This window comes from Neolamprologus brichardi, chromosome 23 (assembly GCF_056152115.1).
Source record: "Neolamprologus brichardi isolate AB-2024 chromosome 23, ASM5615211v1, whole genome shotgun sequence".
Taxonomy (NCBI): Eukaryota; Metazoa; Chordata; class Actinopteri; order Cichliformes; family Cichlidae; genus Neolamprologus; species Neolamprologus brichardi.
In genome coordinates, this window is record NC_142125.1 from 7,501 (window position 1) to 277,500 (window position 270,000).

At 43.3% G+C, this 270,000-nt stretch overlaps 11 protein-coding genes and 1 long non-coding RNA gene across 18 annotated transcripts; 4 read left to right on the forward strand and 8 right to left on the reverse strand.

The window, feature by feature from the left end:
- Positions 1 to 3,877: 3,877 nt before the first annotated feature.
- LOC102788374 (chloride channel CLIC-like protein 1) lies at positions 3,878 to 10,343 on the reverse strand. 4 transcript variants are annotated; one of them, XM_087835776.1, is made up of 11 exons: positions 9,890 to 10,342; positions 9,674 to 9,781; positions 8,724 to 8,834; positions 8,359 to 8,580; positions 8,094 to 8,234; positions 7,899 to 7,998; positions 7,502 to 7,599; positions 6,817 to 6,963; positions 6,119 to 6,679; positions 4,959 to 4,985; positions 3,878 to 4,399 (listed from the first exon to the last, which is right to left on the reverse strand). In XM_087835776.1, exons 1-11 carry the CDS (start codon positions 10,019 to 10,021, stop codon positions 4,304 to 4,306), a joined length of 1,743 nt encoding a protein of 580 aa, XP_087691902.1. In that variant the 5' UTR covers positions 10,022 to 10,342; the 3' UTR covers positions 3,878 to 4,303. The 4 variants fall into 4 exon arrangements, 3 of the variants coding, with proteins under 3 accessions (XP_087691902.1, XP_006803386.1, XP_035769060.1); XR_015717171.1 differs by having other exon boundaries at positions 4,378 to 4,399; positions 4,743 to 4,985; positions 9,890 to 10,343; XM_035913167.2 differs by lacking the exon at positions 3,878 to 4,399 and adding an exon at positions 4,743 to 4,799.
- A 2,287-nt stretch (positions 10,344 to 12,630) lies between these two features.
- ftsj3 (FtsJ RNA 2'-O-methyltransferase 3) lies at positions 12,631 to 22,041 on the reverse strand. Of its 2 annotated transcripts, XM_006803321.3 has the most exons (21): positions 21,852 to 22,041; positions 21,610 to 21,715; positions 21,059 to 21,105; positions 20,877 to 20,956; positions 20,638 to 20,737; positions 20,224 to 20,418; positions 19,986 to 20,101; positions 19,693 to 19,797; positions 19,461 to 19,561; positions 19,220 to 19,306; positions 18,985 to 19,131; positions 18,662 to 18,797; positions 18,339 to 18,532; positions 16,723 to 16,840; positions 16,494 to 16,575; positions 16,214 to 16,361; positions 15,940 to 16,037; positions 15,256 to 15,358; positions 14,058 to 14,241; positions 13,882 to 13,976; positions 12,631 to 13,790 (listed from the first exon to the last, which is right to left on the reverse strand). In XM_006803321.3, the coding sequence occupies exons 1-21, from the start codon at positions 21,916 to 21,918 to the stop codon at positions 13,532 to 13,534; spliced, it is 2,568 nt and encodes an 855-aa protein (XP_006803384.2). In that variant the 5' UTR covers positions 21,919 to 22,041; the 3' UTR covers positions 12,631 to 13,531. The 2 variants fall into 2 exon arrangements, with proteins under 2 accessions (XP_006803384.2, XP_087691901.1); XM_087835775.1 differs by lacking the exons at positions 12,631 to 13,790; positions 13,882 to 13,976; positions 14,058 to 14,241 and adding an exon at positions 14,808 to 15,156.
- A 1,118-nt stretch (positions 22,042 to 23,159) lies between these two features.
- plaat1 (phospholipase A and acyltransferase 1) lies at positions 23,160 to 28,287 on the reverse strand. Its single transcript, XM_006803320.3, has 5 exons — positions 28,093 to 28,287; positions 27,318 to 27,367; positions 26,867 to 27,005; positions 23,919 to 24,187; positions 23,160 to 23,324 (listed from the first exon to the last, which is right to left on the reverse strand). Exons 2-5 carry the CDS (start codon positions 27,342 to 27,344, stop codon positions 23,223 to 23,225), a joined length of 537 nt encoding a protein of 178 aa, XP_006803383.1. The 5' UTR covers positions 27,345 to 27,367; positions 28,093 to 28,287; the 3' UTR covers positions 23,160 to 23,222.
- A 3,937-nt stretch (positions 28,288 to 32,224) lies between these two features.
- Positions 32,225 to 46,908, forward strand: mfn1b (mitofusin 1b). The gene is made up of 18 exons (XM_006803319.3): positions 32,225 to 32,378; positions 32,749 to 32,906; positions 33,020 to 33,155; positions 33,887 to 34,049; positions 35,046 to 35,170; positions 35,252 to 35,360; positions 37,418 to 37,525; positions 37,622 to 37,775; positions 38,011 to 38,078; positions 41,085 to 41,206; positions 41,435 to 41,561; positions 42,898 to 43,002; positions 43,381 to 43,483; positions 44,046 to 44,272; positions 44,353 to 44,523; positions 45,228 to 45,424; positions 45,666 to 45,800; positions 46,025 to 46,908. The coding sequence occupies exons 2-18, from the start codon at positions 32,759 to 32,761 to the stop codon at positions 46,092 to 46,094; spliced, it is 2,268 nt and encodes a 755-aa protein (XP_006803382.1). The 5' UTR covers positions 32,225 to 32,378; positions 32,749 to 32,758; the 3' UTR covers positions 46,095 to 46,908.
- A 949-nt stretch (positions 46,909 to 47,857) lies between these two features.
- LOC102787011 (guanine nucleotide-binding protein subunit beta-4) lies at positions 47,858 to 62,195 on the reverse strand. Its single transcript, XM_006803318.3, has 10 exons — positions 61,959 to 62,195; positions 57,637 to 57,828; positions 57,337 to 57,375; positions 56,925 to 57,031; positions 55,207 to 55,270; positions 54,706 to 54,868; positions 53,893 to 53,959; positions 53,452 to 53,653; positions 52,637 to 52,853; positions 47,858 to 52,153 (listed from the first exon to the last, which is right to left on the reverse strand). The coding sequence occupies exons 2-10, from the start codon at positions 57,691 to 57,693 to the stop codon at positions 52,047 to 52,049; spliced, it is 1,023 nt and encodes a 340-aa protein (XP_006803381.1). The 5' UTR covers positions 57,694 to 57,828; positions 61,959 to 62,195; the 3' UTR covers positions 47,858 to 52,046.
- A 7,386-nt stretch (positions 62,196 to 69,581) lies between these two features.
- Positions 69,582 to 73,298, reverse strand: aldh7a1 (aldehyde dehydrogenase 7 family, member A1). The gene is made up of 2 exons (XM_006803317.3): positions 73,228 to 73,298; positions 69,582 to 71,683 (listed from the first exon to the last, which is right to left on the reverse strand). The coding sequence occupies exon 2, from the start codon at positions 71,676 to 71,678 to the stop codon at positions 70,050 to 70,052; it is 1,629 nt and encodes a 542-aa protein (XP_006803380.1). The 5' UTR covers positions 71,679 to 71,683; positions 73,228 to 73,298; the 3' UTR covers positions 69,582 to 70,049.
- Positions 73,299 to 73,315: 17 nt separating this feature from the next.
- actl6a (actin like 6A) lies at positions 73,316 to 83,646 on the forward strand. Of its 2 annotated transcripts, XM_087836707.1 has the most exons (14): positions 73,316 to 73,510; positions 77,444 to 77,520; positions 78,175 to 78,349; positions 80,228 to 80,328; positions 80,536 to 80,633; positions 80,763 to 80,857; positions 81,559 to 81,665; positions 81,822 to 81,911; positions 81,982 to 82,043; positions 82,178 to 82,292; positions 82,430 to 82,510; positions 82,634 to 82,729; positions 82,871 to 82,957; positions 83,037 to 83,646. In XM_087836707.1, the coding sequence occupies exons 1-14, from the start codon at positions 73,486 to 73,488 to the stop codon at positions 83,115 to 83,117; spliced, it is 1,290 nt and encodes a 429-aa protein (XP_087692833.1). In that variant the 5' UTR covers positions 73,316 to 73,485; the 3' UTR covers positions 83,118 to 83,646. The 2 variants fall into 2 exon arrangements, with proteins under 2 accessions (XP_087692833.1, XP_006810270.1); XM_006810207.3 differs by lacking the exon at positions 73,316 to 73,510 and having other exon boundaries at positions 73,531 to 77,520.
- A 108-nt stretch (positions 83,647 to 83,754) lies between these two features.
- mrpl47 (mitochondrial ribosomal protein L47) lies at positions 83,755 to 86,648 on the reverse strand. The gene is made up of 7 exons (XM_006803315.3): positions 86,469 to 86,648; positions 85,770 to 85,918; positions 85,477 to 85,537; positions 85,300 to 85,396; positions 85,095 to 85,225; positions 84,087 to 84,182; positions 83,755 to 84,003 (listed from the first exon to the last, which is right to left on the reverse strand). The coding sequence occupies exons 1-7, from the start codon at positions 86,633 to 86,635 to the stop codon at positions 83,892 to 83,894; spliced, it is 813 nt and encodes a 270-aa protein (XP_006803378.3). The 5' UTR covers positions 86,636 to 86,648; the 3' UTR covers positions 83,755 to 83,891.
- A 182-nt stretch (positions 86,649 to 86,830) lies between these two features.
- On the forward strand, positions 86,831 to 92,001 carry ndufb5 (NADH:ubiquinone oxidoreductase subunit B5). Its single transcript, XM_006803314.2, has 6 exons — positions 86,831 to 86,985; positions 88,466 to 88,548; positions 89,045 to 89,111; positions 89,229 to 89,290; positions 90,996 to 91,102; positions 91,793 to 92,001. The coding sequence occupies exons 1-6, from the start codon at positions 86,868 to 86,870 to the stop codon at positions 91,911 to 91,913; spliced, it is 558 nt and encodes a 185-aa protein (XP_006803377.1). The 5' UTR covers positions 86,831 to 86,867; the 3' UTR covers positions 91,914 to 92,001.
- LOC118453431 (uncharacterized) lies at positions 89,719 to 92,556 on the reverse strand. Its single transcript, XR_004843317.2, has 3 exons — positions 92,415 to 92,556; positions 92,047 to 92,143; positions 89,719 to 90,238 (listed from the first exon to the last, which is right to left on the reverse strand). It is a non-coding gene; the product is annotated as an uncharacterized LOC118453431 (long non-coding RNA).
- A 481-nt stretch (positions 92,557 to 93,037) lies between these two features.
- Positions 93,038 to 126,088, forward strand: usp13 (ubiquitin specific peptidase 13). The gene is made up of 21 exons (XM_087836256.1): positions 93,038 to 93,283; positions 94,876 to 95,001; positions 97,799 to 97,862; positions 98,945 to 99,066; positions 99,640 to 99,782; positions 100,648 to 100,832; positions 101,201 to 101,298; positions 102,090 to 102,280; positions 102,622 to 102,693; positions 104,051 to 104,156; positions 105,589 to 105,714; positions 110,347 to 110,500; positions 110,815 to 110,989; positions 111,106 to 111,194; positions 111,586 to 111,708; positions 114,155 to 114,178; positions 114,571 to 114,714; positions 120,099 to 120,268; positions 123,115 to 123,301; positions 123,610 to 123,694; positions 123,925 to 126,088. Exons 1-21 carry the CDS (start codon positions 93,173 to 93,175, stop codon positions 124,019 to 124,021), a joined length of 2,592 nt encoding a protein of 863 aa, XP_087692382.1. The 5' UTR covers positions 93,038 to 93,172; the 3' UTR covers positions 124,022 to 126,088.
- A 50-nt stretch (positions 126,089 to 126,138) lies between these two features.
- pex5la (peroxisomal biogenesis factor 5-like a) lies at positions 126,139 to 234,602 on the reverse strand. Of its 2 annotated transcripts, XM_006803311.2 has the most exons (15): positions 234,181 to 234,602; positions 186,352 to 186,456; positions 175,536 to 175,647; positions 168,380 to 168,589; positions 167,568 to 167,688; positions 165,601 to 165,694; positions 164,564 to 164,593; positions 161,338 to 161,433; positions 147,101 to 147,217; positions 144,985 to 145,128; positions 142,576 to 142,646; positions 139,924 to 140,142; positions 137,076 to 137,241; positions 133,227 to 133,384; positions 126,139 to 131,387 (listed from the first exon to the last, which is right to left on the reverse strand). In XM_006803311.2, the coding sequence occupies exons 1-15, from the start codon at positions 234,199 to 234,201 to the stop codon at positions 131,186 to 131,188; spliced, it is 1,866 nt and encodes a 621-aa protein (XP_006803374.1). In that variant the 5' UTR covers positions 234,202 to 234,602; the 3' UTR covers positions 126,139 to 131,185. The 2 variants fall into 2 exon arrangements, with proteins under 2 accessions (XP_006803374.1, XP_006803375.1); XM_006803312.2 differs by lacking the exon at positions 186,352 to 186,456.
- Between the last annotated feature and the right edge of the window lie 35,398 nt (positions 234,603 to 270,000).

A 270,000-nucleotide genomic window follows, 5' to 3' on the forward strand; every position in this document is an offset into this window, starting at 1 on the left:
TAATCTTAAAAGTAGAGATAGTGTCTGTCTCCCGAATCCAAACTGGAAGCTGGTTCCACAGAAGAGGGGCCTGAAAACTGAAGGCTCTCCCTCCCATTCTACTTTTAAATACTCTAGGAACAACAAGTAGGCCTGCAGAGTGGGAGCGAAGTGCTCTAATAGGGTAATATGGTACTACAAGGTCATTAAGATAAGATGGGGCCTGATTATTTAAGACCTTGTATGTGAGGAGCAGGAACAACCCCAAGACCTTACAACTAACATTAAAGCCAACTTCATGCCATCAGTAAAAGAACTCTTTATTGACTTTAAGAAGAGGTAGAAGTGATAGGAGGTGTCTTGACCCATCCAGTGCAGAAGGATGGCTTCAGCTGTGGAGTATTAGTGGTGATGGTAAGTGATGATAATATACATTTGTATATAATTTCTTACTTGTTTGCCATGCCATCATGCCATGATGAGAAGAATATCCACATCCATAACAGTAGCTGTAATAGATATGAATACATCTAATTCTAAATTTCACAGTATACTGCACAAATTAAGTATATGGTTAATACTTTGGTGCCCTAAGTCATGCAGATTTTGTGACATACTCTTTTTAGGATGTGCAAATATTAACACTGCACAGCAATTGCAGATAGTACTTATACTTATACTTTAAAGAGAGCAAGTCACAGTCGGGAATTATTTCCTGTGTCATAATGGTGCATTATCAGTAATCTCATTCTCTCACTGAGCACGCTCTGGTGAATGGCTAGCACATCATGATGCAGGTGGTATGTATTGTCCAGCATTGTGGTTAACTTGGAAAACATCCACATCTCTGACAGCACCTTACGAGACTGTAGGGCCACCCTGTGGACTCACTTTATTGAGTCTCTGTGGCACTAGCATAACACAGGTTGGGACTCTCCACAACATTTTTATAGAATATACTGAGTATTGCCCAACAGATGTTAAAAGAAGTCAGCTGCCCACACATTGGAAGCAGACTATAACTAATAACTAGTAACTAGAGATGTTCCCTATTTCAGTTATTCATCAGCTTAAAAGAATATACATGGCTCTGGCCCTTACTGTAGAGTGGAGTGTTGTTTTTAACCCTGTCCATTTTGTTCTCTATGTTTACAAGGTATATCACATATTTATTCATCCACGATGTCCATTTCAACAACCCTGTACTGAGGGTTAGAAGTTACCTGGTGTTCATAAAGACTTAAATCTATTTATTGCTCTTTGTTTTTTATACTGTTTATACAAGATTATAAACATCAGCAATTTTATATTGAGTACAATTGTGTGTTTTTTTTTCACAATTAAAATTTTGAGTATTTCTCTGTAGATGGCACGGGCAGTGATGAAAGTATTTCCAGATTTTCCCGTCATGAAATTTAAAACCTCAAAAGAGAAAATGGCAGAGGAAAGAAAATTGATGGCTGTGGAGATACTACAAGCATCAGGTTGGTTTGGGGGTGAATAAGAGAGAAAATGTGTGTGTGTGTGTGTATATATATGTATTTGAATGTATATGTGTGCGTGTGTGTAGATTGAAATGTATTATTCTGTTAGTAGTATTATTATAGTGCACAATAGCACTTTATGCTGTGGTCTAATCGATAGAAATTTGTAAGTACACAATTTAACATATGCATGAATTGGCCTTCAAACGAATGTCTATCTAATGTGTTTTGATCCTGTATTTTAGTTTTTGACACTAACAGCAACTGTGCCATGTGTTCGCTGACCAAGCCACCTGGATCAGGACCTTCAATGATGAACTGGGTGAGTTGGAGGGTATTTGAATTTCTCAAAAATGTGTAAGTCTTTGAGTATAAATGTTTTTGGGTTTTTTTTGCTTTGTCTGTTTGATTTTAAATAGATACAATGTGACACCTGTCAAAGATGGTACCATGAACAGTGCCTTGACATGACCAAGCGTGGAATTCTCTCCTGTGCTGTTAAATCACAGACTCATTGGATGCTTGTGTCAAAATATTTGAAGACGTACTCTGTTGTCTCCACCAAAGTGATAATTTGAGCAACATAATACGGTGAAACGTTTTCATACATATTTCATGCACATTTCAGTGATGTTGTCATTTACCTTTAAAGCACCTTTAATGTTATCATGACTGCACCTTTTGGACTTTACAATTTACTGTCTTTGTATTGAGCTGTTCCCTTTTTCTGGGTTTTGTTTTCCAAGATAAACAGATTTACCTATGTTACTTTTATGAAAATGGTTCTATTTCATAACATTACAAATACAAAGAAAAGATTGTGTCATTAATATGTAAAGACAAGAAATCCACTTCAGTAAATTTTAATAAATAAAATCAGACTGACTTGATATTGATATGGAATCACTGTGGGGTTGGATCCTGTTGATCTAACATGGATTCATCCTGTGGAAACAGCAAAATTCTATTTAAGAGCATTTTGAAATCGTTAAAAAAAAGTAGGTCGTATATGCTCAATTTGAAAAGGCTTTTATTTTTGGAAGGCAAAATTAGAATGACTTGATATTGGTATGGTATCACTGTGGGGCTGTATACTGTTGATCTAAAGTGGAATTACCCTGGGGAAACAAGAATTTTCCATTTTAGAGCATTTTGAAATCACTGAAAGGTAGGTGAAATATGGACAATTTGAAAAGGCTTTTATTTTTGAAAGGCAAAATCAGACTGACTTGATATTGATATGGTATTACTGTGAAAAAGACTGTGGTTGGAAAGTGTTGATATAAAGTTCAAATAGTCTTTGGAAATACGACTTTTGCTTTTAAGAGCATTATGAAGTCATTGAAAGAGTAGTTCAAAAATGAAGATTCACAGGGCCTTTACTTTGAAATCCAAAATAAGATGGCCTTGATAGTGACAGGGCACAATTAGGGTACAAGGCTGTGTCATATAGATCTAACATTACAGTTTGTAAAAAAAAAACAAAAAAAAAAAACAGCCTAAATTATATGTTATTATGTTCTTAACATATCTGTTAATTCACTCGAAGTTGACTTTTATTTTGAAATCCGGTTTCCACATCCCTTCCCGTAATACTTTGAATACACAGGGAACAGAAAATAAACTGGAGGCTGGCTTGACTGCAAGTCTCGAATTGGAGGCTGGCTTGACACAAGTAAAAAACAGATACTTTTTAAATTCTATATATAACCCCTTTGTAAACGCTGTTCACCTGAGTCTATTTACCAACATATGTAAAGATATTAGACATAAAAAAAAATACAGGGAAACATTGGAAATCAGTTTTTGGCAGGCAATCACTTTTTGGCACAACACCTGCTTAATTACGATGCAGGCGTATTTTTTCTGCAACTCCCTGCAAGCCCTCTTCCTCCACCAGCCGGAAAGAGTGGAAGAGTGAACACTTTGGAAAGGTTAAAGATGTTGGAGTGAGGATGACCAGCTCAAATCTGGCTGAGGTGTGGAGCTCTTTTCCAAATGCGCCCCCTCTCCGCTCGACATGCACCACTCCGTCCGCGGTCATGTGAAAGTGATGCTGAGGAATGAGTGTTAAACAATTAAAATGACTAGCTATAAAACTGTTGATCGTTGTGAGGTTGGGGTCTCTGTATTTTGCTGAAGGAATTTGAAAAAATACATTTGCGCTACAAAAATATCCGTTCGGAAAGGCGGAGCACGCACGACCATACCCGGCTGATGGCACTCCCGCCCTGCCGCATCCTCGGGTTAAACCAGCACCGCCGACAGAACGAGTGAGAGCGCAGCTGGCACAAAACACGGATCGCTGGATGGCCAGTTATTCATCAGTGATATGTAGCAAAACCAAAATGTGTGGTAGCATTTCTTCAAAAGAATAAACATAAAAATATCGTACAGCCCAGTGACAAACAACATTAGTAATAGTGCATTTATTTCCACATATTCAGAACTTTTTATTCCTTAAAAGTCCCCAGTTCCAAAAATGTGTCCTCAGTCAGGCTCTAGTTAAAAATTCAAAACATCTTTTTTAATTTGCAGCACTGACTTATTATACAGCTCGTCAAATATAGTTCCAATTTTAACAACGATTCCAAAGACACCAAAAAGCACACAGGAACACCAAACTGAGTAAACAACACTGTTCCAGCCTGGTGCTGCATGATTTCCCAAACGTTTTGCCAGTGGGAAATCAGAATTCACCAGCAAAACAATTATCCCGAGCAGTTGTCCCTCATGGATAGCCACATACAGGTGACCGCACAGCAGCAAACAACCACACTGCGTGGTGGTAATCCCGTCATCCTGTTAATTCATTTTAACACCATCTGTACATCTGTCAGTCAGATGTATTCATTATTTCCACCAGTTTCCTGGACGGGAGCTTTAAAATTTGCAGAGCGTTGCAGTGAGGAGTCTTCATGTGAGGGTTCTGGGTGCTGCAGAGAAACAGAACAGAAATGCATTACAAATTAATTACATATTAAAAAGTACCTTTTAGCAGCAAATAATACACTCATAAACTAAAGTTATCATTTTAGTTACCACAGCGGGTAGCTCCATGCTTAATTTGATACAGCTGTTTACCCATCAGCATCAAATGTGTCTCCTCCTGGGATCAAACCAGGGAACTTGCAAATGTGTAAATTATACAACTATGAAGCCACTAATTATTTGCTGCAAAACGTCCTCAAATGACAAAAACAAAACGATGTAATGAAGATACAGTCGCTGACATGCACTTTATTGCTGCGTATACTAAGAGAGCTCCATCAAGCTCACCAGGATTGAAATCCACTATTGTTGAACAAACGTCAGTGGTGTGGTAGCAACAGAAATCTAACATATACAAAGCAGAAAAAAAGCAGTAATGATAACGCATTACTGGCTCTACATTAACAAAACTAAGACAAACTCAGCAGGTATAAATACATAAAAAAGAACAAAGGCAAAAATGCAGGAAAAATGAAATGTTAATGTCATTAAATACTTTGTTACCAATTTATGTTGCATGTGAATATTCACCTTCCCGTCCATGAGTGCATTAAAAAAATAAGAACAACATTAGTCTCCGTTAAAAACCACTGCTGTGTGTCTAATTTGGTTGGATGAATATTAGGGCTGCCACGATTAGTCGACTAGTCACGATTACGTCGACTATCAAAATCGTTGACAACTAATTTAATAGTCGACGCGTCGTTTGAAGCTTTGTAAGATCCCAAAAGACGCAGGAATAAGTAGTAGGATTTAAGAGTGTAATAACGGACTGAAACAGAAGATGGCAGCACTGCATGTACAAGGATGCCAGCTGCCGTTAAACCCCGAAGAAGAAGAAGCTGCGTCCCAGAATTCATAGCACGGCCCATCGCGGCCCAGCTCAGTTTCCAACAATGGCGGCAGCTAGTTAGTTTTAATACTACTCTTATTATTCTTTCTGGGTCACAAAATAAACGTTTAACATATTTTCAGGCGAGAATGTAGCTGTGTAAACCTCAAATATCTGCACAGTTTATCAAGACACCACATATTTTCAAAAGCGCTCCGACGTTTTCGGAGACGTCTGTTAGCCACTAGCTCGATAGTTAGCCGGGGACGAGGCTCACTAGAGCCGTGAGAACACCGGACTCTCGGCAAATCATTTTCAAACCCACCGCCGTCTTTCGCTACTCAGGTTAAACATGATATATAAGTCACTTATATAACTTCAAAATGTTATTGTTTGGCTTTTTTTTAGTATTTTATTTGTTACTGAGGAGATTAAAATTATAGTTTTTACACAGCTGAATAAACGTCAAGCAGACTACTGATCATCAGAAGTGTGAGATGCTCGAGAACATACTCCGGTGAGTTTATTAAACTCCACCGAAACAATCTACAAATTTCATTAAAATTTAATAAACTATCATCTTGTCTTTATTTTTAGTTAGCACATACCTTAAACACTTAAAGCTGTAAGCTAATGATAGTTATATAAGAGCAGATGCTGCTGGTGCAATAAGCTGTACGTTTTACGTTCAATGGATGATGATCTGATTAGTCGACTAATCGCAAAAATAATCGGTGACTAGTCGACTATCAAAATAATCGTTTGTGGCAGCCCTAATGAATATAAACAAAAATCTATTAAAAAAAAAGGGGGGGGGGGGGGGGGGCCTCACCTCATCGACAGGCTGTACGTCTGGGAGCTCAGGTCTGAGCAGTGCAACATCTCTGTCTGGTTGATCTTGAGAAAGGTTCTCATTCCCTTTTGAAGTTTTATTCTTCGACTCAGACGAATCTGACCGAGCAGCTTTTGGCTCCGATTTGGCTTTGTTTTCACCAACGCTGTTATCCTTTGCTGCTGGTGGCCGTTCTTCTGCTCCCCGCTGGTTTTCTGAATCTGGCTCAACAGACGGATTCTGGTCTGCCTCAGGAACTTCCTTGGCCCGCTCAGCGTCCGGCTCATCCTCAGCAGTTCCTAGAGTCTCAACCCACTGCCTGTTGGGTCTCCTCTGATGCAAGTCATTCCTGTTTAATCTGGCTTCATCAGCTCTGTACCTTAGGGCATGTTGCTGTTGAGGTGCATCCCCTCCTGCAAAATGATCGCAGTCCTCAATCCTGAGGCGAGGTTGCGCTTGCGGTTGTTCCAGCTCTGGTGGTGGTGGATCCCTTCGAGGGCGGCGTAGAGGTGCCATGATGCCATGCTGGAAGGCTGCTTGCACACTTCCATACATGAACACCTGTAGAAGAGTCAAACATATATTTATATATACAAAGCAAAGACATACAATGTATTGCTTTATTAATGCGAATAATGCTGTGTATACAAAGCAAGCTCCATAATGTGAATTAATGTGAAAAAGGGGACAATTTGTACCACAACGGCGATCACGATAGTGAGCAGGACTGGGATCTGCAGGGTAACTGGTAGATCTTTAAGGAGCGCTCGAAGAAATTCACTGATTCCCTGTCCGAAGTGCTTCAGTGGCTCTGTGATGAAGGTCGTAATGGTAACGGAGATTGCCTAAAAAGGGAAGGATGTCTAGGTCATAACAAAGTCCAAGTGCATACCAAGGAACACAGTTTGGCATGGTAAAAATATATAGCAGTTAGAACAAGGTAGACTGGTTGCTGGGTAAAATCGGTGTAAAGAAGGTGCTGTACCAAAATCCTCCTGGTGACAACTTTGGTTTTTGCCACAGTGGCTGTAATTTTTCACGTTTGTCTGCAACAACTTGCCAACTAATAGCCGAGCAGTTGCACAACTTGAAAAAGTGTGACACAAACTGGACATGGAAAAAAAGTTGGCAAAAGTTGTGCTTCAGTGCTGCAGCCAAGATGTTTCAAAATGCAATTTCAAAATTTGTACTTTTTACTTCACAACTGGAGGTTGTCGTATGGTCGTGGGCAGTGTGTGACTGGCAACTTACTCGCTCACTTCTACGCTGTCAACATATTTGTCACATGTCCAAAATGGCAGCCAAATTAAAACCACGTGTTTAGTGGTGATGTGTCCACAAAACCTCAATAACCCTTAATAGACATTCCAAAGAGTGGCCTACCTTGGTTGGAGGTACCAACAGGATGGGATTAACCATAAGAACTTCATAGTATCTCTTACAGGGGTCATCTTGAAGAGTCCAGGTGCTTCTAAACCACTCTGCAGGATACCAAATACAGGTCCAAGCTTAGGCAGACGTTATGAGCCAAATACGCTTAATATATGGAAAAGAGCAATGCTGGAGTCTAAAACTGTTAAAGCAGCTGAGACTTCAGAGTTTGCACAATGACTCCACAGGGACTTAAATTCCTCTCCATCTTATGGCTGTGCAGTGAAACGTATTTCAAAATGATATTTAATACGCTCTAAAAAGGAATGTTTTTCTCAGCCAGTTAATATTTTAGATGCAAGAGGTTTTCACAGAATGCCGTGACTGTTCATGCTTGGTGATTGCATACCTTTCAAACTGTCACTCCAGTCAATTTTCTTAACCCCAGTGCATTTTGCATTAAAGCCCTCCATCTTCACTATATTATTTTGATGCTCAGCAAAGGCAATCTGAACAAAATATAAATATTTATTAAAAACATTGTATTTTACAATCAAAGCACTGAAATACAGCTAAACTGAAACCACTGAAAGCTCCTATTTACCTTGTACAGGTAGAACCAGTTCCAGATAATACTAACGAAGAAGCAGACGGCAAACAGTCGTCGGAACTGCACAAACCAGGAGATCGTTGTCCACAGTTCGGTGCTGATAATGACTACTATAATCAGGATAAATGACCCGATCTGGAGGAGAGAGTAGAGTACAGTTTGAGTGGTTACAGAAAATAGAAACCATTAAAGCACAGCAGAAGCATTAAGAAGAGTCAGAATAGAAGGAAGCCAGAAGTAAAAGCTACTAAAAACTTACTTTTAATACTGTGTCCAGCTCCACCCCAAAGGTGTCTTCAAATCGCCACTTCCAGGCCTCATAATCATGCGGTTTAAGGTCCACGAGTATCTGACTGATGGCGTTGTCCAGAGCGCCTGTTCTCCATCTGTCTTCACCCTCCAGAAGTGTCTGGATCTCTGTCATGGCTTGTTTGGACAGTTTGACTTTGGCATCAAAAAAGACATCTGTGGAGTCACTGGGCTGGGGAGAAATTAGAGCAAGTGTCTTAAAATTGCAATATTTATGACACTTGGCCAATTACTGAAACAGAGAATAAAAATTATGGCACAATATGTTCAACTAAAATCTCATAATTCACCATAAAACATGAGATGACCACCTACCACACCCACTCTTTGTATTTCCTTCAACAGTCTGCTCAGAAATCGCTTGAACACTGGACTGCATGTTGGCTGTTGTGAGATGAGCTTGATCGTCTTCTTTTGATCTTCATTCTGAAGGAAGGAAGGTGGTGTAACGATATGAAGGATATCTTCTTGGCACACTTCGCCATAATTTAAACATCTCAGCCTACCCGAGTCTTGTTGCTGACCCACTGATGGCTGTTCTAGAAGTAGTAACAAAACTCAAATCATGTATAATCGGTTTCTTGTACATTCAGTGATGATCTCGAGCCAATAGAGCACCTTTGGGATGTGGTGGAACTGAAATGTTTCCAGAACCTTGTTGAACATAAGACAGCTCTGAATGCAAAAGAGGCTCCAACACAGGACTAACACGGTGTACCTAATAAAACATGCACAGCGAGTGCACATGTATACATAAAATGTGATTGAATGTGATAGGCAAACTATGTGATGACACCATAGTAACAGCCTGACTTTTACTATGGTAATGTCCTGATACTCTTGATGGTCCAGTATCTGTAAGTCTGACTCTAGTTAATAGAAAGTGAGAGGCTTAGAGTGCAGCTAGTCCTATCCCTGATCCTCAGATCATACTTTAGTTTCTTTTTAGAGGCTACGTTTCAAAAGTCCCTCAGAAAAAAAACTTTCCAGACTCCTTAAACCTCCCACACAATTCTGTTTAAAAGGGTACATGAAATTGTTTTCTAAGCTTGAACGCAGAGCTTGACTCAGGAGTGTAAAATGTGTCAACAATTGTGCTAACAATGACAAGAAAGTAATAAGCCTGGAGCCATACTGTTAGACAAATTGGAAATTGTTTTTCAGTTCTACACCTTCAATTAACTCATTCAATTTGAATGGGGGAAAACTTACATTTTGAAAATATGAATATGCATTGTGCCTGATTTCTTATTCAAAACACCAACCTGTTTCTGTAAGTCCTCCACTTGCACTTTGCAGGACGTCAGCTCGGTCGGGCTAGAGTCCTGATTGTACTCTCTTCTTTTAGTGCCCACGTTGTCATAGCTTGCTGGCTGCGATGCAAATACACACTCTTAATATCAGAGCTGGACAACACAACGTCTTCACAGTGATCAGAACCGTGTCAAAAGCAGCTGGGTCAGAGTAAACAATCTCCCAACCTCAGTAGGCTTCCTCATCGTTTTGGTGCTAGCATCGTAGTTGAGCATATCGTAAGGGTCGAGCCACTCGTTGTCCTCCTGCTGGCCCACGGCAGTGAGCGACAGGCTCCACAACAAAGCAATAAATAACATCCTGGCCGGGAGAAGACAGGCTCCTAACCAGAGTTAAATCCTTGACAGTGAAAGCAAGCACAGGTGTGCACAACTTTAGCTAGCAACGTTAGCTAAGTTTAAAGCTAATTTTTAAAGCAACTTTAGACTCACTGAATAAAACGTGACTTTTAAGGTAATATGACAGGTTGAGGCGTGGGTCACATATTAACACTAAACCGTCTATACTGAACAAAACAACATAACAGACCTTTCCACAAAAAGAACAGCTTTACTGTACAGGGCTTTGGAGTTGACGTCACGCCGCAATGCTTTGTGGGAGCGCGGCACCATTTTCGGGGTCTACGAATCAAAACAAACACACTGTGTTGGAACGACGATTACAAGATGCTTAAAAGCAGCTCAAAAGAGAATGGACTGTATAGAGACCGATTTCGTTCAGAGGCGAAGCGGCGGTACTTGCAGAAAATAGCGTGCATTGGAAATGTGGACCCGTATGAAATACGGCCGTGGAGTAGAAACCCTGAAGACCAACCGCTATTGACGTAGCCTGACTTATTCTCGTACCTTGTCTGTGGAGTCAGCGCGTCATTCAAACAAAGGTAAGTCAGCTCGAGTACTGCGTGTGAAATGCGTTTGATTTCCCTGCAAACATTCACATTAGTGCAGCATAAATTCATTCATGAGGGGAAACTACAGTGAGAACATGTGGAGGCTGTTAGAGGGATAATATAGTGAGTTCAGTGCATTGATGTGACATTGTCCTGAATGATTTAGTTATTCTCTATGGTTAAAGAAATTGCAATGATTTATTCATATTTATTATAAATAATCCTAATTATACATCTTGCTTCCATATTTGTATCTTGTGTCACTAAAAATACATTTTATTTTTATACATTGATTAATGACCTGCAGAATCTCCTTATCATATTAAGTGACTCATAATTGTCACTTTATGCTTTCTCCATCTCTAAAGTGATGACATCCTTGCATTACATACTTTAGGTTCATTTTCTGCAGGCAGGTTTCTGACAGAGAACAGGCAGATTTACACTATAACATGCAGCCTTCTATAGATGGACACATAAAGAAATGAAAAATTACATGTATGTGCTAACTTTCTAAACACTTTGTTACATTACACATTAAACACATTTATGTCGGCCTTGGCTCATAGTTCTTGTCTTTAAATTAACTTTGTGTGTTTCAGGTCCTGCACTCTCAAAGACTGAATGAACAGCATTGCAGCCATGGGTCACTGTGAGCATCACAGGGAAGGTTGAAGCCGCCCACTGCACCTGTAAGGCCGGAGTCGCGGAGACCTGCACCCACGTCACTGCTCTTCTGTTTAATGTAGAAGCAAGAGTGTTGATCTGTGGCACAAGGACTGTTACAGATGAACCTGCATGCTGGGTTTTGCTGGGTAATGTGACCAAGATACAGTCAGTGTATCTTGGTCACACTGGCCAGTGGTTGGCCATAAGATAGACTTCTCCTCTTCAGCTGCCCAAAAAAGGCTCTTGATCAAAACATAAACAGACCATCTGTATTGAAAGGCAAAAGGAGCCGTCCTCTAAAAAGAAAAATTCCACCTGCTACTGTGGAGGAGTTGTCACTGCTATAATGCCATAATGTTTTATCTAGGGGTCTAGATTTGTGCCTGTAGTGCACTGCCGTGTAAATAATTTGCATTTACTGAATATGTACTGACTGAGTCCCACTGTTCAAAAGTTGAATAAAGAAACAAACTAATGTTTGCCTTTTTTTTTATTATTAAAACCACTTTATAGAACATCACATCCACATCATCCATGTCATTTATAGTTTACAAATGACAAAATGTTTACATAAAATCATGACAGTGTTTACATGGTATCACCCACTACTAACATTACTTTATTTACTGTATCTTTTGAAAAAAATACCGCTATTTATACAGCAAAAGACTTAAGAATGTTTAACAGGTGCAAGTTTCCCGTGGTTTTACTATCACACTGTTCACCAAACCTTCACCATCTTATCCAGAAGGGTCACCTCTTCACCCTCACATGGAGGAAGTAATCTGATTGGCATGGTGGTTTGTTTGAAGCAGGTTCCTTGTGTAGCGCTGGAACCCAGTCACGATGTTTCATCCATTTCATTGGCTGGTTTGCTGCAATAATGCCAAATAATTAGCAACTCTATAAATAGAAGGTAGTTCTGTTTGTTCTAATTTGCTATGAGCTCAGAGCACATCGTAAATAAAACTAATAGGCTATAAAGAGTGATATGAACATATTTAGAACTTGCCGGAATGAAAATGTCTGGAGCACCAACAGATATTTGGAGATGGAAGAGAACTGGAGCTCGTCTCACAGCTGCTATCCAGGCTACACGCCTTCGTTTGCTAACATCGATACACGAGCTGCCTCATGTTGCTTCCAGGTTGGGAAAGAATGAAAAGAAAAACCCTTTTCAAGCTTATTCTCTTGCCGGTCGTGCGATCGAACATTGCAGCCAACCACACAGCAAGAACGAACCATGGCTGTTGTGTGTGCCTTAGACCCCCAAAATAGCAGATTGGGCCAAAATCCTTTCCACGCCCACCCCCGTGACATCACGCTCCAAAACCCTTACGCGTGACACAATTTAAGTTTGAAGGCTCATGGGTAATTTAATTTTGGGGGAAAAAACAGTCCATTTTGGTAAAGCCGTAGTATTGATATTAAAAATCAGCTCAACCACACATGCAACTTCACAAGTAAACATACAGGAGCATTTTTTACAATTACACAAACTGAAATACAGATAAAGGATCAGGTACTAGAAATCCTAATAAGTGCTTGAGCAGATTTGCTTTCTTACACTTGCATTGATGCACACAATTTGGTAATAGAAATGTTAAAAATGTAGTTTATTTATTTAGGTCACAGCAGCGTTAGTGTTTCTCCAGCATCCAGCATGACCGAGGACACTGAGCAGATGTTTCTGTGCAGGTCAGACTTCAGGAAGTACTCGCGCCTTTTTGAAATAGAAAAGAGGTCATTCATCAGGTTGAGTTCGCTTCCTGCTTGGCCTGTGCAGTCTAAGACAGATGTTTTTGCACTTTTATAGCTGTGGCTGCATTAGACAAAGGATGAAATGGGTTTTTTTTTTTAAATGCTTGAACAACCAATCTGAACAAAAACTTTATTGCAAAGATTGGTATTTACACGAGACAAACATTTATCAATAAACTTTTACTGCATTTTACAGTTAAGCTGTTCAGTGAATCCTCTTCCTTCCAGGAGGTTTAAGGCAAATCAGCTACATCTTCACAAAGACGTATACATAAAACCTGGATGTCATATCTCCCAGACATGTCTGAGGTCTCCAGGGCTTTAAGAAATCCAGCAAAGGTTCCAAAACAGAGACTCATGTTTATTTTGTCTGTGATACAGGAGCCAAAACTGAACCATCTTAGTTCACCAAGCTCCACAAATGCTCAGTTATAACACGAGTCCAGGGAGTTGAATAATAATAACAAAAAGCAGAAACTCAAATGCATTTTCATTTTCGCCCTTTACCACTCTTCACCCCTCCTTTGCCACCCTTAGCCTGTCGTCCCTTTCCGTGCTTTCCTTTGCCTCCTTTAGCGCGTTGTTCTTTTCTCTGCATTCCCCGCAAATCTTTCTTCATGCGCCCGTCCACCACCTTGAAGACTCCTTTGACACCAGGAGGCCGTCTCACCTTCTTCCCAGCGCCCTTTTTGCTCACAACGTATGTTACTTCTCTCTTTTCTTTTCCCAAGCCGGCTTTCTTGTATATACTGAAAGAAACACAAACAGTATTGAAAGTTTCTCCTGGGTAAAACACCCAGTTAGTTTTGTCTTCGCAGCCCCACAGATGTGACAACATACCTCTTCAGCTGAGCCATCTTCTCCCTCTCAGAGATGTCCACTGTGTTGACAACCGCTTCTGCTTTCTTCTTGGCCTGCTCCATTTTTTTCAACGTCTTGAAAAGAAACGGCGGAATTAATACATTCAGAAATACACCGATTACTTCGAAAAGCTCCTCGGGCTACAAGTGTTTTACCCTTCTCTTCTTCCTGGCCTTGGCCTCAGCAACTCGTTTGATTGGCCGAGCATTGATCTCCTTCCATTTTTCTTTGTATTCCTCCACCATCTCCTTGGTGACCGGCACCGGCCTCTTCCGGTGTTTCCGTTCATCATCGAGGAACCACTCCGGTACTTCCCACGGCTCGTCAGAGGTGGCGAACCTGAAACGGCATACACAAGGTGTTATTCGTGATCTTCACTCATTCCAGCAGGTTTAAGCCTTATTTGTCAAAAACAAATGTTAACCCAAGTATACGCATCGTTAGATGCAATCAGCAATCTGAAAGGCGGATTCTTTTCCATTAGTACCTATTGGGATTGACTCAGCAAAGTTTTAGGTCATAGTACCTGGTACCACTGCTCGACTGGGGTTCCAAGCAATCCGAGCAGGTACTAAAATGTGACGCCGTCAGACTGCGTGCCACCGATTAGCTGGTCAGTGGCGTCACTCGATGAGTCGCGAGAGCGTCTCCTTCCAAAAAATCAAACCTGCCCTTTGTTATAGCGTTCGTGTTGTATACTAATAAGGTCACAGAACGCTCAGCAGCATTAATAATAATAATAATAATAATAATAATAATAATAATAATAAATTTTATTTGAAAGCGCCTTTCAAAACACTCAAGATCGCTGTACACAGCAGAATAAAAGCAACATAAAAGCAAGCAGTTTACAGAATCATAAAAGCATAAGACATAAACAAATAAAATAGGAGAGTGGAGAGGTTATGTGGGATAAGCTATTTTGTACAAGTGGGTTTTGAGTTTGGACTTAAAGAGTGAGAAGGAAGAGATGTTTCTTAAATCAGGAGGTCGGGAAGTCCAGAGTCGTGGAGCAGAGCAGCTGAAAGCCCGGCTCCCCATCGACGGGGGGAAGGGATGGAGAGTGAAAGGGAAGAAGAAGATCTGAGAAAACGAGATGAAGCGGTGATCTTAACCAGGTCAGAGAGATATGGAGGAGAGAGATGATGAATAGCCTTAAATGTGTACAAGAGTATTTTGAAATTGATGCGATATTTGACCGGGAGCCAATGAAGCTGCTGCAGGACAGGAGTGATGTGGTGGGCAGAAGGGGTCCTGGTGATGATACGGGCAGCAGAGTTCATCGCTATGATGACAACCACGGACATTTGCTAGTTCTGAATTGTAATGGAAAAAGATCCAAAGCACACACACCTGTGGAAGGAGCTGTCCACCAGGTCCCTTGCCCTCTTCTTAGATGTAGCGATCTGAGTGCCGAGTGCCAGGCCTTCTGGACTCAGGATTCTAGCTTTCTTACCTAAAGAAACAGTCATCCAGAGTTACACACACACAGGCTAAAAACAGAATATAAGCTCTAAAGCACGAGATAGGACATATAGACATATCAAATATTGCTGAGATGCAATGGTGCATGTTATTTAACTTAAGAGCACTTTCATTGGAAACCATGCGGGTTATTCAAATGAGTTTTCAACCCAGCTGTGGCAGCAGCAGTGCAATACTTCAGGTTACAAAAGAGTTGAGAGGTGCAACACCAAAATGGATGGGTGCCAGCACGCAGCACCGTGCAACAGGGGGCGCTCACCAAGCATGAAAACTGACTGGCAGACTAAAGGTTCACCACTGAGTGCAAAGATGCACTGAGGAAGAGTTTCAGCACTCGAAAACTGACAAGCAAACAATTCAGAAGATTGGAGAATTATGTGCTGCCTGGCAAAAGCATAGTTTCTTTGTAGGGCTTCAAACGTAGGGCATAAGATGAGCTCTGTCAATTGTTCTGGAGCCCAAATGTGCATAAATAAAGAAATGTTTATATGCGACATTTAGATGATGACGAGAAGTGTTTGGGGATGCTGACGACCTCACTGTCATACTCACTGGTACTTTCGACAGGAACAACCTGGAAGTCGCCGTCATCGTCGACCTCTCCTGATACTCCACCAGCCCCCCGGGCCTGCTTCATTCTGGTAATCTCCCTAAAAGGAAACCGATGAACATGTTACCTGTATATTAGCATTAGTTCATCTGCTGTTAAGAACAGTTTTGAGAAATTGGAAATATTGCAGATTTCTTTTCAGTTACGCAATCAAACTAAGCTTATTAATTATGTAACACGCTGGACTAAAGAGAGCCACACTTAATGTGCTTTTACGTTTCATCATCGCTGCTGTCATCCGAGTCACTGTCACTCTCCTCTGCAGCTTCCAGTGATGGTCCTGCCTTTTCCTCCTCTGGCAGAGCAGCTTCTTGCTGCTCCTCCTCCTTTATGTCTTCCTCAGCTTTCCTCTTTTTGCCTTTTCCTAGAAGTAAGAATACATACAAGGATGGCTACTAGCCCCTCACAAACACAATTTCATTTAAAGCTGTGAAAGATAACATGTATGTGAACGTGTGAGTGTGAAGACATGAACACGAGGAGAAACACTTCACACCTGACTGTTTAGTCCGGAGCCACTCGGTCTGTTTCAGCTCGCTCTCTGCGTCTCCTTCGAGGCCGATCTCAGAGAAGATGCCCTACGGGTACAACATCAGCACATTTACACACAAAGCACGGTGAAAGATCAGAAATCAAGTAGGAAGCAGGTGCCACATCACACAGTGAACAGGTGCAGCAGAAGAATACCTGAGCTTTAGATGTTGCATTACGAGTCAAACACATACCTTGCTGAACCACAGGTCGGCCTGTCGCTCCATCTTCTCATCTTTTCCCTCTAGCTCCACCACCAAGCCACCATCCTGCTCTTCATCCTCCTCCTCCTCTTGGTTGGTAAACTTTACTCTGAAAACCACAGAAATAAATCGTGAACTTGAAGCTCTTCTAGAAAGGTTGGGCATTCTTTCTGGTAAAAAAAATAAATAAACAGACTTAAGCTTCCAGGGAAAAACAGTAAGCATCAAATTTGTGGAATGACAATAACAATTCTAGTAAATCAGTCTAGTTTGAGACCAACTCTGCTAAAAAAAATAATAATAATTTGTACTCACTGAACATGTATACTAGGGGTGGGTTTTAATAATCGATTCATCGATTAAAATCGATTCTGGCTTGGATAACGTGATATCGATTCATTAAAATCCTTTTTTATATAAATGTATTTTGTCCAAAATTCCAGAATCTCAGGTGAAACGTCACAAATTTTCGACAACCACCAAACATTTAAAACAGTAAATGAGAGCAGGAACACGGCTTCTGCACAAATGCGTAGACACAAAGCGCGGACCCGCCAAAACATCAGAATCAGTGAGATGTCGCCTTTCTCACCCGACGGCACGGACACAGTCGGGGCTGAAAGCCGTCAAATCGCTGATTCTGATGTTTCGGCGGGTCCGCGCTTTGTGTTCACGCCCTTTTTGCTCTGATTCTAAAGCTGTTAGTTTGATCTCTCTCCAAACAATATCGACCAAACCAGCAGCAAAAGAAGATCCAAACTACGCTTCACATAAACATCGTCATGAATTCACTCTGACTTTTGCTGTTTTGCTTCCACCACGATAAAAATCACACTTCATGCACAGGTCTCTCTCTCTCTGTATTTCAAGAACAGTTTCCCGTCTATCCCCGAAATCAGTTTTCTGCATTATTCGCTTGCTTGTTACGCACAAGTCTACCTTGTTTACAGGCTGTCGGCCGCTGTTTTTTTTTCCTTTTAGTTACTTCCAAAAAGAAAACCTAATTTCTGCCGTTCAACAGGCTTCTGAACAAATTTAAACTTTTTAAAATTATACAAAATGCAAAACGCTCAGCTGTGTCTGTAATAAAACCGCTGTAACTTCAGAGGTAATGTTCATGTGTTGATTAATGGTTTTCTTTCGTTTTTGATGTACTGCAGAATATTTTTATAAAATCCCAGGCCAGGAAAATCACCTTCATGTGTTTCTGTGTTTTATCTTTAGCTGCTTTGACACAAAGGCCTCTGCTATGATGCTCACACCTTTGATAAAGTCTGGAAAGTGTCAGCTTCCTTTTTATAGATAAAAAAATATGTAAATGTACTGATCTGAATTATAATATTTCTGACTGTCTGAGGCAACATTTCCCAGATTAAAATCGAATTGAATCGAATCAAATCGAATCGAAACAAATCGAATTGAATCGTGGATCAAATCGATTCAGGACCTTGTGAATCGGAATAGAATCGATTCTAGAAATCAGTGATACCCAGCCCTAATGTATACATGCTATTCAGTGCTTAACACCTTTCTAAAGAGAACTCATACAGAGCCAGGCACCACATCACCAGTACCTCAGAGTGCTTTTGCTCTGAATGGCCTCTTACTTCTTTTTTGGTGCTTTCTTTTCCAGCTCCTTTTGTCGCCGTTCCACCTCTTCCAGATCCTCGTCATCCAAATCAGATGCCAGTGACATTTTATCTGCATCATCGCCATCTTCATCGGAGAGGTGAAAATCATCGTCTTCATCTACCAGAGTGTCCGCTGCCTTCATGTCCCCCTTTGATATGTCAACAAGCACCTGAGGGACCGAGAAATTAACATGAAGCCGCTTCTCAGTGATAAAGCTCGTGGTACTTGAACTCTGTGGGAATCAGCGGTATTCTGATCTTGAGTTTGGTGCTTTTGGGAAGCAGCGTGTGACGTTTACCTTTTTCTTCTTGATGGAGACGAGAGAGAACAAGGACGAGTCCTCAGTGGAGGCGATGGACACACCCGGTAGATCCATCTTCAGCTCCACTCTCTCTCTCTGCTTCCGCTGCTCCTTCAGCAGTTTCCTCTTCTTCCTGCCAAATCAGCAAGAGACAGTTTCTTGGTTTGCCCCTACAACTGCATCAGTGGCAAAAGCTAAGAGAGGTGAAACTAAAAGTAAAGTGTTGCTTCTCTTTAAGGCAAGATGCACCTATCAAGACAAAGTAGGAAAGATGAGGAATTAATGTCACCGAAAACACAAAAAACTAAAGCGGTTCATACCGTTTGAGCTCAGCCACCTCCTCAGCTTTCAGCTCTGCCAGCTTTTTCACCATTTCTTCCTCCTCGTTGTCCTCACCCTCCTCCTCTTCATCCTCCTTCTTTCCTGCTTCTTCCTCTGAATTGCTCCCTTCTTCATCCGAGCTTAAGCTAAAAACAATGTAGAGATGATTTATGTGTGACACACTTTAACAAAGATTTAATATTTAAACTGCTTTTTCTTTTCTTTTTTTTAAACCTGATCTCCTGGTCGAGCTGCTTAGCCTCGTCTTTCAGTTTCTTAGCTAGGTATCTCCTCAGCTTGGACCTCCAGTTCAGCAGCAGGCTGCAAACGTGAGAAAAGACATGCAAACACGGCCCGTGTTAACAACACTTCATGCTACACGTTCTCACACCATCTGATGTATGTGATGTGCAAGCACAGTAAAGTAGCAGCAGCTTACTAAAGCACAAACGTGGCGAGAGATGGAAAAGCTCACCGGAGTTCTTTGCGGCCCAGGACTTTGATGTCACGACAACACTCCTTTATTTCATTGCTGGTTGCTGAGTGAAACTCCAGATCAGGATTGTTGAAGGTGATCTGAATGAGACAGAGCAAGAAAAGCACGTTTTCTTCTTAGTTCTTATTCTTAACAGGACTGTCTCAAAGCCCCCCCCCCCCCCCCCCCACACACACACACACAAACAAACAAACAAACAAAAAAAGCTCACCTCACTGGCTTTTCCCAGAAAGTCGACCGGGTTCTCGGCTTTCAGAAAATCGGTCACCGTGAAACTGTGGTAGAGCGTCAGATCTCCATCTGTATATCCCTCCGCCTGCAACAGAAGAAGAGCTGCTTCATCACTGATGGTTCATTTCTGGGCTCAAATGTGCCTTAAAGTAAGTCTTAAACCTTGTGACTGATAAATAAAACAAAGTGTTTAAAAGCTAAAAATTTCATAACAGGCAATCACAGCCAGATCTGACATGCTTATCATGACCAAACACTTGTCAGGATACATGCCTTTGGCTTCTTTACAGGGATCAGCTCCTTCACAGTTTTGGCCTGCACCTCCACCTCTTTGAATGCATACTTGGGGTCAAAGAACTTGCTGTCGATTTTGTCCGGGGCAACAAAACCTGATGATGACAATGGGGGAGGTTTAGGTGAGGCTACTCAAGAACAAGGTCAAAATGAAGGTCATTATTTATTGTCTTCAAAAAGCGAGTGAAATAATAAAGGTTGTGCTAATGACACCGACCCTGACAGATGACAAAGATCTCAGCAGACTCATTCCTGGATGCCTGTGGCTTGGTGGCCTGCACCTTCTTGAAGAACTGCTGGAAGATCCAGAGCAGAGGCTGGTAGTCTTTGGAGCGAAACACCTTGGTGACAAAGGTGCCTCCTTTGGTAAGAAACTCACAGGCCAACTTCAGAGCCATGAGAGTCAAGTGAGCTGTGGGTGAAAAAGGGAGGATTTCAAAATTAGATTTAAATACCAAATACTGTGGAAAATGGACATGAACTAGTTTAGGCATACAAGACACAAAATCAAAGAGTGGTAAGGATGTATCAAAGAAGAACCCCTTACAATCCAACCAAATGAAATCATTTTTGGACAGTGCGAATGCTGTTTTACTGCAGTCTGATCTCTAGACGTTTTGTCTCGACTCACCTTGGGAAAAGGCATCGTGCTGCCAGTTAGCTCCCACATTTGGGGCTCCATCGTTTAACACAACATCCACTTTCCAAGTCTGAAGCTCCTTTCTGAGAGACTGTACAACGGAAAGAGTGTCTCATCAGTTAAAACCATGTCACAAACACAGCGTTGGCTGTCCACATCTCTACTGTTGAAATATCATCTCTGATTTTATGTTTTTTCAGTGATGCTGTGAACAGCAGCAGCTTTCTCACCTGTCTGCATTTCTCAGTGGTGATGTCTTCTTGAAGTGTCACCACGTTGGGGATGGGTTTAATGGGGACCAAGTCAACACCTGAGAAGAAGAAACCACTCTTATGGGGAAGTATTGTCACACGCATTACAGCTGCTTTAGAAGCATAACAGAAACAGAGTCATTGGAGAAATTTGCACTCACCGATAATCAGACTTGAAACAGGCATAAACTTAGACGCTACCTGCAACCTGGAAAAGGAGATTTTGAATTCAACTTTGATTATTTTGCATAGTACAAATCACTCATTTATCCGTTTTCGCTTCCGTCATGACGTATTGTACCGTATTGTCATTTCTGTAAGGCTCGTGCATTTTATCTTGTAATCACAGCAAAAGAAAGTCTGTGATTATAGTGAACCAGAGTCGTGCTCACCAGAGAGGAGGTCGAGGTTGGTCACACACGGTCCTAAGTTAATGCAACTTTATACAAACTGCAACTGTACAATCACCAGTCAGCTCCTCTTCCCTGACTTTCTCCCCCTAACACTTCTGTCAACGTGGTCGCTCTTTTCTCTCTGTCCCTGACTCAACTGCCACTTGTTATAACAAAGACCTTTGGTGATCGTTCACATGTGACAGAAGCGAATGACCAAAGACTGCAAAGTGGTCAACTGGCCAGCTTCCCCCCAGAGGGGTTACTTCTTTTCCTTTTGTTACCACACACGACGGCATGTCTGGTGACGGGATGCTTACCACCCTCCAGGTGCAGCGCACAGATCCACCAGAGCTCGGGCTTTCTGCAGAAACTGGAACTTACGGTTAAGCTGGATCAGTTTGAAGGAGGAACGAGAGCGATAACCTAAAAATAATACAAAAAAGGAGATTTAAAAGATTGCCAGCTGTCTGCAACCCGCACTTTATATCGATCGGAGCTTTAGCCTGCTAATGCTAATATCGCGACAGTCTCGAGCTCGTGTTGTTTTCCGGTACTCTACCTGTTTCTTTGGCCAGGTGGTAGAATTTATCTTTCCGGGTCTTTCCGACCTTAAGTTTCTTCCCCATATTTGCTGCTTTACTTTTACGCCGGACCTTAACACACAGATATGTCACACACTCAAAACACCCCTCTGCCTATGAAAACAGCACGTGTACACGTGCCGGCGCAGGACTACGACGTCACACTTCTTCTTCCTCTTCGGGTTTGTTTGTTAGTTTCGCGCATGTTCCGCCACCTGCTGTTAACAACACATTACTACGATATCTTAAATAAAATGCATTATTATTATTATTATTATTATTATTATTATTATTATTATTATTATTATTATTATTATTAATGCCGTTGCTGCTATAAATATATCCAGTTATATGGACAAGATTAGTACTAGACACACAAAAATAGCCCATGTTTATGAATTGCTATTGAGGGAGAAGGACTGTTTTTGTCATGCATACAGGGCGATCGTGGCTCAAGAGTTGGCAGTTCGTCTTGCAATCAGAAGGTTGCCGGTTTGAGCCCCGACTCTGACAGTCTCGGTCGTTGTGTCCTTGGGCAAGACACTTCATCCGTTGCCCACTGGTGGTGGTCAGAGGGCGCCAGTGTCCGGCAGCCTCACCTCTGTCAGTGCGCCCCAGGGCAGCTGTGGCTACAATGTAGCTGCCATCACCAGTGGGTGGATGACTGGCGCTTTGGGGTCCTTAGGGACTAAGTAAAGTGCTATACAAATACAGGCCATTTACCATGGCAGTCTGAGCAACGTAAAATAAGACTGTAATTAATTCATTCAACAACTCTCCATTACCCATTATTTGCTTTCATCTAATGGCATCACTCTTTACAGATCAAAAATTAATTAAGTGAAAATAACACACCATGCTTGGTTTGCTGAAATTACAGAAAACAGGGATCTACAGTATTTACTCTGGCCTATACTGGTGTCCGGCGTGCTTATAGTTTTTCAGTTACAAAGGTGATGATACATTTTTGTCCATCCATCTCTTTAGGAGCTAATCCCAGCTGCTATAGGGCAAGGAGCGGGGAACACCCTGGACAGGTCACCCATCTGTCGCAAAGAGACAGACAACTATTCACACCTACAGGCAATTTAGATTCACCAATTAACCTAACCCCATCAAACTATGATTAATGCTCCATGGGTTGAAAAAAATAATTTGGTCAAATAATTCATAACTCCCGCCTACAACAAAGACTGGATCAACAAACAACTGTGGCCATATTGTAATAGTATATGGGGTTTGTTAATAAACATAACATCATTTTTTAAATCTTTATCAATGTTTATTATGTTATTTTTTATCACAGCCAAATGAATTTAGGGAAAACACTTGAGTGAAGACTACAGCTGTCAGAAAGGCCTGTTTCTGGACCGTGTGTTGATCAGTCCCAGGACAGAGAAGGCACTGGCTGCTGCCGTCACCAAACTGATGGCCCCAATGGCTCGTGAAGCCTGTGGAGACAAGAAGGAGGGGCAGGGCGTGGACTGCGGGTTAGAATAGGAGCAGCAGAGGCTGATTGATTTTATTGCATATTCACAATACAGCATGATTCCAAACTTAACAAGACTAACTCATTAGTCTGTAACTTATAAGAGGAAGCAGGCAACAACACATTTATTTACAGTAAACCTTTTTTTACCGTAAACTGTTTTGAGCTGATTATTTAATTCAAAGCTGATTTGTTGTGTAAAGATTAGGGCTTTGGCAGGATGAATTTGGCTCTTAAACATAGCTTTAAAGTAGATTTGGATGTCGTTGTTTTCAATACAGAACATGGTCATAATTAAAGCAATTATAAGATTATATGTGGGTGAAAAATAGAATTATGAATTATATTTTGGGACAAAGTATCATGTTTTCATTTTAGTGGTATAGTAGAGCCCTGGGATGGATAAATCCCTGATGTTAAGGTTCACTCTGATTTGCCACTTTGGTCAATGTTTTTAAATGTCTGACAATGTGAGACTATGACAGGGCCAATGTTTTGTATTTATTAGTCGCTTTTAGTGACACACCAGACAGAAGCAGAACAAACAGTGAGAGACCTGCTCAGACACCCCCTCCCCGTAACGAAGAAGGGTAACGAAGTGCTCGCAGTTGCTCCCCAGCAAGTCATAAGAGACCTCCTGGCCAATGAGGACTTGTGCCCGCTGGATGATTTCACAGACAGGGAGGGGTGTGTGGTTGTGGTCATACTTGTTGTTGACACGGTAGGAATCACTTCCCACTACCTCCTTCAGTAGCTGCATGCGTACCACTGCCTTCCTGCTGAAGACAGACTTCACACTGGACATGGCGGCTGCCTGGCTCTCATCTGTGGGAAAGGAGGAGATGATTTTAATTTAAATTGTCAAAGGGAAGAGAAGAAAGACTCTTCTGTAGGCTAAAGCTAATGATGCCAGACTTAAAGACCAGATATAAACACATTAGCACAGTGAAGCTGGAGGATGAACGCTAACCTTTTTTCCACTCGATAAAAGTTAACGTGAGGGTTCCCAATGTTTAGAGACAAATGCAATCACAGGATGCTGTAAACGGACCAAACTTCAGTCAAGAGAACAACTGAGCTGTACGTTTTCATTTTTTTTTTAAATCTCTCAGTCAGAACATGCTCTATCATGTTCAGGTGGAAACTAGCGAGCTAACCTCCTGCTAACTTCAAACTCAGTTAAATTTCATAACTTCTGTTTTCATGGATGCCTGGATGTTAAACTGAATTGTTACACCCGGTAAAGCAGCAACGCTGATCATTTTATTAAGATGAAAGAATTTCGACAGTTTGTAACGCTCAGTTATACCGCAGTGTTCATTTGACTTTGGGACCTGACGCGGAGTTTGGACCCAGAAACAGCTAATGACATCAGACTAAAAGACCGGATAGAAATGGGGATGTTTTCAAGTATGAAACAGGGGGAGGGGATGCCAACATCTGCAGATAACAGGGGCCACACGCTTGTCAAAAAAGGGTAAAAACAAGTTTTGGTTAAAAGGGGGTGAAAATTGTGATATGTTATCCCAGCCCGTTTCACAGTGAATGCAGTTCACTATGAAAAAGGACATTTTTACAGGACTCTGGGTGTATTTGTGAAAAACTAAGAACATCCTCTCTCTTTCCCTGGAAAATGCACATAATCATCAAAAAGTGTGAGCACCTCTATAAAGTTTCTGCAGTTTGCTGGCCTGGAGCATTCAGATGTGTGTAAACACGATCCTACAACATTCCCAGGAGTGGACATCATAGCCCCACGATGACCCAAGAGCTACATCTCAGACTAAAGGCTTCAGTTGGCATGTTGAATGTTAAAATTCATGACAGCTAGAAAAATACTGAACCAGTATGAATAGTTTGCCAAGATAAAGCCTCTTTTCTCTAAAAATGAGCACGACAGGAGAGTTTATGTTTGGAAAGCTGCATCTGGAACAATGGCCCTCACTTACTAACAGTGCATACACAAAAATGTGTGCATGATTTATGGATACAAACATTTCATGCACAAATCAGTGATTTATCAGTATTTTCATACCTGAATTTGTTTACATGTTACTGTACATGTTCCATGTTACTAGTCACTGCACAGTGGTGTCAGAGTGGGTATTTCAGTTTAACAGGTCAACGAAGTTGTATTGTATTAATTTTTAACCTCCTTTCACTCTTCCTTCAATTATTTGATAAACGACATCTCAGGAGTTATGAAGTGCCCAGACCTTAGTGAAATAAACAAAGCTAAAATTAATTTGAATTCAATTCAATTCAATAAAACTTTATTGATCCTGAAGGTTGACCCCGAAGGAAATTGGGTTAAGGCTGCCGACCTTTGCCAGCGCCATCTTACCCTTCCGAACATACATACATGAGACAAACATCACATGGGGAAGACAGGTCAGAGAGGTATAACAATGGAAAATGCACAACATGAGGAAAGACGAGGAGAAAAATAACTCCTCCCAGACTGAGCTCCAACAGGGAGATCAGTTTGACAACAGAAAAAAACACCTCAGCACATAAATCAATACATCTCACAACATAAAGACATGAGCTTCGAAGGCGTTTGGAGGGGGGGGGGTGAGTGTAGGTCTGTGTCAGTGTACATGCGTGTGTGTGTGTGCGTGTTCCATGTTCAACCGAGAGAAAGTGTCCTTTCACCCGGTTATGCAAAAGTCAACAATCGATCAGCGCGGATGGCCTTGAAGGAAGGTTGTTGTTCCAGTGAGCTTCAACCTTGGCAGGCCTTCAGCTGGTGCCAGTGGGATGGCCGTATGAGTGAAGATGGTGAATGTTTAGGTTTAGTGCAAACAACTGCATCCAATTTTACAATTGGTCTAATGTCCGTCACTGGTCACCAATTCTCTCAATTCCTGTTGTTCTTCTCCAAGATCGTATCCATATTGAGTTCAAAACACAGTCTGAGTACTCAGAGCCCTGCCCATCGTCTATGATGTCGGCCAGCCTTGTGGGGTTTTGAACAGCTGTAGCCGCTTCTTGTACTTCGATAAGCCAGGTCTGAGCCAGCTCCAATCAGCCAGAACTCTGTTATCGTGGTTCCGAATTGGTAGATGTCGTTCATTGTCCTCCATCGAGAGTGTCGCCAGACACACGATGCAACCGACCATCGAGTATCCGGCAGCAAATGTCTCCGCAGGACAATCGGGCTCTCCCAAGCCCAGGAAGGTGTCAATCCCGTTACGGGACCAGTTGATCAAATCCATAATTCTTTCGGTTTTAGAGAACAAGACTGAGAAACTCTTTGAGGGTTAGAAAGCGAGACTATACAAAAGACATGAGAAGCCAAGCAGGAAAGAGAAGGGAGAGGGAGAAGAATGCAACCGCCTCCGTCAAGAGCCAAGAGAGAACTATTCTCTAATTTAATTAAGCATCAGGATGTAGTTTGTAATGTGAGCCTTTTAACCTCAGTCTAAAACATAATATAAAGCGGGTTTATGTCAGATTTGTGAGGATAGCTGCAAGTTTTACGTTAGAAACTCTTTTACTGACCAACAGGAGTTAAGTTGATGATATAACCATCTCCCAGGTAGAGAGCCCAATGCTGATAGGCTGGTCTGAAAATCTCAATGAGGTCACCAGGCTGGGGGTCACCGGAGAGGGCAGGAAGGTCCAGTTCATTAGAGGCCATCTACACAGAGAGCCACAGAGAGACATACATGCTTAAAAGGACATTTAAATAACAAAAATAACAGAAATATTTAGTTGATAGAATATTTGTCATTTTAGAAAATGTAAAATCTGTAACACACTTGCAAAATGTGAAGCATTTCTCACTAGATTTGAGAAATCTTATCGTTGCTACATGATTACAGATTATATAATTATTACTGATAAGGAAAACTGCTGCTAGAGTGACCGCTCACTCATATGTGTATCCCTCTCTGCTGTCATTCAATCCCCAAAACACACATGGCTAACGCACATTATCCAGCAAACTTACATTAGAGTTTTGTAGTTGTTTATCCATCCCACATCATGCTTCCACAAATTCTAAGAAGAGAGGAAGAACAGAGAGAAAAATTCAGCTGATAAATACAAACTGCTTTTACACCAAGAGATGGAGAAATTCCACTTTCCTTTCCTAGTCTGATAAGATTCAAAAGGGAAAATAACAAAATTCCCAGAGCAAGAAAATGCTAGATAAAACACAATGTAAAGGTCACCCATACATACACGCACGTACAATACACACCAGCTCGCACAGACAATACGCACATGAGCTCTTGTTTCACCTGTGCTGCCACAATAGCAGCAGCACAAAAGGGAAGCTGACAGAAAATAGTTTGAGCTCAGGTTATTTCACACAGGAAAAAAATATTTCACCTGTCATTTCATGTCTTTAATTCCCTCTCTCTCTTATTTTTCTTTCCTGGACGATAATGATTACAGTGTGAATATTTCCCAAGGTCAGAGTTTAATGTTGATTAAAATTTCACTTGGATGGCATGAAATCAATATCTGCCTGGGAGAGCAGCTGCTATATCCATCTCATTATTAATGTATGGTGCCCAAGACACATTGAAAATAAGTGTCCATACATTATTCACCAAATCAAAACCGCATCAGCATCTGAGAGCTGCCACAAATACAGAAACATACATGTATAAAGTCATGTGACAGAAGTATATTGTAATAGCTAACTGGAGGTTACAGACCAAATAGGCAACACTGAGCAAACATTTTAAAGAGAAAAGGCGTCCAAAAGTAGTACTTACTCAAACACCAGCAGCTTTTTCTTCCTCACCATTTTAATTCCCCATCATAAATTCACACAAAACCATAAAGAAATTCAAGAGAAGAGAAAAAAAGAGGTTCGAACACGAGTTCCTGAGAGGATGAGCAGATTTTGAATATCTCAAAGCAAAACGAGAGGCTGGAGGTCCTGGTGGAGGTATTTCACTGTCCGCTGTGCTGACTGATAGCAGTTTGTCCTAGCTGTCAAAGTGACACACACATATAAACACGCACACACAGGCATTTCCTGCCTGCTTTTGTCCAATTCAGAAGGAGCTGTTTGCACATATATAGCTGGTTTCAGATTAACTCTGATCACTGTTCCTGGAAACTGACAGATGCACAAAATATCGTGTAGTTTAGGTACAACACCTGGTGGACTGGTGTCAGAATAACAACCTGTCTCTAAATGTTCAGAAGACTAAAGAGATGGTTGTTAACTTCAGGAGGAGCTCAATGGCCCACACCCCACTGCACATCAACGGATCTGCTGTTGAGATGGTCATCAGTGTGAAGTTCCTGGGTGTGCACATATCAGCTGACCTCTCCTGGAACCTGAACACCACCATCATGAGGAAAGCCCAACAACGTCTTCACTTTCTTAGGAAACTGAAGAAGGCCAGTCTCCCTCCTCCTATCCTCACACCATTTTACCAGGGAACCATTGAGAGCATCCTCTGCTGCTACATCATTATCTGGTACGGGAACTGCACCCTCGCTGAAAAGAAGTCTCTGCAGCCGATCGTGAGGACAGCAGAGAGGATCATTGGAGGCCCTCTCACATCCATCTCCCAACTCTCTGACAGACACATCATTCGACGTGCGAACAGCATAGTGAAGGCCACTTTCCACCCCTCACATGCACTGTTCTCCCTCCTTCCATCTGGCAGACGGTTTCACAGCATTAAAACTGTAACGACCAGACACTGCAAGAGCTTCTTCCCCCAAGCAGGCAGGGTCCTCAACTCACTACCACAAAAGGACTGATATAAACATACACCTCGACAAACACCATGCAATAATCATCAAAAGACTCAAAAACAACAAAAACTACCACAAATCCACTACAACTGGTCCTGGGAACAGTATGCTTTGCACACTCAGTCACAGAGTTCTGAACACACACCGAAATTATATTATATTTGCACATTTTGCACATGTCTTTGTCTTGTCTCGTCAATAATATCCTGACAATAACTTGAAACTGGTATTCAATACCTACTGCACATTCCACTTTGTATTGTCTCTGTCCTGTCTTTGTTTATCTTTGTTTATCGTACAGTTAATATTGTATAGTTACCATTATAGTATTGTATAGAATTATATAGTTAGTAATTAGTACCTTTTTATCCCTTAATTTTATTATTTATTTGTAGTTCCTAGTTTTATATCTAGGAATTACAAATAAATAATCAACCTAGCTTGTGGGGATAGGTTAATTGGATAATCCAAATTGCCACTAGGTGTGAATGTGCGAGTGAATGTGAGTGCGAATGGTTGTCTGTCCCTGTGTGTTGGCCCTGCGACAGACTGGCGACCTGTTCAGGGTGTACCCCGCCTCTCACCCTATGACAGCTGGGATAGGCTCCAGCGCCCCCTGCGACCCTGTGTATACTGTGTATACTACTGTATTGACAATAAAGCTCGTGAATCTTTACGTTAGTAACCAAACTGCTGCTGAGATGACCAGTTTGGCTGTATACAGTGCTGTAAAAAAGACGTTAACTCTTACTTTTGTAAATCGTAAATTAACTGTGATTAACCACTTTTTTGTGTGTTTCTTTGGAAAGCTGAATTTAATGTCATTATTCACACTCAGGCCTGATTACTGCCAGATATAATGAATCAAAAAATCAATAAAACAGAACCTGTCTGACAAAGTGAAGCTGGCAAGAAGACCTCAAAAATCAGCACATCATGCCACGGTCTAAAGAAACTCAACAGATGAAAAACAAAGTCATTGACATCTATCAGTCTGGAAGGGTTAGGGTCATTTCTAAAGCTTTTCTAAAGACTCCAGTGAACAACAGTGAGAAAACCTGGGATAGTGACGAACCTTCCCGACCAAAATTGCAAGAGGACAGTAACAACTTATTCAAAAGGTCACAAAAGAACCCAGAACATCTAAAGACCTGCAGGCCTCACTTGCCCTAGTTAAGGTCAGATTTCATGATTCAACAATAAGAAAGAGACTGGGAAAATGGCATCCATGAGAGAGCTCTAAAGAGGAAACCACTGCTGACCAAAAGGAACATAAAGGCTTGACTGCCAAAATTAGCCAAAAAATATCTTGACAATCCTCAAGAGTTTTAGGAAACTATTCTGTGGACTGATGAGACAAAAGCTGAAGCTTTACCATAAAGGAACATCATACTAACAATCAAACATGGTGGTGGTAGTGTGATGGTCTGGGGGGGTTTTGCTGCTTCAGGACTTGGACAACTTCCAGTAAGTGATGAAACCATAAATTCTGCTTTCTACCAGAAAATCCAGACAAAGTATGTCCGCCCCGTTCGTTCCCTGAATTTGGCTGATTTAAAAATGTTCTGCAAAGAAGGTAGGCGAAAATTTCTCCACACTGATGTGAAAGACTCATTGCCAATTACCAAAATGATTGCTTGATTATAGGTCTTGCTGCCAAGACTGGCACAACCAGTTATTAGGTTTCAAATGACCTTTTTCACATAAAGCCAAGTGTGGATAGCTTTTTTTCCCCACTCTTGATGATGATCTAAAAAGTGCATTTTGTATTTACTCTGGTTATCTTTGTCTAATGCTAAAATTTGTTTGATGATCTGAAAAAGATCTGAAAGTGGGACAAATAAACACACACAGAAGAAAAAGAAATCAGAAAGAGGGCAAATACTTGTTCACAGCACTGTATGTATTCTAAAAATGGTGTGTGACCTCTATCAAACTGAGATAGGGCACAAACATCAACCTGGGTTGAGTTGCTGTCTTATTTACATTTTTCAAAGGTTTTTACCTTTGGTTTCGTTTTAAATTAGATTTTAGTTTAATTTGGTTTTAATAACAGGTTTACCGGGTTTGGTGCTTATTGTTTTCAGTTTCACTGTTTTTTTGTTTTACTTTCACTTCACTTTCACTAAACATTAGACGTTTTTTGCAGAAACATGTGCAGAGAGTCTGTTTTTTTTAAATCGTATATAGATGTCCTGGACAGTCGTTTACAGTAAAGGAGAGCTCCGGGTCGGACACATTCTTTGCTCATTGATTGGCTGTTTCCGGACAACCGTTTCGTCACTTATCTCCGCCCCCTGTCCTGAGACTGGAGCTGACGCTGGCAGGGGCTGCGTCAAGTGGAAGAACAGGAAGTCTAGACACTTAAAGTTTGAAAATAAAAGAACGATCAGGACAAATGGCCGCTAAAGCGGTTTCAAAGAGAAAAAATATATCGAGTCGATATTGTTTCTCAAGGGTGACACGTTTAAGTTCTAAAAACAATGGCACGTAGTTCAACAGCAATTAAACTAAAGCGACATCAGTTAGCAGCGGTCACATTTACAGTACAGTACAAGACTTAAAAACAGTTTTTACCACCAAGCCATACGACACCTCAACCACAACACTTAAACACACACAACACACTCAGAAGCTACCCTGCAGCTTCACAAGTACTCTGTTTATTCTGCACTGGTCACTTCACTTTATTGTTATTGATATTTATATTTAAAAGTGCAATACTGTAATTTTCTGCTGCTCATTCCTGTGCAATATCCCATCTGCCCTCCCGTCATATTTCTTTTCAAGTTTTTCTTATTTAATCACTATAGTGTACATATATTTATATTTATAGATACATGTATATTTAGTCATCTTTTCTCTTTTACCACGTCTCTCTAATATTTTGCTCCTTACTATTTTTCTATTTTTATTTTTATTTTATTTTATTATATTTTATTATATTTTCTCCTACTGTATCATGCTGCTGAGTGACTGCTGCTCGTCAAACACATTTCATTGCAATGTTGACCCTGTGCTAACTTGCATATGACAAATAAAACTGAAAACTGAGTACTGTACTTTCTAGTGTTTCTGTCAAATGGGCATTTTATTTGGAAAATTTGTTTCGGAAGCATACTTCTTCCTCTAACTAACTTGGCGCTGTGACATTACAGTGAACACACGGGCTAACCAGTCTGACAGCAATCAGTCTTCCAGTAAGCAAAGGAAATCTCTGCATTGTCCACCCGGATCTATATTACTTGTGTTATGAGAAGAGGACGCGGGCTCTCTTTGGACAGCGGTGAGGAAAAAAGTAGCGCCGGGGCTAATGCTAGCTTACGGCTGCCTGTAACATGACCTAGCTTAATTTGTTAGCCTCCAGGACAGCACTCACCATATGTGTGTACAGCTACCTATCTGAACACCGTGTGTAGAAATGTGTAGGAAGATGCACGGCGTCACTGCTAACTCTTGTTCGATAACTTTGCTAAAACACTTTTAATAAACAATCCATCTTCCATCACTGCAGTTTGATACTTTGATACTTAAGTTATGTAACTGTAATATTAAGATCAACAGAAGTGTTTCGGCTCGATCCAAACTGTGTTTGCGGTGTTGTTCGTGCCCGCTGATACGAGTGTGTTTGTCCTTGCTGACGCCTCCGGTTTCAGATTGACCAGCATGGCTGCGGCGCCTCCATTCAGACGGACAGACTCGGCCCAGGGCGAGTTTTCCCCTCTCAAGCACTTTGTTGTGGCCAAGAAGACGATCAGCGATGTGTTCGAGCAGCTACTCCACTACGTGAAGGAGACTTCAGAGTTTGTGGAAGGTGAGAGAAGTTTGCCTGGGAGCTTCTAACACCGACTTCTTGTCAATCAGGAGTGTTGGTGCAGGAGGCGCACAGCACTTGCTTTTCTTCATGCTGTGTTTTTGTGCTGACAGACATCAGCGGGAATAAAGCTTTGGAGAACATCGCAACTCAGGATCAGAAGGAGCAGATTAAGGCATATAGAGACAAACTGGCTGTCATCAAGGAGGTGCTGGCACGCAGGCACATGAAAGTGGCCTTTTTTGGCAGGTTAGTCTACCTGTTGACCAGATTTATTTTTTATTTAATGACATTTTATTAATAAAAAGTTTTTGTTATCAGTTTACTTCAGTGATGTGTTTGTGAGATTTAAGAAGATCAGAACAGCTATTACAATATAAACGGTGCATTTGTGAAGAAAGTGGACTCACACTCATCTTAAGTCTTGCTAAAGAAGTCTTTTTATTTTTATTTCAGTGTAATCAGGTGTTTTCACATCTAGTTTTACTTTTTATGTTTACTTTCGTTGAACTATAATAACCATGCTTTACACATGCTCTACCAAAAGCGGTGCTATTCTTAAATGGTATTTTCCAGAGTGTTTTTTTTTTTGTTGTGACGCTCTCAGTCGTGGGAATGTAAAGCGCTCTTTTCCCTGTTGTGTGGATAGGCGTGTCTTTACTTTCATTTTCTTTAGCTATGAGTCACGTGCCTCGAGTAGTTACCTGACCGTGAAACTAATGTGTTACAGCAAAACAAGCATGTCCTATATTCAAGTAATTCAGTCAGATAGCAATAAATTGCACCATACAGCAGCTGGACTAGCTGAAAATAACAGGAACTTTGTACGTAACACTTTCATTTCTTTATGAGTTTTTAAAATTATGAGCACACTGAGCAACAACAGGTCTCACTTGCAAATGAGACCTCGAGTATCAGTGGGACCGCCTGTGTGAATAAAGGTTAAATAAGTAAGTAAAGAATCTGTTTGTTGATCTCAGGACCAGTAATGGTAAAAGCACAGTGGTTAATGCCATGCTGAGGGATCGAGTGCTGCCAAGTGGTATTGGCCACACCACCAACTGCTTCTTGAGTGTGGAGGGCACCGATGATGATAAGGCCTACCTCAAGACAGACGGCTCAGATGAAAAGAAGAGTGTCAAGGTAAGTTTAATTCAGAGGCAGCAGAATGTTTTTGGAAGTTTGCGAGCTCTGTCTAGTAATTATGTGCAGCTGATCCCCTCCAGAGAAACTGAGGACAAAGTTTACGTGAACACACGCACCAGAATGCCACCGTGGTCGTTAATCAGAGCATCTGTTCACACTGCTTGCCGCTCTTTCTATCATACTATACGTCCTTATTCTTGTTGTTTGTGGTTTGCTATTAAAACACTAGTAATAATGGGACTGAAGTTTTTCACAGTTGCAGATAAATGTAGCACTTGAGTAGCTAAATGGACTGGTTCTTATATGGCGCTTTCACACCAGCACTTATTTCTGTGTAAGTGCTTTCTGTCTAACTTCACACACATTCATACTGTGTGTGCGAGCATGCAGAGTGGAGCAGCCAGGGATTGAACCACAAACCTTTCAGGTAGTCGATGGCTTGCTCCACCTCCTGAGCTACAGCCACGTAAATAGTCAGTTGAATGCAAACTGAACTGGGCAAAGGCTGAACTTGTAGACACGTAAGAACATGTGACATGAAGGCAGGATGTTTACTGCAGTGTCAGGTGTCTGAAATTTAAAGGAGACCCTACAGTCTTGTTTACTGTGTGGAGCTGAGCGGCTTCGTCTCACCTTCCTAATAATCAGTCTGCTGTTTTTACGTGTTAATAACTCAAGTGACTAAAGCTAGGTGGGTTTCCAAGTGGTAAATTTACTCATATTTATAAATATGCTTCTACTCGAATCAAGCACTCGAAGCACTTTTCACTACAAGCCACTTTTCTTCCAGTCATACAGACCTAAGGTGCTTTGTTAACACACTCTCTCACACTCTGATGGATTCTTGGGACAATTCAGGGTCCAAACCAGCACCCTTCGGTGGTTTTTAACACATTTTGGTGGCTGCAAAATGTGCTAAAATTTTCATTTGCATTACTATAAACTTTTTGTGTAAATATTCCTAACATCAGTGGATTTCCTCCCTGTCTGCAGACCGTGAACCAGCTGGCTCACGCGCTTCTCATGGATGAAAGCCTGGATGCAGGCTGCCTGGTACGTGTCTTCTGGCCAAAGACCAAATGTGCTCTGCTGCGAGACGACCTGGTGCTTGTAGACAGGTAACAGGATCAGATCTTCGCATCTGAAAAGTCCACCTATCTCGTACATTTGGTGTATTTGACCTCCCTTCTGACTTCCAGCCCCGGAACAGACGTCACGTTAGAGCTGGACAGCTGGATAGACAAGTTTTGCCTGGATGCTGATGTTTTTGTGCTGGTGGCAAACTCGGAGTCTACACTCATGAACACGGTAAAGTGTCTCACACACATCAAACTCATGTTTGGCTGCTGTCCTGATGTCATTCTGTTTCAATAATTAGTTGCAGCAGCACTTTCATGCGTAGATAGGGAATAACCTGAGCTGGGGAAAAGGCCGGATAACGTTTTAAATCATCGAAACAGCTCCATGGGTGAGCGCCACTCTCTTAAGGATTGATCAAAGAAATTCCCTCATTGTTCCCGCTTGTAATTCAGCTCTGAATTTTGTCATCGTATTGCCAGCACCTGTCATCTTATCTGATCTGTCTAGTCAGCTTTTTTCAGATTGCCTCTATGCTTGTGTCAGTCATCAAAACCATTATTAAAACCATTATTAGGCTTGTTAGTTACTGATATTTTATCTGCTCTTTCTTTGTCAGTTACTTGTTTAAATGCATATTAATGCATATATTGATAGCTATTAGATGATAGGGTTGCTGTGTCCGTCGGCCCGTTGTCACCCGTCGTTGCTCTATAAGCCTCTAAGTTTTCATTTAAGTGGATGTGCCCTCCAAAAGCCTATCTCCCCTCACCACACTCCCTGCCGGTGACTGATGCCCTCAGGGGTCGGTACGTTGGTGGTTCTTGGTGTCCGGGGCTGGGCGCTCAGGTATGTACCAGCTCACTCCCGGCGACTACTTGGCGGGGCCTGGTGCCTGTTGGTCGGTCAGGTCTCTTCCGGGGCAAAGGGGGCCCTCGGGCCTCCGGTCTCTGGGCCTGCGGCTCAGTTCACTCTGGCACAGCTGGCTGCCGGCAGAGCCGACGGGCACGCCGGTGCAGCCCCCTCTGGCTTCTGCTCCGTGGCTACTGGGTGACCCCTCATCTGGGGATCCTCAGCCCTTCCCAGGAGGGTGGCACGGATGCCCCTCCGGTGGTCCTCCTTGGACTCTTGCACTCTGGGGCCTCTGGATGTCTGGGGCCTGGATCTCCTCCATGCCTGCTTCATGCCCTGGGGGCGGGGCTATGGCTCTCTACACCCTCTAGCAGACCATTACATGGGGAAACCTTTTGAATACAAGCGCGCTGATCCACACAGGTGTACACACAGGTGTTCACTGTTCGTAGACTTAAGTCACACCTCTATTGGCTGCTATTCCCAAGCACATTGTGCGCTGTCTGTCCTGCGTGCTGCACAACAACATTCAATATTTAGTATTTACTGCTGTTTACACTTAGCTAGATTAATGCGATGGTGTTGTGTTTAGTATGTTGCTCTGTTTTTGTTTTTTTTTTGCTTGTTTTCTCTTCTTTTTCTCTCAACAGGTGATCCAGGAGATTTTTTTTCTTCTTTCTCTTTTTAAGTTTCCTTTCTCACTGTCCCTCTCTCCTTCTGTTTTTCTTTTCCTTCCTCTTTCTTTCTCCCTTTCCTATCCCTCAGTCATGTCTGTCCCGTCTGTAACAACTGAAAATAAAATAAAATAAAAAATAAAAACAAAGGTCGATCAAATGGACCAATACGGCAAGGCCGTGATGATCCATTTGGAAGTAAATCCATTGGGTCTCCTTGTTGGTCTTCAGACAACAATTCTGACGGCTAAAGAACCAAATGGGACAGGCAAAAAAATAAAAAAATAAGTGGATGGTGGCACAGCAGTTTGACTCCAAGTTTCCAGTTCTGTGAGTGCCAGAGGGGCCGTGTGGATGTTCTCTATGCTGAGCTGATAAGAGTGCAACCAGCCAGTGTTTATGTCCGACCACAAACAGGCCTCTTCTTTCTGTCTGCACATTCATGCAGCGTGAAGCTAAACACAGCCAGTCACAGAGATCTTTAGCGCAGCTGCAGTTCTTAAAGGCAAAGCAGACTTTCCACTCTGGGCTTTTCTGTAGATATAAATCGAGGATTTATGTAAATAACTTTGATGGCTGAGTAGCAAACATAAAGCTACCATTTCTGCATAAGTGTGCAAACCGTGAGGATTTTACCCCTGCAGTCTGCACCCTGTCAAATCAAGCAGGAGCTTTGTTTTGGAAAGAAAGAAGTGACTTCCTGTATTTACTGTTCTGCACTACTCAGACTGTCCTTTAACACCCCCACTTCTTTGCTTCTAGGAAAAGCACTTTTTCCACAAAGTGAATGAGCGTCTTTCAAAGCCGAACATCTTCATCCTCAACAATCGCTGGGACGCCTCAGCAAATGAACCAGAGTACATGGAGGACGTGAGTATGGGATTGCTGTGTCATCAGCCTCCAATGGAAGAGTTACATAATGTAAAAAACCTCTCATACGTGAAGGTGGCGTGTCTTCTTTCTCAGGTGAGGAAGCAGCACACAGACCGTTGTGTGAACTTCTTGGTGGACGAGCTCAAAGTTTTGGACCGTGATAAGGCACCCAACCACATTTTCTTTGTCTCTGCAAAGGAGGTGCTCAATTCCCGTATGCAGCGTGCACAAGGCATGCCTGAAACAGGTGAGGATACAGGGAAGGTCGGACTAACAAAGTGTACCACCCAGATTTCATACACGTGCGTTCACCAGTGTTACGCAGAAGCCTTGATATCAATATAAAGCAGAACTATGAACGAACATTAAATTAGAGGTTTAGATGTTTACATCCGACGTGAGTCAAAGTATTGTACGCGTGTATTTTTGCAGTCATGTTCAGAACTTTATGATCTTTCTAAAGTGATTAAATTGTCCAACAGGTGGCGCTCTTGCTGAGGGCTTCCAGGAGAGACTGAAGGAGTTTCAGTGCTTTGAAAGGAGGTTTGAGGTGTGTTTGTGTGCGTTTAGGAAAACAAATACATTGAAGCGTATATTCCAATGTTTACTAACAAACTGAGTGTTGGATTGATGTTTCAGTCGTTACAAATATAGGATTCAAAGAAACGTTAGGTTGCATGGATGCCTGCTGAGAGCTGCAGTTAGCGCATTGTCAGAAATTACAGCTGAAGAAAGAAGGGAACTCACCGCTAAGCTAACTGAGATCCTCATTCATTGTGAGCAGGAGAAGAAAAGAGTGGCTGCTCTACAAGAAGCAGAACTTAGCTTGTTGCATAAGTCTGCTAACATTTGTGGAATAAATTAGAAATCTTCAGATGTTCCTTTGCCAGCTCAAAGTAGTAGTAGTCTGTGTGTGTTTCGATGTTTTTAAAAAAACAAGAGTCGGCGTGAGTCTTTCCTCGAGCAGTAACAGCTGACAGAAGCAGCCAGCTGCTCAGACTTTGACTCGCCGTCCACTCGCTGCGCCTTTTTTACATCAACCTGCGTCTTCATTGCTGAAATCTAGATTCACTTAGGTGAGGGCAGCCGTTCGTTTTGTTCCACATTTTTTCATTGAGTTTTCTGTTTGTTTGTTTTTTTGTTTTTTTTAAATTTTGCATCTTATTTTGGTATTTTGGTTTTTGTTGTATTTCACTCTATAGATCCTGGGAATAAAAGCACATAGAATAAGAGACATTTGGCTTCACTGGCAGCTTGGTCTGGCTGTTGGGGTTGTCAGTGATGGATGCTGGAACATCAGATTAGATCCAACATAGGAAAATGTTAAAGTAGGCAGTTAGCAAGTTAGCATACACTTCTCCTCCTTTACACCTGAAATAGCCCAATAAAGGAGGAATTGTTTGGAAGAGAGCATATCAGAGAAATCATCATACAGCTGGAAAAAGGGGAAACAAAAAGTGCTCTGAGAGAAAAACAAAGAAAGCACAGTTCTGATGAAGTAGATTTACTATATCGTTAGAGAGCTGCTTCTGTCAGGAATCTGTTCCCAGTAAGTCATCGCGATACTCTTTACTTAACTTAAAATGAAGAACAGCTACTTTAAATCCCAACATGACATAAAATTCCTACTTATCTACAGTGGGGCAAAAAAGTATTTAGTCAGCCACCGATTGTCCAAGTTCCCCCACTTAAAATGATGACAGAGGTCAGTAATTTGCACCAGAGGTACACTTCAACTGTGAGAGACAGAATGTGAAAAAAAAATCCATGAATTCACATGGTAGGATTTGTAAAGAATTTATTGGTAAATCAGGGTGGAAAATAAGTATTTGGTCACCTCAAACAAGGAAAATCCCTGGCTCTCACAGACCTGTAACGTCTTCTGTAAGAAGCTTTTCTGTCCCCCACTCGTTACCTGTATGAATGGCACCTGTTTGACCTCATCATCTGTATAAAAGACACCTGTCCACAGCCTCAACCAGTCAGACTCCAAACTCCGCCATGGCCAAGACCAAAGAGCTTTCGAAGGACACCAGGAAAAGAATTGTAGACCTGCACCAGACTGGGAAGAGTGAATCTACAATAGGCAAGCAGCTTGGTGTGAAAAAATCAACTGTGGGAGCAATCATCAGAAAATGGAAGACATACAAGACCACTGATAATCTCCCTCGATCTGGGGCTCCACGCAAGATCTCATCCCGTGGGGTCAAAATGATCATGAGAACGGTGAGCAAAGATCCCAGAACCACACGGGGGGACCTGGTGAATGACCTGCAGAGAGCTGGGACCAAAGTAACAAAGGTCACCATCAGTAACACACTACAACGGCAGGGAATCAAATCCCGCAGTGCCAGACGTGTTCCGCTGCTGAAGCCAGTGCATGTCCAGGCCCGTCTGAAGTTTGCCAGAGAGCACATGGATGATACAGCAGAGGATTGGGAGAATGTCATGTGGTCAGATGAAACCAAAGTAGAACATTTTGGTATAAACTCAACTCGTCGTGTTTGGAGGAAGAAGAATACTGAGTTGCATCCCAAGAACACCATACCTACTGTGAAGCATGGGGGTGGAAACATCATGCTATGGGGCTGTTTTTCTGCCAAGGGGACAGGACGACTGATCCGTGTTAAGGACAGAATGAATGGGGCCAAGTATCGTGAGATTTTGAGCCAAAACCTCCTTCCATCAGTGAGAACTTTGAAGATGAAACGAGGCTGGGTCTTCCAACATGACAATGATCCAAAACACACCGCCCGGGCAACAAAGGAGTGGCTCCGTAAGAAGCATTTGAAAGTCCTGGAGTGGCCTAGCCAGTCTCCAGACCTCAACCCCATAGAAAATCTGTGGCGGGAGTTGAAAGTCTGTGTTGCTCGGCGACAGCCCCAAAACATCACTGCTCTTGAGAAGATCTGCATGGAGGAATGGGCCAAAATACCAGCTACTGTGTGTGCAAACCTGGTAAAGACCTATAGTAAACGTTTGACCTCTGTTATTGCCAACAAAGGCTATGTTACAAAGTATTGAGTTGTATTTTTGTTATTGACGAAATACTTATTTTCCACCCTGATTTACGAATAAATTCTTTACAAATCCTACCATGTGAATTCATGGATTTTTTTTTCACATTCTGTCTCTCACAGTTGAAGTGTACCTCTGGTGCAAATTACTGACCTCTGTCATCATTTTAAGTGGGGGAACTTGCACAATCGGTGGCTGACTAAATACTTTTTTGCCCCACTGTATGTTGCACTTCCTCCTTCATTCTGTTGCGTTTGTGTTTAAATTCACTTAATATGTTGATTTTTATTTCTTAATTTTGTTGTGAGATCACCAACACACTACTGTGACCAAATGTGGGCTGCGTGACACAAGATACGCACTCTGCTGCTGTCGTTTCCACACCTGTGTTTCCATTTCTTTTCTTCTTCTTTTAAGTCAAACGTAGCAGGTGTTTATCTTGTCCTACATTCGTCCCTGGTGGCGTGCAAGTTCCCGCACGGCGTCCAGCAGCAGCCACAGTAAATGTCACAGTAACTTGTGTGTTATGGCCTCGCAGGAGTGTATCTCGCAGTCAGCAGTGAAAACAAAGTTTGAGCAGCACACTATCAGGGCCAAGCAGATCACAGAACAAGTCAAGAGCATAATGGATGCCATCCACATCGAGGCCGCGGAGAAGAGGTGAGCGCCCGCTACGTTTTCTTTACTTATGTCTGATCTTCCTCCAGCTGAAGGGTTTCTAGAGATAAAACATCAGCATGCTGAAAAATTATGTGATCATTTGAGTTGTCAACACGTTTTTTTGCTTCTTCCTGCTGTGCAGGTCTAATCAACGTTTTACTGTCAAGTTATTTACCTGCTAGTTTGCATGTGTGACAGCATTTCCTGTTTGGGGGGGTGGGTCTTCAGAGTGGCGGCACTGGAGGACAGAGAGTATCAGATGGATCGGCTGGAGTTTGTCAAGAATCAACTCAACCTGCTAATCGATGAAATTAAAAAGAAGATCAAGGCGATCAGTGAGGACGTGGAGTCCAAGGTAACAAAAGGAGAAATGGATGTTTTTCTGCCCTGAAGGATCTCCAACCTCAGATATTTACTGTGTGATTACACCAACACATGCAGTGCTAATTATCTGCTGATCACTTTCATCTGATCATAGTTTTTAAGGAGCCAGATATTACTATATATCAGCTAAGAGGTTTTTTTCTGCTTATAAAACAGATTTCTCGTTTATTTATTAACTTGGTCACGCTGTCTGCTTTTATTAGCAAACACGTTGCCAACAGCAGGTGCAGGGTGCCCTCTGGTGGCCAAATTATGCATAATCAACACCTGATTGAAGGGTGTTTCACCTGTCTCTTCTTTAGATCAGCTGATAGATTTATCAGATGTTATAAATGCCAGTAGGTCAGCAAATAGCAAATATTATATAAATCAATCAATTTATTTGTAAGCAACATTTAAAAACCACACAGGTTGACCAAAGTGCTGTACATAGTAACAAAAGTAACAAGTAGAACAAACACGCACAGAGAATAAAACACAAACTCAGTCATGATTAAAAGCTAGAGAGTAAAAATGTGTTTTGAGACAGGCTTTAAAAATGTCGAGTGTTGGAGAGATCCTAATCTGAAGAGGCGGACTGATCCGAAGTTTGGGCGCAGCAGTCACAAAGGCCCGGTCTGCTCTGTGTAGCCTGCTGCCAGGGACAATCAGAAGCAACTTATCAGCTGACTGTTCTGCATCTGTTTGCAGTATTTTTAGTTAAAAGGTCAGAGAGGTATGACAGAGCTAATCCATTTAGAGACTTAAAAATAAGCAATAACATCTTAAAATCAATTCTACAATGCACTGGAAGCCAGTGTAAACGAGCCTGGAGAGATGTGGTCATGTTTACGAGCGCCTGTCAGGAGTCGGACTGCAGCATCCTGAACTAGCTGAAGAGCAGAGCCTGGCTGGTACCGAAATAAAGACGATTACAGTCGTCAAGCCTGGATGAAATAAACGCATGGATCACTTTCTCAGAGTCAGCAGGTGACAAGATATTCTTAGTTTTTGCAATTATATCAATATCAGCTCAGCGATGACTTGATCGGGCTTCAAAGACAAATAAGATCGGAGAAGATGGAACGAGCCATTTTTAACATTTTATTTGAACCAGCCGATTAACAGAGCTTTTGTCTGTTTCCTTTCTCCTTTAAATGAAAGTAACTTAATTACCTCTATGTGCAAAAATAAAACTGTAATTGTTTTTTCTTCTTTATTTCGCTGATATTGGAAAAACTTCTCGATGCCTGGACAGAAACCAGAGGAAGCTCCGTTGTGTGTCATTGACTAGATCAACTTGAGCTCCCATGTTGCATTTTATCCAGGTTTCCACCGCCATGGGGGAGGAGATCTGTCGCCTTCATTTAATTGTTGATGAGTTCCACTGTGACTTCCACCCCTCACCTCAGGTCCTCAAAATGTACAAGTCTGTAAGTAAAGGCAGCATAAAAACACCTCAGAAATAAAAGCCAATAAAATGATGTTCTGCTTAGCCGGCTGAAGGGTCAACAGTCGATGCTCATTAAAGTTGTCTGCTACACATTCAGTCACCAAGCAGATAAACTGCCTGTACATACTACTTGATGAAGTTTCTCTCTGCTACACTGTGTACTACACACATTTAGTCTTTATCTGACAGGCTTCTATTTCCTTCCTCTGAAAGCAGTTAGCATCTGCTAGCTTTAGCACTACAGTGTTCCAATTTCAGTGCAATAACAGATGCCAAGTCTGCATAAACACTGTGACAGTGCCATGCGTGCAAAGATCCTTTTTTCCATCTGACCTCTGACCCCTGTTGCTGTTGGCAGGAGCTGCTGGCTCACGTGGAGGAGGGGATGGGCAAGAATTTGGCTTTCCGCTGCTCCAATGCTGTCAACGCCTCTGTTCAGTCCACCCAGGAATACATGATAGGTAATTCACGTAACACGGATGTTAATAAGAGCTCCTTTGCAATATAAAAGCTGAAGTCGTTAACACAATTTCTGAAAATGGTTTCATCTCTTAAGAAATGGATATTTTTTATTAGAAAATGGCTTCAGGGCAGCATTTTTTCGCTCCATCACTCATTTGCAGCATTGCTAAACTTGGTCAGAATCTTTTTGCCTTCAGGCTGATGTCTGCTACACCCTGATCACTGCTATATTTACCCTCCTCGCTGAATGCCGTCATTCCATGCCCCATTATGCGACAAATGCGTCACGCATGCAAGCTGTGCTCGGTGACAGTGATGTTGTAAAGGTGTTGATGTGCCCTCTGATGAAAAGACTTCCGGAGCTGTTCTATAAATCGGTTTCTCTTTTTCCTTGTAAGGAAAAGTGCAACACAAACGTGTCATATTTGGTTCTTAACCTTGAGCCCAGCAGGTCCCTAAAGTTATACCAGCTAAATGTGAATGTCCTCATTTTGAAGGGCTGCCCACCTCGTGTCCAAATATGCCTTCTCTTCATTTTATGCTGGGATTCTCCCTTTCCAGAGAGCATGCTCCCTCTGCTTCCCTCTTCAACCCAGAGCCAGGTGTCCATGCTGATGAACAGCAGGAAGTTTGACATGAGTTACGACCTAAACTGCGCCACACTTTGCAGCGACTTCCAGGAAGACGTTGAGTTTAAGTTTTCGCTGGGCTGGAAAGCGTTAGTCCACCGCTTTCTGGGATCTGCCAATGCAGAGAGAGCTCTTAGACTGGTGGACCAGAACTTTCAGGTGCGCACCAATCAAGAATTATTATTGTAATGAGACTTTTTCACACCCTATTCTGAAAAACTCTGCTTGTCTTTCCTTAGACACCTCGCCCAGCACTGCCTCAGGCCCAAACACCCTCCTCCTCAGCGCCCCCCACGACCGTGGCAGTGCCCAACCAGCAGACAGCCCTCGTGACCCAGGAGGACCTGATGGTAGCCATCGCTTCCCTCAATTCCCGCACTTCAATGGGCGTACTGGTTGTTGGAGGAGTGGTATGTTGTGTCTGAGGTCGTTTTTAATTCCAACATATGAAATATGGTGTGTGAGTAAAGAGTAAGGAAGACAGTAAGTGCATTTTTTTATCTAGCACATTTCAAACAGAAGTGATTTACAATAAAAAGAAAAAGAAGAAGCTGCTCTTAACCACAGCACTGGTTTCACTGTCAAAGATGTTTGAACCTGTTTTAATAAAAGAAGCCCGAGAACCCGGGTCTCATTTTAACCTCTCAGTTAATAGTGGACAGTCAAACAATATGAACTCTGATTGGACATATTTAACTGTAAGAAACTGTTTTGACATTTTTATTTGATGCTTTGTTATGGACCAGCGCGTTCCAGTATTCAGAAATCAAAAGTCATGTAAAGTTCAGCTAAATGTCCAAAACCGTGTCCAACGAAATTCAGGCCTTATGTTTGCCACCACTGAACTAACATGTAACCCGCCCCCCCCCCCGTGTGAATCAGCAGGAAGTAGACTATCTTTGTGATGTGCATTTTAGCCTTTTTAACATTTTCCTGTTAAAATGGTTGATATTTGTTCCATTGTAGCTCAAAAGGATTGTTTAGATGACCGTCTTTGTAAACCTATAGAGAGTAGTATTTGCAAATACACGGTGCTGAACTCGACATGTTTAATCTAAGCTTCCACCACCTAAACAGCAAAAGAAGCATGCTTCACCTGCCTACTCTCTCTCAGGTGTGGAGAACCGTTGGCTGGAGGCTGATCGCCCTGTCAGCCTCTCTCTATGGCCTGCTGTACGTATACGAGAGACTCACTTGGACCACGAAGGCAAAGGAGCGTGCTCTGAAGCGGCAGTTTGTGGACTACGCATCCGATAAAATGCAGCTCATGGTCAGCCTTACGAGTGCAAACTGTAGCAAACAAGTCCAACAGTAAGTGTGCTGCCTTTCATATTATCTGTCCATCGAGTGAGCTGACGGTGTGCACTGTGAACCATCTAAAAATCATTTCTGCCACTTGCTCTTCTGTGTGCATGAACAGGTTATAGCCTCATGGTTTTTGCTTCCCTCCTCCTGCCTCCTTTCCTAATTTAAACCTACACAGCTCAGCCCCGCCCTCTGTAACAGAGCTAAATAAATAAGCAGTGCCACACTGTGCCCTCTGTGTTACCAGGGAGATGGCAACCACCTTTGCTAGGCTCTGTCAGCAGGTGGACCAGACGCAGAAAGAGCTGGAGGCAGAAATCCGTCAACTGACAGCGAAGATCGATCAGCTGGAGAGCATCCAGAGCCGCTCCAAGAGCCTGCGGTCAGTCCAGCTCCCTCTCTTATCAGGAATAACGGGAAAAGTAGAGTGTCTGTCTGGGAATTTATCAGGAACCAGTGTGGGGAACGTTAACATCTCAGATCAAATGAATGATAACAGTAATTGGAAACGTATAGTTGAGTTCTACATGACAGATATCACAAAATGTTATCTCAACCCAAGAAGGTAATAAGTCAAGTATTTCTTTTTGTACACGATGTGTGCAGACATAAAGCCACTGACCTGGAGAAGCAGCTGGAGGAGTTCACCAAGCAGTATTTGCAGCCTGAGCAGTGAAGTTCCTGTTCTTCATCGCTCCACAGTTCAGTCTCACGGAGCCAGTCATTCCTCAGTTCGGTGCCACGTCACTGCAAGATCGCGCAAACTACAGCCGAGGTTTATGCGCCGATGTTTTGATAATCAGCTTCTCAATTATTCATTTATAATTTTGTTGGTACCCCGGGAACAGTTTGCAATCTGAATAGCCACTTGTAATTTTTTCCTTCTTTTTGTCATTTTGTAGATTTGACTGTTAATCTAAAAAAAAAAAAGAAAGACGATTCTTCATGATTAGCAGAGAGACGGGCAAAGGCCCAAACAGGTGTGCTGTATGTCAGGCTCTTCTAAAAGCAGTGAACACACCTGAATCCTGTGGTGCAGATATGCTCCACGGGTCACTGTTATCCTGGTCGGCGTGCACACCACCGGTCGGGTGCTGTATTTGGACACTAACGTGCTTCTGACTGTGAATATTTCAGTAACCTCTACGACTGTACATGCATCTGTTTGGTCACATCTGCATTGTGTGAAAAACAAATTAATTTAATAATGAAAGAAAACATTTTCACAGGAAGCTCAGTAAATTCACTCAATCGTTTGAGTACGAATGAAAAGCTGAAGCCTTGTCTGCTATTTTCTAATACTCCAAACTGTATAGAAAAGCTTTCAAAATATTCATATATATATATTTTATAATACCCTATTTTATTTATACCCATTAACTGATGATGACTACACCAGTGTGCACTTTGTAAACTTTTTTTCCTCAAATGTGTCCTGAAGTATGTGCAGATTTTCCAAATTGCATTAAAACTGCAACGATCTAAAACAAGATTTTGTGTGTTTCTTTTTGGACACTTACAGAAAAAAGGTCAAAGGTGTTCAATATTGCAATAAATTAGAGTCACTCTGCTGCTAGTTTACGATTGAATGGCGTGAAGTCGACAATAACATGCCGTCTGCTGCTGATAATGACTACTGACTGTAAAATGAACAGCAAAAATCAAGAGCGCAAATCTGTGGCTGTCTACATGCACAGAAATCTCCGGCCAGACCTACATCAATTTGAAAGAGGAATTCCTCCACTGATAGTGATGTAGTTGCTGCACCCGAGGTTCTATGTAGGAGCATAACCAGAAAACAGCCAGTTTAGTGGAGCCCCCTGTTGTACAGAGACACTGCAGACATGTTGCACGGACTCGGATATGCTTTGGCAATCGGCCGCATTTGGGAATTAGCAAATATTTGCAAGCCTTAGCAAATCTGAGAGTGAATGCAGTGCTGTTATTAGCATACACATTGCTTCCAACCAGCAGTTTGGTTACCACAACTACTTGTAATCTGTCACTGAATTAGGAGGCTGGTTTGGTGTGACTAGAGCCGTAAAAGCAACACAAAAAAACAGCTTGGCATATGAACTGTGCAGGATTTCTTTTTTTCTTTTAAGGACGGAGGTTCTCCGAGTATGTTTGCAGTTCCCTAAGAATACAGACTCATTTTATATTAATGGTTTATAGCTTGATTCACTTGTTAGCAAGACATTTGCTACGAGTCTCCCCAGCAGCTCCCGACAAAGGCACCTGCGCGTTGTTTTAACTTCTAAGTAAATAATGAACAAATGACTCGTATGTGCTTTACATAATAGTTAAGAGCATTTTGAGCTCAACAAACTACCTCACTGACTGACTTCTGTGTGTAGATGTGTTTCACAGTTATATGGGCGGGAAAGTTTGCGTGCCTGTGAGAGTGCGCTGTGTGTTTGTTTGCAAAGACCATCCATGTTTTCTTGGTTAAAAGCTTTTTATTGGTTACAATAATTCATGGCAACGTATCAGTATCACCACGCCACTGTACAAGTACAAAAAAAAAGGTCTGGTGTGAAAAAAAGACTATAAAAATTATTCCATAACAAGTGATTATAATTTCACACAATAGCACTGTAAGAGAATTATCATGGCACCAAGTCCCTGGTCTTTACTGGCTTAAAACATAATAAATAAAAATCAAACGAAGGAAGTTTCAGAACAGTAAGTCAAAGTAGATTTGAAGGGCAGTGCATTTTCTTGTGACCATGCGGTGGCGGTCCTGTAATGCTAATGGGGAATACTTTTTTCCTCTGATGAGCGACTTTCAGAAACAACTTTTTCATTTTCTAATGAACTTGCACGGCCTTTGCCAAAAATACTGCGAATGCGTGCAGCAATGACGTTTGCAAGCCTGCTCTGAGGTTCAACATCTGCACTGCATGCGCCAAAGCTGCTGAAAAACAACAGCGTGCAGTCAAGTCTACTTCAATAATGAACACACTGGGGTTTTTGGTACTTTTGGACTCTAAAAGTATCAAATAAGGACATCACGTAGGGCTGCGGGGATGAACTGGAAAAGACTTCAGGTAAATACAACAGTTAGATGAAGTCAAGCACCTGTATTTGTTTTGTTTTTGACTGAAGAGTTTCCTGCTCTACTTGCATGAGCGAACGGCACAGGCACATAAAAGGATTACTGTTCCCGGGTTCCAGCTGCTAATAGTGCTGAATTACAGAGCGACACGATGGTTGTCTGCTAAAAGTCACTGTCAGTAATGCAGACAACACCCCCACACACACAGACACACACTTCCTTTTAAGCTGTTAAGGGCTAAGGTGTTTTTTTTTCCACAGCTAATGTTGGCAAATGAAAGTGAAAAAACTAAAGGAACAGTTCAACATTGTGGGAAAGGTGTTTACTCACTTCCTGGCACGGGGACTCGCACGCTTAGATGACCGAGATGGATCCTATTTATTCTTTAAAAGCGCTGAAAGGCAAAATCTCACAACAATATTTAGAGGCTTCATATTTCTGTTCAGTCATCGTTTGCCTCTCTGGGAAACCCTGCCTTTCATTCTTATTCTTCATGGTGTGGATCTCAGAATAAAGCGCTATGGCTGAATGCAGCTCAGGTAGTATGAATACGAGTCCATTTAATCTTGAAGTTGTTTCTGTTTTTACAGGAAAAATGTTGAGAAAAGTGTTTTTCCTCATTAAGAGAAGCACTTTAATTGAGACAAAGGCCGTTATGAACGCAGCATCTCGTTACTGTCAGGCATCACAGACAGCGCCTACAGAGGTGGACCTCTACCAGTTACAGACTCAGCTGCTCAGTTAGAGTCACACTAGATTAATAAAGTCTAATTTGTACATTTTGGTCACGTTATGCTAATGACACACGAGTGTCAAGTAATTAACCCACGATCGTGTGGTTTGAAGGTCACTCTATCACAAACACCAGGATGGAGACTTTGGATGTTCCTGGCTGTTTAACCCTGATGTATCACGTCTGATATGTGTGGTTTTGTGAGTTTGAGACTTCCACATCGTTACTGTGAATTTTTCCCAGTGAAAGAAATGTCTCAATACATTTTAAAGCAATAAATTGGAAAAACAAACCCATTCACGTATTATGTTGTCTGGTTTCTGTGACGGTCTGAATATTACAGTTTGTATTTACCGTGCCCCCATCCAGTGACATTTTAATGAAATTTAATATTCTGATACGACTGCAAGAAAGCACATTTCCCAAAAGTTCATACTGCTTCTTTAAATTCAAGCTGAGGACCCATGAACACCTTATGTCCACCGAGCTGAATAGAAAAATGAGCTCTGTCAGCACTCTGGGAAAACTCATCGTCCTCTCCTCATCATCACCGTCACATGTAAGCAGCCGCCCTGTTTGATCATCAAACACCAGACTGGATTGAAAATCAGACGCTGAGGTGACTTTTGATTTGATGGAGGAAGAGGAGGAGGAGGAGGAGGCTGCCACTGGAGTACAGTGAGCTAACGTGTAGTTTTCAGTTCACAGCTCAAGGTCTGTGGGTAACTTTGGCACCAGTCTAACACTTGGATCTATACGTTATCCACAAACGTCATCAGATTACACCCCACACACACCTCACACAGATATTCTCAGGTTCAAATAACTGCTTTTTAACATTTGCTGAAAAAGGACTTTCATGATGCAAAGCTGTGACGAAGCAGCAGACGGGTCAGTAGACACGGGGGCAAACAGGCATCTCACACATACTACAAACGGATCTGCAGTAATATTAGAAAGCAGAGTTGTATAAAAGGTGCTGCCGAGCACTCTAAGCCGTCTGTGGTGTTGCGGTGGGTTTTCTGCAGGCATGCCTTCTTTTTGTAGTGTTCTACGGGAAAACGTTCTTATTGATCAGCGGCTAAACAGGAAGCGTGAGAGAAAAACATTACGGTAGCTGAAGCTCGTTTAACCTCCGATTATGAATGATATCGTAAGGCAGAATGGAGACACGATAGTTCCACATCCACAGGTGCACCAACCCTCGTTATCCCGCCCGTGTGGCTCAATGTTTACATCTATAAATAGGCACCTGAGACAGCTGATGGATAGGTCCAACTCACACACGTCACATGTGTGAGTGTTTAAAGCCTTTTAAGGAGCTGAGAATAATGGAAGATGCACGATAAGAAAATACTTAAATCAGAATTACCACGTCTATGTGTAAATAAGTCACGTGTGCTCGACGGTTTAACATTTGTACTACAGTTCATGAGTGCTGTTCTAGCTCTCTACTAAGTGTACATTTCACCCCATATTTAACAGTTCATAATGTTTCTGTTGAAAACAGTGAAAGTGTTAAACCCTTAAAAATGTGTAGTTTCTTCTTCTTTTACAGGCCTGTGGTGGCACTGCTGTGACTTTGGCTGTCATGGTCACACACCTTGTTAATGACACAAACAACCCATCCTTCATTGAAAAAAAACCGTCACGGTGAGCTGTGGCCGTCGTCCCTCCTTCTGACGGAGTCACTAATGTCCTTGGCGGTCCTGACATGAAGCTCCTCCTTTAAAGGGCCGCTCGGGGATAAGGTGTCCACTTGCAGCGCCGTTTTCTACACCAGCGTCATTCGAAGGGCGGCGCGTGATCTCAGATTGTGCAGGCCGTACGAAACAGGGATGCAACGACCTCCTTCAATCCTATCATTGCGACCGAAGCGGCCCCCTGAGCATCCACAGTCCACTCAAGCAGGGCCTCGGATAAAATAAAGTTTCTATCTGAGTCTACAATTCACCAGTTTCTACTTTGGGGCTGGATCCAGACTTAAATCACAACCACAGCACTCCAATCATTTCCTTCCAAAATAAAAGACTGGTGGGAACGCTGGGATTCAGGCTTTTTCTGTTGGTTTTTGTTCTTTTTTAAAAAGAGAGCGATCACAGCCATCATTGACATGAATGCAACATTTACAGGTACAGGGTGCATGAATGATGTCACCACCTGTAACCATAACACAGAGATACAGGTGAATAAGGTGAGTTTTTGGTTTAGGTGTCAGATCCTGTGCACGATGAATCGGCGTCGCTAAATCAACGGGAAAATTTGGAAACGTTACGCTGCTTTGTATCCGTTTAAACTCCCACACGATTTGGCATCTTGTTGCATTACATGAGTATGTCCATTCAAAATAAAATACCATATCAAAAATGATATTTATAAAAAAAACTAAACTCAAGGGCTGGAAATAATCTACAAAAATATATACATACACATTATATATGCATATATGATGCATATATACACACACAATGCTATACATATATATGTATATACTGTCTTTATATATAAATGTACATGTTAGACACCGATGCTAATCTTGTTGTTAGTCATGGTAACACATACCTTTGGAAAATTATTCGTGTGAGGACCAAATCTTCTTTTCTTAACATTTTTACTGGACACTCTGATTTCTGCTGCTGAGCAACGGCTCGCTGAACAAAACTAAACATCTGGTAGGAAGCAGCTGGTGCTTTCTCACAGGTCACCAGCAGAGATGATAACTGGGGTTAAGGAGAGTCAGCTAACACAGTGTGTGCACCCGCCCAGTGATGAGTTGGGATATGCCGGGTGGGGTTGTGGAGGGAGGAGGGGGTAGTTTTTGAGTATGACAGGCTCGTTTAATTCCAGATCCGGAGGAAACTGTCCCAGGAGCCGGTGGCCACAGCCATGCCGTCGCCCGTCACTCCTAAGCAGCTCACTCTGTTGTCGTGGCCCGCTAACACACCTGGAGGGTGAAAAACAAACCAGTCACAGGTCAAAACAAACCTCCATCCCACTGAGACTCTGCAGGTCAGTAATGACTTTAAAACATCAGCTGCATAAGTGATGCAGGCCTTCATGATGTCTGTAATTATCAGCTCGTGTTTTACATCCGTTATCTCGTCCACTGGTTTCACTGGTTTCACTGGTTTGAATTCAACTCACTTCAGAAGAGTTGGATTCAGTTTGCGTGCATGTCCCTCACTTCATCCGAGTCCTTCAACTCTGAATAATACCACAACTTTAATGGGACCAGTCGGCTGTTGAACAATAAGAAGTGCTGCATGTGCACAAGCAGCAACGCTCACTGACGTGCACGTCGTCAGCTGACAGACGCCACCGATCGTTAAAAAGCAACATGGGCGTCTTCATGAACACAAACTGTTTACAGGAGCTGAATAAGTTCTTGTCAGTAGTAGAGAACCCACAGAGTTCAGGTGTGACTCACCTGCACGCTCGCCCTTCAGCGTGTCCCAGACGTTGCAGTTGAAGTCATCATAGCCGGCCAGGAGCAGGCGGCCGCTCTTGGAGAACGCCACGGAGGTGATGCCGCAGATAATGTTGTCGTGGCTGTACGTCATCAGCTCCTGGTCTGCACGCAGATCAAACAGCCTGCAGGTGGCGTCGTCAGAGCCCGTCCCAAAGGCATTCCCATTGGGGAAAAACTGTCGGGGGGGGGACATGGATCGCGCAGATAAGTGATGAATTGTTTTCAGGGTTTTGTCTCTAAGGAAGTCGTTTCTATGACGATGCCTGTTTTACACTGCCAGGAAAAGATTATAATACAGGAAGCATGACAACAACACACTGATAGATGATGATTGTTGTCAAACAGTGACGTCAGCCGGTTCCTCCGCAGGAAGGTGCTCAGCTTCAGTCGCTCTGCTTTCATCACACTGACGTAAAGGCCGTGAACTTTAACCTTCACGTCTTCAGGTTTTTAAAATGAGCCTTTTTCATTTGACTAAATGATAACTTTATCAATACATTTCAGTCAGACTCCACCCTCTTTGGCTGGGTGCTCTCCTGCTCAACATTTGCTCCAGTATTATCCCGGTTCTCTGTCAGGCTACGGTGACAGCCGTTTGTTTGGAATAAACAGGATCAGCCCACAATTTTCCCAGAAGTCTGCTACGCGGAAGCGCTCATAACAAAGATCAACACCAGGCCACATTTACTTCTAAAATGCTGAGACATAATCGATCTGTCTTTGTGATCGTCGACGCTCCCACGTCTCCTTGTGATTAAATCTCGGGTACTCACGGTGACGGCGTTGATGTCAGACACGTGGCCGGTGAACGACTGCCTGCACATGCCGTCGCGGATGTCCCACAGCTTGGAAGTGGCGTCACAGGCTCCCGACACAAAGGTCTTGTAGTCCGGGCTCAAAGACAAGCTCATCACATCGCCTGTGTGGCCAGAGAAGCTTGTAGTTTGCTGGCCTGTCTCTATGTCCCACAATGCACTGCAACGAGGAAGCAGGACAGACATATGAACTCTTCATGAAAAATATGCTTTATTAGACTTTCTTATTCATGCGTCGTATTGCAAGATCATCGCAGTGATCAAAGGCTCTGCACGCAGCTTCACAAACCTTCTGCGATGACAACAACACGTTACACAGCTCGTAAGAGCGTCCGCAGTCTACTGCAAACATCACTGGAATATTTCCATCATGAAGAGAACTGAACGGTTTAAACTCACCAGGTGGTGTCTCCAGAGCTGGTGAGTATCTGGTTATCATCCAAGAAACGGCAGCAGGACAAATAACCTGGAGGCAAACAGAAGGTTCCAGATGAGACTCCTGTGTGCGCCCCACTCACACTGTGTGTTTCCTCTACCTACTGTCAGCTCTTCCACATGTTTCACACTGGCTGTGCTTCCTAATGCAAAGGGATTAATGTCTCCTCCTGAAATCAAACTGGGATGTTGTGTGTGAGCCACTATGCTGTAGCCCTTATGGCCCCCGTCAGCCACGCAGGATCTACATCTACAGTACGAAGTCAGATTCAAATGTTTAATATGAAAACAGAATAAATAAATATAAGGGTCGCTGGTCTCTGCCTCCCCCAGACTCACCTGTCTGATCTTCACTTTCCAATAAAAGCAACAAATAATCAATAAAAAAAGAAAGAAACATGAAAGATCTTATTGAGGGTCTGTGAATTATGACAGAGTGTCAGGGCCACATTAAGAGAAATATTATTCATTCTGAGAATAAAGTTGAAATGTGAAGATTGATGAATCAAACGCCTCCACGCCAGCCTCTAAACCGGCTCATGTAGGTGAGTTAGTGAAACGACCCAATGATCATGCTAGTTCTGGTTTTCCTTCTGATCGGCTGCAGCTTTCTGCAGAGCTCATCCTTAACTTACCCCCACCCTGTGTTTACGAGCTAAAACACAAACGATGACTTTCTGAGACTCTGACGTACAGTTTCACTAACTTTTCCCCTTCTTGTGGCTCTAGTGCTCGTTTGTAATTAACCATTCGTTTCTTGGCTGGGCGTGTGCTTACCTGTGTGTCCAGGTAGCTCTCTGGTGACGCGCACGTTGCCTTCGCGGGTCTTCAGGCTGTATATGGAGCAGATGTTGTCCAAACCTCCGCAGGCCACGTAGTTTCCAGAAGGGGCGTAGGCGCACGTCATCACCCATGAAGAGCGCAGAGGGATGGCGTGCATCTGATTAAAGGGAAAGTGATTTCTTTATTAAATACAGTGAAAGCGCTTCATGTGGCGCCTTAGTTTGACTAAAAGCTTCAAGAGTTCAACGGATGAAAATTACATCAAAACATTATTTTCACTTATAGGAACTTAAGTAAAAAGGAAATGAAAGGATGGATTCTTCTATTCCTTCATCTGGTGCTGCTGCAAACAAAACAAAATAAAGAAAGTAGAAGCCATAATTAACTGATGCATACGTGAGAGATGAGGGTCTGAAATCACTATTTTACTTTGCACGGGGTTGGATCTTAATGCAGTTGTAGATGTTACAAAAATCACAACAAAAACAATCAAACCTTGTTTGTTGTGTAGCTGTCCCAGATGATTAGCTTCCCATCTTGTGATGCACTGACAAGTAACCTAAAAACGAGAAGAGCAGCGTGACTCTGAGCTCGTGGTGAAAAGCCTACACGAGCTAAGCTGCATGCACCCGGTTTCATTAAAAGCAAGCCAGCCTTGCAAGTTACTGTGCTGCACTGTCAGCCTGGTTACAACGCTCTCACTTCTCCCGCTGGAAGCCTCTTCGTCCCGGGTAATGTCCCACTCTATGGAATATTTATTACCCCAGCTACATGAAAGTCTACTGTCGGGTGGGAAAGCGCTAGAAAGAAGCAGAGGTGGGGCGGCTAAATGTATCGGCAGCAAAAATAGCCCCGAGAAAAGGTGGAGCCAGAGATGGGTACGATAGGACGAGAGCTACAGATGGTGCAGATGCACAAACAGCTGGAACCCCTCCCTCCTATCCTGACTGGGTGTTTCCATCTCTCCGGGGACAGGAAGTAGCTTGTTGGTGCTGCGGTACAAATCAAGAGGAGAGCTATCATGCTCAAATGTCAGTAGCTGTATACAAATCAAACAGTGGCCACCTGCAGGGTCACCGGGAGGGTGCGAGGCACACCCAGGCACACCGACACACCAACGAGGACAGACAGCCCTGCATCTGATCACAACCTGCTAATAAAACTGCATCTTATGTTAAGAAAAAATACAAAAACAGAGACACTTATTAATCTGTATCTACGTATTGCCTAAGGATTAGTGATGCATGCACACTGATGGTGACATTAACTGCTCCGTCTCAGTGTCATAACTGCAGCAAACCGTTAAAAAGGCAGTTTGTAAGCTTGAATTCATCGAGCACTCAGTGCATGTAGCGACAGCTGAAGATTTCCTCTCTGGGAAAATTTGAAATATAAATATATTAATTATTTTAAAAAATGTTCTGATTTTAGGAACTTACAAACTGCATCCTTAAGAAGATTATTAAATAAGCTGTGGAGCTGCGATTACTATTGTGCTCACAGTAAAACGGTGCTCGTCCCATTTATGGTGGTATTAGTCATATTAATAGACAGGTAGCAGTAAAAACATGAACAGCAGTAGTGGTAGTAGTTTAGCCCCACACCTGGGACTGTCGTCACTGCACCAGTGCATCGCATTGGAAGACAGACACAAAGAAAGAGAGTGACACACACAAAGATACAGTTTTTAACAGCAATAAATACGAGATGTTGTGAACCTCACGACTGTCATTTTTGTTGTGCAGCACACTTTCACCTGGAGCTTGTTGGTCTACAAACTGTTAATAAATGAAGCATCAACAGAGATTAATCAGGATGTGACTGAGGATTTATGGTTACGACTGCTTTCTAAAGGTGTGTTCATATTTGCAGACCATCAGCCCCACAGGCAGACTCCATGCAGTCTGACCACTGTCATTCTGTTACTGACCAACCAGGACTCAAATTCAGTGCCAGCACACAGCCAGCTAAAGACAAAGCAGATCAACTACTGCCAATTCAGAACAGATGCTATCAGGCGAAGCAGCATCTCAGTGAAGTCCAAACTCACTGCTCTGGACTCCTCCAGCAGAAAACAGCTGAGTGATTAATGTACGAATACAACAAAAAGCCGTAGTAAGCAAACGCTCAATGAGAGAGCAGAAGATAAACAGCTCGAGTGAATTTCACATCCTGGCTGCAGTTAATAATTCTGTTAATAACCAGCACACTACCTGGAGTCACTCCCCCAGTGCATTGCATAGATCTTGGCCAGGTGGCCCCTGAGAGTGCGTCGCGTCCGCATCTGTATCCGGCCCACCGAGTCCAGACCAGCTGTGATCTGCCAAAACACAGGAAGACGTGTCAGCGGTTACACTAGAAGGCTCACTCATCAGTGGACACCAGCGGCGGCTGCAAAAACAGGCCATTATCTGTCGACGAGGCAGCGGGGCGAACGTTAGACGAGCTCGCTGCACGTCTGTGGGATATTTATATGGATCCATTGACAGCATGTGTGAATACTGAGATCCCCTGTTCTTATTCTGATTTACATGAGATATAATTGATCAAAGTAACACGTGTGGATCTACCAATGAACCGAATGGTAAATGCATTTATAGATATATAGTAACCTTAAACTCGTACCTGTGACAGCGTGGAGTCGCTGCAGGCTTTTCTGGCATCCTGCAACATAACAAAACGGGAAACTTTAGCGTGTTCGACCACCACGTAGCAAACGGCTTATCAATGTGTTTAAACCTGATTCACTGCCAGTCGCAGAGATGATCCAACAGCAATCACACAGACCGACTGATGTTTATTCAAGTGACTGACAGAAGTTACACACGTCACAGTGTCGCTGCATGCAGTGAACACACACGTGTGATGTACGCACACACGCAACAACAATATAAACAAAAAAGCACAAACAGCATGTCGTCGTACCCGAATCTGATTGCGTAGTTGCTCAGCTTCCTGTCGCAATTGTTCCAGCTCGCTCATTGTTTCGCTGATGGGCCGCGCTCTGCACACCGACTACGCTGGGAAAACACACGTGCCTGCTCACACACGCATGCAAACTCACACGCACGCACACACACACACACACACACTCACGCACACTTTACCAGCTGACGCCTGCAAGAAAGACAGACAGAAACACTTTAGGTTGAAGGATGAGAAACAAACACAAGTATCCTGTTTGGGTTCACACCAAAGAAGAAGGTGCTGCAGAGGGTGGGGCGGCGGCAGCTCCACGGGTGGTCTGGCTCTTCAAACACCCTCAGTCTGGTTCAAAAGGCCATCTGAGCCCAGCTCTGACCTTTACTGGCTCAATCAGCCTTTTGTGTTGCTGCATTGCACTGGCTGCTCCGCCCGCCGTCTGTGTTTTTGTGTTGAATGTGCTCTGTTGTGTACTGTGGGCAGATCTGGATTGTCTATTTGATAACATGTCCAAGTGGAAAAAGCATATATTTTTCAGTTTGTGTGTGATTGTCTAAATGTGTGTGTCAGGGTTAAGTGCGTCATCCCTTTGCAGATGCATGCGCACAAACATGCGCGCGCACATGCCGGTTGCCACTTCCTTTACCTTGGGGAGTCTGAATGTGGGTCACAGAGCACTTACACACTCCTTGGAAATGTTTGGACAGCAACCCCCCTCCACACGCCTCCAACATGCCCCGCCCCCTGACGTTCCACTGTTTCACAGTCCAGAAGACAAACTCAGTGAGATTACATTTTTAGTCCCGTTTTCTAAAATTCAACAATTAAAGTTCAGTCTTTCCTCTTCACAGGACACAGTGCAGATGTAACGAGGAGGATGTTTGTGTTTCAGCTTCAGTTTTGCAGATGCTTTAAAACCGTGGTACACGAGGTGGAAAAAAGGCAGGTAAACAACTTAAGATAATGATAAGATGTTTATACAGTTCAGATGACTTTTATCTCGACATCACTTGAGCTGCTTTTGGCTGTTTTTCCACTGCACTGACACAACAGAGACCTCGACTGCTCGTCGTGGCCTCGGCTCAGCCAACGGGGCCTTTGACAGGCACTGCAACGCTCTCAGCTGTCTAGGAGTGACGTCACTGTCGCTGACGCAACCCCCACTAAGAAGGGTCTGGGCGTCAGCTCTCCGGTGATGTGCCCCCACGCTATCACTGCTATGGATCCACTAGCCTGTACCTCTCTGCCACGTCACCATGTGCCTCTCGTGGATGACCATAACACCCAGTTTGACCTTCTCCACCTTCTGGTTATGGTGGGAGATGACGTGAGAAATGATTCAGCTTCATAGGCTGACAGACAGAAGGATATCCAACCAGACACTGCAAGCACTGATTTATGGGAGATGTTCCAGTAGTGATTATTATTCATTCAGCAGCTAAAACAGAACACATGAAAGTGCTGTCGTAAGCACAAACACACGCTCATACAACATTTACGTGTAGTGACTTACAGTTGTGAAACTCGGGTCGTTTGTGTATTTTTTCCCTCCACTTGTGTGATTTGAGTCATGCGTGCAGCCAGTGAGCTGGCCTACAAAGACCTAGATCATGGCGCAGGATCAAGCGCAACAAAAGCGGAGCTGTGTGTTGCAGCTGCCCATTGTTTAGTATGTGGTGCCAGTATAGCAGATAGGTCTGCTTGGCACCGCCGCCACATTTGGGGCCTCTGCGATAGGCCACGGGAGGCCACAATTGCTACTTCTCTGCACAGCATCCAAGCACACAGCCCTCCGTGCATTCATTCATCTTGTTCAGCCTGGTGCTCGCAGTGGCCGACAGGACACCGCGGTGCCTAAACTGGGATAAAACATCTGCTGCCTGCTTCAAACTGTGGACATGTAAGACAGAAAGGCACTGGTGGAAATAATCACAAACGCTGCATTTTATTTTGAAAACTGACCACGGGTATTTTCGGCTGCTCCCTTATTTCCCAAGGGATCGGGACAGCGGACAGATGTGCATCTTTGATTGTGCAAAGACGCCAGGCCTGGGCCCAGCACTAGCTGCTGATGCCCCGAGCCCGGGTGTGTCTCCTCCTGGTCTCATACCGCAGAGCTTTCCCATTACAGGTGAATGTGTCAGCTGCTAAATCACTGAGAATAATCTCAACAAACAGCTTGAACATCACTCAGTGTGCACAAAATGTTTAGCTATAAAGCCAAAGTGACCTTTATTTAATGACTTCTCATTAACAGCAGCAATCAAATGTAATGAGTAATGACTTAAGTACTGATCAATATAATTCACAAAGTGTTTCACAAAGCATCAAATCATCAGGACAAAGAACATTTTAATTAAGACACGAGAAATCTATAAAATAAGTAAAAACTACGATATATTAAAATGACATTTAGATTTGTTACAGTAACAGAAAAAAAACACATGGCCTCAAAGCCTGCAGTATAATAATCTTTTTTTTAAACTCACCGTTTTTAGTTTCTTTGAATGTTAATTAATAGTTTAATAGTTTGACTATGATACTGGCTGCTGTTGCTGCTTTTATGACTTAATCACTACTGCGAACCTGTCTGTGTTTATCATGTGTGAGGAATACACACGTTATCTGAACTGCATCCAACTCCAAGACACTCTACACACCTCTACATCCGTGTCAGACTGTTCAGTGTCTGCTCCTGCAGACGCACAGACACAGTGTTTCATGTTAAGGCAGAACTACACCTAAGGACACCATGGGAACTCCAAAGGCAAGTCCTATGAGATCTAAATCAGAAAAATCCAACTGTGAGAACACACAGCGGTCTAGTTTGGTTAACAGAGCAGCAGCTTTAGGGGCACGGCAAAATGAAATGAGCAGGAAGTTTACCAACATGCAGGTGTGGACACACTTGGGCTGCGAGCACCTCGTACCAGTGCTTACAGTAAGTTGTTCATATTATGACTTCTGAAATCATATCTTATACCTGTATACAGCACAAATCCTCTTATTATTAAAAAGAATGACTTACACTTTCACATAGTTTGCTTGTGATAAAATTTTAATTACTTGGAATCAATCAGTGCTCTAAACCAACGTTTTTCAGGCTCTTGTCTAGCGAGCACTCAAAGCACTTTATACAATTGTTCACACAAGCTCTTTTTGCTTTGTCTAAGTGCTCTATCACCCTCAGATGAAGGCATCAATATCTGGGATCGAACCACCGAGCTTCCGATTACTAGATAAGATTGACTAGTATTAGATTTGTTTGTTTGTCTTCAGCTGATGTGCTGAGTTATTTGTTAGAAAACACACCAAAAAGACAAAACGTGATTTGTAGTGAATGTGCACCTACTGAAATGGGTAGCAGGCTATGGTTCAGCGTGTGAAACTGCAAATGCAGCAGGGCGACTCCACAGGTGTGAACTTGTTCAGGTGACCTACAGACTATTCCAGACATCTGGAGAATGAAGCAAATATCTGAAAAATGTGCCGTATGGTGATAGGCTTCCTGCAATAACTAGAGCACATATGAAACTGCACAGGAAATATGCACCATGATTATGATTTCATTGCTTCCACACTTGTTCTGAAGTAGTTAATGCTTAAATAAAATCCCCCCAAAGCGTCACGCTGCTCTCTGGGTCAAAGCAGAGGCCCAAACCCGAGCATATCAGTTTATAGTAGGACATAAACCTCTGCGAAACACCGAGCTGCGGACGTTTGTCACTTTAGAAGTCATCCTTTCGACCAATCAGCTAGCCGGTCATGCTTTCCCCACATTTAAAAGCTTTTTTTAAACAGTGAAACGCTTTACTATGCAAAGACCAAAATCAAAATGTATTCCATGTTTACAAACGTGTAAAGACTGAATACATCCGTGACACACGGACCAAAGAGCAAACGGCACCAGTTGATGCTCAGGGGAAGGCTGTCGTGTATATTTAGGAGAAAAGGAAAAGAAAATCTACGCAACCACATATGAGAGAACCAGATGTATGAAATGGAAATATCTGAACTGCTGTCTGCCCAGTGAAGGGTTTTGCCCCTACAGTTCCGCCTGACAGTGTGTAAAAGGCCGCGTTTGGTGAGCAGAGACGTTTCAGCAACGTAAAGCTTTTAGCTTAGAGAAAGAAAACAGCGCAGCCCGGGAACAGTTATTTCAACACCGCTGCCTGGAGTGAACCAGCTAACGGCGGTTTTTGCATATCAGCCGAGCTCAATGTAAAACAAACAAAAACAGCCGCGACCAGAGTAGGAAATAGCGTTTGTAAAAGAAAAATAAAAAAACGCCACCAAAATATCAAGACTTGAGTGCACGTCCTCACCTGAAAACAGGCGGTTTGGGGCTCCGTCCGTCCTTCAGTCCGAGTCACACCGATCCGTTTTCACACGACAACCATGGCCGCAGCTGTGAGGGAATCGCAAAGGGAGCTAATTTTAAGCCCGTTTTAATCGGTTTAAATGGTCAGAAGCGAGCGCGACTCGTGTCGGATTTGACTAAAATTTTCACCAAGCAGACTAATCACCACACCCATGAAAGTGGGAACATAGCAACAGCCTACGCTGAGGGGTGCCCGCTACATGACACATTCATATTCATGTTTCCTTGTTAATACAACAACTTATAGTGTAACCATGTCGTACTAAATTAGTTATAATTACGTCAATAATCTCGAGGAATCATTAAAAACACTTTAACTAGCTCTAGAAACATCTTTAATGACACGTACACCCTACGGGTGAAATGGTACCGTCTGGCAGCTCCCTCTACAAAAAGGAACCGAATGGGATACAGGAAACAAATATTAGACCTAAAAAGCCAGTCATTGTAGTGGTTCAAACGACACATCTAAGGTTTGCAAACTCCACCTTTGCCCTCTCATTCAAATACAAACTGAGTTAATAACGCAGACACTGCAGTAGAAGTGAAAGTGAGGAGACTGCAGTGTTTTAACAACTTCACGAATGTAGTCTGTCAACAGCAACAGTTGTGACCACAGACTAGTGATGGCTGAGACGTGAAGGTACCTGCAGGTAGAGCTCCGCACCGTGAAAGGCCAGACAAGAAATGATTAATCAAAATCAAAAATGAGTGGTAAGTGCAGCTCTAATGACAAACATAGCTTGCTCTTCATCATCAAAGTAGCAGAAATATTTGTCTACTTTCTCTAGTCATCCTTTGGTTTCTTGACAGTTTAATGGATTTCGTTGCTTTACTATTCAGACAAATCTAATGAGTGAGTTAGAATTATAAATCTGTCTAAAACAAACTGAAATCCCTCAGGAGACAGCTGTGCCAAGTCTCACCCTGGCACACAGCAGTTGGCCTGCAGTGGGTTCATTGAAAACAATCTCTCTCCATTAGGACAGGATGAATATTTAATGGGGCCAATGAAAGGGAGCAGTGGGATAGGCTTTTCCATATCTCTGCACGAGCCATAATCAATGGAAGGGAGATGAAAGTTTTCCAGCGCCTGGTTTCCTTTCGGAGTTGCATGGGGGCAGATTAAGTCTAATTTAATTCATACACACAGCAGTAGTATGAGGATTAGGATTACCATGATAGCAGAGACATATGCCTTGGATGGTTTGCCATTAGTGCCAATGGGATTACATTTTCTTTATTTTACAGTGTTAATTTGCACAGCCTCGGAACAGGATATTATTCACAGTATGTTTTATTCATTAGCCTGTATGCATACATTAAAACCACACATTCTACAGCATTTAGCAAAATAGATCCGTAGGATGACACCTGCCAAAACCACAATCAATAATTTGCCCATGTGTTATAGAAAATACATCTTATCAGTCATAATGAAGATAAGCAGAACATTTAAGTGGTTTTAGTATTACTGTTTCATTTATAGCGTGCATGTAAAGTTGTACTAACAAGTTTAAGCCAGCCGGTTTCACAGATGACATAATACTGGGTCACCCTTTAGCGTTTTGTCAGATCATGTCTGAAGTTTGAATAGACTCCTAATTGCACAAGGTAGAGCTAAATCACGCAGCCTGAACACCGCTACAGCTCAGCTCTAGTCATGCGCTACATTAGTCAACACTGAGTGCTGTAGTTTTTTGGGTTTTTTTGTAGTGTTTTGGATCAGAGATTGGTTTTAAATGGAAGATAACTGCCTAAGAAGAAGTCAGCTTGTGTTCTCTCAGTAAAAAAGACTGAATTCATTAACCAGCTGAGAATCGCAGTCAGTGTGTCCAAAAGCACATCCTAGGCCAATCAGGTCCCTTGGTCCATTGCTTAGCAACCAGAAAGGAAGAAGCAGGGTTGGGGGAGCAAATTGACACTGTAAAAATAGAACATCAATAGCCTGGTGTGTGAAAAAAAGGAAGACACACATGTTGCCGAGGCTATAAATAGTGTTCTGGAGCCTGGAACAGGTATTGTGTACAGTAGCTTTGTCGTGTTGTACATTTTTGCATTTATTCGAATTTAGCAACACAGCTCAATGCATAGCAGTCATGCAAGTGAATAACATCATTTGAATTTTACGACGGTTTTATGGTGTAGGAGAAACAGCAAGAACTGACGTACCTGTATACTGCTGACTACAAGTCATCCCAAAACCATCAACAGGTCGGCACAATTTGGATTTTTCTGTTTGTCAGCGTGGATACAAAATTCTCAGCATGCTGTAATAATACATTTCAGCGTGTTATCACTGATGTTTATGGAAATCCATAAGGGGAGGGGGGTTAGGGTTTGTTTGTTTTTCGTTTTAGTTAATAAATAATAAATAATAATAATATAAAATCACCAGGATAATATCTGATCTTTCTGCCTCATATCATAAATCTGTGTGCATATTGTTCAGGGGAATTCCAGTGATCTTTTCTCATATTACACCACCTTCATATATGACATTTTTAAACTGGGTAATGCATGTGTCTCGTGTAGAACAGTGTGCTCAAAAATAGATCTATCATATCCAATTCAGTTTCACAGGACTGCTCAATAATGACCCCAAAACGTGGGGGATCCGATCGAGTGGAGACAATGGGACGTCCTAAATGTTGGGGTTTTTTGAATCCCGATGTTTCGATTTTAGGCCACATGCCGTCACACCCCCATGTAATACTTTCACTGTATCAGAGGCAATTAAAATGTGTAGCAACAGTAAAAGGCTTTATCGGGGCCGTCTTATCCACCAGACATCTCCCGGGGAGGCAGGCCGTTGTCAGGGTAACCCTCACAAATGGCAACTGACGTCAAAAAGGTAGGAGAAATACCAGGGAGAGCCAGAGCTGCTATGCATAATGGATTATTGGAAAAAAAGGCCCTCTTGAAGAGTGCAAAGTGACTTAAAATATGCGTGCCTTGCTGAGCTCACAGTCCTGTCTCACTCTGTGTGATGAGGAAAATAGATGTTGGCAAATTCTGGGTTTTACTTGCAGACTGCCACAGCTTAGCCTTGATTGGCCCTTGTCAAATTATGTATTTTGAGTAAAAGCTTGATGGAGAACAATCTCTGAATTTGGACACATAATGGTCTATGTCCTGTGACCTCTGTGTCATTTCTCAAAGTGCTGTGCTCCTCATTACGTTATATTCTGCTTCCAAAGAGCCAGCCTGCTTTCTGGAGCAGTGGGTCCCGGCTTCCTGAAGGTCTTTCAAACTTTTTCTTTGGACATTGTCTGCTTTTGGTGCACAACGTGGTGCAAAAACATGGCATATCTCAGCATAGTGTGCAGCGCATTATTAAAAAAATGTAGGAGACTGGCCTACAAAAACTATCTACAGCAGAGGATCAGTATGCGAATCAAATCTAGTAAAGACCTGACACATGATGCATTTGAGAGATGCATCTGACCCTTTATTTGACCCATCTATGTTCAAGTCTCACAAATGGTCTCAGAGGAAAGGTGTCTGTCAAGAGCCATTCTTAAGGAAGGGAAACAGAGAGAGGTGAAGGCTGAGGTTTGCCAAATTACACAAGAGCTGGACAGAAAATCAGTAACAACAGGCGTCTGGAGTGATGAATCCTAATTTGAAATTTTATGTTCAAATTGTCAATATTTACAGAAGAGGTGAGGAGACACTGTGTCTTCAGCTCTGCCATGGTTTTGATGCTACATTCAGTGCGGGTCTTGGCAATTGATGTCATTATGAACTCGTAAAAATAACACGAAGGGTTTAGGTTCTTGTCTAATGTCAGTGCTATTCCTGGGCCATGAGAGTGTCATGCAGCAGCAGCTTGGCGAAGAACCCGTCTGTGATCATGCCTCGCGTGTTGTGCTGGGAATCACACTCCTCGATCAACGACTGTGAAGTCATGTACTGCTGCTATCACATTGGTAGAGCAAAACAGAAGTATGGACGTGTAATACAGAAGTGACACTGTGTCCATTTAGGAGAAGATAATACATCTATATGTATGGATCTGTGCGATGCCATTATTATGACGTCATTAACTTTTTCACATAGAATAAAATCAGGTTTAACCCTGGAGAACCCATGGGGTCAGAGCCGACCCCATTGGTTTTCTAGGGAAACCATGGGGTCAATTTTGACCAATGGGGTCACCCCATTGGTCAAAATTGACCCCATGGGTTCTCCAGGGTTAATTTTTTTTTTGCCCACGAAGCTTTATGTCTCCAGCACACAACATTAAATTACAAGAAGAAAAATTTAGAGCACGAGTGTTTTTCTATAATGTTAATATCCAGGTTAAAATCAAATAAATGTACTAGTGTCCAAAGATTTATCTATTTGTTGAAAAGCTGCATATTTTTTGATGCTATATTTTCACTGTGGGTTTCAAAAATACACAATTTCCACATTTATTAATCAAACGACGCCCTCAATTACATTAAGGAAGAGCAACCCTTAATCTTTTGATTTAGGGAGAAGCTGCGGAGGAAATGTGCAAACAGAAGAAGTGAGAGTGTTTCAGTCCAGGGGAATCCCAGACACTTCTGTAAACCAGGGGTGCAACAAGCAGCACAAAGCATGAACCAACATGCTCTGAGTTTCCAAAGAAGTCGATCACACATCAGTATTGGGGGAGTGAGGAATAACCTTGGTGTGCTAATACCACCGTTTGCAGAGGCTGCCAAACTTCAACCCTCCGACGCCACGTGATCATTAATTTATTACCACGAGCACACTATTTCTTTCCCCTTTTTTTGACTTGACTTTTTGGTGCACCACAGATTTTTAACATGAGATAAGACCCACAGTTCACCTCTGCAATGCCTCAAAACCAACTTTATACCAGGTACAAAGTCTGAGTTCACAACCTCACTAAACACCACAGTCACCAGCGTTTCCTCTATTACACTGCAAACACCAAAAGGTGAGTTAAGTGCCTGAAAAATATCCGAGTTTTAGTAAGGTTTATACTGCAGACTTTAGCCTCGGAAACATAATTTTTCTATCAAAAAAAATATTTAAATACTATATTAAAACAGTAGGAATATTCTCATTTGTACTTGAATGTATACAGTATTCAGTATTCCTGAGTAAGTACATTTTCCCTGGTAAATATAGAGGTTACTGCGCCAACACATCATTGCTGTGAATCAAAAAGCTTGACATTAAAAAAAAGAATGAAAGCTTTTCTACCTTTTCCAGTGCAGATGAGGAGGGGAAGTGGCTGTTTCTGCATACGTCCTAAATGGCATGGATTATGAGTCGCACAGAGCGCTGTGGTTTCAGTTCTTCCTTTCAGCCGTGAGTGTAGATGCTGCTAGGAGGAGCAGCAAATGGAGAGCTAGAGGATGGAGAGCTACTGAGTGGGAGGGTGATGATATATGGGGGGGAGACAAAGGATAGCCGATGGAGTAGTTTTTCTATTAAAGGGACAGAGTTGATTTCTTCAGTACTAGTTGAAGAAGGTAAATAAATAGAAATGAAAGAATAACTTTTTTTTACTTTCCCACCAAAAAACTTGTTGCAGGTCCCTTGGCAGGTGGCCACACGTGTGTGTTCATACAGGGCTTCCTAGAAGAACAGCATAAACAAAATTGGCTCCAAAATACTCGTCAACCTTTGACATGAATCTGACGCGCATCTTAAAACATGAGCATTTATAGTTTGAGACATCTGTGTGACTTCTGATTTTACCATTCCTGTATATGAAAACTTGTTTTTTTCCATTTGTGAGTCAAAATTTTGAGTTAATTTCTTAGAATTTCAATTTAAAAATATCCAAGACAATAACTCAAAACTGAGAAAATTACTTGAAGTTTTGAAGAATTAAGCAAAACTTCTGAGGCAACAACAAATAATAAATTTCCACTTTGCTTTACCTGGTAAATTTTTTAAGATTTATTTTTAATGGCAGAAACGCGCTTCTATTCATACACAGCCTGTATATACTTGTTTAGACACTGCCTCATGTCTAAATGTAAATGATCCACTCCCACAGTAACACTTTTGTCCTGTATGTGCTTCCTTTCTGTAACGGTTTAGAATATTCTAAGACAAAAATGTTGATTCAACAGCATCCTTCTGAGATTGTGGTCCATTTTTACATAACAGCAGCAACTGCGTGACGTCTGTTCCACTAAATCTCACAGGTGCTCTAATGGATTGAGATCTGGTGACTTGAGGTCATTTGAGTACAGTGAACTCATTGTCATGTTCAAAAACCCAGTTTGAGATTACCCGAGCTTTGTGACACAGCTCACTCTCCTGCTGGAAGCAGAAGACGGCTACACTGTGCTAATACAGCCGAGCTATTTCCTTTAGCAACTGCTGAGTGTTGTTGCTGATGGACACGGTCAGCAACAACACTCAGGTAGGGTGTGGTTAAATGATGATCAGTTGGTACTGAGGGGTCCAAAGTGTGCCATAAAAACATCCCTCACACTATTAGAGTACCAGCAGACTGAAGCATTAACAGAAAGCACAGTGGATCCATGCTTTCATGTCATTCACCCAAAATCCGACCCCACCATCTGGATGTCACTCAGAAATCAAGACTCATCGGACCAGCTAGCATCTTTCCAATATTCTGTTGCCAGTTATGGTGAGGCTGAGTTGTTACCTGTTCTTGCCGAGAGTAGCATCTGGTGTAGCATCAGGGGTGCTGGTTGTTCAGAGGTGCTCTTCTGCCTACCTTAGTGATATTTGAGTTGCTTCTTATTAGATTAAAACAGTCTGGCTCAGTCGCTCAAAATTACCTTTCTTCCCCATTCTGATGCTTGGATGTGTCTACATGCCTAAATAGAGCTGCTGCCATGTGACTGTCTGATATTTGCATTAACGAGCAGTTCAACAGATGTCCCTTTGTTGTACCTAACAACGTGACAGTAAACAGTGCTCAGAGCATATCACACCATGACTGAATCATCGCAGTAATCAGCAGCTGCAAAGATCCATAAAATTAAACCATGTCAAATATAATAAACGTGTACGCTGCTTTTATGATTTTTATCTTCTCGTCCCTCTGTGTACATCATAACTAAAATCCAGGATTGTAATTCTAAAAAAAATAAAATGGAGCAGAGCTAAACTAAAAGCTTTCATTTTCAAAGTCAGTCACATTAAAATGCAACAGGCTAATAACTTTGATCATCTCTTCCCAACTTTTTCACAAAACCTGGCCTTTATTGGACATTACATGATGTGTACCTGCAGAGAGATTTTCCCAGTCACCCTTTCACCCAGTGTGGGAAAAATGCACCGACCACACTTTTTCACTGAAGAAGAATTTCATGGTTGTTTATTATAAACCAGAGCCAAAAAGGCACTGACCTGGCCTCTCCCCCCCATCCAAATCTAACTGAGCGTCTGTGTTCCAGGACAGGCCCAAGTCACGGGAGTAACTTCCTTGTCAGTGCATGTCGAACATGGAAATGAATACCGCACACATTTGTTTAAAGAAGAAGATATTGTACCAATGTTCATGATCCAAATTTTACTGGGTAGTGCACTTGGGTTCTCTCAGTGAAAGCATTAAAATACGAAATATCCACAGACAGTACACATGTCAACCCATTGCCTTTTATTGTCGTTTGGTTGCCTGGAAAGTAGTGTGTATTATAGAAATGACAGTACATTCATGTGTTAACTGGGTGCAAAACAGCCAGTGTTGAGTACGCAACATTTCTGTTAATGGTGAACTGCAACGATCGACACATTTACAACTTTGTCTAGTTTTTCTTCCAAAATGTAATGATTGTAATCAATCAGCCAAACTTCATTAAGTGCTTGTAGAAAAGTGCACACATTTGGGGGAAAATTTAACCTTTAACAAAAACTCCTGAAACTGTTTTAAATCCAGAATATTTTTAAACTACATTCATACAGATACAGTTTTTCTATGTGACTGAGACAGATCGAAGCACAAGCTGACCTTTCTGAATGCAAATGCATTACCGTGCATTTCAGTTGGCCATTCAAACTATTTAGTGTTGTCTTCCGGGCTCATCGACGCTTAAAGCCGGCTGGCTCACTCAAACTTGATTCCCTGGGCCAGAGGAAGATCCTTGCTGTAATTGATTGTGCATGTCGAGCGCCTCATGTACTGCTTCCATGAATCACTGCCTGACTCTCTTCCACCGCCTGTATGTTTCTCCCCACCAAAAGCTCCTCCGATCTCTGCTCCGCTCGTGGGAATGTTGACATTTACGATGCCACAATCTGACCCTTTGGGGCCAAGCCAACGGAAAACCCGGCCGAGATCTTTGGTAAAGATGCTGCTGGACAGACCCTGCTGGACCTCATTGTTCCAGGCAAACGCCTCCTCCTCTGTCTTGAACTTGAGGACATACAGGATGGGGACAAAGGTTTCGGTGTGGACAATAGAGGCATCATGAGCCAGTCCTGTAATGATGGTGGGCTCCACATAATTTCCAGGACGGTCCATCACCTTTCCTCCACAGACCACAGTGCCGCCCTGCTGCTTTGCCTGCTCGATGGCAGCCAGGTACTGCTCGACAGCTTGCTTGGTGTGCAGAGGACCATAGAGGGTGCTGGGGTCCCAGGGGTCTCCGATGCGGACTTGTTTATAGGCCTTGGCGAGCCTTTCAACCACCGTGTCATGAACGCTCTCGTGCAGCATCAACCTCCTGGTTGTGGTGCAGCGCTGGCCAGCGGTTCCGACGGAAGCGAAGACGGCAGAGGGCACCACGAGATTCAGGTCAGCATCTTCAAACACGATAATGGCGTTGTTGCCACCGAGCTCCAGCAGCTTGCGCCCAAACCTTTCTTGCACCATCATGGCCACCATCTTGCCAACATAAGTGCTGCCAGTAAAGGACAACAGATCCACACGCTCATCCTTTGCCATGGCCGTGCCGATATCTGCTCCGCCACAGGTCATGGAGCAGATGGCGCCGGGGAGATTGTTCTGCTCCAGCACCTCAGCCACGATCTTGGTAACTGCAACACTTGTGAGAGGAGTGGTCGGAGCTCCTTTCCAGAGGCAGACGTTGCCGCAGGTCAGAGCGATGGCGTTGTTCCAGCCGTAGACAGCTACGGGGAAGTTGAAGGCGGTGATAATGCCGACCAGGCCGACTGGGTTCCACTGTTCGATGAGGGCGTGACCCGGTCTCTCTGAAGGCAGGATGGGCCCGCCGATCATTCTAGACAGACCAACTGCATAATCACAGACGTCAACGTACTCCTGAACTTCACCAACTCCCTCAACATAGATTTTGCCCATTTCCAGTGACACCAGACTTCCAAGTACTTTGATCTTTTTTCTCAATGCATCCCCAATCTGTCTCACAATCTCCCCTCTTTTAGGAGCAGGAATGTCTGCCCACAACTTCCAAGCCTCCTTCGTCTTCTGAACAGTCGCTTCATACTCCGCCAAAGTAGCCTGGGTAACTCTGGCAATCGGCTCATTGTTGGCAGGGCAGTATGACGTGATAACCTCCCCACTACCTCCCCAGCTACCGTTGTAAACACCTGGGTTGTCCTCAGACAAACCCAGCTCTTTGAGCCACGCGTATTTGGGCTGGTTGATCAGGAGACTTGACATAGCTGCCGACTGCTGGCACCGGACAAGTGCAAATTTACTTCTTAAGAGGAGCCTGCTGTGCCGTGCAAGGGTCAGTGTGGTGCAGCGCTGCATGAGTGCTGGAAGGAAGCAAAGTTAAAAATTAATTTTGCACTAAAGAGAATTCATAAATAATTATTGACATTTCAGCTTTAAAGTGGAATGAAAACTACATTACAGACCTAAAAGAGATGTCTTAAATGCTCCATACAACGATGGAGCTTAAAGTTATATAAAGGCAGCAAAAAACCTAAACTAAATTTGAAAGGCTGAAAAGACCCAAAAAGGTTTGATACTTTTCCCCTACAGGGTGAAGAGCCACCAGCTTCACTGCAACATTTAAAATTTGGCTTTAAATATTTAGATCTAATAAAATGAGCTATTTCTCATAACTTTCCACAAAAATAAAAATGTGCACATAATGTAGGTCTGCAAGATGTTATTATTAACGAAGCGACCTTCAGCTGCTCCCTGCATTCACAAAGGGTCACCACAGCAGGCAGCGCTGGCTGTCGGATTTTTGTAAAGAGTGGCCTTTGTGACAAAGTCTCAGAGACTCTGTTAGGTGAATGTGTAACCCACCAGACTGTGTTGACTTTGTTACTACAACTAATTCAATTCATTAATTAATCTATAAATCAACCACTTAACCTATAGCTAACATTAAGGCAAAAAAAATTAACAAGTGCTAAGTTTCATACTCTTTAAAAAGTAAACAATCTTGTTGATGTGTCATTATTAGCCAAAGGAACATTTTGATGATACCACCTTGAAACAACAAAGCTATCTCCAATTTTCTGATGTTTTATGGATGAAAAAAAAATGCAAATTGATTTAAATTAATCAATAACAAAAATACATGCTTGTTATCGCACAACCAGTGTTACTGTCTTGGTCTAATATTGCAGGTTGTTAACAAACAACAGCCAACTGGGCCTCATAAGTAACCCATAAAAGGATAAAACTTTCAAAGATATATTCATTAACTTTGAATTCATAACATGGTAAACCTCACTATTGCGACATGTATGAACCTACATATTACATAAAAAGTGTATTTTAGTAATTAGAAATTGAGAAGAGGCACAGTTATATAAACACCTTTCCTGAGGCTACTCTGCTACTGTCCAGCAAGTTCCTTAACAATTTCCACCGCGCGGTCTATTATTAAAGTTGTTCAAGTGTTGCTGGAGTTCCTGCTTTGTGAATTCTTTTATCCTCTCCATGCACCTTGGAAGCAGGTGAAGTTGTGCCAGAAATTTTTTTTTGCTGCGCTTGCGCAATTAAACCAACACCGGACAACCACGAGGCTGGAAAACTTGGATTGAGTTGCAGAAGCTGGACAATGATGACGCATAACGTGTAATCTAAGGATTGCATTTCCGATATTCTAATATAAGCGTGTCCGTACAACAGCGCTGCTGCTTTTTCAGCGTGGACATGCTCGCTTAGAACAGAGTCAATGTTTTGAGTCTAACCGTGACCGTGACCGTGACTCAAGGTCCTCCACTTTTCATTCACCAACACCAGCGTGTACTCATCAAGGCTGCACGTGCACGATCCGTGCATCGGTTTTTAATCTTTAAAGTTACATTTGAGACACTTATGACGAGTTTTAACTCACGTCGATATGAAATCCTCAGGGCCACGTCCGCTCCAAAGCATGGAAGTACTCGCAGTCACTTCCGACTATCACCGTGGAAACGGAAGTGCTGAGAATTGCTGCTCACTGATTGGACAGCTGTCTCGAAGCACTGTGGAGCCCGCTTTGTTGGACTGATGCATGCTAGCAGATTTCCTTTGTTGTGATTAATCGCTTTGTGGTTCTGTTTCTCCTGTAATAACATATATTGTTAAAGTTACTGTCGTTATAACTTAGAGGATGAGTGGCGGAGTGTACGGAGGTGGTGAGTATGATAATACGCTGATTTTATACACAACTGTCGTCCACGTTGTCCCTGGTTGGAGCTAGCCAGCTTTGTAGCTAGTTAGCTCGTTATGCTAGCTATGCTAAAGTTCTGCTCCGTAGTTGGTCAGCGATATAGTCTTGTGTCCATTTTAATTGTCATACGTTTAGGGCTGTTCAAATATGTAGACATCACAGATGCTTAGTCGTGCAGACTTGAAGTGTTATACAAGTCACTCAGCCGGTGTCGTCTAGCTAGCAAGGAAATGAATGAAAATGGGCTTGCCGAGCTCACGAACAAATACCGTTTATGTTATGTAACGGTAAAAATAACGGTAGTTATGACGATACCGAGGCTCTCATCGCGATAAACCCAATACAAAGACCCTGCAAAGACATACTGATGACCCATCCTGTCGTTCCTGTGTTTTACAGAGAATAACTTCACAGTTCCTCCGGGTAGCTGGTGTCAGTTGTTATAAACGTGTAGGTACCAAATAGACCTTTTCATTAGTATCAGTGACGCATGCGGCTTATAGTAAGATGCTTAGAAAGGATTCAAGGAGCTAATCAGACAATACAATAAATAATATTATAAGTAGGGTGCAACAAGCTGAGTACCAGCATAGAGTGTGGGTATAAATATAGGTGTAAATAAATACTTTAGCAGCAAAGGGCATCCAGCATTGATAAAGTGACAGTGTCAATAAGTGTCAGTAGTGGTTAAGGTGCTACAATAACAGTTCTTGTCCATTATGCATGGAGAAGTCTCACAGCTTCTGGAATGAAGCTGTTTCTCAGTCTGCTGGTTTTGCATTTAATGCTCCTCAGCCTCCTGCCTGAGGGGACAAAGAGTGTGTGTGCTGGGTGAGTGGGGTCCTTCATGAGGTGGCCCTCTTCCTGCATCTGGAGGTGTATATGTCTGTGACGGTTGGGAGGCTGCCTCCGACAACTCTCTGTGCAGCCTTCACCACCCTCTGTAGAGCTTTCCTCTCTGCCACAGTGCAGTTTCTGTGCCACACGTTGATGCCAGAGCACAGAACACTTTCCACCGCACATCTGTAGAAGGAGATGAGGACTGAGCTCTCCATTCTCGCTCGCTTCAACCTCCTCAGGAAGTAGAGGCTCTGGTGAGCCTTCCTGATCAGGCTGGAAGTGTTTTTTTCCCAGGTGAGGTTGCTATCCAGGTACGTACCCAGGTACTTGTAGCTGGGTACTACTTCGACTGCAGATCCTCCAATGTGCAGGGGTGTGTGTCTTCCCCTCCTGAAATCCACAATCATCTCCTTCGTCTTCTCATTTAAGCAGACATTGTTTTTACTGCAAAAGTCCTCCAAGTGTTCCACCTCCTTCCTGTAGCTGGTCTCATCATTGTTTGTGATGCAACCAACCACAGCTGTGTCGTCCGCAAACTTTATAATATCACAGCCTGGATGGATGCAGGTCATATGTAAGCAGCGTGAACAGGAGGGGACTTAGCACACAGCCCTGAGGCGAGACAGTGCTGAGGACTCTGGAAGATGAGGAGACGTTGTGGATCCTCACAGACTGCGGTCTGTTGGTCAGGAAGTCCAAGACCCAGTTACAAAGAGAGGAGCTCAGTCCCAGGGTCAGTAATTTGTCAACAAGTGTCTGCGGGATAATTGTATTGAAAGCGGAGAAGAAGTCCACGAAGAGCAAACAGACGTAGGAATTCTTCTGCTCCAGGTGGGTGAGGGTGGTGTGAACCACAGAAGAGATGGCATCTTCTGTGGATCGATTCTTCCGGTAGGCGTACTGGTGTGGGTCTGAAGTGACTCTGATGGTGGCTTTGATGTTGCCATAATCAGCCTCTCAAAGCATTTCGTGACGATCGGCGTGACGGCTACTGGCTGTCACAGCAGAGCTCTTGGGGACTGGGATGATGGTGGCAGTCTTCATACAGGTGGGGACAGCTGCCTGGGTGAGGGAGGAGAAAAGAACAGAAGCAACAACAAACAACCCACATGCACGCATATACACATATAAGTAATATAATTTGTATTTGATACCTCACTTTATAGATAGCTTCAATTTATTTAACCTCTTAGGACCTGCGTCCACATATGAAGACATCACATTTTGGGTTATTTAGACCAAAATACTCAATTTTGCTCTACAAGGGCCTGAAATCCACTTATGAGGACATTATGCTGCTACTGTTCTGTCGAAATTTTAAACGAATATCCTCATATGTGGCTCTCATTTTTCTTAGAAACAAAAAAATCAGGTAAAAAAAATTTCTGGTAATTCTTTGTTTTTACATTCGTTGGATCCCAATCAGCCCAAATATCAAAGAGAAATCAAAAATGCATGCCGTGGAAGAGTTCGGGTCTTAGGAGGTTAATGATTATTTAAGATTGATACAGCATAGTATTGCGATGTTTTGTGTGGGGATATTGTATCGATCCAGTGACACTAAATATAAATATTTTATTAAATAAATTAAAATATTCTGGGAATACTATCAATAAGGAGGCACATCTCACCTTGTTGGTGGCAACCTTTCTGCAAACAGTTGCAGTCTGATGTGCATTGACTGCAATCACTCTGGGAGAGATTGTTGAACGTCTCAAATAATTTGCTGTCTAATTTATAAATGCAGAATAAGTCCTACCATGTTTCCATCAGTGGAAACGGGGCTTTATCAGTGAACACAGCTCAAAGGGACTCGACTCAACCGGCTGCCAGTTGTATTGTTATAATTGCTGTGGAACAGGAAGGTTACTGCGTGCAAGTGTAATAGTTACATATAAAGTTCTGTTGGTACCTGTGTTCTCAGCAGAATATGGTATGTAAACAGCATGACCCCATTCAGTCACAGACTGATAGCGGCATCTTACAAACTGTTAAAAATCACAATAATATCATATCGTGAGTGAAATATTGTGAAAATATTGTATCGTGGGTTTGTCAGGTGATTCCTACCTCTAATAAAAAGCAGCAGTTGAAACATGTATGTAGCCAGTTTAGTTCTTTCTGACAAATCTTTAATGTGTCGTTTTTCAGTTTAAGTAGCACATATACCCGTTTAAATCTCTGTGTGATGGTGAGGACTGGGAATGCTTATTTTCTACTCTATAATAATAGAAAATAAACATTTCCAGTCCAAAGAATATGGTTTTTCATTGTAGTGCCCAAACTGAAACTGCAGAACTTTATTGAATCTTATAAGGTGTAAGATGTGTTACACACACACACACACACACATTACGCCAATGCCATGAAGCACAGTGTTTGTGCTGATGTTAATCTAAGACAGTGGTTCTTAACCTTGTTGGAGGTACTGAACCCCACCAGTTTCATATGCGCATTCACTGAACCCCTCTTTAGTGAAAAATAAAATGTGATTTTTTTTCAAATTCAAGACATAGATATGTTTTTTATTGGTGCACAAAATGAGCCGTGCATGTCACGGTGGAGGCTCTGCCAAACCTCTGAGACCGACTCACCGAACCCCTAGGGTTCGATCGAACCCAGGTTAAGAACCACTGATCTAAGAGGAGGTTTGGAGCTCTTCAGTTGTTGGGTCAGTAAAGCTTTGGTGACTTATGCAGTGTGCACCTCGGCACTCACCAACCCTGCTCTGCTAGTTTGCAGTAAAACCACTTGCAGTTGACTTATTGAATATGTACGAGGGAAGAAATTTCATGAACTGTTGTTGAATCGCCACATTTGAATTCAATAAGTTCTTCACAAAGACCCATGTTTCTTTTACAGATTTTGTGAAGGCTGCATGGCTGGGTGCTTGATGTTATAAACCTGTGGAAAATGCATGAACTCAAAGATTAAGATGTGTAGCCCAATACTTTTGCCCGCATCGTGTACAAATTACAGGAATAAAATGTTCCCCCATATTTTGTGCATAACTTCATGCGAAAAATGTTCAATCACAGCCCTTCCCTTATTTCTGCAGATGAGGTGGGAGCATTGGTGTTCGACATCGGCTCTTATTCTGTAAGAGCTGGCTACGCAGGAGAAGACTGTCCCAAGGTAAGTGGATCACTCGAATGACCTTATTAACAACGTGTCTTTTCTTCCTCTGTGCATCTTCAACATCCCTCTGGGGGAACGGCAATGATGAGAAATCAGGGTTGGAGTCACCTTGGAGGCAGGAGGCATAAATTGAGTTCAGATTATTCCAGAATACTTCCTTTTTCTGTTTCCTCTGGTTTACGTGCACGTCCTGAGGGATAAAATGAATCTTGTGTGAATAAATGTAAGACATTACAGATGGACACTAATCGACTATCAGCAGATTATATGCAAGCACAAATTTTACCTTTTAAAAGATGTTTTTTCTTTCTGCTTTTGACACAACCGTCTTCTCCTGAAAATCCTCTCAGCGTTTAGCTCGACACTGTAAATACAGTTTTTGCATAATAAACTGGTCAAAAACGGCCAGATTCAAATCAGGTACTTTTGAAAATTTCCCAACTGTTTGTCTTCATCATTCAGGAGGGATTGCATCACATTATGGCACTTCAGTGTTTCACAAAAATTCATTCACTCACTGCAAAGGAGGATGACGAACTCTGTGAAAGGAGTTTTTGTGAACTTCTGTTGTTATGCTGGTCTGAAATCAGGCTCTTCCAAACAGCTTTAACCTGTAATTTGGTGTGTTTTGTTGTTTTTGTCCCACCTCAGGCGGACTTTCCCACAGTAATAGGTGTGACTCTTGACCGAGAGGATGGCAGCACACCCATGGAGACTGATGGTGACAAGGGCAAGCAGAGCGGCACCACCTACTATATTGATACCAATCAGCTGAGGGTACCCAGAGAGAACATGGAGGTCATGTCTCCGCTCAAGAATGGCATGAGTAAGCGTTTAGTCCAAGTGATTGGAGCATATGACTTTTTTCACCCGTACATAAAAGACTGGCCTCGATCTTTTCATATGTATGTTGTAAAAAAGGATTTAAATAAATGGGAAGAAGAGCTGTTGGAAAACATGGAGCAGGTTTTCATCTCTGATGCAAATGTGAATAATCTGGCCTGCTTGATCCAAATCCATAATTAGTCTGTTTTGGTCTGACAACGACTTCATTGGCGAGCTCGTCAAACCCTGGCTGACGTGTATATATATGACTGGAGCGCATCATGAATATTAATGAGATTATTTGAAGCTCGAGGCAGCTCGTCAGCTGTGGTGTGCAGTGTTCTCCTGATGGGAGCCCTCTGCATCTGTGGTTTACTGCAGTGTCATAACGGGGCATATGCTGAATAACACAAACTGTGTTTGGGCTTATTTTGAAAAACGTTTCAGTTTAACGGTCACCAACCAGGGCTGTTCCTGCTGCTGCTGGTCTGGTTCCCCAGTGAGCAGCAGGGCCATAAATGAACTGAACTGGTTTAAAAAAGACTAAATTGGTGATTTGGCTCTTCTGCGATGGTGTTTGTATGCTGGAGTGGACTAAGCTTTAGAGGTTTGTTTTTATGTTCTGGTCAACAGTTTTCTTTCCTTTTTTAGAAATTTCAGATATTTGCAGTTTATGGTTCACGTCATCGACTGATCTTTTGATTGTTCTTTGGGTGAAACAATTATTCATTTGCCCTAAATGCCCTTTACTTAGTTTTCAGATTTACTTACTTGAACATTTATTAGTATCAGAAGTGACATAAAGTTACTGTTTTTTTCATATTATTCATTTAACGAAGCCATTTCAGGCTCTAACGTCGCAGCAGTTTGCTTCTGTATTTGGGTTTTGGACTGTTGGCCATTACAATTTTTAGTTATCCATGTTTGTTTGTAGTGGCTTGATTCACAGACAATAAATGGCTTTTGCCAGTTAAAGTATTAAGTGATTGCAGTCCACTGATGGTGTCGACACTTTTTAAAGCATTTACCCAAAGTATTAGCGATGGCAAGTGCCCCGGTGCACTGACCTAGCCGCTGATGCTCATCAGAATCTGGTCCACTGGAGTTTCTCAGGCTATTTAGAGATGAGTGTGACACAAATCTTAATTGCAGCAGAAGAGCACAGTGGGACCAGCGTCTCCCTTAGAGGGCTAACCTGGAAAAATGGTGCCTGGTGCTCAAATTATTATCTAAAAAAAATTATAATTGCTCCAATTTCTCCACCATCTGACCCAACACACATGATAGTGTTGATGAAGGGGCTTTTTGAGGTCTGTATCCACAGAGACTGCAAAGCCTTACCATGACAACGTTGCTGTTATTTACTTATGGTAGATGGTAAATGGCCTGTATTTGTATAGCGCTTTACTCAGTCCCTAAGGACCCCAAAGCGCTTCACACTACATCCAGTCATCCACACATTCACACACTGGTGATGAAGCTACGTTGTAGCCACAGCCACCCTGGGGCGCACTGACAGAGGCGAGGCTGCCAGACACTGTTGCCACCGGGCCCTCTGACCATCATCAGTAGGCGGTAGGTGAAGTGTCTTGCTGCCCAAGGACACAACGACTGGCACTGTCCAAGCCGGGGCTCAAACCGGCAACCTTCCGATTACAAGGCGAACTCCCAACTCTTGAGCCACGATTGATATTCACGTCTTTTAATTTAAACTAGTAAATGTTAACAAGAAGCTGCAGCTCTTCATATGAAACGTAAATGGTTTTGTCTACCTTATTCTAGGCACAAGTGATTGCGTTGTCATATGTTTAATGTAGGTACGGTGACATAAAAAAAGTTACCAGGCCCTTCATGTGTTTTCTCTTAACTCTGCCTCCAGTTGAGGACTGGGACAGTTTCCAGGCGATTCTGGATCACACGTACAAGATGCACTTCAAGTCTGAACCCAGCCTGCACCCCGTGCTCATGTCAGAGGCGTCGGTGAGTTAACTTTTTGAGTCTCAAAAAATTAAGTGGTTTGATTTGCTGCTCTGTTTAAAAATAAATACGTGACACATTGATGGTAACATCTGAGCTATTTGAGCTCAGCGCCAGGTGAAGTGTTTCCTGTCCTCGCCCTCATCACCATCTGCAGGTATCTGACAGTGATTTGTTGTAAGTGGGCTAACCTCTGTTTTGTGTTTGCAGTGGAACACACGAGCAAAGAGAGAGAAACTGACAGAGCTGATGTTTGAGCATTACAACATTCCTGCCTTCTTCCTTTGCAAGTCAGCCGTGCTCTCTGCGTATCCTTCACTGTTTCATCCAGGACGCACACTAAAGCAGCGCGTTAATCATCACAGACCGCTCTGATGAAATTTCATGCCATCTGGTGGACTTTAAACCGCATATTTCTTTAACTTTAAACATACAAGCTTTGCCAATGGGCGGTCTACAGGCCTGGTTCTGGACAGTGGTGCAACACACACCACTGCAATTCCAGTGCACGATGGCTATGTTCTGCAGCAAGGTGAGAAGCTGTTGTAACATCCACTAAAATTAAAGTGTGCAGCTCACTGCAGTTTGACCAGAAGAGCTCCGCTTACTGTGATGAGCCAATCCCAGCTGCCGTAGCGCAGGAGGCGGGTACACCTTGGACAAGTTACCAGCCTGTCGCAGGGCTGATGGACCGTTAACATAACATGCATGTTTTTGAACTGTGGGAGATTATTTTGCAAAGGTATCGTGAGACTGGGCGCAGGATTTACTGTGAACGTTTCTGATTGGTCAAGTACTTGCCCCCCTCCTGCTTTGGGCTCCTTCCTTTAGGGATTGCTGCAGCGGATCGTGTGTCCATCGAACGTTTTCTTAAGCAGCATTGTTTTCTGTCACAGCAGCACTCTGCATGTCCTCTTTCACTACTTCCACAAAAACTTTCTGTGGCCTTTTTTGTTTACTGTCTTTCTAAACATAACTGAAGAACAGGATATCTGACAGATAGAAAAGCAAAGTCAGGTTTTATTCATTAGTTAATAAGACCAGATTCATTAATTATGCTGAGGACGAAATCCAGCAGGAAGGGGAGTGATCCAGTCAGGGTCACTGTTACTGTGCAGAACATGATCAATGGGGTGTTACTGAAGTCACATTAGTCTTTGAGTGCTTTTAAATGATGTGTTATGTTTTGTTATGTGTGCCTACAAAGCTGCGTGTTATTCTTTCTCTCAACAGGCATCGTCAAGTCGCCCCTGGCTGGAGACTTCATGAGCATGCAGTGCAGGGAGCTGTTTCAGGAGCTAAACGTGGAGATCATCCCTCCCTACATGATCGCATCGAAGGTACTGTGGAAATGATTGTTTCATTTGATGAATGTTAAATGATTAACTTTGCTCAACATTTACCATGCTTGGCTTTTCTACACATCATTGCCACATTACTGGGTTCAAGCCCTTATTGCGATGAGTCTAACCAGTGGGGGGGGTTTGTCCATACAGGATCCAGTGCGGGAGGGAGCCCAAGCCAGTTGGAAGAAAAAGGAGAAACTACCTCACGTCACCCGCTCTTGGCACAACTACATGTGTAATGTAAGCAGCAAACTCAGCAGCACAGTGACAATAATTACATGTTTGTAATGAAAGTGTCTTTTTCTTCCAGTGTGTAATCCAGGACTTCCAGGCGTCAGTGCTGCAGGTGTCAGACTCTCCATACGATGAACAGTGAGACTGATCCTAAACTTCAGTTTAACAGATTCACGCTGCACTAGAGTCATATTAGAAGCAGAGATGTTTACGCACACATAGATCAATATGATACCTTTCAGTACTTCCCCCCTTTTTCTTTTGTTCATCAGGGTTGCTGCCCAGATGCCCACAGTGCACTACGAGCTGCCCAATGGCTACAACTGTGACTTTGGAGCAGAGAGGCTGAAGATCCCAGAAGGGCTGTTTGACCCCTCTAATGCTAAGGTGAGTTTGACTCAGCAGGTCCCGGATGAACGGCGCTGGCGACTAAATGTATATTGTTCTGAACGTGAAGCAGTTTTTTGTTTATAGAGGTGGTCAAATGTTTTTATTTCTGAACATTTTTGTTTGATCACTTTTAGGGACTGTCTGGGAACACCATGCTAGGAGTTGGCCACGTCGTGACAACAAGCGTGGGAATGTGCGACATTGACATCCGGCCTGTAAGCACCTCGTTAAACTGGATTTTCAGAAACACCGTTTTATGTAATCTGAGTAGTTTTTGTGCTCCATATCTGTGCCTAAACCCTACAACCCCATTTACTGACCTGTGACTGTTATCCAAGGGTCTGTATGGCAGTGTGGTGGTGACGGGAGGAAACACGCTCATTCAGGGCTTCACCGACCGACTGAACAGAGAACTCTCCCAGAAAACCCCTCCGGTGAGGATCAGCCAGCATGTCACTAAGATTTTATCAGTACTAACCTTAGCTTTAGTCAGTGATGTACTGCAATGTTTGTCTCTTCATTTTAAATTTGCTACATTTTGTTCATCATTTTTCTTTAATCGCGTGCTTTTGCAGAGTATGAGGTTGAAGCTGATAGCAAACAGCACTACAGTGGAGCGCCGGTTCAGCGCCTGGATAGGAGGCTCCATCCTGGCATCTCTGGTAAGGACACACAAAGTGCTTCATGTCTGTCACATTCACGGCACTAAAGTGTTTTAAACATTTTTCTTGCATCCTCCAGGGAACCTTCCAGCAGATGTGGATCTCCAAACAGGAGTATGAGGAGGGAGGAAAGCAGTGCGTGGACAGGAAGTGCCCTTGATTTGACCCCCGATCCTCATCGTCTTTCTCACTGCAAACTCAACTTCGTGAATGGTTCCCCCTCTGACCCAGACTCAGGAACACCTCGCTGTTTTATTTTTGTACGACTTGTTTTTAAAACCGAGCTTGTCCATACACCTGTCTGGGATTTGCTGTAGAAAACAAACATCTGCAATTTCAGCTCCTCGAGCTCCCTGAAAGTCGGCCGGCTGCCTTATCTGTAAGTTGTTGGTGGGAACCTTGAATCAAAACACGTTTCTGATCAAAACGACAGAAGCCAGAATGATTTGTGCAGATCTGGTAAACTTGGGATGATTAGGATGCATTTGGAAAAATAACCTGTTAGTTTGACGTGAATATCGTCTCGAACCTTTTTTTTCTTCCTATGTAGCAGGTCAAGTCCTCACAGGTAAAGGCCAGTGCGTTCCTACCTGTGCTTACTGGTATTAACTCAGATCTGTATTTAATTTTCAGTCTTGCTTGTCATTGGCTTCATGTGGTCTTTTACAAATAAAGTTTTTTTTAATGATTACCTGAGTGCTGTAGTCTCAACAGCCCGCTGGTTACTTCAGTTCTGAGGGTTTTCATACAGGAGCGTAAAGAAAACTGAAGTCGGTCAAACAGAGCGAGCGGCACACTTTAGAGCGATCTTACATCATTTATCTTTGAGATCACATGAAAGGTCATACAACAGGTTCAGTCCATCCATGGCTATTTGATGAGCTGAGTCACACTAGCCAGATCCTGGAAAGACCAAAATTAGGAGCTACACATTTCAGGATGCAGGAGCTTGAATCTGGGGGAACCTCTCCTGTAACTTGGCGAGACGTCTCTTCTCTAAGTTTTCATTCCTCGCCCTTTCCCGAAGGTAATTCTCAATACGCAGCCTGAAGGAGAAAGGAAATAAAACCCTTTGAAAGAAAAGTATCACGTACTTAAATGTACATGATATTGCACACACTGGTCTTACCTTATGTGTGGTTCAACAAACTTGGGTGTGTAGAACCTCTTGCGCTTGTATCTTCGGTTCATGTACCAGGGAATAGCGTACTCTTTGAATCGATACCTGTGGAGGAAATAAATCAATGAGATTACCAATAAAAGTCAAATTAGCTTTGCCAAGGAGGAGTCGGTTCAGCTGCTCATTACCACAACTATGGACGGGTGCTTACGTGCTGCTTTTCTACTCTGAGCGCTCGAAGCGCTTTAAGCCAATCGCATTGCGGCAAGGTTAAGATGAACGTGACACGGTTGTTAGTGCCAGATTGGCTGCTGTAAGTAGTTCAAAACTGCTGAAAATCTGTTCAATGAGTGGCAGCTCTGTCCAAACAATAGCCTGGTGGTGTCAGAGGAGAAGTGAGAGGCTGTTTCAAGCCAATAGGAAGGAAACAGTAACCCAAATCACCACATGTTAGAACCAGGGCATACAGAAGAGCATCTCTGAACACGCTGTCGAACCTAGCATCAGCTGGGCCACAGCAGCACGCCGCATGGATCGCCGCTCCTGTCAGACAGGAAACTGAGGCTACAATTCACAAGGGCTCACCAGCACCGGGCACCAGACGATTGGAGAAAGATTGTTTGGTCTGATGAGATTTCTGCTACAACATTCAGACAGTAGAGTATAAACAACATGAAATCATGGATCCATCCTGCCTCGGATCAACAGCTGGTGGCGGTATAATGTGTGGGGGCCATTTAAATGCCACAGCCTAGCTGAGTATAGTTGATCATTTCATCCCTTTATAACAACAATATGCTGATCTTCTGATGACTGCTTCCAGCAGGATCAAGCAGCATAAGCTGAAAGCAGCTTAAACTGGTTTCTTGGTAAATACTCTTTTTTTCAATCCAAGAAAACACTGAGAATGAAACATGTAACAAAGCTTGGACCACATGTGTATATATGGACCTACTATGTCCTGCAAACACCAGATGATAAAGGTATGACATTTCTTTTTCCCATCATTGCCCTCACCAGTACACATATCCAAATATGTTCCTCCTCCAGGCTCCTGGTCGGCCTTTCTCTTGTCCTGTTTGCAGCAGACGCAGTGCGCTCTCTCTCTCCTTCGCCACCGTCTCTAGCCTGATCATGGACCGCTCAACCTGGGAGGGGAGAAAGCCTCACGTAACCATTGGCACCCACATCATGTCAGCTATCAGCTCAGCATGAGACGAACCTTTCTTATTCTTTCTGGACTCGGCATCTGGACCCGCTGCCTTTTTGCTTCCTGTTCAAGTGTGAGCAGCATGTTCTTTTCTTTCAGCAGGACGTACCTGAGACACAATCAGAGGGTTACACGCCGCTAAATGTTTTAAATGTTTCCACGGAGACGCTTCATTTCCACACAGCTCACCAGAGTTTGTGCAAGTCCTCGTTGCTCTTTGTTCTCAGTTGTTTGGCGGTCCACGGTGCGCCTAATAGTGCAAAGTTATAACAACCTCGTTAGTGCAATAGTAAAACGATCATGTCACTCTAAACTCACATCTGACCACAAACAATTTGTTAAAAGTATTTACTATACTTTTAACAAATCGTGCTGGTAAATAGTGTTTAGCAGATTGTGTTTACACTGATCTACATTCAGGTTGATTCAAACTACAATCAAACCTGCAGACAATGTTCTCTTTGCGTGCTGTAATATTTTACCTGACTTCACGTTGGCCTCTCCCCAGTTCTCAGGTGAATCAAAGAACTCCTCTAGTCCTCTCCTGCTGATGGTTGTGTGCAGAGCTCGATGCTGACCTGGAGAGCTGATGGGATTGCTCCAGGATGGGGGGACGATGGGAGACTTCTCCCTGTTGCACATGAAGAAAGTGCACACAGTAAGCCTGATAACAAATGCTGAACCCCAAACAACAAAAACTGAATTCAGGGAATTCCAGCTTGAAATTTAAGTGTTACATGTCAGCACTTTCTGGTTTAATCCCAGGGCAGATGTTTTTGATGTTAAGCTCTTTAACGTCAAATAAGAATTCGGATCATTTGAAGTTCTTTGGAGCCTCTTCTGTCCAAACATCACTGACCTGTCAGTTAGTCTTCAGGCTGTGACTTACTTTTCACATGTGTAGTTAAAAGCTGTGTATTGATGGGACATAATGGAGACCCCACGATCACAGCAGTCAAAATCTCACTTCAGTCTTAAATCAGCCATAAAACCATAAATGTCCACTGAGTACATCAACACATGAACCCTCAGCGTGATAAAGGAAACCTGTCTCTCTGACGTAAACAATCACTGGCATCTTTGCACGGTGACTGCTGAGCTGTTGACCGACAGTTTGAATGTGTCGTAGTTAACCCACATTATTGTTCCGTTTCGGGGAAAGCGTTAAACGGATCTCTTACCTGAGAAGAGGAGTCTGGCATTTGGGCGAACTAACAGCGGCCTGTCGCGCGTTTGTCGCTGCTGATATCCTAAAGACATTTTGAAACTGCTTGCAAAGAGTCAAAACGCGTCCTGTGGATGAGGACGCCGCCATTTTTGATGTAGCGCTTCCCATATTACCCAGCATGCATTTTGTCTCTTTTTCTTAAAAAAAGAAAGAAAGAAAAAAGAAGAAAGATATATTTTTAAATAATTTTATGGTGCTAAATACATTATTATGATATTAATTTAATAATAAAACCCCGTATAACATTTCAGTTGAAAAGAAACTACACCTGTGCTCTTATCAAATATGATTCGCTTATTCGCTGAACGGCCAATCACAGTTCGTGTTGCTGGGCCGTCCTCCCACAGTAACGATGGTGGGCATGAGCGCTCTCAGGTCTGTTGCTGCTTTCGCAGCCAGACTGAGTCCTCTGAAATCTGGAAATACTGCGGCTAATTTACTCACTCGAGCAATCCCCCGCACAGATAAAGGTAAGACACCCCGGTTGTTTAAAGAATGAGACGACGGACCGGAAGGCTGCTTGTCTTTTCTCATGACCTTGTTAGCTTGCTAACATGAGCTAGCTGTTAACGTCTGTCCCGGTGTCAATAAAGGAAGACATAGTGACTTTATTATAGCTCCGTATACACATGTACTGTTATATACGCCACTGTTTATCCTCCAGTTTCAACCTCTGCCTTTTCATTGCAGTAAGTGGTGCGTATTTAGTAAAACATTAGTCGGGTTACAGGGTTTGAATGAAAGTTTGTCATCTGTGTCAACGCTTAACATAAATCTGCTTGTTGCATGCAGTGCTGTGGTCTGCAGTTTTATCTAAACGCGTTTCACCATGTTTTTAATAGCGACATGTTCTTTAATATCCTTAAATTATAAGGTTTCAGTAAAGCCACCTGACTCAGTGGGACACCCTTTAAACCAGGGGCAGGGACCGTCAGTCCTCGAGAGCCGGTGTCCTGCAGGTTTTAGAGCTTACCCTGGGTCACCACACTTGAATCAAATGATTAGTTCATTACCAGGCCTCTGGAGGTCATTTAGCCCTTTAAATCAGCTTTGTTGGCTCAAGGACACATCTAAAACCTGCCGGACACCGTCTCGAGGCCTGGAGTTCCCTACCCCTGTTTTAAACAGTTCATGCAATACTTTGCAAGAGCGAATAGAAATGTTTACAAGGCTGTAGTGAGGTCTGCTATTATGGATGGACAAAAAGACAGGAGACAGATTTGCAGGTGGCACAGTTAAAGATGCTCAGACTTTCATTGGGAGTGACCGTGATGGACGAGGTTAGAAATGAGCACATGAGCTCAGGCTGAGCGCTTTGGAGACAAAGTTAGAGAAGCAAGGCTGAGATGGTTTGGACAATTACAGAGGAGAGGTAGTGGATTTGTTTTGCAAAGGCAGATAAAAGGGAAGGCCACTGAAAAGATTCGTGGATGTAGTGAAGGAGGGAGACGATCTGCTTGGCAACCTCTAAAGGGAACAACCACACGAATACACATTTGAAGAGCTGCAGTGATGGTCATTCTTGATTTTTGCCCATATGGTCAAAACAAAGATTATTACTAAGAAGATGACCGCAGTAATGGATGACTGCCATTATTGCAAAAATAATCTGGGATTATTTATTGTTGAAGTGAAACGTAATCATAATCTGAGTTTTTGTAGTTTAATTATATGAATATGTAATTATAGCACTAAACTCAATCGGGCAAGGGAGATGGGGCAAACGTGTCAACCATGTAAAACATCTCAGCCTGCTAGAAAAACAACACAAAATACAAGCTCCACCCACCTAATCATGATGTAGTGGTGGGTCATAGACTTTGCATTTGTAATACATCACAGAGATACTTGGTACACTGGACAGAGCCTCCATGTAACTGAAGAGGCAGCGTGCGTACTCACTACAACCAATCACAGGCATCATGATAGTAACTGTGCCCTGCTTTGCAGTTGCGGTCCGTTGGGGTCATGGAAAGAGACTGTTTGTCATCAAACCCTCTGACTACTATGACAGGAGATTTCTGCGCCTGTTGGTAAGTGCAGAGCACCATCACCTCTACCAAGCTCACGTACATACACAGCAGTTGTTAACTTTTCTGTATCGTGTTAATCGTAATGTTTGTGTTCACCCAGAACAAAACTAAATCTTGTTATTGAAATGTAACCAAGGAAGTTTAGTCCTCAACATATTTTCCTCGACTGCTCAGACGTACTGTTGGAAGTTTATTATTCTCCCACAGTGCAGGTTTCTAAATAGTAACCATGTTTGTGTTCATGTTCTTACACTCAGCCAAAAAACCAGCTCACACATTTGTGCTACTCACCTTGCTCAAAGGCACCAGCAGCAGAGAGCCGTGCATACATCAGAACTAAACTGGCCTAAAATGTTTAAGCTGGTTTAAAAATAAAAAGTCAGTTCATTGAGTTAAAAAGTCAGAGATATTTCTTGGTTAATTTTGGATGGTGACTTGCACGCATCAACAACTGAATTTGCCATATATTTGATTTTCTTCTCATTTTTTCCCTCAGCAATTTTACATCTTGCTGACTGGTGTTCCAGTGGCTATCGTCGTCACGGGGGTGAATATCTTCATCGGTGAGTAAGCATAAGTGTTTATTGTGTGTTCTAGTCGGCTTCTAATATTTTCCAGGATTCACTCAAATACGTATGGAATGAATTTCTCTGTTGCTCGATTAAATGTCCGTCGTGCAGGTGAGGCAGAGCTGGCTGAAGTTCCTGAAGGCTACGAGCCCGAGCACTGGGAGTACTACAAGGTGCGTCCCTTTGTCTCTTTGGTTGTTTGTGGTTCTTTCTGTCGTTGCTTCAAACTCGTATTAACGGATTTTATTTTGAAGTGTAATCATAATATGTGCATATTCGTTATTATACCCCCAGTGCATTGTTAACCCCCCAAACATCATGTTTTCCTCCTGTGAGTGTTTTATGGGACTGTTGTGTTACATTTTCAAACCCAGGTGCTGCGACGGGCCCCTCAGGTAAAAGTCTCTCCGAGGGCCCCGTTCAGTGTAGCGTTAAAAGAAGCCTCGACTGAAATAGCATGCACTGCACGTCGTTATGTTGCTCGATTAAATGTCTGTTATGTCGGTGAGGCAGAGCTGGCTCATCATTATGTGCAATGCAGCATCTTTATTTTTTGACAGGTATCCTGTAACAGGCCAAAATTATTTCAAAACATTATTTGAAAACATTTGATCATTTTGAATTTGATTAGAGCAACGTGGTTTAACAAAAAACTGATGGGATGGAGGCCAAAAAAAAAGCTTGAAAAGTAAGCAGTACTAAAAAGAAATAACTGGGGAAATTCACATCTAATGAAGTTAACTGATAATAGGTCAGTAACATGATTGTGCATAAGAAGATAATGTTAGAGAGGCAGCGTTTCGATGAGCAGAGGCTCACTAATCTGATCAGAACTGAATGTTTCTCACCACAAAGAAGACTGAACATCACTCACAGTAAATAATATCAGCAAATCTGGAGATTCTGGAGAAACCTCCTTTTGGGGCAAAGGGACAAGGAGAAAATCAATATTGGCTGCCCTTCAGTTGCAGGCCCTCAGGCTGCTCTGCATCCAAACCAGGCATGCAGCCCTGCATAGCTGACCTGGTTGTGCAAACGACCTGTATGCCAAAGGGCTGCAGTAGCCTGGGTGTGCGTCTGCCCTGGGCTGTTTCCTTACTTTGTGTCCCTCCTGTTTGCTCCTGTCAGAGATAAACCGACATAATTCTGTCACCGTGTCATCAACAAATGCATGTCAAAGCATCATAATGTAAAGACGAGGCGTATGTGAACATGATCCAGGACAAAGCTCATTTAAAATGGACTGGAGCCAAGTGGGAAACAGTCCTGTGGTCAGACAAATCAAAGAGTAATCTTCTTTTTGGAAAACATGAACACAACATCCTTCAGACTGAAGAGGAGAGGGACCGTCCGGCTTGTTATCAGTGCTCAGTTCATCTCCCTGAGGGTGTGGGGGTGCGGTAGTGCAGCCTGCACAGTTCCACAGACACATAGGTGTACACAGTGGCAACACGGCCCCGTGTCCCATCACTGCGACTCAAGCAGGCCACAGCGGACTTGTAGATGGTGAGAGTATAATCTCTGGACTTGGAGCAAGCAGTCTGTACGTAGCACGTACCAGTCTGTCCACACACCGACGACTGCACTTTCCAGATTCTGGCTCTTTGTCCTTTTCCCCAAAATGAAGTTAGAGTTGAAGTATTATTGCAGTGACACACTGGAGATCCATCATGTGCTGCAGATGCACAAGTGCAATGGAACAGACCGGGACTTCAGGAAAGGAGCTAAAAATAGCAGCCATGCTAGTCTCCTGTCTGAGGAGGCTTGTGATAAAGTTGAATTCTATTCTAATAACACTGAACTGCTACAAATGTATGTCACATGCACTAAAGGGACAGCCCTATGTTTGCACCAAGTCCTTGTGCTCTGTTGTTTCAGCACCCCATCACCAGGTGGATCACCAGGAACATCTACGACTCCCCAGTGAAGGACTACGAAAAGATGATGGCTGCAGTCCAGATTGAAAAGGAAAAAGCAGACATGAGGTGGGTGTTACTGCCAGTGTGCTTCATGCTCCACCATCAACACAAACACATGCTTTTAAATGCTTTTAAGACGTCTCTGCTTGGCTCATATACACGATACACTGATGTGCCACAGCTGGTGTTTAGCTGTGTATGTAGTGTGACCAACAGAGTCTTGATACTGAGTTTTACAGAGGGAAGCATCCAAGAGATGGGATTGTTTTAACTGGCAGAGAGGTTTACAAATGTGCTTTACAGCACAAATAGGAAACAGCAGTTTGCTGTCATGGAAAAATCACTGCAAACGCTAAAGCGCAGCCGTTCTTAAGTGTGTCCGGTCATGGAAAGCACCAGAACATGATGCAGTGGGAGGGAGGGGTCCTGAGAGGGCGTGCAGAGCAGCTGCATTCCTTGATAATAGCGTTCTTCCACTGATGTGGAAAACCTCAGTTTTTTGTTTCTCTCCCCAAAAGAAAACAGGTGCAGGCGAGCCTATGAACCGTCTTTTTGCTCTCTGACAAATATGCAGATGGTTATTGAAATTGCAGAGATTGGTAAATCTTGAGGAATCAGTTTAAGTGTGTGTGCTGCAGCTGTGACAAATGTAATTCTTTATTTCACGAGCGTCGTACATTATTAGTCTTCCATACTTAACCGGTTGCTCATTTCTAAAGCATGGTGTTAATTCTCCGCCTGACTTTGTTGTCACAGACTGACGCAGCTGGAGGTGCGTCGCCATATGAGGCAGCAAGGAGACGGCCCCTGGTTTCAAGTGCCGACCCTTAACAAGGAGCTCGTTGACAACAGCCCCAAGTCATCGCCTGACCATTAATCCAGATGTTTCTGTCATCTGTACATCAATCTCACTGTTTGTACATTTCTTCCCTCATTGCGTGAATAAAGTATCTATCGAACTCTGACATTCATGTTTTAGCGTCTTAATTCAGTTCATGCAGCACCTTTACCGTGATGATGTTCCAGATGATCGGGGACTGGCAGCTTGTGTCAGAGCAGGAAACCCACGGAGACCACCCGTCTTCAGTTTGTGTGAATCCTTCTGAGCTGAAATCATCCAATAAAGTTCAAGTTGAAGAGTAAATCAAATGTGCAAAATATCTGTAATTACATTTCATGAAGGAGTCAGAATTTTGCAGTTAGTGGGGTTAATTAGTGACTCTGAAAGCCTCCTATGGTTGTCCGTCTCTGTATCAGCCCGACATCGACAGCCTGTCCAGGATATACTGGCCTTTGACAAAGATCAAGAAAAATCCAAATGCTTGGCCAGGGCTGCGAAATCTTCAGCCAAGTGCAATTAAAACAAACTGCACCTTACATTTATTTGTACTGTGAATTCTTCCAGGTCTCTGAGGAAGGTTGGATTCCTGTTGGTTTAGTTTATATTTTCTTGCGATGAACACGAGCGTCCACCGGGTGGCAGAGCTCTGCAGACGAGCCTGGTCATGCGGACAAAGGGCTTCTTTAGACACACGCAGCATAAGTGGACTTAAAATCACATATTAAAAATAAAAACATCTGCAGTATATTTTTTGTTTATTTACTTATTATGTTCGCAAAACCCTGCAGAGCAATGACATTTACTGCTCTCTCTCTTTTAAACAAACCGACTGCAGATAAAGGATCATCAGCAGCTACTAAAAATCAAAGTGTGCTCCATAATCACGCACTTCCTGAATCCTGGAAACATGCTGTAGTAAATGTGGGAGGCTTTATGAATCATCCTCAGAGGTGGGAGGGGCCCTTCTCGTAAAACATCCCCGTGAGCAGCACAGCGGCGTCACCGCAGCCAACAGCAGCAATGTCTGCGCAGGTCCAAGATCTGTGTGTGTGATGGGAGGCAGGAAAAAGAATAGAAACACAAAAGAACAACATTAGCTTTCAGCTCTGCGCCGCACCGCGCAGCAGCCTGCCTGCCTCCACCCCTCTGTCATTTTATTTTTATGTTTTTCAGCGTCACATCCCCCTGGTCGGAGGAATGTAGAGACGGAGTGCTTTAAAAATAGCATCCTCTCCTGTGACAGGCGCTGCCCGGAGGCTCCGCAGCACTGTGGTGCGAGAAGCAGGAATGCGAAGATGGCTGCAGACCTCGGAGAGCTGCTGGTCCCGTACATGCCCACCATCAGGGTCCCCAGAACAGGAGACCGGGTGTTCAAGAGCGAGTGCGCCTTTTCTTTCGACTCTCCCGTAAGTGTCGCCCCTCCTCACACACACTCAGTGCGACACGAGCGGCTTGTTTGGGGAGAGAAAGCGCGTCGCAGGCGAGCTGACTGCTTGTTTTGCGCGAGCTCAGCGGCGCACGTGAATCAGCTGTAAGTGAGCGTGTCTCCATGGTCACCGTCCCCGCGAGCTCGAGAGGGGAAAGACAATTAAAGGGTGTTTACGTCTCAGGCGAAAGAGATGAAAGGGGTTTCCTTTGTGTCCACACCACCCCACTACTACTGGAGGTCCACACGCAGGCAGAGCCACACACCTACACCTGCCTGAAGCTGGGCTCCTCCAGCAGCCGTGCTCACGACTCACTGCTCCACTCTTCGCTTTTATCGTCTATAATCTGTCTGAAAATGGCCCAAAGTGCGTCAGTGCTGGAGCTGTGTCCACGGTGATGTTTCTCAAACAGGATTTGTTCATGTTTAAAGACCTTAATGTTTTGGTTTTTAGTAGCTTTTATGTGGTCACGTGGTGTCTCTGCAACACTGTGACTGTAATGAGTCAAAAAGTGAAAGATTTAATGCTTCTGCTATATGTATGAAAATGCTTATTCTGCTTTATTTTTGTCGTTTTTCTTCTGTGAACAGGACAGCAGCGACATCATGAACACAGCTGCTGCTTTATTTGAAGCTTTAAGGGGTTTGATGCGCTGATGATTCAGTCCTTCCTGTACGTGAACTGAGCCCTGCATATCTGTCACAGGTACCCTTCCTACCTGTGACAGATATTAATAACATTTCTTTGCCCCAATGAAATCTCGCTTTCTGGACTGAACCCGTTTTTAAAGGTGACTCAGCTGTCTGGAGTTCGTCATGTTGGCCTGAGGACTGGGTTATTTTTACCCTGCACTGTTGAGGCTCATATGTCACTCTGGGCCACTTAAAGGTTTATCAGGGGAGGTTCATAAGGCCTGGTCGCAGATTTAGGTTAACTTTGAAGGTGTGTTTTCCAAGTGTTTAGTTTCCCCGTGTGAGGTGAACTGTCAAGGAAAGGAAACGGTTGATTATTGTAGATTTGAAAGTTTAGGTGTCTGTCACTGTTCACGTGGACATTTTTTGATAATAACAAGACGACCACAGAATCTGTTCTTCTCTCAAAGACATGACACAAGTCAGTCTCAGCTTATGGGCTGTTACTAAAGGTAAAAATCATTCTCCCAAGACCTCAGACATGTTGTTAATGAAATAGTCTGCCTGTAATGGGAGGCTTTTCAGTTTCAGAAACAACAGCATAAAACTGTTGTATCATGTTGCTCGTATGAAGCCTAATATGAGACAATAATCAATTACTTTCCTTGGCTTAAATGACCTGTCAGAGGAGGCGTTTGCATTAAAACTAAAGCTTGTCAGCAGCACAAACGCTGAAAGGTGGAAAGTTTTTGGTGCAAATAATAATTCTTTGAGCGAGAAAGACTGTGGAAAGTGTCAGAATCACATCTCTGTGTTTGATGTTACTGTGATGAGTTTGGCAAAATAGAAGATCCTGAAATTGTTCCCAGAAATATTTCAGATGTGCTCATAGTGTGCCAGTCGTGCTTTCTCATTGTTATTGTTTGTTTTGCTCCGCAGGAGTCTGAGGGAGGCCTGTATGTGTGCATGAACACATTCCTGGGCTTTGGTCGAGAACATGTGGAACGACATTATCGCAAAACAGGACAGAGCGTTTACATGCACCTCAAACGGCACGTCAAAGAGGTGCGTCTTCCTGCTCCATGTGCTTGATCGGCGTTGATTGTAAATACAGACTAAAGTAGAATTCAGAGCATCGAAATCCTCTTTGTTTCTATCGTTCAAACCCTGTTTACAGAGCACGTTTGAATCCGTAGCACATAAAGGTAATTCATTTAATAGAATTTGAACAGAGTTGAACAGAAAAGCTAAAGAACAACTCCTGAGTAAAACCAGTAATGTGTGGAATATTGATTCTTATATTTAAATGATGATTGTTAACACATAAGACCAAATTAAATCCAGATTTCTTACTCACAAAAATAATCACAATCAAGTTGTAAAAGCGTTTTATCGCAGATGTTTAAACTGAGAGAAATGTTTATGAACAAAGTGTCTGGAGAGCGAGGAGGCCAGGGGCTTGAGTTTTGGGAGAGGAGTCATCCCGGCCCAGTCTGAGGCAGCATCCCAGTTGCTCCACGGTCATATTGTTCATTTCAATAAGTGTTTTCAGTTGGTGAAGCTGGACTGCAGGCAGGTAGGCCAGTTCAGGACACAGACTCTGCTCCCACAGAGGCATGCTGATGCAGGATAATAGATGCAAGTTAGCATCGTCTTGGTAAATGTATCTGTAAAGCTTTTCTAGTCCCTACAGACCCCAAAGCTCCTCACACTACATCCAGTCATCCACACACCCATTCACACACTAGTGATGGCAGCTACATTGTAGCCACAGCCACCCTGGGGCGCACTGACAGAGGCGAGGCTGCCGGACACTGGCGCCACCGGGCCCTCTGACCACCACCAGTAGGCGGTAGGTGAAGTGTCTTGCTCAAGGACACAACGACCGAGACTGTCCAAGCCGGGGCTCGAACCGGCAACCTTCCAATTACAAGGCAAACTCCCAACTCTTGAGCCGCGATCGCCCGCTGGGCCCCTATAGGTTCATTTGCAAATCATTACACACACACCCCCCACCCCCCCTGTTTGTGTGTAACACTTGATGTTTTCAGGCCTGTTTCTCACCTCTAACTTTCCTCACTGAACGTTTTTCTAGTTTTTGTGTGTTTGGAAAATTCCAAGAGTTAGGGGTTACGGTTAGGGTTAGGGATAGGGTAATTTGTAGAGGTGGGAATCGCCATACATCCCACGATACGATATTATTGCGATTTTTAAAAATATTTTGCGATATTCAGATTCTGTACATAAAGGTAAACTTTATCAATATTCATTTTCTCTAATATCAAAGTCTCACACTCAGTCTTTCTCTCATTTCAGTTTGATTGTTGACAAACTGAACGGTTTGTATTACAGTCTAGTCCAACTTAACTGAATCAACCATCTGGTACAATTATAGCTATTCTGAACTATGCAGTTTATGAAAACTATGCAGCCCCTTCAGCAACTGAAGAATTTGAAAGTAAATGAAAACAAAATATAATTTTACATTAAATAAAAACGTTTTAAACTTAATTAAAATAAAACATGTCTTAAATTAAAATAAGTAAACTGTCATGTTTATTGCTGCCAAAAACAAGTGAAACACATTTGGACAGTGAAGGAATGTCAGGATTCTTGCTCAGAAAAAGGATCAACATGCTCTGAAGTCAGAGCACAAAAACCTTTTTGTAACAAAATATCGATTTCTGCTGTCCCTGTATCCATACATTATTAGAAACAAAATATCACCATGCTACACAGTATCCATTTTTCCCCACCCCTAGTAATTTGCTACTGATTATGTGGAAAGTTGAGGATTTCTTTAATGGACCACTTGTAATAAAGAGATTAAAATGTATTTTTCTTAGTTTGCTGAACACGCTGTTAAAACCCACAGTTCATCAAGCTGTGATGTTTTTAAGGTTGGACCAGTGAGATGTGCTTCAGTAAAACACGAGTAAAAACAATTTTCCAATTGGAGAGCAACAATAAGATGAGCATGACGAGCATTACAAAAACGACTGAACCCATTTATATCACAACAGAATTTATTATTACAATTAATGATATTTATAAAGACGGTAACGTTACGCTTTTGTTGAGCCTGAGCCAGAGAGCTGCTGAGTAATTTAAGAGAACCGTCTTTGTATCACATCTGAACCAAAACTTCACTTTCGTCTTTCTTTGAAAACTGGATGGTGACCAACAAAGATCAGAGCTGCTGCCTCTAACTGGCTTCTGCTCTGCTTTGTAGAGAACTGCTATTTCAATGCCTGGATGTGTCCACAACCAGCTGCTCACATTCTGCAGGCTCCTGTGTCTGCTGGGCTTTTTCCCATGGGCCCACTCGGTCTCAAGTGTGTCAGCATTCTCCGTCTTTCTGCCCCGTTCAGACTCGTTCAGGCCAACCTGATCAAACTGAAAGGAAACCAGTTGGTGGCGCTGTGGAGTTGTGCTGCCAACTGATGATTCTGCAGATTCACGGTTCAGCCGTTCAATGACTGTGTGTCAAAGCTAAAACATGTTAATGTTGCTATTGTTTTTGTGTTCATGCTGCCTTTTTGATCGCACTTGACATTCAATGAAGAGACGAGAGAATTGCAGCAGAGGCAGAAAAAGACCATGACACACACAGCACAGGCAAAGACATGATGTTACACCGACTGTAAACAGTATCTGAGCACTGAAGCATTAATCATCCTGTATGTTGACCCTGCCATGGTCGGGGTTTTCCGCTGGCCTTGTAAACTGACCCGGCACCTGGAACGCCCAGCATCTGTTCCCAACAAAATGACAACTATCTGGATGGGCTTTAAAAATGTGTTTTTTAGTAATTCTGGATGTCGGTGCAGGGTGCTGTGTTTAAATGTGATGTTTCCTACAGAAAGCCACAGGAGCTGCTGGAGGCGGCGCCATCCCCAGAAGAAGAAATGGAAAAGTGTTTCTAGGTAAGACCGAGGCAGTGGTGCAAGTTCACAGCCTTATGGATATAAGTAACAGCATTCAGGTTTTTACTTCACTGCTACAAGAAACTCACTAAAGGCTCCTCAGCACGAGACCTGTCGTCAGAACTTAAATGAACCAGAGTAACGACGTTTACGGATTTTGTAGCATGAGAACAGGAAAATGAGCACTGAGCTGTTTATCCTCCAGCAGAGGGTTAAAGCACTAAATCATACCTGAACAGTGAATCTCGTTGATTGGTGTTTGCAACAGTGCAGCTCCAGAAGTAATTCACTGTTTTAGTGGTTTAATGTTAATGTGGTCACGCATCTCTTTCTGCAAAGAGGCTCCTCCTCTGTCGCGACCCTCCTTTACCCAAAGCGTCAGATATTCCTCATGATGTGTCCCCTCCTCTTCTTCCTCTGCTTCATCTTGTTCTCTAAATATAGCTCATTTATTTGTAAATGTGGTTGGTAACTGTTCTAAATCAAATCCTGGCCCGCTCCCCTTCACCTCCGCCTCTTTGGGGGTGCAGAGAGTCGCCGGCCTCTCAGCTGCCACCACCTGTCAGCCTCCCGTCTGGCTGCTGACACGCTTCTACTGCAGCTATGACGCTGCGCCCAGAGGACCAGGTGCCTCCTGACGGAGGAATTCCTTCCACTCCATGAAGGGCAGATTCGATCAGCCGTTACCTGCCTCTTCCTGAGGACTCCTTCTTTGGAGCAGTTCTTCCTGTTATCCTTTTAAGATCTTGATGTGACAGCGGTTATGTACGTATCCGCCATAATCCCACGTTGGTCCAGTGATCTAATTAAGGCGCTGACGTCGCATGCATTCAGTAGGCATAACAGCATTGTCAGGGTTAACCTATGATCCTGTTTCCCACTGAGTCATTCTGCACGTTTAGGCTGCGGTGGAAAACAAATGCTGTGTATGGAGGGTGATCACAGCCCTCTCCTTAGACATCTGCTACTGACTAAAGGAACAAATCATCATCTCAAATTCAAGCAGAACATCAAGTAAAGATATTTCAGAACAAACTCAGCGGTGTCTTTAGTCAGCTGACTGTTTGCTTCCTCCCTGAAAGATTTAGAGCTGAACCGTGATTTTAACGGGGAGGACTATGAATACGAGGATGAGGCCAAGCTCGTCATTTTTCCAGACCACTTCGAGATCCCCTTACCAAATATTGAGGAGTTGCCCGCTCTGGTCAGTGAGTCGGTGTTACCGTTGCAGTGCACGCTGATGGTTCCCTGAGTGGCCGTTTGGTCTCAATCCATATATTTTACATTCAAGCTTCAAAAACATCTGAAAATTCAAAAACGAACTTCATGATAGAGGATTGGTGGGTGACCTGTGAGATGCACCTTTGTTTTTTGCACCTTTGCAGACATTTCGGGGAACCATGCGGTGCAGCTGTATGTGTTGTTTTCTGTGTTTATTGCTTGCATGGAGCACAGAAGAGACTTTCCACACATTTATTCATTAGTTTGACTTTTAGAGCTTGGCTTTGGCACGACCTCGACGTCTGTTATTTAATGCATGTGCGATTGCCGCGGTGGAAAATATTTGATTGTACAGTGTAATAAAAGAGCAGGTGTGTTTTGCTGCTGGATTTGTCTTAATTCTTTCGGTGTTGACTCAGTCATGTGACGTGGCACACTTTCTTTTTAAGCACAAATCTTGCATGACCTCTTTCCTGTGGTTCTGAGCTTTTCTGTTCAGTTGTAAGAAAATAATTGCTGAAATAAAATACTGACCGCTGACTCTGGTGACGTCCAGGTGACCATCGCCTGTGATGCAGTACTCAATGCACCATCAGCTTACAAGAAGCAGGAGCCTGAGTCCTGGGAGGAGGAGATCCAGGTGTCGCGGCATGCCAGAAGCCTCAGACAGCTGGATAACGGGGTCAGGATCCCACCCAGGTCGGAGTGACGTCTGTGTTATTCCCTGTGTGCTGTCAGTACAAATAACAACAACAACAGCTCTACGTAGCACCATTATCACTGACTTTGAAGAGGTCAGAGGTCAAATTGGACGTGTACTTTCTGTATGTCAACAATAATCACGACACCACAGAATTCTGGTTTCAAAGTTATGAGACGGGTTTTTGTCCGTTTTTGACCACGAAGCCGTTACGTTGAGTTTGAAGACGTCTGAAGTTTGTTCAGGTTATTGTGTTTGCAAACAGACTGATGGCACACACAAACACAACCTCGTTAGTGAAGCCAAAACAAAATGTGAACCATATTTCACGTTTGGCAGACACTTCATGGATCAGAGTAATCTTTGGTTTGCACCTATTAAAGGCTTTGCTGCGTACTTTATCATACGTGTCTGAATAAGCATGGATGTAAACGTCTGTTTTTAATGACTCTATATGAGGAAAGTTGTATTTGTAGTCTTTGTTTCTGCTGCTTTGATAACGAACAGGAGAGAACCTGTAAATCCGACAACTTTCACCCCTGTTGTTGAGGAAAATGCAACGTTGCAGTAAAAGGGGCTCGGATGGAAAAGCTGCTTGAAGATGTTTCACCTTCATCCGAGAAGCTTCTTCATTCTGGGGTCAAATGGTGGAGAGTCCCAGATTGACTGATTTGACCTTAGGACTCAGGTGAGAGGTGAAACGTCTTGAAGCAGCGTAAAGAAGTCCAGACGCTTCTCCATCCGAGCTCCTGCCGTGACCTGGATGAAGCTTCAGACATTTTGCAGTCAAAAGTGAGGCTCGGCACGACCGAGTGATTAAAAACGGCACATCAACAACACGAGTCTGTGTTTTGTTGTCTGCAGTGGCTGGAAGTGTCAGAAGTGTGAGATGAGAGAGAACCTGTGGCTGAACCTGACAGACGGAGCAGTGCTCTGTGGGAAGTGGTTCTTTGATGGCAGCGGTGGTAACGGCCATGCGCTGGAGCACTACAGAGAGACCAACTACCCTCTAGCTGTCAAGCTGGACACCATCACCCCCGATGGAGCAGGTCTGGGACTCTTCATCACGAGAGCTGTTCCACGAATCCAGAATTTCATTTATTTCATGTTGTCAGTGATCCTTCCTCTAAGTTTGTTTTGATCTTTAATGCAAAGAAAACTACAGAAAACTTGTAGTTTAGATCAAATTTATGGTAGTGTTTAAAACACAATATGTAGTTAAACTCGCTTTGTTTTTAAAAGTTTGACATAATGTGTAGCATCGTGTAGCTATAATAATAATTTCACCGACCGACTGTCCAAAGTTTTGTTCCTGAAGCTCACACAGTGACTCTTATATAAAGCAGGATCTCATCCATCTGTAGTTCATTTCTAAAGCGAGTAAGTTACCAGTGATTAACTGCTCTTTAACTTTCAGACATCTATTCGTTTGAGGAAGAAGAAGCTGTGTTGGACCCGCACGTATCGGAGCACCTGTCACATTTTGGAATAGACATGCTACAGATGCAGAAACGAGTAAGTTAGCTGCTTTGAGCCTAAAACATCTGAAACACATCAAAGAAATCAGTAATAATCAGTCAATTATCAAATCAATAACCAATGCACAGCACGCTTCACTGCTGCAGCTACACACTGAACATTTTCACTGGAGCTTTACAAACATTTGTTACATTTTTTTTACGTGAAATAAAGAAAACTGAAGAGATGTAGCGCTGTTAGATTCACTGAGAGGTTTATGACACAACTGCCCTAAATCACTGCTATTCAAACATGTTAATTGGTGTTTCTGTGATGGTTAATACTGTGGAAGAGGTCTGCAGTGGCCCTAATCCCAGATTAATCTGTATGAGTGAAGCACACTATTATTTTTGATTAAAGTGCCAAATTACACATTGACTTGCATTCCTGCAGTGGTTGAATATTATAATATTATGCTTGATTGATTTGAAGTGTTTGAAAGAGCTGCAAATATTTATGTTTCCTTGTTTGTTTGTCAGGTGCTCCAATAAACATGATGAACACTGAATTTAAATCGTGCCAACAGTCCCAAAAACATCAGTCTGGGGTTTTTGGGGATATTTCAATCAAAACAATCCACAATTAAAATAAGTTTATCTTTAGTTTAGTACGTGAATAAAAAGAGTAGGACTGATTGGGATTGACCTGCCAACGCTGTTTTTGGTCTAACCAGGAGTTTTTCCTGTGGGGTGGAATTTAAAAACCATAATAGACTTTCCAGTCAAATCCAGCTTTGAGAACCAGATGAAGACTCTGTTTTTAATACAGCTCCCCTTTCCCCCCTTCAGACAGAAAACGGGCAGCACACAGACAACAAACCCCGGCCGCGGGTCAGCGAGTGGGAGGTGATCCAAGAGTCGGGCATGAAGCTGAAGGAGGTGTACGGCTCTGGTTATACAGGCGTCAAAAATCTGGGAAGCAGCTGCTACCTTAGTACGGTCATGCAGGTCCTCTTCAGCATCCCAGACTTCCAAAGGATGTGAGTAATATCCCGTCTGTCAGATGTTATTGAGTCTGTACTGGTTTCCTTTAGAGCCAGTTTAAAAATGAGGTCTTGTTACCACAGAAGACTCTGAAATACTTTTTCAGTTTTTATCAACAATCAAATCTGTTTTTTATCATGTCCAAGTGTTTAAAGTGTAAATTTGTTGCTCAAAATAATTTACCAATATTTATTCATGTCAGTCGACATAAAAATAATCTTAGTACAATATTTAGATCAATAGTTAAAACGGTTACTTTCCAGTTGATTTTCCTGAGGGTCCATCGTCCCGTGTGCTCCTCTGTAGGTCAGAGTGTGACTCGTGTTTTGCTCTCCAGGTATGTGGGTAATCTTCAGAGGATATTTGACTACTCACCGCTCGACCCCACCCAGGACTTTGCGACTCAAATGTAAGTGACTGCAGGTTATGTAGTGAGGAGCTGCACAAACAGGTGATTTTCTAGCTGCTCAGGACTGGAATATTCTGTTAATTATAACATAATTAACATGATGTGTCGTTTTCTAATGAATTTTGATGCTAGTTATAAAATGTGTTTGACTTGTATGTTGCAAGAGGCCAGTCAGGTGCTGTGGGTGTGATGGATGGGAAGTCTTAGCCAGGCAGGCGATCGATATCAGCGGTGTATTTCATGCTGTGAGGCACGCAGCCAGATAAAAACACGTTTATATCTGTCACTGTTAGAGCTGGTCAGGGAGAAATGGGTCATAGGAAAGTAAACCTGTTTATTTGTATCATGGCGCTCTCTTAAAGGTGTTTAAGGATAAGTGTGGATGAAATTTCCTGCTGTTGGATTATTCTGAGGACAATTTTGTTGTAAACGGGTACTTACTAACGCTATGTGTGAATAAAGGTCAAGGTGCTGAAGGACAAACAGGAAAGTCTTTCATGATACACATGAAGCATTCGGGGGCGGGGACTGGAGCTGAGGTTCTGCCACCAAATATTTAATTAAATTAGCATGTTGCTAAAGGTCGTGTAATCATTTGAAGAGGCTCTCCTCCAGATCTTTGCAGTAGTTGTGGTGCTGCGTGCCTCACTAAGGTGACCTGTAAGCTGTAAGGCTAACACAGGGCCGGGCTTACGCCGATTATCGCACATTTATGGACTCATGCGCTGTCTGACACAAACTGTTTTAGCTCCTCTTGAAGCAAACGTCCGTCTGATTGGCTGCTCTGCATAAACACAAGGTTTGAACAGCAGGTGGGTGGAGCTACTGTCCTTGCAGCTATAGCTGTGTGCCTGTTATTACTGAATATCGGACGTCTGCTTTTGATCCAAGAGTGGAAAAATGAAAACACGCCTGGATCTGGAAAACTGACCTCCCTGCTTAATAAGAACATCAGTGTAATAGTGTATATATGACAGGGAAACATGAAGCAGACGAGGTCCCTTCCTTGCTCCTTTTCACTTTTAATAAATATGAAGTAGTATACAGTCTAAATGAATCTGACTGTGTTTCTCCTAATTGTCTCTCTGGAGTACCGCTGCACAGACGTATTTAAAGACAAGAAACAATCACAAAGAGCTGCAAAGAGGCGCCACAGCCAGTCCAATAACAAAACACTACAGCCTGCTTTAGTTTAAACTCAGCATTATCACGAGCTGGCCCTGTGCCCTGTCTGAAGGTTTTGTAGTGTCTTTTTCCTTGTGCCCACTTCCTTCAGGGTGTGCCATCTAAAAAATAACCCCAGCAAGACTAAAATAAGACTCTACTTTATGCTTATGTGTGTGTTTTTGTGTGGCAGGGCTAAACTGGGACATGGACTGCTTTCAGGCCAGTACTCCAAACCGCCCATGAAATCTGAGCTCATTGAACAGGTGATGAAAGAAGAATACAAGGTGTTAAACTGGGTATGTCCAGCTTCCAAACTGGGTCCATAAGCAACGAAGCACGCTGATAATGCTAACATTTAGATTTAGCCGCTCGATTTAACATTTGGTTTTTCATAGTAACGTAACAGAGTTTGTTTTTAAAGGAGTGTAGTTGAGTTTATATATGTTTAAAGCTTCTCTTCTCCTGCTGCTGTTTTCATTTTGTCTACAAACTGTTGGCAGCAGCTTGAGCTGCTTGACTTCAACCGTTAACATTTTGTGTTTTGCCTTTTAGTTCCTCACATCACAGCTTCATGCTGCTACATGTGTGCTGCTGTTTAATTTATATGAATATTTACGTGTTTGTTTGTCAAACTGTTGCCTTTCGGAGTCGTAGTACACATCTGCCACAAAATTACAGCCATAAAGGGTTATTTCTGTGAGCCCTGGGCTTCTTCCATAAGCTTCACCAGCCACCAGGCCGAGCTGTGAGCTGCACCTGTGATGGGAAGTCGTGGTTGGACATATATTGACAGCTGGGGAGATGTGGGGGGAGAGCTTGTGTTGGCTGTGTTCAGCTTGTATTATGTCAGTGTGACCCAGCACAATCACAGTCTCATCAAATGGTTTTCTTAATGCTGGTACACGTTCTCCTGATGGAGGTTGGTGGTTTTACGTGTTAAAGACTTTTGTTTGATTGCAGGGAAAAAATATAGACTGGATGGCAGCAACATATTTAAACATCTGCTTATCTTATAGTAACTGCTGGTTTATGCTTTTTCGCACTTAAAGTAAATGTAGATATGTGTGAAGGAGCCGCGTTAAATGTTTTTGCTGCATCTTTGTGGAAGCACATTTTTACATGTATGGCAGCAACAAAGTTTTAGTCCCAGGCTGCAAGTATCAACAGTGATGGCGAGCATTGGAAAAGATGCTTTTTGCCTGAGCTTTGTGATGCAGACGTCTGCATTTCTTGTTGTGACAGCTAGCTTAAAGTTCGAGTTTTTTAACAAAGAAGGTGGCGATGCCAGTGCAACCCACCGCAGACCCGATGGCGTTGTCATTAACATGCTTTTCAGCATACTTGGTTGCTGTTCACACACTCAGTCAGCTGCAGCTCATAGCCCAACTCACATCGACAACCCAGGACCCAGTCAGATTTTTAAGCCGGCGAGGCGTGATTGCAGATGGCGTGCAGGTGTGTCCATCACCCCTGCAGCAGCACCGCAGGCCGCGCCCCCACAGCAGCGAGATTTTCGAAGTATCTGTGTGACTTTGTAGCATCATATTTTTCCACATATATTATTGTCACGTTAGACAAACATGTTGATTAGCCTGACATCACACATTCCTTCCAAAATCCATAATTCCCACTCTCGGTCAGCTGTTGTGTTATATGGTCCTCTGAAAAGGCCGAGTATTTACGACTATGTGAGACATCTTTTTATATGTATATATATTTTAATTGCAGCACCAGCAGAAGGGCATCTCTGCTCGAATGTTGAAGGCTCTGGTCAGCAGGGGACACCCAGAGTTTTCCTCCAACAGACAACAAGATGCTCATGAATTCCTCCTGCACATGATCAACCTGGTGGAGGTGAGTGAAGCCAGTGGATGGGTGGAAACATGTCTTCACATCCACATGTACACTAATTACACACTGTCTTATAATGCAAGTACTGTATTCAAGTTCAAACTGGGCACCAGAATGGGAAAGAGGTGATTCCAGTGAAAGTGACAGGCTGTGACTGCAGAGTTTGCAGAACTGCTGGGATTTCCCAACACGACCTTCTCTATGTTTGAAAAAGAGAAAATATCAGTGAGCGCGAGTACGAGACGTCAGAGAATGACTGAGGCTGGCAGCAATAACTCAAATAAACAGTTGTTGGAATCAATGTATGCAAATGAGCACAAAGTTAATCTTAAACTGCTTTCAGTGGCAATGCACTGCACTTTGAAAGGTTTCCACAGTCATTTCAAACTACTAGAGCAAGTTTGGGTTGTGGTGGAAACGGGAGATTCGCATCATGGACGTGGAGTTGAATAAATCTGCAGCAACGTCGAACCAAAATCTCTGATCTTTGTTTCCAGCACTCTGTTGGCACAAAGAATTAGAGAAGTTAAGAAAGCAAAGGGGGTCCAAATGGTATTAGCAAGGTATCTAATAAAGTGGCTGATGAATGTATAAATCTGGCAAACGACTTTTAGAAATGTGAATAAATCTAAATTCATCTTTAAATTCTATATTTGATGTGTTACAATGTTGCTCTGTAAAATTAAGAAAACCCTGATGTGTGTCAGCGTGCCTCGCTGGTCAAATCTTTAAAATGACGTAAAACATCCCACGTGACCGATGTGCTGTAAACAGTGTTGGGGAGTAACGGAACACATGTACCGCCGTTACGTATTTAAAATACAAAATATGAGTAACTGTATTCCGTTACAGTTACCGTTTAAAAAGGTGGTATTTAGAATACAGTTACTTTGTTGAAATAAATGGATTACACGGCGGTACTTCCCTGTTTCATATTGTGGCGGGTCAGGACTGTTTGGGTTTTGTTTGACAGCTACGTTCTGTTGTTCCAGGCAGCGTTACGGTTGCCATGGTTACAGGGTGACGTTCTCTCTCTGCGTGTTTCCTGGGTGAGAGAGCGCCTGTTGTTGTTGTGCTAAGCTAACAGGCAGAATGCTACAGGTATAGCTCTAAAGAATGTAGCATCATGGGCAGTGTAGTCCGTGCTGCAGGGAGAATGGACTGCCATACCCGTTATGTGTCTGTGAGCGAGGGAGGGAGAAAAAGGAAAAGTAGGAGCTGTCATCGAGCAGAAACGGGAGCTGGAAGCATGTAAATATAATAATAACCACTGCAGCCAAGAAGAGAGCCTGACGAGCCCAGCTGTAAGTAAGCTATTAAGACTCGACTGTACACCGTGTTCGTGTTTTCCTCTGAAACAATAAGTTCCGTTGGAGCAGCCTTTCAACGCCTCTCTCTGGTCGTGTCCAAATTCATGGGCTGCATCCTCCTGAGGCCGCATTTGTAGACCGATTACGTCACAGCGACGCGCCGAAGGCTGTCCAAATTCGTAGACTCCTCCGAATGCAGCCGACAAATGCGTCCTCCTTTTCCCCGAATTTGAAGGATGGGTCGGGTGTGTCCTTCTTGGCCCACCATATCCCAGAATTCATAGCGCGGCCCAGCCAAACTCCAGTTTCCGGCAATGGCTGCCGCTACTAAGTTTTAAAATTACTCTTATTAATCTTTCTGGGCCACAAAATAAACTTTAAACATATTTTCAGGCGAGAATGTGGGTGTGTAAACATCAAATATCTGCTCGGTTTGTCAAGATATGACATATTTGCAAAAGTGCTTCGACGTTTTCGGTGACGTCTGTCACCCCACCAGCTGAACACAAAAAACGGAGAAAGATTTCGGGGTCCATTTTCGATTTTCGTGCCGTGGCGCTGACAACCGGAAATACTCTGAATTAAGGGCGGGAGTAGATCGAGAAGGCTAGACCGTCCAATTCCATAGCCGTTTACTTCCGGCCTACCCGACCTCCTGAGGACCCGGCCCACGTAGACCGCGAAGGCCCCAGACAACAAAGTAAAGCTAGTTTTCAGCTACGAGCCCGACACAGAACCCACCGTATTAGCCAGAGGTCCCTTTACTACGGTTCGGAGCCGCGGACCTTCAGTAACAGTAATAAATCACAGCAATAGTACATTCATGTAGTTGTAAACAGCATGATAATATATTAAGTAATCCAAAGTATTCAGAATACGTTACTCTCATTGAGTAACGTAACGGAATACGTTACAGAATACATTTTGGGGCATGTAATCTGTAATCTGTAATGGAATACATTTTAAAAGTAACCTTCCCAACACTGGCTGTAAACTGCAGCCAGTGTTGCAGCCAGTGTTGTCCCACTCTGTGACAATGTCACAGAGTGGGAGCTGTTGTGGGATATGGTGAGTGTGACACACGGGGACAGTTTATTGGAGGAGGGGCCGTTTGTTTTCGACTGAACACAGCATGCCGTCTCCCTGGTTGGTACGTAAACATGGGGTGTGTTGAAATGTCTGTCTCAAGCAGGATATATATAGACCTCTGCTATCACTTACACAGTGTGGCCAGATAATGCCTCCTATTCTGCCTCACCCAGGACGCCCTGAGATAGTCTGGACATAAACAAAACATACCAACCATCTCTCCTAACCTCTGTGGCTGTTATTAAAAAAATCATCTGTAGATATATTTCACACTTTAAATGTGATTAACATTTTTGTTTCCACACCTCCTTTGACCTACTAGCCAGTGTTTACATGCCAGTTTAGTTACCCATACATGGATAACCTGAATAACATCACCATCAGCAGCCTGCCCAGCCTGTGTCATCCTACAAATATGGCTGAAGTGAAATTATAACTTGTGTATTGCTGTAGCATCTTAGAATAGAAGGGCTGGGCTTGGCCATGCAAACTTTAATCACAGTGCCATCCTTCACCACAGTCTTCAAATAAACACTGCTTCAATCAGCCCTGCTGCTCATAGACGATATGGAGCCTGTCAGTGATAATGATTCTTCCTCGTTTTCTAAAACAGATGCAGCTCTCTCCATTGAGGCATTTGGTAAATTAAAGAGTCACATCAGTGTTTTGAATGGCTGTATTAAGAAATGTGGGTCAAACTGCAGTCACGCTTAAGTCTTGCCAAGAGAGTCTAATAGACCACAGCAAAGACAGTCATTTCTGTGATTTATATATCCAGTCTCTATCCTCCTCTTCCCCAGTTTATGTCATTGTTAAATAGAGCCGTTACATTTAACCGTATTTAATGTGCCAGCGCTCCCACCTCCAGCAGAGCTCGACAGCAATCCGAGGGAGACTCGGGACATCTGAATGGACCATGTGCAGCACCTCCGTTGCTGAAGCCGTTGCACTGAGCTGCGGCTGCAAGGTGGTTGGTGCCCGTCGTGGTGGTGTCCCCCGAACCAGACGTGAAGGGAACCATCAGACTGACGAAGTCCTGTCAGGTTTGGTTAGCCTGTAGGACTTCGATGGCAGCTGATAGGTACCGATGGGCCAAGCAGAACACGGTTTGGGCAGTGAAGCAAAAACTCGAGTGTGGGAGGAGTTCAGGGAGGAAAAAGACTTTCGGACTGCCTTGAAGAAACATGGAAAACCGTCAGGCAACTCGTGAGGGTAAAGCAGTGCTCTACCTGCACTGTGTATAGTGGAGCGCTGCTGACGTCGACCGAGGACATTGTTGCACAGTGGATGAAACTCAGAGGACCTCCTTAGTCTTCCGCAGAGAAAGCAGAGTCTGGAGATGACGGGGACAACTCGTCTTTTCCGGGGGGAGGTCACTGAAGCAGCTCCTTGGTGCCAGAGCCCCTGGTGTGGACGAGGTTCGCCCTGAGTTCCTGAAGGCTCTGGATGTTGTAGGGCGGGCTTGGTTGAAATGCCTCTGCAGTGCTGCGTGGAGGTCAGGTAGCTCTGGATTGATAGACCAGAGTCGTGGTTCCCATCTTCAAGAAAGGGTGTGCTCCAACTGTAGGGGATCACAGTCCTCAGCCTCCCTGGGAAAGTCTATGCCAGGGTGCTGGAAAGGAAAATGCATCCGTTAGTCGAACCTCGGATAAAGGAAGAACAATGCGGTTTTTGTCCTGGTCGTGGAACCCTGGACTGGCTCGAGGTGGCATAGGAGTTTACTCAAACAGTCCAAATGTGTTTGGACTTGGATAAGGCATTCACATGCTGGAGGAGGTGGCCGGAGAGAGGCAGGTCGGGGCTTCTCTGCTTAGGCTGCTGCCCCTGCGACCCGGCCTCGGATAACCGAAACAAAATTACTGATGGATGGATGGCATTTGGGACTAATACTTTATGACAGGGGTGTCCAACTCCAGGCCTCGAGGGCCGGTGTCCTGCAGGTTTTAGATGCGTCCTTGATCCAACACAGCTGATTTAAACGGCTAAATGACCTCCTCAACATGTCCTGAAGTTCTCCAGATGCCTGGTAATGAACTAATCACTTGATTCAGGTGTGTTGACCCAGGGTGAGATCTAAAACCTGCAGGACACCGGCCCTCGAGGCCTGGACTCGGCCAAGCCTGCTTTGGGGATAATAAACTAAAGTCAGCCTGACACATAATCAAAATGTGGTCCGATTCTGTTATCGATGCTCATATTCAGCTTCTCTGAATCCTGAATCTTGGTGTTTCTGCAGAGGAACAACGCAGGCTCAGAGAATCCAAGTGATGTGTTTCGCTTCCTGGTGGAGGAGCGAGTTCAGTGCTGCCAGACTCGTCGTGTCCGTTACACTCAGCGGGTAGACTACTGCATCCAGCTGCCCGCTCCATTTGAGGCCGCCAGCAATCGAGGTAACGGAGCCCCCACACGCTTACAATGGAGGCCACGATGGCCTCTGGTCACTGCAGCAAGTGGGAGAATGAACAGGACCTGCTCTGGGAATAATGTTACACCTTCACAGCTTGATATAAAGTATTATGTGACAAATTGTATGTACTATTTAAATGTTGCCAAGATGAGAGTGAAACAGTGGCGTTTTAGTTAAAGCGCTGCACTGATCTGAAATGCTACACTTACAACAAATACATCGGCTCTTGCAGCACCTTCAGTTCTGCGAATGCTGCAAATGAAAGTGACACATTTTTGTTGTTTTTTTCATTACCAGAGGAGCTACTTGCATATGAGGTCAAGCGTAAGGAAGCAGAAGAGAACATGCGTCCCCCTCCTGAGCCAGTGAGGGCGCGGATCCCTTTCACTGCTTGTCTGCAGGCCTTCACAGAGCCGGAAAATGTTCCTGATTTCTGGAGCTCGGCACTGCAGGCCAAGTCAGCTGGAGTCAAGTAAGCAACGTCCACTTGTTCTCGGAAATGACCAATGTACACCCCTTTTTAACCAGTATATTTAAACGAAAACCAGCTGGATTCATAAACTGAATTTTCAACACATTCCTTTACAGAACTTCCCGATTTTCCTCGTTCCCAGAGTATCTGGTGGTGCAGATTAAGAAATTCACATTTGGAGTTGATTGGGTGCCGAAAAAACTAGGTAACTAGTATCTCACACTTTAGTGACTGATCAGATTTATTGACCTTATATTTCCCTCCACCAGCATGTGGAGTGCAATGCCATAAACACCCAGCAGAGGGCACCATTAAACTGCACAGCAGTGAATCTGTTGCCAGGTGGAGAAAACGTTTCGCCTGCACTTTGAACACATGGTTATAAGCGTTTATCTGTCATCCTGTCGGTGTTAAGTTGAAAATCAATCGTGTATTTTAGCACCTTAAAATGTTCATAAAGTGTTCAGTTCATAAACGGGGAAAAAGGTCACGCCTCACATATAGATCGTAATATTTAGGCGTTGATCTGGGAGCTCACTGTTCTTACTGCTGGATTCTTCAGTTTTATACTTTTATATCTCGCTGTCGCTCTGCAGATGTGGCCATTGACGTTCCCGACTTCCTGGATCTGAACCGGCTCCGAGCCACGGGGCTGCAGGCGGGAGAAGAAGAGCTGCCGGACCTCATGCCTCCCATTGTTTTACCCGAAGACACCAGAGGTATGAAATAAAAATGGAGGAGGGAGTTTCTAAGCCTATTTGAGTTTAACAATTTGCTCTTTTCTGTATTATTTTCTGTTTGATGTTGACAAATAAACATCCATATATTATAATATATGGCATCTATTAGATGCTGCTCCATTTTTCTCACCCAGAAGGTTACAGGCTCATAAATGGCCTGCATTGGCCTACAGGGGTGTTAGCAGTCATGCATGAATAAAAAGTGTACCAGCACCCTTAATTACTCCGGGCATTTTTGGCCTTCATCTTTGATTTCACCGTCCCTTATTAATTTTAAAGGGCAGTGTTTTCCCAGAGCGTGAAGCCTTTTGTTGTACTGTTTAACCAAAGAAGCCAAGAATATTTCTTCACTCCATTTATGTGCTAGAAACACCTCCGTGTATGAAACTTTGTTTACCCTATAATCTAACACGTTGCTGCTTGAACCAGCTGCAGTGCCCCACATCCTTTCTGGCAGTCTCGGGTATTTTTGTGAATTAAATGGTCTGTGAAATTGTCTGTAATATAATATTCTGCTGAAAGCCGCCCATCTTCCCTCCTAAGGACACAGTAAATGGAATCCACAGGAAAGGCATGCTCAATCAATTACTGAAGAGTGTTTGTGTTCGCACTGTGGCTAAGCCTAATAGCTTCTAATGATTTCACGAGATCTCCTTGTAACGCACTTCCCTCAGCTCTGGGATTAAAGTACTGGAAGCTAGCGAGTTATAGCACAAATATTCTCACTTTTCAAGAAACTTTTTTGCAGGCTTGGTAATATTTCAGCCGTTAAATCCAGGCCACGTTAGCCCTTAGTGAAAATAAAAAATCAGCCCCACAAAGGCAGTGCCCTCCTTTTTGTTTGCCTTTTGTCTCTCTCTGCTCTGTGATCGCAGCTTCCTCCTCCTGTTGTTCAGCTACATCAAGTTATCGCTGTCTCTGTTAATATTTCAGCAGATGTGAAGTACAGAGAGTCCTATAAAGTTTCAGGCTGTGAGCACATTACAGGGTGGGCTCGGTAACATCTGAGAGCAGCCTGTGCTGTGCTTCACACGTCCATAACTTGGATCTTTCTTTGGTTTCGTCTGCTGCAGCACATGAATACACAATATAAAAACTTTGCACTCGCTTGTCTTAGTGTGCCTAAATATTTTAGGACTGAACGTGGTGTGCTGTACCGTCGGTGTCAAACAACCTGAGTGGAGTTTCTGCACATCAGAGCATCATTGTTGTGGTTTGCTTAGACGCTGTTACGGCTCGGCGTCCTGTACAGATGTCTTTGACAGACACATGCATGTTTTTATTTGCAGCAAACCTGCACGTCGCTCTGAGCTTCTATGTCAGGAGGTTAAAAACAGCGTTGCCTCTGCAAATCGTGCAGCTAAAGCTGTGACATGAGGTCAGAGGAGACAACACGCTGCATTCAATGCTTTCAGATTTGTTTATTTCACATTCTTATGATGAGTTTTTTGGTTGTAAATTAACCGCTGGCTCGTTCCTCCCCTGCTGAAATTCGCAGTGATTCATTGTTGGTCGCACTTCTATCTCCAAAAGGCTTCAGTGATTCTTATTGATTTCATAGCAGCACACAAATGTGTTTCCCTGTGCGCTGCTTGAAGCACATTATTTCTCATTGGTCTGTTTCTACTCAATTATTCCAGGCCATTTAGAAAATGGAAAGTGAATTTCTTTTGCTTCCACTTTTCTTTTGGTTAAAAAATTAACAATTACAAACTGCACACGATGTATTGAAACTGGCTCTGGTTCAGCTTTTTTCCTTCCCTGTTTTTGTTACTCACATGATCCATTTAAACCTATTAAAGCAAACCAAGGAAGATGTCTACTCCAGCTGAATCCACTGGGTCAGTATTTCCTTTCAGTTAATATAAACTGGGTAAAACCCAGCAGCAGTCCGAGTAACTGAGGCTATGAGGGGAAACAAAGGAAAATGAACAAAACCCTGCGCTGCTCTCAGGCCGATGTTTTCATATCTGTGTGAAATAAAACGTGTTTGTAGGACACTGACAACATTTCATGTCCAAAATAACACAGGGCAGTGTTTCTGTGATTCATGAGGGGTGGGGGGGGGGGGACATTTGCTTCTCCCCTTGATGTTCTGCAACTAAATGATCCTTTTATGAGAAAGGTAAAAAGAAAATAGACAGAATTCCCAACTGTGCCCAGGGCCCGCCACGGGTACTCGAAAACATCTGGATTCCCTGTGTTACAGTGGATTTGTGTGATGAACTGTACCTTTGTTTGTGAACGTTAATAACGTGCCGGCAGCTCAGATTTTCCAGGATATAGTCTTGGCCGATTATAGATGCTATCTGTACAAATGTCTGCAAATCTTTTATTATTCTCAAAGAGTGAAATGACTCCAAAACAGAATCAACAGTAAATAACCAGCGATGGTGATGCTTGACTGTGTCTCCTCCTCTTTCAGATAACTCCATGAGCTCCTTGGACTGTAAGTATTGAATTTCTCTGCACAGCTGTGCCACATTGAACATGCAACATTTCTATAAGTTATAACCTTAGAAAATGTATTTTGAGCTCGAGGCAGTGGTGATGAATGCTAGCGAGCTAAACCTCTGACCTACCTGAGCAGGTGCTGCTCTCGACTTTGTGACAAACTCGGCTGTGCTGTGCAGCTTTGCTTGCTGTAGCCAGACTCATTTCTCTCCTTGATAAATCATCCCTCAACAAAGATACCTCTGCAGGCCCGATGCTCCTCTGCTCTCTTTGTTTAATGAGTCCCACAGAGGGAGTCTCCACAAATCTGTTTGTTTCAAGCCGCTGCTACTGTTGAATCAGCAACTGCATGTTTTAGTTATTGATGCTGGTTTGTTGTGTCCTCAGCTCCAGAAATAGACGAGGCTGCAGTAATGCAGCTGGCGGAGATGGGCTTTCCGCTGGAGGCCTGCAGGAAGGCGGTGTACTACACGGGGAACATGGGCCCTGAGATGGCCTTCAACTGGATCATAGCCCATATGGAAGAGCCAGGTGAGCCAGCAGCACGGCACGATGCACCGAGGATGATGATGTGGTGGAGTGTGAAACATGTCACACGACCTCTACAGTCAGTCAGCTCAGGGTTATAAACATGTCAGTGCTGGCATCAAATTACATGTTGGGACTTTTTTTCACACATAAAATACTAAATAAAAACAATACAAATGCAGTTTTTCCATGATGTACACGTTATATCATCAGAAGCACCCACCCACCCAAATCATTCAGCTCAGGTGTTTCAGTCACTGCTGTGGCTGCAGGTGTGTAACATCAGGCACCTGCTGCAGACAACTGTGCACGAACAGCTCGCCTGCAGGAGCTCGGTGAATTTCAGCGCGGCGCTGTGATAGGACACCACCTGTGCAGTGCACCACCTGTGCAGTGCACTCGTTAAATTTCCTTGTTGCTAAATATTCCACAGTCAACTGTTATAACAAAGTGGTGGCAATTGGGAACAACAGTAACTGAAGTGGAAGAACTCCTCTGTGCCGAGTGTGAAGTTTGGTGGAGGAGGAAATTCTTAATGCTTCGACATCCCAAGATGTTTTAGACAACTTCATGCTCCCGAATTTGTGGGAACCGTTTGGGAACTTCCTGTTCCAACATGACTGCACACCAGTGCACAAAGAAAGGTCCATAAAGACGAGGATGAACATGTTAGGTTGAGGAACATGACTGGCCTGTTGAGTCCTGGCTTCAACCTGACAGAACAGCTCTGGGATGAATTAAACAGCGACTGTGGGCCTTCTCGTTACAGTGTGTCAAAGTGTAACTAGTGTTTAAACCTGCAAACATTCACAGCGAGGCTCCACGACAGCATGGTGGCGATACGAAATGAGAGTGCTGAGGATTCAAGGAGTAACTGTAATCCAGACAAAGGTAGAAATACTAGAGACAAATAATAGAAGAGCTGCAGTGAAAACACAGTTTAGATGTTGGTCAGATTACATAAGACGTCTGTGTTGCATGTTTTTATCCACATATCAGCCAAAGGCATTTTCCCCACTGTGGTGCTGACAGGATGCACAGACAGGTACGTTTATTTGTTGGGCACCTTTTTAAACACAGAGGTAAGTGAGAGACGCATCACATCTCATGTGCACTTCTTCTGTGTGCTGCAGGTATCTGTGCTCACCTGCGTGCACGGTCGTCTCCAGAAACTTTGTCTGGACTGACTTTGTGTCTTTGTGCTGAAATGTTCCCCTGAGGTGCAGACTCACGTTTTTATTTCCCTGGGTGGCTGTAAGGGGCCTCTCCAGAGGAGGGAAATTAGAGCAGACCCCCGCCTCTTAGTTTTTAAATGGGCTGCGTTCAGGCTCAGTGACACCAGCTAAAGGTCCGATCCTGCAGGTTCTTTCAGCTTATTTTGGTTTGACAACTAAACCGCTGTTCACTTAATCACTGCAGACGCCGCGGTGAATATAAACAGCAAGAGGGCTTTAAAGACAATGTGACACGGCCTTAGTTTAAGACTTAACATGCAAACGTCTTCTATTCTGCAGCCTGACAGAGCGGCATCTTTCTGTGGTAGAAACACATAAACACATCTGTATAAGAGGCGAGCAGAAGGACGCAAAACAAGGAGGACGAGATAGAGATGATAGGGGGAGATAAGTGGTGCACAATTTAATTTATGGCGAGCAGAGTAATGAAGGCTGTGTTTACGGCCAACAGTAAGTCATTGGGAGTGTCCTTGTTCCTCAGTGGTCATGGTGCACCTTCAGTAAGAGAAGTGTTTTACTTAAAAATTAGTATTTCATGCTCAGTTTCACTGTATATGTGAAACGTTCACCTGATATAAAAGTAATATTCCTTTGATTTCTCTTTTAAAGAATCTGATTGGCACGCAGTTCATTTTAATGCGTTTAAAGTAGCTACAAGTTGAAATGGTGGTTAGCGCTGTATCACAGACAGAAGCTCAAATGTTTGGGTTGCGTTTGATGACGGTGCTGGGAGGAATAAAACCTCTGGCAGGGCTCAGGGAGAGGCAGCCATCTGCTGCAATCAGCTGAGGCACCGAGGGGAAAAAGGGAAATGATGAGCGTGGAGAGACAACAGACAATAATAGTATGACAGTAAACACTGGGCTGGCTGGTGGAGCCAGTGAAAGCAGATGGTAAACAAGCAGCTCTGAAGCCAGAGATACCTGCAGGAAGGGCCGGCGAGGACAGCGAGGGACAGACGCTAACTGAGACAAAGCGTTAATGATATGCAACAGTGGCATATAAGCTCGTGGAGGTTTTCAGGGACCCAGACAGCATGAATAAGGGATGATTCAGGCTTAAAGAGTTTCTAATCCTCATCGTAAGGCAGAGAGGGGAGTCTGTTTCCCACATCCAAACTGGGAGCTGACTGGGAACAGGCCAGAAATCTCTGCATACCATTCAATTCTATTTTATTTATACAGCGCCAGATCACAACAACAGTCGCCTCAAGGAGCTTTATATTGTACAGTAGGTCGTACAATAATGGATTCAGAGAAAACCCAACAATCATATGACCCCCTATGAGCAGCACTTTGGTGACAGTGGGAAGGAAAAACTCCCTTTTAACAGGAAGAAACCTCCAGCAGAACCAGGCTCAGGGAGGGGCGGGGCCATCTGCTGTGATTGGTTGGGGTGAGAGAAGGAAGACAGGATAAAGACATGCTGTGGAAGAGAGACAGAGGTTAATAACAGATATGATTCAATGCAGAGAGGTCTGTTAACACATAGTGAGTGAGAAAGGTGACTGGAAAGGAAAAACTCAATGCATCATGGGAATCCCCCGGCAGCCTACATCTATTGCAGCATAACTAAGGGAGGATTCAGGGTCACCTGGTCCAGCCCTAACTATATGCTTTAGCAAAAAGGAAAGTTTGAAGCCTAATCTTGAAAGTAGAGATAGTGTCTGTCTCCCGAATCCAAACTGGAAGCTGGTTCCACAGAAGAGGGGCCTGAAAACTGAAGGCTCTGCCTCCCATTCTACTTTTAAATACTCTAGGAACAACAAGTAGGCCTGCAGAGCGAGAGCGAAGTGCTCTAATAGGGTAATATGGTACTACAAGGTCATTAAGATAAGATGGGGCCTGATTATTTAAGACCTTGTATGTGAGGAGCAGGATTTTGAATTCTGGATTTAACAGGAAGCCAAAACAGGAGAAATCTGCTCTCTCTTTCTAGTCCCTGTCAGTACTCTTGCTGCAGCATTTTGGATTAACTGAAGGCTTTTCAGGGAGTTTTTAGGACGTCCTGATAATAATGAATTACAGTCGTCCAGCCTGGAAGTAATAAATGCATGAACTAGTTTTTCAGTGTTTTTCAGGGCCGAGTACAATGACCTCAGTTTTATCTGAATTAAGAAGCAGAAAGTTAGTGGCCATCCAGGTCTTTATGTCTTTAAGACATTCCTGCAGTTTAACTCATTGGTGTGTGTTATCTGGCTTCATGGACAGATAGAGCTGGGTGTCATCTGCATAGCAGTGAAAATGTATGCTATGTCTTCTAATGATGCTGCCTAGGGGAAGCATGTATAATGTAAACAGAATTGGTCCTAGCACTGAACCCTGTGGAACTCCATAATTAACCTCAGTGTGTGAAGAGGACTCTCCATTTACATGCACAAACTGGAGTCTATTAGATAGATATGATACAAACCACTGCAGCACAGTACCTGTAATACCTACAGCATGTTCTACCTTTGATTACTTTACAAAACAACAAGCATATTTGCACTGAGGGAGGGATGTGCCAATAGCAAACATAAGACCTTTTCAGATATTATTGAGCTTTTTTCTGTTTAAAAAATATTCAGTTCTGCATTTTACAAAGAGAAGCTGGTACTGGAGAAATATGATCAGCCTAGTTCCTGCTAGTACTCGTGCTGCAGCATTTCTTTCACATTTACATCCTGATAATAAGGACAGAAATCCAGTTCAGAAGTAACAAATACACTAAATGAACAGAAATACTGGACAAGCCACACGTTACACTTACAGGAGCTTTGAAGCTCGCAGCATTGGTGGCTTTTACACTCTGCACCTCAGCACTCAGTGACTCTGTAACTTTACATGGTCACCCACTTCCTGGCTGAGTGGTTCTTCAGTGCTTCCACTTTGCAGTGATACCACTTACAAGGTTATCGTGGATTATCCAGTAGGTGACTCGTCGAGTCGTTCTGTTACAGCACCACGCTCAGTGAGATCTTCTCTTTAGAGTCCATTCTTTCACAAAGGTTTGCATGGCCAGGTGAGTTCATACACCTGTGGAACTGAAAACACTCGATTCAAAGATTACAAGGTGTGGCCTAATATTTCTGTGAGCCTGCCTTGGAAATACACCAGCCTGATTGGAGTACAGATGGTTGGCTTGATGGACGACCATCTTTTGTCCCTATCGTGCAGATAAACTTTCAACATGACTGTAAGTCAAGAGGTGCCTCGTTTTCTCAGTACGTCAGCTAAAGGAAAGTAGTGACAGACCTGGTTCAAAGTCAAAGAAGACCTCTCTCTCAGGCCTGAGATTTCTAGCAATGGTATTGGAGGTTAGGTATCTGCTGTCCAGATAGCGGATAGATGGTGTTTCTGAGGCTTTTTGTGCCAACTATAATAAGTTCAGTCTGAATTCAGAAAGAGGAACATTACAGGTCTACAGTCAGAGGGATGAATGTACCTTATTTGAAACCCGAGACAAAGAAAAGTGAAGGGGAAATGTGAGGTGAGCGGCCACACCAGAACGGCTCAAATGACTCTAAAAGTCTCTGAACGGGAGTCGGACGCTTTCTTTCCCCTCATTCTGTGTTTGATGGTGGCGTGCACTGCAGTCTGGTTATCTCCCATTGGTCCTCCCTTCAGTTTAGATTTGGTGAATCTGAAGGTTGTAGCATGTGATTCACATCATTTTCATACTCACTGAATTACATGGAGACTCGTCACGAGTGTGTTTGGACCATCCCCGCCCACAGAGCTGTCCCTCAGTGTAGGCTCCAGCTGTTTCCAGCTGTTTCCAGGTGTTCGTTGCCAGCCTGTATATCTGTTTGCAGCGGCGTAAGCACCTTAACAGATCAGCACTCGTGGTGTGCAGACCCCCCCGAGCAAACCTGACTGTGACAAATCCACAGGGTGCATGTGTGCCGTTTCCACCACAGAGTAAGTATCGGCTGCCCCCCACACGCCTCCTAACGGGACCGTTTCTGTGTTTGAAATATTCTTAGTGCCAAGTAGTCACACACCGGTCGGACGTCTGTGATCAGCTTTAATCGCTTTACCGTTTGAATTAGCGTTGTCAGACGGCTCTAGAAATGCGACCTTTGACCTCCAAAGCAGAAACGCACAGTAATCAGGTGAAACATAAATGGGAACGTGCTGATCATTATTTTTTCCTTTGTTTCTTTTTCAGACTTTGCAGAGCCGCTCACTCTGCCTTCCATGATTGACCCCGGCCCCTCCGCCGGGGACAGCCCCACGGGCGCCGCCCCGCTGGGCAACTCGCCCCCCGAGGAGAGCATTGCCATCCTTACTTCGATGGGCTTCCCCCGCACTCACAGCATCCACGCGCTCAAAGCCACGGTCAGTCTTCTGCCCACCATGTCCACTGGAGTCTTTCTAGCCACCAGCACAAAAAATGTTTAAAATACTTCAGATAATTATTTTGGTAATTATCCAAGATGTCTTACAAATACATTTTGTGTGACTGAAAAGGTCTCCTGCTGCAGTTCGTGAGAGCAGGGATTTGTTTTAAACGACACCGACGGCCTGCCTGGACAGCGATGGTCAGCCTGTCTGAGCCGATAAGGTGGTGCCTGTATCTCAGCCTAACATACAATACTTTACATATTTATATAGAAACAAATCAGAGCAGAGGACGGAAATCCGGACAGCAAAGAACCACTGAGCGCTTCGCTGTCTCTGATGGGACAAAAACACAGCTCTGACCTCCAGGCACCATAAATGTTGTTAGTTTGAAACGCAAGAGGACAGAAACTCTGACAGTTAGTCATGGAGTCATTATGAAACTAAAACGGGTAACAATCAGGAAAATACAGCCTGTAAACCTCGAAGAAACACTAAGCAAATGGAACAATGTGTCAGGAGGTGGAGTTGGTGATTTTAAACAGAGGGCAGATGTGATTGGTCGTACATGTCAGAATGATTAGAAATGTCTACATTTAGCTGTGACCCCAGCAGTGCTTAAACAATGGAAAAAACACAAACTTTGTCCAAAAACCTCCCATGTTCAGCTGTTTTTTTGTAAAAAGATAACAATGTTAGCCTTTTCTGCAGCTATGGGGCATATATGGTATCACTCTTGGCTGGAAGCAGTGCTTAAACAATGGAAAACACCAACTTTGTCCAAAAACCTCTCATGTTTAGCTGTTTTCCACTTTTTCTTTGGTCATTTTAGCCTTTTTGTCCAGGGTGAAGGGAGTATCTGCCATCAAACAAGAAGACAGCTGCATGTATCTATGATGATGTTTGCTAGTTCACCTTACATGCATTAATGTAATAACGTGGTTAGCCTACTCAACGTAAATTACACACGAACAACATGAAGCTACTCACGCAGAGAAGAACGGCTGCTGCTGCATCATCATCCTCATCATTTCTGCTACACTGGCAGGGCTAGGGGCCAGGACTCTCCTCTTCGGGTTTTTGGGGGATGTTGCTAACTCCGGGTCGATAACAGGCACCACACCCGCAGTAGATGTGCTCGGTGTGAGGTCTCGCAGCAAGCTATCAAATACGGAGCATTTCTCAGCTTTAAAAAAAACGCTATGCGTCGCCAGGTGTTTCATCAGATTTGAGGTGTTACCTCCTTTGACAGTATCACAGTATCAGCTTAAAGCACTTGTTGCAGCTGCTGAGTTTGCATCTTTTGCTGTGAAGTACAGTCAGACTTTGACCGCTTCGCCTTGGACGTTTTTAATCTGTAGCTCTGCTCTAAAAGAACGTACGTACCTGGACCCGCCTACTATCCTCGGAAACGTAAAATGATTGGCTAGAATCCAAAGTGTATCACATCTCAGGAAAAAAAAGCACCGAAATGTGGCTGCTTTTCGGTCTGGTTACTACCGTTTATGTCAGAACCGGTGCCATTATTGCACCGGATACCGGTACCCATCCCTAATTACCACATAAGATTCACTTTGAATTATTATTTATTATTATTATTATTGATTTATGTTTTTAAAGTCAAGCGTGATACAGTTGCAGTAAATCTATCAGTTGTTTTGAAATGGCCTCTGATTCTCATCTTTCAAAGTGCGCCCTCAGCAGAAATAGCCCAGCAGACTGTCAGACGCACAAATAGACACGCCAGGCTTCATCATCAGTGCGCCCAACTCGCTGCCTCCGTGATGCTGAAGTGGAAAGAAGCTCACGCTGGTCCTGAGGGATGGAGGTGTGACACAGAGAGGCGGTCTCAAGTCCTGGTTCATTATTAGCACAAGGAAGAAAACGAGAGTTGCTCTTGAGCGCAGTGACAACATCAGGCAGCTCCTCATCATCCCGACGTGCTCCTCACGCTGACAGCAATCACACCTCTATTCTGGACTGAACGCAAACATCCTCTGTGGAGAAATGAGCACAGGCGGATGTTTGCGTTCACCTTTCCAGTAAATAATTGTTCATTTAACACGTTCCTAAAAGTCAGACAAGATGCACCGGAGCTGTGGGGGAAAACAAAGCCCCAAAATTCAATCATCAGCCTGGTTTCCCACGAGCACGGCTGCTTCTACTGTGACTGTTGGTTTGAGCATTTCAGGAAATGATTTTTCCAGGAAAAGCAGAAATATTTGTGGGTGTGGTTAAGGATGAAGAGCAGGTCACCCACTAAGGAAGGTTTGTAGTTGGATCCCTGCTGCTGCAGCCTGGAGATGCTGACCCCGAGTTGCTCCCAGTGCATCACTGCAGTGTGAACGTTAGAAAAAGCTGCTTGTATGAATGAGATGAAAGTGCTTTAACCTGCTAGGACCTGCGTTCACACATGTGGACGTCACATTTTGGGTTATTTAGACCAAAATACTCAATTTTGCTCTACGAGGGCCTGAAATCCACATTATGCTGCTACTGTTCTATCAAAGTTTTAAACGAATATCCTCACATGTGGCTCTGATTTTTCATAAAAACTCAAATAAGGTAAAAAAACAAAATCTGGTAATTCTGTTTCTACATTCATCGAGCCCCAATGTGACCAAATATCAAAGAGAAATAAAAACTGCTGCCGTGGACGAGTTCGGGTCTCAGGAGGTTAAAGCTCTTGTATAAGAACGGGTCATCACCTAGTGAGCGTTTCCACATCTGCATGAGAAGAAGAGATTCCCTGTGATTCTTGGCGTTCCTGGGATATTTACGGCCTTTTTCGTCCTGAATGTCAGCGAGCTCACCGTGTTTGTGCCGCTTTTGGCATTTTACAGAACAATAATCTTGAACGAGCTCTCGACTGGATCTTCACCCACCCGGAGGAGGAGGAGGAGAGTGATGCCCTTTCAGACATGGCTGACACAGAGCCCAATGACAACGCCTTCTCCAACTCGCACAGCGACGCCACGCTGTCCCCAGACGGAGACGCGTCGGGCCCCAGAGTCAAAGACGGACCAGGACGTGAGTGCACGACCTCCAACAGAAACATACTCTGCCCTTGAATTTAATCTCGACACTGTGAGCGTCCGCGGGCCATTTTAGCCCGAGTCAGGTCTGATTATGACGCATGCTGCACCCACGTGCTGCTGGGCACCGAGTTTCAAGGTGCAGCAGCATCAAAAAACAAGTTAAATTCATTTTATCCCCACGTGCTCAACAAATCACCTGTTTTTAAGTTAAAACTGAAAACGAGCACTTTAATCATCACTTTAATTGGTTTTCTGCGTTAGTTTGTCACTCACTGACTTTGTTCTCCTTCTTTTTCTAAGGATATGAGCTCTTTGCCTTCATCAGTCACATGGGAGCGTCCACGATGTCCGGACATTATGTTTGTCACATCAAAAAGGAGGGACGGTGAGCTGACGACATGCAGGCCTGAAACATCTCTGATGTCTCATCTCGTTGCATTACCTGTGTACAGAGATTATTTTAGTTCTTCGATCAGCAGTCTGGCTGCAGGATCACAGCTGAGCCTGTTTCCTCTTCACACCGAGTAGAAAAAGAATAATGAACCGTTAAAATCTGAGAAAAATGACACTTTAAAAGCATTTGTGTAAATTTAATGTGCGCTTCTCCCGCTGCAGGTGGGTGATCTACAACGACCACAAAGTGTGTTTGTCAGAAAGACCTCCGAAGGACTTGGGCTACATCTACTTTTACCATCGACTGTCGAGCAGTTAAACCGCCGCTCGCTGCGCCCGTGTCCTTTACATAACCACAGACCCAGACTGGCAGATGTCAGTGGGAACGATGGGATAACCTCTCCGACCAGCTGCTTGCCTTATTGTGATGTCATTCTGGAGCAACCAGGAAGTCTGGTCAGAGGGAAAGCGACGTGCTTTTTGTGTATTAGTGTTAAGCTTTAAATGTGTATATATCAACGTTTGTGTTCAAAGGAAGAACTTGTCTTTACAGTGTTGGTACAGAGGGATCGGTGCAATTTCTACGATCGTGCTCTTTACACGACGCCATCAAATCTTTCTCCTCTTCTCTGCCTTCAGTCACTGTGCCGATTTTCTTCTTTCCCAAAGTGCATTTTATAAATGTGTACTTAAGTGCTTCACTGCCAGCCCTGCTCTGAACCTGCAGCAACAAACACGAAGCTGGGCTGCAGGCGGCTTGAATGTTTTTCATCCTGAGAAACTGGAAAGAGGAGCGATGCTCCTTCACCAGTGCAATCCCAAGTGCTTCATGTAAAACAAATATGAAGCAAACTTCACTAAGAAAGAAAAGTTTTGGTTTTCCACACGTGGAAGTCACCGCGTGAGCTTCAGAGTGATAAATGGGCGTGAACTAGATTTGTCCCGGTGATGCTCGAGGCCGACGCGTACGTTTGTCACGTTTAATGAAAAGCCTTCAACGCCCTGATGCGCCGGCCGAGCTGTCAGGATATTACGTCATTTCTGTCCCTGTTGCACTTTTTGACTCTTTCCTGTACCTGCACTGTACTTCCAGTCACAAACTACCAGAGTGCGGCACTGCCAAGGAGATTATATTCATTTGATTCGATCTAAGGCCAGCCTGGCTGTCAGTCGTCCCTGTTCAGGGAGGTTACACAGTAACACAGGCGAACCTTTTGTGTACATACTTGTTGCTCAAAGTGCAAAATATCTGCAAACGCGACCGTTCCTCGGCTGCACCTGGCTCACGGTGGTTCTTTTATCACTCTGACAGATTCGGACTGTAACCCAGAAGCTAAAACGATTCAGGCCACGTTTGAATGTTTTAGAGCAATATGCACTAATAACCAAATGTGCTGTTGAGCAGCTGTATGAGAACAGCTGTACAGTGACCTCCTCTGAATGTATACACTGGTGCTCGCTGCAAACAAAACACTCAGACATGACTGTGGTGCTACAGCTGCAGCTGCAGCCACCGGCTCTCTGCTCACTTATCTGCTCAGTAATATTCATCACGTACAGGATGGATTAAACACTGTGCTCTTCACTGTCAGTATCTCCATACTTGGCTTCATATCTTTATTTTTATTCACGTTTTGTTCATCTCGGAGAGCGCGGTCTGCTTCCGGAGTTCTGCTCAAATTAATCGTACTTTATCAAACGTTCAGTTAATAATTTTAGGCTCTCGTGCTCAAAGGGAAGACGTGCTGTTGACAAAGAGAGTAGAAAAGAGAAGCAGAACAGCTCCACGATGGTTTCTTTCATTGACACAGACAAAAACACAAATGTAATTTATATAATGAATCCATGTGACTCCCCTTTAACAACACTGTGCCTCGATTTCCCCGAGCAAATCTTAGCCTCTTACCAGATAAACTGTTTGTCTATGCATCGGGGAACGCTAAACGTCTCTATGCAAGTCTTGTGTTTGTGACAAGCTTTTGCCTAATGATGGGTAAACGCTCCTCGTGGTCCCGTCTTTGTGTTTCTGTCCTCTTCCTTCAGCTCCGTCGCTCCATTCTTCTCTTGTTGAAAACTCAAGGTTCATTTTGTCATTTAAAAAAGGAAGAAAGGTTTTTCACTGTCAGCATGTTAACTAGAGACATTTAGTCATTTGGGTTGTACCGTTGTTCTCTTGTGAGCTTCATTTAATGTCAAAAAGCTTCTGTTTCTAATCTTTTTTGTGTCCGTTCTGTAGTTTTCCTGTCAGAGCTGAACTGATGATTTTAAGCTGACTTTTGTAATGTACCCAAATATGGCTTCGGTGTATGTGAACAGAGTCACGGCAGTACCAGTGGCACTGTTTCCTCACGATGTTTGGATCATTTAATAAACATGTTTGTTGAGACCTGGCTTCCTCGTGTCGGGCAGGAGTCGCACAATAAAGACACGGGAGTGTCGAATATATAACAACACTTTATTTTAAAAGATTACTTTCATATTGTTCCAAAGGTGCTACTGCTGTCCTCGTGATTATACAGGGAGAGTAATATGCATTATAGGTGTTTCAATAAACCAGTGGCTGTATACAAATTACATTATTTCTAATTTCATCCCTCAAAATATATGATTCATATACGTGTGACGCAAATAAATGAGAACAAAGTTCTGAACCGCAGCAGTGGAGGAGTCTGCAACAGCAACCGTAATGAGCCCAACCAGTGAAGCCATCACTTCATAAATGCTTTATGATTTTCTGCACCTCAGCACCAACATTTAAAAGCACAAATCTTTTAAGATAATAAAAGTGGACAAAGCCAAATAAAAAGTGTCTCATTGAGACACAAAAACAAAGTTATTCCAGTGAAATGAAGAATAATGTGCCTGCTCTGGAGTCTTATTTTGACCTTTTTATTTCAGCATCATTGTTTCATTAGAATGAAGAATTATTTGTGTGTCTGGGTATTTATTCATGTTTCAGTTAATAGAAACACGCCGGAGCCAAAGATGTGATTGCCTCATTAGGATCGTTAACTGGACAGTTCGTTGGGTACACCTTGCTAGTGTCCCTGCACATTTTTAATAAATTCAATATATAATTAAATCTTATTTTATCCAAGAAGCTGAATGGAAACATTTATCAGCGTGGTCATTGTCAGGTAGGCTGCTGTGTTTAAATGATGCTCATTTTTATACCAAGGGGACCAAAATTACACCACAACCAACCTGACCCACTGACACAGGCAGCCATGTTTTCATGCTTATGCCAAACTCTGACCTGATCTGAATGTCAGGAGAATCAAGGAGCATCAGACGTGTTTCGAATCTTCAGTTTTGATGGTCCGTGTGTTTCCTGTTAGCTGACAGCTGTGGTGACGTGTTCACTTCTTCTACATCTGCTGCTCCTGTTTCAGACTCTGTGTAAACTATAGAGGAGTCAACAGTCTCTGAAGTAGTCACACGAGTCCTTCTGGTACCAACAACCACATTCACAATCACATCTGCATCTCTGCAGCTGCACAGGTGTAGCTAACAAAGCAGTCAGTGAGCATGTACGATTGTATTTGGTCTGTTTTCAATCCATAAAACTGCGTAACACCTTTGAACACTTCAGGTCTCCACAGCAGAAGACACGGTGAGCAAGTCTGTGTAAGTTTTATGACTGTCCACGTTTACTCTCCCTCTTCAGTGTAAACTGAACTATTGAAGCAGTGATTCTTGCAAACATTAAAACCTTATAAAAACAGCGGTTAAAGGGTCACAGCAGGTTGTGAAAGTCTACATAAAAACAGCACTAAGAGTTGTGCAATAACAGCTAGACAGCTTTATAGGTTGGGGTCATTGCAGTGGCTACAAACGTGTTTGTAATTTGTAATAAATATAACATTTGTGCATAACTATGATTATCCAGTATTCAAGCTGAAGTATGTTTGCAGTGTGCTGTTATTTTGAGCCTCACACTTCCATGCAAGAAAAAGCATCTTGTGTAGAATACATACTGTTTATATACATCATGTTTAAGTTTGCAAACTCAAAAGTGCATTATAGCAATATTGCAAGGAAACCTCACGATATATTTACTTTTCTTGGGGTCGAGAGAGAAAGCACTTCCATGTATGTCATGCATACGAATGAAAACGTCATTAAAAAAGTAGAAATGTAAAGGATCTAACATGCAAACAGCCTCGGTTTGTTGCACAGGTGCATGCGTTAGGCTAGGTCAGTTCACCTGAGAAGGTACAGTAGTAGGTTCAGCAAATAAAGAAAACTGCATCCTATCTCAATGCATGATGGGATGATGTGGCAGAAGAAGGTTGTGGCCCAGCAATGATTCCTTAAAAAAACATGAACCTGTGGTAACCTGTAATGGAAAAAAGCGAGGGCCTCATAAGACAACTAGATTTTGTAAAACACCTGGGAGGACGGGCATGTCAGGTAAGAATGTGGAACAGCTCCTGGCCTGCAGAACCACTCGCTGATAGAGACCTACTACAGAGTTGGGTTAAAGCAAAGGAAACTGAAGGGGGAGCGTCGTGCACTGGACGCCAGCTGCTCTGTGAGCCTGAAAGTGGAGCTAAATGCAGCACTCACTCTGCAATGCTGACATACTGATAATATCTCCTGTTCAATAAGGAGAGATCAAGAACTGAAGATGACAAAGAAATGAACGTGTTTGGCGATCAGACTCAGGTGACCCGTCTTACATCCCAGCAGTAACAGGATTTAGGACAGGACCCCCTGGAGTCTAGACGCTGGTGGTGGTGAACGTGAAAATGGAGATGGGGACGAGGTGGGTTGTGCAAATGACAGCCTGAAAGGGAGAATGATGAAGAGCACAGATTTAAACCAGAGTGGAAGCTAATTGGCTCAAAGAAGGCGGGCAAGAAGGTGATTGGACGAGAGTATTACGACTGACAGGTGTGACAGTGTGGCAGTGATCTGAAGAACAGCGGCTGAACACCCAAGAAAGCAGGTGAGGGATTGCAGAGCTTTAACTTTATTATATTAAAACGCTAACAGCCAGACGGCTCTAAAGCTCGATGCAGGTTCATGGCGCCGTCACAAACTTTGCAGTTATTTGGTTAAACCCATCCTGCCGGCCGAGTCACACTTTTGTTTTTGGAGACGTACTGGAAGCAAATTTCACGCCACCCCTTTGAGTCCGGGCCAAACTGGCATCAGACCCTCGCATGGAGCTACAGGCATGCTTACATTTGACTCCCACAGTAATTTAATGCTAATCAAACAGAAATCAAACATGAGCTCCTGATGTAAACCTGATTGGCTCCAGTGAAGGACACCTTTTATCATCGTCCAGTCTCCCACAGTGGATGCATTTGTGCATGCACCCTGCTCTGGCCTCACTGCCAAAGTCGCTGTTCGCTCCCCACTGAGGCCGACTGTTAGAGGCATGCACATATGTGCTGTGTATCTCTGACTCCTCGTCCAGTGTTTGATCTGTTTATCCTGGTGTGTGATAAATAGAGTCTGTGCCAACATTTTTTAAGTATCTGCAAGTAGAGCAGCTGATCTTTTTTCATCAGTGCCACAGACGCGAATATATTAATGCAGCTAGTGTGACAACAAGGACAGAATGTATGGAGCTTGATAAAGCTCAACACATGGATGAATTTGATGGATGCGACTGATGTCAAAGACGCCGTGTCCGTGCGCCTGGCTCTAAAAGCAGAAGGCTGCACTCTTTGTGTCGATCAGTCTTTCTTCTAGTCAGAGCCTCTGACCACTTTTCTCCCTGGGAGCACACTTGTTTTCATTCTCACTTGTTTTCATTCTGGCAACTTCCCGATGAAACACTTCTTCTTGTACAGACCGTGACACCCGGCTGTACAGTTTGGAAGATGAATGGCTCTCGCTCTGGTCTCTGGTTCTGCCTGATAGCGTTCTTTCCAAACACCGAAACGACGCTTCCTTTCGGTCCGCCGAGGCAGACGGGGACCCGCAACAATTCAGAATGGCAACATAAAACATGACCTTTTGCATAGGAGCTACAATAAAACCACTTTCTGCAGCACCCAGACCGTGGACACGCCTGATAAACACCCGAATGTGCTGAGCTATGCAGTACAGAAGATTATCTATCATTTACTCTGTTGCACAGCGAGGTACAGGGTATTCACGTCAGAGAGTGACTTTCAAACTAGCAGCAGTGATGCAAGTGAAGCTGTCAGCTAAAAAGTGTAAGGAAAAGCTTTCTGCCTGCAGCAGGAGAGTCACTGCATTCATGTTTTCTGCAGATGCATAACCATCTCGAGTTTGAACATCTGATGTGAAGTGTGTGGTGAAACGAACAGCGTTCATCATACATGTGCAGCATTCTGCCCAAGCTTACGTAAATATTTAAATCGTGCATTATGACTATTAAATGCATGAGCCTTGCTGTCTTTGGAGGAGCAGCAAAGACAGCAGTGACGGCGTCAGCAGACAACAGAAAACAAACCGGTCAGCAAAAATAAAAAGGACTGTATAATGTGTACAATAGTCATTAGGAGCTCTGACGCCATCCCAGAACTAGCAGAAGAAGATAAAAAGAGATATTTTTAGACTAAGAATAACGTTTTCATATGCTAAAGTTTGAAAAGACTAATGAAGGTTTTATAGATTGCTGTTGCTCAGCTTTTCTGTGTTTCTGCAGTCAGCTTAAAGGGAACAAAGAGGAGCTAGGAGCCAAAAAAAGGAGAGAAAAACCCAGCGAAACAAAAATTAGTGGCTCAGAAAGCTTTCAAGTTCAAAAACAGCAGTTATTTAAAGAAAATGAAACTAGTCTGAAAATGGCTTAGTGTGGGTTTTTTCTGTTTTCATAAAAATAGTATAAATAAATATTGTTGGTCGCATGCTTTCGGGTAAGGCTTTACAGACCTGGCTTGCACATTCCACTCGGACTGAGGAAGTTATATCTGTTTATGTGCAAAGGGAAAACTTCTAAAAGTATGTTAAACAAGAATCCAGTTATGAAAATGCTTATTCATGCAGTATCGTTATTTTCCCATTGAAAGAGGATGAAAATAAGCCAGGAACAGAGTCTGGAGTTATACGCTGCAGTCTTTGCTCACTAAATCCTTCAGGAGAGAAATCGGGAAACGTTTTTCCTCTTTTCTGTGAAAACGGCCTGTGAGGTCAGGCTCGTACAGCCGTCTCTGCTCTGTTCCGCTGGATGACTCAGGTTTAATTGATGTGTTCTCTAAGGCATTGCTCATACAATCTTTGCCCGTCCTTGTGCTCTTCAGGGAAATCACAAATTACAGTGCAAATCCAACACAGAGCAGTCCCTTCAAACCCTTGGAAGAACCTGTCCCCTGCTCCGAGGTACTTGGGTGAAAATATAATAGCTTTGACGTAGTTAATTTGGACGTGCGTAAAAATACACTGTTGTCTCTGACGTCCATCAGTCCATTCTGATGTGTGCACTTTGGACTTTTGGCTGTTGGGTAGAAATAAGAGAGTAAGTGAAGAGGGGGCAGATGTTAGCTTTACTGCCTCCTGGTCGTCAAATGTCTAAGTTGAAGGCCCGCATGAGAAGATCCAAGTCGCCGATATTTGCAGCCTGGAAGAGTTCAGGCTGGTCCATCATGGATAAAGCTATCCTCAAAGCCGCCCAGATGTTTCCAGACATCACCTGGTGGGACTGCTGGCGACTCCGGCTTTTCCTCTGAAGGCTTAAGGCAGTCAGGAAGTTGCTGGCCGCCTCTCTGGGGAAGAAGGGATAAAAGCAAGTCATCACAAACTTCCATCAGCTGGTCTCAGTTCTGAGACACGTACAGACTTTGTTAAAAGAAGAGGCGATGCTACATAGTGGTAAAGATGACCCAGAGAAAGTTTGCTGCCATCAAACAGGAAGAAACCTTGGACAGATCCCGGCTCAGGGAGAGGCCCGCCCAGTCGGTTGGGGTGAGGAAGACGAGACCAACTCATTTTGCACAACAAGAATATAAACAAAAAGGCCAAAACAAACCTTACTGCACTTGATCACTCCGCGAGACGTCTCAGCTGCCAAACTAACAGGACCTGTGTGGTTGCATTAAGGCAAATGTGCAGACATTTAAAGCTACCTCAACGTCAAGGCCTTTCTTGCGTTTTACCACAAACCTTTTATTTGGTAAAGTTTAGAAAACTTACTCATTTGAACTAGTTTACAACCTGAACAGGTGATAAAGTGATAGATCTTTCAGCCCAATTCTACTTTTTCTGCATCATCATACAAAATGTAATCAAATGGAAAAGTCTCTTTTTAAAACTTGTTTTATTAGTTTTAATCTTTTAACTTTATGCATCAAGCAAACATTTAATTATCTGCAACATTCTCTGACTGGAAGAAATTAGTTTAATATTTAAACCTATTTTCTGCACATTCCAGCACATAAAATAAAATATTTTGTGTGTTTACACTCAGTCTTTCAAATAGATGCAAGTAAAACACAGCAGAAAATAAATAAAGTCAAAGACTAGCGGTCCTGTTGCTCTATTTTCACCTGTAAAGCAGGAGTGGGGTAGGCGGAGGTTTACCCTGGTGCAGGTGTGCAGCGGTCAGTGGAAGAATCCGCGAGTTTCTCTGTGAGTTTCCCATTACGTCGTAGCTACTCGGTGCTTGTTTGGAAGTTTAGGGGTTTTTTTGCTGTAAAAAGAAGTTTTCTTCCCACGCACAACGGACACTAATGTTTTTGTCACTTTTTATGGAATCAAACTCAAAGTAAGGTCAGTACTTCCACGCTTTAAACGCTGCACGCTCATACTCTCTCTGCACTCGATATATGATCCATTGTTGATCTGCACACAGCTGTTGTCACGAACGTCGCACTCGCTTACGTCACTGTCATGAGACATTCTCGCAAAAACATCACGGTTTTAGTAACGCAGTAACGCAGCGTTCCTACGGGAAAGTAACGGTAATCTAATTACTGTTTTTGCAATAGTAATCCCTTACTTTACTCGTTACTTGAAAAAAGTAATCGGATTACAGTAACGCGTTACTGCCCATCTCTGAGTGTAACTGGCTGAGTTTGTCTTGATGTCTGCTTGTGTCAGATTTCCGGTCACGTGCTGCTGCTTGTCTTTCTGCGCTGACAGCTTCAATCTGAATATTTCCTGTTTGAGGATGAGCGTTTGCCTTTTGCGTGTTGTCTGGCAGGTACATATTAAAACTCGTTCTATGATAATTTTGAAATATGAATGCATATGATTGGTGTCATGAGCTGAATGTGCAGACAGTATCCACTCACCACACGACATAAATGATTCATAAGAAGAGATCTTGTGCACCAAGTCGCACATTTTGCAATTTAGATTCGAGCTGCAATAATAAATCTATCAACAGGAAATTAATCAGCCACATTTTCATTTTTAAGCCAATATCGTCTGCAGCCTTCTCAGTGTGCAGATGTCATGTTTTATTTGGCATTTATGAAAATTCACATATTAACTCTGTGCATTGTCTTACTTCAGCTGCTGCCCTTTCTGACCTGCTTATTAATTCTGCTCCACTGCATCACGCAAACAGAATAGAAATGCTATCCCACTCACAGATCACTCACCTGTGTGCCCCCAGGTTAATACAGCTGATGCCCAGGTTGTAGCGGGACCGGATAAACCCCGGCTGCAGCTCCAGGGCTCTTGTGTAAGCCTCCATTGCCTCCTCGCTTCGATCGCCGTTCGCCAGCGTGGCCCCGAGGCGGTTCCACAGCAAGTAGTCCTGCACAAGAGCGCGAGTCGTCGGTTGATTGAAGAATAGGAAATGTCAGGTAGTGAAGGTTGGGTACAGCTCAGTGTGCTGTCAGATGCTGCCAGCCTAAATAACCCACATACTCAAGACTTGCATTCAGTCATTTAGTGCAATTTAAAACTCATCAGCGACATCGCTTCAATTATTATTTAATTATTCGAGGCTTAAACGCTGTCCACCTTTGAAGGACCTGAAAAATCAGCTAGCAGTGTCTTTAATGCAATCGATGGACTAATTAGGAATTAGATAATCTGGGTGCTGCGCATCACATGTTCTTCCATCTGCAGTGACAGCGTGACAAAGCAGTGTTTCTTTAGAGACCTAAATAAGAAGCGGCTGTTTTGGAGCGTTGTAACATCTCTCCTGGTTAAAAGTAACTGAAGAAGGGTAATTTAAGGATAGCTGAGTTATATCACAAAGGATGTCCTTGCTGTTGTTTCCCACCTGCAGGTAGACGGGCACATGCAGAGGTCATGGTCTGTTACAGGGATCCTTCATCTCTGGCTAAGCCCAGCACTGGTGTATAATTATCTCCCTTTGTGTTCAGAGCTATTTTTCCAGCAGGGACCTGATATTACCAAGTCAAATGCGGGAGGCTGGATTTAACAGTGAGTAATATTCATGGCGGCCTGCAGTGCTGGGAGGATGGAGCTCATTTGCACACAGAAAAATGGTAGAAAGGTTCTCGGTTGTATTTGCGTGTCCTTTTTATTTGTCTGTGTGTTCCCGTGGAGTGAATATGCATCTGAGATTATTTTTAGTTCTCTGCGTAATTATGTGTGTTTTTGTGTTTGTGTGTGCGGACTGCGTCGCTGTGCTGGATCACAAGCCCGAGCATATGTGTGCCAGTTCACCAGGCCAGGTTTGGCAGCGCGACAGTTCGCATATTGCTGTGACAGTTTGCTGCGCCTCACTGCATCTGTTTGCACAAGCGCTCCCTTGATATTCGTGGCTCATCCTCGCTCTGCTTTGGGGCTTCGTGTCTGCTGCGTGTGTTTGGACGTCTGCTCTTACAGTATGTACAGTATTAGAAAGCACAGCACACGCTCACAGGAAACCTTCCTGAAGGATCCTGCTTCACATCAGCATGATAATAACACACAACCAACACACACAGCTGCTGCAGATTTATCCACCACGTCCCAGAGATGCTCTGTTGGGATCTGGTGACTGTGGTCATTTTAGTACAGAGACTTCAGTGTCATGTTCAAGAAACCAGTTTGAGGTGATCCATGGGACGTAGCGTGCTGTTCTGCTGTCAGCAGAGGGATGGACACGTTCAGCGACAATACTCAAGTCGGCTGTGGTGTTTAAATACTGACCGGTCGGTACGAAGAGGCCCAAAGTGCGCTAGATCAGCGATCCCCAACCCCCGGGCCACGGACCGGTCGTCTGGTACCGGGCTGCGAGGCTTCAGTTTTCAGTTCAGGCTGTCACTGCAGATGGAAGGGGCGATCGTGGCTCAAGAGTTGGGAGTTCGTCTTGTAATTGGAAGGTTGCCGGTTCGAGCCCTGGCTTGGACAGTCTCGGTCGTTGTGTCTTTGGGCAAGACACTTCACCCGTTGCCTACTGGTGGTGGTCAGAGGGCCCGGTGGCGCCAGTGTCCAGCAGCCTCACCTCTGTCAGTGCGCCCCAGGGTGGCTGTGGCTACTATGTAGCTTCATCACCAGTGTGTGAATGTGTGGATGACTGGATGTGTAAAGCGCTTTGGGGTCCTTAGGGACGAGTAAAGCGCTATACAAATACAGACCATTTACCATTTTCCCGTGTTGAAGTTGTGTGTCTTATTTTGAAAGAAACGTTTACGCGTTACCATAGTAACAGAGAGGGGGATGTTCCTCTCACTGTTGTTCAGGGGGACGCTGCTAATAAAGTTACACAATTACACAGTGAATTCGCTTTTATTGTTATATTTACAAAACGCCACAGTTTGTCTCAGTTGTGTCGTTTTATTTTGTTGTGTTTATCCGCCACACCTTAAAGGCCGGTCCGTGGAAATATGGTCTGACATTAAACTGGTCCGTGGCGCACAAAAGGGAGCGCTTCTCCAGATAATGTACCCAGCACCACTCTAACACCAACAGCCTGAACTATTGACACAAAGCCGGATGAAGCGGTTGTTGCTGCAGAATATGAGACTCATTGAAGCAACATTTTCCTTTTATTATCCAAACTGTAGCCTCAGTTTCCTGTTGTAAGCAGGAGGGTGACGGTGTGGTATCTGCTGCTGCGCTGTGCACTCAGAGATGCTCTTTTTATACACTGCCTGTAATAAGTGGTTATTTTTTGGCATTTGCCTTTATTTGGTTACAATAATGGAGCTAGACAGGAAAGCAGAGAAAGACGGGCAGACATGCATGAAAGGGCCGTACGATCGCTGCTGGCACCAGTTACCCACTGAGGTAACTGGTGCCATATCTGAGTTCCTGTTGGCTTCCTATCAGCTTGAAGCTATTTTTGTTTCACCGAGTTTCTCTTTTTTTGAATCATTCTTTCTAAACCTGAGAGATGATTGTGTGAAAGCAGGTCAGCAGTTTCTGAAGCACCACTAAGTCTGGTTCAAAACCCATGCCTCATTCAGAGTCACTTAAATCACTTCCTCATTCCTGTGCTCTCAGCAGGTCATCTTCACTGTACCTACAACTACAACGACTTGCTGCCACGTGATTGGCTGATTAGATTTTTGCATTGCGAGCAGGTGAACAGGTGTATCTAATAAAGTGGTTGGTGAGCATATATCTTGACGTGATTCATCCTTTGCAAAGCTGAGAGTATATTTGTTTCATCTTGTTTATCTCTGTGAAAGACAAATGCTGTGAAGTGTTAATTCGTTTATACACTACGCTGCTTTCTGTAGCACGAACAAAGAAGTTAAAGAGGTAGAAAGAAAGTTGCACCACGATCTGAAACCGCAGGTTTGCCATTTTGACTGTGACCATTTCACAGTTTCTGAAGCTAAACGTGAAGAGACATGGATCGTAGACTGGACCTGGTGAGTGATACGTATCATTTTGAAACATCTTTGAGGTGTAACTCCTACTGACCGATCCATCAGCACGACTCAGACTGAATCTGGATGCTTTGCTCATTAAACAGGCGTGAAAGTATCACGGCGTTCAGTCCAAAGACAAATGACCACATTCAGAAGCTGAATGACCCATCAAGACAACGATAATGATGTGATGTCACTGTCCTCTGTAACGCCCACACAGACAACCTCGTCTCGTCACAAACCTGCTCCTGTTCACTCTAAAATGTCTCATCTATGAGGACGGCTCATCCTGCACTCTTAGCTACAGGAGCAAACACAGAGTCTTCATCCACTCTCAGGAGCCTCTGACCAATAAAAGGACTTTCTGATGATGATGTCGCCACGACAACAGAAAACCTGTTGTGTTGTAACATGGATGTAATGTGTGAGCAATCCACTGTTGTATGACAGCCGTTGGTGCATTGATGCCGTGCCAGCTGTTCGTGTGTTATGAGCCGTGTTTGGATTATCACTTATTTCCCTCTTTTAAAAACTAAACTTGATAAGTAGAGCCTAACTACAAAGCTGTTGACTGGTATAGAGTAAAGTGTTATTTTAAACCTCAAATCATCTTTGTGGAGAAGCATGCATATTAAACCGTGCACTGTGTGTAGCGCGCAGTGTGTCTACCTCGGGCCGCACTGACAAAGCCGTGTTGAAGGCCTCCACGGCTTTGTTAAACTCTCCGCTGAGGTTGTAGAGCACCCCGAGGCCCGTCTGCAAATCTGGGTCAATGCTGTCAGAGTTCTGCTGAACGGCTTCCAGGAAGAGCTCCTTGACCTCTGGTAGCAGGGAGCTGTGGACACACACACACACACACACACACACACACACACACACACACAAAATAGAGATAAGGATTAGTGTGACTTAAGGCTGCTGAGTAAGCAGGCGTAAGACTGATGATGTGCACTGGACTTTTGTTCACAGTGTCACATGATGAGAGGCAGCGGGGGGGGGGGGGGGGGGGGGCACAGAGAGGAAAACTGGAAACAAGGCCGGTCGTATGGAAAGAAGGAATTTCTGTCTGTAAACAGTTTGTAAACATGTTCACTGATGTTTGTAAACATGAGTGAAGCTGTGCTCTGACATTTAGCAGTGCATGTGTCTGAAAACTGTGAGAGCGATAAAAGGAAGGGATGGAAAACGAGGGATGAGGTGAGCAGCAACAAATTAAAGGGATGTTATTCGTGGACAAGCGGGGAGACCGCAGTAATTGGGCTGTAACGGCGTCTCTTCACACTGACTAGACGATTAATGATTTGATAAAGCGCTACGTTACCTCGGGAGTGGAATTAGGGCTTTCAGATCAGATATACCAAACAACCTCAATTATACGGCTTAAAATATTGCAGACTGCACGCGTTTAGTAATTTAACAAGGTGAACACGTGTACTGTAGCCCTGCGTCTACCATCTCACCAGTATTACTGCCAGTGTCACGAGTACATATACGCGAGTATTAACAAATCCTGGAATCGTAATTTTACCAGTTTTAACAACAGAAGTCAAATAAAACACATCTGAAACTTTCTGTCTATCCGACGCCGCCAGGCTGCAACTGCGACTGTCCGGGAGTTCAGCGAGAGTCTGGTCCAGCTCTGGGAGGAGCTCCTCCAGGACTGTCAGTATTTTGAGTTTATTATATTTTGGTTTAATTCTGCTTCATGGATTGTTTTCTTATTCTCTTGTAGTGATGATGATGATGATTATTAGTTTCTGTTGATCTGTGCTTAAGGATTTGTGGTTTCATGTATGTATTTCATGTTATTTTGTCTCTGTCGAGTCTGCGTTCTTGTTTAGTAATTCATGCTTCCTGTTTTATTGTGAAAGTCTTTGTCTCATGTGTGCAGCTTGGTCCCCCCGTCTCGTCAGCCCTGATCTCTCCCAGCTGTGTCTCCCTGCTGTTCCCTCATTACTACCCTGTGTATCTAAGCCCTGTGTTTCCCGTGTTCCTCGCGTCGTACCGTCGCATCATGCCTGTGTCAGGGTTTCATGTTCAGTACCATTGCTCAGTTTCATCTTTTGTTTTCTGCCAGCAAATAAAGCTGAGGTTTTTTTGAGTTACAATTGAGTGTTCGAGTCCTGCGTTTGGCTCCTCCTCTCCGCCTGCCCGCACACAGGGCCCTGACAAGGACGCCATCAGTTACCTCATCAGGAGCACGCCCCTTTGCTGTCAGCTACTCTTGGGGCCCACACTGAGTTGTTGCAATTCAATTTTGACAAAATGGATTTTGGGCTGGCCTTCATCATCTGACCTTTGACCTTTGACTTCAGGCCTCTGTATGTTGATCATTTTTATTGATGGCATCCTTTCATGACCCGGTCCATGTCAGTATATCAGGCATGATTGTTTTTTCCTATTGACAGTTTCAGTGTCTTCCTTTTATGTTTTTGGCTGTGTGTATATTTTATATTAGAGACACGAATAGTCCCAATAATAAAGATAAGCCAAATGAATGAAGCTGTCTGCTGTAATGTTGCTAAGCACACGTCACACTGCCTGTCTGCTACAGCATCGTCAGCTGTGGCAACAACGGCTATAAGAAGGAACCAGCAATCTGTGGAAGAAGGATTTTGTCATTCATATTTGCTAGAATTAAAAATATTCCCAGCACCTGATTTTTATTGTTGAATTAAAAAAAACACCTAAATTCAGTATGTTATAATGTACGGAGCCCCGCAGGGGACATGGGAGAAAAAAAAATTAAGACGAACTTTTGCGCGATCTCGCAAACGTTTTAGCCGCATTCTTCGGACGCTGGCTCGAAGCCGACCGGGAGGTCGAGGCACGATGTGCCGGGAAAGCGGTGTTCCTCCCGGCTGTAGTAGGTCTCGACCTCCCGTTAGTTCGAAGCTAAAACTTCGAGCTAAAACTGCGGCGAGATCCCGAGTTTGTTTTGCGAGATCTCGCAAAAGTCCGTCTTTTTTTTTTCTTCTCTTTTTTTTCTCCCATGTCCCCTGCGGGGCTCCGTAATAATGTTATAAATAGAAGGAGAAACTGATGTGTGGCTAATGTTAGCTGCTAGTACCAACACCCTTCCTTGCAGGCTAGCGTCCACATGCCTGTCCTGAATGTATGTGCTGTGGTTAGCATTGCAGTGTGAATGCTTGTCTCTCTGTTAGCCCTTTAAATACACACCAACCTGTCCAGCTTATAATAGCTGAGATAACCCTTCTCCCTGTGACTCTGAATTAGAGAGGTGGACGAAAACAGACAGATGGCAAAATAATAGCCAATTATTGTGGAAATAATCAGTGTATTAGTGTCTTAAACTTGGTTTAGTGATTGTTAACAGCTACAAGAACAAGTTGAAGAAACCTGCACAGCTACATGTTGCTTTCCACTTCATCAACAACACCTTTGACTTGCTGCAGCCTCTGATGTGTGTGCAAAGCCAACATACGAGACAGTGCATCTGTAGGGTTTTTATGCTTTTATCCTTTTTAATTAGGTCTAAAGAGTTTAAATACTCTACCTTTCATGTCTGCCCAGGTTGGGAGCGTGAGACATCCTGCGCTGGGAGTTTGGAGATCCCGTTAGATGAGTCTTGCCTTTGACAAGATGCTTGTACTTGGGATTGTGTCTCAGCCAGCGGAGGAGGGCCTCACAGGCATCGTGGCGCATACCAGTGTTGGTCAGGCTCACTGCCAGAGCCAGGAGCGCTATAAGGTTGTTTGGGTGGAGCTCCAAACACCTGGATGGAGACACGATTCGTTCAGAAGAGAAATCAAGTAAGGTGTTCACTTCAAAGAGAAATCTAGATTTGACAAGCATTAATTGGGACAGGCCGAAGCAGAGGAACATCAGGCCAAGGCTAATGATTCCTGGGCCAGAGTGAATGAGCAGCACCTCTCCTGCTCCGTCTCTGCAGAGTCGTGTTTGCATGCTGCCCACAGCTGATGCTTTGAATTAGCTTTGCATTTAGGCAAAACGGCATGGGTGGTTGTTCCAGAGACGGAAAGTATGTTTGCAGTGATTGCTGAAGTTATATCACCGGTTATATCACGTGGACGCTTGCCACTGCGCTGGCACTTCATAATGGAAAAGGGAAGAAGAACAGAACAGCGTTGGATGAACGACTTGGATTAGTCGAAAGACTAAAGGGGAGGCCAAACGAGATTTAGCTTTCAACAAGATTTGCTACAGCTGATGTGCCAGCTTCCTTAAAACCATCCTAATCTCGCACAAACCAAATTATTTCAGCCCCGCTGCAAATGACGTAAACCCTGTTCAGGACATTCACTGCATATAAAGTTAGGCCCATAAATGCTCACACGATGTGTTGCCTTGTTTGCCTCCGTACACGTCACAGTGGATTTTAATCAAACAATTAAGCTGTGATCAAAGTGCAGACTTCAAGGCGTTTAACAAAAACACGAAACTGGAATTATAGACATTTTTATACTTAGTCCCCATTTTTACAGGCTTAAAAATAATCAGACAGTCAGACACAAGTTTTGTCAGTGACGGCCTGTACCACGACAGCTGTTCATGGAGATGATCTGCCAGGCCTTCACCTCCTGCTGTTGTTACTTTTTGGGATCTCTGTCTCCAGTTTTCTCTTCAGTAACTAAAGAGCACGATCTGCTGAAAGTGAGTCGGCCATCTTTGCCTTGCTATGTGCAGTATGCTTCTTATCATTGGTGTGCACTGTGAAATCCTTCCTATCAGTTTTGCACCATTTAGCAGAGGCTATAGCCTTGTACACTTCCCAGTGCATCCTGTTACCTCTATCACTCACACCATCAATAAACAATTGTGCCCGAGCCATAGCACAGCCTCCTGTGTTTGACAGACGATGTGGTTTGCTTCATTTCTCTGGTTTGGCGTACTTTTCTCTTTGCATCATCTGCATCAACACTTCTGCTCTGCTTTAGCTCTTCCAGCCCTCTGTGATTTTCTTATGAAGGCATGAACTGGCCTTTCCATGTTTATTTTGTTTTCCAGCCTAATGATGAACTTTACATATAACGTCTCATCTTTTTGGCAGTTTCCAGCAAACAGCTACTAAACAGAAGGTGAACAATTGGAATCAGATCTTTCATCTGCTTCATTTGTTGAATAACAAGGGAGCGGGTCTCCCCTCGTCAAAAACCCACCTTTCAGTCACCTGTCTGAAAATGGACTTTGCAGTAATTATTAAACAGTTAATGTGATGCGGTTTTCGAGTTATATCTTAAAGTCTGCCCTTCGATCACAGCTACTGTCGGTGTAGCCTTTGTGTCAAAGAAGACAGATAATTCTGATTTTCAGGTGGAGCTCATGTTCTGGATTAAAGCATAAACATGGCGAAACAAAGTTAAGCATGTGACATATTCAACAAACAGATAAAAATAAATACAGCAGTGTTGTGAATCTGAAACGATGCCACTGTCACCACAAGCTAAAAACATTTAATCTTCATACACAAAGAGCGTCGCAGAGCCGTCACATAACAAAGACAATCAAACCACAGAGGAACGTGCAGGACTCTGCTGCACCGCAGGAAGCTCAGCCAACTAAGATATTCTGCATTACAGCGCACACCGTTTGTACTCCACGTCTAACAGCGGTCACGTTTTCCTAGTCTGGTTTCTTTCTTCTGAGAAATGGACCTGAAGGAAGAACGCTTCCTCCTGAATGGCTGTCTCTTGTTGTCGGCACTCACATTCCCAGAACGGTGTCATTCCCGGCTTCGCCCGTGTGAATGAAAGTGGGCCACCTCTCATTGAGGCTTCTGCTCTGTGCTATCACCGTCCATGTCTCTGTTTTAGGAATCAAACTCCCAGAGCCTGCTCTCCCATCTCCATTTAAGGATAACTGAACAAAACTGTGATGGAGTTCTTCTTATAATCAGAATCAGAATACTTTATTGATCCGGATCCTGATTATGAGAAGAACACCATCACAGTTTATAATGCTGTTTTAACATATAGTTATGACTTTCGTTCTATCTGAACCTACTGCTGTTAACAGTTCAGTGAAACCTCGCAGGCAAATTTCACGTGCTGGGCTTCATCTTTCACATGATATTTCCACAGTGTCCCACTTGTGCAAACATATGGTGTTCCCGAGCAGCAACGGCTGACAGTTCTCCAATGTCTGCGAGCGTTTTTGGTTTTAAATGAATGCAGTTGTTTGTCATTACCTCTGGAGGGAGACAATCGCTGCCTGCTCGTTCTCATTTTCAGCCTGGGTGGTCCCGAGGACTTGCCAGGCCTGCATCAAAACAATACAAACAGGTGAAGAGAAAGAGTAAAAACACACGGTGGAAACAAATGCTCTCAAGGGGACACAGCAGGAGCAACGGCTGGTGTCTGGCTCCTGTAAGACATCCACAGCTCCAGCTAATTTTAAGGAAGTACAACTGGTTTATATGCAGTGATGATTCAGACTGACAGTGTTTTATTTGGACTGTTGTCCTCAGACACCATCAGATATCATGTAGTAAAACTGAAAAAGAGCAAATATAGTTTCTTTTGTGTATGACTGCGATGGGACCTATCCAGGGATGCATTTACTGCAGCGGTCCCCAACCCCCGGGCCTCGGACCGGTACCGGTCCGTGAGTCGTTTGGTACCGGGCCGCGAGAGTTGAGGCTCAGGTGTGAAATGTATAGTTTTCAGGGTTTTTATCGGTTTTCATTGTTTTGTTATCGTTTTTATCGTTTACTCGGTTTTCCTGGGTCTTTTCACGTGTGTTATGAATAACTCTATATTGTCGGGCATAAACCGGTCCGTGGCGCAAAAAAGGTTGGAGACAGCTGAGTTAAGACATCCACAGCTCCAGCTAATTTTAAGGAAGTACAACTGGGGTACATGCAGTGATGATTCAGACTGACAGTGTTTTATTTGGACTATTGTCCTCAGACACCATCAGATATCATGTAGTAAAACTGAAAAAGAGCAAATATAGTTTCTTTTGTGTATAACCGCGATGGGACCTATCCAGGGATGCATCTACTGCGTTGTTTGGCATCACGCTTGGCATCGTATTTGGCATCGCGGTTGGCATCGCGTTTGGCATCGCGTTTGGCATCGCGCTTGGCATCGCGTTTGGCATCGCGCTTGGCATCGCGCTTGGCATCGCGTTTGGCATCGCGCTTGGCATCGCGTTTGGCATCGCGTTTGGCATCGCGGTTGGCATCGCGGTTGGGCATCGCGGTTGGCATCGCGTTTGGTATCGCGTTGGGCATCGCGTTTGGCATCGCGTTTGGCATCGCTGTCATGCTGACACATGAAGCTCCTGCCAATCAGATGCTTTATAGATGACAACAGTGGATCAAAGTGTGAAGGTAATGCATCCATGATTGTGCCTCCACCGTGTTTAAAAGCTGGCTGTAGACTCTCAGTGCTGCTCCTCCATACATGCTGTCAACACTTTGAACCTAAATATTTCACACTTGGATTCATCTCCCCAGATTCCTCTTGCCCCTCGTTTTCTGCCCATTTCCTGTGTAACTCGGCACACCCCATCTGCCCCAGTCTCTCGAGGCTGTGCTGGTAGATAACCTCCTTGCAATGGTACTGGTGAGCCTTCCAGGAGGAGTTACTACCGACCTCTGTAGGGTCCAGGTATGGCCTCGTGCTACCAGTAGTAACACCGACCCTGAATGCAAAACTAGTGAAAACAAGAAGGAAGGAAAAAAGCCTTCCTGTTTTGGGGGTCGTCTCATCATTGCCCAAAGCAGCTGATTATCGTCCCTCCTGCTGCTCAGCTGAGCAGATTATTATCCCACAGCTTTGAATGACTTGCTGTCCTCTTTAATCTGAATATGTTTACGTGTTAGAGGGACGACACTGACTTGAATTAGGCCTTCATCAACACAAGAGGCCAGACAATGATATAACGAACCTGAAACCCAATCCAGATTATGAGATTAGTCCCACTGTATGATGTGTAAGGGCCCATTTAATAACCTGTTCTAATCTCTCTGCATGCTCTTTTTGTTCAGCTCTTTGAAACCAGGCGCCAGATGATTTCTGAATGATTCGGAGGTCTTCGCAGTCGGCCAATAAGCCACTGCGTGCCCTACAAGGAAATCTGGAATCGTATTAGCTCCATATACCGCGGGATAATCCTCTCCTCGGAATAACTGGCACATTTCTGTATATTCCAGGGGAAGTACTTTGAAGGAAGGCTTTGCTCTTTCAGCTCGCAAAGAGGTCACTCCGTTGAAATGGGAGGAATACAAAAAGGAGGAGAAACTCTGCAGAATGAGCTATTGTTCATCGCACTGGGCAAATTCTCATCAAGTGCAAGTCGAGTATTTTTTGCTACAGTAAACAACTATTTTTAAAAGACCTCTACAGGCAATCAGCGTTGAGCCTGTGGGGGCTGCCTACAAATCAGTGGTCAGTGAGGCATTCTTCCTCTAGCAGGGGAGGATTTAGCCATAGCTTTGCAATGACAGCCTCAGTGATCCCGTCCAGTTAGCCGGCCTAAGGCTGCTCTAAAAGTGTACAAATGTCTGTAAATATGAATAGCTCTGCTGCTGACTTGACTGGGTAAACAGTGTGTGTGTTGACAGCTCTGTGCATGTTTTAGCAGAATTCACCTCTGAATCGTGAGGGTCCTGTAGGACAGCTGCTTCCAGCAAAAGCACAGCGTTTGGCAAGTCTCCCTCTCGGGATTTCTTCAGTCCCTCTTCGAATGCATTAGGCAAGTCCTTATAAGGATTATCTGTGTGGAAGTAGTAACCCTATCAGCAGGAAGACAAGATAAAAACAAGCACAGCGTCAGTTTCACTTCTATTATTCCGATGCAAACCAAGCGTCCTGTGCAGTTGTATATTTAAGCAAAAGAGCAGGAATTGATCTTTTCTCCTTCACATCAAACCTGGACGGAGCTCCCCCGGGTTTGTCTGCTCTCTTTAAATGTTAAACTTTGCATTTTCAAACGGTGATTACCCTGGTGTGTTGCGTGCTTTTGAGCACGATGAAACAGATTTTTCTTTAAGAACGAGCGCTACGCTGGGATCAATACAAAGTCTGATCTCACATGATTTCCTGGCATAAGAAGGTCAGCTGGTGGGTGATGCGTGCTGCTCAGACATGCGCTCGTCCTCTGAAACTCGGGAAAACGTCATTGTGATGCGGCAAACATGCAGGTCAGCGTGCAGGCTTTGTTACATCACAATATATTAACAAGTCGTGCTGATCAATCTGGCGTGAAAGACGAACTAAATTATTACTTTTGTATGTTTCTTCTTCAGAATGGCACATTTTCAGACTTTAATTATCTGCGCTGCTTTCAATAAAATAAGCAGCTTTAGCTGTTTCACTCTTGGGTTTTCATATCGTCACTCTTCTCATGCATAATAGGGAATCTGTCAAACAGACCCAGAGAAACCTCATCCCTTTGTGGCACAGCATCCACCCGGCAGCTGACTCTCGGTGAATCCACATTCCCCAACAACCCGGCTAATGGTTGTTGGCTATGTTGCTGGAAACTTCTATCTAAATTCTTTGGTCACTAGCAGGTTGCCCGGTCGCCTGCAGCTTACATGGCAGAGGCAACTTGTCTGCATAGACTGTTTGGCCTCCTAGCTAGTGAAGTTTGAAAGTTTGACAGGTTACACGTCACAGGTTCACAATCTTAGCCAGTAGTTAGCCAGTAGTTAGCCAGTAGTTAGCCAGTAGTTAGCCAGTAGTTAGCCAGTGCTGGCAGACAATTAGGTATCTTCCACACAAACTGGAGGTGACCGCTGTTATCAGCTAATGCTAACCCACAGTGTAGTAACTGGTAGTGATGGCATCACTGGCTGGTCTTTAAGAACCAGTTTCACAGCGACCTCCAGTAACTACTGGCAACCACTACAGGAACACTCATCTTTGCATGGATACCAGTGCTTACAGGTATGTGTGACTGAGGCTTCACATTCAGCACGGAGAGTTTAACACTAGTTTAGACGTCATTTTTAAAACCCGTTCACATATATAAAAGTTCTGGATCCACAAAGCTCGGTGCATTATAACATAGGTGTCAAACTCTGGCCCGCGGGCCAAATTTGGCCCGCAACCTAATTACATTTGGCCCGCGAAGCCATACCAAATGACTATTAGAGCTGGCCTACTGGTATTATACAGCTAATATATATATTGTTTAGTATTAAGCTTTGCTTGTTCCATATTCAGTTTTTCAGCAAAACGTGTTTGAGTCCATAAGAAAAGATTCATTCTTAAATCTGGAGGAATAAATATATTTCAATAAATATTAATGTTAGCCCGCAACTTTGTTCCAGTTTTGAATTTTGGCCCACTGTGTATTTAAGTTTGACACCCCTGCATTACAGGAACCTCAAAGTCTCTGAGAGCTGACCGTTAACCTCCGGGTGACAAGCCTCCATTAATCACGCCTGTTTCCATCCCTCCGTTGCTCACTCGTTCATCACTTTGAGACTTCAAGGCCTCTTACTAATCATAAATCCTCCCTCATGCGCGTTGTGAGGATTGGACACTAAATTAAAGTGGAAGACAGTAAACAGCTCAGATATTTTAAATGTTGATCCACAAAGATGATAAAACTTGGTTTCCAGTTTTTATAGCTGTCAGATGTAAACATGCTGCACACTGATAAACTTTCACTCTCAGCGCATGCAGCTCTGCATGTTCCTGCATCGCTGTCATCAGGACAGATCTGCGTGCTGACAGTAACATTTTAATGATACTGACCTTCTCGTACGGAGACACAGTGGAGGGAATCTGCGCCTGCTCGTTTTCCGTCAGCCAGTTTCGCCGAGCCAGCTCTTCCCACTCTGCCTGCATCTTATCCCAGAACTCGGTGTCTGACTGCACACATCAGAGAGAGAGGACACAGATCAGGAACAAAGGAAGGAAGGAGACAGGGGGAAAGGAGTGAATAGTTAGCTCTTATCAGCCTACTGTTGGAAATGTCACGTCTGCCTGTTTACTCGCTGTAACGTATGGACCAACACTCCTGATGACTCATCACATCTGCATGTCACGGCAGAGTTTAGAGGAAAAATGCTCGAAATGCTCGAAATGCAGCTGCAGGAAATGCATGAAGACCAGAATAAAACACGCGGCACCTTTTTTCAACAGAAGCGGTTAATTCTTTAAAACAGCAGCTAAACCTGAAGTTTACATAGTTTACATATTTCAAGCTCGGTCTGTTCTTTCTAAGACGATCAGAAACGCAAAACGTTCACATCTCCTTGACAGAGCTGGACTTAAGGACTCTATCAGGATGATATTTGAACCTTTCCATCAGCAGGCCGAAGGCTGTCAGAGTAATGTGGGAGTTTGCTTCCTGGAGCATTTCTAACATTTCTTCTGACAGGAAATCAAAGCCTGCACAGGGAACCTTTTAAATGTTTGTTTATGCCGTCAATTAATCAACCAGAGGTTGTTGTTTTGCAATAACCCTGGAATACGACATCTTACTGTAATGTAACGGCAAGACTAATTATAAGGAAACTGATGTATTTATTTATTATGGTAGCAGACCGATAAACACTTCAAAGAGGCTTTAAGAAAACCGAACAAGCGTCACCTGCAGGTTGTTGCTCTCTGCCAGGTGATTGGCTGAAGAGCTGTGAAAAGGTAGTGGGTGTGTGGGGTCAGTGCTCGGGTGGGAGTGGGCATACTGTCGGTAAGAGACTTTTGCCATCTTGTTTGGATCATTTGTTATTGTAGGCGCCCATTTTTAATGTGTCGCTGGACTTTTAGTGTGACCACGAGTTTTAATAGAAGAATTGATCAATCCCTCGATCGACAGGGAGACGGATCAATATTGTATATTGAGTGTTTTAGCTTTGTGATTTCGAATGGTTTCATAAAATTGATATTTTATTGGGCAATATTTTAATCGATAATGTTGTTTGTGTTTTCTGCTGTGCTTTTTTGTTCGTTCTTTTGATTGATCTGTAATTTTGTTTTGGTTGTCGTCCAGCCATGAAGACGGTTATTGATTGTGAGTTGTGTAAGGGCGGACTAACCTCCTTTGTTTTTAATTTGTTTGTGCCACTTCCCTTTATGTTCCAGATTACAGGTCATGCATAGCTGCTTCCCAGCTGTGCTGAGACCCGAAGTGTTTGCAGTGCGTGCTGCAGGTAAACCGATTGTGTCGCTAAACAGATGAGCTGTTAGGGATGTCATCAGAAGGAACGGCGTGAAGAGGCTAAAGAGAAACCTACAGGACAGGAGGCGTGGCATGGGGCGAGTACAAGTCCTGGTAAACTGTCTGTTGTGTGGTGTGCAGCCATACAGCTTACAAGTTCCTGTCCTCTTTCTATTTATGTACACAGTAAACGTGATCGGGCAGTTTTTGGTGTGTGGTCCCATTTCTCTTCACGTACATGCCTGTCGACTGTCTTTCATGCAAAACACGAATCCTCTGCATGGCCACTTTTTTCTTTCCAGCTGGTTTATTTCATGATTTGTGAGCGCCTTCCTGTCAGAAGCAGAGCAGCTTCCTGGGACTTATTCAGTCCTTTATAGTCAGAAACTCATCATGACAGCGTCGCACACAGTACATGCGTGTGAGACACTGTAGAAGCAAGCAGGGTCAGAGCGACTATAAGGACACATGTGTTTGTGTTAAAGGTCTCAGATCTCCACATGAAATGTTCCTTTTGATTGACATCAAGGCCGCGCTGTGGCCCCTCGTGGTGAGAGGTGGCAGGTAATTGCAGACTGCTGACGTGCACACAAATTGCATCGAGGGGAGCCTTCGCTGTCGGCTCCGTCAGGAAGCATCAGAGCGTCGTGTTTGCAGCAGAAATTTGGAGGTCGAGCAGCTGTTTACATTTAGAAACAGCGCTGTTGAAGGTTATAAGCTCATTTATTTAGCTGTGAACCATATTTATTGAAAACCATTAAAAGGAGAACAAAGATGTGAGTTTGTGTCGTAGCCCTGTGTCGCTGCATCATGTTGTTTAGCATGTTTGTTGTCACTGGTGTGTGTGGTGCAACAGAAGAGTATCATCTGGGCTGAAGCCACCAAATCCCTACAACAAGTGTCTTTTTCTTAAATACTGCAGTGCGCCCTCTATTAACCCTCTCAGGCTCAAATTAAACTTTTTGTTGCTGATGCACAACCAAGTCCTGCAGTGGTGCTTCTGAGTAAAACTCATAAAATATGTATGTTGGTAATCAGGTTGTTTTTAACTGTTGCAAATCAGCAACGCTGCATCGAGAGGGTCAAACAGCTGAGCTAATAAATCTGTCTGGGCCCGAATCTGAACTCCACATGTAAATAATGTGTTTCTCATCTTTCCTTCACACATCGTACTCTAAGTACGAGTACCAGTATGAGGTGAGGGTTAAGCAAGCATTTATGCAACAGATCGAACTGATATACAAAGTGTGACCAGCGTGATCCAGCGTGAGACCTGCGAGTATCATAGCAGGAAGTCCTTAAAATGTCCTGCTGAAAGTGACCAGCACACGTTAGTCGTGCATGAGTCTGACGGGCTTAATGATTGGCTGTTATTACAGGCTGACGGGCTTAATGATTGGCTGTTATTACAGGTTGACGGGCTTAATGATTGGCTGTTATTACAGGCTTATTCATCGCTATCTTGGTGTCAGGATGTTTCCTGTGTTACAGAACATGATGGAGGAAAGATGCCCAGCAGCTCGTTTGCACCACTATCAGCGCAGCTACAAAGTGTGTAAAAATACACAGCTGATGGTCAACAATGACTCCGACCCTTTTCCTTAGTGCTAATAATATAATGCTAAAATACAGTTTTACCCCTAAAATCAGTATAAGTTCAGGAAACTACCATTTACTTAAAATACATTAAATCCACAATATTGCGGTCATATGATCTTCCAGGTGTTAGTCCCATTCCCGAATCCCGATTCCCTGCACAGCATCATTTCCTTCTGGCTTCCTGCAGTGTCCATCTTCATGTTCTTATAATAGATTTTTATGGCAGGCTGCAGTCGTTGTGGTAATTTAAATATTACGGCTTTAATGGTTTTCATTATTTTTATCGAGGGCCTGCATCGGCCTGTTACCTACTCATCATCTCCATGTTTCCAAGTCGTAGACGGTAAACTGCTCGCAGTACCGCTCAGTAAATTGCTCGGAGAATTAAAATCGAGTAAACACACATGCATGTTGTGAAGTGACAAGAAGTTCATATTTCTTGATAATGCTGTGACGGATGTTTTCCACGCTGGCATTGGCAGTTTAATTATGAGGAACAAGGCAAAGACACAGCGAGGTAATTATATCCTGCGTACGACTGGAGCGAGGCCACGGCTGCGACTCTAATTTCAGCAGCTCTGATGAAGTGTTACGTGAAAGAGACAGAGAGCTCCCACCACAAACATGTCGCCGCCGCTTGTAAATGAGGCGGGTTTCATTAGTTACTTCATGAATACATTATTAACAACAGCAATAATCTTAGCAGCCTCGCACATCGCTGTTTGTGTCGCCTACTTTTGGAAAAACTATACTTGTGTTTTGCCTTTAGAGTCCAATTAATGCTCCTCAAACGGGCTGAGGTGATGAATGCAGGGAAATGGCTGAGAAGGTCGTTTGTAATGAAAGTTCTCGATAAGTCAGCTAAAAAACGAAAGGTGCAATATATTTATCTTAGGCCTGAGAGGAAAAACAGCCATAATTATTCATAATAAATGATTAGAAATACTCTTTTGCATTATTGTTACTGTAACACAGGTAAACACAGGTAAACACAGGTGGACTCAATATAAAGGTAGAGATGCACACGCACGTGTAAACCAGCATAGCATTCAAACAGCAACATGAAACTTTATGTTATGGACGAGTTCAGATCTCATGTCTGCATTTATACAAACGACTTTATCACCAGGTGCAGAGGGAAGGGAGACCCACAGGAGACCCACAGGAGACCCACACAGACCCACACAGACCCACAGGAGACCCACACAGACCCACAGGAGACCCACAGGAGACCCATACAGACCCACACAGACCCACAGGAGACCCATACAGACCCACAGGAGACCCACAGGAGACCCACAGGAGACCTACACAGACCCACACAGACCCACAGGAGACCCATACAGACCCACAGGAGACCCACAGGAGACCCACACAGACCCACAGGAGACCCACACAGACCCACACAGACCCACAGGAGACCCACAGGAGACCCACAGGAGACCCACAGGAGACCCATACAGACCCACACAGACCCACAGGAGACCCATACAGACCCACAGGAGACCCACAGGAGACCCACAGGAGACCCACACAGACCCACACAGACCCACAGGAGACCCACAGGAGACTCACAGGAGACCCACAGGAGACCCATACAGACCCACACAGACCCACAGGAGACCCATACAGACCCACAGGAGACCCACAGGAGACCCACAGGAGACCCACACAGACCCACACAGACCCACAGGAGACCCATACAGACCCACAGGAGACCCACAGGAGACCCACACAGACCCACAGGAGACCCACAGGAGACCCACAGGAGACCCACACAGACCCACAGGAGACCCACACAGACCCACAGGAGACCCACAGGAGACCCACAGGAGACCCATAGGAGACCCACAGGAGACCCATAGGAGACCCACAGGAGACCCACAGGAGACCCATACAGACCCACAGGAGACCCACAGGAGACCCACACAGACCCACAGGAGACCCACAGGAGACCCACAGGAGACCCACACAGACCCACAGGAGACCCACACAGACCCACAGGAGACCCACACAGACCCACACAGACCCACAGGAGACCCACAGGAGACCCACACAGACCCACAGGAGACCCACACAGACCCATACAGACCCACAGGAGACCCACAGGAGACCCATACAGACCCACACAGACCCACAGGAGACCCACACAGACCCACAGGAGACCCACACAGACCCACACAGACCCACAGGAGACCCACACAGACCCACAGGAGACCCACACAGACCCATACAGACCCACAGGAGACCCACACAGACCCACAGGAGACCCATACAGACCCACACAGACCCACACAGACCCACAGGAGACCCATACAGACCCACAGGAGACCCATACAGACCCACAGGAGACCCACACAGACCCTCAGGAGACCCACACAGACCCACACAGACCCACACAGACCCACAGGAGACCCATACAGACCCATAGGAGACCCACACAGACCCATACAGACCCACAGGAGACCCACAGGAGACCCATACAGACCCACACAGACCCACAGGAGACCCACAGGAGACCCACACAGACCCACACAGACCCACAGGAGACCCACACAGACCCACACAGACCCACAGGAGACCCATACAGACCCACAGGAGACCCACAGGAGACCCACACAGACCCACAGGAGACCCACACAGACCCACACAGACCCACAGGAGACCCACAGGAGACCCACAGGAGACCCACACAGACCCACAGGAGACCCACACAGACCCACAGGAGACCCACAGGAGACCCACAGGAGACCCATAGGAGACCCACAGAGAGACCCATAGGAGACCCACAGGAGACCCACAGGAGACCCATACAGACCCACAGGAGACCCACAGGAGACCCACACAGACCCACAGGAGACCCACAGGAGACCCACAGGAGACCCACACAGACCCACAGGAGACCCACACAGACCCACAGGAGACCCACACAGACCCACACAGACCCACACAGACCCACAGGAGACCCACAGGAGACCCACACAGACCCACAGGAGACCCACACAGACCCATACAGACCCACAGGAGACCCACAGGAGACCCATACAGACCCACACAGACCCACAGGAGACCCACACAGACCCACAGGAGACCCACACAGACCCACACAGACCCACAGGAGACCCACACAGACCCACAGGAGACCCACACAGACCCATACAGACCCACAGGAGACCCACACAGACCCACAGGAGACCCATACAGACCCACACAGACCCACACAGACCCACAGGAGACCCATACAGACCCACAGGAGACCCATACAGACCCACAGGAGACCCACACAGACCCTCAGGAGACCCACACAGACCCACACAGACCCACAGGAGACCCATACAGACCCATAGGAGACCCACACAGACCCATACAGACCCACAGGAGACCCACAGGAGACCCATACAGACCCACACAGACCCACAGGAGACCCACAGGAGACCCACACAGACCCACACAGACCCACAGGAGACCCATACAGACCCACAGGAGACCCATACAGACCCACAGGAGACCCACACAGACCCTCAGGAGACCCACACAGACCCACACAGACCCACACAGACCCACAGGAGACCCACACAGACCCTCAGGAGACCCACACAGACCCACACAGACCCACAGGAGACCCACAGGAGACCCACAGGAGACCCACAGGAGACCCACACAGACCCACAGGAGACCCACACAGACCCACAGGAGACCCACAGGAGACCCACACAGACCCACAGGAGACCCACAGGAGACCCACACAGACCCACAGGCTTCAAAGCTTTTGGAACCATCAGACCAACTTCATCCAACTACAGTGAATATTTCCTGCTTTTCACCAACTGAAAAATGCTAACAATCCATAAATGAATGTTATCTTGTTTCGTTCCTTGTGATGTTGAAATTGCGATGATAACCTAACAGGATGCCAGTTTGAACTGTTGAGACAGTCTTTGGAAGAAAACAAGTACATGAACAGGGTTACTTATCCACTGTGCCCAGGTCTCATTATCTACCAGTGACACAGCAGCAGACTCCAGGAAAAAGGACTCATCTCCGGAGCAGGACTGGCCTGGCCTTTTAATGTTAACGAGCCACCCACTCCTGTGCTGCGAGGCCAAGTCCTTGGTCAGCGAGACAAAAATAGGAAGCTAGAGTCCCGATAATGTCACTCAGAGACGAGTAAAATGCACTGCTGTGGACAAAGTGCTATCAGTGGCAGACCTTCTCTTTGATAACAGCACGTAGATCTACTGCAGTGACGGCTTTTTCATGTAGGTTTGTGGCTGATTGCAAACAAACTGGAATGAAAGATCCTTACTCTAGGTTGAGCCGGAGTAGCAACAAGGTTAGCTTTTATTATAGTGAAGATGTGACCGACTTCCTTATTGTGTTCTTCCTCACTGTAGTAGACACTGCATATTATTTGATAGCAGCTGTAATGTTTCATGGTAGTTTTATTTTAATAGTGACAGAGAGAATAACAATCTAAACACTACAACCTGGTTTGCCTCTTACCTGTAATTATTTTTATTTAATTTAATAACTGTACAGTACTCTCTGTTTATAGTAACCATTGTCCTAAATGTAAATATGTAAGAAAAATTGTGTATGTTTCTGTTCCGTGTCCTGGGTACTGTTTGTTTGTATATGTAGAAAAATGCATTAGATAAAAGTTATAAATGGATTTGATTGTTACTGAGTGAAATAAGCAGTTGATCCCATTGAATCCAGCTGGATTTCTGGCCACCAGTGATCGCCTGTGAGCCCGTGTTTCATGATTACAGGTAATCAACCTGATCTGAAGTCATTATGCATGTAAAGCACAGAAGGCTGGACTGGGCTACAAGACCAACTGTTGGTGGGAAACCGAATTTCCCAGAGGAACCCACCCGAGGGATTAATAAAGTTTTATCTTATCTCTTATCTAGAAATGGAAGCAATAAAAAAACAGTTGTCTTCGTTCTGGAGCTCCATACAAGGATGATGATGATGAAGGTGGAGGATCAGCCAAACACAAGTTTGAAGGTAACTGGGACCACAGCCACCACCAGCACCGTTGGTAACACATTATTGTCACGGTTCTTTTGTTTTCAGTGAGTTTTCTCGTGGTTTTTGTCATTTTGTATCACGTTAGTCTACTTTGTTATTCTACGGTTGATCCTGTAGCGCCTCGGTTGCTTTTTCTGTTTCGCTTTTGGTTGTTGTGTCCTTGCCAACTGTGTTTATTTAACTGTGTGAGTCAAAGGAGCTTGCAAAGAAAAGCGTCTGGACTTCTTTAAGTTACTTGAAGACGTTTCACCTTCATCCGAGAAGCTTCTTCAGTTCTAAGGTCAAATGGTGGAGAGTCCCAGATATAAACCTAGTGGGAGTTTCCCCCCACAGAGGGACAAAAGGTGTGTGAGTTCTTGTTTCACTTCATGATGTTCATGTTTCCCCATCACATCTGCACCGTCGCTCCCTCGCTCCCTTTAGCCTGCCCGCTCCTCCATTCCTGTTTCCTGTTTTATTGTGAAGGTCGTGTTCCCATGTTCGTGTCTTGTTTTGCTTCCTCTGTGTAGGTGATTTGTGTCAGCTGTGTTCCCGTGTGTCCTCACTTCCCTCGTTATCCCTTTTGTATTTAGTGTCTGTGTCTACCTGCGCTGGTTGATCTCCCTCACAGCTGTGTGATGCCCCCAGTGTGACTGATCATGACAATCTCCCAGTTTACTTTTGTACCATTTTGCCTTTTTCCAGCAATAAAGCCGTGCGTTTTGAGTTCACGTGCTGCTTCCGTGAGTCTGCTTTAATCTCCTGCCTGCCACACAGCAACTCATGACAATTATACTGTAAGGGATTGAAATCTTGCAGCGCCTGTAAGGTCCCCCTGCTGGAGAGTGCACACGTCCAGGCCCGTGGTTAGATAAAACCAAAATCGCCGTGTCTGCATCATAAGAACTTTGTGCTTCAGGGCTGATTTCCTGCTACAGGTACAGGATGACGTCACCATATTTAGGATGTGACCACGTACCATAAAATCTTGGAGCCTCTTTCCTTAAAAAATGTGTCGTGGATTGGTTTTCTACAATCACCCAACAGTGACCCAAATGCAACAAGGCAACAAAGGAGCAGCTGAAGCACATTAAGGTCATCAAGTGGTCGAGCCAGTCCTTAATCAGCAATCAGTCACAGACAACCTGTGAAGGCAGCTGAAGCGCTGAGTTACCAAGCACCAACCAAAAACCCTGAAAGGATTTAGAGTTTCTGAGAAGACGAGTGGGCAGAAATCACCTCTGAGATCTGTGCAAACCCGGTGACCAGTTACAGGAAACATCTCACCGCTGTGCTCGCCATCAGGAGTTCGCCCCCTGGATCGGGGGTCAAATACATATTTCACTAAAGTACATAAAAGTTTAATTAACAGCCAAATGAAGCTTTTAGTAGATAAAGGGACAGCATCTTACATACTGCACTATAGCTGATAGTTTGATGGATTTTCTTTATTTTTCACTTATGTTTCCATGTTAGCCTACAAATGCTTTTTTTCTGCTTTCAATTTTAAAAAATAGCTGCTGAGAGTCTAATGTGGCGATGTAGCCCTGAATACAGATACTGGCCTATATATAGGAAGCCTACAAACAGGGCCATGCTGAAAACAGGATGTTACACATGTTTTTAGCATGTAACATGTAAACACAGAACCTGAGCTCCTGAAAATCTTGAAGGGATTTTCACCGGCTCATTTTGCAGTGACCCAACGTGCTGTTTAAACACTTAGTTTTTGGAAAAGGCTCACTCTTTGCACTTCACATTTTGAAAGTTTCCATTCATGCTGCTCATCAAATATATAAATATCATTTTCTTCAATGCAGGTACATTTATACTTTTTAGGAGATGCATGTGCGTCTTCATTCGCACGCTGGACATTTTACAGCTCGAACATTTTGTGGTCTGCAGGAGGGCGCAGAGATGGAGATTGTTGGGAGCAGTGGAGGCATTACTCATTTACTTTCCCTAATTTTCCCCAGGAGGACTGTGGATTAAAACTGCTGACCTTTTGATCGCAGGGCTGCATCTCTAACTTGTCGGCAACTACATTGCCGCAACTAAGTCAACTTAACCCACGACTGGCTCAGACTAATATTCTGTCAGATAAAATTGAAGCCGCCGCTTTAATCAAACGGGAGGGTGCGCAGTCACCTTCGTCTCGCTGTTATCACCACTGTGGGACCTTTCTGATGCCCCTCAGCCAAAACGCTGTTTCCCAAAGTCACAATTTAGCCTGCAGCAATTTCAGGGCTTCTCTGTTTAATGAAGGCATTACGTTGTCATCAGCTCAGAGTAATTTACGGCGTCCTCGTGTGACATGCACTGTGCATACTTTACATCTCCCCTGTATAGTTAGTAGCCACTTTATCCTCCCTTTCTCACAGATTTTATGTGCAAAGGCACTGCAGGCATAAGCTTACAGGTTCCCATAAGTGCCAGCTTCGTAAAATGAATCTTATTTAGACGATTATTCCACGAATCCTCCCCGGGTCCTAATTTTCTTACATTTGGCTGCTTGGTCTAATTGAATGAATTGGAAGAAAGACGCTGTGCTGATTTAATGTTCTCTCTGTGCTGTCTTTGTAAGTATGAACGAGCATGCATATGCACAGCTGCTTAAATTGAAATTATGCGATTAAGGTCTTTGACATTGGCAAGTGAGGCCAAAATGGCTGACGGCTCGCATCAAATGAAGGCGAGCACTCAGGCTCCTCGATCGAGGCTGTGAGGTACTGTTACGAATCGATACGCCGTTCTCAGAAGCTCGGAGAATCTCTAAAGCTCATCATTTATCTGGACCAGAACCTGCACAGGTGTTTGGGTGGATGCAGCTTTTAGCTAATGTGAAACATCATCGTCAAGTTTGGGATGGATCCCCGAATGGGCCGCTCTACTCCCTTACTGCTGCTCTCACTTCTGTTATTTATTGATCATTGCACACAGCTCGGTGTGCAGCAGTCTATTGTAACCTTCAGCAGGGCTTACTCCCATTTTCAGACGTCTGCTGAGTGGTTAAATGACTTTACTACAAAAACACAACCTTCATGGTTGTGTCTGTTATCTCATGTCCAGTTTAGAAAGTCAGTGTTTTTGGTGTATTTGTACCCAGTGACTATGATGTAACGTTTCAAAAATAAAGTGAAAGAACAAACATTTACAGGGAAATCTTTTGTGTTGTTCGTGTAATCGTTGGGTCAAATAGTAACTTAGTGGGCAAAGAATTTGAAAAGTGATACTTTAGGAAGAAACAGAAGCGAGTAAGAAGTGTTTCATGTTTCACGGTGACCCGACAGGACAAGAAAATGAATCGCTTCCTAGCTGATTTGAAAAATACAACCTCAGAACTGGAAGGCTGTGCTTTACACGCTGCTTCTTTCACTTTTGTTAAATAAATAACGACATAGTTTAATGTGTCGTGTTTTATTTTAAAAAAGATGTCTAATTACTTCCTCCAAACCATCAACGTGTCTTTTAGACCCCAACCTAAGAGCTCATCACAGCACAGAAACAGCTTTAGTGAAGGTTACAAATGATCTTCTTATGGCCTCTGACAGTGGACTCATCTCTGTGCTTGTCCTGCTAGACCTCAGTGCAGCATTCGATACTGTTGACCATAATATCCTATTAGAGCGATTAGAACATGCTGTAGGTATTACAGGTACTGCACTGCAGTGGTTTGTATCATATCTATCTAATAGACTCCAGTTTGTGCATGTAAATGGAGAGTCCTCTTCACACACTGAGGTTAATTATGGAGTTCCACAGGGTTCAGTGCTAGGACCAATTCTGTTTACATTATACATGCTTCCCCTAGGCAGCATCATTAGAAGACATAGCATACATTTACACTGCTATGCAGATGACACCCAGCTCTATCTGTCCATGAAGCCAGATAACACACACCAGTGAGTTAAACTGCAGGAATGTCTTAAAGACATAAAGACCTGGATGGCCGCTAACTTTCTGCTTCTTAACTCAGATCAAACTGAGGTCATTGTACTCGGCCCTGAAAAGCTTAGAAATATGGTATCTAACCAGATTCTTACTCTGGATGGCATTAGGGCTGGACGACTGTAATTCATTATTATCAGGAAGTCCTAAAAACTCCCTGAAAAGCCTTCAGCTGATCCAAAATGCTGCAGCAAGAGTACTGACAGGGACTAGAAAGAGAGAGCAGATTTCTCCTGTTTTGGCTTCCTGTTAAATCCAGAATTCTGCTCCTCACATACAAGGTCTTAAATAATCAGGCCCCATCTTATCTTAATGACCTTGTAGTACCATATCACCCTATTAGAGCACTTCGCTCTCGCTCTGCAGGCCTACTTGTTGTTCCTAGAGTATTTAAAAGTAGAATGGGAGGCAGAGCCTTCAGTTTTCAGGCCCCTCTTCTGTGGAACCAGCTTCCAGTTTGGATTCAGGAGACAGACTGTCACGATCCTGGTCTTATGACCCAGCGGTTTGAGTTTTAGTTCATTTTGATGTTTCTAGTTTAAGCTCATTAGATTTTCTATGTTTATTTGCTGATTATATTCCCGTTGTGTTTTCAACCCTTGTGTTGTCTCTCTTATCCTTCATGTGTTTCATGTCTGTTTCTTATGTTGTCAAGTTCATGTAGTCATGTCAGTGTTTCATTGTTTCCTGTTTTATTTTGAAAGAGGTCCTGTGCTTCTGTGTTCTTCCCTGTGGGCGTTATGTTCATGTTGTGTCTACTTTGCTTTTCTGTCCCATGTTTCAGGTCCCTATGTTCTGTCTCAGTTGCTGTTAAGTTTACATGTTTTGAGTTCAGTCAGTGTGTTTCCTGTTTTGCTTTCACAGACTGTCCTATGTTAATGTTTCTTCCCTTGTCTCATCCTGCGTGATTACTCCCAGCTGTGCTCTCCTCCTGTGGCTCATTCCCCCTCGTTATCCCTCAGTGTATTTAAGCCCCGTGGTTCTCTGTGTCAGCGTTGTGTCCTCCCTCATAGCTGTGTGATTTTCCCTGTGGCTCCTTGTGCTTTAGTTTCCCCGTTTAGTTTAGTTTAGTTTGTATTGTCCCTGTACACCAGCAATAAAGCTGTGTTTTTTGAGTTTACCTTTGTCTCGTTTGCGTTTGGGTCCTTCCCTTGCCTGCACACAGCCGTACTGTGACACAGACTCTCTACTTTCAAGATTAGGCTTCAAACTTTCCTTTTTGCTAAAGCATATAGTTAGGGCTGGACCAGGTGACCCTGAATCCTCCCTTAGTTATGCTGCAATAGACGTAGGCTGCCGGGGATTCCCATGATGCACTGGGTTTTTCCTTTCCAGTCACCTTTCTCACTCACTATGTGTTAACAGACCTCTCTGCATTGAATCATATCTGTTATTAATTTCTGTCTCTCTTCCACAGCATGTCTTTATCCTGTCTTCCTTCTCTCACCCCAACCAATCACAGCAGATGGCCCCGCCCCTCCCTGAGCCTGGTTCTGCTGGAGGTTTCTTCCTGTTAAAAGGGAGTTTTTCCTTCCTGCTGTCGCCAAAGTGCTTGCTCATAGGGGGTCATATGATTGTTGGGGTTTTCTCTGAATCCATTATTGTACGATCTACTGTACAATATAAAGCACCCTTATTTGATTTGGCGCTATATAAATAAAATTGAATTGAACTGGATTGAATACAGGGGCAATGATGGTTGAAATGTGATATTGAAGACAGTCCTCATGGCTTAATGCCCTCAGAACCTTTATTGCAATTCTTTAAACTCAAAAGATTTTCCCTTAAAGCAGGAGGAGTATTATCAGCTTCTGTCTAAAGACAGGGTGCTGTAAATGAAATAATGGTAAATTGGTGCTACATCACCAGTTCCTGTTATGAGTCTTGTCATGTCGATAACAGAGAAAATTACTTTTACCCAGCTGATCAGGGGTCGTGCTAAACCACAGAAGAACAGTGTTTAAGTTCCTTGGGATTCACTGTTTAATAAGTACGATTTATCACAGCTTGTTTTTTTCTTTGCATTTCTTGGTGAATTACAAAGATAAGCTCGAGCTGGAATCAGCAACGTTGTTTCGATGAGTAGGGCTGGATTCCAGTAAGCTGTCCTCTCTCTAACTGTTGCCCATTCCTGAAACTCGCACAGAAAAACAGGGTGTTTGCCAGGAAGGGGGCACGCACGAAACATCCAACCTTCCTGTTAAGTCTTAGTGGAAGTCGGCGGCGGATGAGCCTCTTTGCTGACACTAAAGAGAGCTCTGCTTACCTCAACAGCAGCCTTGGCCCGCTCAAACTCCTCCTCCAGGGACTGATGTCTGGACAGGAGCGCGCTCCCCCACCGCTGCTCCTTCGTTAGGCGAGCCTGTCATACACACATGCATGCACACATTTCATAGTAATATAAACATTTATGCGCAAACAGGCTCCGTCACCTTCACTCACTTGCACATGACAAAGCATCACGTTCGCACACTTCAAACATAGCACATCGCATTACACACAGAGGACAGGCGGGCAGGGAGAGTGTGCAGGGTCAGCCGTCTCTGCTTTCTCAGGGATGAGGAAATATCCCTGCCTCAACAAAGCCTCTGACATGCTTAGGAAGGCCAGCCGAATCACTGCTGTCAGCACCCCCCGCCCAGCCCTCGCAGACCTGCTCCTCATCTGAACCACATCCTACTTATCCAGCCTCTCACAATTTCCCCCTCCGGCCTGGCTCACTCCTGTGTGCATGCAATGTAAAACCAGAATATGCTGATAGATTCAGAGTGTGGTATAGTTTACACAACTTCATATAAAGACCTTTGCATTCATTTTGAGAAGTAAATGATTCTGAGATACTCATATACGATGCATTAGGCTTAGACATAGCAATAGCTGTATGTATCGCAGGGCTCTATTAGAGACGGCTCCCTGTGCTTGCAGCTATTATCTGTAACATTTCCCATCTGCAGAGATATAATGCAAAATTCATCTTAATGTCACCCAGGATGGAGAAAGTGCTTCATGAAGAGCAAAATGCATGCAGTGCCAAAAAGAAAAAGTTGCCACAAATGCAGGATTCTGTATTTGGATTGCTTAAGGAAAAATCCACCCAAAAGTGCTCTGTCACAGTTTCCTCTCCTCAGCTTAAATCAGCAAGATTTACTATTCTGCTGTGAGATTTCCAGTCCAGCCGTAGTTTCATACCAGACAACATTTAACAACTTTTACTCCAAATCCTTGGTGGTTGTTTTTGGGCTACTCTCAGTTTTTCACTTTTAGTTCATAACAAGATGGGATTTAGATCACATGGTTACAATCACACAGTGCAACCTGATGATGTGATTGGTTGCCTTGGCCATCAGTTAATAGTGTTTACCTGACTGCTAGTGTATTAACTTCCCATTCAATGGTTTTTCTTTATTTTCATGACTGTTTACATTGCAGATTCTCACTGAAGGCATCAAAACTAGGAACGAACACGGATGAATTATGTAGAAGACAAAAGTGTGAAATAACATGTTAGATTCTTTAAAGTAGCCGGCTTTTGCTTTGATCACTGCTTTGCACACTCGTGGCGTTTTCTCCATGAGCTTCATGAGGTCGTCTCCTGAAATAGTTTTCCAACAGTGTTGAAGGAGTTTCCAAAGATGCTGAGCCTTCAGTCTGCGCTCCATCTCATCCCAAACCATCTCCACTGGGTTTAGGTGACTGTGGAGGCCAGGCCTCCATCACTCTCCTTCTTGGTCAAACAGCCTTCACACAGCCTGGAGGTGAGTGTGGGGTGATTGTGCTGTTGGACAATAAATGATGGGATGGTGTGTGGCTGCAGGATGCTGTGGTAGCCATGCTGGTTCAGTGTGCATTCAGTTTTGAATAAAACCCCAACAAACCCTAACCCACTGACAACAAAGCAAAGGACGGCTGCTTTCTAAAATATAAGACATGTTTAGAGTCTTTGTTGGATAATTCCATATATGTTGCTTCATAGAGTTTAAGTCTTCAGTTTGTATCTGCACTGTAGAAAGTCGTAAAAATAAAGAAAAACCATGAAATGAGAAGGTGTGTCCAAACTTAGGAACCCTGTGTGAAAACCTGATAAGAACTGCAATCAAGCCTTTGCAATAACTGTGAGTCTCTCACATCGCTGTTGAGGAAAGTTTCTGCTTTTGCAGTGACATAGTCATAGCTAAGAAACAAATACGTGTTCAGGTTTATAATAATGAGCCCTGAATTTCAAGCAGTGTCTTATTTCCTGTTGGTATTTATTGTTTTGTTTTTTCCAGCTGTTGTTTGTCTGTGTTTTCTTTTTCTTGCTGCCCTGATTAAACAAGAATCTGCATTTAAAATGTTTCTGTAAAAGCAGTGGAAGTAAGCAGCAGACTGCTCTGCAGAGCCGTATAGCTCGCTATGATAAAGAAAAATGTACGATGAGATTGCCGGGACAGGCACTGAGGTGGAGGCCATTTGTTTTCTGTCTGTTCTTATCAAGATTATGCAAAAACCATAAAAACTAATTTCATGAAGGCGAGCACAGAGGCCGAGCGTGTGCCAAGCAAGAGTCCTTTAAATGGTGAAATCTTTCTTTCACTTTCTTTCAGGTCTTGGCAGAGGATGTGCCCTCCAGTTGCCCTTCTTATATTTCTAAGACATGATGTTTTTACTAAAGGCTTGATAGGATGAGGCCTTGCTGGCAAATTACAGCTGGATGAGCTCTTTAAAAGCAGGGACTGAGGCAAAGAGTTGGAAATCTGGAACAATAAAAGCTTGAAGCGTGAAGCTGGAGCTCACAGTGAGCATGCACTGTAGCTGCATGTTCATGTTTTTAAACATGTAAAATAAATGACGACTCTTTCTCCTCCTTGATGTTTCACTCCACAGAATAACGAGGGTGGATTTTTCCTTTGAAGGTTGAGTTATACACTTGTGTTAGTTCATGTATCTCATGCAGGACCCGCCTCGTCTTTGCATGCATTTGTTTCTGTGTGCGTGTTGTACCTGCTACGTGGGAAGCTAAAACCACTCCTTACAGGATCTCTGTCAGCGAGCTACAACGTAACTCCTGAGCAAAACAAATTTGGTGCGTTTGTTTGCCAATAGCTCCCCCGTCTCGGACAGCTATCTTTAATCCCAAATCTATTATTTATCAGCGAGCTGAAAAGGTGATATAGGCTCAGCTAGCTCGCTGAGCTCAACACTAATGGGTTTGGAGTAAGGCTGCTGAATTATTCATAGGCTATTAATCTAATAATGGCGTCTGAAAACAAGACCCTTATGCAGACCTACACAGAGACACCAACTAAGGCAGAAAGCGCTTGACATTTGGACCGAGCAGCACCACAGAGGAATCCATCCCGAGGCCGACTTTGGTCTTTGTCTTACTTTTTGCTCTCAGTCACCTGGTTTTTGGTCTTTAGAGCCAGATACTCTGAGAAGGTGTGATGCTGTTTCACTGGTACAAATGTGTAAGTCTTTCAGTGTGATATGAAAGGATGCATAGGGAGGCTTACATGTCTTCCACTAATATACTGCCTGTTGAGCTGAAATGGAAGAATTGTAGGTGTTAGGACACAATGATGGGTAAACAGCACACAGTAGGGTGTCTTATTAAACTGTCATTGTAACACAACACAAACATGCAGTTGGTCAATAAAGTCATCAGTTCTTCAAACGTAACGGTGCAACAATCAGAACAATCCAGTGAAACAGTTTGTAAACCCTGACCAGGATTACTCCCAACATCTGGACGGATCTTCATCAGAGTCACAGAAACAGACATTTTTGAAGATGATTTGTGCTTTTTAAAAATAATCCCTGCAGAACTCAGTTTCCTCCAGCTCCCTGTCATCTCCGGGTACTCTGACTTCCACCCTGTTAGCTTTATTGGAGATTTTAAACTGACTGTAGGTGCAATATGGAGCATGAACCGGTAGCTGATAACCTGATGTTCCCAGGGTGTTCCCTGCGTCTGCCTGGCGTCAGCTCCATGGTCTCAAAATGTGATAAACGGTGGTTTAGAAAATGGAGTGATGCTGAAAAAGTCTCTTCTATAACATTTTACAGCTTCATGCTTCTTAATAATCTTTCCTACAGAATCCCATTTGTCCCATCACGAAATCTTTACGTGAATGTCAAGAAGCAGATTTTATTTACAGCGGGGTGCTCGTCTTCTGGTTCCAGCTTCTGAAACTGAACCTCTGACCTCAGTGTTTGGAAACATCAGGATCTCAGACTTTCACAAAGCCTACAGTAGTGTGTGACATTAATGTGGTCACTTGTACTTGTTTATAAGTGTGATTTAGACAAAGACGCAGGCACACGACAGGCAATCACTGCTGGGAGGTTCCACGGCCTTTTCCTGCAGTTGTTCATGTAGTTTGATTTTCTCAAGGAGGGTGGAGGTGCTGTGGGGGGGGGGGGGGGGGGGGGGGGGAGGGAGGGAAACGCTAATGTCGGAGATGTGGGAAGCTTTCTTAGTTAAAGACGTTGGCTTCGAGTGCGCACAGTGCATCAATGAGGATTCCTGCCTCACACTCTGAGCACTTACTTGTGACGCCAGCGCAGACTCTGGTTCCAGTTTGGTGTTTGTTTCCAGCGTATTCTTGTTTGACGAGTCTGTCTGTGTTTTACAATCTATGGACCTGAAGAAAAGAGAGGACTGGGATAAGCCAGCGTGTTAAACATGTCGGCAATAGAGCTTTAAAGATGAGTAATTAGAAAACGGCAGTAAATAAATGTAATTTTATTACATGTTTGCATAAAACATCACCAGGGTAAATATTCACCTTTGAACTCTGCCAACAGCAGATAAAACACTATATAATCAACAGGTGGACAAACATTCGGTCTCCCCTGTTTCTACTACAGTAATGTTTCCTCAGTTAAATAAATGTTCAGCAGGTCTGTCTAACAGGAAGGAAGCAAAGGGAGTGAACGAAGTCGTGGGCCTAAAAACTCTGAACATACAGACACTAAGGCTATGTTCACTCTGCAGGTCTTAATGCTCAATTCTGAATTTTTGATCAAATCCAATTGTTTTGTCTGCTCGTTCACACGACAAATAAAATGTGACAGCAAACGGTCTCTGGTGTGACGCTCAGAGCGTCCGCATGTGCAGACGTCACACACAACGCGCTCTGTTTACACCCAGACCAACAGTATGTTTGACTGATGGCCTTAATGTAAAGACTTTACGTTTCCCAATTTAGCTCTAAGTTATAATTATAAGTGTAAAGTTATTTACATATGGCCTATAATTATCCTGATTACAGTTTATCCGTATCACTGTTTTAGAGAGGAGCACTACAAATAAAATGTTCACGTTTCTCCAACATTGTCTTCCCAACAAACAGGAAGCGTTCACAATGTCTTCCTGGCGCTGATAGTTGGCGTCTGTCTTGTGTCAGTGACGTAAAAGACAGATTTAATGCGACATGACCATCAAACAGCAGCTTTCTAAAACATCAGATATGTATCGGATTCAGGACCACATACGAAAGTGACCCAGATCGGATTTGAAAATATGAGATGAGATGAGATGATGAGATGAGATGAGATGATGAGATGAGATGAGATGATGAGATGAGATGAGATGGCCTTTATTTGTCAGTTGCAGTTGCCCACAGCCGAGATGACAGACTTTTGACGACCGTACATACACAAACATCACATTGGGGAGACAGGTCAGGCTAGGTAGCGAGGAAACAAACATGGAAATGTGTAACACAGAAGGATAACACAGGAATGCACAGATATCAACACACCACAGCACAATAAACACAGACAGCAACATGGGAAAGAGTTCCAGTGTGTACATCTGATCTGGGACCGCTGCAATCTTTCGACTGCGCCTCCAGCTGACCCGATGTCCACATCAGAGGGGAGGTAAGCGTTGGAGGTGGCGTTGGATAGGGAGGGTGATGGATGAGTGAGTGCTTATCAGTATATGTATGTGTGTGCGTGTCCATAGTTCAGCTGAGACAGTGTCCTTCGCCCTGCCAGGCTAAGTAAACAGTCTTCCAGCCGACCCAGGTGGCCTTGCAGGGAAGAACAGACTCAACACAGTCGTTATCAGGGTGTGTTGTTCAGCTCCAGCCTTGCAGCTGGCGCCGAAGCCGCAATATGATGGTGGTTTTTCTTTTGCAAACAACTCATGAGAATTTCAAAGCTGCTCTTTAACACTCCGACACCGGTCTCTCAATGTGCCGTTCACGCTGTCACACCGTGATCGGATATGAGCCGCACAGGGTCAGAAAAGTCCGATTTGATGTGCTTTCACCTGCAGTGTGAACGTAGCCTAAGACAGTTCTTAGAGGTGGGATCAAAACAAGTCTGAAGGACTTTTTTCTAGAAAGTGACACAAATTTTAATGCACAAAAAGCTGCGTAAGCTCTGATTATAGGACATCTGACAGGGAATTCAGATTTCCAGTGTAAATAATAACGATGCTGGACAGATATGAGAAAGATGATGTCATTATTATCCAGTCAGAGTAATACAGAGGTGAGGACCTACCACAGAAACTCGTTAGAGGAATTTTTAGAAGAACGTCGTCTCTCCAGCTTCCATTTTCTGTTGGCGTTTCTTTCAGGGTTGGGATTCAATTCTTCCCATTTATCCAGTGAGCCGATTGTAACTGGTGACAGTAATAACAAACGAATGTAAGCGACTAAAGTGAGACATGGAAAAACAAAGAAATGTCATTTCAAACACACACAGATGTTCCAGTTTCTGTTAATTTGGGGAAACGCTCATGTGTTCAGAAAAAAAGCAAAATTAATCAGTGTTGGTGATTAAATGGTGACACTAATGTTCAAAGTTATTTTTCCAGCTTTGAAACCTTTTAACACGTCTTCCTGAGAGTCAAATAATTAGCTAAAAAACAAAACGATTAATGCCGTCGACGTCTAAACAAATTAAAAAACGAGGAGACGATCAGCTGTCCACAAATCTATCAGGACACAAAGTTGTGCTTTTATTAAATGACATCACAGTTATAATCAGTCCCATGAATTATTCAGCACAGAGGTTCGACTCTGCACAATTACAGACTTTAACCTTTTCAACACAAAAGGAGCTGCTTCTTTTATCCCTCTCATCACATTAAACCGACTCAGTGCTTCTGTGGACACTCGTGTGAGGTCACTTCCACACGAGATGATGGGAGTTGTTCCAGTTATCAGGTGTGTCAGAGGGCTCGAGTGGAGGATTGACCACGTTTGCACACTAGCGTTGGCAGCGCGGGGCGGTTCAGTTTTATTGGAGCATCCCTGATACTAAGTATGATTTACTGATAGAAAATCACCCGAACGTTGGAGCGTCTCTACCTGAGTCCAGTGATGCCCTCTCTGGGGTCCGCATGCTTGGTCCCGTGTGTTCAACTTCCACCTGGATCAGCTCTGTCTCATCCGTCTTTTTCCTGTGTGAGCTGTTCTTCTGGCTGTCTCCCTGGGACAACAGGGCGCTCTTCCTGTCCCTGCTGTTTCTCCTCTCTCCAGGCTCGCTGAGATCTAGCAGGTCCAGAGTTGAAGAGAGAACTGTGAGGAGATGGCACATGGTTAGCTTCTGAAGGATCATTGATAGCCATGGAAACTTCATTAAACGTGTTCTAATTTGATCAAATCTGTAAAATAAGTTGGAGTACTTTCCCCCCTCACGCTGGTCTTTTTTAAAAATCAGTAATCTGTGAGTTGACCATCTCCTTATCTCAAATGTAATCTGACTTTATCGACGTCTTTACTTTAAGAGGCCTTCGAGGTTGCATCAAACTTGGAAAACTTTGTAATGAGACTGAATAGCTTCACTTTTTGTGCTTTGATTTTGATCTGCACGGTTTCTGACGTGGCATGTAGACCTGTCAGGGGTACTTAGGCTGGAGTATTCCCCCTCAGGTGGGCATCTAAAAATTTGCTGCTGCTCTTTTCAGCCAATCTAAATATACTGCAAACGACTGCACGGTCTGATGAGGATGAGACGGGCTCTGGAGGCCGTTTGGTCAGTGCAGTAACTCGAGCACGAGTCAGCAGGAGAGGGCACCTCTGTTTTTATTTTTTTTATATAATTATTACTGATTTGGATTTGTTGGGTTTTCTTTCAATTTGTGAACGAAAAATAATTTTAGCTGCACGAGGAGTAATCTTAAACTCCCGGGAACAACTAACCAAGTTAATGTTCCCGACATAAATAAAGCAATGACAGATGTTCACAGTTCTGACAATAATTTCCCTGGAAATGCATTTTTCTGCCTCCACGATGAAGATTTTATCAGACATCGTGTACGAACAGAAAACTGTGCAAACCATCGTTCCTTTGTGTTTTATAGGTGAACAGGTGGAGCAATCTTTTGGAAACTTGAAAGTCAACATTTGTTACGAGCATGTTTTCTCCTGCAGGAACTGCGTCAGACAAATATCATTTGTTGAAGTCTTCTAGTTCTGCCCACGCCTCATTGGACAGTCAAAGCTGATCCTTGGATCCTTGGATCTCCATCGTTTTGAGATTTAGCTCTGGGGAGGTCCACTGATGGGACTGATGGTGTTTCATTGTGTTTCTCTATCCAGACAGTGTGTTTGGGACCGTTGCCATGCTAACAAATGAAGCTGGAGCCAATCATACGCCTTCAGATGGCCTTTTTTTCTCATGTATGTGACTGATGCTGTTTTTTTGTCACTCCTTTTGTCCTCCAGTTCTCTCAGACTTTTTAAGAAGATACTGCACACCAGGTTGTGGTCTGCCATGCCTTTGTCAGTTCTTTGGAAATCACCTCATTGGTGCAAAAATACAATTCACTTCCTGTCAAACTGTTTGTTGGCATTTTTCAAGAATTCAACTAAAAAGGAGTTTTTGTGACAGGCTGGAGTTATGATTGGGAAAATGTGACTGTTGTCTGATATGTGTGGCTACAACAATGGTTGTTGTGCTTAAACGATTCACAGATCCATGTTAGGTGGCTCGACAAACAAGAAAACATTACTGTGAAAATGCTCAGGTACAAGGAGAGGACTAGAAATGAAAAAGGAGACAAACTTTGAAAGATGTTGAAGATTCCTGCTCAGGGCTATTAAAAAATCTAAGAGTCTGGCTCCTTGGAAGCAAAAATATAAAGAAATGAGTGGGGACTGAAAACCTTTGCATCGTATCTATCGTGGCATTTTTCCTTTTGCAGTAGACTCTCTTCCTTTATTTCCCATCAGTAATTTAGTGAGAAACACTGCAAACCAAATACATGACATGTTTTTGTGAGGTTAGATAAAAAAATCACGACTTGCTAAAACCCACACTAAAACGTCTTCATACTCTGGATATTTGAGGAACCCACAAACTTGCTCCCCTCCGAGGAGCCCGACGGCGTCTTTTCAGCGAGCTGAAAAGTGCAGGCACGTGACGGCATAACTGGCACGCCGCTGCTTCATGTCAACTGAGAGTATTTGTTGACTGAAATCTCTGCATAATCTGTGTGCTCATCTTCCCAGCCTTGTGCTCTTTAGATGACAAATACAATTAGAAATCAAGGGAGACGCACTCGTGTGGATGCTTGCTGAAGAGTTTTCAGCATCAAAAGAATCACGAACGCTTTATGAAGAGACAGTGATGTAAAAATTGTTTTACCACCCAGAGTCTCCTTGAAATGATGATGCTAGGAAGAAATACAGCAAGCATTTAGAAGTAGACGTTACTGTGTAGAGGCCAGTGGGTTTGTAGTAAACAAGTAAATATGACCACTGAGACATCGAGAGTCCCGATCGCTTCAGTTCGACACTAGCGAGCCAAAACATTGTGACAAATTACAGCTGATTATCTTGTAGCAGTGGTGTCCATCGGGCCACCGCAGAGCTCTGCGTGCGTGAAACAAAGACCAAACTGTTCAGCGGTGAATCGCTGCTGCAGTGGAGAGAGGACATATTACTGGCCACAAAGCTAGAGGACGTGTGACCCTCCATCATCACACAAAGAAAGACACAACTACAGCAGGTGACCTGTCCACTGCCTCGATGCCACAGATGTGATGCATCAAGTCTCCAGTCTGATCGGCAAACACAGTTTTGTGCGTCTCCAGTTTAAAATCAAGCCAGTCGACAAAATGACCCTCTGTTGTTTTGTGATTGATGAAGGAAGCTACTTACCACACCCACATTCAAGTGTGCAACAATCCAAGACCATGTGTGCACACATCAGTGTTTAATTTGTTTAATGTTTACTAGTGTAACCAGGGTTAAAAAGATGCATAAATAGTAAAAGATAAGTGAAGTCTGAGAATATAAATATCAAAGAGTTCATTTATTTAAATTTTCTTGTATATTAAAAAGGCAAAAGTTCATGTAAAATGATTAAAAACATGTTTGCATTGTTTAAAATAAGTTATCTTTCTTTTCTTGTGAATTGTTTGTGAGAACTGTAATTTCCTACGGGGATATGGTCTGTGAAGGTAACACAGGGTGGAGAGCGCGAGGAGAGAGGGCGGTGGCGCGTGAGTTACACGGAGCATCCGGTGAAGTTAGCTTGTTTTTATGTAGTATCAGTAAGTGTGTTGCGACTTTTCGGAAAGATAAGTCGCAGTGTCGGTAAGTTAGTGATAGTGATGGTGAGATGAAGCCTCATGATGAACTGAAGCTTTCCACCCAATTGGTCGACTCATGGTTCGAAGCATTGTGATGATTCATTTGCTCTACTGCGCCATCAAGTGGACAATTCAAGTGAAGCGGGCTCTGTGATTATAATGATGTGTAAACCTCTAAACTGAATAAGTAAATTGTTTTCTTGGTTATTTATCCCGAATATTGTCTCAGTATGTGTGATACAAAAGAGAAAGTGGAAACTATCAGGACAGAGTTTTGGTATGATTGTGTAACTGTTAGCCTCAGACAGTCAGTCAATAGTATAATTCAGATCATAGATTAGTACATTTGCATATTTTTATAACTATAAAAAGAAAGCTGACACTTTCGAGACTTTATCTAATGTGTAAGCATCACAGCAGATGCCTTAGATTAGAATCAGTGAGCTGTCGGCTTTCAGCCCCGACCGTGTCCGCGCTGTCTGGTGAGAAAGGCGACATCTCACTGATTCTGATGCGTCGACGCTTTGTGTTTACGTCTTTGTGCAGAATCGGTGTACCTGCTCTCATTTATTGTTTTAGCTGTTTGGTGGTGGTTGAAATGTAGTAATATTTATATTAATAATCGATTCAGGATTTTAATGAATCTATATCACGTTATCCAAGCTAGAATCGATTTTAATCGATAATCAAAACCCGCTAGTACCTGTGTAATCATGTTTATGTACATCTGGATAATGACACAAACTAGTATTTGGCGCTTCACTTTTTAATAAACTAAAAGACGGAAATCAGATTATAGGATCTGTAGTGTTGTTTATTTATATTATGGTGCTTATCATTTGTGATATTTATTACTGTGTGCATACTTTATTAGGAGAGATAAAATAAAATAAAAAATCTCTTCCTTCCTGGTTCCATCGAAGAAGAAATGCTCAAGTAACTATGTAACACGTACGTAATCCAATTCCACAACACAGTGTGATGGGAAATCAGCTGTGTTTTTCTGCCCATTTTATTTCGAATCTGGCGCGAACCGGTGAACCAGTCCCTGAATCAGTCACGTGGTACGGACTGCCCGCGAGGCCTCGAACGTCACTGCATACGTAATCAAAGCAAGCCTCGATACGCGCTTCACAGACACGCCCCCGAGATTACCCGACACACGATTCGACGCTTCGACACACAGGACACATCACTAGTTAGTGACATAACACGTAAAGTTTCGGCGTGAAGCTGCTGGACTGTGTGTTTTGTTTACTGCGGCAGCATTAAGTTAAAGTGAGGCTAACCCAGCCGTTTGCTAATAAGGACTACTGTAGCTGCCGTTTCGCTAAAGTTGTGGAACATAACAAGCTGCAGAGGATCGTTACCGAACTGGATACCGACGGACAGACCCCAGATAGTCACTCTGAGTGCCCGAGTCACTCAGAGTACCTCTGGCAACGTGGGAAGCTAAAACAGGAAGCTTGTGGAGCACGTGGAGGTCACGGACCTTCCTCATGTTTGTGCTACTGCATTCAGAGCGGAGTGTTTCTGAAGGAGCTGAAGACAACCTGTTGCCTGGATTAATCTGGTGGGAAGTGCACGTTTCACAAGGTACTGAGTTTATTTATTTATGTTTTGCTCGTTGAGTGAAGAACTTCCGGTTGGGAGTTCGTTTTGGATGTATACTGGAGCAATACAGGCCTGCAACGTAGGGTTTATCTCTGCCGGCTTTAGGTTTAGTTTGGGACTGTAATTGTTTTATCACTGGTGGTTTACTCTGTATATGTGGAGAGTCTGTGTACAGTGGGTAAATTGCTGTGTGTGGTTTTTTGGTTTGCCTGAATACTGAAATCTGCCATTTTATTATTTTGTTTTCATTGTTTGGTAAATTAAAGGAGGGTTGCAATGCTCTACTTTACATGGTGTATGACATGATTTACTGCACTGTAGACACTAGTGTTCATTTTCGCGTGTAGTGCCACTGTTAAGGAATAAGCTTCATTGATCCCAGAAACAAAAGAGAAGTTAATTTAAAAATATCGTAAGAGAGTACACTAGAAAAAGAACCCAAAGCCCATTTATTTAATGGTATTGAGTAAATGAGGGCTACACTAGTAACAATCGAAATGTCATCTTTGTCATCACTTTTTAAACTTCAATTCCCAAGAATATCATGTATTGACACAATCCTACCACATCACCTTTAAGGACAGGAAGTAGCTCAGACAGGAGTGCAGGTGAAAGAAAGGTTGAGAAGGACAGGCTGGTGGTCCCAAGCTCAACTTAGTTTGTGTTTTAATTTAAATTTAGATTATTTTTGGGCACCAAGATGACTTGGATAGGCTTCGAGCTGCAAATACCTGAAGGTACGTTCAGAGCAATGAGCCCATGCTGCGGTGTTTTACACACGAAGGACAAACAATATGTTAAACAAGGATTTTACTACGATATTAAACTGCATCAAAATCCAGCCACATGTCAGACTTACAGATGTGTTTCACTAAATCACATGAGGACATTTAACAGTTTATAAAGAACACATTGTTAATGATACATCCTTCAAGCCTCCCTTTGACTGTTTAAACCAGCAAGTAAACATCAAAGTGATGACAAAAGGAAAACATGAGAGCAGAAGAGTGAAGCGACTTTCTGTGAATGCGTCAGAGCTGCATTGGTCCTGATGGAGACCCCCAAACCTCTGCGCTGTTTTCTTTTCAGCAGAGACGACCAGCTGATTCTGTGGTTTAAATCACAAATTTAAATAGATGTAAACCCCAGATACCTGTGACATCAATTCATAATTAACCATGGAGGTTTTTAAGACTCAGAAGAGCCAAAAACCTGCTGCTGTCGAGCTGAACAGCAGACGGGAGTGAAACAGAGAAAGCATCATCACGGAGGACTCATGTGGATTAGCATACTTGAGCTCGTAATTATCTTTGCTTGTTCGATTTTGTTAAGCGTCGTGCGGTTCTGGAAACTTCCATGCAGCATGAAAACAAGTTCACAAACAATCAAACCTAAAATTTGCTTCACCTGCATCATTTTATGTAGCTGCAAACTGCAGCAGCAGGAGACGGGACCCAATGACATATTCTTATTTTTGACGTCTTATTTCCAGCTCACAGTGAGAAATAAATCCAGTTTTGCAGTTTATGTTCCTAAACATAATGGTAGACAGGATTTTTCCATTAGAGACAGAGTTGCTCACAGCATTTTTCTCAGCTGACGAGAGATGACATGTGTCAGCTGTCTGATCTGCAAACTGTTGTTCAAAAGATGCCATGTGGAAATCAAGATGGTGTTCAGCTTCTGTTAATGTCAGATGGTTGAGTTTCTCAACACTGTCTGATCCAGATCATTTAAAGCACTAATTATAATACATTTGTATTATAATTCTTTAAATATAGTCAGTTTGAATGTTTGAAGTAGAAAATAAATCAGTCCACTATAATGTGTGGGAATCACAGGAAACATTATCGTGAATAAAACTGATTACTGGGGGATTTAGTAGGGATAGAGTTAAAACTGTAAGTATATTAGACATAGAGCTGAAAAGGAAATGTTAGAATGAACCTTTGTTAGATGTTAAAACCTTTTTTAATATATAGACAGTACATCCTTCAACAGCTAATGTTTGTGCGAGCACTGGGCATGAATGCAACCTGTGGACAGTGAAGAATCAAAATATCATATATGAAGGTCTATTGATCTGACTTGAGGCACAAGCAAATTATATAAAAGGAAGAAACTCTCCAGGATTTTGGCCGTGTTGGATAAAAAGAGGAAGTGACATCATTTGTTCTAGTCCCAACATGGCTCAGAAAGGTTTTCCTGGGTATTAAATATAGATTTAAATATAATTCTTGTACAAATGAAAGAAAAATACCTGATGTAAGTACATTACCATCAGCTTAAATGGGGAAATAAAAGTGCTGTACCGGCTGTGTTGGAAGTAACTGGGCGGGAAACCCCATCGCACTTGGTCTCGCAGAGGAAATCGTCGATAGACGGGCTTAGAAGCGGGCGGCTCTCTTGTTGCTCACTCACCAGCTGCAGGGACAAACACATGAGACAGTTCAGGCTCTCTTCGCATGTCTCTCATGCTCAACTCCCTTCAAATCCTCTGTGAAAGCCCCCCAAAGCCTTATTATTATGAGGGGAAATTCAGGCCACTGGTTCACATGACAGCAGAGCTATACTGTCAAATCCCTGAGTGTGTGAACTTCTGCAGCTTTTAGGGGAGACGTGCTCGTGGGCACATTATCTAACGACAGCATGTGACGGCACATACTGCGGCCTCTCGGCTGAGCCCACTGTGACTTCTCTTTGCAAACTGATATGTGGCATATGGTTGAACACAGCTGGTATTTCATGATTGTTATCACACAATCACATCTCTATGGTGCCGACAAACCCTCAGATTACTACAGAAAGAAGAGAGTGTGTCACTGCGCTGAGATCCAGATGAGCTGGACTCGGAGCTGCTTGGTGTCCAGAACAATAATTACACAACCATTCCTGCTTATCTCACCTCCAAACCATGAAATGCAAATCACTTTGCCTTTGATGCACCAATTTGTAGGGTTGCCAGAGCAGCTGCTGAATAGGTCACATCCAGTTCATTATTGGTACTCCTCACTTCAGGTGCAGCTGGTCTCAATTTGCCAGCCATTTCTTCATCATTTGCAGAGGAAAGCAGCCGCCACCGGTGATGTCATTGTGTAGCGTGTCCATAATGCTGGCAGCGAGGAAATGTGACATTTCCTGTTGTTGCTCTGCAGGCCATGGCCACAAGCAGAATTTTAATGAAGGTCCTGTTAGTTAGCAAGCATGAAGCTGAGCACAGCCTGCCATATGTTCGATGAAGTGTTGGATGGGCTTTTGATAGCGTTATATTACTTTACAATTATGCTTCCTGAATAAATCTGGAGCGCACGCTGGGCCCTGCTCGACCTCCGTTGGAGAAATGATGAAAAACAAATATCTGACTGCTCAGAGACATGAATATTGGGCTAAATGGTCATTGCAACGTGGCAGGTAATCATCAATGCGCGTATTAGAAAGATCTGTGTAAATGTGTGTCGACAGGAAAGAGCAGCTTTCAGCAGTCAGACGAGAAAAGTCCAGAGTGCCTGAAAGCCGTTTGTCTCTTTGAGTCATTCACCGTCTTTAGGATCGGCTCCACCAGCTGTCAAAACGTGTGAAAAAATATTTCAGGTAACAAAGATAAAAATGAAACCACTGAAAAATATTCAAACTGCGATTTTGTGAACTTGGAAAACCAACTGAAATAAAATTAGAAGATATATACAGGAAATGTTCTTAGTTTCAGTGTTTGTTTCCTGGTGTGTACAAGACTGTGAAGTGCTTTTCTCACATATGTCCTCTGTGCAACAATAATTAATGGGGACTAGAAATAGCACTGAAACTAATAGAAACTAAAGTAAAACTAAACATTTTTAAAAACAAATAAACAAACGCACTCTGGAAACAAACGGAAACTGAACTGAATTAAAAGCCAAAAGTGAAAATTAAATTAAAATGAGGCTCCATAAAGGTTAAAGAGGTGAGTATTTCTCAGTTGCATTGAACGGAGAATAAATTGTAGAAACCTAAACAGGAGAAAGAAGAAGAGAAATAACAAGTTAACATAAAACACTGACACTCCGGGGCCTGATCAGGCAGGGCCTCCCTGGATCAGGGTGTCCAGTGATAATGGCCGAAACACCCGATGAATCCAAGGTCCACTGCTGACGATGTGTCCCACATTTTAATAATTTAGATCAGATCTAATCCCTAAACCCAACCAAGGAAAAATGGCAGATTAGCCTGGGTGAAAGACCGAAGGTTGAGGCACACAACAATGTGTGCCGCTGGTAAAGTTTCTGGGCTTCTTTTCTTTCAGCCGTCCCCCAAGATTGTCTCTATTTAAAGCAATGCATCACCAGGGACTGTAACATCTAGTCCTTTTACTGAATGAATAAAAATAAAAACCAATAGAAAACTGGAAAAAGAGAAGCAGGGCAGCATATTATATGCTGTGCCTCTATTACATTAAACTGACATTATATGAATTCTTACTCTTATTTATCAGCGGTGGGTTAGGGGAGAAGTGAAATGACAGCTTTGGTTTTGTCCTTGCTCTGCAGCAGAGATGCTTTAAAGAGGACATGAATAATACCCGGAGACGGGCCGTTAGTTTGTGAGAGATTGTGCTGAGTAGCAGGAACGGTGACCCAGCACAGATAATTAGGCTGTGTTGGTGCTGCTCTGCTGTCTGAGCAGAGATTTTGTCCATGGGAAGTCTCACAATGCCGAGCAGCCTGAGTTCACCTTTTGTTGAAGCCAGTGTGTTATTGTCCAATTTGGTCTGAAGCAACCAATCTTAAAATGAAATGAGGGTGGACTTGTTTCTAAAGGTCATGTTAAGTGATTTACAGACTGCTTGCTCTGCAGAGGTGCAGCTGAGTGTGAGTGAAGGCTGAGCCGCTGCTGAATCAGTTACAGCTGTTAGCGGTGTGAAAGGAGTGCATGCTAACCCGGATAACCGCTGCTGGCCTTTAATGCAGGAAGTGACTCATCTTAAGTGACTTTTTGTTGCTTTTAATTAAATCACTTGTTCTCAGTCAACTACATATCACCTGAGTTAAAAAAAAAACCCATAGGTGTCAGTGTTTCTGTGAGAGGAAGATTTCTTCCATTGCTCCTCTGTTTTTCTGTTTCCTGTTCATGTTTTTGCCATCTCACTACAGAGAGTGACATATATATGTGTACAAACGATAGGCAATGCAGGCAAGGCTAAAAATATAAGAAAATACTATAAAACATTATACAAAAGCCCATTTATAGAGGTGGGATTTTCAATAGCACCTGATTGTGTTGAGCCTGATGGTCAAAGAAAAATTGCCCAACAGTATAGGGCTAAAACAGTGAAAGCACAGTGTCCCTTTGTTTTAAATTCAATTCAGTTCAATTCAGTTTTATTTATATAGCGCCAAATCACAACAAAAGTCGCCTCAAGGCGCTTCATAGATACAGAGAAAAACCCAACAATCACATGACCCCCTATGAGCAGCACTTTGGCGACAGTGGGAAGGAAAAACTCCCTTTTAACAGGAAGAAACCTCCAGCAGGACCAGGCTCAGGGAGGGGCGGCCATCTGCTGTGATTGGTTGGGGTGAGAGAAGCCTGGAAGACTGGACTGTGCAACCTTTAATTGAGTGTCTGCTCTGAAGAGTCTGAGATATTCTGAGATCTAAAGTGGAGCCATGGAGTGATCTGCAGTCTGTAGTCATTCTGTATGAAGCAAACATGGATCAGACTTTGACATGTGGCTAAAACTGAGTCGCTGATTGAAAATAATGTCACATTTTTAGCAGATTGCTTTTGCTGAGATATTACTTGTCCAACAAAGGGGACCAACATTATTATTAATATGATCAGGACCAATAATGAGGACTTTTATCAGAGTTCAGCAGTAAGAATTAAAGGTGCACAGTTTGTAATGGCAGTGTGGCCGGAGACTAAATGAGACCTGAACATGGCATCATTGGCACATACGATGGTGAGACACTCGTGTATAATTATGGATTACATGGCTGAATAGATGCAGATATAAAGGAAACTAAACAGGTCCAAGGACCGAGCCCTGTGGGATCCCACGTGTTGTGCTCTGTTTGATAAACTGCATAAGAGCCACTCGAGTGCCTCTCCATCTACACCATCTCACATCAGCAGCGATTAGCTTGTCACACATCACGTTGAAGCTGATGGCTCTAACATTCATGGCCCCAGTTGCCTAGGCGATGCTTTAATATATTTACTACCAGTCAGTCAAAGGGAATCTTCACTCTCATTGGTAGTCACTTCGGTTGCTTCCTTGAGGATTGAGTTTATTTCCTGCCCATTTCAGTGGATATGTCGTTTGTACTCGCCTGAAGTTGCCCAGTAAGGCCTCCAGTGTGGAGCCAGCTTCACTCTATTGAAGCGAGTTGGCAAAATCAGACGCTACAGTTTAAAGTGCTGTTCATAAGCCAACTGCAATGAAGCAGCTCCTGTACTGATTTTTCCCTAAAGTCAGACTGAAATGGATCAAATCAGTTGTTGTTATGTTTATTTTTTTTACATAATGAGCTTTCCAACATATTTTACAGGTTTCACCATCATGTCTCCTCATATCCATCTGAACCTTTTTGTATGTAAAGTATTTTAGCAACTTTAATTACAGTTACACAAGTTTTTCTACGTTACAAGACTTTGGATTTTTCCACTTTATTTATTTATTTATTTATTTTGACTGAAGGTCAGTTCTGTCAAATGAGCAGCATGTGGATCATTTAGAAAACATCATTTAGTCCTCCAGTAATGCTCTGATTTAATTGAACAGTGTTGAGATTTAAAGTTTTGACAGACATGATTGGGATCCCTGCTGAGCCAGGTTCTGCTGACAGCTGACTTTAGCATATCCCCAGAAAATGTGACATTTGAAACAATATGGTGACAAACTTCACACAAAACATCTTTGGTACAGTTGGCCTTTTCTTTAAATCAAGGATGCAAATTTCAGTTTTAAGTCAAGGTGATAAATCTTTGTGATTATGCACTGATAGCGCTTAGTGACGGGTTTTTTAATAGATGTCACCCAGTAGTTTGTGGATGTTGTTTTCAGGCTTCAGTTCTGGCATTATGGTTGTTGCCAGAATAAGATCAGAGGCTGGAGTGCTAAGCTAACAGTTAGCTACATTAGCATGCTTGAACAAGTTGCAAACATCGGCTGTATGGGGCACAGGAACAAATAGCTGCTAATTAGTGTTAAATGCATGCAAATATACAACATCATCAGAACTGGAGGATAGACTGACATTATAATTAACCAGACAGAAAAACGTGTTATTTAATAGATATTAGCTGGCACCCACAGACTATAGATGGCTGTAGCTTCTGGCCCTGGAAAATGAAGCCAAAGCCAAAATGCCTCCACCCTACATTTTTTAAACTCCCCTGATGGGAGTTAAGTTCTTAAGTTGGACACAAGCCTGCAGTGTTTATGATCTCAGTAAAGGCTTTCCTAACGAGTTAATGGTTTTAATCACTTCTTTCAAGTTTTATTTTATAGAAACTTAAGAAAGAAAACTCATTTTGTAAATTATGGTTGCCTTTAATGTAAAATGGACAATAAAGGAGGTTTAGCTTTAGTGCACTCTTTGAATTACAGATCTCTGCTGTATAAGCATCCAGGTTTATTAATAAGGAAAAAAAGGATTATGGCCGAAATATTTAAAGTCATTGTTTGGTTGACAATGGCTCTGTTAAAATATGTTAATCTTTCATATAAAGATTATATCAACACCCCCTGTCACTTAGAACGGCCACACTCTTAAAATATATATAATTTTAAGGCAAAGAGACCAAAAATGTTCTGCAAAAGGGTGTAAATATGTTTAATTGTGCTGAAAAGTTGGGGATGTCATCATGGGACTCTGTTGGCATCGACTTGCTTTGAAAGCAGCTTCAAGTGGCCATTTGATTTGTTGCATTTGTTTTTGCTATTTCTGCACTGGCTTCATTTTAAGGCTCAACTCCATTTTTCAACAGTTTCCAAGTGTGGCGCATTCACTAAAGACACCATCTGGTGTTACTATGATGGACGCATCACTTGGTGAGTTGGGAGCGCTGCAGATGAGACATTTTAGCACAGGTTGGTGTTATGGACAGGGTGACAACCCTGCTGCATTTTAAAATCCTCCAGAGTGATACATGAGGCCTGAGGTTGTAAAGCTCAGCGTTGTAACTGACTACATTTGTTTTCAAGGTTAAATGTTAAACACTAGTCTCGCCTTAAGGGGGAACACATGGTAACACTAGAATGGTCATAAAGGAAACTATAACCCATTAGCATTCAGCACAAAAGCACTGCTGTGCCTAAGTGCATCATTAAAGATGTTGGTGTGAATGTGGAGTCTGACAGACTGAAAGCTTGATTTGACTTTGAACGCTTTTGAGCCTATAAGTTGAGGCTGTGAAGATGAGGTTGTTTCAGCCTTCTGATGGAGGACCCTGCACGATCTGCGCCCAACCCTAAACAATAACTGTAAGCTGATGTAGTTCTTCAAAGCACTTTGTGTAATTGCCACAGGAGTCTGTTCATGGCTTTGAAATGAGGAGACCTCTTCATTTTCCTCCTCCAATCAACCAGAAAATGGGGACAGAAAATCTACCATGTTTATCTGGGAGGATGTGTGAGGCACAGAGCAGGTAGCAAACACTAATTACAGGTTCACTTCTAAGGCAGGAGAGGAGCTTTGTGAGCTGTTTGCCCATTGCTATGAGGAGGTTACTGTTTTCCCTCGCTGCCTTTTTTTAACTCTCTCCTTTGCAAAGCACTTTGGCATTTTGTTTACAAGTGCTTTAAGCAGTAATCTAGAATATTATGTAATAGAAAGCTTCAACTAATTGTGCCACTTGGGCTTGACTCTCAGATGTTGCTGTCAGGGGGATTGTGTACCAGAGCTTTGAAGGAGGGGAGGCTGAGGTGAGGGTAGGAGGAGGTGCAGAGGATGGAAAACACTACATAAAGGCAAAGAGAACTAATGTCAGCTGTTAGCTAAAAGCTGGCAGCTATGCGATGGATGGTTGTCTAGAAAAATGATAACAGTCAAAGTATATGAGCTGTGGTCGGGGATTATATAATGCAGCAAGTCTTTTTTTTAAATGCAAAATTGATTCTTACAAATCATTAGAAAGCTTCTTGTGATGCATCAGGTTGTTTACTCGTTACTTTTGTTTCCAAGCAGCTTCTTGTGGGTGGTGATGATCTACTCATCCCAAAGGCTTGTTGGGGTTTAGGAGTCATCGTGATGGCTTTATATGATTTGACTTTAGGCAACAGAGTCAAAAGTGAAATATTAAAAAAAAGAATAATTTCTTCCCTTATATATTTGAGTGAAGAATAAAGCTGCCATTATTTCATACTCAAAGCTTGCTACCAGTAGGGGTGGGGGAAAAAATGGATACTGTGTAGCATGGTGATACTTTGTTTGCTAATAATGTATGGATACAGGGACAGCAGAAATCGATACTTTGTTACAAAAAGGTTTTTGTGCTCTGACTTCAGAGCATGTTGATCCTTTTTCTGAGCAAGAATCCTGACATTCCTTCACTGTCCAAATGTGTTTAACTTGTTTTTGGCAGCAATAAACATGACAGTTTACTTATTTTAATTTAAGACATGTTTTATTTGAATTAAGTTTAAAACTTTTTTATTTAATGTAAAATTATATTTTGTTTTAATTTACTTTCAAATTCTTCAGTTGCTGAAGGGGCTGCATAGTTTTCATAAACTGCATAGTTCAGAATAGCTATAATTGTACCAGATGGTTGATTCAGTTAAGGTGGACTAGACTGTAATACAAACCGTTCAGTTTGTCAACAATCAAACTGAAATGAGAGAAAGACTGAGTGTGAGACTTTGATATTAGAGAAAATGAATATTGAAATGAATATAAGTTTACCTTTATGTACAGAATCTGAATATCGCAAAATATTTTAAAAAATTGCAATAATATCGTATCGTGGGATGTATGGTGATTCCCACCTCTATCTACCAGACTGCCTTTGGACAAAAATCATCAATTCAACAGCCCATCGCTCTGTACTTTTCTTGTGATTTGTCCAAGACTGGTTTTATTAATGCTGAAGATCGGTCCTAACAGCTCCTAACAGCTGGCTCTATAACGTGTCTTGTTATAATGACTGGAACTGGCAGAGGTATGGATCAGTGGTTAGCACGGCTTCCTCACAGCAACAGGATCCTGGATATTTTTTATTTCTCTGGTTACTCCAGTTTGTCCTGAGAGTCATGGTAGGTTAGCACCAAACCAAGGTTAACCCTGCCTATTTTGGCCAAGGACACTAATTCAGTTTGAATTTTGTTTGTAAATAAAGGTTTGAAATATTCCACCCAGTACAACATTTTGCCTGACTGGTTTGTTTTTAGGAGACACAGTGTGAAAAAAGTACAACGTAATATTAAAAAAGGAATATATCCAGAATACTTAAAGTACTTTTTGCACATTGAATCTTACCTTTTTTACTAAAAGTCCATAAAAATGAACAAAATAACAAAAATAAAAGAAAACCTGATAATTAACAGCAAATCTGTTGCACATACAGAAGCACACAGCTCTGCATGGATGAAGAAATGAGGACATCAGAGCTGTGAACAGAGGAAGAGGTGAACGTGACGTCTCGTTTCATTTTCATGTATCATCATAAAGAGTCCGGCTGGTTGAAGCCTGTCTGTGTGAGGCCCATTCAGACATCATCCATCATCCAAACAAACCTGACCTGACTTGACGTGCGGCTAAAGGGACCACCGGCTGTGGCTTAGCCTCCGTCACTTGCTAAGTGACATCAGGCAGGGACTCAAACTGCTGCCTCAGCCACTGGAGAGCACTTCAACCGTGAGTCCAGCCGAGTGGAAACAACATCCAGCATTCGCTTTGACGCTGTCATTTAAGATTATTTTACTGGTGATTTTGACTAACTGACAATCCAGATATTAAAAAATAAAAATCTGCAGACTTTTTCATACACACCCTTTAATCATTTTAGCACACAAAATGTTTAAACAACAGTGCGCGAACACTGGGGGGGTTTGGTGAAGGGCGTGCCAAAAGCAAGCAAAGTGGTTACTGTTACATGTCTGTGGTACTCAAATATGATTTAAATGTTATAATCTGACATATTTTTCTACCTTTTTAAAAAGAGTGGATACAGGAAACTCACTCACACACATTATGCAGTGCATGCATGTGTGACCTGCTCAGTATGTATGATGGGCCTCTGAGTTTGTGTCTTTAATTAGTTGTTGTATTTGGTCATTTTAATAATTATGTGAAGACAATAGTGAGAAGAGCCTTCAGTGGCTTCCAGTGCGTTTTAGAATTAAAATGTTACTTTGACTTATAAAGTGCTAATTGGCACCGGACTATTTGTCTGACCTGTTGCAGCTTTATACGCCCTCTAGAGCCCTTCGATCAAGCGATCGCCTGCTCCTTACATAAGTCTCGGATGGTTCATAGAGGAGATCGGGCGAACGATCTACCTCTCCACATTAGAAAGGCCCCGACTGTCACTCTTTTTAAATCACATCTTAAAACATATTTTTTACTCTTTCGCTCTCTTACGCTTTCGAAACTGTGAGAGTTACCAATTCTTTGATCCTAATTTTCTTTTAATTTTCTTACCTGTCGTTGTTGTCAATGTCATTGTTTAACTGTTACTCTGTGCAGACTTTGGTCAGCTCCCTGTTGTTATTAAACGTGCTTTATAAATAAATGAAATGAAAGGTTTTCTATTGTTTTGTTATTGTTTGTTATTTTGATTCAAAGCTGAAGCCTGTGGCCTTATGGAAACCTGCTGTCATCATTGCACTGTGAGAAGGAAACACAAAAGGTGATGACATGTGTGTTCATGTTCTTTTCACTCAATGCTGGGCCTTAAGACTATTGACATTTGAAGGCTATAAAATGTAAACCCCCCCCAGTTTGAATGTTTTTAGACCATGAATGGTCATCATCAGCTGTTATCAGCCTCGTGCATGGCGGCGGCCTCCTCCACCTGCCAGCACACTCAACAGGCCGTTATCACCTCATTCTCTGGTGGTCGATCAGACCCGCTGAGCATAACTGATGGCGCGTTGCCTGTTTGAAGCAGCAATAAAACTCAATGTAAAGGAGCAGGAGAAATATGAGCTGCTAACATCCAAACTCAGAATAAGTTATTGATCTATTATTTCCATTAGTTTGATTTCAGCCTCACTGCAGCATCTTAAATGAGCAGAAATGTCAGATACAGGAAACGTGTGTTAACAATCACGGATTCCTGCCTGACCCTCTTCGGTTTAAATCTTTAAATCGTACTCTGTTGGTGTCGACTCAGCAAACAATTTGGGGCTATAATTACACCCCCCCACACTTAAGTGGGAAAAGTATATCTGTTGTATGAGAGCTTATCAAACCAGACACTGCATTAGAAAATAAAAGAGGAGTAAAGCATGCTACAGCTTATTAAAACATAGACACACGCAGCAGCAGCACCCACAGAAGCAATCAAGCACAGGGCAACAAAACTCATACTGGCACTCGGTGCATAGACTCCAGCGTTACCACTTAAAAAGCAACAGAGAAGTGAAAAGCTCAGCAGTGGCTGCAGTAATTTGGTTCAAAGAACACCACCAACAGCTCAATGCCATGCTGTGTGACATCGCATCTTTGGAAATGCATTCACAGACTGTTTGTGCTGAGGATTAGCTGCTTATGAGGTGTAAAAAGTTCACGAGGAAGTTTGACTGACCCGATTATGAATGGGACACGAAATGTGTGGTTAATCCCCATACAGTGTTAAATATAGACGTGGAGGAGCACTACCAGTGTTGCAGAGGCTAATTGGAAAAGATAAAGAGTCGCATGAATAATTGCAGTGAATTTGAGGTTACTTGTGTAGATGGTAACATCATTAGGCTGTGTTTGTGCAAACGTAGTGATGCATTAGGTGGGTTTTATACCCCATAGAGCAGCTGGAAATGAAATAATTTTCGCTTCTTTGTTAGATACAACAGTCAGTAGAGGTCAGTTATAGGACACTCAAAGCTCGTGTTTCAGTGTGACCAACACAGGAGGACTTTCTGCTTTAATCCAGGGGTGGGTTTGGGATTGGGGGTGGGTGGGGTGTTTCTGAAATGCATCTGCCCACCTTGGTAGTCACTGTGAGGAGGGGCTTCCCTTCTGATGACGCCTTACTTGGTATCTCCTTCAGGACCATGGCAACAGTCTTATCTGCAGCCCTAGAGTCTTTCCCCTACAACAGTGAGATCAACAACGACTTGTGTCAGGACAGTTGGACAACTCGACCCCATCCAGGGCCTCTTACAGAGCATACTTTACCTTATGATGATGGACAAATACTACAGGCTGTCTGATAATCAACACATCAACTAAACACATTTCCACAAGACTATGGCAATGAAACGAAGGTCACTGCACGATGTGGAGGGCTGTGGACAGATGAGTATGGTTGTCCACAGCAGCACTTCTGCACACTGTGATGATTATAAAGAGCTCATTATACAGAGTGTAAGGCTTTGACTCCACTATGGCTACAACTGCAAGAGGTAATATAAAAAGTTTGGTCTAAAAAATTAAACTGTGATTTGTTTCTACACTATTTTCAGTATTTCCTCTTCTCCTGCATATATTTAACTTGTTAAGGTGAAAACCACGAAAACTGAAGCCAGCCTGTTAAAATCTGGATAGTAAAATTATTATATAGTAAAAAAGACCAGTTGAGAGGATGAAAAAAAAGGAAAACAATCAACAATCAAGGAAATGATCATTCATCATTTGGATGAGCACGGGGTGGCTGTAGCTCAGGAAGGTTGGTGGTTCGATCCCTGGCTCCTGCTAGTCTGCGTGCCAAATATCCTCGACATTAAGCCAAGTTGCTCCCTGATGCATCCATCGGTGTGTGGATGGTAATCAGAAAGCACTTGTTTGTGTGAATGTTGTACAGAGCGCTTTGGAGAGCTGAAAAGTGCGATACAAGAATCAGTCCATTTACCACTAACTATGGTTGGGTGTCTCGAGACCACTTTTACGTGGTCTTGGTCTTTTTTGGTCTCGCTGTCTCGGTCTTGCTTTCTCAGATCGACATGGTCGGGAGATTTGGAGTCGACCGCCGGCAGAGCTGGAGGGGGGGGCTTACTGAGCTCAAGCCCGGGTCATTTTTTCAGAAGCCCGGGTCATTTTTTCAGAAGCCCGGGTCATTTTTTCAGAAGCCCGGGTCATTTTTTCAGAAGCCCGGGTCATTTTTTCAGAAGCCCGGGTCATTTTTTCAGAAGCCCGGGTCATTTTTTCAGAAGCCCGGGGTCTTTTGGAGTGAAATCTGTTTCATCGTTAGATGCCTGACTGACAACTGTATAAAACAAAAACTACACACAATATTCGAAGCACATAGCGCACAGTCGTAAAGTCCCCCTAACTTTGGTATGATCCGAGCTCAGGCACCAGCCGACTGGGCACAGCATGTGAGCGAGGGGGGGGGGGAGCTGCTGCCTGCGAGTTTGCTGCAGACAGAGGAGAGCTGAAGTTTGAGCAGGTACCAAAGCAAATCATTCGTACTGTACCAATAATGTAAATATGACGGTGAATCACGAAAGATTGATGTCAAACTGATCACTTGACCCATATCACGTTACTTGTTCTTCGAGTGAATCAACAAACGGCGAAATGAAAAGCCGAACAACAACAACGCTGTTTCTTTAGAGAGTCTCAGCTTACATGTTTGTTTCATATTTTCAGTTGTTTCCCTCCACGGCTCAATAAATCAGTAATGCACTGATATACAAGAATGGACATGAGGAGCTTCTTTCAAAGAACAAACTCTGGTAGATGTTATTTTATTTATTATGCTTTGTATGTTGTTCAGTATATTTCTATGCAAAACTAGAGGAACTTCAGCACACAGCAGTATATTCACAGTTTAAACCAGATATTTACACTTTAGGGAGAAAACATAAAAACATCATTTTACTGTTAAACATCAATTTAAACTTGTTTTGTTTTGGATAAATAAATATTGAAATATTTTTTTGAATGAGTTAAATGTCAGAATAAAGAGAGACAGAGCTTCTGTTTCTATCACTTTCATCAAATGTAGGAGCACATGTACACTAAGTTTATTGTTCATTAATAGAGAGAGAGAGAGAGGGAGAGAGAGGGAGGGAGAGAGGGAGGAGCAGAGAGAGAGGGAGAGGGAGAGAGAGGAGCAGAGAGAGAGGGAGACAGAGAGAGAGGGAGAGAGAGAGAGGAGCAGAGAGAGAGGGAGAGAGAGGAGCAGAGAGAGAGGGAGAGAGAGGAGCAGAGAGAGAGGGAGAGAGAGGAGCAGAGAGAGAGGGAGAGAGAGGAGCAGAGAGAGAGGGAGAGAGAGGAGCAGAGAGAGAGGGAGAGAGAGGGAGACAGAGAGAGAGGGAGAGAGAGAGGGGAGTAGAGAGAGAGGGAGAGAGAGGAGCAGAGAGAGAGGAGCAGAGAGAGAGGGAGAGGGAGAGAGAGGGCGAGAGAGAGAGGGAGAGGGAGACAGACAGAGGGAGGGAGAGAGAGAGGAGCAGAGAAAGAGAGGGGCAGGGAGAGAGGGAGAGAGAGAGGGCGAGAGAGAGAGGGAGAGGGAGACAGACAGAGGGAGAGAGAGGAGCAGAGAGAGAGAGGGAGAGAGAGAGAGAGGGAGGGAGAGAGCGAGGGAGACAGAGAGAGGGAGAGAGAGGAGCAGAGAGAGAGAGGGAGAGAGAGGGAGACAGAGAGAGGGAGAGAGAGGAGCAGAGAGAGAGAGGGAGAGAGAGGGAGACAGAGAGAGAGGGAGAGAGAGAGAGGAGCAGAGAGAGAGGGAGACAGAGAGAGAGGGAGAGAGAGGGAGACAGAGAGAGAGGGAGAGAGAGAGAGGAGTAGAGAGAGGAGCAGAGAGAGAGGGAGAGAGAGAGAGGGAGAGAGAGGAGCAGAGAGAGAGGGAGACAGAAAGAGAGGGAGAGAGAGAGAGGAGTAGAGAGAGAGGGAGAGAGAGGAGCAGAGAGAGAGGGAGACAGAGAGAGAGGGAGAGAGAGAGAGGAGCAGAGAGAGAGGGAGAGAGAGGAGCAGAGAGAGAGGGAGACAGAGAGAGAGGGAGAGAGAGGGAGACAGAGAGAGAGGGAGAGAGAGAGAGGAGTAGAGAGAGAGGGAGAGAGAGGAGCAGAGAGAGAGGGAGAGGGAGAGAGAGGAGCAGAGAGAGAGGGAGAGGGAGACAGACAGAGGGAGGGAGAGAGAGAGGAGCAGAGAAAGAGAGGGGCAGGGAGAGAGGGAGAGAGAGAGAGGGCGAGAGAGAGAGGGAGAGGGAGACAGACAGAGGGAGAGAGAGGAGCAGAGAGAGAGAGGGAGAGGGAGAGAGAGGAGTAGAGAGAGAGGGAGAGAGGGAGAGAGAGGAGTAGAGAGAGAGGGAGAGAGAGAGAGAGGGAGGGAGAGAGCGAGGGAGACAGAGAGAGGGAGAGAGAGGAGCAGAGAGAGAGAGGGGCAGAGAGAGAGGGAGGGAGAGAGAGAGAGAGGGAGACAGAGGGAGGGAGAGAGAGAGAGAGGGAGGGAGAGGGAGGAGCAGAGAGAGGGAGGGAGAATGAGGACAGAACAGAGATGAACAGGAGCAGGTGAGACACACCTGTTAGTCACATGGTTGTTTGCCAAAACTCATCAGAACTTGTATCCAGTGTAACTTTTTAGATTCCATTTGCTATGTTTCAAACTCTATATTTATTAAGTTTTGCAGCTTGTTTGCACAACAAGGCTGAATAATTATATAAACCTTTCTGAATCTAAATAGTGGACTTTGGTAGAATTAAACAATAAGTGTCGTGCAGGTCTATGATGATTTTTAGTGCTGCTATCATCTAGTTCTGATTCTGGTTCTGTCTTGGTTAAATCCTCAGTACTCCTGATTTTGAACTGTTGTAGTCCTGTTTTAATTCCAGATCAGTTCTGGGTCTGGTTGAATCGGGGTTTAGTCCTCGTGTCTTGATACAGCCCCGACTTTATTCTGCCTTGCTGCTTAATTAAAAAACTAGTTGAAGGTGTCCTGCAGATGTGATATATTTATTTTTCCTTATATGAAGTTATTTTTTTGAACAAAACTCAAAACACAGCCTCCATATTGTGGCCAATCACATGCGAGGATATAGGATAATATCATTATGTGAGAGACACGACAGTCAAGTGGAGCGTGCGTCTGTCCTCTCAGTAAGTGAGTGAGACAGTAGACAGTGAGGGCTGTGCGAGTGCATCACAAAATAAAATGCTTACACCCATAAACGAAGCAGCTTCTGGCTGCTTTAAAGACTTTTTTGTCTTGGTCTTGATACCCTCTGGCCTTGGTGTTACTATAAATAACCGATGATGACAAAACTAAATAACATAATCAAAAGGTCCACAGTTTGATTGCTGATAGGTTAATATGCCTGTGGAGTATTACTTCTCAGCTTCCTACAGAGTTTATTGCTGTGAATGCTTCACTGCAACGATCAAAGTGTGCACTTGTATCCAGGATCTTTAGCTACACTCAAACTTACCCTCCGAGCTTAAACTGTCCTAATACCGTCCGATAATTGCTAACGCTATATTACATAACAGTAAAAACAGATTATATAAGAGGTCAAATTGATTTTCCTACTGTCGTCCTCTCCACCTTGACTCTGTGGCAGCAGCTGTCCTGCAGAAACCAACAGCGACTCGCCCTCACGTCATGTTTTGCCCACTGCCAGAAGACAGATAGTACTGTACGCCGTTAATCCTTTTAAGACACACGGATGTCACTGAATCACCACTTCACAGGAGACTACACATTTCATCTCAGGAAATGGCTTGTCTTCCTGCAATGAAATCTGCTGACCAGCAAGAGACAAACCTCTGCTCATCACGTTTGAGTTTCTTCATTTTGTCAGGCTGCCTGTTCAGACGGAGGAGAGCACGCAGCCTTTTAGCTAGATCTTATTAGGGCTTTTTCACAATTCCACTTTCCAGTAAAATGAATTAGGCTTTTCTCCCGCTAATTTCCTCAACTGATCATGTTGCAAAATGCATGCGCCTGAGGGAGACGTTCCTTGAAAGCCTAATGCTCTTAATAGAGTCCCAAAAGCCACCTGCTCCCTCTCTCCAGACGTTCTCACTATAACATGTCTTGATAAGCCAGCATTTACATGGCCAGAGACGCATCAAAAAGGCTTCGATGAAGCCTAAAAAATGTGTTGTTAGTTGTTTAGACCGAATGGCAGGAGATTTGAAATAGCTGAATCTTCTCTGTGTGCAGTGTTTACGTGAGCCAGCAGTAGACGGTCCACCAGGTTTGTGTTCACTTTGTACTGGCTTGCAGTCCTGGCTAACCTTCTGTGTTGTTCAATTTAATTTCTCAACAAGGTGGCAGATTTTCTGTTTTTCTGAATTATTACACGTTACTGTTTTTAGTAATCCATTACTTCAGACGGGGTTCTGATCGCTCCCAAATTAGGAAGCAGTTTCTTCAGCCAATGGCAAAACAAGGAGTCTGTCGTAGAAGTTTATTATAGATGATTTGGTTCCCACGGAGCCCTAATCTCAGTGTCATGGAGTCAGCGTGGGATTATATCAGGAGACACCGAGACTTTAAATATGAAGAATTAAAGATATTTAAACATATCTGAGCTTAATCAGATGTTTATTAAACAACAATATTTCATATGGGGCTATTAAGCATTTATCTTTCGGTCTAAGACTTTGAAATTTCAGTAAATGGCACAACTATTACATGCTTTAATCAGCTCTGAAGTGATCGCTGCTGTTCAAACCTGTCTCTAACTCCAATTAGAATATGTAGTTTTTAATTAACTCCACCATGGCCGGTTCCAAGCCCGGATGAGAAAGGAGGAGGGTTGGGCGTCGGGCTAGCAACCCGTCCCTGTAAAAACCCTACCGCTACAGAAACGACAAACGAAAGCAGAAGTTATGGACAACGTGGCAGGAATTCTACTTCAAACGGGATGATGGTGCTGGAAGAAACCAAAAATGGCATCCAGCGCCCGATGGAAGCATTATTCTCTGCCAAAACCATCACAAGAATTGGGACATGGAAGGTTCGCACGTTATATCAGAGCGGACGGCTGGCTCAACTGTTGAAGGAGTTTGACGATTATCGGCTAGACATCCTGGGAATCAGTGAAATGAGGTGGATAGAGAGTGGCCGAATTATCAGCGATGGCAAGACGATCTTGTACTTGTGTCAAGAAGATCGACATGAACATGGAGTGGGGTTTGTATTGAGCAAAGAAGCCGTGAGAGCACTCGTTGTTTGGAAACCTGTTAACGACCGCATCATCACAGCTCGTTTTGGATTTGGACACGCCAAGACGACCATTGTGCAAGTCTATGCACCAACGGACAATACGAAAGACGCTTTCAAGGACAATTTCTATGATCAGCTGCAAGACGTCTTTAATGACATCCCGAATTACGACCTTAAGATCCTCATCGGAGACTTTAATGCCCAGCTGGGCAGCGACCGATTGGGATTGGAGACAGTGGTTGGACCGCATGCATCTTCAACGCATCTAAGCGATAACGGCGAACGATTAGTATCCTTCTGCGAGCACAATGGGCTGTGCGTTGGAAATACATACTTCCAGCACCGAGAGATCCACAAGAAGACATGGCGGTCACCGGATGGGCGTACATTCAATGAAATTGATTTTATCTGCATCAGCCAAAAATGGAGGTCGGCTTTGCAAGATGCAAGGGCATGTCGAAAAGCGGATGTTGGATCGCAACAAATGCACCGTTCGCAATCGAGAAGCTCAAGGACCCGACCGTTGTCAATGCCTTCACTTTAGAGCTGCAAAATCATTTCACCCTCCTTGGAGAAATGGAAGACGTCGAAGACCTCTGGACTGGCCTCAGGGACGCCACTGTGGACTCCGCCCAAAACACCGTCGGAAGACGCAGAGGAAAGAGAAGTGAACATGGGAACTGATTGATGAGAGAAAAATTGCGAAGCTCAAAAGAGAGCAGGCCAAAACCAAACAAGCCAGAGAGGCAGGAACCCGACGCTACGCAGAATTAGATCGGCTAGTGAAGAAAAGCTGTCAGAAAGACAAGAAATGGCTAGAATGAAAAGGTGCCGAAACTCAGGAAGCAGCGGATCGGAATGATTCCAAGACCCTATGCCGCATCGTAAACGAGCTTACTGGATCGAGGACCAATGCAAACGTCCCAGTCAAGGACAAAAATGGGAAGCTCTCGATCGCCCAAGAAGAGCAAAACAAACGATGGGCCGAACACTTCCAAAGACCCTTAACCAGCCAGAGCCCACCAAGACGTACAATTTCAAGGCGGAGGATTCCCAAGATGAACTTGGGGTCAATACTTATGTTCATTACATTAAAAAAAAAGAATTTCAAGTTGCAGTATTCTTATTGATAAATCCTGTATATTGAGGGTCCTGCAGTATCTTAGCTGTTCCCAGGACTGCGCTCTTCTGGACAAAGATCTCCGATGTTGTTCCTGGGATCTGCTGGAGCCACTCGCCTAGCTTGGGAGTCACTGCACCTAGTGCTCCGATTACCACTGGAACCACTGTTACCTTCACCCTCCACATCTTCTCCAGCTCTTCTCTGAGCCCTTGGTATTTCTCCAGCTTCTCGTGTTCCTTTTTGCTGATGTTGCTGTCATTTGGCATCACTACGTCTATCACTGTTTCTCAGTTAGCGTGGATGTTGGGTATCAAAGATCCCATAGGTCCCTCATCCCCCTCATGTAACCTCTCCTGCTTGGGTTAATATAGTAGCATTCCAACAGTGGCCTATTTTTCCTCTCTTGCCCAACGATGTCCTTCTCTCTGTTGGAGTAGCCCACTTCTCATCAGGGTGCCCTGGTTCCTCATCACCTGACGCAGACCTGTTTAATCCGGGCAAGTCCGAGCGAGTATGGCTTCATATATATATATATATATATATATATATATATATATATATTTTATTTATTAGGGGTGCAACGATACTGGTATCGATATTGAACCGTTCGATACAGTGCTTTCGGTTTGGTACACATATGTATCAAACAATACAACATTTTTAATTTATTTTATCAACTTTCCTTCTGACGATGCTGTCTGTGTCGAGCGCTCAGTGGATCTGCGCTCGACAGTGCAGCCTAGGCGGAGTAGTCGAACACAGATCCACTGAGCGCAGGGCAAGCTAGCTAGACAGAAGTTAAGCTCGCCTTGCAACATGGCAAATTGAACCTCCCCCACCCTCATTCAGATCTGGCGTCTGGAACTATTTTGGTCTTCATGTGACGTATGACCCTGAAGGTAAGCGCGTCATGGACTAAAGTAAAACAGTATGTCAGATGTGCCACGCAATGCTCAATTACATGGGTGGGAACTAGTGCGTTAGCGCAGTTAGCTCGTTAACGTGTTGACGCTGTCCAGCCCCACACACGGGGCAATCCGCGGTAGCTCGTTAACGGAGATTTGCCGTGTTGTGGCGTTAACCTCATTTCAGATTTACGCTGACAGCACTAGTGGGAACACAACGAATATGACTGCACATTTACTCCGACATCATCCTCGTGCAAAGACAAGTGGAAGCAGACAAAAACAACAAGCACGCATGCTACAAACTTTACCCGAGTCATTTAGACAGCCGTTAGCACATGATTCTCCTTATGGGGACCTGATATGTTTAATATGCTGCTGAGAATATAGCCCAGAAGAAGCGTATAGTAGAGCTTTTATTTTGGAAAGAGACATTTCTCTGTAATAAACTCTCTTTTCCAAAGATGAGTGATTCCTCAATCAGATACAGGGCTCGCAAAATCGCTAGCGATTTTTCCAGTCGGGCTGCCCTGCTCTGCTCGTCGGCCTATCGTAGGAAGGAAAAATATATGTCAATGCTTTTGCATTCTTTCGGAAATGTAGCTGGGTAATTATGTCATTGGCGTCGGTGAGCCACAGTCAATATGTGACATATTGAAATCGTGTTTGAATTTGCGCTTGTTTTTTGCTTTCACTTTGCAATCGCGTGAACTGTGTATAGAGAGCGACAGCACTGATTGGTGAGTGATGATAATTTGCACCAATTCCTCTGGCATCGTCTTATCAATCGTTAGCTTACTATGCAAACATGACAAGTGAAATCTCCCGCAGCAAGCTTAAACATGTGAGAGGTTGATCGCGCAGAGAATCGCTGAGCGTTATGTGAGTGCGTGTGTAAAAGCAGCAGGATATATATTTTAGTTCTGCTGAGCCAAATAAGACAGGTCAGGGTGAAGAAGTGACAGCCAAAGAAAAGCTTACCACAAAACGGAAAAGTTATGACAAATCAGACTATAAGGCAAAAAGAAAGTGCAGCTTTATGGTTTCATGGACAAAAGAATTTCTGTGGCTGCAATATGACGAGCTAAATAACCAGGTCTACACATAAGTGGTCCGCAGGTGCGCATTCGCTGTCAAAATAAAAAACGTGCACAAGATAAGAAGTTGCAACGCGTGTTTGCGTACATAAGATTTTCAGGAGGAGGACAGACATTTGTTTAGAACTCTTAAAGATGTCGAAGAAGCTCCTTTAAGCAATTACTGTGATGTTCCTCCACCTCCAAAGAAATGTCAGAAGGAGTCCGAACCACAAAAGAAGCGCGTATTCTCGGAAAAGTGGTTGCAGGAGGTGAGCTGGCTTCAAACAAATGATGAACGCACAGAGATGTGGTGCAGAATGTGCCGTGAAAATTTAATAAATGACAAATTAATAAAAAGGCATCAACATTTTTTTTGTATCGAAAAAATATCGAACCGTGACACCAAAGTACCGAACCGAACCGTGAATTTTGTGTATCGTAATAAATATATATATATATATATATCTCCCTCACCAAGATACATGACTACACAATTTGTGTATTTACTTTAGAAGTGACTTTTTTTTAATATTTGCATAAACTCCAGGCCTTGAGGGCCGGTGTCCTGCAGGTTTTAGATCTCACCCTGGGTCAACACACCTGATTCAAATGATTAGTTCATTCCCAGGCCTCTGGAGAACGTCAGGACATGTTGAGGAGGTCATTTAAATCAGCTGTGTTGGGTCAGGGACACATCTAAAACCTGCAGGACACCGGCCCTCGAGGCCTGGAGTTGGACACCTCTGGTTTATGGGGAATAAATAATTTTTTTAAACAGCATTAACGACCAAAGTGCAAATAGTGACTTTTATCAACCATTGGTAGATGAAAGTTTCACTGAGAGATCACAGATATATTGAGATATGGTGATAAATAAGGACATAACATCAATTCTTTACTTTATGGTCGTGGACACAGCTTGTGTGCCATGTTAGCCACAGTATGAAGTGGTTTCTGATGCATGTCTTTGCGCTGCTGGCTCACCTCTAGCGTCTCACCTCTTTCATGTTTTCCTCTTGGCTTCAGAGAGAAGCCGCAAACAATAGCTGGGTCCCTCTGTGGAAATGAAAATTGATCACAGTCAGGGATGAGCTTATCCTCTGTGGGTTTGAGTGGAAAATGTTTGCTGCACTACTGAGTGCAGTGAGCTGATATATGGTGGCAAATAATAATAATAAGCGGTCCACTGGAGCATTGTGGCTGACTCAAACAGGAGATGTAAATAAATAAGGCAGACTCTCCACATACAAATCTGTTCCTGCACAAAAAGTTCAGATTTAAGAGCAGAGCTGCACTCAGACGTCTGCTGCTGAGAAGAAGACAAACATCTGAGCTGAATACGTCTGGACATGTGGTGGAATGGGCTACGATCAGCATTCATACATCCTAAATCACATGAAGACACACAGCATGAAAAGGCCCTTCTGTATTTTTTATATTTGGTTTGCAAAATAAACAGAAATAGTTACGAGAATTTATTGAACGGTGAAAGCATTTCCAGTCTACGTTCATTATTCCATCAGTTAACAATAATCAAACTGTGACAGAGTGTGACAATCCTAGGTTATTTCACCCAGCGTTTGGAGCTTTCTTGTGTTTTCATGCCATTTTGTATCATGTTTGAGTCTCTTTGGTGGTCTTAAGTGTGTCCAACTCCTCAAAAGCTGCTGTCCTGCAGCGTTTATGTTACGGTTCTGGGTCAGTGTTGACCCAGCATTTTGAGTTTCTTATATTTTGGTTTATTTTTGCATTATGGATTGTTTTCTGATGTTCTGGTGCTTTGTTTATTGTTATTATCATTATAGATCTGTTTCTGTTCTTGGTGAAGGATCAGTTCTTTGGTTTTGGGTTCTCATGTGTATTGCAGTTTCTGTTCGGTGCCTGGTCTGTCTCTCAGTGTCATGTCTGCATCTTTATTTAGTGGTTTCTGGTTTCCTGTTTTATTGTGAAAGTCTTTGTCTTATGTTAGTATGTGCAGCTTAGCTCCCCCTGTCTCGTTAGCCCTGATATCTCCCAGCTGTGTCTCCCTCCTGTTACCCATTCCCTGATTACCACCCTGTGTATATTAGCCCTGTGTTGTCCTCAACCCAGTGTCGTGTCGTACCCGCAGATCCTGCCTGTGTGTTCCAGTTAGTGTTTTCATGTTTGGTTTCTGTTTTGTTGGTGCCAGCAATAAAGCTGTGGTTTTCAGTTATATTTCCGACTCAGAGTCCTGCACTTGGATCCACATCTCCATCTTCCCGCACACAGAGCCCTGACAGTTTAGCTGCATCCCTACTCCAACACAGCTAAATGAGATGGTTGGATTACCTCGTCAGCATGCCGTCAAGCTGGGCAAAGGCCTGCTAACAAGCCTTCATTAGAGTCAGGTGTGTGGGAACAAGAGTGCGTCTAAAAGCTGCAGCTCTCAGGGATAAATAAAGTCTGACTCTCACTCGAGGACTGGAGTTGGACACCCCTGTCTAGTGCCTTGGTTATTCCTGTTTATATTTGGATTATTTTTCCCCCTTTGTGTCTTTGCCCTCGGTTTATTTTGTATCTTCAGGTTTACTTAAGTTTTCCTAGTGTCCAGCAGTAAAGCTGATTTTTGACTTTCACCTCCGCGTACGAGCCTGCATTGGGTCCTTTCCTGCCTGCACGCAGACCGTGACGCAGAGTTTCGACCATGTTTTACAGCCATCATGTACAAACTCATGGTTAAGTCTCTGTCTTGGCCTCCTCTGTACCGTAGAACGTTTTGGCATTTTTCATAGATATGTGAAAAACCTCCAGAAAGCCCAGAGTACTGCTGAAGACCAGTTTGTTCCACAGTGCTGTACATGTAAAAATATATTAGCCGTTACCTTTAAAAATACATTTTTCTCTTTGATGGAAAGGGAGAACGATGCACCCCCTCCTTAAGATGTTGATGTCAATAACTGACTCCCAGTAGTGCTAATACTGTGGATAAGGCTCACACCTATAAATGCTACCATCACTTTTACTGCTGATACTTAAGCGTGACATTTCATGCCATGTTTACTGGCCTTCACACTTGTTATGGGGATAGTTTCTTATAATGAATGGGGAACTTTGGCAGCAAACATGCCACGGAAAGCTGCAACCTGATGTGCTTGAAAAATAATTTAGGTAATTTATTGTGCTTACAGCAGCTCATCCATCACTGTCACAAACTATTGGCTCGCACGGTCCAGCGCGAGTCTTTGCAGCAGCACATTAAGACGAAGCATTCCTTTGTTGGCGGCTGAGACAAATCATGTTCAAAATTACTTCCTGCAGCTGAAGGAAATTTATGCTCCAGTAGAAAAGACTGCACTCTACACTAAGGCTTGTCTGCTGAGAATATTTAGTACCCACTCGTGTTCCCGAGTACTTTATAAAGACTGGAGAAATGTGACATTAAGTCAGTGTCGGGCTAATAAGAGCTCATGTCTAACTCTCAAAGCCTAAAACTAATTTAAAGGACACTGTTTAGGTTGTAAAGCAATGTTCTTTTGTGCTTGTGGGAAATTATCTTATTTCAATGCAATTATTCAAATGTGCACATGATTATAATCCTGAAACACAGCGTGCTGGATTCATTTCTCATGTCTAATCAGGTTTTTGATTCCTTGGTTACCTCATTTCCTCCATAACAACGCTGCAGTTCGAACTAATTAGACGCGTCAATGCTGCGGAAAAGTTGTTTTTTAATTGTTTTGTGTTGTAATGTTATCTAATGTACCATACTGTAGCATAGTGTCACAGCTCTATAACAACAAAGAAGTGGTTCTTATTATAACTTAAAACATGTCAACACCCGGTAAAGCTAAGCATGTGTGTGTGAGGCATATTTAATTTCCTCTACATGTTAGACATGAAAGCGCAGTCCTTTGTGTGGTTAATCTGCAGCCTGTAAACTGATTTGGGGGCTTCGACACATTTTCCCGATACATTTGAAAATGACAGGACAAAAACTAAAAGGTAATAAATGTTTGACTGCATGTGTCTTCCTGCCTTTATGCTGAGCTATGCTATAACTGGCTCCACTTCACCTGTAGTACCAATCTTCATCCCTTCCTCAAAGTCAGATTACACCAATTCATAGATGCATTTATTAAAATAACAATAAAAGTAGATTCAGTCTGGTATCTTGTGAAGTGAATCAACTTATCCTGTCCAACCACACATGGCTTGGTTGGTGGATTTAAGCTCTGGTGACGCTTTAAGTGTCTCGGTCAACAAAAGAAGTTTCACTGAAAACATTTCTGCTGCATTCCTGCAGCAGCATTTACTTCTGTCAGGTTTGTGCTGCAAATCAGACCCAAGAAAAACTGTTTGACTTTGCTTTAGTGTCACACGCAAAGGACAGACTGTCTTGTAAGGTCAAAGCATGAGAGACAGTCTTAAGAAAGTGTTAAAGACTGGAACACAAAAGCTGCCAGTGTTGGGGCTTTTTGTACTGTTACATGCATCCGCAAATCGCTACCTTATCGTGGTGGAGGGGTTTGTGTGTCCCAGGGATCCCGGGGGCTATGTTGTCCGGGGGCTTCTAGCCCCTGGTAGGGTCTCCCATGGCAAATTGGTCCTGGGTGAGGGACCAGACAAAGAGCGATTCAGAAGACTTCTATGAGAAGACCATCGAGGAACAGCTCACCCTGCCTGGGATAGGATTAGCCGGCCCCGCCCTGCAGCCAAGGGAGGTGGCTGGGCCTTAGTCCATGGGGCCCGGCAGGGCACGGCCCGAAAAAGGGCCCATCTTCCTGCAGACCACCACTCGCAGGAGGCACCGTAGGGTTCGGGTGTGTTGTGAGCCGAGCGGCGCCCAGGAGCAGAGGCCCTGGCGAACCGACCCCCGGCTACCAAGACATGTAGATGGTTAAAAGAATGACCCTAAAGTCTGTGGATCTATTATATTCATATACATTACCAGTACAAACATCTACAGACATAAAGGATTCCAAGCTTGTTTACCTGTCTAAGGAGGAATGATGGAAGTATAAAAAGACCCTGTTTTTACAAACAATCTGATGTGGATAAGATAAAAAGCAGGTCCCACTGAAAGAAAAATGTCTTCATGGTGCTGTTAGAGACCAAATCCTCAGAGGCTCAATTTACCAGCTCAAACATGAAGCTCAAAAAACAAGCTGCTGTGGAGTGATGCTAACATATTATTTATGACAAGTCTGCCAACTAATGGTGGATCCAATGATGTTTACTGTACTGCAGATGCAGTCCTCAATTTATCAGCAAAGAATTAATTAACTGCTGTTTCATCAACACGCTCTATAATAAGGTTAGATTTATACAGGAAAATCATCGTTCCAGTTTCCCTGTAAACCTAATTTCAGTGCAGCAGAACTGGATGTATTTCATTATGGGGAGGATGTGCCATGGCAGAGCTTTCACAAAATGAAGTGACACTCTGGGAAAGGCAGAGGACGGTAATGCCTTATAATGGGGATAGATGGTGAAACGCTGTCCCCGAGGGTTTACAGACGGCTGCTCCCTAGGACAACTGAGAAAACATGGCTTAAATGAAATGAGAGCAAAGGCAGCATGATCCTGAGTGTGCAGCAGACTACTACGGCCCGATCACCCATGAATCCATCTCTTCAGCTCACACCGGTAACAATCAAACGCAGTCAGTGACAGGATGCACAGTACATCTGATCAGGACTTCACTTTTGTCATCTTACAGCCTTATTCAACCAAAATGTTGCTCGAGATTTTCACAAATTTATGAAAAATAAAAAAACCTAAAAACAGCACGAACAAATGCTCACAGTCTAAGCAATTACAAACTCAAGCCTTTTGAGCATGACGCGACAAGCTCGGCACGCCTATTTTTGGGCAGTTTCTCCCATTTTTCTCTGCAGAGCCTCTCAAGCTCCATCAAGTCGGATGTGCACAGTCATTTTCTGATCTCTCCAGAAATATTCACTTGGGCTCAGGTCTGGGCCACTCAGAGACATTCACAGAGGGGTCCCAAAGCCATCAAGGTTATCAGCAAGGATGTGTCTGTGCATCATTTTAAACATCTTTCCCTCGACCCTGACTGTCGACCATAATATCCTATTAGAGCGATTAGAACATGCTGTAGGTATTACAGGTACTGTGCTGCAGTGGTTTGTATCATATCTATCTAATAGACTCCAGTTTGTGCATGTAAATGGAGAGTCCTCTTCACACACTGAGGTTAATTATGGAGTTCCACAGGGTTCAGTGCTAGGACCAATTCTGTTTACATTATACATGCTTCCCCTAGGCAGCATCATTAGAAGACATAGCATACATTTACACTGCTATGCAGATGACACCCAGCTCTATCTGTCCATGAAGCCAGATAACACACACCAATTAGTTAAACTGCAGGAATGTCTTAAAGACATAAAGACCTGGATGGCCACTAACTTTCTGCTTCTTAACTCAGATAAAACTGAGGTCATTGTACTCGGCGCTGAAAAGCTTAGAAATATGGTATCTAACCAGATTCTTACTCTGGATGGCATTACCTTGGCCTCCAGTAACACTGTGAGGAACCTTGGAGTCATTTTTGACCAGGATATGTCCTTCAACGCACATATTAAACAAATATGTAAGACTGCGTTATTCCATTTGTGCAACATCTCTAAAGTTAGAAATATCCTGTCTCAGAGTGATGCTGAAAAACTAGTTCATGCATTTATTACTTCCAGGCTGGACGACTGTAATTCATTATTATCAGGAAGTCCTAAAAACTCACTGAAAAGCCTTCAGCTGATCCAAAATGCTGCAGCAAGAGTCCTGACAGGGACTAGAAAGAGAGAGCAGATTTCTCCTGTTTTGGCTTCCTGTTAAATCCAGAATTCAAAATCCTGCTCCTCACATACAAGGTCTTAAATAATCAGGCCCCATCTTATCTTAATGACCTTGTAGTACCATATCATCCTATTAGAGCACTTCGCTCTCGCTCTGCAGGCCTACTTGTTGTTCCTAGAGTATTTAAAAGTAGAATGGGAGGCAGAGCCTTCAGTTTTCAGGCCCCTCTTCTGTGGAACCAGCTTCCAGTTTGGATTCAGGAGACAGACACTATCTCTACTTTCAAGATTAGGCTTCAAACTTTCCTTTTTGCTAAAGCATATAGTTAGGGCTGGACCAGGTGACCCTGAATCCTCCCTTAGTGATGCTGCAATAGATGTAGGCTGCCGGGGATTCCCATGATGCATTGGGTTTTTCCTTTCCAGTCACCTTTCTCACTCACTATGTGTTAACAGACCTCTCTGTATTGAATCATATCTGTTATTAATCTCTGTCTCTCTTCCACAGCATGTCTTTATCCTGTCTTCCTTCTCTCACCACAACCAATCGCAGCAGATGGCCCCGCCCCTCCCTGAGCCTGGTTCTGCCGGAGGTTTCTTCCTGTTAAAAGGGAGTTTTTCCTTCCCACTGTCACCAAAGTGCTGCTCATAGGGGGTCATATGATTGTTGGGTTTTTCTCTGTATCATGAAGCGCCTTGAGGCGACTTTTGTTGTGATTTGCGTTTTGCTGAGGACCATACAGGTGATGGAGTGCTTCAGAAATGCTTGTCCTTCTGGAAGGTTCTCCCCTCTCCACAGAGCAACACCGGAGCTCTGTCAGAGTAAGCGTCTGATTCTTGCTCACCTCCTTACTAAGACCCTTCTTCCCCGATCACCCAGATCGGCCAGCTCCAGGAAGAGTCTTGGTGATTCCAAACTTTCTTTTATGGATGATGGAGGCCACTGCGATCACGGATACCTTCAATCACACAGAAATCTTTCTATATCCCTCCTTAGATCTGTGCTTCAGACACGTGAGTGCCTTTCCAAATCATGCCCAGCCAACTGGACTTACCACGGGTGGACTCGGGTTGTAGAAACATCTGACAGGTGTGGGGTGGAGAAAGGATGCACCTGAGCTCAAGTTTGAGTGTCATGAAAAGGCTGTAGATACTTATGTAATTTTATCTTTTAGTTTTCTATTTTTAATAAATTTGCAAGACTTTCAAGCAATTTGTCACTGCAGGAGGATTACTTCACAAAACCCCCAGAGTCAAGATCTGAAAGGATGTTATTAAAGAGGCAGCCAGCTGACACACAATGATACTAATACAATCACAACTACGGTTTCTCTTTTGTACATTATTTGTCAGTTTTTATTTTTCTAATATATCTTTAATGAACTTTTTCTCGCTGTTGTCTGTGAATCTACCCAGTGTGGGATTAATAAAGTCTGTGTGCATGAGAAAAGTGTGTGGCTCTGACGCTCACGATGAAATGTGAACATGAAACACAGGCTCATAAAAGATTCACATGGGATCACAGAGCATGTAAAAAGCATGTCAGTTCCAGTTAGACTGTACAAGGGGGGAGATCGACACCCTACACCACCTGACCGATGAGTGTGTAGGCAGACTGGACACTGTAAGTGTAACCTGGTGAGAGAAACAGCTGAGGAAGTGTCAGCCTCACTGAAAGGTGGCTGCTGGTTCATCAGCTCTGGGCCCACATGGAGGATTCACACGTGTTTGTTGGCACATGAACATTTCATTAACTGCAATTCGATTTGGCAAAGAAAAATAAAGATTTTGTCGGTTGTCAGTGTGCTTGGTTGAGCACTCGGAGCGCTGGATAAAGCGTCGCTGTTTGTCATTATAAATGCATACATTAACATTTTTATACTGCATAATTCAGGCTACTAATGCTAAATAGCTGTGTGTGTGTGTGGAGGTAAGGAAACTGAAAGAGGATTTAAAACTAATCGAACTGTCAATAAATGTGTTTTGTTCCTTGTGATGTCTCAAAAACAACAGTAACTAGTTTCATAAGTGTTTGGCTTTAATAAGAATTACATTTGTGAAATGAGGCACTTGGTTGATTCAATTCAATTCAATTCAATTTTATTTATATAGCGCCAAATCACAACAAAAGTCGCCTCAAGGCGCTTCATAGATACAGAGAAAAACCCAACAATCATATGACCCCCTATGAGCAGCACTTTGGCGACAGTGGGAAGGAAAAACTCCCTTTTAACAGGAAGAAAGCTAGGGATGGGGTGAGAGAAGGAAGACAGGATAAAGACATGCTGTGGAAGAGAGACAGAGATTGATAACAAGTGTGATTCAGTGCAGAGAGGTCTATTAACACATAGTGAGTGAGAAAGGTGACTGGAAAGGAAAAACTCAATGCATCATGGGAATCCCCGGCAGCCTACATCTATTGCAGCATAACTAAGGGAGGATTCAGGGTCACCTGGTCCAGCCCTAACTATATGCTTTAGCAAAAAGGAAAGTTTAAAGCCTAATCTTGAAAGTAGAGATAGTGTCTGTCTCCTGAATCCGAATGATTGTTGCCTCATGTTGTGTTTATCTTTTAGCCTTTGTTTTTGTACGCTCTCGAGGAGCGACTCCGCTCTCAGAAACCAAAGTAACGGCTTTGTTTTGACTTCCACTCTCTTAGGCAGGAGACTGATTTGTTTTTCTCCCCTGATTCTTTACACCAGTCATCGTGTCACAAAGGTGAGATGGAACGACAACGCATCAAAGTCCGTCTGTGCACAGATGATTGTGTTTTAGGAAAACCTATTGATAGTTTGTATGGTGTCAGATCCAATGGAGCAAGCTTTGATGTCAGCTTTTATATAGCTGTACTAATATATATGTATAGTCACCTATTATTCATTGAAGCTACAGGAGACGTCAAACTGTGAAATTTGCAGTCAGATTAAGAAAAGAATAACTTTGCTGTGCTCCCACAGTCGTTATGTTCTTTCATAACCTTCTCCTTCCACGGGTGATTTTGAATAAAGTATGGACTCATTTTGGTTGACGAGTTCATTAATTGAGTTGTGAAAGAATGGCAGCTTGTAATGTTCAGCACATAATGAGAAGACTTTTTGCTCAACCCAGATAAAGCGTCTGTAAGGCTTCCTGGACACATGATTAAAACATTTGTACAACATGAAAACTGTTCATCTTTGTTCCTCACAAAAACAAAAGAGCTCGTTTATCTTCTGATTCTCACTCAGTTTATATTCTGTCAGAAGCAAAGTGTGGCAAAGGTTAAGGACAGTTTTGTGACCTTAAATAAAGCTCTACATTTAATGTTGCACTATCCACCTTTCATAACACTGTAGGCAGACACAACAGTGGAGCTGTGCAGGTCTCCTGTTAGCTGCACAACAAAGAGGTTTTTCCACATAAAAGTAACGTAGACTCAATCATATATACGTATTTGTTGTTACCAGTTAAAGTTAAACGATACCAGTGACGTCCCACCAGGGAAAGCAAAGCCGGCACTGCTTGCCCAGAAAAATCTAACATAGACATAAATTACAGTGTTATTCACAAACTTAAAGCATTTCACACAGTGTTCAGTCTCATGAGCGTCCATCATCCTGTGGATATAGATGTGGAACAGGTTTGACTCTGCTCGTCTTCCACTCCACTGGAATCTGTAGCACAGGTCTGTTTCTGAGTGTGTCTGTCTTTAACCTGAGCTTGCCAAGCTGAGAGCCAGCAGCTTCTGGCTGTTTGTGGCAGGCTGTTGTAGGTAAAGCCCCGTGTCTCTGACAGGAAACCAAGGGGAGACTACCATGCTAGACAAGGCGCTGCTGGCTCTGGCTTCACTGCTCTGAGATCAGATATTATCTGTGCATTTGTGGAAAGAAAATTACATTAGCAAGCATTCTGAGATTTATCGGGGCGGTTGGGGGGTTGGGAAGCGCATCTGTAACCGGAAGGTCGCCGGTTCGATCCCCAGGCTCTCTGTCCTGGTCGTTGTGTCCTTGTCACCTACCGCCTACTGGTGTTGGCCAGAGGGGCCGATGGCGCGATATGGCAGCCTCGCTTCTGTCAGTCTGCCCCAGGGCAGCTGTGGCTACACCTGTAGCTGCCTCCACCAGTGTGTGAATGTGAGAGTGAATGAATAGGGGCATTGTAAAGCGCTTTGGGTGCTTGAAAAGCGCTATATAAATCCAATCCATTATTGTCTTAACATGTCGCTTTGCTCTTACTAACTACCTTGACCATCAATGTAAGCAGAGAAGTCACCGATAGGAAGGCCAAAAGTCGACATAAATAGACTTCATCTCATTAACTGCTTCACTGGGTATACTGGACCAAAACCATTTCATAGGAGTAGGCCCCACATTTCTGAGAGTCACAGTCAGCACCTTGAAGACATGAGCTGACACTGCTTCTGTGTTAAGCACATGTTTACCCCTTTATTGTTCCTGCAGTAAACTTATTCCTCTCTGACATGGTGTAAAAAAGTGCCATGAACAATAAAAAGGAGGCTGGTGTCAGTGCTGCATGTTGGATACCTGCAGGCTAGTTTGTCAGTAGGATTTCAGTGAAGGAGAACCAGGAGAATGTATTAAAAACTGAGGAGTGATTTCATAAAAGTTAAATGATTTTAAATAAAGACTGAGTATAATAAACCTCGCTTCTTACCGCTGCACACTGTAGACAACACGGTGAAGTGAGATTAAAACTAAACAGGATTTCAAGCAGAGAGAAACAACTGAGTTCCCCTTACACGATTAAAAAGTTGTTCATGTGGCAACTGAGGATTAAGTGAGGAAAGAAGACGTGGCTGTTTAAGCAGTAGAAAGAAAATTAAATACATCTATGAAATTCCAACGAGTTATTGAATATAACACATTTGCAGTACTGAAGATAAAAAATTAATTTCCCCTGGAAAACATAGCCATGGGAGCAAAGTGTTCAGTTTCTTTGCCTGCAGTGACAGCCTTCTGTTGGCTGCATAGACCTACACAGTGTTATTAGACTGACTTTATTGTTCAGTCCCCAGAAAAGCCCAAGTGACCTGGCAGCAAGGCTCATAAAAGTCAGTCAAGCAATGTCTTTATTTGAGCTGTAAAACAAATAATGGTGAGTCAGTTCACAGTAGCTGCAGACTAACACTCAGAAATACCATCTGTGGGTTCCTGAAAGAAGCGGTGAACCTGTGAAATACCAGCAATTCCTCATGTGCTTCTCGATGTGTCGACAAAGAGTAGTGACATGTTGGCTTGTTTTATTTTAAACAACAAGCCCACTCACAGAGCAGGTGTAGTTTTTATAAAGAGTTTTAATGTGTGGTGAAAAGCAGTGGTTTACAGTGGTGCTTATGGTACTTTCATTATTGTTCAGAGGACACCGACTGTCCCAAAAATGAAAGTAGTCTAGACACCAGTGAGAACAATACACTAATCCAGATGTTAAGCCCCTCCCACGACGGCGTAATCAAACGGACAGTCCCTCTAATTTAAATGTTCAATACAGCATAACTGCTCACTCCACCTGCACCTTCAGCCAAACCCTCCCTCAGTATGCTCAGTATGCACAGTTTCACCAACAGCAGCAGAGCCACCAGCTGGAGGATAAAATAAAAGCTGACATTATTGTCATGAAAGAGGGCGCCGTCATCTCCATTCCTGACATGTTTCGGCACATCTGTTGCTATAATTAATACGAGTGAAAATAGCAAGGGCAGAGCAGAGCAACACTGAAAGACTACTAAAAAACATCATTTTTTATTCTTTATTTAACAGTGATTTGTAATTCCTCCTCTGGCAGGAACCACCTACTCTGCAGCCCCTCTCATATCTCCACATATCCTGGCAGAACCAAACGCTTTAGACTCAATGTGCTCTTTCCTCATTACCTGCTCTATTAAGAAAAACTGTAGCGAAAGAGGACATTGAACCAGCCCAAGTCATTACTTACACTAAGGCTGTGCTGCTACTTGCAGCTTGGCCTGCAGCTGGTAACAATGAGGGATGATGGTAAAAGAGGAGGATACAGTAACCTGATTACTAGCGGCTAGCTGGAAAATAGCATTACATCCTCGCTGCAGACACATCTCAGTTCGAGCCGCTGACTGTCCTAGATCAGGGAGCTGCACAGCGTTTTTCCCTGTAAATGAGTTTGTCATTGTGCTTTTTAAAGTAGCTGTCATATGTGTGGCTTCTACGCACTCATCTACATCTGAGCAATTGCAAAATATGGCTTCTGCTTTATTACTATTCTACTCCACCAAGATGTGTTTGATTTAATTATCCATTTAGAATAGGGGATGCTGGTCCGGGTGCCTTTCAATTATATGACAAAGATGTTGTTGAGTACAGTATTCCCTTGGAGGTTATTGCTAAGATGCAGACTGTAGGAAGAAAATGGATCATATTGTGTAACTTCAAAGCTGAGAGCTAATCACAGGCCGACCTTTTAATAGTTGACTTAAACCAGAAAATTGCCTTTAATAACTTGGATACCTGCAATTAAATTCAGGCCCACACATTTGTCTGTTCTGTCTCAAGTATCAGTGGGACTGAAATAGACCTGGAGCTATTTAAGGAGAGGGGGATAGGAATAAAAGACACTGACATACGGCAAAAACTAAATCAGGAGTATACTGCGACCATAGTGTCTCTGAGCACTAAATACTTAAGTCAGCATGAGAATAATGAGCAGCAAAGCTGACATGCTGATGCAATGCAGGCAGAATGTTTGCAAACATCAGCATTTAGGTTGCAAACTGGATTCCAGATGTGTTTTTGCTGTTTAATAATGTTCAGTATACTGAGGCTACAGGCAACAACACGCGGAGATGTTGAAATGCATCAAGGGTAAACTTGCGATGGCATTTGCCACATTTATCTTCTATGAACTCTTTACACAGATACAGGATATTTATCGATGCCATGCAGAGCAGTTCACCTTCTTATGGGCTTTAGCTGCATTTGGGTGTAAGTGCGGCTCAGGCAGTGGCTGAAGCAAAAACTCGGGTGTGGGAGGAGTTCGGAGAGGCCATGGAAAAAGACTTTTGGACTGCCTCGATGAGATTCTGGCAAACCGTCAGCGTCTCAGGAGGGGGAAGCGGTGCTTTGTCTGCACTGTGTATAGTGCTGGCGGAGCGCTGCTGACTTTGACTGAGAAAATTGTCGGGCGGTGGAAGGAATACTTCGAGGACCTCCTCAATCCCACTGACGCGTCTTCCGAGGAGGAAGCAGAGTCTGGGGATGAGGGGAATGACCCGCCAATTTCCGGGGGCGAGGTCACTGAGGCAGTTAAACAACTCCTTGGTGGCAGAGCCCCTGGTGTTGATGAGGTCCGCCCCGAGTTCCTGAAGGCTCTGGACGTTGTAGGGCTGTCCTGGTTGACACGCCTCTGCAATGTTGCGTGGAGATCAGGGGCAGTACCCGTGGACTGGCAGACCGGGGTGGTGGTCCCCATCTTTAAGAAGGGGGACCGGAGGGTGTGTTCCAACTACAGGGGGATCACACTCCTCAGCCTCCCCGGGAAAGTCTATGCCAGGGTGCTGGAAAGGAGAGTTCGTCCGCTAGTCGAACCTCTGATGCAGGAGGAACAATGCGGTTTTCGTCCTGGTCGCGGAACACTGGACCAGCTCTTCATCCTCTCGAGGATACTTGAGGGTGCATGGGAGTTTGCCCAACCAGTCTACATGTGTTTTGTGGACTTGGAGAAGGCATTCGACCGTGGTGTCCTGTGGGAGGTGTTGCGGGAGTATGGGGTGTCTGGCCCATTGCTACGGGCCATTCGATCCCTATACAACCGTTGCAAGAGCTTGGTTCGCATTGCCGGCAATAAGTCGGACTCGTTCCCGGTGGGTGATGGGCTCCGCCAGGGCTGCCCTTTGTCACCGGTTCTGTTCATAATTTTTATGGACAGGATTTCTAGGCGCAGCCAAGTGGCGGAGGGCTTTCGCTTTGTTGGCCTCAGGATCTCATCTCTGATCTTTGCGGATGATGTGGTTCTGTTGGCTTCATCGGGTGATGGCCTCCAGCTCGCACTGGAGCGGTTCGCAGCCGAGTGTGAAGCAGCGGGAATGAGGATCAGCACCTCCAAATCTGAGGCCATGGTTCTCAGCCGGAAAAGGGTGGAGTGCCCACTCCAGGTCGGGGATGAGTTCCTGCCCCAAGTGGAGGAGTTCAAGTATCTCGGGATCTTGTTCGCGAGTGATGGGAGAAGGGAGCCGGAGATCGACAGACGGATTGGGGCTGCAGCTGCAGTGATGCAGACGCTGCACCGGTCCGTCGTGGTGAAGAGGGAGCTGAGTGTAAAAGCGAAGCTCTCAATTTACCGGTCGATCTACGTCCCTACCCTCACCTATGGCCACGAGCTGTGGGTAGTGACCGAAAGGACGAGATCGCGGATACAAGCGGCGGAAATGAGCTTCCTCCGAAGGGTGGCTGGCCTCTCCCTTAGAGATAGGGTGAGAAGTTCGGCCATCCGGGAGGGGCTCAGAGTAGAGCCGCTGCTGCTCCACATCGAAAGGAGCCAGCTGAGGTGGTTCGGGCATCTGACAAGGATGCCTCCTGCGCGCCTCCTGGGTGAGGTGTTCCGGGCATGTCCCACCGGGAGGAGGCCCCGGGACAGACCCAGGACACGCTGGAGAGATTATATCTCTCGGCTGGCCTGGGAACGCCTTGGTGTTCCCCCGGATAAGCTGGAGGAGGTGGCTGGGGAGAGGGAGGTCTGGGCCTCTCTGCTTAGGCTGCTGCCCCCGCGACCCGGCCCCGGATAAAGTGGAAGAAGATGGATGGATGGATGGATGCATATTGTTGCTGTGGCGTTGGGATGATTTTAAATAACCATAACTGAAAACCGTGGACTTCCTGTTGCATTAGAGGCAACCCTGTAGCTTCATTCTTTGGGCATCAACAGTATTGACCTGTTGTGGACGAGCACATCTGCACTGCTACCAACATAGTCACGTCTCTAAAGTAGTAAAAAACATTTCACAAGCAAAACTTGGTTGGTCATCCAAAAACATCTGACTAACGGCCTCCCTGCCTGAAAATGTTCATATTGTTGGTTTGATCGTGTGTGTTCGATGTTACGCTGCGCTACACTTTCAACAGCAAAATCAATTAAAACAAAAACATCTTTAAGTCATTTTCAGACCACAAGCAACTGCACGACATCCTTGTTGACTTCAGTGCTCCTGTGGTGATACCTTTGTACACGCACGCACGCACGCACGCACACACACGCACACACACACACGCACACACACACACACACACACACACAAACACACACACTAATCAGGTTGCCCAGACACAGGCCCATGGGGCCCTTGTTACCTTGAGTGACTTTGGCCAATTAAAGCCTTTGAAAATAGCAGCTGCAGGAACAGAGAATGGTTGAGAGGAGGATGAGGAGGAGGGGAGCAGATCCTTATGTGCAACCATTAGCACCACAACAGCCCCCTACCTGTGTTTATCCCTAGACTCCTTTCTTATTCATTCATTGGTCAAAATCCCGCTGACGTCTCTTTCTGTCCCCTGATAGCTTGTTTGATACTGTATGGCTTACTTAAACAGCAAGCAGAGCAGTAAGCAAGAGGCCCGTATATATCTGCTAACATATGGTAGGACTGGGTCCAGATGATAGGAGGGGAAAATGGCTTAGTTGACAGATGTAAGCTGCGTATCAGGTTTACGGTGTTGTGCATTTGCTGGCAGTTGTAGGTCAAGCATAGACCTCCTGAAATGATGTTATACTTGCCCGCCCTCACCCTGATTACTGTGTCACGCTGCCTGAGGCTCTGACACCCAGCCCTACCTCCCTGCTGTCAGCCCACGATTTCCTCGTGCACAGGTTCCTTACTGAACTGAAGTCCTGCTGTGCAAATGAGATTGGCTTATCGAGGACGCTCACCCCTGCTGCGAGACGAATGCTTGTTCGATGGAGGTATTTACATATTATAATGAGGCAAGACCACTTCAGACAATATGTACAATATGTAGATACTAACAAATAAAAAACTAATAAAAACAATACACATAAATCTTCAAAATAGAAAACAAAAATTTCTTCAAAAAAATTCCACCTACACAAAAAAGCATTTTGTTTACAAGTGATTCTAATCTAAACTGAACTGACAGGCGTTTTGTCTACAGGACACGATCTGGACCGGCGCCTATTTTGATACTGTTATCAGGATGAAGAGAGCCAGGAAGCTTTTTGGGCTTCTGGTGTTCAGACAGATTCAGACAGAGATAAAGAAAACGTTTTTAAAAGCTATTTGAGACACTGAACTACACCTCAGACTGCCAGCATCCTCAATCAGTTCTAACTGTTTTATTTTATAACTTTGCTTTCGAGCTGCTCTTTTTTTTGGTTGTGTTGTTGCTTTTTTTAAATTTAAGATAAAACAATAAAATGAGCTTTGTAGGCTAGCATGTGCGTATGTTGAGCAGTTACCATATTGCAGTGTTGCTATATGCTCACATTAGATTACCTCTGTGAATCTGAAGAGCTGAACTATGATCAGAGGGTTTTGGTTTGTTATTATCACATTATAATGTTAGTGGGAGTCATCTCTGCTTGTTTCTCATCAGGTAATTTTGCTGTCATGATTGTCCACACCTGTTTTCAATACGTTCACCTGTGTCTCATCCCCCCATTTGTCCTCTCACATTACGTACTCAGCGTATAAATATTAAAGGTGGGAATCATCAGAAGGATGGCTGTGTGTCTACATGTATGTTACTGCGACAGGCTGGTGCAGGGTGCACTGATCCTCTCAGCACAGCCGGGACAGACTCTGTTTGAATTCAGTTTGTGCTGCTTTCTCATCTGCCCATAAACTCAGACCTATTTTATGAGCTGTATCTATGACATCACAGTGTGTGGGAATAGGAGTGAGCCTCAAAAGGATTTAATGATATTCCAGGGTAATTTGAAAAGTACTAAATGTCATATTTCAACAAGATATTTATGATGATGTAGAAAAAAAAAGTTGAACATTTTATCAGTGATTGCAGCCAGTAGCATTTATTTATTAGTGCAAAAAAGTGAAGGGCAGTGACCTACTGTCACTACCTAATTCAAAGTGTGAACCCACTGCTACAAGGTGCAGCAGCATTATAATGTCACAGCAAAAATCAAATACCTAAATTAACCTAAGTAGTGTTTGAGCAGCAACTTTTGAGTAAAAGTACAACATCGTGGCGCTGCGTAATACTGTCAAAAAATACTTTCTACCTGAGATGTTGTGACACCTTTTTAACCGGCTGCTAAAAGCAACGTTTTTCCACGAACAAAGAGAGACACAGGGAGTCAGCTTTAAATGCAAAGGTGTGGGGAAAATGGAAACAGCATTTCTAACTTTTGTCCAGAACCTAAACCCCCTTCTCCCGAGAAGCAGCACGTGCAGCAAAAGAAGGCTCCGAGTCATACAAGCCACCCCTGAAACGAGCTGGGACTCCCATCACTACTTCCTGTTACATGGAGAGCAGTGATCGAGTCCTCCTCGAGTCATTGGTTTGCTTTTGGGTCACACGTCAGCAGCTGCTACTGTCCCCCGTTTCTTGCATATTTAGCAAAATATTGGAAGGAGTGGTTGTTTTTAGATACTACACCCTCATCCAGTGGTGGTCCTGTTTGGCGCCTTGGGCGAACACTCCCTCTGCCCCCCCTCCCCAACACACACACACACACACACACACACACATATTAAGGGTTGTACATTAACATAAACTATTGTCGAAACACAGTCTAAAAGATTCAGTAAGCTACATCAGTGTCTAGTGTTTACTGTATAGCCAAGTGACTAACAAACGTAAACAGACGTTTTCACTATCCCTGCTAATTGATGTTATCTTGTTGTTTTGGTCAGTGCTATCCTCTATGGGGCAACAGGTTCAATTCAATTCATACAGCGCCAAATCACAACAACAGTCGCCTTAAGGCACTTTATATCGTACAGTAGGTCGTACAATAATACATACAGAGAAAAACCCAACAATCATATGACCCCCTATGAGAAGCACTTTGGCGACAGTGGGAAGGAAAAACTCCCTTTTAACAGGAAGAAACCTCTGGCAGAACCAGGGTCAGGGAGGGGCGGGGCCATCTGCTGTGATTGGTTGGGGTGAGAGAAGGAAGGTTGAGGGTCACAGATGCCAACAGACTAAATTTACTGATCCACAAGGCCACTAATGTTGTTGGATGTAGCTGGACTCCGTTAGGGTGGTGTCTGAAAGGCAGATGTTGTCCAAGATAAAGACGATTTTGGATAATACCTCCCACCCACTCCATGACATGCTGGCTAGTCACAGAAGCACAGTGAGAGACTGAGATTACCCACAATGCACCACTGACCGACACAGGAAATTATTCCTGCCTGTGGCTCCCTGTACAACTCCTCCATCTAACACACTGCAAACACTGCAATAGTTACAGCCTTATTACACACACTCTTTTCTACTCTGGAATATTCTCGGCAGTTTTCTTGATATGTATTTATAATCCCGTCTGTTAATCCTTGATATTTATAATTGAGTGATCTCTCTATATTAGTGCTGTTTCTTAAATGTGTAAAATCTGCAACATAGTATTGTTTGGAGTTTAGTCTGTTACTGTTACTATTTTTACCATTTCTTCTTGGACCAACTGTGACCCGAGGATCACCACAACATAACCTAACAGACCTACACCTTCACAGATTGGCTTTGTCTAAGGTTTATTTCTGGGATTTAGCACAACCCAGGATTCTGATCATGAATACATGATGGGCTTGGATTTACAATATTATGATTGAAATGTGCTCTATTTGGAAGCAGCCGCCCCCCCCCCCCGTCGACGGGTTGTGTGTGAGACTTTAAATCATCAGACTGTAAATTATAAATTTTAAATTGTTATTGATCCCTTTACCCCGAGTCCTAAAGTGTGTTTTTATTTTCTTTCTCTTCTTATATATATAGTTTGTTTACTTTCACTGCTGTAACTGGAGCCTCGTCGTCTCGTCTCTATACTGGACTGTATGTAGCGGAGATGACAATAAAGTTTACTTTGACTTCAGCAGCGAGCATGCGCACCGAGGGCTCGCGCTCACTTTGAACTTATAGAATTTTGAAAAAACATCGGTGCAAATTATAAGTCTGTATAATGATGTCTGGTGTTTTCCTGTTTGTTGGTTTGTTTTTATTTTGAGAATCCCCCGCCGCCCCGCCCTCTCCTCCCTGTGCCGCAAGCAGCAGGCGCACCTCGCAAACGGAGGGCGCCCTTACTCCCAGCAAATGGGCGATAAAAAACCGATCGGTGCCTATGACATTCCCGATATACGCTGGCATGACGTCAGGGCAGTGATGCCTGTGATGCCTGTGATGCCGCCCCTCCACCACGATGCCTCCCTGGGCAACCGCCCATGTCGCCCGTATCAAAAACCGCTACTGCCCTCATCTGAGGTTTTTAGCTCTGATGTGTCTCTGATTGCCGTGCACGCAACTGAACATAAATGCATGCATTATTGCTGATATCATGTAAAAATGTGTTCTGGTATTAGTGCGAACAAAATGATTATTTACTTCCATATAGCACTCCTAACAATCCCATATGTAATCTGCTTTGTCCCATCTATGTTTAAAAAACTATCCAAAAGAAGTCCATACATTTCATTTCAATTCAATTCAATTTTATTTATATAGCGCCAAATCACAACAAAAGTCGCCTCAAGGCGCTTCATAGATACAGAGAAAAACCCAACAATCATATGACCCCCTATGAGCAAGCACTTTGGCGACAGTGGGAAGGAAAAACTCCCTTTTAACAGGAAGAAACCTCCGGCAGAACCAGGCTCAGGGAGGGGCGGGGCCATCTGCTGTGATTGGTTGGGGTGAGAGAAGGAAGACAGGATAAAAGACATGCTGTGGAAGAGAGACAGAGGTTAATAACAGATATGATTCAATGCAGAGAGGTCTGTTAACACATAGTGAGTGAGGAAAAAACACCCAGTGCATCATGGGAATCCCCGGCAGCCTACGTCTATTGCAGCATAACTAAGGGAGGATTCAGGGTCACCTGGTCCAGCCCTAACTATATGCTTTAGCAAAAAGGAAAGTTTGAAGCCTAATCTTGAAAGTAGAGATAGTGTCTGTCTCCTGAATCCAAACTGGAAGCTGGTTCCACAGAAGAGGGGCCTGAAAACTGAAGGCTCTGCCTCCCATTCTACTTTTAAATACTCTAGGAACAACAAGTAGGCCTGCAGAGCGAGAGCGAAGTGCTCTGATAGGGTGATATGGTACTACAAGGTCATTAAGATAAGATGGGGCCTGATTATTTAAGACCTTGTATGTGAGGAGCAGGATTTTGAATTCTGGATTTAACAGGAAGCCACAACAGGAGAAATCTGCTCTCTCTTTCTAGTCCCTGTCAGGACTCTTGCTGCAGCATTTTGGATTAACTGAAGGCTTTTCAGGGAGTTTTTAGGACGTCCTGATAATAATGAATTGCAGTCGTCCAGCCTGGAAGTAACTGCAGGTTGCTGATTTCTTCCTCTGATGCTTCCATCTTTGCTTTACATCTGTTTAAAAATGTTGATTTTATTATTCCACAACTAAAAAGATATTTATGATAAGATGTAAGGTATTTGTTGCCCCTGCATCTTTGCAATATTGCCAAGCAAAACATTGTGATGCTGCACTTTATTGATTTTATTTTCCTGTCATGTGTACGCTTTGTTAAAACATCTGTGTATGTGCTACTTTGTAACATTTGCTCTTTACATCATGCTTTGTCTGGTTTTCTCTCTGTATTTTTGTATTCTTGTTATCTTTTAGACGTATTTTCAGTGTTTTAATTGATTTTATGGTTTCTCTGCCCTGGCAATAAATAGTTTTATGAAATCTGAAAAGTTAAATATTTCCCTAGCACAGCTCAGGAGAGGAATCGTCAAGGCTTCATATATCACCCTCAGACTGCTGGGACAGGCTCCAGCCCCCACTCCCGTGGTCCTCAGCTGGATAAGTGGTTAAGAAAATGGATGGAAGTGAAGGGCCTAAAACGCTGCACAAACGTAATGTAAAGGCATATCCAGGTGGACCATTAAGCAGTCATCATGCACTTAGCAAATCATTGTAGTTACTGATGCTTTAAAAGCATTTACTGGACGAGTTCAGTAGATCCAGTTGGCGTGAGCCGCCGAGTGAAGCGGGTGACCTCACGTGCTCTTTAAAGTGGAAAGTTTCTGGACGTACTTACAGGATTTAGAATTGGGAGCACTTGTAGGTACATGAATGAAAAAGTAGTACAATGAATGAACATATAGACTTTCTCACAGTGACAGAAGATCATACAAAGTCATTTCATTTTACGAAAGGGTGCACTCAGCTGTCTAATGGCCCTATTGTGATCATCTCATTGTAATAGTACAAATCTGTCAAAACAAAGTAGGCCCCATGGAGAGGAGCACACCTTAAGCTGCCAGCTGTTATAGATGGCTCTCTATTGAGACAATGTTTCACAATGGGCAACAATTGCTTCTCTTTCAACATGTCTGTGTGGCTGTCTGAGTGTATATGTGCGGGTTTGGAGAGGTGTGCAAGTCAGTGTTGTTACACCTGACCCTGTGTGATAAAGAGGCACCGTGACAAAGACAGAAAGAGAGACATGCCCAAAGGCAGCTCATTACACGTCTACCACAATCATAAGAGATCTGTCAAATGATGAATGCCCTCTCACACTACCATTGATCTCGATGGATGCAGGAAACCATCTAAAGACTGCATGACATCACTGACTAACCCAAAGAGCAATACGTGGCCACAAATCTCTGTGACTTCTTATGAGCTCAGAATCCCACTGCATCCATTTATCCATTCATCCATCCATACAACCATCCATCCATCCATTTATCCATCCATCCATTCATTCATCCATCCATACAACCATCCATCCATCCATCCATCCATACAACCATCCATCCATCCATTTATCCATCCATCCATACAACCATCCATCCATCCATTTATCCATCGATACAACCATCCATTTATCCATCCATCCATTCATCCACCCATCCATTTATCCATCCATCCATCCATACAACCATCCATCCATCCATTTATCCATCCATCCATTCATCCATCCCTTCCATGCAGATTATTATGGGACATATTTGTAAAGAGCTCTTGGTAAAAAACATCAAACACTGGGCTGCTTCGTAGGAAGCATTAGCATCAGTTGTTATTTCAAATTCCTTCTCAGAGCAGGAGCAGTGGAGGTTATGGAAGAAAAGGTTTCCTACTATTAACTGTAATTATCAGGTGCTGTGTGAGTGGGATTAGAGTCAGAAACATGCTTTGTGCATGAAAACAGATATCCACTAAAGCAGCACAATCATTCCTCTGCACAGCATCTACAACTTAAGAGTAGAAGCTGGCTTTGAGCCCGAACATCGATTGGGCGAATCTCAGATTTCACAATAGCTTCTGTGTGTGGCCTCTTCAGCCTCCTATTTTTAAAACAGATGACCAAAGCAGCGCTTTCTTTCTTTTTTTCTGTCTGGTATTTTGACACATTTGATAAGCATCGAACACAAACATGATATCACCAAGCAATCACTGTTAAAGAGCTGCTTTCATCAGTGCACTGTTGCAGCTCGTTTCTTTCATGTAAATGTCACATTTCTGGTGCAAATCACCCCCCTGAGGATTTCATCATAACAGGGGCATTTCTTAACTGGTCATCTGGTGGTGTGTGTGTGTGTGTGTGGGGGGGGGGGGGGGTGGCGGGATGGGGAGGGTGCTCTTCACACAAGATTAGATGTGGGCAGCGGTGCTGATTGCACAAGGGGCTGTGAGGCACTTGTAATCACGTCATACAGCTTAGCTTTTTGTTTTTTTAAACCCTCTGCCAGCCTGGAAAGTTTCCATCTCTCCCTGTCCGGCTGCCCTTTGAAAAGTTTGCATGGAAAATGAACGCAGAAAGGAACAAACTAAAATAATGAACGTGCTGTGAGGAAGCAACCGACTCAGCTCGGAGCGTTTGAATGTATGAGGTTTCTGCTGCTGCTATTAAGCTGCTGGCCATGAAAGTGCCGCCAGTGGAGTGAAACTGCCACACATTATCTTCAGAGCCTGGAAGCTTCCTCTGTAGTGCACAGCAGACTTTTTTGTACCTATATATAAAAGTATTGTAACAGTACTGACAGCTGAAACTTTCATATTTTATTACGGACGTCTTTTGGAAAGTGGAAAATTGGCTCGTTAATTAGAATTTGCACAGTGTACAGTCACTCTACACTGAACAGAAGATTTGTTATTGGATGGTTTGATAGCAGAGAAATGACACATTAACACTGGGGAGATATATTCGTGCAGTGGGGGTTCAAATCCACAGGCTGGGTCATTCTGCGTGGAGGTTATTTCTCACCTTACCTGTGCGGTTTCTCTTTCCAACTTCCTCCCACAGACGTCCAAAGACGTGTAGGATTGTGGGTGTGGATATGAGCGTGCATGGCTGCTTGTCTCTTTGCCCATGACACCCCATGGGATACGCTACACACCTTCAACTGGACAAGTGCTTAAGGAACTGGATGGATGGACACATTTGACACAGTGATTTGCATCTTTACTTCTCATCATTTACAGTCTAATTTCTCAGGGATGTTTTTATCCTTTGTGGTGACCTTCTCATCCTCTGCTCCTTGTTATCCACCGTTTCTGTTTCGGATCATCTGTCAGTCTTTTTTTATTTATTTCTGATGTCCAAACTTTTCTTGACCTGCGGCACAGCGAGTGTCTCAGAGGAAATGATATTCAGAACGTCCATGAATTCATCCTGAGGCTCACTTCTTCCTGGTTTTCACCTTTTCAGGGTTCCTCAGACATTATCTTTTCAGTTTCTTTAGACTTTCTCCTGCTTTAGCTCTGCACTGCTTTTCACACCTGCAGTTGAATTCATTAGATTAACCAGACAAATGGTTCAGTGGTCAGACAGAAGAAAGACTGTATGTAGATAATCTGAATTTAATTCACAAACATATGGAGAATAATAAAACCAAAACAGGCTGCTGTGCACATTTCATGAATCTGATGATAATTTTATTTACGCACTTGTTTTTTGCACATGGTTGGAACATTTCTATGTGAATATAAGTGAACGAGGCCCATTGTTGTGTTGAAATAAGCAAAGTAAAACCTGAACAGGACATCATATGGATGACAATATATGCTTCTTCAAAACCTGCAACATTCGCCGTTATTAGTGCTCCGTTTGGCCTGCAGGACTCAGCAGTTCAGCTACATTACCAGGAGTCTCACTAAGCTGAATTTTAACACCAAATGCATCAAATCGACTGCACCATAATATCGTTTTTTAAAGCTGTTAAAAAATCATTAAAGTTGTGCTCTAATCCTTTTAACAGGAAACAGTCGGAGAGTTTCACATTTAAACGATTAAGATAAGAACTATAAGTAATCCTTTTCCTGGTGGTTGTTTCGTGTCCGCCTCGCCTCCCTGTGCTCTGCAGAGATCCCACTGCACCGTTGTTAAAGCTCTGACTGACCTTTTCCATGGCAGCCTGTCTAACTAACCTGGGTTATATGATAGCTAAAGGATAGGCTTTAATTGACATGACAGCAATCTTGAAGATGAGTGAGGCCGTGGAGATGGTAAAGAAATGCTGAAAACAGAGCGGTCATGCCCTTTTGCTCAAGGCTGTAAATCTCTCCCTGTGTCTCTGTTTGTGTCTATGCGACTCTATAGGTTTACAGACACTTTGTGATTTTGTACATTTAATGATTTCTTTGATCTGGTGGAGTGATTGTGCACATACATCTGTAAAAACTTGGATGCACAAGTTTGAATTTATTTTTGCTTTTCTTGAATCCCGACAGGCTCACGGTCTCACACAGCCTCAGACGTACAAACACTTCCACTAATATTTGGTTAAATGTCCCTCAGCTGCATCTTGATCAGACCATGACTGTGTTTGAGGTTGAAGATCACTTAGTAGTTATTCAGAAAGTAATTTTTCCAGCGTATCGAAGCAGATGCTCATGAAACTGAGCCCGAGACCTCCGTGTGAACTTGTCATTGGCTTCTATTGATTTTTCTCCAGGTCAGCTGGAAACAAAACAGCAGAGCCGACCCGGAGAAACTCTCCACAGGCTACACTGGCATGCTGGAAGGACCACAGGCATGCAACTCTTATCTCAAGAGCTTGCTTATCAATAAGCTGGAACAAGATTATAATTTTAAGTAAGGCCTCAACTCTAAATGAACTTTACACAACGAGTCTTGCTTGCCAACAACCATGTCCTGTGTCTTCCTCAGTCTAATGTTCAGCTTCAGCAGGTCATCTAGACCATATCAACATTTTCTTGGTGCCATGTGATTGGCATTAATGGGCAGCTGAGGTGTACCTAAAGGAGTGGCCAGTGAGTGTATTTCTGTGTGGCTGGGAAGCTAACCCAACATTTTGTACTATTTTCTATAGCTAAGACTGCAGAAGACTCGATCAGCTAAATGCTGCCAGATATTTACTGCAGCAAAGCAGTTTTTACGTAGCTCCACAGGAACACGAACCAGATGTGTTCATGTATGGATTCAGTGATACGATCAAAGTGAAAGCAGAAAGCAGTAAGTCTGACCAGTAACTACAGAAACCGTTAATAAGATCAACGCATATACACTGTGAGGGGCGACACAGTGCTGCGGGAATTTGACCTCATTAAGCTGCCAGAGGAGGAAAAGACTGGAAGCACAAAGTGTGCAGGAGGTGCTGGGATGGCGCTCGACTCACGAGCCCGTCGGAGAGCCGAGTTACTCGTTTGATGTTCGGTGAGACACGAGAGACGAAAACATTAGAAACACTGTCAACGTGAACTGGACTTATATAACACTAGATGGGCTTTTATTGTTGCTCTTAACAGCAAGATAATACTTCCACTCATGGCTCGGTGCAGCTTCCCTGCTGAGTAAATCGGTGTGTAGTGCTACAAAAATAGACTCACACCATGCTGCTCAATTTCTGCTATCAATTAGCGATTTAAAAATCAGTCACTGTCTCTCATGCACAGAGAGAGATGCAGCAGAAATGTATTATGGACCTGCTGCAGGTAAACACTGGACGCTCATTCACTGAACTTCTATTGACTGATTAGTTTCACAGTTCTTGGTCCAAGTAGAAAGTTTACAGGAATAAAAGAATAATATTAGTTTATATGAGGTCGGGGTAGCAGCCCATATTTGCCATATAAAAATATTCCTCTCTGTCTTTAATGCCTACTTGCATTTTTAGAGATGCTCCCTTCACAACATTTCAGACTCACAATGACTCCTGAGGGAACGAGGTTAACGGTGGTGACAGCATAAGAAACTGATGTGCGAGATTAGACGTTACTTAGCGTGAACGTGACTCTGAGCGTGCAGACTTCTGCATGCTGTCACTTTGCAAACAGCTTATTTGTTATTGTGTAATTACGCAAAGAACAGCTGAAGCCTGATATCTATATCACTTCAACCAGACGTTGTCACAGTCAACAAGCCACACACGAGAGTTTTGTTGGATGCAGACACTGTGACAGATCCACAGAAACACCTACACGCTGAGAGGAAGATCTGGAGGACACAATAGAACAATGTCTGGCACAAGAGGTGAGGTGTGCAGACGTGAATGACTTTAACCAGGACACGCTGAGACTGTCTGAGCTGCTTCCTCGTTTTCAAAACAAGAATCGACACTTTGCATTAAAATGTTAGCCGCTGCTTCCACTGAACGCCAAACAAACATGACTTCTCATCTATTTTACTCTACATATCTCAGTCGCTCCCCCCAGAAGAGGAACTCAGAATCTGAATTCACATTTTGTCAGAATTCTTATTTGAATAAATTAGTTGTATTTTTTAAATAATTCATGAGGATGAAGTGGTTACAAAAACATCTGATTTAACTGAACTGATGCTGATTTCTATCCCAAAGGTCAAAGGTCAGTTTTACTGTGACGTTGTAACACTTTTCTATGTCACATTTGATCAGATGCTGATATTTGAGAGTTTAAGTTGTTTTTAATTATTTATTGAAACTTTCTTTTTTTAATTTTCAGGAAAATAAATAAATACATTAAAATGAAAAAATGAATGAATTCAGTCACGTTTCAGTGGTTTGACTCTTTTGGTTTCAGTGTCAGATTTAACATGTGTTAAAGGAGTCCAGAGGAAGTGCGACAATAACAGCGTGAGACCGGACGTCCCAGTAAACACGTGAACTCTTCATCGTGTTTGAAAATCTGGAGACTCGTGTTTAAACTGTCACCGGGTTGTAGTTCTGCTGTCTGACACCTGCAGCGACGGTGACGACTGTAGCACAAATATCTCTGTGTTCATCGGAGATCCTGAACTCTTCTGTTCCTTCACTGTCCACTTTTAAATCACGTCTTAAAACCCACTTTTATTCCTTGGCTTTTAACCTCAGCGAGACTTAGTTTCTCTTTGAATTGAAGTAGTTATTTAATGATTTCACTCTTCTTTTATTTGGTTTTTACTTATATCTTATGTAATTTTATTTTACAGTTCCAATGTACAGCACTTTGTGTCAGCTGTGGTTGTTTTAAAGTGCTTTATAAATAAAGTTGATGATGATGATGATGATGTTGTTAAACACTGTTGTTTTTGTGTTTTTGCCACTGCTGACCAGCGTTAGTCAAACTTTATTAGACTTTAAACTTTGCTGGACTCGAACACTATCAGAATAAATCCTAACACACTGAGAATGGAGCGTGTGATCTTTAGGACACTTGCATTAGCTGGAATAATGTTAACTTATAACCAGTTGTTGTTTCCACACAGCTGAGTGTCACACATGGAAACTGCTGAGGAAGTAAACAATAATTATTGTATGTCCCACACATAAACAGCCCACTGTGACGGACTGTTTATAAGAACATCAGTTTGTTTGAAGAAGTTTTTTACACACTCGTGTATCCTCAGGCTTCTCTCTTTTCTATTAAAGAACCCTAAAACACGACTCGCTGTACTTAGACATTATATTTGGTGTAGTTGGCTTAGCAAATGCAAAAACCTGTTTTCATTTGAGTTATTAGTGTTTGTTCACTGCACCCTCGGTCTGTGGCAATAATGAGCAAATCAGGGATTTTGTTGACATCCTGATGGTGATTCTGACGCAGGTGCTTTGGAGCTCAACCTTCGTCATCACCGTCCTCATCAAATCATTCAGATGCTTTATTGCAGTGTTATTACCACAGAATCCCCAAAATACTATCCACCAGCATTCACTGTCTCAGTATTAGTTTTATTAGTCATCAAACGTTTTCAGTCACAGCTTTCATATGTTAACAGTGACATGTGACCATGTAATGGCCTTATGAGTTCCTGTTACGCATGCGATGCAATATGTTGTTTCCCACCAAACCTAAGATTTAAAGAAGTCATATTTATCTGGGATGCAGCAGGTCTGGTCATACACAAACACAAAGGATGCACATGTGGTAGATTTACCACACGGGTGTTTCCTTGCGGGTGTTTGGTGTAGACAGTATTAATATAGCATCACTCCTTTAGCTGCCAAACAGCATTGTTCATTCCATGCATGTGTGGGGAGAGGCCATGCGGGGCTTTTGACCTCCTCTCCGGCACGCTGCAGGTCCTGTCGTGTGGAGGAATATGAATCACACATACGTGCCCTGCCTCATTATCTACACTTGTGTGAACATGCATGCTCAAGGGCATCTGGATGCATCCATGCAGACAACTGCATGCAGGTACCACATGTGCATTTGGAGAAATCTACACACATATTCTTAGCTTGTACCTATCGTGCACAAGAGTGATTTGCATATGGAGGGTGGCATGTGGGACCGCCCCGGGTGAGAAGCTAGTCCTGCTCCGCTGCGATGCTTTCCTGCCTCGAGCCCTCTCAGCTGGCGCACACTTGCACATACATGCATCCCATCTGTGCACCCAGCTCCTCTTTAAGCTCTGCTCTGTAACCCAACTCTGAACTTCTGCCAGGGAATTCATTAACTGTGTCTCACAGGTATTTATAGAAATGCGAGGCAATTCCTTGCTCGCTTGCTTCCAACAGACAGAGTTGCACAGGAACTCATAGACAGGTGAACTCCACTGAAGCTCAGTGAACAACAGCAGAGCGGCGCTGCTGTAAATCCATCAAGACAGCCTAAACAAATCTCACACTCACAATTTCTGCAGCATATTTTGCACAAAGTGTTTAATTGACACATTTTTCAGCTACAGTATCGTTATCCTCCACACTTCATTCCTCATTTACAAATAACATCAAAGGCTCCTTTTTCACCACAGCCTCACACAGAGCTTTGACAGATCAGTGTTTCATGTGGCAAAAGCTTCTTAAAATTAAAGGAAATTAGAGCAGCTTTAGTTCAGAGCTTCATTATTTTGGCATCAGCTTGCTGCTCACAGCTGTAAACTGCTGGGTAGCTCTTGGTTGTAAGTACAGGGCTGCGACAGAGTGCTGAGATTGTCATTAGTGGTGATCATGAGAGGGATGTAATTGGTGTTTGTGGGTACATACTAATTGATGTGATAATTTGCAGACTTTGGTTTATGTGGAGTGTTCTCCTGCAATTATCTGACAAGATTACTGGTTCAAAGGAAGAGCCATAAGGCTGAGCACTGATGGTGAAGTGGCGAGTCTCGGTTCAGATACAGAAGGCAGGAAGCTGGGAGTCAGCGAATCAAAAGAGGAGCCTCTCTTGCTCGAGGCACACAAACAGATTCTCACATTAAAACAGAAGGGACGGGGAATTTCAACCTTCGGATAGACCCGACTATTTGCAGTTTCCTGTGGCCCCTCTCTCTCTCTCGCCGTCTGTTTCCACTCACGAGATGTTAAAAAGTCACTTGTGTCCCATAAATTAGATAGATATTAGTCTGCGGGAAACAAATAAATGAATTTGAATCTGATTTTGTTAGAAACGGCATTACGTCACTTTATTAAGCTGTGATAATGTTTCACAGAAGAACCAACCAGTCCAATCATGTGTGTTTTGAACACATTTTCCGTCACGTGCGGCGCTGACGCTCACATGTTGGCAGTGTTGGGAAGGTTACTTTTAAAATGTATTCCATTACAGATTACAGATTACATGCCCCAAAATGTATTCTGTAACGTATTCCGTTACGTTACTCAATGAGAGTAACGTATTCTGAATACTTTGGATTACTTAATATATTATCATGCTGTTTACAACTACATGAATGTACTATTGCTGTGATTTATTACTGTTACTGAAGGTCCGCGGCTCCGAACCGTAGTAAAGGGACCTCTGGCTAATACGGTGGGTTCTGTGTCGGCTCGTAGCTGAAAACTAGCTTTACTTTGTTGTCTGGGTCAACTTTGCTAGCAGAGACAGAGAGAGGCGTTGAAAGGCTGCTCCAACAGAACTTATTGTTTCAGAGGAAAACACGAACACGGTGTACAGTCGAGTCTTAATAGCTTACTTACAGCTGGGCTCGTCAGGCTCTCTTCTTGGCTGCAGTGGTTATTATTATATTTACATGCTTCCAGCTCCCGTTTCTGCTCGATGACAGCTCGTACTTTTCCTTTTTCTCCCTCCCTCGCTCACAGACACATAACATGTATGGCAGTCCATTCTCCCTGCAGCACGGACTACACTGCCCATGATGCTACATTCTTTAGAGCTATACCTGTAGCATTCTGCCTGTTAGCTTAGCACAACAACAACAACAGGCGCTCTCTCACCCAGGAAACACGCAGAGAGAGAGCGTCACCCTGTAACCATGGCAACCGTAACGCTGCCTGGAACAACAGAACGTAGCTGTCAAACAAAACCCAAACAGTCCTGACCCGCCACAATATGAAACAGGGAAGTACCGCCGTGTAATCCATTTATTTCAACAAAGTAACTGTATTCTAAATACCACCTTTTTAAACTGTAACTGTAACGGAATACAGTTACTCATATTTTGTATTTTAAATATGTAACGGCGGCACATGTACTCGTTACTCCCCAACACTGCGTGTTGCATCTTTCCTTTAATGTTGGCACTTTCAAGCTTGCCTGTCCATCCATCACCAAAGTGACTGAAAGATTTGAGCTCAAATTACAGCGGTGGGATCACTTTGTCCTTTACATAAAGTAAAGAGGCGAGAGGTTGGGATACGATTAGGACAATGCTCACTGCATGAAAGCGTCGTTTCTTTTGTTACCAAAACACATGGCTGATGAAGAACAGACCAAAATCTCAAAAGAAGCCTCAGAACACAAACAGGAAGCAGAGTTGGGGCTTCAGCTTGAGTTGAAGTGACAGGCTGGGCAACCAAAAGCAGCTAATCATGTGTTCACATGAGCTGAACTAAATCTGGGTGAGAACTATGTTTCTGCACTACTAAAGATCTTAAATACACATTTCTACCTCTTGACTGCTTCGTGTAGGTGAAACTATCAGTTTTAAAGTCTTCACTCTCTGGTAAACTCTCAGAGACATTTTTCAAAATTATTATTGACAATAAATTGAAAGAAACGTCTTTTAAAATGATATATGTTAACATATTTAGACCAGTAGATAAAGCGCTATGCATGCATGCACAATATTGGTTGCAGTAAATTCATCTGGTGAATTTACAGAGGGGGGGCCAAACTAACTTATCAGCGGGAGGCCCGTAGAGGTGATGCTCACATCTGGCACAGTGAACCTGCGTATTTGTTTACCAACAGCTCTCATCCATGACACCTCCGATATATCGCTGGAGGCCCAAACACTCTCAGGCCCTCGTATGTCTGGTTTCTGGAGCAAATTAATTCCCAGTTGGAGAACGGCTGTTATGAATGGGTCGGGTGAAAGAGATGGATGGGCTACCCGTTCCTCTGCACAGCCCCTCCGCTTCCAGTGACGAAGATGCTGAGGCTTGTCCTACTTCTGTGGGAGAAAAATGTGGCTTTGTACAGTAGCTCAGGGGACTGTCGGCGTGGGGTTGGGAGGGCTGCCGTGCTAACAGACTGGAGAAAGACACCCGGAGGAAATCAGCGAACAGAGATGATGGTGCAGAGCTGTGAAGCCGTGAAGCCGGGTTCTTTACGTCGATTGCATCCTCTCACAGGCTGCCCGTTGAGAAAGCTTGCAAAGTTGTGCTAACATTTGGTGAGGGTGATTTTGTGCGTGTCACGAGCTAAGACAGCCTAATTGCTCTGCTTCTCTGAGCTGCTGCTTTGGTGTAGAGAAGCTCCTGTCTGCAAAAAACTGTAAAATAGGCAACCGAGTTTTAAAAGAGTCATCAAAACGCTGAGCGGTCCACACTTTGAACCACGGTCTTTAGAAATGTAGTCTTGAGGTGTGAATGATATAAACGTGCTGCACCACAGCTTCCTTCTGTTAAAGCTGGGCACTGATGAATTGTCCCCCTTTGAAGATCCAGGAAGAAATGAATCCTCCAAGTCATCCCAGTCAGAGAGCGGGTGATTATTCAGGAAAACTGTGATTCCAAAGGACAGACTGGATTTAACTGTACAGGAGAGAGATGGATATTCAGTAAAATGTGACATGACTGCATTGTGACCCTTCTTCTCCTCAGCCTGACCTCTTGTCACATCATTCACTCCCACATCTGGACTTCATGTCCTTTTTTCCTCCTTTTTTGATCATTTTGTGTCATGAATGGGCGAGTGTTCAACGAGCAGAAAGGACAGATGACAGTGAAAAACAAAAAGACCAAATTTGTTGCAGTCCTGGGTCGGTGAGCCAGTGTTTTTGCTTTTGTACTTTTTCTTTTATTACGAAGTACGACTGTCTGTTTGGGTTCTGTCCTAGTGTTTCAGCTTCCTAGTTTTAGCACTTCCTGAGTCCTTGTTTTTAGGTTATTTGGTCTCCCGGTCTCTGTCTCGTCCTTCTGTCTGTCCACGGTGTTACTTTATCTGCTCATGAGTCTGCGTCTGTTAAGTTCTGTGTCTCGTCTGGATCTCTCTGTCGTGTACTTCCTGTTTTACTTTGTAGGTCTGTGCCTCGTGTCTGTCAGGGTCTCCCTGTCTCGTCAGTGTAATCAGCGTCAGCCGTGTCTCCAGCTGTTTCCTCTTGTATTTAGCATCTTCCCCTGCTCGTTGTCGTACCTTCATACCTCCCCCGTGTGTTCAGTTTGCCTGCCTGCTAGTTTAGTTTAGTATTCCCAGTTCAGTTCAGTTTGTGCACATCAATAAATCTGCTTAAGTTTCACCCTTTGGTTCCTGCGTTTGTGAGTCCTGCACTTTGGGTCCTCTCTCCCTGCCTGCCTGCACACAGCCATGACCAAATTCCCATGCTCCGTGGCAAGAAGAACAATCCTTTTTTCCTCAATCTGCTTATAGGGCAACAGCTGCTGATGAATGCTTGAATCCCTCTTAGTCTCCGTCTAGTCCACTTTACAAGCTCCACAAGCTGCTCGGGGTCTCTCCAGAGCCTTAACTACCCAAACAGGGGAAGGAGAAAAGCCCAGTGACTGGGCTGGATGTCGTACCTTAGAAAGCAGCGGCAGGAGGCAAACCTTTCAGGTTGTTTATCTTGTGGTTAATTAGACATTTTTTCCTCTCTGTATAAAGACATATTTGGGTCAGCAATTGTCTGGTTTGGAAAATGTGCATTTTTATATTTTTAAATACCACAAATTTTAAACTAGTGCTCATAGCACAGAACAGCTGTGCACGACTTCACAGAATATGCAGGACGATGCTTCAAAGCAGCACTTCTATCTAAATGTAAGTAAATTAGTCCGTAAGGCCCTTAAATGAACCTTTTCACCCAGTACAGTCTGCTTTCGTTCTCCTTCCAGGCAGACAGACCATCAACACCTTAGCTAGTAGAAATCTCAGTCCCTCCGAACGACTCGACTCTGTGTCTCCAACTTCACCACCTGATAAGACAGTAGTCTCATATATCGTATACTGAACAGTTAGAATGCCCTGATACCATCAGACAGTGAGAGAGATTTTAACAACCACTGAGACTCTTAAGAAAAAGTAAATGGTGAATAATAAATGTTCAGGGTTTAAGGGGCTGCTGATCCCCTGAACATCCATAATGTAATGGTTGGTAAGTGTTACAGTAGTTAAGACGTCTACAGGTTTCCAGCCACATATTTTCAACAAGGAGAGCAGTTCTGTCTGTGGAGCTTTTGTTCCAGCCGGATGCCACCTGATTTCACTCATTATCCTGGCTCCTGAAATAGTCAGGCCTATTAAACGGCTCTTAATCAAGACCATGGTTCATTAAATCAAGGAGACGTTAAAATAGTGGAAAAAGCTTCCGGGAGTCCTCTGCTGTCCCTCAAGCTGACCGCACAGCTGTGGGAGCTGATACCAACCTCACAACAACATTAAGAGTTTAACATACAGGAAGTAGGGTTAGGGTTAGGGGGTCATGAAGGACAGCCTGATTGGTTGCACAGCTCCGATGAAAGGCTGTTTCAGGAAGTTAAATGCTGATACCCTGACGCTCTTGTTTGCTCCCCTGTTTTTTCTGAATCTGTTGATTCATTAATATTTTTAAGTTCTCCAAAAGGTTTTATCCACTGAGCATGGAGTAGTTATATTTGACTATTCTAATATCTGTGTTTAACAGAATATACAGGTCACCGATTACCACATTTTTTTAAATTCAATTCAATTTTATTTAAAAAGCGCCAAATCACAACAACAGTCGCCTCAAGCTGCTTTATATTGTAAAGTAGACCCTACAATAAACCCAACAATCATATGACCCCCTATGAGCAAGGAGTTTGGCGACAGTGGGAAGGAAAAACTCCCTTTTAACAGGAAGAAAGCTAGGGATGGGGTGAGAGAAGGAAGACAGGATAAAGACATGCTGTGGAAGAGAGACAGAGGTTAATAACAGATATGATTCAATGCAGAGAGGTCTGTTAACACATAGTGAGTGAGAAAGGTGACTGGAAAGGAAAAACTCAATGCATCATGGGAATCCCCGGCAGCCTACGTCTATTGCAGCATAACTAAGGGAGGATTCAGGGTCACCTGGTCCAGCCCTAACTATATGCTTTAGCAAAAAGGAAAGTTTGAAGCCTAATCTTGAAAGTAGAGATAGTGTCTGTCTCCCGAATCCAAACTGGAAGCTGGTTCCACAGAAGAGGGGCCTGAAAACTGAAGGCTCTGCCTCCCATTCTACTTTTAAATACTCTAAATACTAAATACATGAATACAGCTCTGAGAAAAGTTTTTGGCTGATTGCACTGAGAAGAACCCAAAAGTACAAAGATATGCGCCACGCTGTGACAAATAAAAAACAAGGAAATGAAATGCAAACTAAGAAGCTTTCACCCAAGAAAGCAAACTGAGTAAATCTAGTGCACGTCTAATACAATATTGATGTGAACGTGTGATCTTAAGAGACTCGATCTACTTCTGATCAGCGAAAGCATCCATCTGAGACGCTCCCCGAGGGCCGTGAAAAATGGTAATCAAATTACGTAATCATGTTGCGCTTAACAGAGCAAACATCTAAAGGCCTTGGAGCGTCGCTCCCATTAAGCCAGTATGTTTCATACACACAGTACACGCACTAATTAGATATACTGTAAACACGAATACCAACGCAGCTGAAGCCAATTCAGCGATTCCATTGCATAATTTGAAACGTTCTCATGTAATCTGATGAAGAATGGGCGCACTAAGTCTTAAACTTTAATAAATGTACTGCTGTATACCAGTGAGATATGCAGGGAACAGAAACAGTTTGTAGCTTTTTGATAAAGATGAGCAGCTGTGACACACCTTTGGTTTCTCTTACAGGTAAAACGTTTCTCGATATCACGTTTTATACCATAACACACATCTGTAACTGCCTGGACGCTGGGTGTTATCATTACCCGTGTGTTTAGGGTTCGTTTAGGGGAAAAAGAATAACTGGAATAAAATAGAAGACACAAGTCCAGCATTGTGTTTCTGCCAGCAGCTCTCTGCAGACCACAATCCTCAACAGCCAACCAACATTTGGCATCAATCATGAGACCATGCACATGCCAAAATATTTGATTCATCCAATAATGTTTCATTGTGTGAATATCCCCTGCACTTATGCAAAATGTGTTTATGGAAACACAGAAAGCCTTGGATTAAACTGCACATGCTCGGCTTATCCAGGTCGCAGGGAAAGGAGAGGTTATCAAATAAGAAATGATGGAAACTGGACTTATCTCGCTGCCCAGCCAGCTGCCTCCTGAGCTGCAACATTCATAAGCTGACACATCGTGCTGACTGACAATCGTGTAATAAAGGAGGACTTACAAGTGTAGCTACTTTGGGATAAGAAACCTGATAGCTCTGACTGACAGATGCACCAGTAATGCATCACAAAGTGTGTGCGGTGTGCACTTGAAGGCGCCCCATTACGCCCAGTGATTTCCACCTCCAGCATCAATCTGGAGGTCACATTCGGCCTGTGAAGTGCTTGATGCAAAAGTGAAAATGCAAACATAACGGACGTGCATTTCATGTTTTACTGACTGTGTGTGGTACAGTTTAAACGTTATGAAGAGCTCGTGTTCCACGTTGATTAAAAGTGCTGACAAATGTGCACATTAGCCTCTTCTCATCGAGGAAAAACAGTCCTCCTTTATGCCCAAAGAAGCCACGCTATCAATTCCAGTGTCTCTCCGACAAGAGTCTGATAGTGTTACCGATTTAGATAGCTCAGGTTTCATATGCTCTCCCAGAAGCAAACACTTTACTTCAAGGAGAAAGGGATGGAAAAATAAATGTATCCTTTATACAAAAATATTCCCGTTACTCACTGCTGCTAAATAACTCCCGTATAATGGCTTAGAGAGCACAGTGTTGTGTTACAGCTGTGATCTAAACATGGCACAGAGTGTAATGACGTGCATGTGATGAAAAACACAGAAAGTGTCTGACAACTGAAACATGAATGTAACAGAGAAAACTTTAAAGCACATGATTTTCTCCAGTTTCTGAGGTTTTCCGCTGACCCTCCCATAACAAACACGTCCGTGGGCATCCAGGCGAGAGCTGTTGGCATTTTCATGCCGCTGCTTGAGTAATATCTCATGAAATATTAAATGTTGGTCTTCAAAGCTCCCGAGAACTGACTCAGGACTGCGTGGTCTTTGTTACATAATCAGCTGTCTGGAAACTGATGTCTTTGTCAAGCAGCGTGTAAATTTCACTCCGTGTTTATAAAGCAGATGCTAACATTAACCGCAGAGGAGGGGGTCACTGTTTATGTGACAGCGTGATTGTGCCCCACGCCACGCATGCAGCTGCTGGGAGCTGCTCACTGTGACCCTCCGGTCTCTGCTGAAGTCAGAAAGCTGATCATCGTCGCCTCGTTTGAACGTCTCAGATGAGTTTCAGCCTCTTTTTAAGAGCTGACTGAAAATTGACGTCAAATTGCGTGACGTCACGCGAGCGTCAGCAAACAAGTTAAACTGATTTGTTGATGTCACGGGCTGCCTGGTTAAACAGAGGTTTGCCTCCTGTTTACCTTTGCACGCACCTGCACTCGCAGTCGGCGCGCCACAGCGCCCTTCACTCCCTCCCCGGTGATTATGCAGCTAATGAAGGCTGGAGCAGACTCGAGCGCTGCACTAAATGCACGTATTATTCTCTTTGAGCAAATGCCCCCCAAAACTTGAAGGGCCCGCATCAGCAGACGTGTCTCAGGTAAATAGGGCGTCAACATCGACACAGCTGTGCCTCGAGATGACTGAACCCACAATGAAAAACAGAAAAGCTCTTAACATGAACTACAAACGCATCTCGTCCAGATCTTCATTTGTTCCATCACAACTGCAACATTCCGTTTCCCATCTTAACTGAGACGTGCGCATCCTGCCTCCTTACCTGTAAATGCCCCTGGTACATATTGAGCACACAGTCGGTCTCCGTCACTGGATCTTCCTTTTACGCTTCTTCCCGGCTCGTGTGGGGCGCACAGTGTCAAACTCCAAGTGTGGACATCAGAAGCCGAAGGAGAGTTTTTGGACTGGAGGTCCAAAAAGGAGCCGACAGAGCGGAGCTGTCCTCTGCTCGGGTGCTGAAGCTGACACTTTGCGCTCATCCAGGATACCTCAGCGCGCTGACACACGGGGAGCGACGCCGGACGGCACTTTCTTTTCTTTCCTGGTTTTTAATGCGTTGCAGATTCCTGAAATAGTCCTTACATGAAAAACACAAACAAACAAAAACAAAATTCTCTCGAGATTCAAGTCTTCATTCTGAGCGCGTTTTCCTTTCGCTCTTGCTTTAAATGTTTTGACGCTCCTGCTGCGCTCACTCTCTTCTTATAGCGCGCTCCTCTCTCCCGTTTCCCAACTACTCCCTCTGACCCAGCCCTCTGGTGCCTCCCCCAGTGATGACGTGCGGGTGAGGAGACTCACGTGCGCAGCTCTCTCTCGCTCGCTCTCAAGATCGTGTTCAGGAAATTTCAAAAGTTCAGAGGCGCAGAAGAAGAATTTATAGCAGAAGGATTTTGAGCAAATTGATTTTAAAAACGTTTTCTAAGCTTTTATAAGCAGCTCACGGTTAAAACAGAGGAAACATACTTACAGAGCGTGACATCTGCTGCGATGAACCAATTAGTTCAGTTTTCAGTCGTTTTAATTAGCGGAAGCTACAATTCAATGATCAATAACAATGGAGACGTGGTTTCTTAGCAACGTAGGAGATCCATATGTTTAAAGTATAGCCCACGTCACTGTCAGTGCGCGTGTTTTAATCTCACACACACATGTATGCAGATGTTTCTACTGAATAACAGAATATCAAATACACAGCAAGCTTTTATTTTATTCTAAAATAGCTCACTGGGAGCGGAGCAGCTCCAGATTAGGGTATCAATGACAAACAAACAAACAAACAAACAAAAACACAGATTCAGATCAGATCTAACGGGCAATGGCAACTTTGTTTTCATACCTACATGAAAACATATGTAGGTCTACAAAGTCTTGGTGGGGGTGGGAGTTATGTATTATGAGAATTTCACCAACACTTCATCCAGAAGTTCAGCTTCTGGTGCAAATTTAGTTGATTTCTTTTTGAATTTCCTGATAGCAGCTCGACTCTGTGCTGCAGACGCGAAGGATTGGAGCAGCTTTGTGTTCTGCACCTAACAGCAAAACATTTCCCTCTATTCTTCCGTCCCTGCAAACACACTTTGCCAGTGTCAGCTGGTCCTGTGTCCCCTCAGCGGCGTCACACAGCTCGTGGGTGCAAACTGAGAGTGAAGGAGACGTCTTCGTATATCCAGTGAGCCACACATTTACACCGAAGCTATTGTGAAAGGATTATTTTGGAAAACAATTCCTAACATTCAGTTTTGATACACAGAGATATATTTTTAGCAGTTTAATCAATGCTTTACCTTACTTTGCAGACGTGTAGCAAAGGATTACTGATGTGGAGTGCACCACCATCTGGACATCTGGTGATATGAGCACTCACACTGAACATATAGCTAAGCAAGCCTCAAAGACATGCTTTGCTTCAAGATGCAGCTTGAGAAACCTTAGCGAAGTAATCGAGTCACATATCAAAGCAGTGAAGCATGCCCATCTTTTGTGTTTGCTGCCTGTCAAGAGATAATTTATGTAAAAGGCAGAGCGATTCGTAAATCATTCCTTCCACCCCCTGACTATATCCTCAGTTGAGATAAGCAGAACAATATCCCCGCTGTACATCGTGTGGGCTGAAAGCTGCTTCCCCCTCCTGAGTTGTCTGACAGTCTGCTGGAGTCTCTTCAAGGCTGACCCAAAGCGTAGCTGCACGACCTCGCTGAACTCCTCCCACGCCTGAGTTTTTGCTTTGACAACCATTGAAGCCACAGCCCGCTTGGCCTGCTGGTCAGCTGCCTGCAGAGTCCCCCAAGCTGACCGAGTGAAAGAGACTCCTCTGCAGCCTGATGGCTCTTTTTACCCCTGGTGTACGCCATCTGGTTCAGGGGCTGCCGCTGCATGAGCGCTAACAACCTGAAGGCCACAGCTCCAATGTGTCCTCACATTTGGAGGCAAAAAGTAAAGTACTGTTAATCTTACAACACCCAGTGAATGAGAGCACGTGTAGCATGGATGTGAAACTTATTTTATAGCACGGACCACTTTGATCTTAAGTGGGATGGGCCAAAGAAACTGTCCTTTGCGTTAGTCTATGAATGTTTAAATAATTATTTCAGTGTAATAAGCCATGGAGGAGATCTTTATCAGTGGGAAATGTTATCAAACTTATGAACATACATCCTGGGTCTCTATTGTTTACCAAACGTACACAGACATGTTTTTAAAAATATATGATCACAGATTGTTTTATCGAGGAGTCATATTGTTATATATTTCCTAATGGTGCTCACATGTGCTCGTGCTGGCCTTTAAATCCATGTTGAGATTAACAGAAACAATGAAAATATTATTAAAGTTAACAAGAAGGGAATTACGGCTCTTTGGCCCCTTATTTCAGTCAAATTGAGAATGAATTGTTTTATCTGCTTTGGATAATTACCAGCTACAAAACACAGCTAAAGAAGAATTATAATAAACACTGAGCAGTACTGCTGTGATTTTTTAATGAGACGTTCGGACTGAGAACGTTGGAAAGTGGGAATAAAAGTGTAAACCAAGTTTCATGTCAGTGACACACATGCTTCAGTGTTCACACAGGTGAATTCGACCACGGTGCCTCTCACCCCCCCCACAAACAAACAAAGTCTTTTGACTGATTTCTGGTGTAATCGTGACGTCACTGCTTTGCTTTTTGCCAACAGACATCTCGGCTCATTCTAAGCACACCGACCGGTTTGGACCCTCTGACTAAGTTTGAATCACCATGAAGATCCTCTAACTCATTGGGCGGTTTTTGGTCACAGCTTTTTAGTGTGGAGGATATCGCTTGATGATTCAGGTATTAATAAACACCATCATCAGGTAAAAACTCTTTTTTTGTTCAGCTGTAACTTTAACGTGTGGCCATAACAAGGTTATTATCGTTAACGAAAACTAACGAAATAACGAAAACTAGAAGTGAAAAAACATTTTCGTTAACGGAAATAAAAATAAAAACAAAAAAAGGAAAACTAACTAAAACTATAATGAGTGTTCACAAAACGAACTAAAATTAACTGAATTATAGCAAAAATGTGTTTAGTTTTCATTGATGTGTGCGTGTCATACAAGAGTCAAGGGTGAAAATGAAGTTTAGTTTCCAGATTTTTTTCTTGCTGTGTCTCATTATGCCAGCAGGTGGCAGCACGTTAGTCGAGTCGTCTGTGTCGCTGCTCCGTCCACGCGCAGAATCATGTCAGGAAAAGTCGGGAGCCAGAGTCCAATTTGGGATTACTTTGAATATGACTGTGTTTTGGATAAAGCAAGTGTCTTGTAGTGGAAACAGACAAATTATGAGGGACATTTCTAAAGGGAAAAAATCCCACAAACCTTAAAGTGCACTTGAAAAGCTCACACAAGAAGGCTAACCTAGCTTAGCTTGAGAAGGTAAGGGAGCACACTCAACCCTCATCCCCAGAAACAGAAGCTAACCCCAGGCAAGGCAGCGTGATGCATCCCGAGACAACAGGACGGGGATATCTACACAACTGTGTGAGTCAATTACCTTCAAAAAGTTTATCAATTCACTTGAACCAAAATTACGAACACCCGGTGCTGCGAGAGTTAATAGTCTCATTGGGGCCAAGATATACATTTTATAGTTGCCTGGTATCAATGGTTGTTCATCTGCCTTTATTTATTTATTTAAAGAACCCATAGGTGGGAATGTGAGTTGTCTGTCTCTGCGTGTTAGCCCTGCGACAGACAGGCGACCTGTCCAGGGTGCAGTATGGTAGCTGGAATAGCAACATACCCAAGGATGAGCAGAATGACTGATATGATGAAACTGGGATTTTGTTACACTTAATTATTGCAAACACGACTAAAACTATAACTGAAACTAATCAAAACTAAACTGAAACTAAGGATTTTCAAAAAAATAAAAACTAAACTAGCAAACAATTGGTAAAAACAAATTAAAACTGATATAAAATTGAAAATCTGAAGTCAAAACTAAATAAAAATAAAAACTAATGAAAATTGCAAAACTATTAAAACCCTGGGCCATAAATACTCAATGATAATTATTTTTGATACTCTCTTGACCATCGTTGCCCACAAAGCCATTAAAAGTATAAAAGGATATTGGAAGTGCGTCATTTGAATTCACGTTTTCACCCCAAACCATAGTTAAGTCTTTACCTGGACGATGGTGAGACAAATGACTCAAACAGATTCGGTTTGATAAGAATTCGATTGGGATTGAAACAGTTTCAACATGAGAGCTTTTGGTAATTTGCAATTATACAAAGTGTTATATAGATTTTATTCTCATAAAACCGCAGCTCCAATGCAGACTTTCAATAAAATAAACAGCAAACTGAGTCTCAGAAATTCACGGAAAGATGTCGGATTGATCTCCAGAATCTCTGTAAATTGTGACTAAGATAATGCAAATGGATGGCGAGATCAAATGCAGCTTCACATGTGATGATCCCATTATTAGCAGGGCTCGACCTATTTTTCACCTGAGAAATGTGGTGATTAAAAATTAAAATGCCCATTATACTCCATATATCACTGGTTTGGTGACAGCTGTTTCGCTGACGTCACAGCTGGTGACACCGAAGCTGAGATAAGGCTCCTGGCAACTAGTGCAGCTCAACCTGACCAAGGTTTTATTGAACTGGTTCATTACCAGTACAGGAGGAACTTATGCTAGAGGAAGCAGTGACACTCGCTGTCAGGCGTACCTGCACCATCTCATTGCTATAAATCTAATCCCACATTTGGATCTCCACTGAAGTACTCGTCAGCCGGTAAGTCATTACTCTAGACATAATTCCCAGGCGACCAGTTGCTACATAGCAACAGGTCACAGATGCTATCAGTCAGCACAGCTCTGCCCTCCTGTCCTGATCAAATAGAAATCGCAGCTCTTCCTCGACTATTTGTCCGTCTTTGTCACGCGTGTGTGTTTTTGCAGCAGTGATGTCAGCATCCAGCTTTGTTTGCTTCGGAGAGGCCCGACCTTCACACAGCGTCACCCTGCAATCAGAAAGTGTGGTTTTGCAAACACGTCTATTAGAAGTGTTGATGGTTTGGCCTGAATGCAACCAGAAAAACGGCGCTATTTCCTGGACGTGTTGTGTTAGAAATCCAGAGAATCGTTTTTCTGCTGCATCACAAACCTAAATATTGGACTTCTTAATCCAACGGCTAAAAACGACCTGCATCGTCATCTCAGACAAAAGTGTGATTTCTTTTGATTTTACACATAATGTAACTGACACACTAACTCCTAATCTGCTTTTTGGAGGACACATCATTAGCAGTGAGCCGCGGAGCTGCAGAGGAGAATGACACAAAGCTAATGGAGCAAACAAATGATGTCAAACGATCTGGAGCGGCAGACGCTTTGTACCAGTTTACACTCCAACAAGCAGGTTTCCTCTGAGGCGCCGCTGTGCAGACAGGAACACGCTGAGGTTTAAATGCACTGTTTAAAATATCATTAATGAGTTAAGGTAACCAAACAAGCTGATGTTTAGAAGAATGCTCTTTTCCAGCCTGCAAATATAACACTAAAGATCTCAGCACGTTTTCCTCGTTTCTCGCACTACTACGATAATAATAATAATGATAGTAATAAAACAAATAAAAGTTTGGGCTTTATGACTCTGCATCAGCTCATTGATGTCTGAATGAATGTATGTTAATCATTTTTAAGCGCTGTAGAGGATCGGGTGATATTTTTACCATGATACATAATATAACTTATAAAGTCAACGTTTTAACTAAAAGCTTCTTCCAGTCATTTCAACACCCAGCTGTAAGTAGAGAAGATAAGCTCTCGCTCTTTTAATGGTTTATTGGCAGTAAGGATCTTGTTTCTTGATTAAGCGAATGGTCTTGGATAACCATGACGTACTGGAATATTAAATACCTCGTGTTAGCTGTATTCTGTGCTGTGGTAAATTATACCCTTATTTCCAACTGCAGCCAGAAATCATAGACAAGATAAGAATCAAGCGAGGCTAATGTTGCAGAGAAGCATCCGACCTGGTAAACAAAGGCACTAGTTAGGAAAAAATACGAACTGCACAGATTAAAAAGTAAGATAAGATAAGATAAAACTTTATTAATCCCTCGGGTGGGTTCCTCTGGGAAATTTGGTTTCCAAAAAAGCACAGCACCGACAGAAGTTACAGAGTTACAGAATATTATATATTTATATATATATATACACATATATAAATACAAAGACATATATAGATAAAATATACAAAGGGGATAAATAGAATAAATAGGAATAAAAATAAAAATAAAAATACAAGTGAATTGCACATTTCAAGTATGGAGTCTATTGCACCGCTGATTATTAACAAAAAGTATTGCACAAAAGGTAATTGCACAGTGAAGTGAAGAGGCTCTACAGCTTAGTTGTTCCCCCCTCCTTTGTCCTCCTGTCTCCCCTCCCTCTCCCCTCCAGAGAGGAGTTAAACAGTTTGATGGCGTGTGGGACAAAGGAGTTTTTAAGTCTGTTGGTTCTTGTCTTTGGGAGAAGCAACCTGTCACTGAACAGACTCTTCTGGTTGTTTATGTCCGTGTGCAGAGGATGCCCAGCATTGTCCATAATGTCCAGCAGTTTCTTTAGTGTCCTTTTCTCTGCCACTGACACCAGAGTGTCCAGCTTCATGCCGACCACAGAGCCAGCTGAAGTTCTTCTTTTAAAAACTTGCTTTCTCATGTTTTGCAGCTAATGCCAACCCAGAGCTTTCGCTGTGGTGACTGCGAGGATGTTTGATTCTGTTTACAGTGTGAGAGCATCGAGATGTTTTTTGGAGACAACGACTGAAACTTGAAGGCAACAAATAATCCCAAATGCTGTTCTATATTTTTCCACGTGAATATCATTAACCTTCTAAATCTGCAACAGTAACAGTTTGGGTTGTTTTTGCAGAACTATTGTGGAAACAGTAAATCTTACGCTCGCCGTCCCGTCGGCCTTGTCCCGGCAGGCTCTCGCGTGCATCGTCGGCCCTGCTGACTAGATAATGCTCCCATTTCCAAACTACTCACCCTGCAGTCTTCTCTACTGTCGGGCTATCACTGCGTCTGAATCTTTAATGCCCAGATGATATGTCCACAGAGCAAGTAGCCTGTTTAAATATGTACCGCATCCAGTTGTTCTGCCAGCTTCATTACCACGCTTATTTGTGCTTGGGATTTATAATTTATGTTTCTCAAATATTCCCTCAGATGAGTAGAAGCGTACACAGACATGCAAACACACACTTGTTTGTCCGCCGAGCTACTCCAGACTAATCACACTAGAAATGATCACATGGAGAACTATTTATATGTATCAGTCAACGCATTTTCTTGCTGAACATAAAAAGTAGATCAAGGGGTCTGCAGCGCTTTGATACGGCTGCCCGCTGATTGTTCGGGTGTCTGGGATGCAAATCCAGCTGCATCTGGTTGTCTGGTGGCCGATAAAAGCAGGTTGCATTCACAGGCCCACCGAGCTGTGAGTGCCTTCAAACAGCGCTGACCCCTCAGTGCCTCCTCTTTTATCGGTGTACTTTACTGTCTGCAAGGTCAACTACTGTAGCAGGATTGATTATTTGGATTTTATTAAGCGTCCCCTTCAAGTAATGCCAGAGGCGAACAGCTTGGGAAAAAACACGTAGAAGACCATAATGGTTTTGAGTATAAATGGAAACTGGATTACAAAGATCTTTGCAGTGTCATCGAAAAGCGCTTGTTTTCTACATGACTGTGTATTTTATGGTAAATTGTACAAACAGTAAGATGATGTTCTCACTGGTTAACGTTAGGCATCCCCTTTTCCTCAGAATCCAAAGAAAGATGTGGCAGTTCCTGGTCTAGTGCACTCACCTCTCACCATGGGATGGACTCAGTTCCCCTTTGACCTTAAATGGGATTCGCTGTTTACAGTCAGGGGATAATTGAGGAATGGAGGCTATGGGGAAATAGAGCTCCAGTTGCTGATACAATCCCAGCATTCAGTGTTGAATGTTCAATGGGAATAAAGTCAGATAGAAATTCTTGCTTTTGCTTTTGAGGTTCCAGCTACTGTAAACCTTCCTCTGTTCCATATTTATGCCGCCATACACTGTGCAGCAGAGCTCCAGATGAGCAGCTGCAGCAGGCTGCCATCAGCCATGACTTCAGGTGAAGCTCATCTTCATGAGGCTCCTGGCAACTGATTCACTTCAATAATTCATGACACATGCATGATAGCTGCTGGATGGGCAATATCACAGAGATTCACTGCAGTTTATGGAAGTGGAGACTAGCTGCACAACAGTTAGCACCCAGCTTACACTTCCTAAAGGCTAATTAAGGGACACCTCCCTTTTCAGTGATGATAAAAACAATTTTTAGCTGTTAGACTTGAAAGATAACGGCTAAAAAAATTAGGTTTAGTCCATTTCTAACCATTCCTAACTAAAGAAAACAAGGTTGTGTACCTGCATCTGTATGAAAGCAGCTGTTCCAGCTGAGGACAGACAGCAGCCACTCTGCTATATGATAAATTAGTCAGTGACAAAGTTTCCGGTGCAGCCGTTGGTATCTTCGGTAATAAAGCTGCATGAATAAATCCCTAGATTAGCACACTACATTAATATCCTGCTGACCTTCGGTGGCTCTTCATCAACACCAACCTTTCATTGCACTGAGATAAGCAAATCACTGCCTCCAACGACGCTGCAGTTAAAGCACAGATTTGGTGCAGTTTCAAAAGCACAACTTGAACAACATTCAGAGTTTTCCAGCTGATTCGAAACACTGAGAACTGCTGATGGTAAAACTCACAATGTTGTAATGACGATTCATGCGTCTTGTGTTTGGGAGCAACTAGTTACATTTTTAAAAAACTGTGAAAAGATGAAGTAAATGCTGAAAGTCTAATTAGTTACAGTTAGTGAAATGTGTCAGTTTATTTTGTTAGTGTTGCTTTGCATCAATTCAGAGTCTACGATTGTTTATTATTTCCAAACGATTTATTGGGACCAACATCTGGCACCATGAGAATGACTCACAACAAGAAGACTCCTGGTTTGAAACTGTCAGCCTGACCGTGTTTGATGCTTTCTCCGTGCTGATGTGGGCGCGAGTGCTTCCTCACATAGTCCAGACATGTATGTTGTATGTTGTGTTAACTGGCTGCATGAATGGCTGTGAGCGTCTGTGTGTTAGCCCTGCAATAGACTGCTCACCTCTCTAAGGTGTACCTGGCCTCTCAGCCCATCACAGCATAGACTCCAAGCCTGGGTTGAATTTGATTTGTGCTCCTCCTCATTTGCCAGTAAGTCCATGCTTTTTGTTATAAGCACTAGTCACTGGCTGTGACGTCAGTCAAGAGCTCCTTTGAGTCCTGGAAATTCACCGAAATCTTTCTTCTTGAATCAGGTAAGTCCCTGAAGGCCACTGCTGAGAGTAAAACGCATTAACCAGGAGTAAAAATGAGCTCAGTGTCCACATCGATCTAATGTCAGATCAATGGAAACATCTACAGCATGTAGATGTTTCCATTGATCTGGATTCATTCCCAGAAATGAAGAAAAGAAATACATTTACTTTAAAGTAATGGAAAAATTACTTAAATTGTTACAGTTTTAAAGGGGAAACAAGTAATCTACAACATATTATGTGCTTTTCAAAAGCAGCTAATAGTCACAGGGAGTGACTTACTAACTGAACGAACTTATCAAAAGTTTGTTGTGTGATGTCTCTCAGCAGGGAGTCGCGACGTAGATCCACACATAGCAGCAAAAAAGTACAAAATGTGTTTGTGTCCAGAATATTTTAATATAATAAACCTGCTTCTAGCAACAAAAGGCTCCTAACAGAAAATGTCTAATGTCACCATGTTCCACTTACTAAAATGTCTGAATTGAACTGCACATTTTTTATTTAATGAAAATGAATCGAAGCTACAAAAGCTGTGTGGCACCTCTGTAACAGCAGAGGTTTCCACAGTATTTGATCTGGAGTAGTCAACGTGTGCTAACGCAACCAAGGAGGAAAGACGTCGATAATGACTGTGAAGAAGCGACTGTTGCTGTCTCTGAAACCAGGAAGGATTATATCACCCTTTCCAAACCATCAGAAGATTATTCACGAGTGGGAAACTTTGGTGGCTGTTTCCAGTCTTCCTGCTTCCAGCACAAGGTCAGACCGTGATATAGTCACAGCATCTTCAGAATACCCAAGAGCTCCATGTCAGACTCTACGGGGCTCATTTAGCATTTAAATATTAAAGATAAAGACTAAGCGAGTATGGTTTGTTTGCAAGTTTTCCTCTTCTCTGAACACAGCGGCACAGCTTAGCTCTACAAAGTTGCATCTAAACAAACCACATGATTCTGTAACGATGCCTCTGGGACAGACGAGACCAAAGTGCAGAGGGATTATTATGCACCTCAGGTCATCCCCTGCTGCAATGGTGTAACCCGAATTTGAAAGCTAAGTGGAAATCCATAGAATTCAATACAACCCCTAAATCTTTGATTTGATAAACCTTTATTAGGCCCACAAGCCTCAGACGGTTTAGAAGGTAAAGGAACATGGATAAGCCACACTCAGAACTATGGAATAAATTGATTAAAATATGGTAGTGAACGAATACTAAAAGTATTTAGATGGTGTGCTTATGACACAGATTTTAAACCAAATGAAAGTGATAAAAGATTTCAGTGCTGGATAGAGAGTGGACCAACAACATCCCTTCACACATAAAGGGACACGACAGAGTTTCCAATCTTTACAGATAAGAAATGGCCTAAGACAAGTAGATTTCTTCAGGTTTCTTCAAATGCGGGATTATTTTAACAAACATTGCAATATCCCAGGTTTTTAAGGTCTTTAAGATAAAATTTGATATTAATTTTGTACATTTGTACTTGGGCCTGGTTGCTGGCTCGGTCCGGGGAGGGGACACAAAGCTCTTACAAGCCCTATTAGCATCAAGCAACAAATCAATAACCAGAAAGTGGCAAATCCAACTCCGCCCACACTTGAAGATTAGTTTGATGCGGTTTTTGAAATATTTAAAATGGAAAAATTGACATTTTTAAAAATTCTAAAAGACCAATTCTACAAAATATGGAATAATGGTTTAGCTTTGTGTCGCCCATCCGCCCTGAATTGGTGCATCTCCCATGTATTGTACATGTCAGGTCGACCCTCCATTATATGTATTGAATGTACTTTATGTAAATAAGTTAAACATGCTGCATTATGTATACACTGTCAAGCCACGAGTTCACTTTTCGTTACTGAATGTGAAACAAAAGGACTAAATAATATCAATGCACTTTATTGTAACAAGTCCTTTTTTCAATAAAGATATAATAAAAAAAGGGTGTACTTTTAATTATTTCATTTGTTTTACAAATATGTTACAAACCAGGCTACAGCAGCATGAAACATCTCAGCTCCCTTTGGTAAGTCTTTTTCTCATTGCTTAATTATTTCTGTCTGCACAGTGAGATCCCACCGTTAAACGTGCTGAACGTTAAACGTGCTGAACGTTAAACGTGCTGAACAACTTGTCATTGCAGTTTTGCGCCACTGTGACAAACAGGTTGGCTCACACGTGAAAGTGTCCTGTTAGTACCAATGAGCAGTTAGTCATCCCTGTCTGATATCTCCCTCCCTCTGCTTCCTGTCTGACTTGCCTGCTCACAGCGATGAACAGAAACCCGACACCTTCAGAACAAAGGGGCCGGTGATATGAAGAGATGAGGTACGAGACAGCATCCACACTCAGGCAGTGAACTGCTGCAGGCTATCAGCTACAACTCTTAGTGCTGATGCACATCATTTCACCGTCCTTCTTTCTGTACACCTCAGGTAACATCTGCAGGCCACAGCTGGATTTGCAGCTGGTTTGGTCTCAGCCTGTTTCCTGTTGATTTCCGGGCAAGAGAAAGAAAGATCAGCTAAAAATATACTTTAAAAATAATGATGATAAAGTGATTGTGGGGTTTGTATTATTATGACATAATAATATAAGCCAGCAATTTGTGTTTTGAGCTGGATTTAGAAAAAGTTTAACACAGATCATTTCATGTCCAACCTGTGTGACAAAAAATGATTACATTTAGCTCCCCGAGGATTAGTCAGCAGTGGGTTTTCTTCTTGTGTAAATCCCATCAGAGCTGGCTGCATGCCCGGTGTGTGTTTCCACAGGCTGACACAGCGATGGTGTGGTCATCTCCCAGTGCCACCTGTCAGCGATGACAGCCAATAACACGTCCATGACCCCCTCTCCTCAACAACAACACGCTTGTATAAAAAGCCTTTTGCTGATAAATGCAGCAAAAACTAAACCCTAAAAAAGTCAATGGTGACAGATTTTCACAGTTAGTTGAATGTCAAACAACTAGTTGGTTTCTATGTCACATGCTTTTCCTCCAACTGGAATCAAACCAGCAACCATTTGCTTCCCAAGTAAAAAGACTTAAGCACTGCACTTGATAGAAAACAGTAAATAGCTTCAGAGGTAAAAACCTGTAAAAACCGCAAAGATGACGAGACAATCTTCCCAAACGCATCCAGTCGTGTCACGTAAGCTTGGCCAGCTTTGAAATTGACTGAATGCCTGCACAGAAGATTCTTGGAAGTCTGAGCGTGTCAGCACGTCTGCATCGCTCTACTTGTTGTGACTCTGTTGTTCCCATTAGAGCTTCTCAGAAAGATGCAAAGAGCCTTCATTCACATGGAGGCATAACAACTCTGAAATTAACTAAAGAGGATGCTATAGTGAGATTTTCACAGGATGGTAGTATCACAGTGACACTGCGCAGGTAAGACGTCAGGTGACATCATTTGTAAATATTAGACTGAACATGTTTTTAGAGGATTGAGATGTTATCGATTCTTCTTTTGTATAAAGTCCTTCATCTCATTGATCATGAATATTGTTTAATAACACATTAAAAAGTTATTGCTTATAGTGCACAACATCTGTAGAATTATCAACTGTAATATGAGCCCTGAGTGCAAAACGCCAGCCACTCGAGCCACACATTTGTATGGCTATAACCAAAAACATTTATTTGGTTGGAAGTAGAGATAATTTATTTGGCCTGATCTGCAGCCAATCAGTGACGTCATTCAGGAAGAGGAAGCTGCAGCTGAAAGCGATTGGGCAGCTGGGTAAATGGTAAATGGCCTTGTATAGCGCTTTACTCGGTCCCTATGGACCCTGAAGCACTTCACACTACATCCAGTCATCCACCCATTCACACACTGGTGATGCAGCTACGTTGTAGCCACAGCCGCCCTGGGGCGCACTGACAGAGGCGAGGCTGCCGGACACTGGCGCCACCGGGCCCTCTGACCACCACCAGTAGGCAGTAGGTGAAGTGTCTCGCCCAAGGACACAACGACTGTCGGAGCCGGGGCTCGAACCGGCAACCTTCCGGTTACAAGACGAACTCTCAACTCTTGAGCCACGATCGCCCCGGTGACAGTAATGTTCACCCATTACAGATGTTGAAGCAGCTGTAGTGTGTTTTTTTGGATGGTTAACAAAATCCTGCGTATCTCAGAAGTGATCCAGTAGCCGGCACACTAACCAAACAGCAGAGCTCCTGTTTCCACATGTTTGCTCCCTGTTGTTAAATCTGAGCTACGTATGTATCTGTTCTCAGCACTCTCCATCCATCCACAGCGGACACCGCCCGTCTGCTGGGAACTTCCTCAAGGGCATCGTAACACTGCCGTGACTGATGGAGAGCATAACCCGACAGTGTTGTTATGTGTTTCTCTCTCTGGCAGCTGTGTGGTATCACAATCAGCACAATCCAGTGCTGACCCGTCACACCACAACAGCTGGCTCATTTCTGTGCTACAAATGGCTCTGGGGATTTGGACGTGCACATCTGGCACAGTGGCAAATTCAGCTTTTTCCTAACCCATTCATGTAGCCTTACAGGCGGTTTAAATGAGTGTGTTGGTTTGCTTGCCTGTCCAGCAAATTATTCTGTTGGTCTGTACCGAGATGTCCTGATTAAATGAAGTTCCCCAATGATTCCTTCTACTTCTCTGACTTTTTTCTGTAGCTACCGTGAGACTGATGTTTCTTGTTGCCAGTGAAACGACATGGACTAATATGAAGTCTGGTACACACACTTAGTTCTAAAGAATCCTAAATACTCGATCTTTACGTTTGTCACTGACAGGTTGCCGGATCACCTGCACAGATACTGGCTGGACCCTGGACCAGTCCTGGGGCAGGACCAGGTGCATCTCTCAGCTCTGTGTCAGGTCTTTATTTCTTAAGGACGTGACTTTCAGAGACTGTTCCTTTGCTACAGGTTGGTTTTTTCAGGTCTGCCTCTTCTTTTGTCTTTCACTTGTTCACTTTTTTTAAGTATAGACTGCACACTAAGTTAGCAGCTTTTAGGGAATCACCTTGTTGGTGCATTTTCCATAGATTCAGCTAAATAAATGTGCTTTTGTGACAGGTTGCTTATGAGAAAGTGCCCAGTGATAAAATGTCATTTTAACTGCATTTCTTTACTAAGACGTTATGTGTAGACACAACACTGGTTCATCCCTTGTGTTGGAAACAAACAACTCTGACTGCTTTGAAGCAAAATACAAAGAAATAAGTGTTGGACTATTGGAAAGTATTTATAATTAAATGCCCCCCCCTCCCCCCCTCTAGTATTTAAAGCTGTAATACTTCTCATCAGCCATCAGGATAATGCTGTTTCATAGTCGTCTATATTTTTGTCACTGATGCAGATCTTCTGTAAAACGTGGAGCTTTGAGTCATGAGAATTTAAAACTGAGCTCGACGTGTTGCCAACCCTGATGTGATGAAGCAGATAATGGTGCAGAGCTGAAACAACATGCCTCATTTTAGCAGCAAATGAACCCTCACCATGCAAACAAAAAGGTTTTATTGCTCTTAGTGCTGCTGAAAATGTCATGTGAACCCAGAGGACTGACTGACAAGGTGAGCATAATCACTGCCGAGGCTGGGTGATTCCACCAGGCTGCATCTGATAAATTAACCGAGATGGAGAAATGATGGAGTGCAAAACCCAGCAATGCAGCAGAAACACCCCCTCCCCGTCCCCACCAGGCCTATTACTCTCTCTGCAGGTTTCTTTTTCACTGAGCTCAATCTTGTCACTAATGTGACAGATGAGCAGAAGGTGCACAAGTTTACAGGTTTTTACTTCTTTTGGGAGCCGTGAGCAGTCAGGAGGAAGAGCGACACTTTGTTTACTTCCTGCTGCAGAATCAAACTGGATGGATTCATCTTCATGTTTGGATTTAAAAACAAGCAAAAAGCTGCAGAAACGAATCAAATGAATCTTAGCTGTATTACTGATGATGACTCAGCAACGCAGATGCTGTTTGAGCATTATCTCACTCACACACTCACACACACACACACACACTCACACTCACACTCACACACACACACACACACACACACACACAGATCAGCTGTCTGAAGCTGCTAATTCATCAGTGGCTGGTGAACTTAAGCATCTCTGAGCTAAACAGAGAAAGTCATGTGCAGGTTGTCCTTTGACTTGTGCGATGAAGTTTCAAAGACTTCGGTGCAGTCGTCTCACAGCGGCTGTGAATAAAATGAGCCGCTGTAACTGAAAGCAAACTGGCGATTTTCACATTAGCTTCACATTTGTTGAACAAACTACTTAATTTAATAGCTTAAAGCAGTCATTCTTGCACTGAGTCGCGGGGAAGAACATGATGGTTTTTTTGCTAATTTTCCATCTTTTTAGCAAATTGTAATTGGCTCAATTTCTCCTTTAACCTGGCCATGCTACATGAACAACGCTGCAGAGCAAAGTCATGCAGACAGCTGCAATAGTCAGAGAGATCATTGCTCGTGTTTTTGTTTCTTAGCGAGTCGGAAACCTTCTGATGTTAAGGATGTTAAAACACCCAGTGCTGCATCAGATTTCTTTTTTTTTTTTTGACAACTTTATTTATAAATTTCCAATATGACAAAAGTACAGAAAAATATAACTCGAATTGCGATTACAAACACTGCCATTGTGAAACTGGTTACGCCACGCAGTGGCAAACCAGTTGGATGCAGAAAAATGTGTAATCTATGGGCACATACAAAAAAAGTACTATCACGTGAACAAGGCAAAAAAAACCAAACAAACAAAACCCACCAAAAAAAACCCAAAACAAAACAAAAATAAAATAAAATAAATACATAAATAAAAGCTGCATTGTGCGCAGTTCTTTCCGGCTTGCTACAGATAGTAGGTGGCTTTAAAGAAAGAGAGAAAAACCCAAACACAGATAAAAGCAGTATTACATCATACTTCAGTAAATGACAACTTCTCCACATATTCAACAAAGGATGACCAGGTTTTGTAGTATTTACTTTGAGACCGTCTCAAACTGTATCTCAGATGCTCTATCTGCAAGCACCTCATCACCTCATCACCACTGAACAAACACTGGTGGACCTGAGTCCTTCCATTTAAGAAGAATTAGCCTGCGTGCCAGGAGAGATGAGAAAGCCACTGCATTCATTTGATAAGAAGTTATCCCGTGTTGGTTTGGGAGTACACCAAAGACTGCTGTCATCGGATTGGGATCAATTGTTTTCCCACACACATACGAAAGAGCTTTAAAAACTAATTCCCAGAACCGGTTCAAATCAGAGCAGGTCCAGAACATATGGCTCATAGTGGCGGGTGATTGCTTGCACCTTGGACATCTATCATCGGAGGTACTGTATATTTTGGCTAGTTTAGCTTTGGTTAGGTACGCCCGGTGAAGAATTTTAAACTGTATTATACAATGCTGTATACAGATTGAGGGATCATGGATCCTGCTCACACTAAGGTTGCTGCATCAGATTTCTGAGTGGATCTCAGGAGAAAACTCATATATTCTACTTTAAGCCTTTTTCTGGTTTAATCTTGATGATCGTGGTCTTATTGTTTATATTTTGTCGTGGTCTCTGGGCTTGAGACCTGGGGTTTTGAGTTTTATTTCAATTTGCTGTTGAATATATTTACATCACGTCTAGCTCTGAGCTGCAGTCACTGTTTACGTCAGTGTTAGTGTTCTTATCCTCTCCCTTTGTGCCTTCCTTTGCCGTTTCATCAACTTTAATTTATTGTTGCATTTCAGTTTCCCTGTTTAGTTTTTCTTACTCATTTCCTGTTTTATTGGTTTGTTGTTTTCTGTGTCTGTTTAGCTTCGTGTCCTCCTCAGTGATTGTGTTCACCTGTGCCTCATTTCCCAGCTGTGGTCACTTCCCCTGTCAGTCGCCTGTCAGCTGTCAGTGCAGAGTATTTATAGTCCTGTACTTCCTTTGTCCACGCATCTGTTTGTTTCTCTCTGGTTGTGTGTTCCTGCCACGCAGACATTTTGGGGAGTTTTGTACTTTGATTCTGTCTCTGTTTGAATTTCATTTTGAAGTTTGAATCCTGAATTTGGCTCCAAAACTTCCTACTTCCACAGAAAGCTAGCTGCTACATTAAAGCAAATTAATTGAAGATTGGAAGGAAAAGGTGCACAAACATCCTAATATTGAACCTTTGTGAACATGCAGACCTCCAGCAGTACATAGCAGCTGCTCACGGGGCCAAAACTACTACCGGATGGTTTTCTGGTTGTAACACTATTAAACCTAACTCACCTGAGCTGTAGCTTCATCTCCGGGGTGTTGTCCAAAAGAAAATGAGAAACACCTGATAAAGATAAAGGAAAAGCTGCTATGAAAGCAGCCTGGGTTTTAGCAGCACCTCAGCAGAGCTGCGATGTTTAAGGAACTGCAGCGAAATACGAAATGAACAAGTTGGACATGTGTTTATGTTGATCTGAGGAAATAATCAGGAACTCATCTGTTGGCCTTTTTTTAATAACTTGAACTTAGTACTTGCATTCTTGGATCAAGGACAGCTGTGTGAAGACTTTTCTTTGCAAAGTTCATAACCTTGTCATATTTGAGTCTGTAGAGATTATAATCCGTCTCACAGTAGGGGGTTAAGCTTCTTACAAATGTCCTTTTTCCCTACAAGGACTGAGGGGAGACAGTTTCACCCACTCATGTGAGCGTGGAGAAAAGCACAGAGGTGCCAGTGTCTGTGGAGCAGTCACTGCCTTATGTAACACTGGCAAGCGGATTACCTCCAAGGGAGTTCAGTTCCTTTCTCTTTATTTTCAACCACGCGCTGTGTGTAAGCAACAGCAAGCATTTCACAGACACACATAAGAGATGCACACGTGTGCTTTACATGTCAGCTGTGTATAGAAGCTTCATGTTTGGCTGTTATGAAATGGACTGTACCCAGTGTTTCAGTGGAAATGCTCTAACACACACACACACACACACACACACACACACACACACACACACACACAGCCAGCATCAGCACGTTGCTTGTTTCAGTGTCTAACAGGAGGCAAGCGTATAAAACTCTGTGCTCTGTGCTCTCGACTGGCTGGTTCTGCAGCAAACGACTCTAAAAGGAGCTGATAGCACACTGCTGTGTTGGCTTCATGAACTTCCAGTGGGCCACTTGAAGCTGTGACCTTGCCTGACGAGGCTTGAAGATGTTGCTGATGATCTGAATATAAAGAACACTTATGACGATTGCTATCTGCTCTCATGCAGGCGCCTCAATCAACGACAGCAGAAACACATCACGACTAAATGACTGGAAGTGTGAAACTCGCTGTTCTGAGTGAGTTTGAAGCAGCGTCCTCGTGTGTGGGGACGGCAGTGCTCGAGCTCCAGGCTGATGGTGGACACTGAGTGTAACTGAATTTTAATGCAATCAGGCTGTTTGTGCTGTAGATCAATTTTGAGTTAAGAGTCCTCCGTCACGTTACTCACTCGCCTGCCAAATCTGAGCAACTCATCACTGAGCTGACAGCAGGCCGTAGTTTTTTCTAATCATGTGGGGTAATTAGTCTCTCTGGGGGATTTTTAATGCAAAAGTACAAACAGGATGAAGTACTGGCATGTGTCTGCAACCTCAGATCCTCTTCATAAATGATTCATTTTGTTTTAAAGAGGGGAGGGTGCAGGACCTCGTGGGCTACTGAGTAAATGTGTCGTTGTTGAGCATTTTTCATGAACTCTGTTTACTTGGAAACAGGCGTCTTGGAAAAAAAGCACATCTTTAATTAAAAGTGACTTTTCCCCTTAATCCTTGTATATTTTTGAGTTTCTGCATCAGGGAGCAGATGTCCTTTCACCGAGGACCAATTCTGTCTTTGCTCCACACCTACAGAAATCCGCCCACAGCCAGACCACCTGCAGAAGGCTTCGAGCGACTCGAGCATTGTCATCACTGAAAGTGGCAGGAGGGGAAACAGCAGTGCTGCACAGAGGTTTGTTCACTGATGTGGAATCTAATTGAGCACGACAGCACAGGAATATGTCGCTGTAATGGAGATGAATTAGTCTTCCAAGTGCATCAACAACTAACAAACGGCACACTGACGAGTCTGCACTGGGCTGTAGCTAATGTGCCGCCTCCTCAATCATCATCAGGCTCAGTGCTGGACAGTATGCAGATCTGTATCTTCACAATCCTTCATGCTTGTTTTTAAACTGATTTTTTTCTTCTTCTGGTGTCGGGATTTGTTGGGGACGTCTTTTCCGTTCCAATCTTCTTTATCTTTATCTGTCTGTGTGTCAGCCCCTTTGTTTTATTTATGCACATCTGTTTCCTTTGCTTTCAGACTCGCAGTGATAATATTTGCACAATTCTTCGAGCAGCATTTGCATGAATCATTTTGCACAACTGCAAACCCACTGCTCAAAGTATTTGTCACGAATATACGAGTATTTTTATTGAGGAGAAGGAGCCGTCTGACCCCAGCGTGATAAATAGACAGCAGATGAAATGTGGCAGGTCCGGGAGAGATGTGAGATTGTTTTGTGATGTTTGACAGCGCCGAGGAAGAAAAGGGCGCTCTAACCTGACGGGCCCGGCCTCGGTGGTTGACCGCTGCGTCACGCTCCCTCTTGGCACAAACAACAGCAAACATCCACTTTCTGTTCCTGCTTCTCTAGCACCGGGTCGCACCGAGCTGCAGGATATCAGTGAGAGGTCAGCAGCCCGGAGGAGCGAATATTTACACCCACAGGAAATGTAAAGACAGAAATAATAAGTATTTGTTTCCAAGTTTGTATTTATTTTAAAATGTACTCACCAGCCACTTTATTAGGTACGCTTCGGGTTCAGTTGCTCATTAACAAAGAATATAATTATAATATAATATATAATATGTATAAAATATCCATAATTAGCCAATCACATCGGAGCAATTCAGTGCATTTAGGCATGTGTGTCTAATTCAGGATTGAACTGAGCAGAAACAGGAATTGTTGGTTCTGATGGTGCAGTCCTGAGTTCCCACTGAAATTATTTGTGGAACAGCCACTCAGCTCGGACCCCCCACTAAAAAAGTCAAAGTAGCCCCACATGCTGAACACCAGCCACTGCTGTGTGTTTGTGACTCGTTGATTGAGCCGAACGCACAGTACTGACCACGAATGTGCAGCAGCTGTGTTTAAACACACAAATCTGATGAAGTGGCTGAGTGTATAACAACTATAGCAAAGCTAGTTCCTGTTCATTGGTTCACACATTATTTCAGATGGCCGACAACATTTCTGGTTAAGATTCAAGATCAAGATTCAGGGTTGCTTGTTTGTCACATGCATAGTTATACAAGTACAACATGCAGTTGTATCCTGACACGCTGCTCGACGGTGCAGAAGAACATTATACTGTAAATATTAAGCCAGTTCTGTTGGGACACAGATGTCTGGAACGTCTTCAACAGAGATGGGCAGTAACGCGTTACTGTAATCCGATTACTTTTTTCAAGTAACGAGTAAAGTAAGGGATTACTATTGCAAAAACGGTAATTAGATTACCGTTACTTTCCCGTAGGAACGCTGCGTTACTGCGTTACTAAAACCGTGATGTTTTTGCGAGAATGTCTCATGACAGTGACGTAAGCGAGTGCGACGTTCGTGACAACAGCTGTGTGCAGATCAACAATGGATCATATATCGAGTGCAGAGAGAGTATGAGCGTGCAGCGTTTAAAGCGTGGAAGTACTGACCTTACTTTGAGTTTGATTCCATAAAAAGTGACAAAAACATTAGTGTCCGTTGTGCGTGGGAAGAAAACTTCTTTTTACAGCGAAAAAAACCCCTAAACTTCCAAACAAGCACCGAGTAGCTACGACGTAATGGGAAACTCACAGAGAAACTCGCGGATTCTTCCACTGACCGCTGCACACCTGCACCAGGGTAAACCTCCGCCTACCCCACTCCTGCTTTACAAGTGAAAATAGAGCAACAGGACCGCTAGTCTTTGACTTTATTTATTTTCTGCTGTGTTTTACTTGCATCTATTTGAAAGACTGAGTGTAAACACACAAAATATTTTATTTTATGTGCTGGAATGTGCAGAAAATAGGTTTAAATGTTAAACTAATTTCTTCCAGTCAGAGAATGTTGCAGATAATTAAATGTTTGCTTGATGCATAAAGTTAAAAGATTAAAACGAATAAAACAAGTTTTAAAAAGAGACTTTTCCATTTGATTACATTTTGTATGATGATTATGCAGAAAAAGTAGAATTGGGCTGAAAGATCTATCACTTTATCACCTATTCAGGTTGTAAATCCTGTTTTTAAAAAGTAACTAAGTAACTGAGTAATTAATTACTTTTGAAAATAAGTAATCAGTAAAGTAACGAGATTACTTTTTTGGGGAAGTAATCAGTAATTAGTTACTGATTACTTTTTTCAAGTAACTTGACCAACACTGTTCTTCAATCCTTAAAAACCACAGAAACAACATGACGAACTAACACAGCACCTACAATGGATAACAATGAAGAAACACTGATATTGATCCATATTTTAAAGATCCTGCGACAGACTGCTAACCTGTCCGGGTTGTGTGCCGGCCCGAGCCGGCCTTTTGCCCTCTCACAGCTGGGAGAAATTCCAGCCTTCATCCCTGTGAGTCTGAATCGGATTAAAGGGTTATTAAACGGTTAGTTAGCTGCAGTAAAATGTCAGAGTGTAATATCTGTGTCTCCTGTTTGCCTGTGTGAAATCAGCTACCTCCGTGTTTATGATGGAAACACGGTAGCGCTCATGTGCTGGCGGCAGCAGGAGGGAGGGTGGCTTTGCTTCTTCTGTCAGAGCAGATGATGGCTACACGTTTTTCAGCTGCTGTGACCCGGTGCGATCGCTATCTCGATGCCCTGAAGGCACGGCTTAAAAAAGCCACGCACAGACAAGAATCCACAGTCACCCACCCACCCAGACATCATGCTTTTATTATTATAACCGAGAGGGTGAAAGCTCATTTTCCTGAACGTTCGGATCCTGACAGATTCCTGCCCGCTGGAACATGAGCGTCAAACATCCACGGTGAAAGTCACTGAGCTCGTGTTTGGTTTCTGCCGTTTGAACAAACCCAACCATTTTTTCAGGATTAAAGAAGCAGTGATGTGGGAAGGGGCTTAATGTGGTATATTTAGCTAGTGTTGTTTAAACTTGGCCTTGGAATTGTTTTAGAAGCCAATGTGTAGTACCAGCAGTTTAGAAAGTAAAACCCTCCTGACCCCGTGTTCAAGTTTTCAGCATCTCCACTAAAATAGTTATCCTGGTGCTCAGTTTTGGTGGAGCAAAAGAAGTATATGTTTTAACAATAAGACACACAAATCCTAATTGAGGCATTCACTCCATTCAGTCTTTGGTTCTTCCAACAAGCAAGTAATCCAGGCAGTCATTTCATTTCTTTATCATTGTTACTTATCTGGGAACATATATTGTTTCCTTGCACTTCCTTTTCTCTTCATTGGAAGGTCTCATTTCCATTTATATTGCTACTTAATGCTCAGAGCGGCCCGTGGTGAGGTTAACTCGGGAGCGTCCTGACACAGCAGACCTCTGTGAGACGTCGCTGCTGACATGACTGACTGAATGTCAGCAGGCAGAGTGGGAGGTGTGTGTCTTTAAACACGAGTGTGCGTTTGAAGAGCAGGCCGATGCTAGTGTTTGCTATTCCACGTTTGCATTTGGAGTTAAGTGACGCGTGTTTGGCTGACAGCGTTTGGGTCAAAGGGCTGAGAAGACATAAAGTTTTAATTTGAATTTGCCCATCGCTGCGCTGAGGTGAGACTTCTTCACAATACCGCACTCAGTGGGAGGAGGACCAAGATATTGGTATGACAGTATAATGGTTGTTGGTTGTTGATCAATGGTCATGAGAATTTGCATAATTATGATCATGAACTGACCTCCCAGCCCATTGTTCCCTCAGTGGGCTGGTTTCAGTCATTATGCAAATGTCCTGTTGATAAGATTGAAACCTGCAGCTGAGACTGAAGACGTCACCTGATGATGACGAAACGTTTCTCCCACAAAACGCTACGTCCAGATGAACAGCATCAACTTTTGGAGATTTACTTTCCTGGATGATTGAGATGCATCAAGAATACAAGTTTGTTTCCTTTGTTTTTGTTGATTCACTGTAAATAAAAACAATACAAATCATTTGTGAATGCTCTGAATCGGATAAATGGAAGAAACTTGGTGGATGGAAACACAAACTGTGTGTGAAACAAACTGATCTGGCCGCCATAATACAGGCACTGTGGTAATATCTTCATATGGCACTGAATGAATGTAAGAGGTCCAAGCAAGTGCGAGTGTGAACCTAAGTAACCCTGAACAGCAGACTCTTTGTGTTCATGTTCTGAAGTTCAGGGAAACAAGTAATCAGAGTAATTGTGTAAAGGATGTTTCATCAGCGCTCACACTTATGATCAGACATCTTCACAGTTTCCTGCTGACATTTGGCACCAGAAGTCACTGAGTAACAAAACGTTTGTTTGTCAGTTTGTTGGCGTGAACTAAACCCGAGACAGAAAGTTTAGCATCGCTCCTGTGACTGCAGTTAAACAGGAACAATACACTGAATTACCAAAGGGTTTCCTGCACAGAGCTCTTAATGACCTGCACCAGGACTAATGCCATATCCTGCTACTACTAAACATCGATCTCTATATAACGCAGGAGCATATCCAAAAATATCACACCGTCAAAGCTTTAACTTTACACACAGACAGCATTTGTTGTGTCCGGCTACACCAGTGCTTATGTTGTTAAACAAAGGCACAGATCTTCTTCTTAACTGTCTCTCAGCCAACATCGATGACAAAAGCTGTAATTGTTGAGCTGAAAGAGTTTAAAACTGGAACATTCCTCATGTGGATGTTTTAAGTTGAAATGAAACATCTTTAGAAAGATCACCGGCTGTTTGACAGTCACGTTTGATTTATCGGGACCTTGACAGAGAATCTTGTGCCTGAATAAATGGTGTACAGACTGTTATTGTGTAAATCTGCTTGCTGACACATGTTGGGGCACCAAATCACCTCCTGTGTCGTCTCACCTGGCGATAACACCTGAGATACACCGGCACTCAGGTCGACCATGCTGCTGTGTGACACACGATACTCAGCCCATCATCTGTTTATCATTTAGCCAACTCTTGTTAGTCCTTCTTATCATTCCTGTCAGACTGTGAGCTTCCAAAGATGCAGTTTTCCATCAGCTTCCAGAGGGAAGTTTAGGAAGTGTCAGGTATCATCCTCGGCACTGCCCGAGCAGAGCGGGACTGCTGGCTGGAGGAACATCCAGTTCCTGGGAGACGACACTAAGGGGAGATTGGAATTGATTTCAGGCTTAGGTGACATTTACCTCAGACTGAGACTGGTTCGTTCTCAATCAGGGCTGCTGTGTCATCAGAGTCTGCTGCTGCTCACTTTATGTCCAAAATTGTGCTCACTCTTCGCTGTCCATGTAGGAGTGAAGAGTTGTCCTGAAAAATCAGCCATATATAAATATAATGACTATATAAACACATTACTGAAACTACAGTCCTGCACACTAGAGCATTTAACCCATGAATTAAAAAGAATCAATAGATGGTGAAAATATTGTTTCAGAACTGAGTTGAATTCCCTCACAAACAATCAAATACGAATCTTTACTGTTTATCGTTCACAAGAAGATAAACTGAGTGATACGAGTATGAAAACGATGTCAGTTACTGGCTATAGCACCGAGTTTACCAGCTGTACCATTTAACTTCAGCATTTAACGTGAAATAATCTCAATAATATATCAATAAATAATAACTAAGAAATGGACTTTGTGCTTTCCTGTGGAGCATCGTCTGCGGTGTGCTGCTCGTCTTTTACTCACATCCACAAATCTGTGGACAGCGAGTGATGTAGAAGCAGACTGCAACATGTTTTACACCATCATGAACCTGTGTGCACTGCAACCTGCAGTGGATGTTGTCGTCGGTCAGGTTAAAACCTCATCTTTTTACTGAGGGGTGTGACTGCTCCTCTCTATCGTCCCATTGGTTGTGACTGCTCCTGTCTATCGTCCCATTGGTTGTGACTGCTCCTCTCTATCGTCCCATTGGTTGTGACTGCTCCTCTCTATCGTCCCATTGGTTGTGACTGCTCCTCTCTATCGTCCCATTGGTTGTGACTGCTCCTCTCTATCGTCCCATTGGTTGTGACTGCTCCTCTCTATCGTCCCATTGGTTTGTGGAACCATAAAACCCTCCGTACAGCTGAGATTTGTTTTCCTTTAATTTGTCATTTGTCAAAAGAACTTCACATCCAGCAAAACAAACAAGCAAAGTAGTCGTTTGGGTTGAACTGCTGTTGGTCAAGATGAAAACTGCAGTACATGAAACGTTGGTGCTTTTCACCCTGACTGTAGCTCTGCTGGGTGCATGAACAAAGGAGAGTCTGGCTAATTGCACAGGCCAATTATGAGCAAAGTGCCTTTTGCCTGGAAATGTTAAAGTTGAACGGCAAAAGTGTGCTCGGGTGTCCTGTACACTGAGCTAATGCCTCATCATCACTGGGGGTATAGCGAAGGTGAAACGGCTCATTAAGTCAATGACACGAACATCTGCAGTGACTTTTACAATGATGTCAGAGTCAGAAAGCTCCCAGAATACCTCAAGCTTTTCTCTAATCGCATGACTCCCACTGACCTCTCCATGAATAAACCTTGACTCTGAGAACTGTGAATATTTGTGTGAATCGAGGTGTTTAAAGTTAAAAGAAATGTGCACTCCTTCCTGTAATATCTTCAGCACCCTTGTGCAGCTTGATGAGACCCCTGCTCAGGCAGCCAGCGAGACTAATTCTAGACTAAAATTAGACAAAAGGCGAAGAGGACAGAGTAAAAATAGACTCACTTTCTTCTTCTTTTTTTTAATTCAAGCGGAGCTATTTCTGTCTCATTTCTTCATACAAAGGCTGACAAGTCATTACTTGAAGCCATTATTTCTTCCTGTTTGGCAGCTGTGCCGCTGGCATCATGTGCAGCGCATCGGCCAAGATTCATCTTCGCGTCAGCTCAGGCCCTTCAACATTTTTCACTTTCTTTTTATGAAGTTTCATGAAGTTTCACCATTTTCCTATTACAACTGGCATCACTGTGGGATTAAAATATCCTCATTTTCTTAATAGTTTATAAACCATGACTTTACATCCCACACTACTCTTCATTAACATTCCTGCTCAGATTCCTGAGGCTCCTGTTATGTAACTGCTTGTTTTCTGAGGCTGCACTTCATCATCTCTCTTTATTGAGAATTCTACTCAAAATCTTTTAAATATTGATTTTGCTTTGTTAACTGCAATGTCTCTTGAGATGCATAATCCCTTTTACAGGACAGACCTGGCCCCATCATTGATTTACAACAAACAGGAGCTGAGGGAGCATATTGAAAGCCCATTCATGACTGCATAACTCTAATTTGATGCTTGACTGAACAGAATCATCATAATGCTCGATGGTCACATTTGCACAGTTACAGACTTGTTTCAGGGTTGTTGTTTAAGGTTTTATTTCAGTAACTGATCGTTATATACACATAAGCACATAATGCTGCTGTGTGGATGTACTTCCTGGATAGAGGTCGTCATTTCCTGGGCGGGCTTAAGCGTTCATATATCAGTCACGGCATACTTAGTGTGATGACACTTAATATTAGTAATACTTAACAATACATGGAACGATCTGTGTGCACTCTATAGGCAGCTTCTCTATAGGCAGCTTCTCTATAGGCAGCTTCTCTATAGGCTCCCTGGCTGATTCCATTTAAGGAGCAGATGAGAAGGTGTCATGGTGACCTAAGCTCCTAAGCTGAGGTGCAGCTGCCATGCAGAGATTGGGCTCAGCTGGCACTGCTGAATGCTCCTCGGGTGGGAGGCGCAAGACACCAGCGCCAAGGTGGCTGTGCTTTCAAGTGCTGAGTCCAGGCCCCCCTCACTGCAGACGTGACTACTCATGGACATGTAAAAGCTACTGCTGTAAAACAAACTAAGCAACAGCGTGTTGGTCCGCACTTATTTAGAGGGACAGCCATTTATGTTTAGTTTATTTAATAGAAAAACTGAATGCTTTACTCATAACATTTAGTTGCGTCTTCTAACAAACTGGAAAGGAAAGGACAGAACTTGCAGGTATTTGTGTGCCATGGGGACACATTTTAATTTGCGTTTGCACCTTCAGACTCAGCATATAAAGGTGCACATCTCTGTTTTATCCTCTGAGAGGGGGTGGAAGAAAACTCAACATGCAAGACAGAAATTTTCACATGCATGCTTTGTTATTCCCAAAATTGTTGCAATTACTTATTATCAGCAGACAATAACACGCAACCCTGCCATCACTGGACGGCTAAGAGCAATTCAGCTAATGTGAGGCTCGAGCGCCCTAAAAATCTCCCTTTCTCTCTGTTAAACAGTTCACACATCATATAAGAGTTTATTTTCTGAGTGTTCGGGTCCAACAATGTCAGATGCACTTCAAAGACGGTTTCACTGATGCTGGCTAACAGAAAAACAGCAGCGCTTACTGACATAGAAGAAACCCTCAAAGCTTCCTCAGTGTCGCTGTCAATGGACAGAAGTGAGCTTCGCTGACTCGTCGGCTCATATTGGACTAAGTTTACAGCCTCATCTGCAGTAAATAGACACTTGACATATTGACAGCCGAGGCAAACACTGGACTCACTGCCTATACTCACTACAGTCCTTTCTCCTACAGTAGATTATGCACTTGAATAGGGAGGGATAAGGAAACAGTCCTCAGTTAACTGCAAGCTACAGTCTACTGACATCTAGTGGTGAGACTTTACACACAGTGCCTGTAAAGGTATAAAGTATGAGGTGCAACCATGACTATGGTTAGGAAAACACTCCACATGTAGGCTGCAAATTACTTTTGAAATACTACAAATGACAGTTTCCATGTTTTTTCTTTTTTAGGTTGTGACATATGTAAATGTTTAAATTGAAAAGAAAAATCACCCAAATTGATTTTTTTAAGTGTCAGATATTTCATGCTGTGGCATTAAGAGAAATGTGCATTTGTGCAGAAATATAATCCTTAGAGAAACCTTAATGCTGTCAGTATCAGGAAGCTAGCTGTCATAATGTGACAGTTTGTGCTCGTAATTCCCGCTGTGTACAGAAACATCTGTGTTTGCAGGCATTCATGTAATACACTAAACTTAAAAATAAAATGAGTATATAGTGTCTGTGTTTCTGTTGAACTTGCTCCTGACAGCAGGTTTGGAGTCTGTGAGCCTGTCTGAAGGCAGCTGTGAAACTGACCCTGCTGAGCCACGAGAAGATGTCTGTTGTTCTGGGAAGATTTAAATAATTCATCTGCAGAAATATCCAGTAACTGACAGCAGCAAAGAGACAAAGCTTTGAACTGGTCATCTACATGCCCACATGTGTAGCAGTCAAGGAGTCCTGACGTTTGTCCTGCAGTTTCACAAAAACATTTGCACTTGGTTATATTTTATCAAACGAAAAGAAATCTGCTACATTTTTTTAAATATTCGTTTCCCCCCCAAATATCTGTCAAAAAATAAAAAATGTTGTCATGCCCGATTTTATTTTCATCAACAAACAAAATAAGGTTTTGAGTGTGGCCGGCATTTTGTGCACTTCTGCACCTCTGTGGCGCTCCCTCGTTTGAGTTTGGTGCATTCAGTGTACGTGGAGAAAATCTATAAAAAAATTGTTTGGTTTTGAGTCTTTGCAGTTTTTGCATCAAATCCTACTAAAACTGCAGTCACTGAAGTTTTTCTGGCTTTTGTAACAACTTTTGATCAACTTTCCCTCAGCTTCTCTCATTGTACCATAAAACAAGTAGATTCACTGAAGAATGAAAGGTAGTTAGCCCCCAAATTAGTCAGCCACATCTCCATCATATGTTCTCTATAATAGGAGCCGGTCATTAACCCCAGGTAATCAGCTGTGCCATCCCAGCTGAAACTCCGCCTGCTTGCTTTAAACTGTTTTCCAGTTGAAATCTCTTATTCTGGCTATAATGGGTTCCTCCTTATTTTATAGCCTCTTATGTTCTTCAGCACATTGCCCTTTTCACACGCAATTACCTCCTCAGCTCCATTTCAGGCTCGTTAGAAGAACTTCCCTAAAAGCAGAGTCTTCAAGGGATATGACAACTTTGTCTGCTTCTGGATGATTTTGATCTTTTGGCTCAGCTAAAACTGCTGAAATGTAAAGCCATTGAAAGTCCAAATATGATCTTAAAGCCAGCTGATTACAGTTCATTTGTTTTTATGGTAGGCCTGTGCGGTGATGGAAAAGGTCACTAAACAAGGAGTAATGTGAGCTCTGTTTGCTTTAATCTGTTTGGCTACTTTAAGGACTTCTATTGAACATTTTTCCATTTTCATTCAAAATCACTTTGGACGATATCAGGAAGAGTCTGCGTTACAAAACCTTTGCCAAACCAAACTTCAGGTTATCAATAAGATCTGTGTTGTTGGCCAGCAAGGTGTGAGTGGAAATGGCAACGGCAATGGAAGAGGAAAGAGAAGTATGTGCAGTCTGCATGGGAACAGGGATTTTAAATCTAGAGACTATGGGAGGAGGAAAAGAGGAAGATTCATGGAGGAGAGACAGGACATGCAGAGTGTTGGTGCGACGGATAAGATGAGCTGCTGTGTGACAGCTAAAAGCAGAAGACACAGCATCGATTATATTTTGTTCCCTCTGGACACAAATCAACTTTCACACTCTGACAAGAATCAAATCCTCTTCCCTTTGCCTCGCTGTCTGTTAATTATCACTTTGCAGATTAGCAGAGGTCAAAGTTCACTGCTTTATAAACAGTTTAAACTAAGAAACTATTGCAATTTTTTTGTGGATCTAACTAATTTTTTGTATGTGAGCTCTCTTTTGTAATGTATTGGTAAAGTGCATTGTTTTCATGTCTGTGTGTATGAAAAGATTAATGGAAAAGTCAGAGTTTTTACTGATCAACAGTGGCTGCTGTGACACTAAAGCCATCTTAGTAAGAGGAGATTTATTAGAGGAATCGAATCATATTTATTGACTTCAACAGAGAAAAAATCAGCATTTTAACTAGATTGGTGTGACGCCATCATGACTCACAGAAATCAAGTTTGGTCCCATGTGAAGATAGGCAGTGTAACATAAATGCATCTTATTCATCAACCCACATCTTAGAAGTTACTTTACACAAAGGCTTGAAGCTGCTAATCATACGACCCGAGCTCGAGGTAACCAAAGAACAGAGGTGGTGGCAGAGTGATTTAGCACTGTTGTCTCACAGGTTTGAATCCACTGTTGCTCTTTCCTGTGCTTGCATGAGTGCTCTTCTCTATGCCAGCTTCCTCCCACAGTCCAAAGACAGGCATGTTAGGCTAACCAGTCATCCCAAGCTGCTGTAGCTTTCAAACATGGCTCTGACAAGCAGTTCTAAAGAAAGATGGATCTATTATAAAAGAGGAAAAAGTCCACTGTTGGAGAGGATGAGGCTGGAAAGATGGACCACAAGCTCCTGTGCTTAGACGAGAGGTGCTAAAAGAAAGGCTTTCACTTTCCTCCATATCCTCTTTGTGACTCTGGCCACATTAGCTGGTATTTACACATTCAAAGAAAGAAATAACAGTGTGGCTGATGATATTTTTCTTTATTCGTTTCCACTTTTAGGCTAACAGACAAATAAATAAATGCATTCTCAGCAATCCCATGTGAAGTGTGTCCCTGGCAGTGTGGTGGAAACAACTATTTCAACTCTGTGTTTGTTGGCTTAGTCAGAAAGTCTGAAGACTGAAAACTACTTTATCTGTAAATCACAGAGAGATTGGACTAAAACACACCGGTCATTCAAGCCTGGATAAATAATGATGCTTCCCTTTCTACAAGTGGAAATGAGACTGGGTTTGTGATTGAAGATCTCAGGAGGTGACTTAGCAAAAGAAAACTGTGCATTACTCTTAGCAGGGTTGGGGTTAGGTATAAAGAGAGTGCTTTTCTGTAGCCATAAACTATGGGTCCAGTGCACTGGCAGCCAGGAGTCTGAGTCTTTCCATCCTATACTTGGTTCAGTGGCCCTCATCTCAGGTCCTGCCATTTCTCCTTCAGGTAAGTTTTATTCTTGTCCCATATTTATGATCATGAATCCCTTTTGGTTTTTATTCCTCTAAGAAAAGGGAAATAGATCTGATGTAATCATATATCTCCCAATAAAGTCCCCTTCATACTGTGATTGGTTTTCTTATACAATTAATGTTGACAATATTAATAAGATTCATGCAAAACCGAGAACAAGGGGAGTATTTGTGAATCAGAAAGCCATACCAACGTCGCTATCATAAACAAAATGATTTTTTTTGTAAATGTAATTTAATTTAATTTATTTATTTATTTCACACTTGGTACAACAGTTTCAACAGTTTTATCCTTTAATACACACAAACCATGCTTTCCCTAAATATACATGTTACTGGTAATCCAGGTCTCTGAAACTAGAAAAAGGGGCCACAAAACATGATATTTAGACCATAGGACCCACAGAGAAAGTCACCCACTCAAAAATGTTCAATAACCCAAAGTTCAAAATATTTTCATAACTCCTGTAACATAGATCACTTTTATTCATATGTGTGAGGCAATAAACAGTAACTCTTTATTTCTTATTTTACATTTAACCCAAGAGGAGTTCTGGTGTTCAACTTTCCGATCCACAAACTCTCGTGTCTCCTCCTTCGGTCCTCCATTCACGCCCACATGACTGGAAATAACTTGGTGAGTGTATTTGGAGATGTTGGACCAAAGGGGTGCTCAGTCTGCCTTCCCCAATGCTATACAGGTGCTGCCTCAGTCTGACAGAGTTTGTCCTGTTTCCCCCACATATATGAGAGAACATTTCTCACTGACAATACAATATACCAAATGTCTACAGGGTGGGCCATTTATGTGGATACACCGTAATAACAGGGGAATGGTTGGTGATATTAAAGTCCTGTTTGTGGCACATTAGTATATGTGAGGGGGCAAACTCCTCAACATGGGTGGTGACCATGGTGGCCATTTAGAAGTCGGCCATCTTGGATACAACTTTTGTTTTTTCAATAGGAAGAGGGTCATGTGACTCATCAAACTTATTGGTAATGTCACAAGAAAAACAATGGTGTGCTTGGTTTCAACGTAACTTTATTCTTTCATGAGTTATTTACACGTTTCTGACCACTTATAAAATGTGTTCAATGTGCTGCCCATTGTGTTGGATTGTCAATGCAACCCTCTTCTCCCACTCTTCACACACTGATAGCAACACCGCAGGAGAAATGCCAGCACAGGCATCCAATATCCGTAGTTTCAGGTGCTGCACATCTCGTATCTTCACACCATAGACAATTGCCTTCAGATGATCCCAAAGATAAAAGTCTAAGGGGGTCAGATCGGGAGACCTTGGGGGCCATTCAACTGGCCCACGACGACCAATCCACTTTCCAGGAAACTGTTCATCTAAGAATGCTCGGACCTGGCCTCCCCAACCGGTCGCAGCAGATGGCCCCGCCCCTCCCTGAGCCTGGTTCTGCCGGAGGTTTCTTCCTGTTAAAAGGGAGTTTTTCCTTCCCACTGTCGCCAAAGTGCTTGCTCATAGGGGGTCATATGATTGTTGGGTTTTTCTCTGTATCTATGAAGCGCCTTGAGGCGACTTTTGTTGTGATTTGGCGCTATATAAATAAAATTGAATTGAATTGAATTGGCACCCATAATGTGGTGGTGCACCATCTTGCTGGATAAACTCAGGGAACGTGCCAGCTTCAGTGCACAAAGAGGGAAACACATTATCATGTAGCAACTTCAAATATCCAGAGGCCTTGAGGTTTCCATTGATGAAGAATGGAGCCACTATCGTTGTACCCCATATACCACACCAAACCATCACTTTTGTTGTTCCAACAGTCTTGGAGGGATCCATCCAATGTGGGTTAGTGTCAGACCAATAGGGTTGGTTTTGTTTGTTAACTTCACCATTCACATAAACGTTTGCCTCATCACTGAACAAAATCTTCTGCGTGAACTGAGGGTCCTGTTCCAATTTTTGTTTTGCCCATTCTGCAAATTCTGTGCACCGATCTGGGTCATCCTCGTTGAGATGCTGCAGTAGCTGGAGTTTGTAAGGGTGCCATTTGTGAGTAGCTAATATCCACCGAAGGGATGATCGACTAATGCCACTCTCCAGTGACATGCGGCGAGTGCTACGCTGTGGGCTCTTGCTGAATGAAGCTAGGACAGCCACTGATGTTTCTTCATTAGTGACAGTTTTCTTGCATCCACATTTTGGCAAATCCAACACTGAACCAGTTTCACGAAACTTAACAAGCAGTTTGTTAACTGTAGCATGGGAGATGGGTGGTCTCATAGGGAGTCTTGCATTGAAATCTGCTGCAATGACCCGGTTACTGCATTCACCAGATATCAACACAATTTCGATCCGCTCCTCACGTGTTAACCTCTTCGACATGTCAATGGCTGTGAACAAAGAGAAACTTGTAAATAACTCATGAAAGAATAAAGTCACGTTGAAACCAAGCACACCATTGTTTTTATTGTGACATTACCAATAAGTTTGATGTGTCACATGACCCTCTTCCTATTGAAAAAACAAAAGTTGTATCCAAGATGGCCGACTTCTAAATGGCCACCATGGTCACCACCCATGTTGAGGAGTTTGCCCCCTCACATATACTAATGTGCCACAAACAGGACTTTAATATCACCAACCATTCCCATGTTATTACGGTGTATCCATATAAATGGCCCACCCTGTAGTGTGTCATAAATGTTCTGTGGTGAATATATTTTTACTTGCTGCATTTATTTATTTTGATTGAGTCCACTGCAATGCTCCAAATGGAGCATTAAAAGGTTGTCAAGACCGTCAAATGTCTCATCTTCAATCAACTTAATTTCATTCAAATGCAACGGGAGGTGTCTTAGTTTTTTAAGGCCTTCAAACAAACCTTTATCAAGCATTGAAGCTTGTTAGATTTGAGTAAGAGCTCCTCCATGTTGCTGAGGTCGTTAAAGACTCCTACTGGGAGTGACGTTAATTCGCTGCCGGAGACCTCAATATTTTTCAGTCCCTCGAACGCTCCCAGCTCGATGGATGATATGTTACTGTTTATGAACTCCACCTTTTCAAGCTGTGGGTTTTCAGCGAAGGCTCCTTTTGGTATTGTTGTAATGTGTCCAAAAAAGTGTGTTGCATCAAATTTGAGGTGTGGCGTCGCACACATCTGTAGCTCGAGATAACAGCTTGTTTTTAGTTGCTGCACTACAGCATGTATCCAAGGCTACAGGCTTGTATTGTATTTGTACAATGCAAATGTATTTTTCTTAAAAATACTTAAATTCCTTTCAGATCTACTTTTAATTTGTTTATTTTACCAGAATTTAAAACATGACGATGGTAGATATTTTAGTTTTTTCTCCCACAGACTGTTGTGTAAAGAACAGAAAACATCACATATCTCACATGTTTTCATACTCTGTGCACATAACTTCTCATTAAAAAATGTGCACTTGTCTCAGGTCAGGTTAAGGAAAAACACAGACTGACATTAAAAAGCTGTTTCCACTCAGTCAAATTCACAAATGCTTACTTTGAGGTTTCGTTCAGTTTTACTTCCTTACTGGAACAGCAGGCAACAATTACTTCAGATGCCGAGAGAGGCTCGGCCGTGACCTAGCCTGAATCACAATACCACTAAGTAAAAGCGATGCAGTTAAATCATCCATCACACAGGTTTAGGACACCTGAGTCACGTACAGCTGATAGATGTTGCAAATACATTTATCTTTTACTCTTAGGACGTGTGGCCCATTTACACTAATGTGACCCGCTGACCTCTGCTGGGCCTTACAGGTAACTCGGGCTCTGGTGGAGGCCTCCCTGCATGTTTCTAGTTCCACATGCTGGTGTCCACTGCTGCTTGGTCCTCGCTGAAGGTTGCAGCCGCTTGGCATTTCTGGCTTCGTACGGACTTCTGTCACCACTGTGTGTGGAAGTTCGGCTCTGGTGATTCGGGTGGCTTTGATGGGAGTGAAAGTGTCACTGCATGAAGCACCAGACTGCACGTCGTTGTTTCTGCTTGCTTCTCTGTCCTTGCTTAGTCTTT

Bases quoted from the DNA above. Each gene is read 5' to 3' on its own strand.
- LOC102788374 (XM_087835776.1), bottom strand. From the start codon at position 10,021: ATGTTATTTATTGCTTTGTTGTGGAGCCTGTCGCTCACTGCCGTGGGC. The intron at 9,782-9,889 runs GTTGGGAGATTG...TTTGCATCGCAG, and splicing joins CGATGAGGAAGCCTACTGAG to CCAGCAAGCTATGACAACGT. The intron at 4,400-4,958 runs GTAACAAAGTAT...GTTTCTCTGCAG, and splicing joins TTCACATGCAACATAAATTG to CACCCAGAACCCTCACATGA.
- ftsj3 (XM_006803321.3), bottom strand. From the start codon at position 21,918: ATGGGGAAGAAACTTAAGGTCGGAAAGACCCGGAAAGATAAATTCTAC. The intron at 21,106-21,609 runs GTAAGCATCCCG...CTCCTTTTCCAG, and splicing joins TGCGCTGCACCTGGAGGGTG to GTTGCAGGTAGCGTCTAAGT. The intron at 19,307-19,460 runs GTGAGCTTTTCC...TCACGTTTGCAG, and splicing joins CTGGGCCGCAAAGAACTCCG to CCTGCTGCTGAACTGGAGGT.
- plaat1 (XM_006803320.3), bottom strand. From the start codon at position 27,344: ATGGATAAACAACTACAAAACTCTAAT. The intron at 27,006-27,317 runs GTAAGTTTGCTG...CTCTCTGTGTAG, and splicing joins AACAACTACAAAACTCTAAT to ATGGCCTCTAATGAACTGGA. The intron at 23,325-23,918 runs GTCTCTCACTGT...TTGTCTCCACAG, and splicing joins GGGAGGGGGTGTCTGAGCAG to GCTTCACGAGCCATTGGGGC.
- mfn1b (XM_006803319.3), top strand. From the start codon at position 32,759: ATGGCTGCGGCGCCTCCATTCAGACGGACAGACTCGGCCCAGGGCGAG. The intron at 35,361-37,417 runs GTAAAGTGTCTC...CTTTGCTTCTAG, and splicing joins AGTCTACACTCATGAACACG to GAAAAGCACTTTTTCCACAA. The intron at 38,079-41,084 runs GTGTGTTTGTGT...ATGGCCTCGCAG, and splicing joins GCTTTGAAAGGAGGTTTGAG to GAGTGTATCTCGCAGTCAGC.
- LOC102787011 (XM_006803318.3), bottom strand. From the start codon at position 57,693: ATGAGCGAGCTGGAACAATTGCGACAGGAAGCTGAGCAACTACGCAAT. The intron at 54,869-55,206 runs GTTTGATTGTTT...CCCTTTAATCAG, and splicing joins ACAGCTACACAACAAACAAG to ATGCACGCCATCCCTCTGCG. The intron at 53,960-54,705 runs GTAAGCACACGC...GTTTGCCTCCAG, and splicing joins AGAGCTACCTGGACACACAG to GTTATTTGTCCTGCTGCCGT.
- aldh7a1 (XM_006803317.3), bottom strand. From the start codon at position 71,678: ATGCAGCGCTGCACCACACTGACCCTTGCACGGCACAGCAGGCTCCTC.
- actl6a (XM_006810207.3), top strand. From the start codon at position 77,401: ATGCGAAAAATGTTCAATCACAGCCCTTCCCTTATTTCTGCAGATGAG. The intron at 81,666-81,821 runs GTACTGTGGAAA...TTGTCCATACAG, and splicing joins CCTACATGATCGCATCGAAG to GATCCAGTGCGGGAGGGAGC. The intron at 82,958-83,036 runs GTAAGGACACAC...TGCATCCTCCAG, and splicing joins GCTCCATCCTGGCATCTCTG to GGAACCTTCCAGCAGATGTG.
- mrpl47 (XM_006803315.3), bottom strand. From the start codon at position 86,635: ATGCTGGGTAATATGGGAAGCGCTACATCAAAAATGGCGGCGTCCTCA. The intron at 85,538-85,769 runs GTAAAATATTAC...TTGCACTATTAG, and splicing joins AGAGGCCAACGTGAAGTCAG to GCGCACCGTGGACCGCCAAA. The intron at 85,397-85,476 runs GTGAGCTGTGTG...ATTGTGTCTCAG, and splicing joins GAGGACTTGCACAAACTCTG to GTACGTCCTGCTGAAAGAAA.
- ndufb5 (XM_006803314.2), top strand. From the start codon at position 86,868: ATGGTGGGCATGAGCGCTCTCAGGTCTGTTGCTGCTTTCGCAGCCAGA. The intron at 86,986-88,465 runs GTAAGACACCCC...CCTGCTTTGCAG, and splicing joins AATCCCCCGCACAGATAAAG to TTGCGGTCCGTTGGGGTCAT. The intron at 91,103-91,792 runs GTGGGTGTTACT...TTGTTGTCACAG, and splicing joins AAGGAAAAAGCAGACATGAG to ACTGACGCAGCTGGAGGTGC.
- usp13 (XM_087836256.1), top strand. From the start codon at position 93,173: ATGGCTGCAGACCTCGGAGAGCTGCTGGTCCCGTACATGCCCACCATC. The intron at 104,157-105,588 runs GTATGTCCAGCT...TTTTAATTGCAG, and splicing joins AATACAAGGTGTTAAACTGG to CACCAGCAGAAGGGCATCTC. The intron at 111,709-114,154 runs GTATGAAATAAA...CTCCTCTTTCAG, and splicing joins TTTACCCGAAGACACCAGAG to ATAACTCCATGAGCTCCTTG.
- pex5la (XM_006803311.2), bottom strand. From the start codon at position 234,201: ATGTACCAGGGGCATTTACAG. The intron at 186,457-234,180 runs GTAAGGAGGCAG...TCACTGTTGTAG, and splicing joins TGTACCAGGGGCATTTACAG to GGGAAAGACTCTAGGGCTGC. The intron at 167,689-168,379 runs GTAGAGACGCTC...TACTGTCACCAG, and splicing joins GAGGGCATCACTGGACTCAG to TTACAATCGGCTCACTGGAT.